The following is a 247,898-nucleotide window of genomic DNA, read 5'->3' on the forward strand; positions in this document are numbered from 1 at the left end:
AAAGTTCATTTCGCTCCGACAAGCAGAAGAGAGCTCCATGAAAGCCTAGCACTCTTTCGACCTAATGAGCACCTTTGTCGTTGAATAACAAAACGCCCCCATCAGGATTCCTGTCCGAACTGGAAAGCTGAAGCGCACCGGGAAAATCGCGAAATAGAGCGGGATAAGACGCCGCGGAACCATAGCAGAACAACGTACTTGTCATTCCGTACGTGCAAACGCGACCGTATTTCTAAAAGTGGTTTTCGCAGTTCCCACATCGTGTTTTATGTCGTAAGACATTCTTTCTATCAGAGTCGTGTCTGGGCACACGCATCACGACTTTTTTTCTTCTTTCCTGCTACCTGCGCACCTTATAAAAATATGTCCCTTACGCTTACTGTGAAGAGTTATGTAAACAGGTTAGAGTTATGTTTTCTTACCGCTCGGAAAAGTCCTCGTGCAGACTGCTTTTGCTTGTCATTTTTATTACGCCGTTTTTAAGTTATACACGTAGGTCTCACGCTGTATCATCATCGTAGAGACTCTGGTTTCTTAACGGTTGTTCTAGTTCTAGCTACATCAAGCAGTTTCAGCCTTGAAAATAATGGTTAATATAGATTGGGCCGTCTGTAATTCCAAGTTCCCGTTTATGTGTGAGTTCTTCCTTCTGCACACACACACACACACTACTCACAGGTGTTTATATATATATACCCTCCTGAAACGTTCCGTATATACGGAATTATGGGAATGCGGAGTACATTCCTAGCATGACACAAACCCGCCACAAATCAAGAAATATTTTTCAGAAGCACATGAAAATGAAACAGTGCATGCCTATTGAAACATTTGACACCGGAAGCCTCTATGATCAATAGAACCGCGAAATCATTGCCCTTATGAATTCCGTATATACGGAGTATACGGAAATCATACGGAGAGTAATTTTGCTTATTATTGAAGATAAAAACACGAAAACAGTGCCAAACGTTCATATTGTGCGAACTCATATAATTCCCGTGTCTGTAGGACTAATATCTACATTCATTACGCTTGGGGGCGTAGCAGTAGCACTCCGTATTCCCATAATTTCGTATGTACGGAACTTTTCAGTAGGGTATATATATATATATATATATATATATATATATATATATATATATATATATATATATATATATATATATATACAATCAGACGCATGACATCTCAATGGTCACCCACATAGGCTCCCACATACACGCTCACACTAGCACGCACGCACCTCGGACTTCGCACCAACCCTGCTTTTCATTGTAACCGTCAGATCGGTCACTTTGGTTTGCTTTAGCAGCTGCACTGGCTAGCTACCACCCACTCCTTTTGCTACCCAGTATAACGGCATTTCATCGCCGTAGTTCCTATTACATCCTTTCTTGCTGCCTACTCGGCCGTGCACTCGCTGCACCCTCCAAGGTAAATGTAACCGGTAGCGAAGCTTCCATAGAAGCCCATACGTTCAGAAAATGGCGGCTCTCAAGCTGCTCATGGGGCTTAGCGCCATCTGTGTGAGAAGGGAACACTTCCTGCGGAACAAAAAATAAACCGGATGTGACGCAAGATCAGGTAAAAAAGTGACGTCATTTTGGTACCATTAGCGCGAAAATTTGACTTCAAAATATCTTTAGCACGCCTCTGATCGCTGAGGATTCGTGGCATTGCCATCTGACGCAAGTTTGCGAGCCCTTCGCGTGTGTGCTTCAAGTCAATGCCTTCTTAGCTAGTACAGACTCGTGACTACAGAAAGGTACTTAAGCATACTGTCGTATGATTCGCCTCGGTGCTTACAAAAACGTCCTGCATTTTCTCTGAAACTATATTATGTATTCATGCCTTCCACTGCTGTACAAAAGCAATCAGTTGTTTATTTTGATTGCAGTGAATGGCAACCCGGAAACCGGGCACGTCCGCCCCCGCCCCCTCCCGAACGGAATCTTTTTTTCTGCCATGGGATGCAGAGCACACAATGACACTCGAACACTCTCCCCGACCCCCTTCGTATCAAAAACGTGCCCACTCCTCACCCCGATACAAATTCCCACCAACGCCACTATTGGGCTGTTTAATTGCGTCGCAGATACGCAGGTTGGGTGCGTGCCTTAAGTATAGATCAAGGTTATATAATCCTTGCTCGGTGTGTGCTTCAGTTCTAAGAGAATAAATAACGCATAGGCATGCTATAATCAAGGCATTTGATTTTTATTCCAACAGAAACATAAAACAACTTTACCACAATGTACAAAAACAGCACGTATACAATAAGTACAAAATGTTCGTGGGCACTACATGCATTATGATTTTCCTTAAGAGCCGAAAAATTGACTTTACCTGTAACACATAGCATTATGTGCAAGGAAAGACTCAACAGCAGAACTACTTCGAAGCAAGAGAACAAAAACTAGGCGCTGCACCTGTATGCAGAAAGCAGAAAACCGGGCCGCAGTAATGCCGATTCACGAAAGTGCAGCGAGCACACCGCAGCTGTCCCGGCGTCTTATCAAGTAGACATGGGTTTCTACAGAACTTCACCCAGGATTTACGCCGGCAATTTTATGGCGGCATTGTTTAGGCAAGTGTCGCAACAGATAAGTAAAAAGAAAAAGAATGGATCAATGCAAAAGAAAGCCATGGCAGTATGTAAAAACTCATAGCAGGAAATGTCTGGCAGCAGCGCAGCACGGAGCAGCACAACGCAGTACTGCGATGGAAATAATGCGTGCGTATACAAGTGCGGGATGCAACGACCACTACAAGCGTTTTAATGTCATAGAGAAGGCACTGAGATAGACAATTAAAGCGAATCGTTTGAATTCAGGTGTGAATACGCTGAGAAGTCCTAGATTAATTGACACCACTTGCTCCGAGCCAACCTGAGGTGAAATCAAAAGATAACTGTGACATAACAAAGCTTTAGACCCATTATTTTTCGAAGCACCACCACGTCCCCTAACACAACCCCCGTGCACGTATTAACAGTACTATATTTTCGTGTTACCTGTGAAAATGAGAAGAAAATGGTGCAGTGAACCGCCAGGCGTACGGGAATTGCTGTTGCAACCTTGTACAACACATCGTTTCCGTAGGTACCGAGGAAAGTGCTCCGCTCCAATCATTGGCAGCATCGTCCCGTAGTTCACCGTGCCCGCCGGGCACGTTACTAAACGTGTTCACCCACGATACAACGCACCTCGCAACTCCACGCACAGCAAAAATTAAGTGCACACCAAATTAACAAGGAAAAACGAATGCAAATGCGCACCACCAAAACACGCGAAGGGCGTTTCCTAGCAGACGAACTTTAGGCGCGCCTTTCCGAACACTACAATCATAGAGTTTCTTACAGTATACACTAGAGAGGAATCTGGCGCTAGCGTCTAAGCGGCTCACATCAAGGTCGTCCGTGGATTGGAACGTTTTAGTGACCGCCAATTTAGACAAAGTGCCACAGAAACGCGGAGAATAGTGTGCAATTATGTAAGTGGAAAATAAAAACAGGCTGTTTTAAAACTAGGGAAAAAAGAAGTAAAGCGTATTTTTGCCGGAACGGTTGTGCCTGCTATTCCGCAGGCCAAGGTTGTAGTTACGAACAATGTTAATATTTGGGGGGTAGCTCTTTAGAGACTGTGATTTTATTAATTTTACCATTATTTCAAATAATAAGTTGTTTGAAGAGTTTCGAAAGATTTTGAGCGTGCCTATAAAACAGTTGACTTCGTGGTGAACTGGTGCACCGACCGCCAGCTAGTTTAACAAGAAAAAACTCCCCCCACCTCCCCGAAGGGGATCGTGCGGAAATGCGAATGCATTGGGTGCACCGATGAGGGCGCTGTGGCAAGCAGTAACCGAGAGAGGCGTGCGCTGCACTGCATTTATATACATTTTCCGAGCGCAGCGAGCGGAGAGAGGGTACGCGGAGAGGAGAGAGAGACCCGCGCAACACGCCTGCCCCGCGCGCGAGGTCTCTCTCCCGCCGAGCTCCGCGATGCGAGCGCCCTCACACGACCGAGCGCGCTCCTCCTCTCCACTCACTCTCCGCTACTCCCGCCCGAGCTACCACCCGCTAAGAAATGCATTCGCATTTAAAAAGACTGTAGCGGCGCGGGTCCGCCGCGCCGAGACGACGACGACGACGACGAAGGCAGAACTACGAGGCGCGCGCTCACGTGCGCTCGCGCTGGAGGAATGCAGGCGCACGCCGACGGAGCACGACAACCGCCGACTAAGAAATGCATTCGCATTTAAAAAAAACGTGGCGTTAAACAGTCGTGGACGATGACAAGATAGGACGCATACACGCGCCCGTATCTGCAGTATCTTGTCTTCTTCGAAGTACGTTTTGTTTCTTCTTTTCGTCGGCTGCAAATTTCGCGGCGGCATATTACCCGCTTAGTCATGCGTCCTTCGATTGAGGCATAAGCAACGTCAGGTGCGATCACGCCATTGCCTGCTGTTTCACTGAACACGGCTACCACAGGAACGATTTCAGCTTCCTTGTAGCTCGTAAACGTGTTAATGCATAGTGATGAAAGCAAATCTCTAAAACCGCTTAAGAATGCAATCGCCATGCCAAGCCCAACCCAAAAAGGGGGGTATTCCCATGAACCCCCACGACGACATGGCTTACGAGGCGCAGTTTCCTCTCTAGTATACTTACTAAGAAACTCTATGACTACAATGACTGCATCACAGTGAAATGACATGTGCCATTCTTCAGAGGGCGCTGCAATAAAGGTTTTTGAGAATGAACAACATTTTCATAAGTTCTTTTCACACTGTGCCTAAATAAATGTGATTCAGAAATAAATATCGTTCGTAAAATATAACTGTTGTTTTATTGTTGAATAAAACTTGGTTTTTTGTTACTAGTGTTTGTTCCCTGCTCACCTAGTCGCGCTTCTATCGCCACTCCCACAAGCCCCCATAGCCCCCATGTTGACGTCGCTGGCAACAGGTTCTGAACCGCTTTTCGCCCGAAGATTCGCTAGCATTTATATTTACCTTGCACCCTCCATGTTACAGCGCTTACATGTGGTGGAAGGGCTTTTGCAGACGATGTGTGACGAATGTACCAAACATGGCTGTTACTCCATCTGAACCCAAGCAGCGAGGTTGGTGGCAATGCAAACGAAACGCAACAAAATTCTCGACTGGCTTGGCCCTTTCCTCCAGTGCATACCGTAGTTTGTGCTTATTTTGCTTTCTGGGCAAGGACTGACGACGCAAAATTTTCGCCGACGTGTCACAACCATTTCTCCTGGAATAGTGAAAGAACAGATATAGCGACTACTCCTTGTCTAACTTTTTGCACCAGCTGCGGAGCCCACAAAATAGAAGAAAACGAGAATAGTTGGAAGGAACAGAAAAGAAAAAAAGAGAACTCTCAGAGGCCAGGACCACTCTTGACCGACGGTGACGTGTTGTTTGGCCCCCGCGGGCCAAGAACCCGCCACCGCGCAAGCACACGTGGAAGCATTTTTCTCGATTTCCTTTGCTTCCGGAGGTCCGGGGCACTGGGTATTGGCGAAATCAATCAGGGCATAAACTACTCCTCGGCAGCCCCTTTGTGCGGGCCCCACACGGAATGGCTAGAGAGACGTCGTTGCGCCTCGATGAAGTCATCGCTCAATGGAGCGCCTGCAGCCTCTCGTCCTTGCTTAAGATGCTGTTTTCCGCACCTTATTCCTTGTTTGCCAGTTTTTTTTCATCCTTCTGCCTGCCAATTTATGCTTGGGTCATTCGTTTTGGGCGACAAAAGCAAGGCACGCGGCGTAACCCTCTGGTTTCTATGCGCGCTTTGGTGCGCGTGATTTTATTACCGGCGTCGAGTTTTGTGTCGTTTGGCGGGCGGAATGTGTGGGCGCGTTTTGTCTGCGTTTCTGGGCGGCCGCTCTTGCTACGAATTTCGCGCAATCGAAGGCTACGAAGAGACGGATGTGTGCCAACCGCCGCAATTCAATGCCGGCAGTGTTGGCTTCCAGTGATGACGAAAGACTGCTCGCTATTGCTTGCTTTCCGCTGGGCGACAACCAGTGGAGCCGTGACAAGAATAAAATAAACACTGGTACCCCTCTTAGACAGACAAGGTTAAGTGAACCGTTCCGGCTTGATGGAGATAATAAAAAGCTCATCCCGTTCATCTGCCCTCAAAGTGGCACAAGTGGCATTTGACATGTTTATCGCCATAACATCGCATCGTGCGCCACATTGCGTCATCACTTCGATAAATCTTTTAAACGCATTTCACAAGAAGTACGAAAAGTTTACGGCGGGTTTCATCACCGAAGCCGTACACTAAATTGTATCGCATTGACGACGTATTAGCGCCAGTTTTTTTCCTGAAACTACTTTTATTGGCGTTTTCTGTGGTCAGGCAACCGGCTTTTCTATTTAACCCGCCGCGGTGGCTCAGTGGCTTTGGCGTTGTGCTGCTCAGCCCAAGGACAGGGGTTGGATCTCGGCCGGAGTAGCTGCTTTTCAGAGGAAGGCGAAAAGAATGACAATATCTCCACTCTGCAGATGGCGAGGGTGCGGAGTACAGGGATTCGAAATGATATCCATGTTGCGCCCCGAGTGACATCGGATTTGCGCCCCGACCATCATTCGATTCGAGCCGTGAGTTGAACCGTGATTATTCATTAAATGAAACTGCAACTCACGGCTCAAATGGAATTTTGCTTCATTTTCGCTTGATGGTGGCGTGCGCACGGACGGACGCGGACGGACATTGGGAGGTCCTAAGGTACTCCACACCGTTACAGGCGAGGGAGTGAGCCGTTTGACTCTCGGGTTCTAACTCGTAGTTGTAGCCCAATGGTGAAGACCACTGACACTAACTCTGTCTGGTCTACCAGACACAGGATCGGATCCTGCCTGTGACTGTGCGATTTTTTACGATTGTAAACGCTATGCGCAGGGACGCGGAGGGACATTGTGTGGTCCTAAGGTACTCCGCACCTAAAACCAAAAACAGCCATGGGTAGAGATTTTGCCGCAGTTTAAACATCACCGGATGGTCGAAATTAATCCGGAGCCATCCAGTACTGCGCGCCTCCTATCGCAGGTGTAGCTTCGGGGCGTTAAACCCCACAATCAATCGCAATGAATCGGGCTTGTCTGTTTGAAAATATATATAATATTAGACGTGCCCATCCAAACAGTGTTAGCACTACAGAATCTGCAAAGGAACACGTTTGCTCTTAACCCAATCATATGCTGTGGCTCGATGCATAATATTTATGGACGTATTCCGAAGCGTGCAGTGGTTGAGAAAGAACGAGTGTTCTGCGCAACGTTGCAAGATCATTGATGATACGGTTCGCCTATGTTCCGATATTTCGGGTATCACTGCGTCAAAATTGGCTTCGCAGGCGATACAAAATGGCCGTACAGATCAGATACGGGTTCACTTTATTTGAAAAAATGCCAGGTTATGCCTCGGTACACTTTTGCTTTACGAGAAAAGTAGCTGCCATCACTAAGGAATTCCAGTTTTAGGGGCACGATTTCAAATCCTTTGCTCACTGCCCCGTATAATGGCGTGGCCTGTACGTTGTAACGTAAGCTCACAATGTGAGTGGGGCAGTAGCTGAAAACGTCAGGTCGCTGCAGCGATTCGACGCTGTCATGAAGAAAACTTCGATTGGGAAACGCTGACCTAACCTAGTAACTCCCACCTGCACGGTTTACATTTCAGCGACCATATGCCACGTTACGTCGTAGCCATTGACTTCGCTGTAGCCTATTGGGTAAGGAAACTGACTAGGAGCAAACGACTTGACCACATTTGAATCCTCACGGCCCTTATAGGAAAAACTTCAAGCGCCATTGTTGGTGCCTCTTTCTGTTTCAAGAGTGTCCGAGTTGTTGTGAGGGCCACCCTGGGATGACGCAGTGTCTTCGCTGATTGTTATGTTCGGATCCGGCACATGGTGGGTTTCCCTACGTTGTCTTCGTAAGCCCTCTCTTAATCGTCAAATCGCCGCAAAGTAACGGTTACACTTATTCTGAAGCGTTGTCAGTTCGAACTGGAGGCTTGCAAAACAACTTCAGTTTGCGGTTGCATGTGTCGACGACGTCCAGTCGCGCAAATTGGGCTTTAAGCGTCACAGGCCAAGTGCGGGAAAGTAGCTGGAAGGTCGCGACCCTTCACATTATTTTTACTATAGTGTATATATAGCTTATTCGATAGAATTGGAATTATGAAAAATAAACGAACTTGGGCTGGTTATGTCCAAAACCCGAATCGTTGCGTCCAAAACGCGCTGCAGGAAATTCGACTTTACAAAATGGGTTTCACAAAATGATTATGCTGATAAACGAGCGTCATCGAGCACCTCAAGAAAAAAAAAAAAAAGAAAACGCTTCCCGTTGTCGAAATCGAACCTGCGTCCCCCGCGTTATGAAGCCGACGTCTATTTGTAGCGTCATTTCGAGGTGGAAGCAGTCTGGATTTTGACCCGCCGCGGTGGCTCAGTGGCTAAGGCGTTGCGCTGCTGAGCACGAGGTCGCGGGTTCGATTCCCGGCCGCGGCGGCCGCTTTTCTGATGGAGGCGAAAAACAAAAACGCCCGTGTGTACGAGATTTCGGCGCACGATAAAGATCCCCAGGTGGTCTAAATTAATCCGGAGCCCTCCACTACGGCGCGCCTCATCGCCTGCGTTGCGTCGGCAAGTTAAACCCTACAATAAATCTATCAGTCTGGATTTTGGAATTTGACGTGGACTCATGTTGCATGGGAGAAATCTTCTCGTTTTAACCATCTTCCTCTCAAGAAAGCGGCTGTGATTTTTGCGTTTTGCCATGTTTTGCTAATAAAGCGCTTGTTTGGTTTCCACGCCCTAATACAATCTTGTGTGTAGCCTTCAGTGATATTCATGCATTACAGTTAAGAAGGACTCCACTAGTTTCACCTTTAATGACGTACACCTGCGCCTGTACACGGATCTCCTCCAGCAACCGCCCAAACACGACTATTCAGCCATCTTAGCCCTAGACTTACAAAAAGCATTTGATCAGGTAACTCATCAAGCCATACTTCGAGGCCTTGCCAGCATAGCTCCCGGGGATCGTACATATAATTATGTAAAGGCATTCCTCTCAAACCGCACGGCACGCTACAAATTCAGTGACCTCCAATCCCCCACCTACCAACTCCCGTCCATCGGCACTCCACAAGGTTCAGTCCTGTTCCCCCTCCTCTTTAATCTCGCTGTCTCCCATCTTCCCCCCATCCTGGACAATATGCCTCGGCTATGTTATAGTATGTACGCTGATGACATCACCCTTTGGGTAACTGCGGGCACCGACGCGGATATAGAAGCAACACTTCAAGAAGGAGTTTCAGCGGTACAATAGGCAGCCCAGGAAGCAGGTTTAACGTGCTCGCCATCAAAATCCGAACTCCTCTTGCTACCACCATACGCCGCCACCCCTAAAACAGCACCCAGCGTGCTTGTATATCTGGATAATGCTCGTATACCAACTGTGAATCGCATAAAAATACTCGGCCTAGTCATCCAGTCCAATCGCCGAAGCACATCGGTCCTACACACCCTTTCCTCACACGTAACCCAAATCATAGGCCTCCTGAGGCGCGTAACTGCTAGGGGCCACGGCCCGACGGAGAAGGACCGCTGCCGATTTATCCAGGCATTTCTACTGAGCCGCATTACCTACTCCCTCCCATATCTGTCCCTTTCTACCACGGAGGTCACCAAAGTAGATGGACTCATCCGTAAGGCGTACAGGGCTGCTCTCGGCTTGCCTCCTCACGCATCCACTGCCAAACTATGGGCCACCGGCACCTACAACTCCCTGGGCAAATTAATCGAAGCGCATCGTACGGGTCAGATACATCGCCTGGCTAAACACACACCTGGCCAACTCTTACTTAAGAAGGCACAAGTGCATACTCCTCTTACATCAACCCCCACGGCTCGCATTCCACCCGATTATAGAGATAACATCACAATCCGGCCACTCCCCCGCAATATGAACCCTATTCATCATACTGCCCGACGAGCTGCTCGAGCGCGTGCCCTCGTTTCCACTCCCCCCCCCCCCCCCCTCGTCAAACACCTTCTACGTAGACGCTGCAGCACACAGGCACAAGCCGGCCTTCACTGTGGCTTTCGTCTCCTCGCCGACTACTACTCCTCTGACGTCTCTCACTATTCCCACCACAACCCCACATGTTGCGGAAGAGGTAGCCATAGCCCTGGCTATCGCACACCGGCCTCCCCCTGATCTAATATTATCTGATTCAAAAACGGCCATCAAAAATTTTGCTAGCGGTTGTATCTCCACGCTAGCCTGCAAAATTCTGCTCCAAAATTCAGCCCCCCAGCATCCACGGAGCTCCTCTGGTTACCGGCACACACGGGACTAGACGGCGCGGAGTGGGCTCATAAGGCGGCACGAGCACTCGTCACCCGTGCGCCTGACGAGACCACTTCCCGTCAAGGAGTTTACTCCGCCAGAGACTCCCTCACCACTTACAGGGAGGTTACAGATTACTACCGCCTCTCCCGCAACACGCTGCCCCCGGCTCACCCATCCCTAACCCCCTCGGAGGAACGGCTTTGGCGCCTCCTCCAAACGGAATCACTCCCCAACCGAGCCCTCCTTCATCACATTTACCCATCCGCCTACCCCTCTCCGCTCTGCCCGCATTGTGGCGCTTAATCCACAGTGCAACACCACATGTGGGCCTGCCCCTCTGACCCCTACCCCACCATAACTTCCCCTGACCACTGGACGGAGGCCCTGGGCCGCTCGGACGAAGACTCCCAGCGCCCACTGGTCACCCGAGCACAAGCCGTGGTAGGGGCGCCATGGCGGCCCCTTAGGCCAGTGGCGTCAATAAAAGTTTTTATCTCTCTCTCTCCCATCTAGCCTGATTGACCACCTGCGACACTGCCAGATGCTGACGAATATTCGTAGACTAACGGTTGGCCGCTATAGCTGCATTTGTGAGATCGGTCAATTTTGCACAAAAAAATCTCGTACAAATTCAATTTGGTGCAACCAAAGGCCGTGAAAGATTTATTCAGAGTTTAATTACCTTGCACACCTTGCAGCTTGTTGCTTCCCCAGTGGAAGTACCCCTCTTTGTTGAATGCAATGGTCGCAACAAGACCCTATTTCTCACATTAAAAACAACCATGCTCTTTCGACGCTACAGCTACGAGCGAAGGCAACATGATTTTGTTTCATGGCACCCAGCGTCGTGTTGTAAGAATACAACAATTCGACAACGTGGTGAAATGAAGCATCTTCTCGACCTTGTTCACGGAGAAGGCGCTTTGAAAAAAGAAAAGTGTGGATCTCGCTACTATACCATCGGGGCTTCTAGCGTCTGCGGTGGATTTGATTCTAATTTTACCCGGATTTCTTATTTGTCATTGGTCATTAAACGTTTCGAGCACTTGGTTGCAGATCAAGCTATGGTGGGCAAGCACCTGTCTGAGCAGTTTACTCTGCCTGCTAATTAAATCACCCCTGTGCGCGGAATTTTGCGAAAAACAAAACAAAAACAAAGAAATGCGCCTTTTATAAAATCGGCACTGCGGGATTCTCAACCTGCATTAATGCAAGCAAGGCAGTGAATACAAAGCCAAGAAAAGCAGCCGGGGGCGTGCAGGATGTAAGCCCTCGGCCACCACGGGAGTGTTGTGGTGCGGTTTTGTTTACATCGTCGGTGCCTACAGAATTGTTCGACGCTGTTTCTAAATGGTCTGCATACCACTAGGAACAAAAAAAAACACACACACGTTATGACGTGTGTTCTAGTTCATCGTGTATTTTTTCTCTGTCTTTTCCTCCCACTAAGAATACAAATGCAGGACGCTGTGCTATCGAAGGAATACAGATTTCAAGATTTGCCTGCGCGAATGAAAATACGCAGGCAGTAACCCTCTTGAACACCCTTGTTTTGTGCAGTCGATTTTGTTACAAGCCTTTGAAGGCGGAGAAAACAGAATAATGACCTAATTTAGTCCCGGAATACTTAACATGCTCGAACAAATTCGGCCATCCGCCTTGCCTCGCCCCTGTACGCGACCTAAATACAGCTGCATGGGAAATGTTGACGCTTGTGAAGAAAAAATGCGTACAAAAACGCAAAACCAGCAAAAAACGAAACGTCAGTAGGCCTCTTGTGGCCTCACATATCAATATACTGTGTGCGCGAAAAATGTTCTCTGTAGGTTCAACTTTGAAGCGTCGCTCGCGATTGAAAGTTCCCGCACGTAGGAGACTTCTCGCAGAATCCAATTTTAAATGACAAAAAAGAAGCAGTGTTTGGGGTTATCGCTCGAGTAGAAACTTTTGATTCATATTTTTTTGCTCAGACAAAATGCGTCGCTAACGCGAGGGAAAAAAAATTACAGCTGCGCCAAATAAAAACGTTTTCGCAACCACAACGTTTATATAAAATTTACAGCCCATCCTGAATACATAATCTCCTTTTCCCGCACCCCCGCCTTATGATAAGGCTGTAAAGTTGGATTTTTTTTTGGTCTTCATCGTCACATCGCGGTCGTCACCATAGCGGAGCATGGGTTGCTCGAGACAGGCTTGACGACTATCGCTCGTGCGTGCAAGGCATGGAAACAAGCACTGCAGTATATGTTCGAACTCTTCATGAAGTTTCGGTATTAAACATTCTTCGCCGCCCAAGAAACGAGCTCCGTCATCGTGTCCAGGAAGAGAACCGCGGGAAACATCGCCACATATTTAAGGGTTCACAGTTACCGAACGCAAAAACTTTAGAACCATTGCAAGGATGGTGAAAGTGCTTCCCGGAGTAGCGTATACGCATATTTTTATCTATTCTAAAGCGCGCGAAGCCGAGGGAAATGGCCGCCTGCCACTGGGCGGGCTAACGCGCCCAATCTCGCCTATTTCTGCGGGTTGCTTTTTGTTAGATATCGCTGGCAACGCGGATTTGTGGCATCTCGACCAATGGGCTTTCGGTTTTGCCGATTTAAATGGGTAGTCATAACGCGGAACCACGGTGCAATATTTAAACACATTTTTGCCCCCACCCCCTCTACCGCCATTGGAGTGTGCCGATTTTATAGCAGACCTTATCTAGAATATTTTAAGACGCAATGAGCAATAGCAGTGAAGAAGACGGTCATATGAGAGATGCAATCGGAATATTCGGTTGCAAAAAATGGACTGTGGCATCGCACGGCAAGTACGGTTGGCAGAACTGAGGGAGAGGCCTTCGTCGGGCAGGGAATGATGATGATGATGATGATTTCTATTGGTTTCCACTTTGTATCGGGGTGATGACATGTCATCTTACCAAAAAGGACTAATATACATATGTTTTACACTTTTGGTTCAATACTAGCGCTGCTTAGGGCAGGCACAAAAAGCTTATTAGGCACAAAATACTTTTTTTTTTTCTGTTACAGGTGGTAACTGTCCTAGGCAATATTCCCCTCTCTGCTTTTTGTCCACCAGCATTCTAATACAAACAGAATAAATGACGATGACGATGACGATGATAATGATGATCACAGAGAGGAGGCAGCTGTTTGTTGACAACCGCTCGATGGACAGCCTCGATTGCTCCCAACAAAGATAACTAGTGATCAGAGAAACGCAAAGCTGTGAGTGGACGTGAGGAGTCGCCTGGTTTTCATGGTTTATAGGAGACTTTAAAAAGTTCAGCACGGAACAAGCAGCCTTATGCAGGGCTGCAAGAACTGAAGGTGAACCAACAACCACTGCTGTAGCGTGGACACATCGACCGAACTCCAGAGTCAGCAGCGGAATCTTCAGATACATGTCACCATCGCGGGTGCACACATTCAGGCGTGATTGTGTTGGCGCAGCCAAAACGTAGGGGTTTGAAAGCCCCAACGCTAAGACGAATGCTGTGGAAAGAACCAAGCCTTATGACTTTACGACAAGGATGTACAAGTATCTCAAACAAGGCTTCACCGAAACAGATGGCCAACTGCCGACTGGTTGGGAAGATACAGAAAAAGGAAAATGCCCACGAAGGGGTATTGTTGGGCGCATACAAAGAGCCAGCCAATTCACGCATCCATCAAACATACGACAAGAGATCCGACGCTCTTACTAGGGTCACTAGATAAGGTTGCAGAGTACGGCACTCTTTTCCCCCGTTTTTCCGTGCCGCCGCTGTGATCATTGGTGAGTTCGCATCACATGACACTTGTTTACACTGCGATGGTTCATGGGCGCCGCCATTTTTTTTTGTTTATGCGTTTTGTGTCGGTCAACTGTGGTAGTCTCAGGTTGTCATCCATGCTCTGCGGCTGCGAGCGACTGATATCGTTACGAATGCGAATAAACGATAACGTGCTTCGCAGCATTTCAGCTGCAGAAGTGTGTCCAAAGATGCCGCGTTGCAGCGTCTTCGGAAGTGTTGTTTACAAATGACTTCGTCCAAGTTAGCGACAGGCCGCAGAAGCGGCAATCTGGCAACACTGATAAACTGATATGAACACCGTGTCTCACTTGCGTTCTTCAGTGACATTACTCTGTATCTTATCTAGTGACACTAGACCACACCACGTAAAGTTCCAGCATGCAAGGCCTTTTACCTTATCCAGGAGAGAGGATGGTCCAGACGAGCCACTTACCTTGGTCCAGTTCCACAAAGCGCATGCACCACAAATACGGGAAGCATCGATGGGAACAAACATTTGGGCTACTGTGGTGCAGCGAACATCATAAACATTGATATGTATCATGAATGAACCGCGTACATCAATGAAAAAAGTGCTGTACGTCTAGGTTACATGAAAGGCAGGGGTGCTGGATGACCGGTAGGGAGGTTATTGGGACTTCGTTTCGCACCTTCTTCCATTTATATCGCGGCCGAAAGGATGTTAAACTTTAGCGATGAAGAAATGGGCATTAACAGCAGGATGGAAAGTTGGGCGAGTTGATGTTGCGACATAGTGAAGAAACGGCGCGGCAAGACCAAAAACACGAGAAAAAGAAGCTAACAGGGCGAGTGCGCGTCCTGTCTTGTTCTTTGCCCCGTGTTTTTCGTCTTGCCACGCCGTTTCTTCACCATGGGCATTAACAACGGCCTACCGATGGACTTCCGGACTAGGAAGCCACCCAACAATTTATTCTTGCTGAATAAAGTCTCTCTTCCCTCACTGGCCAGGAGAATGTTTAAATATTATTTAGGAAGCGGAGGTGACCTCTTCTACAAATATCATCACCTTCATTGGCAGGTTACACCAGCTCCACCCCGCTGTTAAACAATCGCTGAAGGCTCGCAACGCGCGCGTCGGTTTTCCAACAAAGTGACGCAGAACTGATGGTATTGCACTTCCTTTGGAAATACTTTGAGGGAAAATATCTGAATACAAATATAAGCCAACATAACAATGCTCTCTTTGTTCTTTGCCTTCCACCGCGGCTTTAAAATATTCCTTAAATAAAACATTATCTACCGCCTTAAAATAAAAGAAAGCGAGGAATACGAATAAATAATAATCGATTACGTTTGTAAGGAAGGCTATACGCAAAAGCAACCAACCTTGAGTAAAATCCTTCACCGGTCGCCAAGCAGATTCCGTGTTCTACCTCTCGTTCTATGTCCTCTGATGTGCTATCGATCTGCCTGCGCCGTCTCGCCTCCGAATTGCTCGGTTAAGGAAACAATACCAAGAATAGAAAAGAAATTACAAACTAAAAATTCGTTGTCGTGCGTTCCATTCTTATCCAGCTCTAGTTCTCAGTGGCAAATGCAAAGATTATTTTGTAGTCCCTTTTGTTTTTCAAACTGCCTGCTAACATTTGTCATTCTTACTCCTTCACGTGGTTTTGTATGAAAAATATTCAGACTGACAATATAGCGTGGCGGACATGCTGTCTATGAACGCTGTAGCTGAGCTTCAGGTGTTGGACGAAAGCTTCCCTTATGTAAAGTTCGCGTACAATACAGCGATCTAGTAATCAGTTGACTGAATTCGAGCTTGTCTACAGAAGACAGCATGCCGGGAAGCCGTGCGTAGCACAGAACGGTCTCAACGCCGATGTAACCAGGATACCTAAAATGTGCGGAAGCGGGCCGCAGACCCGCTCACATCGGTACCATGAATTATTCGCTGCTGTGCTTTGCACGGTACAATCTTCGAAGCCGGGGCACCCAGTATCATGCCGAGGCCGAGTGTGGGTTTAAACCCTGTTTCAACGATGCAGCCCGAGGCGAGAAGCTTGTGCGACGATATTTGAGACAATAAAGAATTTAGCGAAATAGAGGAAAAAACCAGCGAAAACACACTACACAAGAAGAGAGACAACGCACACGGACAGTCACTGGACAGGTAATTCCAGGGACTGTCCTTGTGCGTTGGCTCTACTTTTGAGTAGCATGTTTTCACTATTTTTTTCGGAGCATCATGAACCAAGAGGCCCAGAATTCTGCTTTATTCAACGGCATGTTTGGCAGTTTGCTTAATAGGTATTTAGTTCCTGACGGTCAGCGCTGCACATAACAGGTAAGTGCGGCACCCAGGTCGCTGATGTGGTTCGCATCAAGCCACGCTGCACTAGACAACGAACTTTCTAGTTTTTAAGGAACATTTTTGTTTCGGCATCGGGTAGATATGCACTTTTATACTAGGGATACTAATAATTGTGTTCCGGGAACCGTTCGATGATGTTACGCTGCCAGCACGGGGCCGCGTCTTGCCATCGTGTCCTTAATTCGCTTCGAAAGGAGCGACCGTTTGCTCACTGTGTCCTTATGCCGTGCTCGGCAATCTTGGTTCATTGCGAAAGGGTGTAACCCGTTCGTCCCTAACCAAGACTTTTCTGCTTTGATAGGCAGTGTTCTTGGACTGAAAGAATCTAGCTAGAAAGAAGCGCGCTCAGAGATAAACGCATGCAGACGTAATGGCTCGACATTACGTTCAGCCACGATTCGCTTATCCGCTTGACTGCTTTGGCGATGTTTGTGTTTTACCGGGCAGTTGGCGAAGCACAAGCTCGCTATAGTCAATTTCACCTCAAGAGCCTTGATTTCTACTTGACTACGTGGCGATATAGGAACTTGTGTATTATTTGTACTCTTGAATATCAATGGGCATATACCGGTTTGCCCAACGCAAGGGACAGAGCCGGGCTCTGCAAGAGGCTGTCCAAATTGAACTGGTGTATGTAGGATCTTAACACATATATTTTGAGGTTGCAAGCAAAAGAAGGGATTGGTCCACCATAGCAAAACAGGAAAAATAAACAGTTTTGTGAGCGCAGTAGGTGTTTTTAGGGAGTAATTTTCTTTTTTATTCATCGTACGCTCTGATTGTCCAACACATACAATTTACTGCACCGGAACGTTGTAACTTGTGAAAAGGTTCTTTGTCCCGGTGAATGTTCGGATTTTCTGAGCCTAGAGAAGTTTTGATTATTGCAATAGAGTAGGTTTCGCAACCGTATCAAGTCATCAAAACACCTTAATCTGGTTTTGTCCTAGTTGCTAATAAGTAAAACAGTGCTTTGGAATAATACCCGGCACAGATACGGCTTTGTTTTCTACGCCCGCTACTCCCACAGCCAAACCCTAATAGTTCTCTTCCCGCGCAAACTCCGCTTTTCTGTTGGCCACCCGGACGTGCTCGCAGACCAAAACACCGCCAGTCGGCTCTGTCGGACCGTATACAGTAACTCTAGTATACAGCCTACCCTGCTTTCAGGGGCCGTATACCAAGCAACGCGGCTCTCGCTGCTGGCTGAATACTCTTTCAGCGTCTCCACCGGCGTCTCCAACGACCGCATACGTTATACGGCGGATGCCGCGGCCAGAGCTTTCGCGTAGACGACGTGAGAGGCGGGAAGGAACATGCATAGTTTATGCAAGAGCCCGTATGCACCCCCAGCGCACATCTTTCTTTAGCCTGTTGTTATGCTTCTCCTCTTTTTGTTCCGGTTGCGGCCACTACTCCGGGGCCTGAACTAGATCTCGTCCAGCCTTGCCCTTACGTAAGCAGGGCTCTGCCTTCGTGTCCATGGAATCATTTTTCTCGAGGTGTTAGGAGTAGGACCAATTTTATGAGTAGTAATCTCACCGGTTGGATTTCTCCCCTCGGCAGACAGTCGCAGGGGGCCGAATAATACAGACCCAAGCCGAAAAACCAAATGGCATGCATTTATATTCTTTGCGTTTGCTTTGTACGGGCGTAGCTAGGCGATGATACCCGAATACAATAGGCATGGTCGTACAAAAAGCGTTGAGGGTTAGCGGACAGCAAAGCAAAACTTTTCTCTCTTGCCGTTCGTATGCTGCTCAAACATTTATAGCGGTGTTCATCAGAGCCGATTTTACCGGACTTGCTATCTTATAGAAGGAGAACGAAGAATAGTAGGTATATACGGATTTTCGACTTTCTGGTTACAAAAAAAAAAAAAAAAAAACTAAACCCAGCTCTACCCAGTGTGAAACCTACTGAAAGAGAAGAGCCGTGATTCTCTTGTGTCGGTCAGAATTTCAACGCGCGCTGGCCGGAGAACGGCAGCACCGTCGCCGCGCAAATTTCACGATTCGCGCAAAGCAATCGGCAGGTAAACGTCAGTGGCGGGATGCTACCTCTCATCTACGTTCCTTAGTAGGAGGAAGAGCAACCCGCTTTGCGAGACCAGTGCGCCCTCTCTCGGTAATTCTGGGAAGCGGTTTCAGCGAGGCCGGCGGCGGGTCTGAGAACCTGCTTCTACCCTGCATGACGCTACGAGACGGACGAAGAGCCTCGGCCTACAACATAAAAAGGTTGAACGTGGTTAAACCAAGTTTTTCGAGCGAAGGCTTGGTTTTCGCGCCGGGATATTGCGATGAACGCGCATAGAGTAGAGCACAGACTTTGTAAAGCTGTAGACTGGGCTAGTTGGTAATTCATAGTGGTGCTAAGGCGTTGCGCTGCTGAGCACGAGGTCGCGGGTTCGATTCCCGGCCGCGGCGGCCGCTTTTCTGATGGAGGCGAAAAGCAAAAACGCCCGTGTGTACGAGATTTCGGCGCACGTTAAAGTTCCCCAGGTGGTCAAAATTAACCCGGAGCCCTCCACTACGGCGCGCCTCATCGCCTGCGTTGCGTCGGCACGTTAAACCCTACAATCAATCAATCAATCAATCAATCAATCAATCAATCAATCAATCAATCAATCAATCAATCAATCAATCAATCAATCAATCAATCAATCAATCAATCAATCAATCAATCAATCAATCAATCAATCAATCAATTCATAGTGGTGAAAATGTAGCGCCCCAAAAACACACGGGACGGACAGAGTTCACACTAGCTTGCGCTATCTGTCCGTGAACTACATTCCTTGCAATGTGTTGCCACACGCGAGAGGCCACTATGATTGTCAAATTTTTTTTTGCGCGTGTGGGGTGCATTCGCTCTTTCTTTGTCAGTATTTTCTCGTTTCCTGTTTTTATTGTTACTGCAAAAGCAAAGCATATACCGTATTTACTCGCGTAATAATTGCACTTTTTTTTTTCCAAAAATATTGATGCAAATTTAGGGGTGCGATCATTACGCGGCGTAAACTTTTTGCGTAAAATATTTGAGCACAGGAAACGCAACAAGTTGCGGGTCAATAATTTTATGACGGGTGTCATGAACACAATCTCAAATAAAGGGTAAATACGGCTTACCTTTGTGATAAACGCACACATTATATGAACAGCACACAGGAATATTTATTATTTATTTCTCATTCAATCACACCTCATTTTGAAACTTCAAACTGTGCACACAGACGGGATAGAAAAAAAAGTGACAGAACGAGCGCAGAAAAAAAAAAAGAGGTGACGGAACTTGGCTAGACTTGGTACACGTACGACCTATCGCTCCAGCAAGTTCGGGGTGCGATCATTACGCGAGTGCGATCATTATACGAGTAAATACAGAATATTAGCAGCCACGTGAAGAAAGGATCAGTTGGAAGTTAGGGCTCCTACGTTTGTATTCTTTCCGTCCCGTGTGTTTTTTCTGCACTGCATTTTTCCCACTAGAGTATAGACGGAATTCACATTGTTATATACGCCCGATACAGACAGAGAAAGAGTGCAACGCGTGCGAATGGACCTGTCCGCACTATCGGGTCGTGGTCGATGGCCAGCAAGAAACCGTAAAAATAAATATTTAATACAATGCTGCTCCATTGTATTAGGATATTCGCATGGTGTCAATGAAACTTCGCCTCTCACTATATTTATGTTCCTCTCTCTTTCGTCCCGCCACCACAACCCAAGTGTAAAGCTAAGCCGCCTTGTTGCGGGAAGCTGCGAGCCACCTGTATTTCTGAGCCGCTTTCTTTGCGTATTTTTTGCGCAATTATTCCCTTTTTTAAAATTTTACGGTTTCTTTTGCGGTTTACGGTTGCTTCCCCCTAATCCCGACCCGAATGTATGCACAAAGCCCTTACCCTCGCTCATGCCTCTTGCGTGCTGTCTAGGGCATATATAACAATGTCAATTCAGCTAGTCTGTACTCTACTGATGATGGAAAGTCCGCTTGCCGAAATGAATGCACTTTTGCTTTGTTTGAGATTTGTCATATATATATATATATATATATATATATATATATATATATATATATATAGTATAAGTAAAGAGTCGGATACACAGCAAGAACAATAACAAACAATGTTTACTTACGTAGCGGCAATGGGACTTGCCTTCATCAGAGTAAAGTTACATGATTATGGTGTCGCAAACATTGAACACATTTCTTATATAGGTTTGCATAAAACTGTAAGAAGGAATGGAAAATGTTTCGCAAATGGAGAGTGTGCATACAGTCAGGCTACGCCTACGTTACAACATCAACCAAAAAAAAAAAAAAAAAAAAGGGGGGGGGGGCGCAAGAGAGAGAAAAAGGGGTCGTGTTAACAATGCAGCGTTCAAGGTTGCACCATGACGGGTCAACGTATGCCGCGCGGGTTGCAAGTTCAGACAATGGGGGAAAATGGTCAACCGCGGTTTGTAAAGAAAGGGAAGAGTATACAGCAAGGTATTCAGTGGCTGGGGAGACTGGTTCTAGGGAAAGCGAAGATGGGTGTGCCCCCCGCGGATGAAGAGAATAGATAGGGGACACAAAAGAGCATTTCACAGAAGCTAGCAATCGAACAGGAAATAGGTAGGGTCACAAAAGGTTATACATGAATAGATCACAAAGAGTTACACATTCTTAAGTGGTGGTGGGAACGAGGCCTCCTTCTCCCGGACAAATGGCATTTTTCCCCCATTGTCTGAACTTGCAACCCGCGCGGCATACGTTGACCCGTCATGGTGCAACCTTGAACGCTGCATTGTTAACACGACCCCTTTTTCTCTCTCTTGCGCCCCCCCCCCCTTTTTTTTTTTTTTTTTTGGTTGATGTTGTAACGTAGGCGTAGCCTGACTGTATGCACACTCTCCATTTGCGAAACATTTTCCATTCCTTCTTACAGTTTTATGCAAACCTATATAAGAAATGTGTTCAATGTTTGCGACACCATAATCATGTAACTTTACTCTGATGAAGGCAAGTCCCATTGCCGCTACGTAAGTAAACATTGTTTGTTATTGTTCTTGCTGTGTATCCGACTCTTTACTTATACTATTTCTGCGCGCTTTGTGAGTTTATCTTTCTCTAGATTTATATATATATATATATATAAGACAGAAATAAGAATTGGCAGTCAAGAAAACCGCAAAGGGGAGGTTGTAGTTACTCAAGATACAGAATTTGGAAAATAGGAAAGTAGAGAAAAAATGCCCGCCAGGTGGGATCCGAACCCACGACCTCCAGAATACCGGTCTGGTGCGATAACCACTACGCTAAAAAGAAGGTCCCCTTCACCCCGAGTAGTCGAGTGGCGCTGGCTACCACCCCCAAGCGCAGGAAACAAAAACACCTGAACATAAATACCTCAGAAAGTGGAGGCTAAAGTCGCCCCGCCGGTAGCGTAGTGGTTATCGCACCAGACCGGTATTCTGGAGGTCGGGGGTTCAGATCCCACCTGGCGGGCATTTCTTCTCCCCTTTCTTATTTTCCAAATTCTATATCTTGGCCAACTACAACCTCCCCTTTGCTGTCCGAGGTTTTCTTGACTGCCAATTCTTATTCCTGTCTTATTTCAACGAGCCCCTCATTTCCTATTCTGATTCGCTATATATATATATATATATATATATATATATATATATATATATATATATATATATATATCAGGGTGTCGAACCGAAAGAAATACCGGTTCGGTTACGGTTCGGGTTCGGGTGAAATAATTTCGTTCCGGCTCAGTTCCGGTTCGACAAAATCACGTACCGAACCGGTTCGCGAACCGGTTCGGGATCTTGAACCGGTTCGCGAACCGGTTCGATGAGTTGAATTATCACTGAAATTAGAAAAAAACGTTTACTAGTTTAAAACGACCGTCAAGTCAAAACACAAACAAAAATTCAAAATTCTGCTGTTCCCCAAGGGCAGTGGCGCAATTGCAAAGCAAACTTTAAACAATCACGAGATATTAGAAAAACAGATGAAGTGGCGACGATTTACCACCTTCTTTCTCGCTCAGACTTTATGTTGTCTCAGCCACTATTCATAAAGCCACCGCCAAGAGATATGACGGTGGGATATATTTTCTGTCCTTTCTTTTTTTGTTGAAATCGCAATCGTCGCTATGCAATCACCCATCACGCTAACATTGAAGCCTTAAATTTAGTCCTGCGTACTGCCGCGTTCAAATACCAGCGCTTAATACCAATGGCGCACAATTTTTATATGTGTAACAAAACAGAAAAATCCTACAACCGGCACATAAATACTACCAATGAATTAGAATATTTGGTAACCCTGAATAATTTTTAGCTATCACCTTATCGAATGTGTTATAACACATTCATTAGCCACACTTTTGTTAAAAGTAAACTTTAGTTAACGCTCAGTCACTGCATTATTGCTCTGACCACTGCAATACCTTTTGCGATACCGAAAGTGTGCATTACAATCAGTATGTCATCGTACCGCCTGAACACCTACCATCGTTCCGTGTGCTACATTGCGGAATCTTATAACAGATATACGGTTACAAAATGAAAGGGAAATTTGACACGCGGAGCATGAGATGGGACTTTTTGGGTAGACGCTCTTTAATTCGTCCACAGCAGTACTCCCCACCGGAACGAGTCTCAGTAGAAGCAATGTAGCGAGTTGGGCAAACGGCTTAGCAAACGGCTTAGCCACTGAGCAGTTTCTGCGGTCACACTTGTCAAGTATTAATAATTTTCAGGTGTTGGACCTATTAAAGAAATTATGAAATGCAAAAAGTTTGCACACATCGGGTGTGAGCTTTCGCTGTTGCGCAGTGGAGCACTCCTGCAGCCTGATTGCTCCAATGAAGTCGCAACTAGGGAAGGGCAAAGTCGTTTTATATCCCCTGCAAGCTGCCGAGAATGACACTTCGTTTGGTCAGCTTGCACTACGCTCGCACCTCCAGCAGCAACAAACCATTGCTACATTGGTGCTCATTCATTTCCCCTGTTGTTACATAGAGCGTGATAGTGTTCAATTGTCTGGAGGGGAAAGCGCGCGAGCAAGTACGAAGTTGATGGTACGTGAAAGAAAAAAAGGTTTGAATTGCATTGACTGTGCAATATCAACAACAGAGGGTCGAACCGTTTCGGCATGAACCGGTAACCGTTATTTCTTTTTCGGTTCAGTTCCGGTTCGGGTTCAGCATGCTCAAAAAATAACGGTTCGGGTTCGGGTTCAGTTCCGCCAAAAATTTCGGTTAGGTTCCGGTTTTCGGTTCGGTTCGGTTCCGGTTCGACACCCTGATATATATATATATATATATATATATATATATATATATATATATATATATATATATATATATATATACAGAAAGAACTGCCGGCAGTCTACAACGCCAAAGAAGGCATAGGGGAAGGTTAGACTATGTTTTTACCGTTAGTAACGTTACATTATTATTAATTTTTATTAATTACATGAGAAAGAAAGAAAGAAAAACACGCGCCCAGAGTGGGGACCGAACCTACGCGTTTCGATTAGATCTCGAATGCCGAATTGGTACCCGAATTGGTATTCGGGATTAGATCCCGAATTGGTAAGGCATTCGAGATCTAATCGAAAGGCGTGGGTTCGGTCCCCACTCTGTGCGCGTGTTTTTCTTTCTTTCTTTCTCATGTAATTAATAAAAAATTAATAATGTAACGTTACTAACGGTAAAAAAATAGTCTAACCTTCCCCTATGCCTTCTTTGTCGTTGTAGACTGCCGGCATTTCTTTCTGTATTTCCTAACGAGCCCCTCATTTCCAAACCCTATATATATATATATATATATATATATATATATATATATATATATATATATATATATATATATATATATATATATATATATATATATATATATATATATATATATATATATATATATATATATATATATATATATACATATATATATATATATAGATATATCGGTGTGTCGAACCGAGAAAAATAGTTCGATCAGTTGAATTATCACTGGAAATAAAAAAAAACATTATTTAGTAGTTGCAAACAGTCAAATCAAAATACAAACAAAAATTCAAAATACAGCTGTTCCCCAAGGGGAGTGCCATATTGCAATGCAAACTTAAAACAATTACGCGATATTAGAAAAACAGATGAAGTGGCGACGATTTCCCACCTACATTCTCGCCCAGACTTTATGTTGTCCTCCCCCAAGAGCCACCCCCAAGAGATATAACGGTGGGATATATTTTTTGCTCTTTTCTTTTTTGTTGAAATCGCAATCGTCGCTATGGAATCGCCCATCACGCTAACCTTGAAGCCTTAAAGTTAGGCCCACGTACTGGCGCGTCCAAATACCAGCGCTAATACAAATTGCGCACATTTTTTGTATTTGTAACAAAACAAAAATTCTACAACAGGCACATGAACACTACCAATGAATTATATTATTTGGTCACCCTGAATAATTTCTTAGCTGCAACCTTGTCGAATATGTTAGCCACACTTTTGTTAAAAGTAAGCCTTAGCGTTGAGTCACTGCATTATTGTTCTGACTACTGCAATTCCTTTTGCGATAGCAATACCGGATATGTGCATTACAATCAGTATGTCATCGTACCGCCTGACCCCCGGCTATCGTTACGTGTGCTACATTGCGGAATCTTATAACCGATTATGCTGTTACAAAATGAAAGGAAAATTTTACGCGCGGAACATGAGATGGAACTTTTGTTTGGGTAGATGCTCTTTAATTCGTCCACAGCGGTAATACCCGCCGAAACGACTAGCAGTAGAAGTATGGAGTGAGTTGGTGAGTCAGTACAAGTGCACCTTCAAAAAAAAGCAGATCTGAAAGAGACAGAACTGCATCAGCAGCAAACGGCTTAGCTACTGAGCAGCTCCTGCAGTCACACTTGTCAAGTATTAATTTGCAGGTGTCGGACCTTTCAAAAAAATTACGAAATGCAAGAAGTTTGCACACATCGGGTGTGGGCTTTCGCTGTTGCGCAGTGGAGCACTCCTGCAGCCTGATTGCTCCAATAAAATCGCAGCTAGGGAAGGGCTAAGTCGTTTTATATCGCCTGCAAGCTGCCAAGAACGACATTTCGTCTGGTCAACTTGCACTACGCTCGCGCTTCCAGCAGCAACAGACCATTGCTACATTGGTGCTCATTCATTTCCTCTGTTGTTACATAGTGTTCAGTTGTCTGGAGGTGAAATTGCCCGAGCGGGTACGAAGTTGTTGGTACATGAAAGAAAAAAAGGCCTGAATCGCATTGACTCTGCAATATCAACAACGGAGGGTCGAACCGTTTCGGCATGAACCGGTAACCGTTGTTTCTTTTTTCGGTTAAGTTCCGGTTCGGGTTCAGCGTTCTCACAAAATAACGTTTCGGGTTCGGGTTCATTTCCAGCAAAAATACCGGTTCAGTTCCGGTTTTTCAAAGCTGAAGTTTGCGTGTTTTTAACGGCAAAACATGCGTTTGACAAGTGTTTTCTGGTGCGTTTTTTTAAAACTGGCATGTTCATTACTTTTATGAAGAAAACTTTACAATGCGTTCTACGCCGTTTAATCGTTAGCGATTTGACACTGTCGCAGGTTTAAGGGAGGAAAACGTTATGGCGCGGCAATACCCTTTTTTCTGGTTTTGAAATTTTCGGTGTGAATAAATAACTGTCGGTGTTTCCAGCAGTATATTTGTATTCCCGGCTGGGCCCATTTGCCAACACAGGCTGAGTTCATTTTCAACTTTTGTGTTACATTACACTACGGTTCATAACAGCATCAGCGTCTTGTGCTTTAGTGCTACCTTAAATTACTGGTGTTCACGGAGTCACTACTTGCCTAGCCCGAGGCGGCAAGGAATGCTTCACTCTTTGTTTTTATGTTCACTGTATGTTGTGCCCATTCTAGATTGCCCTAGTAACTGTTTAATAAAAGTGTCCCTAGCGACCGCGAGACGAGCCCTTAAACACACGTTGTGTTAAATAGTGTGGGGCGCATTTTTAGTTGACACTGCACTTTATTTCTCCTAAACTCCGCGGCCTTTCAAGAGCAATTAGGCCGACAAGGCTTTGAAAGGAAACAGATGCGCCTTCAGGCTTTTCTTGCCTCTCGCGCAACAAAAATGCATGAAACACCAAGGCACACAGCGGGGAATTTCGTAATGAAGCTCACGACTGGAACGCCAGACTAAACGCTCATGTCTTGAGCGCGCGCCGTCCCATCTCTCTTGGCTCTTTAAAAGTGAAAAAAAAAATTAAAAAATACGGGCGATAATAATTTGTTTCGTGCAAAGCGCGAGCGCAATATCGGGCGGCTCCTGACAGCCTGCGCTGTGCCACGCTCCATCTCAGAATGAAGCAAAACTGAAGCTGCGCTGTGCAAACATGTAAGACTTTCTCCGGCGCCGTAACCATGCCGCCAGTGCAGGAGGAAGTCTGGAATGTTGCCACCCGTACATTGCTTCAGCTGAAACCAGAACAGGGGTTTACCGTCAGCGTAAGGAATTTATCGCTTTCAGTATTCTCTCGATTGTAAGTAAGCCCTCTCCGAAATGTACTTTACGAGTGCCGGGAGCAATAAACACTAATACGGCTGACGTGCCTGCGGCAGTCATTTCTTTTTGTCCTGCCGCCAGTGTGTCGCATCCTGTTTTTGCGATTGCATCTGAAAGGCTACACAAGGACAAGAGTAAAATTACATAACGAACGGAAAACCGCACGGCGGCTCCTCACACTAGTATCGGGACAGAATAGCTAATTTAGAACTTTGGGCCTAATAGCGAAGGTGGTTGAGAAGGGGCGAAGGCTTGACTAAAAAAATAGCGTTCAAACAATATTCCTGCTCTCAGATGGAGACGCAATAACATTTAGCCGAAAAAACAACTCGAAAAAGTTCACTAGAAGTTCTTTCAGTTGAAAATTCTACAAAATAAAATAAACTCAGTTCGTTCGCTGTCAAAAAAGAAACGAAGCGTTATCTTATATGAAGGCCTTGCTCAAGTATTTCCATGGCGCAATGTGTGAAGTGGTGCCGATTATTGTGGTGCCTTACATGTAAGAACAAATGCGGAAAATCTTGGTGCTCTTATCTATTTGTGAAACCTTAATTTCAGCAGAATAAAAACTGGAATTGTAGGCAGCCATTTCAGGTGAATGGGAGAGGCCTTCGTCCCGCAGGGGACCTAAATAGGCTGTTGATGATGATGTTGACTACATGTTAACGTTAGTAAGACGTAAACTATGGTCGTTCGGATTGCACCCTGGCTAGTATTCCAGCCATGAGTACACAGATGGGTAGAAAATGGTGCTTCTCTCATTTTCTAATGTATAATATTTTAGTTCTAACGTTTCTAATGACGTCAATACTACTAATTAGAGATAGAATGTGTTCAACAAGCGCTTCTGAAAAAACGAATTTAAAGCTTGTGTATTGAGAAAAGCTTTCGCGCCCTAACCTTATTTCAGGCGAGGTTATGATTTAAAACAAGCGGTCGCAACTAGGAGCCATCCGCAGCTTTTTAAATGTGACGGGAAGCCCAGTACACTTTACCGAAGAATATTTCTTAGTTATTCACAGCACTGTAATCTGCAAGCAAAGCCATCATCATGTGACCCATTCCAATTTTTTTTCGCAAATGTAGCTTTATTTTTGGTCGTAATTCTCGTACGAGCCATCTAGGACATTGACTCTCAACAAAGATGAATACAGGTATACTGCATGAACGTTTTATAGTGGTACGTTATCGAAGTGACGTCAGTGTGAGCGATGGAAGCGCCATGCTCGAATCACCGAAAAACAAGTGTTCCTTTTTTGAAAAACTCTTCGGGCTTGACGGCTTGAAAAAACGTCAATGCTAAAGCACGTGGAAAGACTAGGAGGTGGTTGCGAATGTGAAGTAGCAGGTACTCAGTCCTCCTCTACCACCGCTGTGATTTAAAAAAAAAAAAATGCAATAGCAGTCAACTCCTAGCAGCATTCCTTTATATTTTTTGTCAGTTCCAAGTTAGACTCTCCCTTTTGTCAAGAGTTTATGCCTGTGGGGTCCGGGAAACGCACACGTCGACGGTTGCATCCTTTTATGGTTTCAATTTTTTTATGTTGTTTATTGTACCAATTTCGAGTTTTGCCGTCTTTAACCGCTTCTGGTTCCCTAAGTCACTCAGTTGGCTTCAATTTGAATAACATCACAGTCCAGACTACGCAATATTTTTTTACGTTTTTGTTAGTGCTTCCACATTTTTTCCACAGTACAACGGTAATTTTGGCAGGAATAGGACATTCGCAGATGCTCCTATCATGACTTCCCAACTCGGTCGTAAATAAATCGCGCGAAAGGCCAGCCGGATTCCTGAATCGCAGGTAGATAAGAGAAATTCCTTCTCTGTGCAGAAATACCGTTCAAAGACTGCCTCTGTCGCCCAACGTTTTTATCAGCGCTTTCCGTCTATGGAATCCTGGCTAGATAGAAAGCGGCTTGACAGCCGGAAAAAGGATTTCGCTCCCGACCCCCTTGACCAATGGTTACGTGTTGTTCGCCGCGAGCCTTGCGCCATCCGAAATGTATAGCTTCAGAGTTGACTGCAGTCCTCTCTTCGTATAGACCTCGCCACTCTGTTATTGCTAAAATCAATCAGAGGCTGAAGCACTCGTGCGTTCTTTTTCCTCCGCACAACCGCACTCAATGCCTCGCCAGACGTCGCTTCGGCTTCCATGAACTCATCGCTCAATGGCACGTTTCTCTCGGCCGAGCTTGCCACTTCTGGTTCCTTGGCTTTTTGTGACCTCGTTTTACTTGAATATTTGTGTCTTCCTCGGACCGAGGTGTATATTTTCTGGTGGATGAAAAAAATGAAATCGAGAAAAAGCGTGGAAACAGATCAGCGTCCGGCGGCACGCATGACGCGGGCTTTGTTCCTGGCTGGTATAGTTACGTGCTGCTCAGCGTCCTTTTTGTACACGTGCCGTTCGCTGGCCTGTCCTATTTATCTACTCGCACCGTATGCTTCTGACACTTCGGGGTTACACGTCACTGCCAACGCAAGCACAACGCACGATTGATGGAGGCAAACAGCGGACCCGGAAGAAAAGGAGTAAGAGTAGCTATCCGCATGCAAGCAGAAAGCGCCATGTGTGGCTCGTCGGCTGTTTTGTACGTCCCGCCAACGTGAGCATGCAGTGAATGATGATGAAAGTTTGCTCTCCTTACAGGATCCGGCAAGAAAGAGCAAACTGCTAGACTCCCATTTGGTTATAACTCCTGAAAATAGTTTTTGGCGAAATGGAATGCCGCTGCTTCTATTAGGGACTACCAGAATGCAGCTTGCGGGCTTTTGTCATTGTTGACTTGGCGTAGAGGTCCTTGAGGAACCTTTAGGAATGCTTCCGACGACGAAAAAGACGCCGGCTTCAGTTTCTTCAACTTTTTTTAACACGAACATGTTTAGCGAATCGTAATTTTTTGCCTCCGCAGTTAAAAGTAGCAAGAAATTACAGAACGTGCGCACGTGAGCGCGGGCCTTGCGGGGACCACCCGGTAGTTAACAAAACCATGAGGATGCCTAGCGCTTGTGTGTGTGTGCCACGCGACGACCGCCCAGCGTCCACTGCGCAGGTTTGTCAAACCAAGCATACCTACTTAAGGGGATTAGCCAAGATTGCGGAGACCGCCCAGCAGTTATAAAAAACAAGAAAATTCCGAGCGCTCGTGTGTTCGTGCCTCACGGCGACCAGTCATGGTCACTGGCGCATGTTTGTCAAGACAAGCATATCCACATGGGGAGATTCGCCCAAAAAAAACCTTCAGCGTTCGCCATAAACGTGGCAACACTTGCCCAGAATTGTAGACTTCAGCGTTCACCGTAATCGTGGCAGCATTTGCTCGAAAGGATAACAATGTCTTAGCGAACGCCTCTCCTCCCCTTCCCAATGTGATGGTTAATGGTTAACACTTCCAAAACAATAAAAGAAGCTCACACCTATAGCAAAAGGAATGGAGTAAATTTCGTTGCGGCAGCGAAGAACAAGTTTATCGGCCGCAATTGTGGACTTAAACGTTCGTGATCGTCGTGAAGGTTGCGCACAGCTTCGCTGCCTCCAAGTCTTACGTGCCAGTGTGAGCTGGCTTCATTTTTTCAGCAGCACAATAGTACCGCAGGTCAGTTAAGCTAATTAGGTAAGATGGCGTGGTTCATGACAGAACGGTGATTCGAGGAGCATGGACAATTGCCCGTCACGATCATGTCGGAAGCAAGCAACAGTGGTTGAAGAGGATTTTTATTATGGTGAGCCCGACAATTCCTTTTTGTCAGATTAACTGCTATACGTTTAACTTTTTCTCCATTTTTTATTAAGCTATCTGGGTCGTACACCTCAGCATGCTGCCAATTGCTATTAAAAGGCACTCTTGATAAGCCGAACATCTGATAAGACCTCAGTAAAGTTTTCCTTCGCACTCCTCCCCCAAAGGTGGCTCCGCTCGTACCGCCGTCAGCCGGTGAGGACCAGACGCGATGTTCGCCGGTGCGGCCGATGAGGACTAGACGAGACGTTCGCCGGTGCGGCCGACGATCTGTTAAGCCGCCGGAGGCGGCCGTCGAGGAGTCGATGGGTTCGGTGGTTGCTGGATTCCGGTAGCCATTAGACGCAGGCTTGGGTACGATATAACTTGGAGTTTATAGGCAGTACTATTTACAAGAGAAATTTACAATGTTTACATAAAATGGGGTAACTCGTTACAACTATCGGCATAGCCGAAGGTACAGGGTACCTACAAACGAGAATGGACCCAAGTGGTGGATCTTAGAAGAACGCTCGGCATAGCCGATGGCGCGAAGCGCCTGTAAGAAGTGAAATCCGCCCCCCGGTAATGGGGTTCCTAGCATTTATAGGATTTGGGCAGCGCCCCTGCTGGTGCGAGAGTGCACATGATGTCAGGCAGATATCCGGGCTGACATCAGGGTGACATCAGCTCTCAAAGCCCCGATTGGTCCACTACAAACAAATAAAACACACACACAAAAAAAGAACTAACCAATCGTAAACATGTCACCCCCGCGGTCACATGACCCGATAATCTCTCTCACGCCACTCCTAGTCAGCTTTCCGCGAACGCTATTGCCACCGCTAAGCCAAGGCAAGGCCTCGGCTACCTAAAGTCGCATACCGTGAGGAGCGGCCACCCCACTAGGTTGAACGGGCGGTATCTTGTTCAAAAGCCAACCCCGGACGGCTTAGAGCGGTCTAGACTAACGCCTTACAGTAACGTCTTAACGTCTCGCCGCCTCGCCTTCGTCTACGGGCGCTCGCCGGCACAATGAGGGAGTCGGGACTAATCCCCTCCCGAAGCCAAGGACGGCCGCCGCCCGACCCGCGGGGAGAGCTGACCGCATACCAGCGCAACAAAGGTCATCGGGAAAGCACAAAAGGAAGGAACGCGAGGCATGCACTCGCGGCTTCCAACTTCGCGTCCCGCCGGTAAACAAAACGAGAATTCCGCAGCGGGCTTACACCCCCATGCCAAGATTCTGCAATAACTTGAACTCAGTATTAGCAGAGCAAAAAAAATAATAAAAGTCAGCTGCATGTAGCTATTGTTTTTCACGCAGTTCAGGGCTTAGAACTGAAACTAAAAATGACACAATATAACGTGAGACACGCTACACCCTGAAACAACAATACCGCAATGCTAGACAAAAGGAACAGAAAAAAAAACACATAGAAACACCAGAGGTACACTGGTTGCCGCTGGCTAGACGATTGTTCGTACGGCCACTTCTTCAGTGTTCCGTTTTCGTCTACGCGCACACACTCGCACACACACCGGCACCGGTGGCCTCCCCACGCTGTTCCCCGGCCAGTGCGTATGTCAGAGCCGTTACTGCACCTCATTCCAGCACTCGTTCGGAAGGCGGGACAGGGTATCCGCGTTGGCGTGTGCCTCGCCTTTCCGGTGTTTTACCACAATGTTATACCGCTGCAATGCCAAGGCCCAACGCGTGAGCTTGGCCCCTTGCGGTACTGTCTGGGTGAGGTAACTGAGTGGGTTGTGGTCGGACACGACTATGACTTGGGCGCCAAATACCCAAGTATCGAACTTCCTCAGACCCCAAATCACCGCGAATGCCTCGCGTTCAATGGTGGACCACCTCGATTGCGTGGGCGTGAAGCGGTGGCTGGCAAATGCTATCGGCAGCTCCTTGCCGTCGTCGGTCAGTTGAGCCAAACAGGCTCCCGCGGCAATGGCTGACGCGTCGGTAAACAGCCAAAAGGGTTTGGTGATATCGGGTGTTGTCAAGGAGGTGGCATCACAGAGAGCACGTTTTATCATTTTGAAGGAATGATCGGCTTCAGTAGACCATGGGATGCGAGAGGGAGTGCCTTTAGCCGTCAACTGAGTCAGAGGCTTCGCGATGGCGGCAAAGTTAGGTACATAGTCCCTGTAATATCCGCACAGGCCCAGCGCGCTCCTGAGCTCTTTCTTAGTCTGGGGTACCTTAAGCCCTTTGATCGCCTCCAGCTTTGCCGGGTCGGGGCCATGCTTCCCGGAACCCACCACGTGACCCAGGTAGCGGATGGAAGACTGCGCGATCTGACACTTCTCTAAGTTCGCCGAGAGGCCCACCGAGGCGAGCGTCGCAAACACGGCGTCTAAGTGTCTCAGGTGCTCGGGCAGTGACTCGCTAAAAACGGCAATGTCGTCGAGGTACGCGCAAGCATAACCCTCATGAGGTGCGAGCAGCTGGTTCATGATTCGCTGAAAGCTGGCGGCGGCATTTCGCAGACCAAAAGGCATCACCCGCCACGCGAACTGTCCCATGTGCGACACGAACGCGGTGGCCAGTTGAGAACTCTCCGCCAGTGGTACCTGCCAATACCCGCGTCGTAGGTCGATCAAGGTGATGAAATGTGCCTTGCCTACCTTCAAAACCAACTCCTGAGGGCAACCCATAGGAAAAGCATCGAGCTCGGTGATCGCGTTGAGGTTCCGATAATCGACGCACATTCTTATCGTGCCATCCTTCTTCGAAACGCACACCAACTGGTGGGCGGAAGGACTTTCGCACCTGTATATAAGGCCTAGCTCTAGCAGTTCGTTCACCTGCTTCGTCACCTCTCCCTTCAATGCCTCCGGCATGCGGTACGGACGGTTCCGCTTCAGTTCCGCGCCCTCGATGAGTTTAATCCTGTGCTCTCCCACCCTAGCGATTCTTAAGTTTCCGGAAAACAGGGGGGCGTAGTGCTGAAACAATTCGCTTATGCTGACCCTATCCTCCGGTCGTAGGTGCAAGGTTTTCTCCTCAGGGAGCACTGGGGCAACCTCAGCCGCAGCGATTTTCCTGGGCACGTATTCGACTTCTCCGAAGTCCTGGTCGTCATGAAATATGACGCCAATGTTCTGCACTCGGCAGGTGTAGGGTCGCAGTCGGTTACCGTGGACCAGCATACGTGCTCCCTCCGGCTTCTCTACATAGTAGGAATGCTGCCTGTATTTCTCCCTGACTGTATACGGACCCAACCACTTAGGGTATAACTTTCCGGGTCGCTTATCATCGAACACTAGCACCTGGTCCCCGGGGTCGAAGGACTTCGGGGTAGTGCGTAGGTTGTAGTGGGTAGCGTATTCGCGCTGGCGCTTAGCGCTAGTCCCATCTGCAGCTTCGGCCGCTTGTTGAAGTTTTCGCCTCAATTTTAGCAAGTATTGCTCGGGACTCTCAGCTAGGGCGATCGGGAGCTCCTGTTCTCCTGTCCACGAGCGTTGGAGAATAGCTAGCGGGCCGACCGGGTCCCTACCATACAACAACCGAAATGGGGACACCCAGGTTGTGTCATGTGGCACCTCGCGGTAAGCCCAGAGCAAAAATGGGACGAACTTATCCCATTCGCCCGCGTGTTCGCCTACCACATGGAAAAGCATATTTTTGAACACCCGGTTCCAACGCTCTACCGCTCCGTTGCTCTCAGGGTGGTCGGGTGTAGAGAACCGCGGGGAACACCCGAGCCGCGCCAGAAACTCGGTGGTGAGCTGCGCGGTAAAGTTCGTCCCGCAGTCCGAGCTAACTACTTCCGGGACTCCCGTCCTAGCGAACACCGTCAGCAGCGCGTCGCAGGTAGCCTTCGCGGTCAACGATCTTAGGCAGACCACCTCCGGCCAACGAGTACACAAGTCCACGACGCATAACGCGTATCGGTATCCGCGTCTCGAAGGTGGGTCTATCGGCCCTACCACATCGATGTTCACTTTTTGGAATGGGTATTTTGGTCGGCTTAGCGGAGCTATCGGCATGCGGTCGGTTAGTCGCCGGTCTGGCCTCACCTGACAACCGTGACAGCTGTTGCAACACTCCTGGATGTCCTTCTCCATGCCTGGCCAATAAAAGCTGTACTTTATTCTAGCGCTGGTTTTTCGACAACCTAGGTGACCACCCCAGGGCGATTCGTGAGCCAGTCTGAGTACTTGGCGGCGACGCGCCACTGGCAAAACCAACTGCTTGATCGGCTCCCCCAGCACCTTGTCTCGGTGGTAGAGCAAGCCGTCGATAACCAGCATGCCTCCCTTCCCGTCGGCTGCATCGCGCCACGCTTTTTCGAGGGTTGCGTCGCCCTTTTGCTCTGCTCTAAGCACTTGGGTGTCACTCGCGGCAGGCTCTCGCTCGTGAACGCCATCACCCGCGTCGCCGTCAACCTCACCGGTCACCGCTTCGTTCGCGTTTTCCTCAGCCTGTTCCAAGGTTTATTGGGGAGCGTCTGCTTCGTTCAGCTCAAGCGCGGCTACCAGCTCATCGCGCTTCGTCGGTGGCGCGACCATCCCGGTTGCCTCCTGCTCCTGATCTCTGTTTTCCTGCAGAACGCCCCAATCCTCCGCGCATAGCAAACAGTCTGTACGCGATGTTAGCTTGTCTGTGAGTGCACAAAGCACTGGAGTCCCTTCCACGACGTTGGAGAAAATCGCCTGGCCCGCCCTTAGTGCAAGCGGGAGGACTACTAGCTTAGCCTCGACTTGTTCCCCAAACGCGGACGCAAGCTTCACGGTGCCGTGAGACTCCGTTAGCGCGTCGGGCACGATGCTCTCCCGCACGACAGTGATTTCTGCCCCGGTATCCACTATAGCGCTTATCTCTTGGTTCCCACAGTGCATGGTTACGCTCGTTAAGCGATCCCCCACACCTGTAGGTCCCTCGGTGGCGACCCGCGCGATTAGCCTTTCTGTGCGCGCTGGCGCGTTTGTCGCGGCTGTCTGTCGCTCCCGGACACGTGGGCAGTTCGGGCGCAAGTGACCCTCCGCGCCGCATTCGAAGCATGCGTTAGGTTTCCCCTTGTTCTGTTGGTTAAACCTTGTCTTGGGCCCCTGCGGAAGTTTCCGTGCCCCCTTCGGGTTGTCACCGCTCGGCTTAGTCGCCGGTTTTTCCCCGTTGGTCACGTTAGCCTCAGCGCTAGCGTCTTTGTTTCCTGCGGCACCCTCAAAGGTCTGCAGCAGCTTCGCGGACTCTGATGCGTCAAACCAGCTGGCCCCCTCACGCAGCCTCACGTATTTCAAAGCCTCCTCGGTCAGCCCCGTCTTCAGCTGATCGGCCACGAGCAGGTCCAACAGCTTTTCGAAGGTTGACACACCTCTCGCTTCCACGTAGAAATTTAGGTAGCTGCGAAGGCGGGTGGTGAAGCTTTTCCACGTCTCCGACTTACGCTTGCGGGCCCCGAGGAACCGCTTTTGGTACTCTAAGGGCGAAAGCCTCAGCTCCTCAAGTATCACCTCCTTGACCGATTCGTAGTCGCGGTGCTGAGCGGGAGTTAGTCTCGTTGAAAGGTACTCGACCCTCTCGGCGATAATGGGAAACACTATCTGCCCCCAGAACTCCTTAGGGACTTCGTATGCCAAGAGGGTGCTTTCAACCGATTCAAACCAAATCGGTACTTCCGCGTCCGTAGGGAATTTTGGGAATGCGCCTGCCAGCATTTTCGCATAGTACCGCAAACCATTGTTCCTACCGCGCGGAGACGCACTGCCAGCTGGGCTGGGCCCACGCGATCGAGAGGCACTATTCGCAAGAGCAAGTTCCAGTTTTAGCGTTTTTCGGCGCTCCCTTGCCATTTTCAAGTTGTACTCCATCTGGCACTCTGAGAGCACCTCACTTTGTACGTCGCTACCGCCACTCACACTCTCGTTATCCTCGTCGCCAGACATGTTAGCCCTTTAACCCGCTATCTCTGGCCCACACACAGCTCTGACACAACAGTGGCAGCGGGGAAAGAAATGAGGAGACTCACCCACTTTAGCTGCGTCAAGTGTGGCCAGCGGCCTGTGGTCGCTCGAGGTTTCCGGAGTTCGGCGTTCACGCCAGGCTTCCTGGTGATGCTGTCGATCGGTGACTCCGCCCAGGGTGGTTGTGGCTCTGTCGACGTTCGGCTGCTCCGCAGCCAGGGGCGACGATCCGAGATCTCGCCGCGGTGAAGTTCTGCCAAGTTGTTTCGCCCGAGGCGAATCGCCAGAGGCGATGCAGGTGTCGTACCGTTGCTTCCGGATACCAGCCTGTCCGACTGCGCCAGTAAAGTTTTCCTTCGCACTCCTCCCCCAAAGGTGGCTCCGCTCGTACCGCCGTCAGCCGGTGAGGACCAGACGCGATGTTCGCCGGTGCGGCCGATGAGGACTAGACGAGATGTTCGCCGGTGCGGCCGACGATCTGTTAAGCCGCCGGAGGCGGCCGTCGAGGAGTCGATGGGTTCGGTGGTTGCTGGATTCCGGTAGCCATTAGACGCAGGCTTGGGTACGATATAACTTGGAGTTTATAGGCAGTACTATTTACAAGAGAAATTTACAATGTTTACATAAAATGGGGTAACTCGTTACAACTCTCGGCATAGCCGAAGGTACAGGGTACCTACAAACGAGAATGGACCCAAGTGGTGGATCTTAGAAGAACGCTCGGCATAGCCGATGGCGCGAAGCGCCTGTAAGAAGTGAAATCCGCCCCCCGGTAATGGGGTTCCTAGCATTTATAGGATTTGGGCAGCGCCCCTGCTGGTGCGAGAGTGCACATGATGTCAGGCAGATATCCGGGCTGACATCAGGGTGACATCAGCTCTCAAAGCCCCGATTGGTCCACTACAAACAAATAAAACACACACACAAAAAAAGAACTAACCAATCGTAAACATGTCACCCCCGCGGTCACATGACCCGATAATCTCTCTCACGCCACTCCTAGTCAGCTTTCCGCGAACGCTATTGCCACCGCTAAGCCAAGGCAAGGCCTCGGCTACCTAAAGTCGCATACCGTGAGGAGCGGCCACCCCACTAGGTTGAACGGGCGGTATCTTGTTCAAAAGCCAACCCCGGACGGCTTAGAGCGGTCTAGACTAACGCCTTACAGTAACGTCTTAACGTCTCGCCGCCTCGCCTTCGTCTACGGGCGCTCGCCGGCACAATGAGGGAGTCGGGACTAATCCCCTCCCGAAGCCAAGGACGGCCGCCGCCCGACCCGCGGGGAGAGCTGACCGCATACCAGCGCAACAAAGGTCATCGGGAAAGCACAAAAGGAAGGAACGCGAGGCATGCACTCGCGGCTTCCAACTTCGCGTCCCGCCGGTAAACAAAACGAGAATTCCGCAGCGGGCTTACAACCTCCAAATTTTCACACCCTCTTCGATATCTATTTAACGGAAGTTTACGGTAACACACACACAAACCCATCCATATACCTATAGCTTAATATGACGATAAATACAGGAAGGAAAGCTAAGAGTACATAGCGCCAAGGAAAGCATAGGAGAATAGTTTTGACGGTTCTTTTTTTTAATTTGGTAATGCCTTAAGGCATCCGAATTGCCATCGGAAGGCGTGGGTTCGGTCCCCACTCTGTACGCGTGTTTTTTGTGAACCTTGTTTCTTATCATAAAATGGCAATTAAAAATTAGTGCAGCTTGCCCTAGTGGTGGTAGGCGGGAGAAAGAGCATAGCTGGGGATCGACCTAGCTTCTCCCCACACGGACAGCGGATGCCAGGAGAGAGGCAGCAGCCGGACCCCAACAGTGCAAGGCTCTTTTGTACGGAACTGTAAAGCAATTATTTTTAAAGTATGTAGAGTGTTCTATTTAGTAGCGATCGTCGTCATCCATTTCGTCCTCGTCTTCACAGCCGCGAAGGGCGAATCCTCTTGTAGCACGTCCTCGCCCCGGTAGACCTCCACTTTTTTGTAAGCTGGTCCAATGGCCGTCTACACATGTAGATAGTGAAGGCATGGCTTTACACATTCGTCGCCATAGTCTTCGGCGCGGCGGACCCGTGGTGCATCGGTCGCTGCACGATGACGCCGACGAAGGCGGGAGCTCCTCATTTCTACTAAGCCTACGCGCAAGCCTCCAGCATTGACGCCGGGCACGTCGTAACGAGTGCACGGGGTTTTCTGACTACGCCGGACGGATTTGTGTCGGCCTAAACAGCTCTGCACTTAAAAGGGTACCTTCACTAATCACCTACTAAGTCGCGGAGCTTGCCGCATTAGTGGAAGCCAGAAAATTTATTTTCACCTCTTAGTCTGCCGAGAGGCACAGGCCTCTCAGTTCTCTTTGGCACAGGTTCTCTTTGACAAAGGCACAGTTGTCAAAGTTCTCTTTGACAAAGGCACAGGTGAGACAGGCCACTTGCGTACTCTATTTAACAATAGAAAGCCGAGCTTTCTGTGTCATTTGAGTTTATTTAGATGCGTATGTCCCAGGTGAACGAACAATGCTTCTTGCTGCGAATAAGCTGCCTTGTATAAAAATTGAGAAAAAGAATTTTATAGTGTTCTGTGGCTTATTACTTATTGTAATGGATTAGGCCCAGGGCTTCATCCGACTGCTCACCCTAAATATGCAATAACAGCTCCGTTCACCACACGTTTCTTCACTTTTTGACATTTCTCATTGGCAGCTCATCACGCAACCGATTAAAAGACCTAATACACATGTTAGATAGCTTTGCATTAAAAAATATAGTTTTTTTAAACCCTCTCCAGTGTTGCCTTTTATTGTATTTTGAAGTTTTTGGGCTGTTGGTATGATTGAAGTACGGCGCAGTATGCAAGAAAACAATATATTCCAATAGACGACCATCGTTTCAGCCAGATAGGAACGAAACTAGAAGGTAAAAATGTGAATACATCACATGCATATTTGAAGAGTTAGGTTCGTGGGGTCAAATTAGTGGCGTGATGGCGGAGCTTCATGTAAAACTGTGAGCTGCCATTTCGTTCTTATTTGTGCAATTAAACTGCGCAGTTTTTACGTTTAAGAGTTTTTTACATTTTCTATTTGGGTTTAATTTATAAGCGACCACAACAGCCGTGTACACGCCGTGCTTACAAAAAGAATTTGTTGGCCAATAGTGAATGCTGCTGGCTACTTCCGTGACCCATGCGTCTCCGCGCTGACACCGGTGAACATTTCTTCAGCGGAATGGACAGGCTGCTGTCAGCACATCGGACGGGACCTTGGGGAGGAAGAGGCGCGGATAAAAGCTCTCCCATCTAAGCGACAAAGGCAGCGCGGGCCCTTTCAGAGTGAGACAGAGGTGCTAGGGCTTTTCTGCTGCTGCCCCCGGGTCATAGCAATCTCCCACAGCGGGAGACAGGGTTCACATGTCGTTGTCACCTTCCAGTTTGAAACAGGCCACTACTGGTTTTGTTTTTCCGGCAAGTTATTCTTGTTTAATTTCACCAGACAGGTCTCTTGCCGTATCTCTCGCATTTTATCTTCTTCGGTCAATAACAACTTGTTACAACTATGCCGTCTTAAAACAGCGTCGTCAAGAAGCCTGTTTTAGCCCCACATATAGCAACGCGTCTTATACCAAGAGGGGTAAAAAGGGAAAGGTGCTTCCGCGAAGCAAAGTGGATGAGTGGTATAAATAAAAAGAGCGTTGTAGGACAGTACTACTTTTTTGCTGCCATGACTGATTTGGAAACACAAAGAAAATGGAACTCTGTTAAATTTTCACTTTCAGTTATATTAAAACATCGCTTTTGTACAATAATGTAATTATAAACACTCTTTAAGACTGGTTGCAGCGAAGCATTCGTCCTTCAAATGCACACTACGTTATGGTATTCAAACAATATTGCATCTATCCAAGCGTTTCTGAAGGTACAGGCCAGCAAAATAGGGATATCTCAAGTAATACCTCTCTTTTCAGGTAGGCCTTCGAGATCTGTGTGATGTATGTAGGAATCAAGCAGCGTACCGGCATATTTTATCCTCGTACGCGTGAGACACAGACCATTAGAAGTGGTGGACAAATCAGAATCATTTGTTGTTTTGTTGTGAAGCTATGTATATCTTGAGATATTCAACGCGTTGTTTAATTTAGGAAAATGATTAAATGCAATGTAAGCAATTGCCTTGAGAAAGTTGTTTTTGAATTAGTTGCAAAATTGCTTGGGAAATAAGAGTTTGCACAACCAAGCACTTCTAGTAGCATCCAAGCCCGGTTAGGAGACACGTGGGGATAAGCGGGACACACAAACAGTTGCTTGCTTTTTGCCTCAGATTTGACATCATAACTGTTGATCAGCTAGCCGCAGGACTTCAAAAAAATGGTTTTACTATCAGCGTTAATCCACAAATGCTGACGTTAGTCTCTGGCAAAGGCGAAAGCATACATTCTTCCGCAGTAGGATTTGTGGCGTCTGGAACCGTAAACGACAAAATGCGGTTGGCGATGCCTCTTTATGCGTTCTTACCAGGAAAGCACCGCAAGCATATGCAAGCTAACAATGGGCATGCAAACTTTTGTTGAGAATACCTTCTTCTGCTGAGACACAAACTACAGCCAGTAAACATTTTGAAACAGAGAGAAAGGCGCTCGGTATCGCAAGCGCCTCCATATTCTTTTTGTTTCGTTAACTGCGGCGAAATGGTTTATTTATGTAAACACTAGTAAACACGAGGAATAAACACCAGTAAAAACCAGTTAACACCGAACGGCTGAACAGCGGAGGTATCGACCTAAGCAGCAGGCCAGGCTTTCTAGACATCCTATCGTAGGCTACCAGCATACGAAGAATAAAGGGTATACAGAAATTCAATCTTTAATTAGTTATTTCGAAGCAGGTAAGGCATTACTTAAATGTAGAACAAAATTTGGAAGAGATATGAATCATATGACTTTTTAAGTTACACATATATGTTATTCATCCTTCAGCGTCCTTTTAATGCTCCTGATATCATGGGTGGCTAGTTATACCTTCAGCACACCTGCAACTATATAAAACAAAACAACGTAAATTATCGTTTTCACGAGAACGACACACTTTGCCTCCACTAAAAACAACAACAAAAGTAGTGTTTCGGCGGGCAGTCACCGCTACGAATCTCGCACAGAAACGTACAGTAGATTTGACTCCAGCATACCCATGACTCCCTTACTTCCCTCGTAGATTTTTTTCTTTAAGGTGGCTTCAAGGAGGAACTGGCATCACAAGAAAGAGAATGCACAGTATTTTTTTTGCGAGCCGAAAACCAAGAACGAAATGGGGGGAAAAGAAACAATGCGTACGTGAACAGTCGCTACGCGCTAGAAAAGGCGTTTAAATTGCAATGATTATATCTCCAGGAAATGGGAGACTGAGAAGGGGTAATTTGCTACGTGTAAGTGCATCTGCTACGACTCACCGTTCACACACAAAAAAAGCGAGGAAAACTACCCAAACAGTTAAACGCTTTCTGACTCTCTTTGAAACGTAGGGCGGGAGGCGGAATGCCACCTCCCTCACAAGTTGGGGTAAAAAAAAAAAAAGAAACGCCCGAAATAAACTTTGGCGATAAAGCGGCAGCGTCGAAGAATAGCGCAGCGAATTCCTCCACGGAAATACCGCGATGGCAAGCAAAAGCCAGATCGAATTCCCCAGCAGTTCACAAGCGGAGAGCGTTTCGCGCCTGACGTACTTTCGCTGATTGTGCTATCAATCTACCTGCGCCCATTCCGCCGAACTGGCCGGCTGCGTTTTTGCTCCGTGTTGCTCCTTTTCGCTCTTCTCCCCCTTTTCTTCTTCTACCTACGCTGCTAGATTACGGCCGAGTGCGACATAACGCGCACGCAGACAGCGCCGAAACTGAAACGGCGGGAGAGTTCTTTACCGCGCCGTATCTGCGGTGGGACCCCACGAACGTCGTTTGTAGGGCAATTCTTGCTTATTTTACTTTTGTGATATCTGATTACCCACCACGAGCTATTCTTGGTGTTTTATTTTTGTTTAAGCAGTTCAAGCCGTGTGGAAATAAAAATGCTGACGTCGAAATAGTTCCTTCCGGTCGCAAGCAACTGCACGCGAAGAAATATGGCCGCGTTAATGTGTAAAAAATGATTGATCATCGCACACTACACTTGTACAGCGTTCGAATTTCGGGCTTTGATTTCGAGAATGCATCAGACCGGAACAAGAATAATCATTCAGCATAAAGTGAACGTTTCTTCATTGAAACAAAAAATTCACTCATCTTCACGAAGTGAATCATGACGAATGGGCGAAGCACTGGGGATCGTTCCTACCGTAAATCACCCGTGAGAGTGCTTACTGCTGCTAAAACGATTTCCAGTCCAATCCAATTCAATCCAATACAATTCAATTTAATCCAATCCAATCCAATTCAATCTAAATCCGAATCAAATTCAATTCGATCCAGTCGAATGCTCCTCGCGCATGCGCAGCACGGCTTTTTTGGAGCACTCTCTCTCTCTCTCTCTCTCTCTCTCTCTCTCTCTCTCTTTCTCACACACACACACACACACACAAACACAAAAAACACACACTCTCTTTCTAACTTTTTGTGAATCTTTTATTTTGTTTTTGTTAACCTTTTGTGAGCCTTTTGTTCACAAATGTTTTGATTTACACGTTGCTGTGCCGTGAGCACGGACGCCGGACGCCGGACGGACAAGCCTCGGCCTTAAGGTGCTTTGCCCCTAAAAGAGTCTCCTTGCTCAGTTTTATGTTTTTCTGTAGCTGATACGGTTGTAGTTAGATGAGGTTAAAATTGTTTTTAAATCTAAATTTCTGGCGTGTGTAACGAGGCTGCGGATGACGCCGTGAAAGGCTGAAGCCATTCTTTTGCCAGCAAGATACCTGTAGTTGAGATTGCGAGGGAAGCTCGGTTCCTATTTGCGGAACAGTTCAGTGGCGCCACCCTAATCCGTTGCACTCGGAGTAATGAACTCCAGCCTCCGAGGTCTTTTCGCTTATCGGACTGTCCAAAGGTCTGCACCAAACTTTCTAAGCCCTGACGAATAGCACTCATTAGTAATCAGCTTCCCGGCAGGCGTCAGCCGGCTTGCCGCAATAACACGTCCCCTCTGCCATTACGCAAACCCGCGCTTACTCTGATTTTAAGCGTTTCGCGTTCTCATTCTACTCGAAGGGAAGGGCATAAAGGGTTGTGCTTTCATAAGATCTCTTGCACACTTCATTAACTGTTTGCAGCCTCTTTCTGCTTTAGTTTAATGGTATAAGGCCCTTAGGCCTTGTGCTTCTAACACGAAGCAGCCTGATGGTTACGGGAAGATACGCTGGGCGCAGAAGCGGTTACCCTTGTTGCAGTAATCACGTAGGGAAGTGGCTTCCTAAAGCGGGTCCGCGGATATGAAGGGGTCCGAGAGTCCCTCTGCCAAAGTCCTCCCTTTCTCCTCAAAGCTCCAAAGCTTGCCGCCAACACGTAACAGGGTTGGCTTTTCCGCATGACACCAACGTTTGACTCCCCCCCCCCCCCCCCTCCCCCCATGTACCAGGAGTCCTAAAGTTGGCTCTTTTCACGACACTACGACAATGCGACGAAGCCAAACACACGGGTGGTGGACATAAAACAATGTGTGGGGTCGTTAGAAGTCCAGAACGGGCCCCCGGAACACCCATGGTTGCGAAACACTGGCGTGGGGAATGTATATTTTGTGCGCATTTTTTATAAGCCCCACTTGAATCTTAAAGGGAAGCTGAAGCGCTTTCCAAAAAATTTGAGTTAAATTAACAGTTATATAGTATCTTGTGCGCTGATTCCGAACATCACATTGAAATTTATCGTACATGAGTCCAAGTGGCATTTATCTTGCAAAAAGCGCGGCCCCGTTTGAAAGACGCGCGCTTTTCATCTTTTGACGCCCCTGATTGGTTGCGCCCGTCATGACGTCAAAGGAGGACACCCTTCGGCCGCGCGGCTTGTCGGAAGCATTGCGAACGATCGCACGGTTGCCTTTGCGGCAATTTGGCTTGCAGTTTAATTTTCGCACATGACTGGAAGTTTGTTTTATAATTTCCCGTGCTGTTGGTTCAATTATCTTGGAGCTTAAATTTGCTTTGCACGACAGAGAACCCCAAAGAAGTGACTGTGACGTCGACTAGTGGGTTCCATCAAAATATTTTTGAATTAGTCAACCAGCATAGGGGGATTTTATACCTTATTTTAATATTAGGTACTGCCTTAACTATTTCTTATTATACACAAAACCATTTATGCAGAAGAATAATGGGCGTTTTATAAACAATCTACCAGCAAAAAGCACGTACGTGCACTGCGCGAAAAAATAGCGTTCATGCGCTGTAAACGTATATGCGAGACACATCTTGCCGGTACACGCATAAACCAACAAGCAGACTCTGCCTCCGCATTTCCTTTGTTCGTTGTCGCCCACCCCAGCCACGTTACTCATCCCCGTACACAGACCCACACGCGCGCGCCATTTCGGCAGCGGCGCTACGGCACCTCCGCGATTGCTAGCTGCACTTCGATGAGTGGCGTCTTACTGCTTCACATGCATTTATTCTGAAAACACTGCAGCATACTAGTGCCTGCTCAGCATTATTGGCTGTAGTAGGACTTGATTTTCGCTTGTGCGTTGCGCATTCTGCTACAATATTACGGCCACCTCGTTATAATTAACAGACCAGTCGGACAAGGCAGTTACGTTGTAGTTACGTTACTTTATGTAACAATCGCCAAACGTTTGTGATAATGAATCGTTGGCCTGTTTCAGCGTTTCTAGATTTAAGCATTTACCGCGCTAGTCGGACACAGGCCGTATATTTACTCTTCGCTCCTAATTTTTTTAGTATCATCATTATATATATATATCACCGACTATCACTGGAGCACACTTGAGGTTCAGTGACAACAAGTGCTTGCCAGGTTATAATGTGCAGCCACACGGAATCTTGGGCAAAAAATTAGGCCCCCGCAGTCAACACAAATTATGGCACTGTGCATATGGTGGTTCGGAGTGGTGTTTCTTTTTAATTCCAGACAAACATCACCTTATCGTGACATGTATACTTGCAAAATAAGTAATCTGGTCGTCTTGGTTCTTTTACTTTGTAGGAATACTGTTTACCCCTTAGCCGGGAGAAAACTTCTATCAGGATTGGCCCCTTGTTTTAGTTTCGCCAAAAAATTGTTTTTTTGAACTCTGTCCTGAGCCCATAGGGAAAGAAAACCGACGCGTTTAACGAAACAAGTATTTTCTCAACAAATGTGACTTGGTTTCTGGAATAGAACGAAACATCCCCGGCCAAAGTACAGCAGTATTCCCCATTCTTCCTAAATCTAGAATCTAATGTGAACATTCACGTCCGTCGCATCAAAAAAAAAAAAGAAAGAAAACGCATTGTAGCGGTTTACAAAGTATTTAACGTAGTGTAGTATATTCTCTGTCATCAAGCACAGCCACCTCGGCTGTTGCTTCTGTATGTTATCAAGCATCCCGGCGTGGCATTATTCTGCTTAGGAATACGGCATGATAACGTATGCCTCGTTTGGCGTTCGTGCATACTTTTTGAACACGAAAAATTTACAAATGAGTGCTATCAACCACAACAACAAGTATCATTCACAAGGAAACACTGCGAAAAGAGCATGGCCGAGGCGGCCGATCCGGCCGGAAGTCCAGGTATGACGTTTTTCAGCCGGTTTTCGCCCGCGCTCTTCGGTCTTCCGGCCTCGCGCGGCGAGATGGGGGCGGGGCATCGGGCCACTTAATGTTTGCTCATTGCGCCGCTTCTATTGAATGTATTGCGAAAATGTTTCGTACTCATGAACTATTCAATGTGTACTTGCTGCTAGTCAACTTTTCTTTTAATTCTAAAACCGCTTCACCTTCCCTTTAAGGAGCACCTTCCACGAACGCCGGTAGACAAGTCGTTGAATGGCACATCGAGGCACTTGGCACTGGCCACTGTGATGACCTTTCCGGGTTGCCGATCTTTCACTTGAGTGCGATGAAAGCCGAGGCCTGTGCAGGACCCGTTCTAAAACATTCTGCAATGACATGACTTCTCGGCAGAGTTTAGTATGTGCGGCTACCGCTGTAACAACGCAGGAACTATAGCCGTGGAGGTGTTGTAGTTCATGACCTACACACCTTTGGTTGTTCATTTTGTTACGGGAGAAATGCTAGTCCTCCACATCGCTATCGTGACCGGCACCTATGCGACTTTCCGTTAACATGAATATCTTAATTTCCTGTGGCGGCATGGTTATGATTGGGGCATCAAGAAAGGTATTAACGTGTTTTTTTAGCAATACCGATGTCACGCGCTATCTTGGAAACTTAATGGAGCTTTAACCTCGCACATCCGGAAATGAATATTTTCCTCCTTGTTCGTTATAGTTGATTAGGTTGAAGCTACACGCTTGCAGCTCGCGATGTCTTTTGAACCAGATTTGTAGAGAATCAATACGTCAGTAAGTTTAATCCAGTTCGGAAGTGAAATAAGTAAGAGGTGCAGTATTCCTCAGAAATGTCAAGCTGAGACGAACAGCACTATGTCTGATACACGCAACAGAGAATTCCTGCGTGTCATAATGTGTATGCATAAGACCAGACGTTGTTACGGGGAAATTTATATTTGCCAACTTCGCCTCACAATGGCCACACAATCTAGACTTGTGCATTAACTACAATTATGACGGTATGGAAAAGGGGATCGTTTTTACAAAAAAAAAAGGGAATGAAATTGGCGTTTTTAGACGATGAAGCCACGCCCGCCTAGAGGAACTCACGGGGACCATGAACTGTGCGTTGTTCGATCTGTTTGGCCTTTCATACCTCACCCGCTTCTTGTTCGGCGGGAAATGAGGCTGCCATTCGCTGAGATGTTTCCGATAAGAGACGGATTTTAAATTGCCGTGTGCTTTCACCACGATTCGGGGCGCGGTTGAGCAGCATCCAAGGATGACTCGTAAGCCTGCTGCGCTTTGTGCCTGTAGACGAACAATGTGGCTCCATAGGATGCAATAGAGGGGATACAATCGATCGCAGCTTCCAAAACCTAATAGGGCGAACCATCACCTTTGTAGCGTACAGTTCCGCTCTTGCTTCTGACGAAGCGACTCTCGCTGAGAATATTGCTTAGCTATAACATCATCCATTTTTGGGGTGAAGCTCATTAGGGGCTCCGGCTGTCGGCGTCTCATGTCCTCGTCGTCTCGTGCCATCGTATCATCATGTAGTGGCGGTACTAAAACACCGGGACACTTTTTCCAACGCCTCGCGCTGAAACGCTTCGTGCTTCAAAGACACGAGACTTACAGCAATGTTGTGTTACGTATACCCCCAACGCTTTCATCGCCGTGGGCAAAAACGCCAAGGCGCCATGAATGCCTCACCCCTGCCCAGGCTTAACGTTAGTGGAGATGGCCCGGGATATTTTAGATAACGAGAGGCCAGTGTAGATACCATGCCAGTTTTAGAGACGCTGAGCCGGATAAAAGGGAGTCGTATATCGCACTGCAAAATAAAAATTAAAGTTTGTTACGTTCTACAAACTGCAGACGCCATTTAGAAGATTTCCTACCACATTCTTCGATGTCCATCGGACCAGAAATAGGAATACTGTGCAATTCCTTAACTACTGCACTAGTCAATGTACATGGCTAGTAAACATATTGCCTGCTACAAGACTAGTTCCCTTGTTATATTTTACTTTTTTCCTTGCCTGCGGAGTTTCATGACAACTTTATAGTAAGATTATAATCAATTGTAATTTCTTCTTCTACTTAGCGTCATCACCACCCCAAACTCAATTGATTGTAGAGCTTAACGCGCCGACGCAACGCAGGCGATGAGGCGCGCCCCAGTGGAGGGCTACGGAATAATTTTGACCACCTGGGGGTGTTTAACGTGCGCCGCAATGTCGAACACACGGCCATTTTTGCTTTTCGCCTCCATCCGAAAAGCGGCCGCTGCGGCCGGGAATCGAACCCGCGACCTCGTCCTCAGATGCGCAACGCCTTAGCCAGTGAGGCACTGCGGCGGGTACCAGCCCAACCTCGTGAAATTCTCCACCTGCATTTAAAGTGACGCTTTCTTTGCGTCTTCAGCCAGGTGTTGAAGGGGCTGACTGCTGCTCCTTTCTGATATTGCGCTGTGCGTGATTTGATCTCCCAGCCGACAAAGCTAGGTATCCTCAGCTTATCGCTCCGACAGGGCGCGTAACTGACTGACGATATAAGGGGTGTGAAGCATGGCGAGTTACAAGGAAATACGCTTTCTTCTTCAGACCACGCACGAAGTCTCGGCTGGAGGGGAGGGGGGGTGGGGAGGTGGGGTTAAGGGGGGGTGGCTTGGGGACGCCCACTTCCAGCTTATATCGCGTTATCGCGTTATCTGCGCTTGGAGATAATGGCGTCTTAGCCAGAGAGTTCGAAACTTTGCACATTTCTTTCTACGTCTCGCATTTCTTGACACATTGCCCGCGGCTCACTTTTCCAAAAAATCAGCAACTACGCGAAGCACAGTATAACTAAGAAAATGCCAAACGCTTGCGTTTCGACCGATATACGCCACGACGACAGCTTTGCGTTACGCCGGTTCTCACCTCTGCGTAAAATCAGGAAATGTTTTTCATTATTTTTTACCATGAAGTGCGGGGAAAATTTAACGCACACACAAACATGGGCGAATGCGTAGGAGATGTTCTGATCGGCTGCATCATTTCAAGCCACCGAAGCTTGAAATAAATTTGTTTGCAAGATGTATATGCTATGCAGAGATTTACGGATTCAACTACCAATGTTTTATACGTTAACTACTTTCTGTTTCAAGAACACCTTGTCGATTCACTGTTACCAGCTAAATTGTTAGCTAACTGACTAATTGAGTGTTTCACTGATTCTTTGTAGTAGCGATTGGTGGTTCGAACCGATAACTGTTCGGTGAAACATAGAGCGCGATTTAACGAGGACGACATAAAGAGGACAAACACAAGCGCTCATGTTTGTCGTTGTTAAGTGGTCATCACTCAACTAATAGGGCGGGGTTTCCGCAATTCTTTGTTTCCGCAGCCCGCGCTCAGCCTCCTGGCAACAGAGAAGATGGCGTTGACGGGCCTCGGCTTGTTGTAGAGCCGCCAAGCATGGTCCACTTCTCCACCGACATGGGAGCGGTGCTACCATGCTCGGCTCAGGGGAGGCCCGCCCCGAGCATCGCCTGGGAAATGGCCGACGGAAGCCCAGCGCACGCGGTGAGCACTATACGTTCCACTCCGAACAGAACAAGTGACTTCTGATACGTCACGGTTGCTCTGCGCCTTGAATGAAATGTGAAGGCCAGTAGCATCGCGAGTTACACAGATGTGACCGCGCCTCCGCGTGCATAGACGAGCGCCCTGGTATGGGGTGCCAGAGACTGCTGAGAAACTATATCTTGCACATTAGTGAGGAAAACAATAAAACAGAGTTGAAATTCCCGAGTAGTACAATGCATGGAATGTAAAGTAACGGCACTGAAGAGGCGAAACATTGCTAATGATATCTCAACGTTGGTAAAAGTGAAGCAACGGACGTTAAAACAACCGCCAACGTTTCCTATTTATTTTGTTGACCAAATGATACGTGTTTAGGTAGAAAATAGCGACGTACCGCTATTTCTCCTGACGTCATGCGTTCGTATGTAAAGCAAGAAGAAATGGATGCGGAAGCCGGTAGTGATCGCTGTTCCAAGTACGAGCTGTAGAAGTGTATAGAGATGCCTCACTCAATCCGGCGCCTGAAGCGAAATTCTCTAGGCGGCCCACTGATTCGCTATCCTAGTGACATCGCGGGTCTTGCTATTTGTTTTTTTATTCCTAAATAAGCATCTGGGGCCGATAATGAGGCCGTGTGTAGCCAAGAAATTTTGCATGTACATGGCATGATAAAGAAAAAGGATTGTTTAAACGCAGCGGCTGCCGTGTCTTCTAATGAAGGGATTGTTCTAAATTTTTTGCAAACCTTTAATGGTGCAGTCAGGGCGGGCCAATGCCCGAAGGTCCCACCTCTGATGAATAGCTGTACGTGTGGTGCAACTGGACGATGTTGACAATTCCGGTGCCCTCAACGTTATTCTGAGGCTTCGCGGGATTGAAATGCAATTAGTTCTGCGTATTGGGTCTTCTGTTTCGACGTTCTGGGAGCGCGCTTAAAAAATCCGTCTTTTTGGGGGCCTACATAGACACGCACGCATGTTATATAAATAAAAGGGCACCTACTCTTCCTCCACCACAAATTCAGCAAGAGTACGGTTATGTTGGTGGATTTAGTTTTGCGGGAATTAGGGCTAGCAAGCCAAGCCGAACCGTTTATATACTACAAAAGCCCCCCTCCCCCCTTTCCAACCCCCTGACGACACATATACATGTTGCCACCACGAAAGGCGTTTTCCAAGCGAAACACGCAAATTCAAAGTCAATGCGGTTAAATGCTTCCGTCAAGCCCTTCCACATCTGAAATTAAAGTACCCTTTACCTTATTAATCCTGGACGCTGTGGATTGAACGACCCTTCATACCTTTTCACGCACACGCGCACATGCACACGCACATCCACACACGCACACACACGCAAATCCACACAAGCGCGCGCGCACAGTCCGACGCGACTGCTTCCAGAAAAACAAAACTTAAAAAAGTGTGAAGTTATTTTGCTTCACATGCGTTAAGTGGCCCGTATTCAAAGCGATCCGGTGAAGTGCTTAGGGGTAGAATTGTTATTCAGGCTTTTCGATGTAGTTACTTCGCAAGAAAGCGAAACAAGAACACTGGGCTCCCCAACTTTTTCTAAACGAGGCGCGGAAATGTCCTGACAGGTTGCCGGCCTCCGAGAGACCCGGCCGGACGGTTCGCTCGTGCTGCTGCCGATCGGGCCGTCGCAGTTCCTGCCCGAAGTGCACGCGGCCACGTACCGCTGCGTTGCCTCCAGCAGGCTGGGGCTGGTGAAGAGCCGCTTGGCGCACGTGCGCGGAGGTGAGTGTTGAACGTTTCTTTCCGGGGGCCTTAATTACTCGCAAGCCGCACGCGGCGATCACTAATGACCGCTTAAAATAGGCCACATCGGCAGCGTCCCGCGCATTTGGCGCACAGCTGGCGGTTTCCAAGTTAACGTTACGGTTAACGGGTTCTGGTGTTGACCATTAGGCCACGCAGAAGGATACCCAATCGTTTGGGGCTGCCTTTGTCTTGCACCAAATGCAGGAATGCGCCTGCTGGGGAATTCTTAATGAAAGTTAAAGTACTTCCTACAGGTAAAATAAAACAAGACCTCGTTTTAGAGCTAGCACTTGCAAGAGACATATTGCAGGCTGACGTCTGAACTTAGCAGATGCAGTTGAGAGACATTTACAGCCTAAAAGGTTTTGCTACCGTTCAAAATTATCAAAGAAAGTGCCTTGTCATGTTCTTTGATTTGTTGTTGTTCAAGGTTATATATGCTCGTGATAACGTTCATTCAGGAATCTTGAACGCCTAATATTTCAGGCAGCGCAGGAGCACGTAACTGCTCCTTTCTAATGGTAGGAAATTACATGCCGCAACCACCGTTCAAGCGCCCACGGAGCTAAAAATCAATGCATTTTGGCACGCGTGGGGAAAAAACTGCAAGAAGCCAACCAGCCTGTTGGTAGTATCGCTTTCCTTTTCAGAATTCATGGTGCTGGGGAGAAACGCACCCTATTAACTCTAGAACACACAATTCATTGAGCCTTGGAAACTGAGAAGGTAAAGTGTGAGGGTGCGGCTACCTCGATGAGTAACAAAAAGAATACCAAAATGAGCAACCGCAGTCATTTTGTATAGCAATCAAAATGTACAGGCGCGTACTTAAATAAAAACCCGCATTGTGTTCCCGCTTCTGTTTCGTTAAACTTCCATGAGTTAATAAAATGAGATTTTATTTCATGGTGGCTAGACTCAAAACGTTCTTGGCGGGTTCAAACGCGAGAAACGGGGCAGAGTGGTCTTTATAACAAAAAGCTGTGCCACGTGCTGCTGAGAAACAATGCAGGCCACCGGGTTCTGTTACGCATTCATAGATTTCGGCGGAACTAAAAGGTCTCATAGCACTGCAAAGGGCAGGTAACCTGATATAGAAGAGCAAAAGATATAATGTGCAAAAACAAAGTTGAAAAAACAAGGAAAGGTCGAGAGGAACGGAAACCGAGCTGAACCCAGCAACCCAACAAATTAATAATACAATTACAGGAAAGAATAGTAGCGGAGCAACTATTTCTCACGCAGACAGCAAAAAAGACTCGTAGAAGATATATAAGGCATAATTCGAAGTATACGGGTAACTTTTTTGAACACTCAACAACAAATTGCGTACAGCGGCAACTCGAGGGGCTGCGAGAACCCAGTTAATTGGTATTAATGATGCGATAAGGTGGAAGAGAGTATAAGTTGAGGCGCTCAACGGTAATTTGTTTCGCTGGTAAAAACCCATATATCAAGCATTGCACTTTCTACAGCTATTTCATACTTTCTAAAGTAAAAAAAATCATGCACCCCTCCGTCTAACGACGAGAATGGTTGAACGCGAAGTTTTGTGGTGGCAGATTATTTGGTTGTCGTCGGAGTTTTCCAACCCGTTTCGACCATGTCGAAATGGAGCCATCGGACAGGCGCCGGCTTCTTAACGCTCTCTCTCTCTCTCTCTCTCGTTCTACTTTATCCTATCACTCCCCCTCTACTTCCCTTCCCCTGCACCGGGTTGTATGCAGGTGAGCTCCCTGCCGAGCTCAAACTATCCCCAGTGAATTTCCTTTCATTTTCCCGTCGCAAACCACAACCACCACCAAGAGGCCGAGGTTCGATGCGGGCGAGCGCAGGCGTTCTTTTTCCTTGCGCCTCACCCAAGACAAGTCATCATCATCGTCAGAGAAAGTTGGCTTTTCTGCAGGTCGTTTTCGCGTTACAGACGTATGAGTAAGAACACTAAAGCTTCGCTTTAAAAGCGCCTTCGAAGCTAGAATGGAATGTTGCATAGGAGGTTATTTCTCATGACAAGATAGTTGACATAGTAGTGGATCATCTCGACGAGCGCCATGTAAGTCAGTCAGAACCATTTATCCTGTAAATATACATACGGCAGTCGTCAGCAGAAGATCATATCAAACGCAAAGTAAAGTGTATGCCTAAGTGCTTTATTTGTATAGTGCCCTCTTCACTCCTCGTGTACTTTATCGTCCGCACGTTGAGTACTTGGCTACGTATGCCTTATTTCCCTACTCCGTGGGTGAGGCGGCTGAATGGGATGCGGGATGCGTGGGATGTGAATGGGATGCGGGATGAATGGGATGCGGCAGAGACCATCCGCTCTTGGACCTCGTTTAGACGCGGCAGAGAAACGGGCATGGGAGGGTACATGAAACCGTTTGTGGTACTGAACTGGCGCAGGTTACCTTCCAGTAGTGAGTCCCGGCACGTCTTGCACCCGTTCACATTTCCGTGATTCTCAACAGACGGGAAGGCTTTGGGTAAAATTTGTAAGGCCACCTTCTGCTCAGTGTTGCGCAAGGAGCTCACGGTAGACAGGTTCACGTCAAACCAAAGACGGCGGCAAACGCGGCAGCTTTTCCCGACCTCGATGTCCAGAAATTCTCTCTCAAAGTGGCAGTTTGCATCGCCAGGGATCGACGGACCTGACGCTGAAAGTTTTCCGTGACTCAGTAGGCGGGGTCGTTTTGTCGGCGACACTGTCTGCTCGAACGCACACTTGCACGCACCCGTTCGGGGACCTTGGCTCGCCGTCGCCCATTTTAGTCTTACCTTGCTGCGCGGCACGCTTCCTCATAAGGCGCCCCTTTTTCGGGCACGCCGGTCAGTCAGCTTCGGTCACCCTATCCCCCATGTGCGCGGCACAGCGCCGTAGGCAGTTCTATCGCCGCTAAATGTCACGAGAAAGAGGCGTATCCTTGGTTGAAGTAGCTTCTTTAAAAGCGAAGCTGCATGTAGAAGAACCAGAAGGGAGAAGAAGCCCACAGTTAAGCAGGCCAAGCCGCTCGTGACGGAGAGATCCGCTTGGCGGCGGTAACAACTAGGGAACTCTCGGCGTTATTTGCGTGGCATGTGTTGTCAGGAGCACACGACAGGCGGCGCTCGCGTTTGAGGTCATTGACGGCGCAACCATTTCTCCCTTGTTATTATATGTCCTTTCTTCATTCAGATGCTAAGTTTCCAATTAACAGTTTTGTGTTGCGGGCGCATTAGCAAAAATCAATTGGAAAAGTAATCTAAAGCCGTACATAACAAAAAAATATTTCAAGCTATGAGTGTCGGTTGAACGCGGGTGGGACTTCTTTGGTTGCACAGTATTTAACTTAAAGAAGGGTTTTATATTATGGAGTTGTCTTAATTAAAATCTGCGAATACTAACTTGTGCTTTCATTTAGCGGTAACCGTGAGGTTAAATACGAATAGCGGAATATGAGCAAATAATAAAATAATAAAGCATGCGCGAAAATACAGCCTTTCTGGGGGTTCAGTGTGAAAAAAGAAATTGCGTAACACACCTTGTGTTCACCCTCGTTGGGGCCGGTATGCATTATCCAGAATTGAGATCTACTAAGTCAGTAAGCTGTACAAGTTGGTTCAAGGTTTTTGAAGTGGAAACTAGTGGTAAGATGATACACAAGAGAGGGGAAGACACACGCGGACGGTGCGGGTCTTACAACTGATTTATGGAAACAATACTCCCCTAACTAAATACAATTTTTTTTTTGTGCAGTCACATATTTTTCCACGCCCTTCGCATACAGGAGGCAATGCAAAGCACAGTACCGATCTCACACGTGTTGCACTCCGCTAGGAAGAGCTATTTCTTTTCAGTGATTACATTGGAGGGTTCAATAACGCATTTTTTTACCGTGTTCCTAGATCAAAAGGCTTCGATTATCTCTCATAATTGAGGTCATCATCTGAAGGGGTATGCCGGATCTACTGAGAATGTCCTAATATGAACACGGCGTGTTTTGTGGTGATGATGCCAGCAGAAAAGTGGCATTGGATATCATATGACCTCACTGCATCTCGTGATATATACCAGAAGGCCTTCATATTCAAGCCAAGCTCCGTACTTCGGTTGAAAACGCTGTCGATCACCTTGAATGAGTGGACCCAAACTGACTGAAAGTTTTGCCGATAACTCATCAAGGTGCCAGTGCACTGGTTTGCGTCTTAAAAGTTGAGTGGCGGCGGATTGCATTCTTTCACACAAACCTATGGTGTGCGATGCTATTACAAATGCGCTGCGAAAGGTTAAAATTTGCTTGATCCTGCGCCTTGATATTGTAATGTAGTCAAATAAGCCTTGCAGCAATTGCAACATATTTACCTTAAGATAAAAATGTACCAATGGTTGTTTCGCGTGTTGGACATATTTGTAGCGAGGGGCTCAGCTAGTATTTCTGCTGTTTTAGTTTAATGTTTGAGCTGAGGGGGACAAACCAGTGGCCAGCTGGCATGGGCTCCGCCGCCATTCATGAGACGTCCAGTGTTTGTCGCGATCGCGAGTGCTCATATAAGTGAACCCTTCCTGACCAGTTTACGCCATTGTGTTGTCCTCATAACCAAGACTGTTGAACAAAGTATTTCAAAAGAGAGGAAAGCTCCCTGCTCTACAGGATACCAACAAGTTTCTCAAAGACGCCAGCTTCGCCAGCTTCGCCATTCAGTTTGTGTAGTTACCCTGCCTGACAATCACTTACACAAGAAAGCTCAATAGCCTGTTGGCTTCCCTGTAGTACAGAGAAACTCCGTACCACTAATGTGGTGGACTGTCTTTGTCAAGCACGTGGCTCACTGTTATGCTCGCCTTTCCTCTGGACACGGAACTCGGGACGTTTATTGATATAGCACCATGTCAGTGGCAAAGAAGGTGATTGAGTAAACGGTTCTTGTGATACATTTGTAGCCAAACTATATTAGCTGGCGCATCATTAACAACAACGTGCATCACAATTGCAAGAACCAGAGTTATTAATGAGTAGCATTCTTTGCCGAGTACGCCCACTGCCAAGACTGTGCAACGCCCTGCATTTCCACAGAAATGCAGATACCGCGGAAGTTCCACCTGCAATCGCTACAATTGCCTAAATGGAGATAATTGGTCGAACTAAATCTGGAAAAAAAAAGAAATATAACTTATTCATGAAAAATGGTGAACTGTGTAATGCCGTGCATTTCCACTATAATGGAGATTTCGCGAAAGCTCCACCTGTAGTCGTTATAATAGCTGTTACGACTGAGCCCGTCGCTGGGCTTCGTCTCATCACCCCTCGGCTGTGCGGCGAAGCCACTACGTGCGCTTTCAAACACGCCACACCAGGTCGGTGACTCATGTTTTCACGTCTCGACAAAGCCCGGTTCAGACGCTTCGCTTTCGGCGTGTTTCAAACTTCGACGGTTGTCGGGCCGGCGAGGCATGTCTCAGCGCGCTTCAAGGACACAGAGGCCCCGCGATCGCAGTGGAGTCCTCCTCTCTCCCCTCTCTCGGACTCAACGTGCGCCGATGCTACCGACTGCTCACTAACTCTGGAAAGAGCGTTGTGTGTGTCTGTGACGTTCGTAGCGTGTGCACAAATCTAGAGGGAACGCTGTTTTGACCGTTGCGCTTTTGGGTATAAATACGAGCCGCCCTGTTTTGAAATCATTCCTGTTTGAGCAGTGAATCATTGCTGTCACTCAGCTCGAGTCCTGTTATGTTACCTCGCCCGTCAGGGCGTTGTTCTTTGGATTCGGCTCACCTCTCACTATGAAGTAAAGAGTTACGTTAGCCCACGGCTTCTGGACTTCTTCACGGCTGCAACAGCGGCTGGCCGTTCGCTTCACCACGCTACCACACGCATGTCGGAGGCGACGGAGCTGGGCTCGGGTGCGCCCCCATGGTCGCAACATACCGTAAATCTTGAAAAAACAATATATAAGGAAAGTATGAAAAAAGAAAAAATGGCAGGCGGTATAACGACCTGCGTTGCCGCAATAATGCAGATTTCACTAAAGTTCCAAATGTAATAGTTATAACAGCGTTAATGAAGACTGGGCAAACAAAATTTTGAAAAAAAGTTAAGGAATTACAGAAAATGGCAAACCGTATAACGCCCTACATTTGCCCAATAATGTAGATTTTGCGAATGTTCCCATTCGAATAGTTATAATAGCGTAAATGGAGGTAATTGGTCGGCAGGATTTAGAAAAATAAAAAAAAATGACTGTAAAAACTCACACTGAAGACAAGCGGCATAAAAATGCTACGCATTAGTAGATAATTCTCTGAATTTCTGCAGAATTTTTTAAGGCATTCAATGTGTCTGCGCACAGAAAGTTTGTTTTATGTCAGACGACGGCTTTAAGACCTGGTGAAAGCTTTTACTTCGCCCAGTTTAGTGTGGCTTATGCGGACGTAATATTTAGAGTTTCTTGGCGTCATTTCCCCTGCTTCCAACCTTACATGACCGATCTTGGACAAACTGTATTAGAACCCAACGGAGCTCTTCTCTTTGCCACAGCAACCTCCGTCATCGTCTTTATTGTCAGAATCAATGAATCAACCAATATTTTATTGGTATTCCCAAAGGCAGCCGATGAGTCATTGTACTTGCGAACAAATAAAAACGAGGAGAAAAACTACAACTCCGTACATAGACACCGTACACATTGCGTGCAATTGAACACAAAGGAAACTGTCGGTATATGAGATAAAGAATAAGTTCCATTAAAGAGATCAATTAGAACCTTTACTCAGTCACCACAGAAGGACGTGTAATGTGCCTGCTAGCATCCTCAACGTGTACAGCATGCGATACAAACACCAAAACGCCAGGCCAACCACTACTACAGAAAAATAAATCACGTCCGCTGCAATGACGAGACTTACGTCTTAGTTAAATGACAACGAAGTTTTACTCTGCAAATGCAAGCAAAGAGAGTGAACGGTTGCAACTATCGCCACCTAAAAAGCAGAGGTTCTAAGTGCCCTGCAGCCTGAACACGAAACAGTAATTTACAAAACTTGAATGCTTAAAAAAGATGACATTTCTGTGGCTGGAAGATATACTATCACCTGAAAGGGAGAAAGAAGTTCCGCAGAGCTAGGGTTTAATTAGATAGTTGAACGCGGAACTGGAAGGTCAGAATTACAGTGCCAGCGTTTATGCAAAGCAGGAATTCCGAGTCCAGCGGTCGTAATACAGGAGGGTTAAACGCGAGAAAAGGAACGTTTAAGGATCGATAGCCATGTATCTTGTTCCGTATCAAAGCCAGGCGGTCAGTTTTACATTCGCAACGTGATACTTGCGTGTATCATTCCAGGCGTATTTTTGAATAATACGATAGACAGTCGAATGAAGCTTCAGGACATACCAGAACTATATTATTCTCTGAACGGCCTGCACACAGCGCCAAATGGCTAAAAAGCTGGCTGTATGAACGATCTAGCATTTGGGGTTCAGGTTAGCGTGTCACCAAACGGCTCATTACGTTTAGCGATTTTGGAGATTGAAAACAAACTAAAATATACAAAGGAGCACTGCAAAAGAGGGCAGTCAGTCAGAGAGCTGTCGACGCAATCCGCTAGGAAAGCTTCGTGTCTTTCAGATACACTAGAAAAACATTGCCTTGTTCTCTTCTCAAACCGCCAACAATTAGAGTGCTCCTCACTACTTTTTATATTTGCAGAAAATAAGAGTTTGTGGAAAGTGCATCAGGGAACCGTGTAAGACACTTTGAATGGTATAATGGAATGAGCATCTGTGCACCTGCTAACAGTCAACCGTGGCAGGGCTTCGTAATGCTTATTCTCTGAAACATAAAAATAAATCAATACACACTTTATTGGCCCGACAAAGTCACCGACCTAAATAAATTGGCGATAGCCAGCTTCAAGTCGCACGAAGCGACAGAAGACGGGAATGCTCAATGTGATTTCTGAGGCTGCGCAAACACGATGGAATAAATCATTGGTCTGCACCCATCCTACTTTTAAATGCTCAAATTAATTTTCAAGCATACCAGCCACATCCATTTTGCAATCTCAATCAAATAGGTAATGTATTCCAGCTTCTATGCCCTTGTATTATATTATTAACAAGAACGGTTCTTCGATTGCGGCGTAACTTTACAAGTGGTATTTTAACCGAGAGAGTTTATTGTGACAGCTATTTTATTTGGAACAGCTCATGTAATTCTTAATGCCAACGTGAAAAACGCAAACAATTTTCTGCATAACACATGCATGATTTGAATCAAAATAGTTTTAATATACCGGCCACAAGAGAAATGTTGATCTGTGGTTAAAACTGTGCACAAGTTATTACAGTCACCATGCAGGATATCCAACCCATGAACAGAACTGATCTTTTGAACGGAACTGATATTTTGCTACATCTGCTGAATGGAACGCAGTTATTACATAAATGGCAGTAGAGAAAAAGCCACATACAGCTCGCCATGTACATGGCGAGCTTACCTCTAACGAAGTTGTGTTAGTTTACGGGGAAGGTAGCGTGTGGGAAACTGAGGTCCATATATTTAAATCTGCAAAATATTAGTATATTGGAAGGCACAGTAAATTGAAATAAATGGAAGCAGCTTAATGAAAGACTGCGTAGTTTTAACACTCTCTGAATGCCCGATATTGAATTCCCTAAACCTTTCCAATGTTGTAGGCAGCCCACAGCGTTCAGATGCCGATAGTGCAAAATAAAAGAAGCCTTTAAGCACTGATTCCACCCTTCTGTCGCCAGAATTTCAGATCGCTTTAGCATTCCGAAAGGACCTGGCTTTCTCCACGCACACAGAAAAACGAAACACTATCAAGAAACGGCGAGAACCTTTGGTGACTTGCGTGCTAATGACCGCGAGAGCTTAATGACACGCTGTTCGCTTAAGCGTCTTAGCGCGGAATTCAGGCAGCAGTTGGGCCTAATGAGGCAGCATAATGCCGGAGCGACGGCTCGGCTTTGCCCGGGAGAACCTCGAGAGTTAAGTGCCCTCTCATCTCCCGAGAAATTTAGCTTAATCTCCTTTACCTCGAATTAAGCAGGTTTCCTTAGCATCACGTCTTATTACGGCTCCCAGAAAGGTTTTCCATCAGACATTTCAGTCAAATTAGTTTTATGTTGATTCAGCTAAAAATCATCACGCAAAATGATGATTCAGGCCCGAAGGTGTCTGCTGCCTGGAACTGGGACGAGGAAATGGTACGCAATATATAACCAACGTTTTATAAACGACATTTCCAGGATTTTTTGAGTGGCTTTCAAACAGTTGAACACATAAGCGGCTGGTTTACTGATGTTCATGTGACCACATGAACAAGTGGACAAAGTTAGTTACGTGTTAAGCATAGAAGTTGCTTAAACATACGAAAGTACAATTATGCGGAATCAGAAAACTAGACTTAGTGGCTAAAATCCGCCAATGTGTATGTGCGCACAAGCTCACGTGGGTAATAAGTTGTTTGTGGTTAGAGTCATCTGGCAACTTCCAGGATCACCTTCGGATAAGTTGGTACAGACGTGCACACACACATGCACACACGGACATGCAAGTTCACACACAGACGCATTTAGATATAGGGAAAAGTATTTTGAAGAAGAGGAAGCCTGAGTACCGCACCAAAATTTCGACAAAAAAAGGTTTCGTAGTAGTAGTAGTAGTAGTAGTAACTTTCATTTAACCCGTAATGGGGATTTATAAGGAAAGGGACGAAGGGAAGGTGGTGTCTTTTACTCGTCATCTGCTCCTTCCTGAGTCATCAGCCAAACATCTGTGGGTTCTGGCTGTAACCTCGGCCATCCAGATGACCCGAAATTCCACTTCCGAGTCGAGGCTGAGCAAAAAGTTCTTCCATCGCTCCATATAACTTACATTAAATGAGATGGTCCTAGAATTTGCTGCTGGATTTTGATTCTGTCTTACAGGACACGACCATAACATGGGGTACAGGTCAGTCGGTCCCGCGCATAGCCTACAGCCTCCTGAGTATATGTCGGGGTAGCACGGACTAACTGTAACTGGGTTTCGAAACGTGTTCGTCTGTAACAGCCTGTACGATAGCAAGACCCTTTTCGTAAAGCTGCGGTGCGCGGCGGGACAGTTTCGTCTTGTCAATCATGAATAATCTATGATTTCTTTTTCCTTAATTCCATGCGACCTCTTTCCGATTTAACGAGGCGTGGTGAGGTGTTGTTGACGTCTGCCCGGTCGATTAAAGCGTAGGGTGGCACCGTGGGCCCACTCGTTTTCTGTCAGACCCGAGAGTGCACACATGTCTTAAATTGTTTGTGCTTCTTTTGCATCTGCGAGTATGCTCAAGGTTCTAAGGGATACCCTACCTTTTTCAAAATGTCCGGCTACCGATTTCTAGTCGCTAAGGATTATGTTTGCGCTGTCTTGGATATGGCCATAGCAATGGCCACCTCCTCACCTTGCGTAGGTCGTATCATGGCAAGCGATGCGGTCGTGAGTAAATGTCCGTGACGATCGACTATCGCTACCATCATGGCGTCGCGGGCACAATATTCGGCTGCGACAACGTAGACCACGCACTTCAGACACTAACTGCATACCACACCAATGGAAAACGGCTAAAATAGTCATGATACCGAAGCCAGTGAAAAAACTCTAGGTTGATAGTGAAGAAATTTTCAGGGCCAAAATTTGGTGAGGAATGCTGTTCTTTCCGGGCCCCGCGTTTTCTGCCCTTTTCTATACGTACGTACGTACGCACGTAAGTGCGTATGTATGTGTGTTTGTATGCACGCACGCACGCACGTGCGCACGTATGTGTGTGCGTATGTATGTATGTATGTATGTATGTATGTATGTATGTATGTATGTATGTATGTATGTATGTATGTGTGTGTGTATGTATGTATGTATGTATGTATGTATGTATGTATGTATGTATGTATGTATGTATGTATGTGGCGAATCAGAATGGGAAATGAGTGGCTCGTTGAATTAACAGAGAAATAAGTGTTCGCAGTCAAGAAGGCCTCGGAAAGCAAAGGGGAGAATGTGGTGGGTCATTGAAACAGATAAGAATTTGGAAAGACAGAACAAATTGGAGAAAATATTCATTCTGAGGGAGCAGCGCAAACTGACAGGACAAAGGGAGGACACAACACGAGCGCTCGTGTTGTGTCCTCCCTTTGTCCTGTCAGTTTGCGCTGCTCCCTCAGAATGAATGTATACCAACTGGCCCAGTTCTCGACCTTGTTGGAGAAAATATGCCCGCCGGCTGGGATCCGAACTCATGACCTCCAGAATACGCGTCTGCTGCTATGACCACTGTGCTATCGGCGGGGCTATTTTCCTGTCCACTTTCTGGGGTATTTATGTTAAGGAATTTTTGTTGCTGCCGTTGGGGGTGGTAGCCAGCGCCACTCGGACTACTCGGGGTGAACGGGACCTTCTTTTAAGAGAGTTCAACGCTGGTCAACCACTCTCGACATATCGTAGACACTCGAGTCCTGGCCCGGGGGTTAAAAAGAAGGCCCCCTTCACCCCGAGTAGTCCGAGTGGCGCTGGCTACCACCCCCAAGCGCAGGAAACAAAAATACCTTAACATTATTACCCCAGAAACTGGAGGGGAAAATAGCCGCGTCGGTAGCGTAGTGGTTATCGCACCAGACGCGTATTTGGAGGTCGTGGGTTCGCATCCCAGCTGGCGGGCATTTTCGTTCTGTCTTTCCAAATTCTTATCTGTTTCAATGAACTACCACATTCTCCCCTTTGCTTTCCGAGGTTTTCTTGACTGCCAACGCTTATTTCTGTATGTATGTATATATGTAGATACGAGGGTGTCGAACCGGAATCGAACCGAACCGAAAACTGGAACCAAACCGGTATTTTTGCCGGGCTGAACCTGAACGGGAACTGAACCGATAATATACATAAGGGTTACCGGTTCACGACGTTACGGTTGGACCGTCCGGTGTTGACAACGGGGGACCAACGTCATTTAGGGATTTTTTCTTTACGGCACCGTCAAAAGTTTGGCAATGGCTGGCGCACTTCACGCCTTCAGATGAGTCAGAACGCTCTCTTCGTGGTGCAACATTGAAAATTATTTTGCATCAATATTTTAGGTGGCATTTTGCTTCTGGTCGCTCAAGAAGGGGGCAAGGTTGGGAAGAAGAAACGTCACACTTTCGGTGCAGCGTGCCCGACGTTTGTGACACTGACACCGCCCTTCCCTTGCTGGGACTGTGCAGGGGCTATCAGGCCGCAAGATGGCTGCACTGCGCACCGGCCACGGCTCAAGCGATAGTTGTGCCTACTTGAAGCACCTCAAAAGTGCCAAAATTTCGACAGGTTGGAACGTAATCGTTAAACTGTAAACAGCTCGACGGACAGGACACGAAAAGAGGCGCACACTTGATAGAAACCGTATTTTTATACCGGCTTGGGGAATCTGCTTTATAGAAGCGAGGGGAAACTCATGCAAAGAAAAAGAGGAAGAAAAAAAGCGGAAAGGGGCCGCAAAAATAGTTTCAAAACATACAATAGGGGACAAACTGGCAGACACGTGCTAATGGAAACTTTCGAGTGTAAATCCGAAATTCGAGAGATTGTAATATTTTGAATTGCGTGATGTACCCATCATTGGGCACTACACGTTCGAGCTCACTGATTGCAGCTAGAGCTTTTCGTACTAAAGTCTCTTGTACAGGAAAAGCTGCTCTGCACAGGAAGACTAAGTTTTGTTGTGCGTGCGTGCGCACATGGCTGCGCTTTATGCGGAAGTTTTTAGTAGATTGTTTTGATGTGGGAATACAAGCAGCGTTCCGGTTTGTTTGACGTGGTAGCAAGCCCGATAGTGAAGGCGCTGATGCCAGTGGTGGGAGATAAAGACAAAGCACACCTTGCCTTATTGCAAGAACTAGCCTTAAGTAACAAAATCAACTTCGTTATGGCTTCGAGGACGTGGTTTTCATCAGAAAAAATATGAAACAGAAAAACATTCAAATTTCTTGTTACATAAGCGTCAGCAGTGACGTATTAGTAACATAATCAAAACAGAATTAGCGGTGCGTTAACTCCTGGTTCCCCTTCAAATGAATCAACAAAATGGGACGAGAGGCATCAACAAATCCCACAGTCATGCCTCTGGGCGGTGGTTGTATATGGACGCCATAAGGTTGGGGCGAGAAAGTGGCTAGTACGTTTTCATTAATATCTGTCCGAACTGATTAACCTTTACTTCAAAATTGAACCATTTTTATTGAAGAAGCAGTATTTTGAACAAAGAAATATTGTATTTATTTTTTGTCGTGACTGAAAGTAGAAAAACGTTTTGGCATATCGCCATTATTTTCTTCTTTGAACCGGTTCGCGAACCGGTTCTCTGTGTGATTTAGTCGAACCGGAAGTGAACCGGAACAAAAAAAAATGCGCGCCAATCCACTCTGTGAATGTGCTTGGAAAGCAAAGCTGTAAGCGGCACCCACAACTATTACCCATGCGACATCACTTAAATTCACTGACGTGGCTCTATAAAAAGTGAAAACAGAGACATGTGAAATGCACTTAACCACATCCTTTATTACTTCAAAGAGATATCCTTTGCTCATGTTAAATAAATTTATGATGCATGAATGGTGGTTGGTTGAGTTGTACTGGTGTAGCACGTGAGTGGAAACTTTTTTTTGCTAAAATTAAAGGAAGCTCGGCCCCGGTGTTAGACGACCTCCCTTCTCCGTCTCTGCCGCCGCAGACAAAGGCGACTAAATCGGTGAGAGATGGAGGAGGAGGAGGAGAAGGCGGAGAAGGAGGAGGAAATGCTTTTATTCAGATTTCTGAACGACCCAGAGGGCGGGCTAGGGGAGTGGTTCCTTCTTCAGTGGAGCCCATATGCATCCCGCACCGCCTGTTCTTTGTCCACCAGCTGAAGCTGGGTAGGCAGAGAGAGCTGGACAGCAACATCTCCCATTGCTGTTGTTGGGTAGTTGACCAGGAGAGAGGTGGTTGCTCAGGGATAAAGTCGCACACCCCGATTATGTGGCAGAGTGTTCCTACTTCTGAGCAAAATCTACACTCGGCGTCGTAGCGATTCGGGTGCATTAAGTGAAGACGCGTAGGGTGTGGGAAGGAGCCGGATTGTATAAGCCGTAAGGTAGTTTGTTGTTCTATGGAAAGGTCAGGGTAAGGCGAAGGTAGGGTCTGTCTCAGAAGGCGATAATGCTTGGTTATATCCCTGAACGAGACAAGCGGGTGACTGTCCTCGTGCAGCTCCGTAGCAGGGGGGGGGGGGGGGGGTTAGGCGCAGGCTTGTTGATGGGCGTATTTGATTCCCTCCATGGAAGCGTGAGCAGGAATCTAGATGAGCTGAATGGAACCGTTTGGGCATTCTTTTTTAGCACACGCAGTGCAGCTCGGGACACCCTCCCTGGCTGATATTTCTGCTAGGTTTGTTGGGAATCGCTGACTATACCATCCGAACCCATGGTTGAGTGAAGGCCAAGGCAATGGCTGCCTCTTCGGCTGCCGTCATTTCTAGAGTCTAGAGTGAGGCACACGCAAGGAGGTTGGTTCTGGTGGTAGCCGCGATAATGGCGTACTGCTGCCATCGATTTTGGGAGGCGTCTGGGTAGATAACTGCATGATCCATGCCGGGGGTGGTGCTGAGTTGTGCCCGTGCTTGCCGGTGACCGTCGTGGTGTAAGGGGTTCATATTTCTAGGTAAAGGGGGAGCATCTTAGTTTTTGTCGCCATGAGTCCGGGAATACATCCCGCGGAGTGACATTGTGTCCTTCCCAGCCAATCTGGTGAAGGATGCGGCGACCCAGTACAGTTCTGCTCAAGCGGAGCTTCTGGTTAGAAAGATGGCCCTCTATCAGCTCTTCCACGGCGTAGTGCAGTCCCATCCTAAGCAGCCTTTCTGTGGACGCACTCATGGGAAGACCAATGGCCCGCTTAACCATATTTATAATCATTATATCAAGCATGTTTATGTTCTCCTCAGCGAGAAGAAAATAGGGGGTGACGTAAGTGATTCTCCAGAGGACAAAAGTTTGAATTAATCATCGAAGGGTATTGGCCTCCTGCAGGCCTCGCGTCTTGGTTGCAACTCGCCTGATTATGTGTATGATTTGATTGATGTTATGTTTAAGGCGCTGTAAGGATCGTCACTCTCGGTGTTGGACTGGAGATGTAGGCCCAGGATCTGATGCTGGGGCTTGGGGTGATGGCCTGGCCGTCAAGGAGTATTTTATTGTCTTCGTTGATGTGTCATTTGGCGTGAGGGCTGACGACAAGGAGCTGTGATTTTTTTAGGTGAACACTTGAGGCCACAGGCTTTAGCATACTGGTGAACTAGAAGTTATATTTCATGCGTTGGTGTGAGCTTCCTGTTATCTTTGTAAGTTCTAGCGCATGCTCAAGGTGCGGACACAGCCACTACGCGTGCCGCGGGGGGAGCGCACAGCGGCGCGAGAGGTCACGTGACGCTATCGTGTGGCATTCAGTGAGAACGCAGGGGGCACCCGTAGATGTGCTTGGTGAGTGCACCACCGGTCGTCCCCATTTCGATGTCGGCCCGTAGCTCAATCGGCAAGAAAACGGGCTCACTTACTGTTACTGTATTAATTCCAGGTTCGATTCCTGGCGGTGCAAGTAACTTATTTTATTTGTTCGCAGGAGTTTTCTGTTGACACCAATGGTCGCGAAAAACCCCTTGGGGTGTAGAGGTAGAAAGCTTTGCTTTAAAAATTTACCTGTAGCCGAACCGTAATCGAACCGGTATCGTTTTCGTTTCGACACACTGGTAGATACACTCCAAGACAGTCGTGTGGTTCGGCTTCACGGAAATGCACCCGGTTGACCAATACATGCAGCCAACTATCAAATTTCGGGGGATGGCAGATGTTGAGCATAGGATCTGACGTGTTCGGTCTGTGCAGTGGCATCGCGCAATGAAAGTACGACGTTCTGCATAGCGCGTATCAAATTCGTGATTCAGATGCTATGCATGCTGCAGTCATTAACCCAAAATGATTTGCTGGCCCTAATAATTGTTTCAAAATTCCAAATTCTAAATTCCATAATAACAACACAGTCTAGGCAAGGTAGGCTTTCGCGTATGAATTTTGCAACTGATAAGATCAGATTTGTTACATTTACTTACAGAACTGCAAAGGCGCGCGTTCTCCAACAGTAATAGCAACATGCACTACGTGGTGAAACAGCTCTTTTCATGCGGCCATCGAGTGGCTAGATTGTATTTTGGGCTCCTCGCGGGATACAGCCTGATCCATTTGAATGCAGACCGCAACCCAAAGTAGAGCCATTCCAAGTTCTACAAATGCATAAGTAAGAAACTACAGGCAACTCTTTGCCTGTTTTTGTGCTTCATTTCTCCGCGTTTCGAAACTTTTTTCAGGCCTTGAAGGAACGGGCCCGCGAGGAAAGGGTTGGCAAAGATGTCTTGCAAAGCGTACGCGCACGAATATGCAATGCCCAAGTTCTGGCTGCAGACATGCGGAGAAGGAAACTCTTTGAAAACAGCCACTGAGTGCGTTGAGTGGAGAAAGTTTCATTTTGGCCGATTGCTGCTCCTTGCGAGAAATTCTAAAGGGTGCGAATATATAGCGGAACGAAGCGAAATGCCAAGCGCAGCTCTGAATTTTATTGGCAAAACCTGATAAACCCTCTGAAATCAAGGCTGCGAATATATGACCTACTTCCCTTTCAGGAACGTGAACCGGGGAAGAGGAATCCTTGAATACTTCATACGCCACTTCAAGGAGCGTAATATTACGAATGCCATAGGTTCATACTATGCGCAGGTCTTGAGTTACGCGGCTTATTTAGACACAATGTGGGTTCGAAAGCTTGAGCGACCTAAATGAGTAACATCACTACTTAAATATTTGATGATGGTTGGAGTTTTTTGGCGCAAGGCCAGCTGGGGCAAAGAGCGCCAAACAAAAATAACTTAAATATTTAACGTACATTTAAAGGCCCCCTATGGATATTCATATAATTAAGGAGTTCCATGTGTATTTATTTTGCTTAATTTTTTTCATGTATGGTGTGGAGTGGTGAGACTACAATACGCCTGCAAAGGAAGTGCTCTTCAGAGTTTAAATGGAGCTACATGATGCGCAGATTTTGTATCATAGGGAGAAGTAATTGACGAACATCGTAAGAATTTCTTGAGAAGGTGCACTAGTATGTGTGGGGCTACAGAATGCAATACTCAAAAAATCATTTGTAGGCTATAGAAAATACTTATGAGCAAACATTGATAAAATACTGCAAACTGAACGAAGAATCCCAAAAGCTTTATGAACGAGGAACATTGGCAAAACGAGAACGTCGAGGATGTTCGTCATTTACTTTGCAAACAACGCGGATCGTCGTGCTGGATGATGATGCTTTTCCACGAACGGGCATCCGTTAACTAAAAGACATTCATCTCCAAACAACGCACAGGTTTTTTTTTCTTTTTCAAACAAATTGTTAATAACACCCAAACATTTCTGATGCGGTGGGCATATGTTTATTGGCTCTACCACGTGCGGTAAGGACATCGTAACGACCTTCATTTATGAAAAAAGCAGATTTTGCGCGAGTAACATTTGTAGTCGTTATAATAGCGTAAACGGGGATAGTTGGTCGGACACGATTTAGAAAACAAATAAATTTGGCTGTAAAAAACTCACACTCAAGACAAGAGGTATCAAAATACTACGCATTAGAAGACTTACGAAAATTACGCTGAATAGAAAAACAGAGGAAGAAAGTTTGTCTATTCAGCGCAATTTTCTTAATTCATGATGCATCAACTAACCCAACAGCATATTTTACTGAAGCATTAGAAGACAATCTTCGAATTCCTGGAGATTTTTAATGATATCCTATTTAACCATAAACATGTTCCTATAGTGTTAACGCTTTCCTCAGTTTAAAATAACCATTATTCCCTAAAAACCGCGATATTACATTGCATCGGGACAATCAGAACATTCCCCTTGGCTACGCCTTCTGTTAGCACTGCCCCAGCAGACGGGTGCATAGAGCGACACACGGCGTCTCGGGGAGGCGAGAAATCAGCATTCAATGCTCGTCAAGTACCCAACGAGCTCGGCTCGCGAACTAATGCACCCGATCCCTCCTTTTGGCCCGACGGGAATGCATCAGCGATTTCCGGGACGACAACATATTTGTTCCATCAAGGACTACCTCGCACACACACACACACACACACACACACACTCACCCAAAAAGACAGAAAGGAGACGAAGCCTCGTTCAGCGGGAGCTTTATTTCCAGCAGGGAAGCGGCGTTTGTCGCAGTCCGCTTGCTCAACTAATATCTGTAATCAGAGCGCGAACTGACCCGGTCGCACGAGTGCCCGGTGCATCGCGGGAAAGGATTCCGTCGGGCCATGCGTCAGCGAACGTGTGAGCGGGGTGGCGCCGGCGCGGCGGCGGCGTCGTTGGTAATGCTTACAGCACACAAGGAGGCGGGCGACAGAAAGACGCAGCAGCAGCAGCTCGTTAACGCCTCGACTGATTTCGCCTGCTGCCAACGTGCCGCGACAAAAAAATAACGAAAGCGGAATCTACTGGCGTCTGCCCGAAAAGCTCCCGTACGAGGCTTCTCTGAAAAGATGTACGTGTGCTGATGAAACGGCGCTCGACGTAATCACGGGAGTGAGCGATCACCAAACCTTTACTACGAAAATGCTCGGTTTTGGATGGGATGCCAGCCGATAGAGTAAACATGAGGGAGGATTCACAGTATTTGCCCACGAGCTCGAGCTTAATATTGTAAAACTGTTATTTTGGTATCTTTGAGATGTCCTCCTAGAACGGCTGGATAGCTGATGGTTCGAACCATGTCAACCAAAACAGAAAAGGTAGTCATGTGCGTCGTAAGGAAAGCAAGGCTTAATAGCCGCTTTTTTCAGAGAAATATAATAGTGAAGAACATTTAGCGCACTTTTGTAGGAGGCTATGAGTACGTTGTGTGACTGTAGATTTAAAGTAAAAGGGGGTGCTACGTTTAGTTTTTTTCTTCTTACTTTTCTGAAAAAACAATAAGCGCCAGATATACCGGGTGCGATGTCAGAAGAAGGAGCCGACTTATATTGCCAATGCCTGTCCGCCGCAACATCCTGCTCGTCCTTCTGAGCGGCAAACAAGGCTGTGATTAAAGGAAAAAGAGCGCTATAAACCACGACAAAAAAAAAAAAAGAAAAACGAAGGACGAGACGTATGCGCTATCTGTCTCGTCCTTCTTCTTCGTTTTTTTTTCTGTCGTGGTTCGTAGCGCTCTTTTTCTTGAAGCAATATGCACCGAATATCCCAACAGCACATTTTACTGAAGGTTGTGATTCCACGTTTAAATGCGAGCCTAGTATTTGGACCCAACAGAAGCACAGTAAAGCTACGTTAACAAGTTTTTGGACGCTGATAAATTTTCCCGAGGTAGACTAAATTATTTCGTGGTTTCCCACTACGGCACAAGTCGTGGTGCATGCGTAGTTTCAGCTGGTAGGGGTACGCCAAGCAAGCAGCTTTTACCCGGGATCATGCGACGAGTACTTTTCTGCACTCTGCTAAGGAGAAGCAGATTGTATTCCTGTGGGAGCAGACCAAGTCATTAATGCCCAACACGGCCCCGTTAACATTATCGGGATGTTGATGCATTAAACTACGCTTGAATTTAGCGTTTGATAACGATGAATTTACAACTCTCCTGCCGTTACCCTAACCTCAGCGGGGGGGGGGGGGGGGGGCGACAACAGTGTTAAAATTGGTTCATTCGAAAAAAACCGGTTCATTTGGAGAAGAATTGCAACAACGGTTCGACACTGATATAGCAGCACTAGTTGCCCGCTTGAAACAGAACCTACAGAGCATGCGCGAAAACGTCAAGTTAGATGGTTGCATATGAACTAATACACCGCAACTGTGAAAGAAGTAATATACAAAACTGCTATGACAAAATTCAAGCAGCGCGCACCTATTGGACTAAATTTCCTTTGATGTCATGTCATGTATAATGGATGGTCGTTACGAGTGCGGTATGTACACAACGCGGTCGTTCAGTACCTTAGGCTTCGCTTAAACTTTAAAAAGCGCTGTCTTGACTTAGCATTGAAAAACAGACATTCCGCAGTGAGAAATAGTACTCCGTGTGTGCCTAATGGCCCGAGAATTCAGCGTTGCCATGTGGTACGGAAGTTATCCGTGCTAGGAACGCGGTTGTCTTGTACCTCTTCAAATAAAAACGAGAAGTTCTTTAACGTTACTTCGGTGCTCTGGATCTAACAGAAGGGCTGTGAGACAGGAGGATGAGAAATTAAAAATAAAACCTCCGATCCTTCAACAGACACGATACGTGCTCGCGCGCACCGCCGTTTCAGCATTTCGCCACTACTGAAAAGAACGGGTCTGGAGTTAAGGGTTGTTTTCCAAGTAGCAGCTTCTGGCAGCGAATATGATCGGGCACCCCTTGTTTGCTTAGAAGGGAACGAAATGTCCCCCGTTCACCCAAAAAGAACTTCGTCTGAAAGTATTTTGAGGGTAAGGAGCGAGACAGCGAGAGAGAGAGAGAGAGAGAGAGAGAGAGAGAGAGAGGGAGAAAGAGAGAAAGAGCGAGATAGAGAGAGAGGGAGAGATAGAGGGACATATTTATTGAGCTTTGTGCGGCTCAGGGGCAGTTGTGGCGGCTTGGACTGGGCGGCGACATCGTCAGCTATGGTGACCAAGGTGGTTTGTACCCCTATAGGTCCGAACTCCCCACCGTCTCCTCCCACTGCTCATCAGAAAAACTTATGTAAACAATTCGCAAAAGGCTCCGCTCCATTGTGCCCCGTGGATAGCAGAGGATTGAGACATAAGATTCGCTTGACGAAATCGGATGAAATTGAAAGAAGGTCATTTAGGATAGCGAAATAATAAAGACGCAACACTTGTGGAGCTGCCAAAAATGTAAGGTCAGATAGTAGCGTACATGCCAGATTCCTCCTGCGTTACACATCGAAAATATTGAAGCGAGAACATTACCACTTGGTACTTGCGTCTCTTTCCTGACCGTCAAACGGCCCACGCTTCGTATCTCCCGGCCAACCACGCCGCTTGCCGAGTATAGACGGCCTCAACATGTGCCCCTGGGCTCTGTTTTTTTTTATGGACGAGAGCTTTAGGTGGCTCACAACAGCACTGTCTACAGATGAGAAATAGGCCACATGTATACATACCCAATATTAAGCGACACTTTGTAATAGCCTGAGACATTCGTTTTTTAGAAAACACGCCCGTTCAGCCACAGCATGGTTGCTCAGATTACCGTGTAGTTCGTTATTTGAATTTAGCGACAAAGAGGCGCTACGTTGAAATAACAACTTAAGACACCTGAGCTACTCCGCTAGATAGGGAAGGCGGCGAGAGCTGTCCGCTGGGCATAGTTACGCAATGTACCACTAGGTAGAGCTGTAACTTGGGTATTCATGGATATCACACTGTGTATTATGCCCATGATTTAATGCCTCGCCTACTGTATTTTTACAAAGCCAAACGCACCAGCCCGGAGCGGCCGACCAAGCCCTCTCCTTCTACTCCGGCCACTCTCACCCAGTTGCTAGCGTTCCCAGCGCTTTAGTCACGCGACCGGTTCATCTTGGGCGACGCGTGGTGGAAAGCGGCAACGTTGGCGAAACGTGCTCCGCCGCGGCTCTGAGTTTTCTAACGCTGGCGATAGCGCCGTTACCCGGAAACCTCAAACATTGGTTGCCTTGGCAACCAGGCACAAGCCTATGTTGAATTCAGTTACGGTTGGGTGATCCCTGTTCAGATCGGGGCCCCACCGTACGACATGCGGGCACTTCAGACGTAGCACTCACTCCCATAGAGAAGCGCGCGATGCGTTTGGCATTGTAAAATAGAGGAGGCAATGTTTCATGCTCAGTAAGCCTATCTCGCTCCATGCCTGTAAAACAAGGGCAATACCAATGGGCCTGCTATTTACACTGCATACCATGTTCAGACTGGCGAAGCAAAAGCCATATCGCGATCTATGGGCGCAGAAAAACGGCATGTCACGCAGTTAGGTTGGCTGAGACGGGAAATGACGTCATTCTTTATAGTTATTACGACAGTTGCGGCAACAGTATGAACACGGCCTTATTGTTTGCCAGTGCTCCAGCAGAAGCCGCTCACTCCGTCTTATTTCAATCGCAACGACTAGCGTTTGTGAGTGACGGGAACATCGAAGGCTAAGAACATACTGAATAGTGCAAGAAAACAACATACGCGAAAAGGGGACACAGACAGGCGCTACACGCTACACTTCCAACTGTTTGTTAGCAAAGACTAACATCGTGTATTTGTAGAAACGTCCGGACATGCGCAGTAGCTGCGCCAACACGCGTCAGCGAAAGAATTTATCGAGAAACCGCACCTCAGCGTTGAACAACATCACAAAGTTTCACTAATACTATCGCTTCGCTCCAACCTTATGCTATGGCAGGCCGGAGAACTGCTGTAGGCACATAGCAAATGATTGAAGGGGAGCGTTGTATTAGTGTAACTTCGATGATGTTGTTCAATGCGGAGGTGCGTTTTCTAGATAAATTATTTCGCTGACGCATGTTGGCGCAACCACTGTGCATGTTTGGACGTTTCTACAAATGCGCGATGCTAGCCTTTGCTAATAAACACTGATTGATTGATTGTGGGGTTTAACGCGCCGACGCTTCACAAGTGATGAGGCGCGCCGTAGTAGAGGGCTCCGCATTGATTTTGACCACCTGGGGATCTTTAACGTGCGCCGAAATCTCGAACACACGAACATTTCTGCTTTTCGCCTCCACGAGAACAGCGGCCGCCGCAGCCGGGAATCGAACACGCGTCCTTGTGCTCAGCAGCACAACGCCTCAGCCACTGAGCCACCACGGCGAGTTTACTAAAAAACAGTTGGAAATGTAGTGCCTGTCAGTGTCCGCTTTTCTCGAGTGTTGTTTTTGTGCGTTACTCAGTATGTTCTTAGACCGTAACCAAAAGACCCAGCAACAAGTTCTCCCGAACATCGAAGACGCACGAGACACTTTCATCAGCAGCTCTCACGACAATAAATAGTAACCTCATGAAGTTGTAAACCGAAGCACGTATGTGTGAAAATATATTTTAGCGTTCGTTTGCCATTCATTAGCTTTATCCCAAAAAAACTGAAAATTTCCGTATGTTTAAAAAACAAATGCTGATGCTGGCTTCCACTTGGCTGCGAACAGCATTCTCCGAACACAATGCTGAGGCCAGCATTTGCAGAAGCCGAGATTATAGAGCTTCAATTAGATTCAAAAAGTTCCTCTGTACAGCGTTTTCTTGCCGTCCTCGCAAAAAAAAAATGACGACGATGAAAGCGTAGTTGTGGCTGTACAGCATCATCGGCCCTATATTTGCAAGCTAAGTGGAAGCAAAATACCGAATAATCTCACGCATAAAGCCTCCAAAGAATGTGTATCTAAAGTCCTACGCATGTCGCTCTTGCTTCTGGAGAACTAAGCTGGCTTATCCCTTCAACTGTAAATTTGGGAAGAAATTGTCACTTCACAACATGTCGCAACTATCTGTTCGAAGTGTGCGCATAGATGGGCGTACGACGAATGTCGTGCTCATAATGCTCAGTATCGCGTTCGTGAACTTTTTGCTACTTCCCATTGCTGACTGCACTACCGTAGTTCCGTTGTCTTGTACAGAGTCGCAGCATCGAACGGCGGATCCTTCCTCAATCTCAAAAGTACAACGATTTATCAACAGCTTCACCTGAAGTGCAACAAAAGAGCTTTAGAGAATAAAAAATACTGTAAAATCTGAAGCGACAAAAAGTTGTTCTTTAAAAACCTGGAGCTGATTTCTTTCGCTTTCAGAAAAATGGGCTTTATTTTTCTTGTATTTTGGCGCTCATTCCTACGGTCCATGTCGCATAGACCGAAGCCTAACGGAACCCGGAAGCAATCGAACTTTTGCCAGCTCGCTGGAGACTCGCGATGAAAGGACCTACCACGCTAGTATTGGCTCCGCGTGACCCACACAATGGGAGACAGAAAGAACTATGCTTCATCGCTGCGGGGTGCATTGCAGAAAGCCCGCGCGCACTGAATCGACTGCGAGGTATTAGGTGGAGCACAACTGTTATGAAATTACTTTGTGTTTTCTTATCTGCAGCAGCCTCTCCAGCGCTGAGGACTTTTGAATCTTTTACTGCATGACAATGGAGCAAAGAAAATCATTTTCCGGAGGTTGTTGCTTCTGTTTCGAGCGTTTTTGTAGCTAGAAAATCCTTTATGGAGCATGTTACCGGTATTTAGGACTTTTTTGTAGCTATTGAATACTAGAAGAAATGTAGCATCGGCTCGTGGTATTGACGGGAAAAGAGCTTCGAGGAGTTCGACATTCAAATTCAATATAGCTCTCGAAATGCGAGCCCATCCGGAAAAGCGGCACAACGTCCGTCGCTTTGTTTCGCGTTGTTTCGTCATCCCCTTTTCGAGGTATTCTTCTCTAAAACGTATTACTGTTTTTTTTTTCATCGCGTCATCACTCGCGGTCATGAAAGTAAGAAAAGAGATAGCAGGGAAGTTGAACCCGTGGGAGCTCCCTTCCACAGAAGCCCCTCTACTCTTGCATAACATGCATGCACAAAAGTTAGGTCATGCCTGACACACTTGCGCTCAGGTGGGGGTACGCCATTTATGGTGAGACTGAAAGATCAATAACCGGCCAAGCAGCCGCTAACACCTCGCCTAGTCACGTGGTACAGCAGCGGCGATGTTCCCAGCGAGCGCATCTGCGACGCCTCTCGGCAGGTGTTCACGTGGCGTGACGTAACACCAGCCACACTTGCGCTCTGGTGGCTCAAGGTCACTGAGACGTTTTGAATGACCTTGGGTAACAAGGCGGAGGGAAGCTTTCTCTCTAATCAGAAACAACCGTTCGTACACATGCTCTACGTAATTTTTTCAGCACACATTCTTGTGGCAGGATTTTTCACCTACCGACTTAGCCTAACCATTTTGTCGACCATATTGTGTGACCGTTTTGTGAACCAAGCACGCAAAATGGCCGGCACCGGAAGGAGCTTAACAAAACGGGAAAAGGAATTATCGGAGTTCCACAAAATATCTCGGTGAAGGTTCTATAAATAACAAAAGCAACGCAATTCAGCTAAATAGAAATGTTAGCTAAATGTGGGTGTAAGTATTGAGGCCCGACATCTGAAATGCGAGCCGTGGACGCATTCCTAACACGATCAGCTCCATAGATCTAGCTGGCTCTGTGTGGATGTAATATATTTGTCACGAGGTTGTACCAGAAAACACGTGTTAAAGGCGTGTGCTTAGGCATACATGATAAATTTGAATGCGCTAATTACAGAAGTAACGGTTAGGCGAGGAACAAAGCATGTTGTTATAAATGATCTCATTGGTTAGCGATTGAGCGCGGGTATGTGCCGAATCATGGACACGGTGAAAAGACAAAAAAGACGCAAAAGGAAACGGATGAGGATAATACTAAGGGGAAGAGAAGTTCTTCCCCTTTAGACATGTGACTCCACGAGACCATTCCTTCGCGCGGACAAACAGGCAACAATTGTTGGATGATCATACCTCGATACCTTATCAACTCGCATCCGGAAGTCTATTTTAAGGATGAAAGGTAAAGCTCGCACCGTTTTCCTCAATAAGTAACTAAATAAATTTTATGAGCAAAAGGGAAAACGCATCTTTATCATATTTATCCTCCTGGATTGTTTTCCTAAATTGGTCTTTATAAACAAATTATCAGGTGGAGAAAAAAATCCGCAATTCGCACGTACACATGTCATTAAAAAGACAAGCATTGGAAAAAATCTTCGCTACATTCAATTGATCTTTCACAAGTTTCAGGATGAGAGAAACACATGATAGGGGTTTGGTTCAACACCACGTCCCAGATATCAAAGCAGTGAACCCACGAGCACTTTGGAAACCAGTTTGGAAGACTTTGTGGACGTATATGTCATGTGGAATAAAGCGTGGAGATAATCTAGTACCAACATGTACTTTCCACACATGAGCTATGCCCCGATTTCAGTGCGACGTGATAGCAGTGCTCAAGGCCGAGCGTTGTCATATATCTACTCACGTCGTCTCTTTTTATCTACTGGCTGCATATAAACCGGCTTATCACCACAGCTGTACATACAATTTTAGAAGTTTTCCCGATATAAAGTATGCATGTTTCAAGGGAGGTATGACAATCGGTTCATAAGCTGCATGTTTTACCTGCACTGGGATTCACAGAATATTGGGTTGAATTCCCCATGAGGCCTTTTGCCATAGCGAACATTATGGGTAGTATTTTAGTCCCAGAATACAGTAGATCTAAGCGAAACCTCAAGCAATTAACGGCAGTGACCTCTCCAACTACTGCGCCATCAGTTTCCCCGGTGCTCCTCCCATGTGGCAGCGTCTAGAGAAAGCACACAGCGGAATGAAGGCAATAAGGCTTCTTCCCTATAAGAATAAGGGGCGTCGTTGTATAAGTACTACGACGTAAACTGCGTATAAGTACGTAAGGAAACGATTATCCAAGGGAGTTTCTATCCCACGACGATGCACAGCGTATGCGATCCGACCTGCACGTCAGTGGGGTCATTACATAAATTCTCTCCCTCACCCAAGAAGCGGTGGACGTGTTTGCAAGAAAAATACTTACAGCCTTCGTTCCTTCGACAGTGAAGTCGATCACGGCGCCTATGTCCCATGCCAATCTCGGTGTCCTAGCAATCAGATAACATGTGTACGCCGTCAGCTTGTGGCTGTACTCTCTACGCCTCGAGAAGTGCCGATGGCAAGATTGTTTGCTTTGTTGTAGCAATACTTCCTAAATCCCTGTACGACCCCTTTCACAGGTGGCTGGATATAATGCAGGAAGCAAAAAAAAACATCCACGCGGCAACCGAAGTGTCGTAGATATACGGGTGTGCGGGCAGGTACGCGACCGGCTGCGGCACATCTATCGACAGCAGCGGCTAGAAGAGCAGCTCACCACGTAGTCACGTCAAACGTCCCTATGCAACGGACAATAATAATACCAATCTTTAAACAGTGGTGGCTAATCAGTGAAAGTAGTTTCTCGCAGAAAAAAATTTCAAAGGGGCACAGGCGGGCGACCTTTTAGGGGCAAAAAAATTCATAAGTGTTGTAAAAAAGACACCTTTAAAGTTTCTTATTAAAGCCTAAATCATGGAGATAAAATACGTGTTATCGGAGCGGCATTTTGAGGCGAATAAAGTAAAAGAGAAAAAAAAAATCACTATCACATCATATCGCTGAATCGCTATATTATTTTTTAATTTGTACTTCCTACTAGGTGGTTACAAATCACCTGTCAGCATCTCGCAACAATGCTTTTAAAAAAAGACCCCAAAATCTTGACGGCAAAAAACAAAACGACTTATGAATGGCACTAAGCCAACTTCAATTTGTTTTCTGCAAATATCAATGAAAGTGGGGTTTATAAAAACGGACAGGCTGCATTGTACGAAATTCTTCTACATGTCTTAATGCTAGCTTTTTGTCGCACATACTTCCAGAGGTGATTCAGTTTGGCCGACGTGGAGTCCCAACAAAATATCCCTCGAAGAAAACGGATATTATAGAAGTAAACGCGTACAAAAGGGAAACCCACAAGTTGGCTTCTCAACACAACGTCGAGTTCGTCCCGCCGGCGGTTAATTCTTAAAAGCTTCCGAAAGCATTTCGTCGCTGCAAAAAGCGCAAGCGTGGCATTTTCCTCCACTTAAAGACGGGAATCAATATAGATGGTGGCTTTCGAGCGAAAGAAGTGTCGATGAAGCTTCCACAGTGTTCGGCTCCAGAAGGTTTGGAATGACGGCTTAAAAATAAAATCCGTCTCACCGCCTTCCCATCCAAAAAGAAGAGGCAATCAAAGCTCATCCAGACTCGCTTCTCGGTGAAGTCACGGGGACGGTTTCTTCCAAGCTTTCGGTGGGAAAAAAACTTTTATCCAAGGAAGCTTCGGGGCGGGAAAAAAAGATGTTCGATGGCGACGTAAACGCTGCGTGGGGGAACCATTGGATGGGAATGGCGACTGCGAGCGATGGCGTCGTGCGTCGAGAAGGGAGAAGGGTGTGTGGGAGGTGCCGCCCACTGAAGGTGAGGTGATAGTGCTTCTCCAGCCGAGCGTTCTCTGCCGGAGAGCGCGAAACGGGGCTGAAGGCAGGACGACTTGGCTTGGCTTGGATCGACTCAGCCCCGGGTTACTTCTTCTCCTTGCCGCCGCCTATGCCGTGCGCATCGTTCCGCGCTGTACCGGGGAGGCAGGCGCCGCGTCTGGCACGAGGCTGATAAAGACCGTCTTGATAGACGATGCGGCGCAGGAACGACCGCGCCAGTTTACAACGCAGGCCTTTTTGGCCCCTGCGCGTGTAGCAGAGGTGCGTTGTCTTGCGGTGCATCAAAAGTCGAGGGAAGTTTTCTAATGGAAGACCTGAAGACGGACACGCATGGAAAGCAGCTTTCTTTTGGACGAGGGGAATTCACGTGGGGGATAATACCACCAGGAGGGTGGTATTCCAATCATATAGAAAGAACACAAAATCTGGATATGGCGAAAAAGAGGGTGGTGTATGCGGGTGAAGAACAGGAAGAGGGAAAGAGTGCGAGGAGGGAGAAATCAATGTTTATTCATAGGGCTTGCCTAAGTTGCAAAGCTTTCGAAGTACCCTCGTGTCCTCTTGTTGTCCTGTTTTTTTCTCATGCATCATGAGTGGCTGGGTGTTTCCTATACTGAAGGGTAACTGGAAGCCTCCTATCGGCTCTTACAGAGCTCTTGGCACCTGACTTTCTGATGTAAATCACTGTGTTCCGGACGTGCTCAATTGTTCAAAATAAACCCAACCCTCGTAAGTTTAGCCCAGGTGCGTAAGCGTTATGGAACAAACCTGAGCCAATATAACAGAAAAATGATGCAATGCTGCATTAATTGTGTAGAGATAGAGTGCCATGCACCCTAATGGGCGGTGGTATGCGACTGTCATGGCTTACGTAGGTGAGTTTCTCTATTTATGGATACTGCAAGAAGGAAAAATATATTATCTGAGAAACAGGCGTGTAGTAGGCTTGTTTTGGTGGCGTCAGTAACATTGCTTGCATTTGTATTTTACAGTCATGAACAAAAGTGAACACGAAAATGTAAATCAGGGAACGCGAATCGCCGCAATATAATTCGTTGAGATAACGCAATCATGCTGTTGTGATATATTCGAGCAGCCACATTTCCAAAAACTTCGTTCCTGTTATGAAGCGATGCACAAATACGAATTGCAGGTGAATAAACTGCGCTATTTGTGTGTTTTAGTCATTATTTTCGAGTTTCATTTCATTTGTTCTTGACTTCAGACTGCAAAAGAAATGACACTTGTAGGGTGTACAACAACTCGCGGGGAAATGGCTTTAGCATTTCCCGGGGGCTTGCACTGCGCTTATTTCATATTTAAAAAGGCAAGGACACTGGGCCAACACCATGCAAGGGGTGAAAATGTGATCGGAAAAAGCGGAAATTAAAGAAAAAAAATACCTCGCTGAGTCCAGAATTTGTTTGTACTTGTACTAACACATTGGAAGTAAGGGATTCCGGCTCGTTTACTCCTCTCTCGCGAGCCATTTATCGCAGTCCGCTTTTATCGGCGTTTTAAGACAAGTCCCTGAGTTTGTGAGATGATTTGGAACGTCATCGCACTATAATTCCGAACGTTTCTTTTTGAAGGTATGCAGCGCCTGTGGCACTGGTCTATCCATCTTTAAAGTTCAATGCGTGTGTGAGTGCTGGGCCACATTAAGGGCTGAGTCGAGAAATGAAAATCTTCCAACCAGCGCTGAGGACTGCCACCATAACTTACACCATTGCAAACGTGAATCACAACCGCTTTGCCAGGCTGTGTTGTTTTTACGACGATACTTCATATATACAGTTTTCTGGGATGTCCAGGAGGCGTACACTTTTGCGTCCAGGAGGCAAACGAACAATTCACCATGGCATGCCGATTTTACCGAAATAGGAATAACCGTAGGGTATATTTTTATTAGGCATAATGGCTAGGTTTAAAGATACAGCCCCAGGACGATACTCACATAACCACAAATCACACAGGCCCACAAGCGAGACATTAGCTTAAAATTGATCGTTCACTGCCTTGGCAGATATGACTGGAGGTTTATCAGCTGTCAGGAAATTTTTTCGAGGTGCATAATCTTGCGCCGATACATGGTTTATTGCGGCGGGGTAGGTTTGAACGTCAGCTCGCTTAGTTAGAGCGTTCATTGTCACATTTCATACATCACAAGACATTCTCAGCAAAAGTTATCCGGCGCTTATTTGTCCTTTAGCGCGAACTAACTGTCGTTGAGATAATAATAAACTGCGTATTTCCGCGCGCAGTGTTAATATTTTATTGATTGATTTATTGATTTATTGACCGGCACTACACAGGCGATGGGGTGTGCCTTAATGGAGGGCTCCGGATTAATTTTGACCACCTGGGTATAACCGCATTTGCGCGCCCGGCGGCCGTGCCTGCGAACACGCAGGCGCGCCTGCCCTCAGGGACCACGTAGCAGCTCGAACCTGGCTGAGTCCACCGCAGCAACAGAAGGCGCTCTTCGAAATCAACCGGATCCCGTAAAAGAAGTTCCACATGCCAGAAAGTGGATGTTAGTGTGGTGAAAAATTGTGCTATGGATTGTAATTCGCAGTGGTAGAGATAGCGGATGCCAAATATCCACCGGCACGCTAAGGCTAAAGTTCCGAAAACCGATAAAGTTCCGACCCGATAAAAGCAAGCCGGTGGCGAGCTGTTGTGGAAGCCCCCTTTCCTTAAACTTGCTCCGCACAAGTGCGTTGCGTTTTGGTCTGAAGCAACTCTCTTAACGATATTGACTTTTTTTCTACACTGCTTGTCTTTTGTTCTTTTTTATCCTAAGGTTAAAAGTCTGTTAATTTAATTTTGTTACGCTCACAACCACGTGACTGCTGTCGCCAGAATTGGAATTTCGCGTGTAACAGCCAAAACTGCAGTTTGCGATAACCGTGGTAAAAGTTTAGTTACCATGGTTCACCGTAACTGCGGTTACTTCTGCCGTGTAACTAGAGTATTAGAGAATGCTTTCATCACCATGATCGCTCAACCGTATGACGCTAAACTAAGACGTCTATGGTTTTCGGCACAGGGCCCACATTGAATTGCAACAAAACCGAGCGCTAAATCCATCTGTGGACATGGCGACCCCACCTTCTTGCGTACCTCCGTGAAACGGGAGTTAACGTATATTTGTAATGAGTATTTGTGCTATACGGCATACTACCGGCATCAACAATTGGAATTGCACAACATAGCCACCATCATCATCACTACCACCACCACCACCATCATCATCATCATAACCCTGGTTCTGTCCACTGCGGACGAAAGCCTCTCCCAAAGATTTCCAGCCACGCCTATCGAGTGCCAGCTGAGTCCATGTTTTTCCCCCAAATTTTGGTAGATCATCTCGCCAACGAGTTCTCGGCCGACTCGCGAGGGTCGGCCGAGACATAACATAACAATACGCCCCTTAAATTATCATGCGTGCCTGTGTAGGTACGGGAGTTGTGTCTACATATAAGAATACACCGCACGGCTCTGGAACGAGAACCAGACGGATATATTTGGTGCATGTGTGAGTACGCGTGTGTGGGCGTAATGTACATCGAAATGTAATGCGCACCAGTAATGTGTATTGCCAGGAGTGACATTCTTATGGTTATACTTTGTTTGAAACAAGCGCACAATGCGCTTTACCATGCCTTCCTGAAGGAAGTTGATAAAAGCGCGAAAGGTTTCTCACATTTCAACGGCATCAAAAGTGCGTCAAAACCTTGGCTAAAAGTCCGGCCAGACATCTCTGAAAAGACGTTCAATAGGTCGTCAAACTTCAAAGACCCAAATTGCAAACAGACAACGAACCCATGGGACGATTTTTCGGGCACTAAGTACACGTATGTACGGACGATATAAATGTACACCGATACGTAGTTGATGAGATAAAAGAATACTATTTTGCTTCTTCCTTTTGAACTATGAGTGTTATCTAGAACAGTTCCTTTTAGCGATTTTCAAGTAACCGTTGAGATACAATGCAAACCCAGTTTCCCACATGCGCCTTGTGTCCAGAGACCTTTTTCAGAGATTTTCGGTCGACCCACCGGTATATTGGGAAATGCCCTACATTTTTTTACTTTTGACAGGAAGTCATCGGTCGCACTAACAAACCTTTCGCTTGAAAAGTGGGGCTAGTATTTGTGCGTGTACATTGTTGCTAACCCCTTAAAGCCGACCTTGTCAGTCGGCTTGGCGAAAGCAGGGCGACCTCAAGGATGATGCCATCAATACTTTGGCAGTGCCGTTCATGGGGTCACGGCGTATTTGTAGGCGTCAAGGGCAACCAATAGGGTACACCAAACAAAGAGTATGAGTCACACATGCGGCAACTTTTGCCACGCTCTCAGAGTATTTCGTGATGTTATTTCTCGTGCGCTTTTCACAGCAAATAATGAACTTTACCACACCCAGAGCGGTATACGAGAGGACGTTCTCGTGTTTAACTGCAAATGTGCCAAAGTGACTGAAATAAAACGCACTGAGCTTCCCCTGACATTTACTGCTATTTTTAGGAATTGCTCCAGAGCCACTTAAAACGGAGTTATATCTTGTGTACCATTTCTGCCCCCGAAATACTTTTTCAAGACAAGTTTGTATTAACCCGAAGGGGTTATCAGCCATTAGTAATCAATAGTTGCTGCCTGTAGTGCTATGCTTTGAGGCTTAAAGAGGCCCTGAGATGGATTTCAAAGTGTTTTTTTTTGTGTGCAAGAAATCTACTCTATAGTTCTTGTAGAAGCAAGTCCAAAAATAGTAAGCATATTTGCTCACGCTAACAAAAGTTGTTACTCCGACGAGACAGAACTATTTGTTGGCTCGGCGGCTTGCGATGACGTAGAAGTCCGACCTCGTCCGAGGCGAAGCACTCATTTCGTGGTTGGCCGCCGGAATTCTCTTCTATGTACACGATTTTTGACGGCGGTGTTTCTACCCGCGTTGGTTTACAGCGTCATCGTTACCATGGTTACTTCAGCGAGTGGGTCACGCATGAGACGACGACGCCCCCCCCCTTCCCCCACCCCCACCCCCCTTTTTTTAAGCTACCTTTTCAGTCCTTACGGACTTTGAGTAGGGGGTACTGGTGATTTCGGAAGTCGACTTTGCATGCGCGAGAGTTTCCGTGAACGGTAACTTATTTTTACCGTCGCTACATAGCCATACAGTGGCTAGAATTTCTAGCGACTGTAATTAATAGCGAGCTCCCTGCGCCGGCGAAATGTACGCTGGCGTCTTGATTATATTACCGTAAAATTCCCAGAGAACGCCCTCCCCCGAAACATCACCCGCCTCCTTTTACGGGTAAAATATTCAATTTACTGAAAGACGCACCCACCCCGTAAAATCGATGGCTTTAGCGCCGATGAGTGAACAAAATATACCCGAATCATATCTTCATGTGTAGATGCGGTCATTTATTCGTCCTTTCCGCGCTTGACCCGAAAGTTCGCCCGTCTGAAATTTTTTCTTGATATCTCCGCAGTTTTGGTTGGCGGTGCGGCCACCTTTTCGTAATTTTGCGCACCTGACCCGAAAGTTCGCCCATCTCATATTTTTCACTTGATATCACGTATGTACAGTGCTCACGGATTGAAACGCGACACTGCGAGCGCGTGGCCTGCAGTACATACAGCGCCGCCCGTGGACGCCCGTGGAAGCTACGTGTGGCATTGTGGTATACTGCGAGGATGAGAGCGTGTTGGCCGTAGGCTTACTGCTTCCGGTTGCTATTGAGCGGGACTGTGGTTCCCCGCAGCGACAGCGGGGCGCTGCGAGCCTTGAGCGCTGGAACGCGCTTGTGCGCCGACGGTAGTAGCCCGGCTGTGCGCGCACCCGATTTCGTGACATCGTGTGCGCGCCCTCTTGTTACGCGTGCCCTTCCAACGCGGCACAGTAATGTTCATGTAATGCACAGTCACGCCCATCTAAATAAACGAAACTTCTGTGCGAAGGAACAGCAATTTTTATTCCAGGATGTAAACTAAAAAAAAGGAAAGACGCTTTTGCAGGCCCGTTCGCGTGTGGGGCGATGCATTAGTACTTCGTCGGCTCTCCTCTTTTTTTAATTGATATCATGAAATAAAGTTGGCTGTTCCTTCGTGCAGACGCTCGTTTTATTCAGATATGCGCGACCGTGCCTTACATGCACAATATCTGTGTCGTATCGGAAGGGCACGCGTAAGAAGAGCGCGCGAGCAGACGATGTCGGGAAATTGGCTGCGCGGACTTCCGGGCGGTTACCACCGGCGCACAAACGCGCTCCAGGCTCACAGCGCACCGCTGTCGCTGCGAGGAACCACAGCCCGCTTATTGGCAACCGGAAGCAGCAAGCGTACGGTTAAAACGCTCTCATCCTCGTGGTATACCACAATGCAACACTTAGCTTCCACGGCCGTCCACGGGCGGCGCTGCATGTACCGCAGGCCTAGGGTGCCTCGATGCGCGCCCGCTCCGCTGAGGGTGAGGACAACCGCGTCGTCTGCTAGCGCGACCGCCATTTTCTTGCATCCGCTAGGCGCGGGGCGCGCGTTTGCTGCGTGACGCGCCTTGATAGTGCTGGTCTCGCTAACAGTGTGGGTTTGATTTGGCTTTACTTTTGATCTACATTCTTTTTCTAGGGTAGATGAACAGATGAGTAAGGTTTTGGTGAAGGATTCTCTATTTTGAGGTGATTAGCGAAGGTATGGTGAATGCCTTTCTTTTTTTACGATAGGTGACACGGCGGGAAACTTCTCGCCGTCGTGTCATACCGGCGCCGTGAACTTTGTGTCGTTGCGTTTACATATAAACATAGCAGAAAGTAGGCGGAGTACACGAAGGAAGGAAACTGCTGCATATTCAAGTGCGAATGTCCGGCACGCTTACAGCCACTGAAACTATTATTCGGTACTTACATATATAGGATTGCCTGGCGGCAAAGTGTGTCATGCATGCCCTGTGCGTGATTGATTGATTGGTGAGGTTTAAAGCGCCTACGCTACATAGGCGATGAGGCACCGTAGCGGAGGGCTACAGATTAATTTTGACCACCTAGGAATCTTTAACATGCGCCGAAATCTCGAACAAACGGGCGATTTGTATTTTCGTCTCCATCGGAAAAGCGGCCGCCACGGCCGAGAATCGAACCAGCGTCCTTGGGCTGCAATCTAAACACGGCTCCGCGGATTACACGGCTTACACGGATGTAGGAATAATCATTTAATACCTTGAAGCAAAAAATACACTATGTACAAAGTGATGAACGACATCCTCCACGCGCGCTGATACATAATACATTATGTACAAAATGATACAAACACACTTCACTGCAGTTATAATACAGGTAATGATGATTACACTCGAATGTTTTCGAACTTGCTTTTTGAGGTTTTGAATTGTGTTCTTAGCATGTGTTTGATGTTCTTGAAGTACGGTGTATCTTCTTTCCAGGTCTGCCAACTGCTTTTTCAACTCAGCCCAATCCCTTTGTGTCTCACTAGCTGTGAGAGTTTCATTTGCCGAGTTTGGAATTCTGACATTCAAAGCTTCGACACCTGGGCAGTTTAGTTGGAGGTTTTTCGATGACGTCTCTTGTGATACCGTCTCTTGTGATACCGATGACGTCTCTTGTGAGTTGATTCGGGCAGGATTTCTGCTGTCTGATGGTGCGTGAAGTTCTTCAGCGGGGTTGTCCACCTCTTCATTATTGGATGTGGGCTCAGGCTGCGTTCTGTCTCCGGGTGGCTTTCGCTGCTTTGGACCGATTTCTTAAGTAATGTACGCACTTACACGAAAACACGCAGTGAATGAAATGGTAAATGCCGACCTCTGATTGGGAAAGGCGTTCGCACAGCATTTGGCTTCAGCTCCTTCCATCCATATGCACGGTTTTGTTCAAAACAGGGTCCTTCAAAGTGAGCCTGCACGATAAATTGTCAATATAGGTGCCTTTTTCTCCCGAGAAATAAGAATAAATGACGTGAAATCAAGCAAATCGAACAAACCGGCATCCACGCGTATCGGCTCACATCCGCGCATGATTCACAAAATAGAGGTGTAATTGACATATTTCTTTTCACCTCCATGCGCTACTTTTATGGCATGATAAGCGACAATAAATGTCTTAAATATTATAATTTTTGCGCACAACAAGATTTATAACAGACCTTAAGTTGAGACAACACGGAGAAACACGAGCATAACGCGTCGCATGCAGTTTTACGCTTTGGGATATATCATTCACACTGCCAAAAAATGGGCTTTTGGTGAAGTAAGCGTGATGCGCCGGGGTGACGCTTAGGGACTGAGAAAGTTCGCACACCTTTTTACAACGAGCGCCTTATTTCGTGATACAAAGTGAAATGACTGAAGATGCAAAGCGCCACACGTTTTATATCGGCCCCCCGCTTTAAGAGGCCACGTCCGTTTGCATTAATCAAAATATAAAAAGCCCGCAAAAGCATGATGAAACCTCCAACATAAACACGCAAAACCGTGCGTCTGGTATCAAGAAGCAGCTACACAGACAAGCTTACAATAACCCCAAATGGATTTGGCACTGCTGAGAAGCCGGGTACTTGCACTGCATATGCAGGAGTACTTCGTCGGCTGCCACTTGTCCCGCTTGATCTTCACCGTCCACAGAAGCCGCCTTTTTGGGTCTCTAGGAAACGAAACATGCTCCAGAGATTTTTAGCGCTGCTAGAACACAAGGGAACGCAGCACCCAGGCATTCTGCAAAGAGATTTTGTGAAGAGCGCCGCTTTTTGTGCGCCTAGCGTGGGAGTCTGCGGGGGCGGGATGCAAGAAAATGGCGGCGGCGCCTCCCGAGAACCGGTCTTGGCGGCGGCGACCCCTTCAAAGAGTGGCACCACCCTCCGCGGAGCGGGCGCGCATCGAGGCACCCTACGCAGGCCACGCGCTCGCAGTGGCGCGTTTCAATCCGTGAGCACTGTACTTTGAGTTGGCGTTCTTTCGGAACTTTACGGTACAGCAAATGCACTGCGCTCGGCGCTTCATACAAGTAATATTAGTTGATGTTTATTACATTCTTGCTAAAGGATGATCAAAATGAGAATTTTTTTCAGAAGAGCGAGCGAAATCTCCGCCCCCACTCCAGCCTACCACGCTTCCAATGGTTCATATGCGTTTATGAACTAGATATATAGCTCTTTTATGCTTTTAAAGTCGTGGTTGGCAAGGTAATATAGGTAACTGCTGAATTATTACAATATATCTTACTCATTTTACATCGAGATATTTAGCAGATGCGTGAATTCTGGTTAATGCAATACTTGGTGCTAATTGTTCCCACTAAATGGGGGCGTCAACGTCATGTTTTCTATTTTTAAAGCTCTACAGCAAAAGTATAGAACTCTTTTAAAAGAAAATTATTGTATTGTGAGAGTTTGATCTAAAACGTACAAGATTCAAGCTATTTCAAGCGTAAGCGAACAGTTCAGGGCAACAAACGTTTTTGTGATTTTCTTTGAGACGAATTCCCCAGATGTCGCTACTTGCCAGCCGGTAAGCCGGAATGCAGAAACCGCTGAGTGCAATCCTTTCGTTTTCAGCGGCAAACGGCTACTCTTGCATCAATTAACGCGGTAAACGGTAAAGCGCGCTAAGAACACTAGGCAACACGGTTCAATCAGAAGGCCGGGCGCACCAAACCACACTTTCCTGCGATCATGACTTCATTGGAAGCAATGAAATGAAACTCTTTTGCAGGAGTTGTCGTTTAGAGACGCGCATGCACTTCCCCTTGTCGCGACCGGCTCAGAGGATCAGCTGCGACAGCGTTTGGGATTGAACTGATTTATTCAGCCCGCGTGAGCGCACTGGAGCGTGCGCCTCGTGATCACGAGCAGTGCCCGGCGTCGTCCAAGCGCTGTGTGAGGAGCTCCCGTCTTCGTCGTTGGCGCGGCGCGCGCGCCGTTTGTTACAGCCTCATAACTGAAACAACGTCGAGGCTACGCTCGAAACACAGATGGTGCACAGACTCCTTTGGGTACAGCATCCAAGAAAACAAATGCAACTGATGAAACTCTTACACCAGACACGGAGCGCTGAGCGATAACGCTACGGCCAGCGTTGCTCCTGCGCTATCACTACACCTGCGCTCACTGTATCAACTGTATCGTGTATCCTTCCGCCGAGAACGGAGGAGCGTCAAGCCCGGTTTGGCCCGGTGTGTAAGTGATTTACACTCAGGTATAAAACAAATATGTGCAACTGTACAAACGCACACACACAGAAAAGATGTTTTTTGCAGCTTTCTGATCTTTTTACGCTAGTAAAAAAATGGCTTAAATCAAGGGCGCTCTAGCACGTCACGATTAGTTCAAGAAATACCCGTTGCGCTCCGATACCATACCCCCGCTCCGATACCATACCCCGATACCATACCGATACCCCCCCCCCCCACCCCCCAAAAAAAAACCCAACTCAGGGGCCCTTTAAACCTCCCTGGATACTATTAAGTTTCTATAGTGGCATATTCAACATAAAAGGAGGTTTTACCTTCAATATTAACTGTGCTAGGGAACTCACGAAAGCAATGAAGAACTTCCCAGCAATTTGGATATCAGCGTAGCAAGCGAACGTGACATAGTCTCCCTGTTTGTTTGCTGTAAAAAACGTGGTGGAAGCGAAGTTTTTGGCAAGTGAACTCATTCAGCAGCGTATTCAAAATCGGGATGCTCGGGGCACACTTTAGCTAGTGCACGAACTCAGTGTAGTTTGCCGATCCATTCAATGTTTTAATGATTTTGCACTGTTCACTGGTGCCAGCGTTGTCATCTCTTAATTGATCGTACAATCAGCTCATAATGCCGATCACCTGGTCTTCATATTCAATGTTGGTAGTAAATTCCTCATTCAAACAATCGGTATCGGTAAACTATTCAGTTTCTTCATTTAACTGTCTTAACACCACTTCAGTTTTTCGTAAGTCGCGCAGAAAACTCAACATAATCCGCACATCGGTGGTCCTTACGATAAAGCCTAATGTTGCCCTTCCATCGCTGCACAGTCTCCGAGCGATTATCATTTCTCTGTTTCTTATTTCCTTTAGTTCTTCACGAAGCATCGCAGACCGATTAAAACGTGTGTCGTGCTGTCGAGGTAGTGTCTCTTTGCTTCCGCGACGAGCTGCGACGTGCACCGCTCCGTTCTCAGAACCACTGTCTCGACCCGCCGAGGGAAATCGTGAGAGGCGAGGATGCATTGCCGTCGCGCTCTCACCTCTACACCCCGTCGGTTAACTTTGGGCAGCCTTACCATGGCTCTGCCACTTGTAACAGTCCGCCGTCCGCATCGTCGGTGTCCCTCAAGAGACCGAAGGTCGTATGTCTTCGAATCATATGAAAACTTTACAGATATCTTTACCACCTTAGGGACACCGACGCAGCCGCTTTAACTTAGATTGGTACCCGTTCCGCCAGCTGGCTAGCCCCGACGTCTTCCTTCTCGGGTTTTCAGACGCCATAAGTTATAGGAGAAAGCAGTCTGAAGCAAAACAACAACAAAAACAACCCCGTATTTTCATCAGGCTGCATTGCTTGCAACTATGAAGATGGTGTTCCAGAGTTCCTCGTCTTCTTTCTCTGCGTTTCTTTCCGCCCAAGGCAGCTCCATGAGACGTCCTCTTCTTCATCGGGGTTGTTGGTCTATGGCCAGCTCAACAAAATGCAACAGTTGTATTACACAAGGTTATTGTAATTGCTGTGTATTTGGCGCATTTATGTTGTGCTACGCGAGTCTAAAATAAGTATTATTACACATTTGAAACGATAGATTTCTTTATTGCGAAGAACACATAAGAAAGGTCTGAAATACAGAAAAAATGTTATCTCCCGGAAACGCCTTTTGAAGTACAAAAAAAATTGACTGCTGGGAATAAAAAAGTGCACATACGGCTGGCTACTTGTCCATACTGGCGTCCTTGCTTTGTGCTTCCTTTAGTTTACTGATTTACGTTTCGCTGAGTCGGTTGATGAACCGGCGTCTTTCGTTGTGCTAAGGCGAACTAGGCCGACGTGTGCTAAAGTATTCGCAGTTACGCTATTTTAACCAAATACCCGTGAGAAACAGGGTGGAAATCTTTAAAGTAGGCTCCCTGTTATTTGCATTTCGAGTACATTTAATTGGGAATGCGATAGTGTTTTGTACGCATCCTTTTGTACTCATCATCCTTTGTACTCAGCAGCTTTTCGTTGCTGCTTTTTTGAAAGTTGGCTCGTTGGCTTGGCTTGGCCTATTCGTACTATTTTCGATTGAACTTCGTATTTGCTGTTTTCGTGTTTGTTGTTGCAGTGGTGCCCGAGAATTTCGTAGCCGGAGTCCAGGACGTGTACGTCATACGAGGCAACGCAGCAATCCTGCGCTGCCACCTTCCGGTCGCAGTCAAGGAGTTTGTGTCCGTAACGGCGTGGATTCGGGACGACGGAGTCACCGTGGGCCCCATGAGCGGAAGCAGACCGCAAGGTAAGCGAATAAATTCGCAAATCTCTTATTAGAGAGTTATACAGAGCGGAGAACCGGTCCCGCAACGGTGTCCAGCAAATCTGCGCATGCGCAAGATTTTTCGCCTCTGCGCATGCGCAGAAGAGCCGGTCTCCTGCCGGGTACTTGCCGGGCCCGTTCTCCGCTTTGGTATAACTCTCTATAATGTCGCTGTTGCCCTATTTTCATGTGCCGTGTCATGACGACGCCTCCTATAATGTCCTCATGGTACCTTTGCAGAATAAATAAATAAATAAATAAATAAATAAATAAATAAATAAATAAATAAATAAATAAATAAATAAATACATAAATAAATAAAAAAAAATAAAAAATAAAATAAATAAAAAAATAAATAAAAAGAATAAATAAAAATTAAACAATAAATAAATAAATAAGCTCGTGGCTACCACGTTTGCTGTGAAAGAGCACCAGTGTTATTCCCGGAGTTTTACCTCAGTGTCGCATTTATGGAAGAGAACGAACTCCAGTATTCAGCGGCGCAGTAAGCCGTCTCAGTTTCCGCTGCTCCAAAATATGTGGCGGAAGAAGCTTTCAATTGAAGCCTTATATTTTTCAGGCATTGTTTGAACCAAGAAAAAAGATAAGAAAATCCTACTTTACTTGATTCTCTCAGAGCTACCCAACTCGAGCATAATATCCGCATAAATATGGATGTCAGCTTGCCATACATGCTTTTATGTTATTCATGTTGTGCGCTATCCGCCATCGTCACAATACAGGCGCACAGACAGGTTTTTGAGCTTGAAGAGGTAAAGTGACAGAAGAAAAGCGTACTTATTTTGTCAGTTACCTTAAAGATGTCGTGTGCAGACCTGCTACACGTGCAAGCAGCCCTACAAGAGAATTTCGCAGGCAATGTTGCAATATACGGTTAAGAATATACCTAACTGTGATCTACCTTTTTCTTGCACGACGTCACTAAAGTGGGTTCCCAACACAGCTGCCTTAAAGGGACAGTGAAGTCAAAATACGAGTTGCTGTTGATCAATATATTAGCTTATCGAAAACACGAATACACCGCACTTACTGGTAGCTTTTTAAAAATAAGGTAGAAAAAAAAGAAAACATGAAGACAGATGTCGCCACTGTCTATAGCGCGTAACTTGCAGCGGAATTGCTCGAATAGTGTGCGTGCGCAGCGTCTTTCCTGGAGTCCGCTGGATGGCGGTACTCGTCCATGCTTTGGTTAGCGGTACCGTTTAGGACCACTTTCCGAGGAATCGTGCGGTCCACGCACGAGCGGTTGATTCGATGCCAATGAATTCGCAGCTCATCAAAAGGACAATATGTTTTTCTTCAACAAGGCGTCAATACTGTGCGTAATTCCATAAAGGAACGCTTCGCTTAGTTCTCCGGAGCTGAAAAAACGTGGGAGTTCGAGAGAGCACAACTGATTTGAGCGAAACGCGTGCCAAAAAGCTCGAAACGTGGTGACGTTGTAGTGTTTCAAAAAAAGCCAAAAAGACAGGACTGAGGAAGGAACAGAGGACACAAGCACTTGTGTCGTCTGTTCCTCCCTTAGTCCCGTCTTCCGCGCTGTTTTTAAACGATATGATGTACCAACAAGCCCTTCAGTACACCCTTTTGACGTTGTATTGTATCACCACTGCCTCGCTTGCCTCCGGTTTATCGCGACGCAAACAGTTACTACAGTCGCTGTTTGCTTCACGTTTGGTCAGCGTTTGATTAGCGATTTCTCAGTAAATAAGTCACATTTCGGTATAGCGAATCAACGCTAAAATGGCTTTGGGAAGGTCAGACTTTAGTGTTAAACCAACTTGCTGGATGCCTTCAGTGTCCCTTTCAACTGAGATGAGTTTTCTCCCAAAGCGTGAAAGTCTTGAAATTTTTTGTAGCAACAGGGCTGATTCCAAACAACAGGATCAAAATGAGAACTGAGGGAAATGTTAGCTCCCAAATTTAGGCGAAACATAGGTGGGGGGGTTGGGGGTGGTAATGAAAGACGGGATATCGTCTCAACGGCGCGAGCCCAGCAATTAGGTGCGGCGACGCCGCTGCAGAGTTCGGAAACACCCAGGGGTAAATAATTTAGAATTAATTACTCGCGAGCCGCCGGTTAGAAACTTAAGGCGCACCGAAGCGCGGAAGCCGGGTGATCCGAGCGCTTTTGCTCGAGTGGCAAGCAGCGGGACAGGGTGTAGAGGGGTGGCTGTTGCTCGCAAGCGTTTGTAGCGCTTAGTCTCCGGTGAAAAGAAAAGTCGAAACACACGATGCGGATGATTAGGGAGAAATTGAACGTCAGGTTTAATGCAAGGTAACAGCCTCCGGCATAACAGGCTTAGCGTCTCATCGAGTATTAGTCGACTTGAAGTTCTGCAACTTGCCGGCGCATGAGCTTTCTTCAGTATCAAGTGTATTTTGCAGAGTGGAACTTATCTTCAAATCTTGATGCGTGAGTAAACGCGTGGTTCCTTAACGCAGATCTGAAAAAAAATGTGCACTTGTCAGCAGTGCAAGTTAACCACTGGCTCGCGGTTCTAACGGCGGAACTCTGGTACTGTTACGCAAGTAAATTTTGGCTCTTTCATTCCGACGCTTTATGAGCTGCTACGCAGGCAGAGGGTGGAAGAATAATTTAGCGCGGCTTATCTCAACTCACCTAAGATTAACTCAACGGCAAAACAAAGAGAGAAATACAAAGTGTTGCCATGCATATGCACTCGGAAGGTATATGTAGTGCTTTGGCTCTCAACCCTGAGTGTGCGAGAATACCTTCGGACTTGCAAAAGTGATGGGGGACGCAACGATGAACTGTGTCGATTACTGTCTAAACGTCAAGCAATTTGCAGTCACAAGTAAAGCCCCCACATAGCTTTTCAATGCCCGCCATTTGTGTGTGGTATGTGTGCTGAAGCGTGTCTCACTGTCAAACAATTTGCTGTTGCAACTAGGCGTCACTCAAACACCTCCATGCTGCCTCAGCTGTGTCTGACTTTCTTGCATAGCTAGCCTGTTGTGCAATAAAGCCAGCCTTAAAACCCGCGAGGAGAAATTAAAGGAAGCCTGCCACACTGCTTTCAATTTTTTTCTAAATCCTAAATGCTCTCGGAACGTAGCAAGAACACGTATCTAGTATTTAGAACTGAGGGACACAAAGTATCTCAGCCACAATCACTCCCCTATGCCGAACAGACAACTCAAAAACTTGCTCGAAAGATTTTTTCTCTTTTTCCCGGACTTAGCGTTGTTCGTCAGCTAATTACGTCTTTCGAGCGGTGTCCCATCTATTGGCCGGCTTCTTTTCATTTGAAGCAATGAAGGCACTCGGTAGCCACTTTAAATAAAATCGCAACAAAAGCAAAGCGGGAACTTGAAAACGCATCCGCTGCGACGAGCAAAGAACACGGTACTGCTGTGCGCTGTGGATAACTACAGCTTGGGCAAGGCTTTCAAGCACGAAGCAAAGAGTATACTTTTATCGGCAGTGTTGCAGATTCTCTTTAAATGTACAAGTCGTGCAGGAAAGCCACCGTTTTTAATTGCCAACAAGGTTCGGCAAAAAAGGACAAATAATGGTGGAGGAGGGGGGATCTTAGAAAGGGCTTCACGGACGCCTGAATTGCCCTCGCGGAGAAATATGCGGAAACCACTAGTCTAGTGTAAGGCAACGAAACTGCATGGCCCGGGCTAATGCGCACGCAAGGCGCCGTCCATTAGTGTGATTGGCGAAGAATGTCGCGCCTATGCAGTTGTAGTGCTATACATGTGGTATTGGTCTAACCTACTGTGTACTCGGCCGCTTCATCCCTTGTGGGAAGAATAGCGGCTTTTTGTGTTTTTTACTTCATAGGGTGGATAAGGGATACTGGTATTGCCTCTTATGATCTGAACATCCTGTTTTTTGCGATTCTATCGATGCAAGTCATTTTTCTTTTTGTTTTCGATGGAGTCCCCTAACAAATACAGTATGCGGAAAGCCACCACATGTCGAATGCTTCAGCGCGACTTTACGAAAATCACCTCCGCTAATTCTTTGGGAGACGCGACCTGCCCAATAGCATAACTGATTATCATGAAGCCCCTCCCGGCTCCTTCACCCACAGATCAAGTCCTGTGCCGCATACAGCTTTTGATGTAGAACTCAGCAAGGGAAGAAAAAATACACTTTAAGTGAGGCATTCCAATCATGTAATGCAGTCAGGGCAGTGTAATACACTTTGTAGCGTGTACGACGCCGGTAACTACGATGATTTCTCGTTTGCAAAGCCTAATTCCTTCGAAGCATTTTTAAAGTACAGATTATATGCTACGAAATACTTTCGCCGTTGTAACATGGTTATAAAATATTCAGGTCACTTCGCTCAGAGACCACTCCCCTATAAAAGAATCTTTCCGAAGGCACAGTGAATTTCGGGGAGTAACATAAAGTGAGATCCGTGAAACAAAACTATGCATATATGCGCTAATGGCCAAGATACAACGCCTTCTCCGGGGCGGTTTGCCATACACGAATAAACGGTATTTACAATGCATTTGCACTTACACTGTATGCTTATAAGGGCCGTCAGGAAGTCAAAAATCTGTGAAGCCGGTAGGCGAATGGACAAGCGGGCTATTGGGTGTTGTCACCATGCCAGTAATACAGCGTCGGCTCGACCCACCCAGTGAAGGCGAGGGGTTATGGTGAGCTTTAGCGGCGGGCTGATTACAAGGATCGTTGCACACTTCTACAAGGAGCTTTCTACAACGACCGTTCTGCAAGGGCTGTCTACAAGGATCGTTGCAAGTAGCGTCGCTGTACCGCTTCCTGCTTTCCCAGGTGCAAGTGACGCCACTTGCATTTCTTGCTCGTGCACGGCCGCAGAAGTGCACCACGGAATCAAGAATAAATGTTGCTTCCGGAGTTTATATGTGCTAGCTCATACTATACGTCTTTCTTTTCCTGAGTTCATTCCTGTCTGTCGAACGCGTTGAGGCTTTAGTTTACCCGAGGTGAAAACCGTTACAAGTGCTTATGTACACCGGGGGAATTGCAGCGCCGTTTATGAGAAAGTTTTCCTCCATAGCGGAGCCGTTTATTTGCCCGACTTTCAGGCGCATCATGACTGGCATCCTTCCCATCGTGCCCTTGCAGCAGACGTTGGGTCCAGTTTAGTGTAAGCGTGCCTCAGATCAAGTTTTTGGCAATGTACAGTATGTAATGTAGGGCAAGTCAATTGCTTTGAGGAAGGCCGTCCTTTCACTTTCTTTAGCTTCCCTCCACGTGAGGCATTTCACCCACGAGGATTGGGCGGCCGTCTTCAGTGGCGTGTGGCCACTCATCTTGAAAAGAATGCTCTAAACGAAGAGAATATCTTTATGCAGTTCAATGATTAAAGCAATGAGTAATTGATAATACCCTTGGAAACAAGTATTTCTTTAGCAAGGAACACGCTTTCATCTCTGTGACGTATTTCTCTGGGGATGTACCCATACATCGTACCTCAGTTAGACATGAAAAAAAAAAAACGGCCCTAATGGCCAGAAATTCTTTAGATAAATTCTAAAAACAAAAATTCGAAACCCGAGTGACGGCCTTCATTTATGTGGACTTATCATTGATCCAAACGAACACTCGATCGACTCCGCCAGTGGTTTCCAGTCGCGAAGTGGCAACGTTCTTCATTTCCACAACGCAAGTTAATTGTGCAAAGGATGGTTTTCAGAAAATACGCTCGCCACGAAGTAAAATGTTCAAGCAGCTCTTGGTGCTTACAGGCCCGTACAAAGTATTGCGCTTCTTTTCACACTTCGCGCCAAGAGAAGGCACGCCGACAGAATGGTCTACACAAGCCCTCCCATTAGCCCCGAACATCATCGTCGTAGCTAACAGCTGCGAAACACTCCTTCCGCGCTTCTTCTTCACTTGCCTTCCGCTGCAAAACGTTTACACGCTCTTCGGGCAATCATAGTCGAGTTGCGACGTGCTTCCAACCCCACTCGCGCTGGTACGCGTGTCAGAGCTAAACGCTCACACAAAAAGAGCGATTAAATGTTGGCTGCCGTAGCGGGAGCCCTAAAACGGGGGCGTTCCACAACTGTCGCTAATACCTCTTCGTGCCGTGTACAAACATCAATTTTCTCGCGCTTGCCCGCTTTGACAGCACGTCAAAAAAGCGACCTGATTAGGGGTCTGCGCCAGCTTAGATTCCGCGCTGCCGATCGTTCGTTCGCTGCGTTTTTCCCGCGTTTTTTTTTTCGCCTCCCTTCCCTTCCTCAATGATTTACTCGTAACAACGGCTGGCGCGCAGCCGTTCAGACTCCAGCTGTGCCGGGCGGCGGGGTTCGCGAGCCAGGCAGCGCTGATGCCCATTCGCTCGGCTGCTTCCGCTCATTTCGGTGTGTCGAGCCGTGCAGCTGAGAGAAAAAAAGTGCGCGAGCACAAATGTTCCTACGCGTAGACAGCCTGCCGGGGGGATCAATACGAACCATCGACCTCGCGCGGCGCTAGATAAGATTTATGATCGATGCTTGATGCTTTGGCGTACGATGAATTGACGCCTTTTTTTTGCATTTTTGGGCGTTTTTTTTGCTTCTCATATTTGCGAATTGTGATTGGCCTTAATATTCTAAGTTTGGTTTTCGCGCCTTGCGCGAACTTCAATTTTTTTTTTCGGTTATCTTCGGCGTACAAAAAACACACGGAAAGACACTAAAAGAGCACCGTCCGTAAATCCCGCGGAAACCGTACAACTGCGTAGACTATGGCACGTGAAAAATCACGCACAGGTAACTTTCCTAGAGTATAATTTGCAAATCACGGGGTCATAGAAGCGAATTCGCAGTTATTAGACTGCTGAGTCGTGCCGCACATTCTTATTGAACACTGAATTAGAGAAGAACACGCTTATATGCCATGGTATTACCGCTTAGAGACGCGGTGGAAACAAAAAAAATTGGCTCCAATCCACGCTGTGAAGGTGGTTGGAAAGCAAAGGTTTATACGACACCGACAACAACTGTCCCTGCGACGTCACTTGAATTGACACACGCGGCCCTACAAAGAATGAAACCAGAGATTGTGCCAGCCATTACCTGTAATTCGCGGGGGTGGCGTCCCGAACGCAGGCCCAGCGTCGGCCATGGCCGGGCTAGAGCGGCGGACGCCGCTGCTGTAGCACGGCCATGCGTCGGCGGAAAGAAAATGGCGAGGAGCGCCTTTCGAAGGGTGAGACAACGGAACCTAGCAATACTGATGTGCTAGCTTGGGGCTACACCACCGCGCGACACAAGCGCAGACACCGAAACAATTCGGGATGTAAGCTTAGGGATTCCCACTTATACCGATTTAAACTAGTTAGTTTAGTATTAAGTTTGAGAATTGCGAGAAAGCTGAGGGAACCCTGATAATCGCTATTAATCAGAACCAGTTGCTACTTTCCCCTTTTCTAATACCTCTTAAAACACAACCGAATGGGTATTCACTAATTTAGAAAACGGAGTCCCATTGGTAGCAAGCAGTGCGCAAAAGGTAACGTTTGTTTAGCGGCCAGATGTCTGTATGTGGTCTCTACATTGTTTTCCCTCCCTGCAAACCAATCCTTAACGTATGTTTGCCGCACGACCACTGAATTCCGTCTGGTGCGCGTTGCCCTGGAGGGGATGTCCAACAAATTAATCAAGCCGTGCGAAGGCAGTGCGCAATGGACGCGGAGCTGCTCCAAAACGGGCGCAAAACAACCATCGCTAAAGCGACGACAAGCCGTACCGCCGACGCTGCCACAATTGAGCAGGCACTTTCGCGCGGGGAACGCTGGGTAAATTCGCTGCGCCATCTGAAGTGTGCTCCGTGAAGGACACCAGCCGCCCCACCCTGCCTCCCTCTCCCCGCCGCCGCCGCCTCCGCCGCGTTGGGAGTTCGTGGTCCCGCACGCCACGAAAGAACCGTTGGCTGGTAGAGCTTCGCTTTAAAGGTGAAAGCGCCCTTTATAAGACGACAGTGGTTAAAACGCGAAGCTTTCTTCTCTGCAACATTAGTCAAAGTCCGAAATCCACACTACTTCAGCCGTGTCAGAATGGCGCACTCGGCTAGACATCGGCTTCACAACGAAGGGAATCCAGGTTTGATTCCGACCACCAGAAACGTTCTTTTTCTTGATGCACTTGATGTGTATTCACTTATCCCCATCACCGTTGCGTGAAACCCATTGCGTAAAATTGGCTTTCGTGCAGTGCGTTTCCACGCAGACGACCCATGCCATCAGTTAGGGACCGAAACCGTCGCTTTAACAAATCCCCCGTCATTAAAATTTGCATCCCACGCACGAAAAATGCTTGCCTGCTTAAGGTTGCGGACTATAATGTGCCAACGCCGCGGTTCTCATTTAAGGCCAGCATGCACACATTGGTCATACTGTGGTACGGAAGCGCACTGATGAAAGTTTTTCTTGCATCAAGCAGTATGGTCGGCAACGCCGGTTGAGCTCAGGGGACTTTGCCGTCTATTGCTAGGGCATGAGGGGAGGAAGAACGCAGAAGGCAGGCAGAAATGTTAACTTGGACAGAGCCTGGTTTGCATAGTTGTGAGATGAGTCAGTTGTGCGATTCAAATACTCCTTAGGCCTTTAGATGCGTGAGGTGAGCTAGAAGACAGAGACAACTTTATTACGTAGTAATGTGCTAGTGGTTCCTCAGTCCAGGAGCCCATGTGCTGTCCAGGCTATTGGAGGACAAACATTGACGGTGCACCTCCGACGCATAGGACACAATAATTATTTTTTTTAATCTGGCTCTCATTACATCGTACTTACTCTTTATTCGCAAGTAAAAAATTCGGCTAAAAGCCTCTAAAGTAAACGATATTTCGGGCACGCTTGTTTCTATTGTTAAGCAGACATTAGGCGCATATATTGCGCCGAAGCGTCTGTAACATTTCAGCAGGAAATACGCTTAACAGGCTGGGCGGAAGAAGAACAGAACGCTAGTGTGCTTCGGCTTGGCACCAACAAACCAATCCATACGCGTCATTGTTATTATGGCTCCAATAACCAACCAAGTGACCATCATCCACGGACCGCTCTAGAATCTACACTTTCCACCCTCACTAACTAAATCCATCTCGCAACAATATGCTACGCAGTGGTAACAGTGTTTACTGAATGTGGCTAGAGTCGTATGTGGCTAGAATGCGGCTCAGACTTGCAAACGCGGTATCCCCCTTGGTGCTGCAGTTACGCTTAAGAAAAAAACAAGAACTCGTTTTGCCACGAAGAGCTCTATTATGAGTGATTTGTACGACTTATAATCTTCTAAGATTTTACCTAATTACTGTTATTTTCATAGACCTTAGCGGCATCTGTTATTCGTATACGCTTACGCCTATTGCAAAAGTTAAGTACGACTCTATCGACAGTAACATCTGTTATCTCGTAAGGCTGGGCACATCTCTTTACACTCTGTCCTCTTCTGTCCCTTTCTTTTTTGCCTCATTTCCCCCCTTTGTCACCTGTAGAATAGCAAACTAGGCCACAGCCTTGTTAACATTCCTACCTTTTCTTTCTTCCATTTGTGCGACGAGATGAAAATGCGAACAATCGCTTTGCAATGTCCTTTTGTCCTGGCGCAACCCTTTTTTTGCCTCCAGCGTAGCTTCTGCCATCGGCCTCGTGTCTTTTGCAGTGTGAGCTACACTGGCCGATGTTGAGCAGTTTTGCGTGGCTCCTGGAGAGCCGTGCTGCGCGTGTGCGAGGAGCAGTGCCGTCTCACGGCGCACAGCTGGGGCGCCGAAGCCGCCGCCGCGACTGGATTGGATTGGAGTGGATTGGGAAACCTAACAACAACCAGCTGAACCTTAGCTCACGCTACGTATATCCTGGCATAGCCAAGCTAAGCCACTGCTTATCTTTTAATTAGGGAGTAATAGCGAAAATGTCTGTAGTACAATACGGCAACAAGTTTTTTTGAGAGAAAAATTTGATCGATAAAAGGCATCTTCCTCCGGGAAACCCTTCTTCATCTGAAAAGGTTGTTTCTTTAGGTGACTTCACAGAGCCGGCTACGCAACATTTTAGCGGCCGGTTTTCTTTTGCTAAGTCAATTCGAAACGCACAGTGCGAATTCTACCCTGAATTTTGCACAAGTGTAATCGTGCCTTTGCGTATGCGCACGAAAACGCTCAGTTACTGGTCTAAATAAAGCTAACGTAGATTCCGGAATATTTATCAGTCCTTCACAAACAGCTGGAGACGATCGCTGCTCGAAGTTAACTAAATGAAGAACCATTCCCCGAGAACCGGACGGTCTGTGAGATTTTTAAGTTCGATGTTTAAAAAATAAATCTCTACGCTGAAAATAATTGGCGCGCACGGAGAGGCCGTACTCGCGTTCGGCGAACAAATCCGTTCTTTTGAAATCCACACGCCACCTTCCGGAGATAACGACAGTAATTTGGCCACCGGAAGATGCGGATAGTAAAAATAAGTACCGGAGGACAGCGGGCGGAAGCTGCGGGAAACTCGTTTATACTCCATTCAAACGCGAAACGTCCAAGCGGAAACGGAAAATGACGTTGGGACCTCCGGCAGATAGCCCGAAAACTGATAGTGTCCGTTAGATTCTCCCTTTTTTTTTAGTTTTTCGCCCGTATGACTTGCAGCGTTAGAATGACCAGCTGGTTTCAATGAGTGAAAGGTTTATCCTGGCACAATGTTCCACGGCAGGTTTTGTTCACTTCAGGTTTCCCGAATGTACATTTGCGTTCAAGCAGGAAAAACTATCCACACGAACTCGAAAATTAAGCACCCTCCATCGGCGTTGTTTTTATAGCTGGTGTATATATAGAATACTTTAAAGTGCATTGGCGCTGTGACCACTTTTAGAAGCCATGGCAACACAGGCAGCATTTGTCTGTGTAGGATTTCATACTGGTTGTTTACTATTTTCTTTTCTTTTACGTTTCCTCCTGCCAACGTTGCATAGACGAAAGGACAACAGCGTCTGATTAACCACCCTGCTTATATCTTGTCCTCCCCTATCTGTCCCGCACTTTTATCTGGGGGAGGTATTCGCTCAACGAGTTCTCGCACCTCGCATTTTAAACCAAAGAGAGTACGAGGAGGAGTCTCTTTATTGAGCCTTAGGTTGGTTTACGGAGCGGTGTGGCCGCCGGTTTGGGGTCGGCAGCGACGTTGGCAGCACGGGTGACCAGAAGTATCTGGACGTCTGGGTCTGAGCTCCCCAGCGCTCCCTCCCACTGCTCTTCATTAACTACGGGTGGAAAGGGGTCTTAGGGACAGGTCCACATGGAGTGGATCAGCGTGGCTGGGTCCCCGCAGAGTGGGCAATTTGGCGAGGAAAATTGCGAGGGCTGAATTCGGTGCAGAAGTCCTCGGTAAGCCAAGGAGTGCGTCTGGCGGAGTCGCCATAAGCGCTCCTGATCGTTGGTTAGCTCATGGTGGGCAGGAGGGTATTGACGGCGAACGAGGCGGTGATGGGCAGTGATCTCATGGTACGTGATTAAGTGATCCCTGGCTGACCTGGCGCCTTGGTAGGGAACGAGGCTGGCACCGGCACGGATAGTAAGTCCTCGTGCTGCGTTGTGTGATGCCTCATTTCCCCCCAAGCCGGTGTGCGCCAGGGTCCAGACGATGTCTACCAGGGAGGTCGGGGGATTTTGAAAGAGAATTTTGGACGCCATGGGCGATATGTACCCATGGGCGAAGTTTTGAATGGCCGCTTTCGAATCCGTGATTATAATTGTGGGTGACGGCCGAGTCGTTAGTGCAAGCGCTATTGCCGCCTCCACCGCCGCTGCCGGGATGCTGGTGCGGACAGTTAGAGAGTTCGCAGGGGGGTTATTCAGGCTGTTAACAACTGCGGGGGGAAGGCGTCGAGGTGGCGCTATTCTGCCGCAACTACATATAGGATGTCGGGTTTGATGGGTAGTTTCTTGATGAGCGCCCGCGCCCGTTGCTCCCTTCTACCTTTGTGGTAGGTGGGGTGCATGTTCCAAGGAATAGGACGCACACGGAGGCAGTCGCGGATAGGCCGGGGAATGGGGATAGCTAATTTAGAACCGACTGGGCCCTCGATACCAAGACGCATCAGTATATGTTGGCCAGTGGGAGTAGTTGAGAGACGACGGAGCTGATTGCTATGATGCGCCTCGACCAATTCTTGGGCGCTATTATGAACACCGAGGTGCTCAAATCTGGCAGTGGATGTACTAAGAGGAATTTGTAGCGCAGCTTTGTAGGCCTTTATCATGAGACAGTTATTTTTTCCATCTCTGCGTTCGAAACATGAAGGTATGGGCGAGAATATGTTACACGACTGATGGTGGCCTAGATAAGCCTGATTCTCTTCTTATACTTAATACCATGGTGGCGTCCGATAACTGGTCGGATGAGTCCAATTGTTTGATTAACTTGTGAGCTTAACTGCGAGATGTATTTAGTGTTTCTACGAATATGCTGAATGACGAGACCTAGGACTTTGAGGTTGCGCACCTCTGGGATCAAATGTTCGCTCAGGTAAGTTCTGATGTCAGGAGAATTTTGAGAGGTTGATTTGGCTGGTAAGAGGAGGAGCTCCGATTTTGTGGGAGAGCACTGGAGGCCCGCCAAATGTGCTTCCTCATTCACGACACGTGCACCTTGCTGAAATGTGTCTTCAATGTGTGCATCGCTACAACCAGTGACCCACAGCGAAATATCGTCCGCGTATAAGCTAAAGTGAAGGTGCGGAATGGTCTCAAGTTTCTTTGGGATATTGAGGAGAGCCAAATTGAATAATAGAGGCGATAAAACGGCTCCTTGTGGAGTCCGTATGGAAGGAAGAGCTAGTGTATCAGATTGAAGGTCCCCTATTTGAACGAACGCTGGATGAGATGTTAGGAAGTTTCGCACGTAGGTGTACATACGCTATCCAGGAGATATTAATTCTACGCCACGCAGGATGGCGGCGTGGGTAATCCGGTCGAATGCTTTGGTAAGATCCAGCGCCAAAATAGCAGCAGGGAAATGCCTGTGGAGGGCGGCGTCTATTACACGCTAATGTAATTATGTTACTGTTGTGATAGTACACTATTGGTATGGATAGGGTTGGGTTATATTTGTTAGGTTGTAAAAACAGTCCACCATACTTGGTTTGGCTCGAGGTTTTCTACGCCGTTACGCAAGGCAGTTTTCAATGAAGCTTTTGTGGTTGCTGTCGCTCCTTTTTTGGAGAAGTCTATGTGTAGGTATAGTTTCATCTAGAAGCAACTCTAGCTACGGCGTTTTGACCTGGAGTACCGAATGGCTTGCAGAATAGAGTCATTCTGTTGGGTTTGATTTCAAGTTTGTAGGCTCATAGTTTCTGTTCCGACATCATGTTCAATTTTCGCACATTTATTTCATCAACGGGTAGCCGAGTACATACCGAGTGGAAAGTGCAGCGTGCGATTCAGTAGGCACTATCGCTAGAAACAGGTATCTATTACAGTGATGGGATTCACTCACATATCGTTCTTGGAGGTGCAGCGAACGGTTTTACTCAGAGTCAAAAGAGTGTTTATTCCTTACGCTGTGTGATACCAAAGTAAATGTTGTATGTCAGCCTTTGCGGGAACATGTTGGTTTTTTTATTTTATATATTTTTCCGTCAGTGGGACTTTGGTTCTGAATATAATGTCGACGCAGTAAAGTTCGGCTTTTCTTTTTGAAATTACAATTGCTAACAGCACCCGTGGTACAGCGGATTTTGAGCGTGAAAGGCGTGAGTTTGGTGTTTCGAGTCATTAGGGGGATTTTTGTCGGTGCACAGAACACTTATCACACGCTCATAACCGAAGTAATGGTGGTGTGCTGCTACCAGTTCTTCCTTAATCGGACTACTACTATTCTGCTGCTGTCATTTTTTTCCTACGTTACTTCAGCAAAAGTAGCCTAATGGTTAGTGTTCTTAATGATTGCGAGAACCATACAAATGTTGCGGTACGCGTAGGGAGTGTAATTTTGTTGCTTTGTGAAGGGTTATTCCAGGGACGTGATTTTTTCTCGAGACGAAAAGACCTACACAGACCGTAGCACAGCAAAGTCGCCATCATTGAAGACCCCATTATTGCTCCTGTAGGTGTGCTACCATACTCGACACAATTTGTTCTGTTATATACGGCCCGCGTTATACAGGCTTAACAAAATGGTACGCAGGAAGCAACACTTTCCACTAATGCAAGCACAGTGAACATCGGTCTTCTTCGTGATGCCACCCCAAGCATAAGCTTGTAGTCACGAAATTCATTTACACCACGTACAGTCTGCCGCAAAATTTTGCGGGATCTGGAGTGCGTGGCGAAGCGGCGCAAAAATGCATTGCTGCACCATCTTTAGCCACAGACGGCCGGGTCGAGGCTCACGAAACTTGCTCGCCAGGTGCGCTTTGCGCATGCCTGTCCTTTCTTTGTTATCAGGCGCCTCTGGTCACTCGCTTGCAGGTGGCAGGCTTTCAATATCGGTGACAGCCGCTGCGGCGCCACGTGATCATCGCCGCGGGTCTTCCGTACTGGTGCAACACATCGCGTAGCTCGCACCTTCTTTTTACGCGGGGATCAACATTGTCAAGATATAGGCTATCTCCCAAGTGATGCGCCAGTCGAACATTGAAGTTATAGACTGAACTTATAAGGTAAGCTCTGGCAAGAACTACGCGCGTTGCCAACTAGATGTGCAGAAAAACGTCGCGTTGACAAAATTCATTTTGCGACAAAGCCAACTTTATGGTGAATGCTGTGTGGCTCAAAATCTAATGCCGCTATATTGTAAAAGAGTCCCACTAAAATTGGCCATTTGGGTGACTCTGTTATTACGCCGAGTTTCAACTACTTATCACAATCCGTTAGTTCACAGTGAGGATATAGAAGATACAGAGTCCTCGCCTGCTGTCGATACACGACAATCCGCGGAGGGTGTATGGTTGCAGAAAACGGCTGTAACCATTGTTTTATCGTAACTATCAAAAACAAATTATATCACATTTAACCACAAAAACGACTGGAACATTACGCCATGTTTTACTTAGTTCTTTTTCATGATTAGGTAGTTCAAACTGACAATTAGCCGTTAAGCAACTCTAACATCACGCCGGGTTTCCTTGACTTTTAATATAATTACGCAGTTCCCGGTGTAGTAGCAAATATTGTGTGATTCCGGCCTGCCGTCATACATGGAATTGTCTGGGAGGGAAACAGACAGCCCAAGTTTTGTTCACTGAAATGAAACTCTAGTCTGTCAAAGTTTTATTCAGTTAATTATCCAGAAAGTATGCTCCACCGCAAGTAAAAAAAACAACACTTGTTTGTTTTGTGCACTTCTTGGACTTCGCCCATCTCCGGTGGTTGTCCTTTTTCGCAGTGAGCAAGGGCACTGATTTTGTTTATTTGTTTTCAAGTAAGCTCAAATGTGTGTTTCTCCATTTACAAGCGGTGCGCACTCTCGTTATCAAAGAAAAACCTTGCGTGCGAACTCGGATATTTCCTATACATGTACGAGTTCGCAGATTCCCTTCAATTATGCGGAGGCTGGTAGAAGTAGTCTGAAGGGATTTCAGTCCGTAATGTATTGCCATTTGCTCGTCCCAGCGGCCAATTTTAGTCTGACTTTTTCCCAGATAGCGACAAGAGATTTTGAGCCACAGAGCATTCACCACAAAGCTGACTTTGCTGCAATAATGAATTTTGTTGACGCCACCTTTTTATGCTAACCTTGGCAACGCACGTACTTCTCGCCAGAGCTTACCTTATAAATTCACTCTATAACTTCAATGTTGCACCAGCACATCACTTTGGAGATAGCATATATTTTGGCAACTTTGATTCCCGCGTAAAAAGCAGGTGCGAGCTAGGCGATGTTATGCACCCGTAAGGCAGACCCGCGGTGACGGTCACGCGGCGCCACAGCAGCTGCAGCGGATATTGAAAGCATGCCACCTTGAAGCGAATGACCAGAGATGCCTGATAACAAAGGAAAGACAGGCATGCGCAAAGCGCGCCTGGCGAGCACGTTTCGTGAGCCTCGACCTGGCCGGCTGTGGCGGGAGATCGCACAGCAATGGAGATTTGCGTCGCTCCGCCACGCACTACAGATCCCGCAAAATTTTGCGGCCAACTGTACATACATACACCCAGAGTCCACACCAATGCTGCACATGTCCGTGTGAGAGAGCGCAACAATATATGGTGTGCTATCCGGGTACTTCCCGCTCGTTCTTGCTGGCAACGCCATGGGTGTACACCACATTACAGCGTTCGACTCTGCTGATTACGCTTCAATCAGGGGAACCGCACCCACTTGAACATTTTTTACCCCAAACACGAGTGAAGGCACGGTTTTCCTTACCTTCAGGCTGCTGCGTTTCAGACGGTTAAGCTGCGCGACGCGCATGCGCAGTAATGGAGAGCACAGCGATTGAAGTTGCTAGTACGGTTTGCCACAGGCCAGTAGCCACATATCACTTCGAAGAAAACAGCGCGAAAACGTGCGGCAGGAACGAAGTCACGCATTGCAGCGGTTGTGTTTTGTGGAATACTTAGACCGTCAGAAAATCTGTAGTATGCGCCAAAAGCTTATCTCCTGACCATAAAAGCAGTGTTCTCGCCACGGAATCGAATCTATCCCCTCATATTCAGCGGCTAAGGTGACAGGTTCCGTCCGGTACCACAAAATACCATTACTCTAAGTAACAACAACGCTGTACAAGCATGAACTTAGCTGCTCTAACACTAGCGTCAGAGTTATAGCCGTAAATACAACGGACATTCGTTCCTCAACCGTGCCGGCTTGCAAGCGTGCCCGACTGTTGGCAGTTGGCGTGATGGCGGGCCAGGGGCTTGGAAGGGTTTTCCAGGATACCGTCGGGTGTCCGCAAAGTCTAGGGAAAGGTACGACAGCTGTCCTCGAGCTTCCATTACTTCCCCAAGTTGCTGCATGTCTCTGCAGGTTTTAACATTGCCAATGCTTTTTAGCTCCTTATATGCTGCAGGAATGCTGGTACCCAAACAGCCTTCTCTCATCAGAATAAGATTGGCCTCTCTGGTGCGCTGTTCGACTGAGCCCCCTGCATTTCGGAGAGGCCTTTGTCCTGCAGTGAACATGTTGGACGATGACAACGATGATGATCATTATGATGGTGATGATATGCTTTCTATGTAAGCTCTATGGTATAAAGAGATAAAAAGTAGACTTGAGTTTTTTTTCTAAATTGGAAAGGTAAACTCGCCTGCTCGATTGCATTATACCACGATCACATTTACATGGAACGCGCTGGGAGTTCTGTTATTAGCGGTAAGGGAGTACACCTTCCCTATAGAAACGAGGAAGAAATATTCATTAGCCCAACTCACATAAGCGGTTATTGTAGCATGCAATGTGTAAAATGCGGAGCCGTAATGCGCTATGGTGGTTTACTGCCATAGTGCCTGGCGTAGTAATTGTACCGTTGATGGCCTGCAAAATAGCGGCATTATACCTGAAAATCTGACGGGTTCTGCAAGACGCTTCTTTGGGTCAGTGGATGGTGGGTGGTAATAGGTGGTTTCAATAAAAAGATAAGAAATCGAACATGACACGGAGAGAGAGAATAAAGAGAACAACAAGAATAAAAATCAATTCAAAATAAAAATACATCATAAAAATACACAGTAAACGTACTCTACATAAGAGGCTCGCTGGTTTCGTCACTTTTGTCTTTCTCCAGGAGCACAACGAAAATGAATGACTGATCGTTGTCCGTATACTTGAGCCGCCCATCCGTTACTTCTCCCGTGCATGGTAGTGCGCACTTTGGTGTTACGTCGGTCAATTGGTTGGTGGGTCGTCCAGGGCGAACATCCGCTCGACCTTGCATCACGCTTATATTTTGCGCTTTGAAGTACACAAAAAGTGGTGCGCGCTGTACTTTTACGGGAGGAAGTGCCGTAAAAAAGTCACGAACGACAAAAAGTACGAAGACGGAAACGGACAGAACGCAACAAGGCGAACTCAAGTTTCTTTTTAACAAACGTCATTTATAACATTTGCAAGAGAACCAGAGTGAGTCTGATTCTAAGACTTAACAAAATAAGAGTTTCATACAACAGCAAAAAAAAAAAAAAGAAAACGCGGAAAAAGCAACGTTATTCTAACACTCAGAAGAGTGTCATCGTATTTCGCCCCGAATTAGGCCGAGAAGCTCTACGTATTTACCTGCCACTCACTGCGTATATCTAGGATTCGTGTGGTAGACACAATTTTCTAGGCCTTCATAATATTCAGCGTCATTGAATCCAATCTTCCAACCCTCTCTAAAATTGCAACGTACATTGGGAAGGCCGCCGTCTTGTAGCCGCCCCTTTTGCTAGACCAAGCCCATAAAATTTATCTTTTGCTGTGCCACTCAGGCGAGATGCTCGGGCTTTATGGAGCGTGCGTTTTTGTAAGGAGCGCGGGCTTTTATTTTCCACCGACGATCGGTATAGGCCCGACGAAACCAGAAATCCTTGTGCAGCATGCTGATAGGAAGTACTAGCGACAACATTAAAAGCAAAAGTAAACGATCAAATACACAAACAAGGAAGTAAGCAAACAAACGAACAAACAAACAAACAAGCCAACAAACCAGTATTTACTGCACCGCCGGCTTTGTTTGTAAGCTCTGCACTACGTGCGAGTTTTTTTCGGACTTGCTTTGGCCCCTTCTTGAGCAGCGCTGACGTGTTTTCTGGGTGTCGTCTTGCCCTGGGATGCTTGCTGACGTCAGCGCAGTTTCCAGTTGGGTTGTTAAGAATGGATTCGTAGACAGCCAATGGGGGCCTCTTTATACCGCGTGTCACCTTGCTATGTACTTCTTTAGTTGCGAGAATTGCTGCTGATGCGTGCGGTGACTTGTTAGTTCTACTGCGTGTAGCTTGTGATCGGATATCTGCTGACCAAGAGATCTAGGGCTAGGGACCATTGACTCTTGCTGGAGAAGGAAGCCTAATATATGGTATCGTTAACGCTCCAGCAGTAGTGCATCAGGGTGTTAATAATATAAAAACTCGCTAGAACAGGCATTCTTCAAAACACAAACGAAAGCGCGGAAAAACAAGATAAGAAATGTATTAAACAAATAGTGGATTTGTTCTGGGAGCTGCTACACACCTAGGACACAAAGGACACCAACGCTAAGCAAAATTCTTTGCAGGTGTAGGTCACCTCGCTCGGATGTATCAGCAGGGGTTATGAGTTGTGCGCGGATAAGTAGGAGCAAAGGGATTGATGAGACCACCAGCCATCATCTGTATCAGCCAAGAAGTAAGAACCCCCGAATCTCTAGCGAAAGATATTTAAAACGTGGTTACGGAAAACACCACTAGTATACACATTTATTATAGTCTTAGCTGAATGCCCATAAAATATAATAATCTAAATGACATAATTCATACCACTATGAAAATCAAATGGGAAATAACCCGACGCAGCAGAGTGCGACAGACTAAACTGAACACAATGCAAGGGTGCTTGCAAAAAAATCCCTTAGAAACTGATTGCAGAGTTTGCAAGCGGGACTAATTTGCAAACAAACTTGCATTAGGTATTTTTAGAATGTTATCGTGTTTGGCATAGTTGATGATTTTTCAGAACGATGAGCATTAGCGAGTGCGTTGAGGAATACCAGACGCATTTTTACACCGTGACCAGACGGTACGAGAAACATTCACAGTCTCAATCCCCGTGGCGAAGATGCCACCAACTCCCAGCGTACAGAACGTGGTGCAGGTTTCAATGGAGCTACCACACGCGTGCCCCCCGCCTCCGCCAGTCACGACCTTGGCCGACGTGTCTTGAACGGTGCGGGAACGCCAGCTGTAGAGTGAACTAGCATATTGTAATCCCCTTCCCGCGAGTCGATACGCATATACCCGCATCGGGGCCAGGAAACCAACACGAGTTTCGCGTATCGTTGGCGTAACGCTGGTGTTATCCGGTGTAAGCTAAAACCCAGCGGCGCACCCGGAGATAAAGCAGTCGCCACGGCCCCCATTAAACCTGAAGAATAACCAAATCTTTGCTTTAAACCGGAGTTTTCAACGCAGCAAGGTTATAGGCTGTACAGATATCCTGTACCATCCTGTCCTTGCCTTGAGTCAACTCGCCATTGGTGCCTTCTCTACACCTTCGCCGTTGCCTTACTACTATAGGAGAGTGAGCCAGAAATTGAAACATACCCGCAGCGGTGGCTCAGTGGCTAAGGCGTTGTGCTGCTGAGTACGAGGTCGCGGGTTCGATTTCTGGCCACGGCGGCCGAGTTTCTGATAGAGGCGAAAAGCAAAAACACCCGTGTGTACGAGATTTCGGCGCAGGTTAAAGATCCTCAGATGGTCAAAATTCATCCGGAGCCATCGACTACGGCGCGCCTTATCGCCTGAGTTGCGTCGGTGTGTTAAACCCTACAATCAATCCATCAATCAACTAAATAAATTAAAATAGATGGTGACGGTCTGTGAACGAAAGAAAGGCTGGCTTCTACGAGAAATTAAGCATCAGTATTTAAACTGCCATAATATAGTGATTTATTCCATAAGCTGAGAGCTTAGTGTATGAGCGGTCACATCTATTAGGCTAGGTTAGTATCCATGGTGTCCTACAGAGATAAGTTGTGGGTACAATCGCGGATCCATTGTTTGTAGTATTTGCAGGCCTGCCACTGTCACGCGCTTTCTTCGGAGGCCCTGGTTTCCAAGGGATGTCCGTAATGAATGGTAAATATCTGGCGGAGTCGTGGCAGCGAAGAACGTCGGGAACTTTTTAGGTCCGCAGTAAATCCCCTTTACATCCACACATGCGGGTCGGGGAAAGAGGCACCCCAGGCGATTTTTAAGTGGGACAAGCTTTACCGTCCTGGTTAGGTCGAGGTGGGAGGACAGAAAAGGTGGTACGAAAATTCTCGTCTGGGGTTGGTGGTCATCCATTCGGAGGTCTTCCGGTGGCCAATTGGCTTCTTTGAAGCCGGGTGGGGTATGACGGGGTCACAATATTATGCACCAGGAAGTCAACCAGTCGATTGCCTGGAATAGTCGGATGGCCAGGCGCCCCCGAACACAACTGCTTTTAATTTTGCCTGGCTATGGAGCTGGCGTATGCGTTTTGGCAGGTGAGTGGAGTCGGAGAAATCGGTTTAAACAATTAAATCAATCTTGTGGAGTCGGTGCGAACAAGTAACTTGAAAAAGGTAGATGGGATACAACCACACGGCAAGGCGTCGAGAATAGCTTTGATCAAGGCACTTTATGCAGAAGTGTAGCTTTGGTAAGTAGGAATGGTTCACTCAGTGACAATAAATGATCCGATGCATGCGGTGTTGGTTATAAGATGCATAAATCTTCTGGAACAAGGTTATTTGTCTAGGAATAGGAAGATGCGGCTTCGTACACCGTCCACCTTTTTTGCGGATGTGTTGTTTTGCTGATGGTAGTCATCTTTCAGTGCGTACATGTTTTAGAAACATGCCGAGTTTCCAGAGAAGCCAGGATGTCAGGATTCAAGTGATTATTCAGTACGTCAATGTTTTAAAAACATTCCTATTTTGATTTTTGCGCCACTCAGCTTTGCGTGATGAGCTCGTCAACTGTATTGACCAGAACTCCTTTTCGCAGCATCTGTAACGGCTTACCGACAGGGAACCTGTGATTTCTTGCATGGCTCGAAACTTTAAGACTTCCAGTTTGACATGTTGTCAAACTGTGAGACTGAAACTTGGCTTCACATACCAAGGATGTCGCATGGATGTATCACCGACCATCGAGAGACCTTGGTTATTGCTCCAGCAGCGTTCGGTGCAATACGGTTGAATAGGCGGATGGTATTTTTCGTAGATTGTCTATCTGCCTCGAGATATGGTCCGGCAGCACTTAAGTGGCAAGTACGCAGGCCAAGTATACGTAACTCTGTTGCTCCTATGGTCTGATGTATGACTAGGAAAAGATATGGTAGTTTGAGAGCCGACCAGCTTTGTGAGCAACTGCTATGCACGTTGTCTTCTCGGTGGACGAAGAGTGACATACCTTATCCCAAAACGCCTGGTTTACTTCTAGGGCATCTCGCAGTGCCATATATTCAACTTGTATGCTCTTGCACGTGAGTCGAGCGTGCCGTGACATCGTGCGTAAAGATGACAGAGCGCATATGCCGCGCTGTGGTGAGTTGCCGGGCTAACTGGATATTCGAAAGATTTTCAAAATCTATTCGGCTAAGATCGCCACAAAATACTCCATTATGAGAGCAAGACGGAGACAAATTCAGGCTGAATGGTATTGGCGATCCTTTGAAACAGCCACCAAACACAGGTCGCCAGTTGGTTTGTTACGCCAACCGGCACACGAGAGGGGGGTGTCAGTGAAATTGAAACGAGATTTTTAGCATATTCGGTTTCAGCCAGAATGGTAGTAGTTATGCTTTTTTAATTATTTCAGCGATAGGTTATCGTAAGGTTAACCAAAACAAAATTACTATATGTTCTTCCAGGTATTGTGCAACGATATGTTGGTGTACGTCTTGCTCAGGAACGCACGCCGATGTGAGGCGGATGCCGTAAAAATGAATCTCGCAAATGAATCGCCACATGGAAACTTCATCGCACGTATCCTGATGCCACAGGCTTAGCGATGACTGAAAGAACGTTATTAGAACTATAAAGATTGAATGTGGTGAGTTACGAGCGAAACACACCTGAACTTCCGGGTAGCACCTTGGGCTCTAGTATGCTGTTCAAAAATTCATATTTTTAGTGAAAAAGTACGTAAAGTAACCATGGGGCACTTACTCCAGAAGTATATGCGGTACCTCTGACAGTAAAATGCAGATCAAGCACACAGGCAGCGATGCATGTGGCGTACACGGATGTGGGCCACCACTACGGACTATGAAAGCCGGGGAAGTTTTTTCTTACATCCAAGTCTCATAGACGACATTCTCTGTAGAGGCCAGCTACTCGTGACACCGCTGGAAGTACGCAGTGTCCAGGTTTCTAAAGAGGCATTTAAAGTCTTCGACAATTACTGACTCTTTCAAATGCATGCCTCTGATGAGCACTTCTATTTATAAATAACGATGAATCCTGGCTGACACTTCGCTTTTAATATAACTGAAACCTCGTTAATTCGGATCTCAAGGGAGTGAAAAAAAAATGCCCGAGTTTTTTTTAATCTCGAATTATCGAATGAATAACAAAAACGCACATTTTCAATTCTTTTATTCCATACCTTTACATTCAGAAGTCCCTGATGCTTGTTTGTATTTTTGCGTACAGCTAAACGGAAAGGACTGGTTTCCGGGTATGCGACAATCCCTCTAGCGCAAGCTTATTGCCTTGAACATCGTAGCAAAACTCGTTTAGAACCATGAGAGCGTTTGCGGCTTCTTTTTGGTTACGATCCACCGGATGTAGCACATCGCCGGTGTCTTCTTCGTCGGATGCCTCATCGCCAATCCGAGGGCAGCGGCGATGATCTCGTCATCGGTAAACTGGCCGGTGACCGAGCACCTTAGATAGTGCACCGTTGCTGTCGACGGATGGCGAGCGATGGCGACGGATGGACCTGCGAGAAGGCGAAACGGGTCGCCGGTCGCTGTCGTACTAAAATGGCATGAAGGTGGTTGAGACGCTTACGATTCGCGCTGCGAAAACTCGTTTCAGTTGCACCGTCCTTGACTTGCGTCCATTCCGAATTAACTGTTGCCCGTAAAAGTTTGCGTCTAATTAGCGAATTTTTGTTTTGAAGGGAGAGTGATGGAATGACGAGTTATCAGAATTCCGAATTAGCGGTGGCCGAACTAGCGAGGTTCTGCCATACTTTAGTGCATTTGTTTCATGAAGTGCAGTGTCCCACGACGTTCAACCTTACAAACGACTGCAATAATGTAGGAATCGGAGACGTAAATTAGCTGGTCGTTTTGGGATATCCACCGAAGGATTTTTCAAGCATTTTATCTTTGACCGCCGTCGGCAATTGTTTAAGGCCAGATAGGTGCGTACATTGAAAAATATGCATAAAATATGACTTTTACAAATTGTACTAACTTTCTAGAAGCTAGTGGTCAGGGTGGTTGAGCATGGTTTTCGTATCCTACAATTATAGCAGTGCACAGGTGAAAAACGTTTATTTCTGTTTTTTAAAACGTGTTTACGGAAAACTTTTATGATAAACGTGCTAAACCTTACAAAAACTTTAAACTAGTGTTTTTTATCTACGACCGCACTTTCTAACCGTGAAAATAACTTGTGCGGATATTTTTGAGTGCACACACAAATCACGCTGTGCTTACATAAATGCCCCAGAGACTGCACTTCCAAATAATTCTTAAGATAGTGTTAAGTTCAGTTAGCCTTGAAGGCTAACCAGAGGAGTAGGAGCATAGATAACGCATTTTCAAGCTCACAATGTTTGTTTGCGTAATGCTGGGATAAATACTGCTCCGGTGGAGAGAAATTCTGGAATAAGCACGTGCTGCGTGTGGGCATCATTGCGTCGGGGTAGCGAAATATCGTGTAATGCCTCGAGTTCTCTATAACCGTACTGCTCACAGCGACGCGGAGGTCTGCCACGTTTTCTATTCGGTCGCTCTTTGAAATGCTTCCATTTTTCTCCAAAATCAAAACAAATCTAATATTTACAGTAATGCTTCACTCAAAGCCAAATACCTTGGCAGAATGCCTTCGCGGCTCCGCACGCAGAATACCCATTTTTATAAATGTGCTTGGCCGGTTCATGTACCAAACGCATTGGTAGTAGTACCGTCCTTGCGGACCAGCTTTTCAAGAAGTAAAAAACAATTATGTGTATCGTACAGTGAGCACAAGAGCAGAAAATTCCATGAAGGCAACTCATGCCGTTTGGTGCAACACGGTCCCCCGGACGAGTAAAAGCAGTCCCCATACGATGGTTCTTGTATATAAACAGAAACTAAACTATAGCCCAAAGTGCAGTCCGTCTACGGTTTCCAAATTCCTCTTGGGAGCAGTGCAGAAGTGGAAGAAATGGACAGCATTGCCTCCCAGACGCCTCAGATGGGCGTTCCGTAAATGTAATCAGTTTAAGTGGGTAATTCAAACCGAAGAGAGCGAAGGGCGCCAGTGCAGTATCGAGTTGTGAAGAGCAGCAGACGTTTCTGCAGCCGCCAGCGTCCGAATGGAACTACTTACATCCGGCCCCGGCGTATTAAAGTACGTACATGTTTCTGAGAGACAGAACATTACTGCTACTCCATACGGCCTTCTCAAGATGGCAAAGGCATTTCCTGTCTAACGTCGACGGCCCGGGGTCATTCCGACTAAGACGGGCAATTCGTTTTACAGCCGTCGCCGTCCGTTTCGTCGGGACACGAAAGTTTTCGCTAATAAAAGCGACCACTCGAGAAGCCGAAAACACCCGCGCTGAAGCTGCAGGGCTCAAAATGGCAGCCAGATGCGTGGGCTGTGTTGTGTACCTGGAGGAGAAGAGCTATAAATAAGTGACAGAAATAATGAATCAAATAGGTATGAAGTTGGTTCAAAAGAATGTCAGCTACCAGGAGCTTTTACGCTCGACGAGGACCAGAGAAGCCGGTGGCCTATTTTTGCTATATAGATGGGAGAACAGAGAGGCTTCCGATGATACCCAGAGCTTCCTCCCGCCGGGATTCACCAAGTTTGTGTTCGTTACAGGCGTTGTTGAAGGTTATGAACTTAACTTAGCTTTGTTGATTTCCCTTGTTTTGTTCATGTGTGTGAATGGTTTAATATTTTTGCATGGCTTATAATTCTGCACCGGAAACAGAGCCCCATAATTTTGACCGGAGCGACAGAACTGCGTCTACATCTGAAGCAATGACTATCTAAACAACCAATTATCTTTAGATAGATTCTCATTTAATCAAAGTTTAGATAGGTATCTTCAAGAACAGCTTTTTAAAAAAAACTCCCCCGCGGGAGTTTGGAAACAAAGAGTTACGAAAAGAAACTTGTGGTTTGCCGACTCGTGTCATGTATAATAGAAAATGAAGATAGAATTTCATAATTTAGTAATCAAACCCACTGCACAGGAGTGCACGCACCCTTTAGTCTGCCAGTGATTCCAAAAATACGAAGATGCACGTAACCGCGAAATTTTAACCCAACTCCCGTTTCGTTTGGAAGAGCGACAGAGGATAGCAGGAAAATGAACATACCGAGACGGGTGAGGAAAAAGAGAAATCAGCTGAGTCGGCGATAGATAATTCTACGGCCTTTGTATTTATGTATGCGTTAATGAAAAGCGGCCCTCGTTTACTGAAATCGACGTGAGCTGATCTCAGCTGACAGATGAAAGCGCATATGAACTGAACGGTGGGTTTTGGCGCAGTTTTTTTCTTTTTTATGCGATTGTTTATGTAGCAACAGATCAGCATGTTATCAGGAACTTGTGAAAATACCTGTCCTTGTACAATCATCTGAAGTAGCATAACATCCGCATATCGCGCGCTGTCTTATTGAAGACCAAGTGGCTTCTAAAAGGTTTTGTCACAATTCAGACTGTGTAGCGTTAAATGATGGTTTATGCATCCCCAACAGGCTAACGCGAATTTGTACTTGCCGCTACGCTGTCAGGGCCACCACTTCTAGTATACGGGACTGGGGACATTGCGAAGCGACAGGCGCGATTTATGTTATTGCAAAGACTGCTGCTTGTTTGTTTCACCTTTTTTAAGTGCGAATGCACTTTATAAGCGACCCCAAACCATCCACCGCCGGCGGCGGCGGCGGCGGCGTCGGCGTCCGCAGTGTTCCTCTATATTTAAAAAAAAGAAACAGCATCCGGCGCCAGGTTTCGATCCGAGGACTTTGCGGCCGCAGCGCGACGCTATACCGACCAAGCCACGGACGCGACGCTGATGTCAGTGTTAGTGACGCGCCTTATATCTTTAACGCATTCAAACTACGTCGTCAGCGGCGTGCGTTGGCGACTCAGCGGCGTTATAGCGGCTTGATAACTGCGTGGTGTACACGTGATACTACAAACCCGATGGAAGAGATGGAAGAGAAGGCGGCGAGGCGGTGGGCTGCGGGGGCCGAGCGCAAGCGCCGCAAGCGGGCCGACAACCGTGCATTCGCACTTTCACATTCTCCCCCTCGGGGAAATGCGGGGGAATTTTTTCCTTTTTGTTTCCTCCTTTCTTTTGTCGGCGTGTTTATTGTACGCTGTACACTGGTGAAAAATTGAACATGTTAGTTGTATTTTATGTTGGGGGGGGGGGGAAGGGAGGGGGGGAGCAAGTCAAGCTGATTCACGGCTTGGCTGGAGCGGAGGCGTGCGCGCGTGCGTTGGTATCAACACAGCGTGCGCCGCCGCTCTGGCCCGGCCGTGAATGATTGCACAGCTTTTTTTCCTTGCCTCCCCATCTCCAAGGATGGAAAATAAAGGAAATATTATTACTTAGATGCGGACAACAGTTTATTGGTCAAGGAGTCCAGGATTGCTTCAAGCAATAAAAATCAGGCACTATAGAAAGAACAAATGTAGAACGTTTAGGAGCATACATTTTGAAGCAAGCTTGATCATGCCGGCAAAGGACTGGGAAGCACAGATAATGAAGAGCTCAATTAAAAAGGAGAATTTACATTAACGGTACACTTAGCCCTCATGAGGTGATCGTTCTTTTGAAAGTGTGTGGCCATCTCAGCCTCTCGTACACTCCTTTGCATGCGGAATTCCCGTCCACTCTGGATTCAGAGCACGCGCACAAGCTTGAGGCCGGCTTGAGGGTTCAAATAAAAACTCAAATTTTTCTTCTCGATCCTTCCGTCGCTCCGAACTAATAAAACAGTGTGCCCTTTCCCGCCGTTACATCCTGTATATCGTTTTACATACACAAAGCAACGCCAGCTGTGGCTGAATATTTTTGATCATGGCCGCGGTTCCTATCGACAAATAATTGCCTTATTCTATTTTTTCAATGAGATGGAATAACACATAGAATAAAATAAACATATAAATTAAACACAGAGCCTTAACCTGCGCTGCTGCAAAAAAATAAATCAATAAATGCGGTGTTTGTGTTCATCTTGGGCAGGGTCCGAAAAGAGGTCTGTTCAGGAATTAGTTTAAAGGCACTAATTTATTTTTGCAACACCTTGTTTATGTCAGTGCCATGAAGAGCTGCTGCGACGTGTCTGTGGGGTTATTGATTGCTCAAAAATCTTCTGTTACTTATTTTCTATGTTTTGCAGACAGGGACAGCCGCTACTTTATGCTGCCGACTGGTGAGCTGGTGGTGCGAGACATGTCGCCTTCGGAGGCGTTCCGCAGCTACCGCTGCCAAGTACGGAACTCTCTCACTGCGCAGAGCCACATCAGTGCCACAGCGGGGAAAATAGTTGTGACAGGTGAGTGCTTGCTGTTGTAGTGATGGAAGTTGAAGGGAGATAGTTACGTCATTATTTTTCTCAAAAACGGGCGTCCGTACTGGCACGAATCCACCGTTATTAAAACGTGGTTGACTTCTTACTGTCGGGCTCAGAAGTGCCACACAACGCTGTGCACGTGCGTTAATACGTTACAAAGGCGCCATACTCGAAATAGACGCATGAAGATCAAAATACTAAAGAGGCCTGATATGAGTGTGACTTCACGATGAATCAAATCAGGTCTGCTTTCTCTTTAAGGCGCCTGCAAAAAACAAAATATTATAAACCACCCAACAAGGTTAGGGGAGAGCTCACTTCAGTGACGCCGAAGTTACTATCGACAGGAAGTATCAGCTAATTGAACTCTATTTATCGAGCATTTCCTTGGTTGATTGGTTCATTGATCAATATTTGTTGTTCATTGCACAAAAATTGATTTCAGTAGCTTCTTGTGTTCTCTTAGTTGTAATTCCCAAGGCCGGCCTGCTGGACGCGTTCCCTTGGCAGCGCCATGAACACCTCACACTGGGAACCAGCGTACTGATTACGTGACGCCCACCTCTGTGCGGTATATTCACATCAAATGCACTCGCACGATCTTCACTCAGGGCCATCGACACTTAGCAATTCTATCGGCCATTTAGATTTTTTCGCTGAACAGCGCAGCCTGGCCCTTGTTAAAAACAACGCATTTTTTAACCATCGTCGGCGGTTTCATGCGGACAAAGACTTTCCCAGACTTTCATCTTCCCTGGACGCCGGGAATCAATTTCTTACGGCTGCGTCGTGTATACATTCTGGGGCTGCCTGTGCCAGGCTACTCTTCTTCCCTTTCGTCTTCACCAAAGTCATAGAAGACAGGCTTCCACTCTCCATTTACCCGGCGCTACAAGGGCTTTACCTACATTTAGGTTGTGGGGACATTTTCGACAATTAGTAGCAGATCTACACTTCGAAAAGCTCGTCCACGTTTTGTGGGATCGCCACTGCTTTCTAGACCCTGCCCATTGCCTCCCAGGTGCGTAAATCGCTACCGTTCCAGCGGTTCTTATGGCACTTGTATGCCAGTCACATTGACTGCTTCCGCCATCGTTAGGGCTTCCTTTGCGAAGTGCTACTCTTCGAGCCCTTGAGAGCTCAATTTGACAAGAACACCCTGCAGTCTTCTTATGTGCACAATGTTCCCACCAAGCTCAAAATTGCGACTTACACTTAGTATCACCTGGCCGTCCACGTGACTACTGTACCGTGGCATATGGAACGATGCGCTTTCTAAAATTGTAGCGTCCCCGTTATCTCTGAAAGTACCACATCCGGTTATCGTAAGCACCTTCCCATCAGCTTTCTCGGTGGCGGTAGGTGGGAGGGGCTCCGGAGTTTAACCTCTAAAGCAGGTTCTGATTCCTAACAAGTAGCTACCAGGGCCGCTGACACCTACTTGCCATGCGTCATTGCCTCAATACGCAGAACCAGTGCTAAATGTGCTGCCCTGATCCTATTCTAATGCTCTGGTCTTGACCTCTGCACCGTACTCCACGGTAGACAGCTGCGCACCCTAGCTCCTTAACCTCAAACATCTCGTTGCGTACACCTTGCAACCTGTCTCTTGCAGGTCACTCTCTAAAACATCCTTGCCGCAATTCTTGAAGCGTTTAAGGTACTCCACTTTCCCCTAGTCTTGTTGCGATGCTTGATGCTCGCAAAGCCTCACATTCGACCGTATCGTCCGCGCATCCGCAGGGTTGCAGCTAACAAGGAATTGTATGCCAACGAGGTCACGATGTCTTGACGGCTGCACAGACCCTGATGTTTTCCGAAATCATCTGAATAAAAATAGGACGGCATCAGCAGTTCTCCACTTCTCATAGTTTTGGAGTGTTCAACGTTCCTATGAGCGTGCTTGCAAGTTCAGCGTGTGTACAGTGAGGTCTAGTCACCTATCGATGCAGCGGGTGCGTGCTTTGATTCCACTTTCGCCGTAGCCTGCATTCAGAGGTGCCACGCTTCCAGCGACCACGACAAAGCTGACCCCTTTAGACGTTTCACGGCCAATATACCTGGATCCCTCGGACTACGGAGCAAAATCTCACGGGGAATAATACACGATTCATGAAACCGCGGCTTGCCTTCATCGCTCTGCCTTTAACTTCACACAGCTCCGCATCACGTGGCTACGAACAATAATTACGTGTGCCCATATACCCAGACGACATCATGTCAAAACTAACCCTTCCGGACGTAATTAGCCTTCCCGGAGTTCCCCGTCGCCAATCATCGTGGTGGTTTATCTGCTACCGCCATCCGTTACGGGAAGCCTAGCATGACTCTGTGAGCCATCCTAACTATATATAATCCAGGTAGGCTTGCTTAGGGAGCTCACCTGATATTGGATTTTCTATGGCTGCTATGAGTTCATCTCAACAATGGGCTTCCTAGCCGGTTCCTCAGTGAGCCCATCGATGCAGTGGCGTGGTCGGCCTTTCCAGAAGCGGTTAACCCGTCGTAGCCCCAAACGAGTACTCCAGCATCCTTTGCACCATCCGCTCCTACACAGTCATCACTGCAAGAGTCCAGGACCATTTGTCGGAAGCGGGGCTTAGTGTGTGGACTTGGTTAACTTCGTACGTAGGCTGTGGATACGTTTCAGCGGTACCCGTAGTGACCTCTTCATAGGGGCGTGTCATGATTTTTTTGCGCATTTAATGTCAAAGTTAAAGATGGTTTCCACAGCTACATCATCATTGCTAGGAGGCAGCACGCAGCATGCGCGGTTGTCACCTACACGGACCGCGACATTCCGCTTCCAGTACTGTTCATAAGCGGCAGTTCCTGCGCGGCGCGGAGCGTCGGTTAAACAAAATGATGGGTAGCATCCTTCATATAGTGTAGCCTAAAGATGCCAGACCACGTATTTGAAGATGAATGCGTTGAATTGATCTCGATAACACTTTCAGTAACACTCACTATGACTAAACAAAGGCGTCCATTGTTTACTAAGCAGACAACAGGATGTGCTGAATGGACAACGCTTACGAGGCAGAAAACGCCCACTATCATCCGGTATTCTCGACGGCTGGTTGCTTTTTCGGGCTTCTAGACATTTGCAAAAGACCAGCCGAAAATAACCTCGAGGAAATAGACACACATTTCGCAACTGCTCGGAAACTTCGATTATCCCCTTAATAACCTTTTGCCAATACAAATACACCTATAGGCAAAGGCGTTCCGGCGGTATGTTTTGTTTTAGATGTCGGGAACTAAAACACAGACATGTACTTCCCGCGAATATCAAAGATATTACCAGCGCGGCCATCACGGCCGTGACAGCTTGTTCCATAAAACACACGCACACACACACACACAGGATGCCGAAAAGGCGATAGGATCATACCCGCTTAAGAGCGCGGGGACTTGCTTTTCTGGCCGAAGAAAGGGTCCGTAGGGGAATTAAAAGATTGGTGAGATGCTGCGCACTTCAGCTATGTCGAACAACCACGGGCGACTACCCAAATCTGATGGTAAATCCCCGTAAAACGTGTTTTACAATAAAAACATATTCCTGATACGAAATTATTTGTTCTCAAAGTTTAGAGACATTCAAGGGAAGACATTTTTCTTTCTGGGATAGAGCCTTTCTGCCTCGTTCTAACATGCACCGCTTTACCTTATGGAGCATCTCCCCTCTACGTCTCCAAAGACCGCATAAGTCTTTCTCTTTTCTTTTTCTGCTGGTGAGGAACACAGGGCTTCTCTCGGCACCCATTTATCCGGCTAATTCTCCCATGGCATTCATCTACAGAACCACTACATTGTGCCTCGGGAGGAAATATTGGCGCACAGCGGTACGCACCTGCTCCTTATATAGGGCTCCATACCACAAGCAAAGATTTCTTATCGTTCCCAGCTTCCACCAGACGTTCTCGCAAAATAAGAACGGCCCCGGGCGAGCACCGAACAAAGGTGCTCACTATAGTTTTTCTCCTGATGCGTTGTCGAGGAAGAGCCGGCATAGGCACCGAGAAAAGAATGTCGTTGAGCCAGCGAGCCCTCCCTTTGTTTCGCCTTTGGGATGAATGTTTTGTCTTTTTTATCGCACGTGGGGTGGTCGTAAGGATATGAATAGGCTTCCATCCCAAAGCGGAAACTATATTCGCGAGAAAGATAGGGACAGAATCGAGCAGTCTATGGGTTAGTGGATACCAAACAGATATCCTGCGAAAAGAAGTTTGCGTTAGAAGGTGGGTGATTTGTGGATGGGATCGAAATCTTAAGTGAGGCATAACGAGGAGGCTGGTAACTTGTGGGTACCTTAACACTATTCCCTATTGGCTATCTTTTTCTGCCAGTATGGGATGTACCCCAATCAACAAAGGACCTCCTGATTGGATTCGGGGTAAGAAATACAAATAAAAAACCAGAGGCTTCAGAAGTCTTTCGATTGGGATTGGGGGTTCAAGAGTATCGATGATGATGATCATGAAAATTATGGTTATCTTGATGTTGTGAGTCCCGTGTGTTTATGTTGCTTTTGGCAATGCCACCTGTATGACATTACCTGATACAGGCGGAGTTGCCTCTACTCTCCCGCCTAGAGGGGCTGTGGAAACCTTTGTTGGCCGGTTTCAGTAACAGTCTGGCGTTGGTAACAAAACTGGTCAAGGTAGGGCACCGCAGCGCCTGAAGAGGCCTATAAAAAGACACAGGTGGGTTTTTCTTTAATGTGGGGTAATTAATCTGTTTATTTATGGCGTTTTCCTTAGTTTTTAGTATTCCGTACTTATTTCAGGCCTAGCACCCCCAGCACTTTGCATATGAGTAACGTGCGCCTATGAGGCGCAATTAGATAGACATTAGCTTCATAACGCGAGGTAACCATGTTCTATCCGTACCAGAGGAAACGGTTGTCTTTTTTAAGCCTCTGTTAGGGTGCGTGGCGCCATGACCCAGTACGAGCTACGACGACAAGCCAGACCCCCCGAGTTCTTCCCACTTAAAAATAGCGACAGAGAGTAGTTGCGGCAGAGAAGGACTAAGGGCTTGCAAGGCGTGCAGGCGTTTGATTCGCCCGAGCAGCACGTTTCAAAATGAGAGGGGAGGACATCACTAAGTGTCGCCAACACTGCTGTCCTTCTGAACCTTTGAGGAACACGGTAGCGATTGTCTACAAAAACGTGTGAGGCATTGCGCTATCTTCCCCCTTACTCCTTCCCCCCTCTAGGGTCGCAGTTGGAAGAGTGGCAAACATTCGCGTCGTGTCATTAAACTTGTCTGAAACACCGCCTCCGGCCGCATAGAAGCCGAATCGCTGAACACTTTGGAAGGCATCCCATGTTAGTTTCTCTTCAAAGTTCTTTAAGAAGAACCGCGGTGTTTCCGTTTGTACTCCTGCGGCTCTCCTCGCCGGAAATTATTTAACGGGCCCTCTTCTGGAGACCCATCTTCCTTCCAACAGGAGTATTGATTTTTTCTTCTACTTATGGTTCTTCGCCTTACGCTTCCTGCCGGCATTGTCGATAAAGTGCGCCATGAGAGCCCGAGCGAGGATCAATAAGACGAGCGTTTTGTATTAGCGTTGTGTGCCCTTTGGTATAATTGTTACCAAGCAAAGTGTAAATGAAGCAATAATAGGTGCTGCACACTTGATTGCCGTCTTTAGTTTCCTAAGTCCTGGCAACGGTTAACATCGTGATGGTTTAAATGCCTTCGTTTTCGAGCAGCGTTCTTAAAGGAGCCATGAAGAGAAAATACGACTTCGTTTAATTTGAAAGAACTAGGATTCAGTATCTCACTCAGCTCCATTACAGCCACAAAAGATGTTTTTAAACGAAAAAAAAAGCAAAAAGTATTTAAAAACTTTCAAATTTTGCGCCACAGTGACGTGTTATGAGAAAGAATGACGTCCTACGGGCCAACAATAAAACATACTTTTCAGTGCGTTAACTGCACGTTAGCATTCAAGTGATGCGGTCAAATGGAACTAGAGGCCCCATTACAGACTTCCAATCATGTGTCGTCGCGACAGGTCAGTTAGGCGGCCGCCAATCGCACAAACAAGGTTCTGTGACGTCATAGAAAAGTTGCGGGAAATTGGCTAGGGGGTCGCGACTGCTTCACACGTTTCCTTTAATACCTCCGTTATTTGTTCGAAGATTGCGATGATATGGGTATCATTGTTATAGGGACTAAGCAGTCTTTCTAATAAAACCAACTTGTATTTTGTCTTCATGGCTCCTTTAAAGCAACACCGCGCTGGGGGCCGCAGTCGTCGATGTTTAGTGCCTTCTGGGAGTTGATAAATCGCCGAGATGGTCTTCAGCGTTTGCATCTGTTGTAAATGGGCATGGCGCGTGCGCCGGCGCGTGCGGGTGTGTGCGTACGTGCGCGCGCTGGTTTGTCAGTGTGTGCGCGTTTGTCTGAGCTCTGCGTACAGAATTTAGCGCATTGAAAAAATCGGTACGAAGAAGTAAATGTCCCGCCCGCGCTGTAAAGCGAACCCGAATGAAAGCCATACAGGAACTATATACTCAGGCATTGCGCCTAAGTACTGATTATTAAATTTGAATATAAATAACTATGAGATAGCTGCAGTGGCTGGACACCCCAGTTAGCACAAACACTTATCACTGTGTTACGAGTCGAATGGGTCCAGTTACACAAGCTGTAACGATTCATCGCTGCTGGTCTTCTTGAACACTTGTCATTTTTAAATTCAGGGAGGCATTTCAATGGCTTATTAAGGTCGAGAGGCCTTCTGCGCAGAGATCCAATGCTCTTGCAGCTCGTTAGTGTAGACATATGCAAGCAGGACGGGCAGGCCTTGGAAATAGCTTTTGTTATCACTTTGCAAAGGAACGAAGATGGCGAGGTTAAAAAATCGCTATTACTAGTAAGAGGAGAATGACAAATCACTCGAGTACTGGTACCATTCCTCCCAGATTCTTGAGAATTTTCGCCGGCCTCTTTTCCCCTGTGATTCGAGTGGACAGGCACCGATGGTTTAAGTCTTTCACGCTGCAAGGTCCTTTGCTTTGTTTTATCTTGGAACTCCCAGGATCGATTGTCATGCCAGATGGAGCACTTTTGTTCCTTGACAACGAAAGGCAGCTCCAGGAAAGCTGCGCTTCATCTTGATCAATCGTGCCCCCAAGGCTTGAGAGCGGCTGGCTTTCGCGGATCCGTTCCTGTAAAAGGACCCGGCCATACCTCGCCATTTTTGTCTTACGGTCTTTGTGCGTTTTTTAGCCAGGCATAAGGCTCTTGGGGCCAGGCGTTTGCTACCCCACTGATACATTAGTTTTGCTTTTAAGTTCGTGATTTTCGTTGGGGGCTTCAGCCTGACGTTCCCCTCTTTCCTTAAAAAATATACATGAAAGCTTTAAAGCCTCATACGCGTGACTGGAGTTGCCATCTTAGCCAACGTCTTCCCCGGGCCAGCAGTGTTGTAGAATCGTGAGGAAAAAGACAGGTATGAACGTTCAGATAAACATGCAGTGTACGGCTAGATAGATATGTGAGCCATCGAGTCTTCTGTGCGATATCTGTAAGCATAATTCTGTAAATTGCATCCGAATGATTAAAACCTACCGAGAATGCTTGCGGAATGAAAACATATGGGTGTAGATCGAGAAAAAAAAACCCAGGGAATGGTTTACAGCAATAATCCATTTTTATTTCAAACAGGCAAAACATAAAGCGGTACTATACATTGCTTGATCGAACTGCCAACCCTACTTGATGATAAGAGTGGTCGAGTGTATAATAGTAACCATACATTTAGCGCAGGATCCCACTAATAGTGGGAAGGTGTCAGTAGCTGTTTGCCTCGAGTACCTGCAATGCATAAAGACATACTTTATTCCTTCCTGCTGGCGTCATATAAACATGACAAGAAGATTTCCAAAAAACGTGAAGGTTCCCTTGAGAGAGGCAAGTGGGAAACGTTGCGAAACGTTGGGAAACACGCCACAGTTGACATTTTTATCTCTCATAAAATCAATTGTGCAAGAGACTGGGTAACTTACCGTTACAATGAAGTCGCGCCTTTGATGGAAGAAAGTATGCTGACTACGATAAGCTTTGCTAATCAGAATCAGCTTCTGGACGTTCAAGAGAAATGGACAAATGTACCTATTGAGTAGGTAGGTCTGCAAAGCAATGTGTTAAAAATCCACTGGAAAAACATTATTACTGCTAAATTCTTATCACGCGTTACACAAATTTCCTCGTACAGATCCCTTTGTTACAGTTGCGTAACAGCTGTATTCTAGACTTTGAGAAGGGGTTGGGAAAATTAGAAATAAATTTTGCGTTCATTGGCGAGTGCATTTCTTTTGAATTTTCTTAGTTTTGTCATTCTTCGGTGTCCTTCAACACACGGAAATACAAGTTCTGCAGTAGGGGCACTGTACTTTCTTCACATATTTTATTTCACGACATATTTCGCGTGTACATTTTTAAAATTTTTCCCGTGTATTCAGTCCTCATTTTATTTTGAAATATATTCTCTAATAGCCAGCTCAGTATTGTAGATAATTTGCTTTTTTCGTATCATTAAAGGACCCTACCCCTTTTTTTGAGTTCGGTTTCGGAATTTTACAGTTTTGCCTTTTAAATGGTTGCACGTTTCGTGTAAAAATTTGTATGGCAATATTTTTAGCCAGGTTGAGTTAACGGAGCCAAAAAATGGGCAGATGGCATGGGTTGTTTGTAGATATTGTTGTCAATATGTGATTGCTTCAAAAGATATCACTTTTGCTTGGAGAATGGCTTATATACCGCTACAACATCTGAACAAAGTTTTAGAGGAAGATCTTAGTGCCACTTTCACAGGGCTCTTTGATGAGACCAGATCCGTTTTCGAAGGGACATTCAGGTTTAAGTATGTGCAAGCCGATCCCTTCCATTACGATGCAGAACTTCAAATAAACGTAGTTATGGGCTGCTCTCCGGACCTAAGCCGGAATTCTAGCGGTAAAGACCGCGATGCCGTAACCATTGGGCCTAAGACGACGAATAGCATGCCTTTTATAGCTGTTATGACATGTGCGCCAGTGTTCAAGCCTAGTCAGTGCCCGGCGCTAAGTGTAGCAGCTGTAACGGGCTGCACTGACTTCGCAACAAAATGTCGCGTTTTCAAAACATCCTCCACAATCCGCACACATCCACTGAAAGAAATTGGCCGAAGACGGTAACACGTTCCCGCAAACGGTAATGACTGTTCGGAAGCAATTCATCGTCAGGTTCTCCTTTGCCTTATTCATGTGAGGTTAGAACCTGACAAAGTGTGAACTTATTTTCTCTCGAAGTCGAGACGGTCACGAGATATTCAAGCTCTGGGGCGTAAATTCCGATTTACCCGACGTGTGCAGCGGGAACAGCACGCTCTAACTCAATCCCATATACTCGTCAAAAGGATTGGGCAGGAGCAATGACTGCTGAGTGAGTAAAACACTTTAATAAAACGAGAGGTCATGATACCCTGGAAGAACAGTAAGGGTGACGGAGAAAGGGGAGGTTGCAATTTATACAATAGCACTGTTCCACACTAGACAAAGCTAGAAAAAGTCGCCGACAGCACTCATCTGCACGACACTGCCTGGAGAAAATGAAGTGCGGTTTCGACGAGTTTTTACTGCATCGCTTCCCAACGGACCCGGAGTTGAGATATACGCCGTTGATAAAGCGCAACAACTTTGTACCAACGACCAACTTCATGGTTTGTTCGGTCCACTTCTTGGACGGCAAGAAGGTGGGGCAAAATCTATTTATCACACGGAAAACTGCGACAGGGGCGACACAACGGAACCCCCTGAAATGTTAGAAGTAACTGTATCCTTTAAAATACAACATTGCTTGATTGAATAATTGATTGATTATGAGGTTTATTTCGCCTACGCTCCAAAGGCGACGAGGCGCGCCGAAGTGGAGGGCTCCGGATTAATTTTGACCACCTGGGGATCATTAACGCACGCCGAAATATTGAACACAGGGGCAATATTTGACCACCATCATAAATGAGCACAAACCTGCCCTGGGGCTCCCAGAATTTCTATACGTTCTGCCTATTTTACTAGGACAAATGTGCTAGAAATGTGTTACAACAATCAGTAATGGAGTGAAATGTATTACCTGCAGCTGCCGTCACATCAATCCTGCAGCGATTTTGCACATGCAATATTATCTGTGCAGAATTTTTTTGTTTGTTGGTTATGCCCTATTATTTGTAGCATATTGTTCGTCTGTAGTAGGGTGCTAGATCTGTTTTGTACTGTCCTGAACGTCGTGTTAAGCCATGCTTAAGGAACTCCATACAGCTCTGTACAGTTTGCGAATTTTTCTTCTATTTTGTGTACGCGTGTTTTCATTATAATTTACCACGTTCACGTAGGTTTACCTCAAGAACGTTTTGTGCCGGTTCTGCTTGGCCTTCTCAAGACCGCAGTATGTTGTCATTGAATAAATATGCCGGGATTCATTAAATCCCGGACGGTGCGTGGATGTCTGCGCCGCGCGTTCTATTCAGGGAAGCGTCGGCATAGATGACAGCTTCGTGGCCTGCCTTGTCATCTGCAGGAGGTTGAACGTATTGTCCAAATACTTTTTGTTTATAGCTCTGGATCTGGCGCCGACGTGGAATTCCGACAGAGGGGCGCTCACACGCAAGGATTGCTTTCGGAGAATTGGTGCTGTCACTATTTATGTGGTCCAATTTATCGACTCTCTTTTTTTGTGGCGAATGGTCCAGATGATATTAGAAGCATTGTTGATCTTTTCAATGTGATTAGTGAGAGGCGCAAGAGTAACTGCTTCGTGAAGAATATCTACCCGGGGGAACGTGGGAAAGCTGCTCATCTCAAGAAGTAGGGGCCGATTCATCTTGTGGAGAGAATTTACATCTGACTATCGTACTCATAAACCGGAAAGCCGTAGGTGAAGCGACCATGTGCCCGGGCACAGGCGTGAATGATGCAGGCTGTTTGGTGGTGCCCGGCATAATAATAAGATGCACTGTTTTAAGTGATCGCAACTGCTGGCGAGGACGCCCAGCAGTCTAAAAAGTCCATTGTAAGATTCCAGTAGCGTGTCCCCCGCTCAAAGGGAGATTTATTGTTGCTTATTTGTGCCTCCTTTACCGTCAACGCTGAGCAGTTCGTCTTTGACTAGGGCAACTGTAAATGGAAGTGAGGAAGAGTATGTTCTAAGCTTAGGATTGTTGCTTGGAAAGTTTTTTTATAGCTTCTTTCGAGTAATATTCGGGCCTCTTCTGCATTCCACAATGCCGTCCGCATAAAGCGCGAGTCAGGCGGCAGCGTCCCGCTTCAGAGGTAGGACCCGACGTTTATTGCCAGATTAAAGAGGAGAGGCGCCAAAATAGAGCCCTGTGGTACTTCTCTATCGAGATAGAACGTAGTATGCTGGTATGCCTGAGGGTTAAGACGGATCGGACGATGCTAAAGAAAGCGGCGTATCCAGACTTGAGCTTTTTCAAGGAAGGCGAGGGCAAATTGTTGAAGCATACCTGATTGGCTGGCATTGCCATATGCTTTGTGCATGTCTAAGGCGATTACGTAGTTACTCAAGACTTTGCGCTAGATCAGATTAATAAATCTCCGGAGCAGCCATAGATAATCGGGTTTAGCAAATGGGGACGGAAACCCGGGAGGGTGGCGTGAAACCAGTTTGTACTCTCCAAAGGGGTGGACGAGCCTGTTGGTGAGCATACGCTCGATGCGATACCATATTACGGTGTTTAAAGCTATGAAAGAGAGATCCTGAGAATTACGAGTATCTTTACCGGGCTTAAGTATCAGGTGATTGATCGTTACCCTCAGGGGGTCAGGTACGCTGCCCGAGTCCCAAGAGTAATTGGCCGAATATAGTATAGCATCAAGGCCGGGCAGGGGAAGGCTTCGGAGGTCATGCAGTTGATCGTGGCCAGGAGTACATTTGCGTTTGCCTTTAGAAATGGCTACTTGCAGTTGGCCCAAGATGAAGGGGTTGATCAATGGTGATGTTTGGTAAAAGTAGGAGGGTTGAAGGATTCGTAACAGCGTGAAAAAATTACGTGTGAAGAACGGTATCGTCCACTTGCATGCAGTCCATATGGGAGTCCCCAAGGATTAGAAAGGTCAGAATCATGTCCGACGTCTTGACAGAAATTTTGACAGTTTGCACTCCGTAATGCGACCTGATATTCGCGAATAGTGTGATGACGACGTTTTATCTGGATCAGGTGATGATGGCATTATTATTGTGTACGAGATCATTTAGTGAGCCATTCTGCCTTGAGAATACACTTGAACATCTGGTTACTTCAAATCTGGGTACTGGTTACTTCTTCGCTTGCGAGCGAACGTGCTTGTGTTAACGAGGCGATGAATTCCTTAAGTGTAGGCTGAGCTAAGATGACAAATTGTGAGTGATATGAGGTTTTTCTTATCTGATGGTGATGGCGGTTGTCATCAGATGTCGAAGTAATGACCCTTCGTGAACGGTTCTTGGTGAATTGACCCCTATCAAATTCACAAGCACTCAACCCACACAGGGGAATTGGGCTATTTGAATGATGCCGGCTTCTCAGAAGCAGTTAATTACTTCTCAGGCATCAGAAGTCCTTTATCACACATCGATAAATGGTTACGATTGAGCTTGTAAATGCGATAGATCCCACAGAAGGATAACTTTGAGTTTTACCTGAGAGTTGTAATCTTGCATTGTATATATGTCTTTAACTCGGTTTGTGAGAATAAAACAAGATCTAGTGAAATTTCTTTCCTTTTTCTATCTTTTTTCAACGCGTAAAATGATCTTTCACTCCAGTCCAATTGAAGGATCGGTCATTACATGTGCAGGAAAGTCACTACGAGAAAAACGTGGTCAAAGCTCCCCTTACATTGTTTGATGTGCGTGTAGTTAGCGTTGTGTTGTGAAGTGTTCGGAATATTCGGCTTGTCTTTTAGTACACTAAAGGTTAACACACAAAGGCATAACTGTCTATTCCAATTTTCAACTTTGCCGCGGAACAATGTTGGGATTATTTTAGGTTTTGAAGTTAGATTCCCACCACTCGGAAGCATTTTGCGGAAGCTACCAATTTTTTTTGTACAGCTCGATGCCGAAATAAAGGCCTGTTGCAAAATTTCGTCATTTCGGTGAGTGTAATTGCTCTGGCGATTGGATTCCTTTTTGGTGTTTACATTTCTGACGTGTATCGCAATGAAGGGCAATATAAAAGGCGTGCTGCAGATATGCGCTCGTAATGCCATCTCCTCTGCGCAAATGGCCCGCTTAAGCGCCGATTTCGAGTAATGAAGCCGGGGCGGGCTATCGCTGCTGAAGGTTTTTGTCATGAATTGAGAATAACGACGAAGTAGAACAAAGCAAACTCCTCAAGACATGGACATCACCGTAAATAGCCTTCAGTTGGAGCGTAATTTCGGAAATGGCCGTTTTAAAGGAACAGTTAGAGTGAGGCGACTATTCTGAAGGGGCTACGGGTGACTCCGGTATCTCAATGTAAATAATAAGGTAGTTTCAGAAACTTCATATAAAAGCAGCAATGGGTCGTTATTAAAAATGACGTGTCGAATGGGGTTTGATGAGATGATATTCGCAGCACGCTCCTAATAGACAAACTTCTCTTGAAAGAAAAGAAATGAAAAAAAAAAAAAACGTTTGGCCTGTTCGTTGCGGTTCTGCTATTGTTTTCCTTTTTATTTTCCTAGTAATTCGTGCCATCAGAATCCAACTTTCTATGGTGCAGTTGTTTTCGATGTCGAAAAAGGTGCCGCAAACTTGCGAAAGAAATAAAACACGAAAGTATATATGCTAACGACGGAATCAAAATGAGGTCACCTTCGAGAAATTTTACGACGTTTGGTGGTTGCACTTGCATATTGTTAAAATGCAACAGATGGATTACTGTTTCACATCCGCGCGGTGAAAATGGGGAATTTAGGGGTTTATTTTAATTTTTTCGTGCTTATTTCTCTTCACATATTTTCATCACTTGCACCAGGGAGAACCCAGAAAGTGGATAATATATAAGCTCCTCCAACGATTGTATACCGGCTGATAGCAAAACTCGGCATATGGTTTGAGAATGACTTAGTTGAAGGTTGGCACGTTTCTTTTTTTTTACCTCTTAAGGGCTGCTGCTATACGCCACCAGCAGTTCGATTCCAGATCCCTTGTATCATCAAATGCTGATCACATAATATTACTCTCAAGAGCAATCTTCAAACTTCAGAGTGTGCACCTGTTCACGTGCGCATACTTTTAAGAAAAGTGTTTTAAAAATGGCCAGAACCATGATCGCCTGCGTGCTTGACTTCGCTTGCGTGTTTGCACGCTTGGGTCCGGTCAGGTAGTCGCGCTCGTTTCCGGCACAATAGACGTGTTTTAATCAGGGACGCATGCGGTCCCAGACGATATGTACTGTACGTCTATGCTTCGTTATGAAATGATCTTCAGGATTTAATTAGAGAAAATGATGAAAAATTGGGCCAGCTTCACGGATCACTGACTAAACATCGCGACGATTGACGAAACAGCAGAGCTGTTGTCTGGTCCATAGTTTGGGATCGTTACTCATCTTTCGGCGCTTAGCTTCGGCAGCACTAACCATATATTCACGGTCTTTCAGCTTACGCCTCATACACTCAGAAGCGACATTTGCCTTTCTCTTTGGGTCGGATTCGCTTTCGGAGACCCCGCCACGTTGGCTCAGTGGCTAAGGCGTTGTGCTGCTGCGCACGAGGACGCGGTTCGATTCTCGGCCGCGGCGGGCGCATTTCTGATGGAGGCGAAAAGCGATAATGCCCATGTGTACGAGATTTCGGCGCACGTAAAAGATCCCCAGGTGGTCAAAATTAATCCGGAACCCTCCACTGCGGCGCTCCTCATCTCTCCTGCGTTGCGTCGGTGCGTTAAACCCTACAATCAATCAATCAATCAATCAATCAATCAATCAATCAATCAATCAATCAATCAATCAATCAATCAATCAATCAATCAATCAATCAATCAATCAATCAATCAATCAATCAATCAATCAATCAATCAATCAATCAATCAATCAATCAATCAATCAATCAATCATTTTGGGAGAGGCCTCTTCTTTGGTCTGCCCATCTCGACAGTAGACCCGATACTGGCGCTGCCTAAAATCATATTCGCCTCTCTTCCAGGCACACGAGCACCTGCACATCAGAACTTACGGCATCACCAGGTTCAGCCAGTTTCATACTATGCGTCTCCTTTGCACGGTAGCTGCACCGCGCCGCGCACTCATACACAGGTGTCCCTCTTCCCCCCTGGCCCCGGCCATGCCTTATACGTCATTCGTTGCGTGTCACTCCTCCCAATCGCCATACATCATGGAGATATTGCTTCCCTTGAACGAAATAGCTTAGTCCTCCCCCTCTCCGCTTAGCTTAGCTTTTCCCCTGTCCACTTCATCGAGCGGAATTTCCTGTTAACGTTCGGCACGGCCAGAGCTCTGGCTTACACAGCTCTGCTGTTTCTTCTGAGGCAGCTTCTGAGGCCGCTTAATCTCTTCCTATAATATCTGAATGCCAAATTATTCATTTAAACTAAACGTTAACGAAATGACCAGGGGCCAAAGTACCATGCCGGCATTGTGGTCACCGGCTTGGCGAAGCAGCGGCTGCAGCGCTGGCAGTCAGAGTAAAAGTGCACCGTAGAGAGGACACCAAATCCCTGGTTCATGCTGCACCGGCAGGTGAGGGTATCGTTTACTCGGTTCCTCTTTCCGCAACGCCGCCTACACTTCAGCTGGCTCATTCGCAAGGATGACGCGATTGCGCATAACCTTAGGCTTAACGTCCGAGCTGCGGGTACCAGAATCTGGACCACCCACTGTGGCGCCAGCAGTTGCGCTGGCCACTTAGCAACAATTACGCCGTTGCAACAGTGTCGCATGACGTTCGCTGCCATAGACAACGCTGACGCCGACGCCGACTTTTTCGCTCATTGGTTGTTTAATTCGTTCCCCTGAAATTTTTTGTTAATAAAAGGTAGGTGACTTGTTTTGCGCGTGTTCGCAGGATACTGTTCACACTAAGGCTGTCAAGCGCTTCACCTGTTTGTTTTCTGCCATAAACGCATTCATTCCCTGTATCATCTGTTATGTCCATGGAAGCTCCTACTGTAATGCCGGCAATTGGGTGCTATAGGTATTCGTACAAATTGTTAATACATAATTAAAAAATACAACATAAGAAAAGGCCTTACTGCCGTAGATAGAGCGAGTATGTTTGAACCTATGCTTAAGAACTTGTAAAATAAAGCTACTCAGCTCGCTTTCTTATGCAAAAAAATAGCAGTGGCTTAGCTCGGCTATGATACGTAGCGTGAGATAACGTTCATCTGGTTATTCTTAGGTTTTCTGGTTGTCTAGGATTAGCTGATTATCATGCTTACTGCTGCTAAAACGATTTCCAAGCCAATGCAATTTAATCCAATCCAATTCATTTCAAACCAATCCAATCCAATCTCGGCGGTGGCGGCTCCGGCGCGCCAGCTGTGCGCCAGCTGTGCGCCGTGAGACGACACTGCTTCTCGTGCATGCGCAGCACGGCTCTCTAGGAGCCACGCGAAACTGCTCAACCTCGGCCAATGTGGTCACGCTACAAAATACGTGTGTAAACGAGCTAAGTGCTACAGCCCATACTTCGCCGCAATATATCAAGATAATCGAGGTAAATCACGCAAAAGGTGTTTCCAAGCTTCGCCAAAAAGAGAAAAAAGTTAAACCAGTTCGACTCAGGGTGAAAGCTGTCAAAGATGGAGAAGTGATTCACTAGAGGGGCTGTGTAACCATTCTCCGCTCTTTGCTACCACCCCTCAAGCTCTTCCCCTCCCTTTCTCACTCCCCTCTGGAGGAATTGAACAAAGGTTTCTGGGCGCTAAGTAATGGGAAAGGCGGCGCCCTCTCTTGATTACTTTTGGTATCAACAGTAGGCTCATCTTGAAACTAGTTAACAGAGGGAACAACGGCCACACTGGCAAAATGACTGCTCCACACTTGACAGCTTTCAGTTCGGGTGGGATCGCTTTAATTTTTTTTCTTGATGCGGGAACTCTCAACACCTACTCGTGGGCTCCTTGCCTTCTCTACAGTTTCCTTCGCACTTCTGGCCCTGAAATTTTACGCCTCTCTACTTCGCCGAGTGAAATTTCCTGTTAACGATGCGCGCGGAAAGAAAGAAGCTTAAACATCTCAGCGGTTAAAAAAGTTGCTTCAGATCCGTGATAGCTCCGCTTTCAATAGCTCCGTGTTTCAATTACTTCTGGTGGCACCTGTACGTGTCATTTGTGTTTAAATTTGTTTACATCTGTTTAGCGCGTAATACTTTTTTCTAAAGTCAGGAAACAGGCATCCAAGCTAAAAGCTCTGATAAATTGAAACAAGTAAAATGGGTGGCCCGAAAAGATCCAGCAGCAGAATTCTCTTGCATTTTTTGAGGGTGTTCACGAAGACTGGGTTCAGATCACCTTGCATTTTTATTTCCTCGGGTCAGACGCTTTAACAGTGCGAATTATTGTTTAGCCTCCTTTTATTATGACATTTTCTCGAAATTTATCTTCAAATTGAAGCTTCAAGGTACAGCTATCCGTGCTTTTACTTGACGGGGAGGAGAAGGAACACGAATGCTGTATTCGATTGGATTATTTGGCCCGTTGTTCCACTGCGGTCCTTGCACTAGCGCACGCACATGGTCTGCTTAAAGGGACAGTAAAGTGATTTGTAAACATTGCGGGATTACTAGCGCACATTGTAGTCCGGAGGCCATAGGCCATGTTTCGACCACTCTGAGTGCGTTTACGCGAATTTTTTATAAGTAAATAAATTCGAAAATGCTGTCCTCCACTCTGCATCCTCGCCCGTTTTCTGTGGCACTTTCGTGTGACGTCAGGAGGAGGTAACTTGGCTTGACTGCGCTAATGCACGGCTCGCCGACCTTCCAACAGAGTCAGTCGACCCAGACCTTAGTCCACCGGTCGCCGACGGGTCTTCGCAAATAGTTCGCTCAGTTGAAACTAAGCCACGACACGTTTGTGAATGGAAGAAAGTGCCTTTGTTTAGTTTGGTAGTTTTTACACTGTATCAAACTCCAAGTCCAGGTCGCTCCACACAAGCGCGGCACAGGCGCACATGGGATGCTTCGCTGACTGCATGGTACGCTAGTAGGAAAATCAAAGGCCACTTGAAATCGGGAGAAGAGTCAGCGAATTCAATATAGGTACTAAGGAAATAAAATCAACTGAAGCTTTTACCATACAGCATAAAACTAGGAAGCAGGAAGCACTTTTTTCGGCTGAATGAACATGCATAGCGGCCATCGCCACGACCACACATCTGCGAACGCTTTACCGTCTGGGAAAAGCAATTGCTAGATGTGATATTTTGTGGATACTATAAATATTCGCCTAAGGTGCTTGAAATGCTAAAACTAAATAAAAGTGCAAACTGGCTATGGTTATATACCTTATATTTCCAATGGGGGCAGCACTGCCTCGTGGATGGGTGGTCTGGAGCACTTAGTACATTGTTTTGCAGGACGCAGGTTCGAATCCCTGAACGTACATTCTTTTTTTGTATGTTGATTTTTTTTCTTTTGGGCCTGTGTTTTCTATGCTAAGTTCACCGTTTTTGTACCGTAACGTTTACTGCTCCTCAAGCCAGTTCGCAGAACGCGCGCACACTGACACTGGCGCGCTGGCGAGGTCTCGTTAGCGTGCTGTTGCTACAAGCACCGACTGCTTGCGGTCAGTGGGCACAGGCTAGAACCAGCATACCCTTGGTCTGGTGCGAACACTCTTTTTACGATACAGGCATTAGTGAGGCAAGCTCCAAATATGGGGGAAAAGCGCATGGCCTTTGAGCGTCTGCGGTGACGCGGAGGGGGTTCGTAGGCCTCGACTAGTGATTGCTACGATTCTAAGCCGTCCTGGGGGCTTACCTGAGGCATTTTACAGCCGAAACACGGCAGAAGCGCGGCAGATCGGTATATCATGGCGATTATTGAGATATCGCGATCGTCAAGCCTGTTGTTTTATTGAACCGCAAGCGAAACTTGTTTGAATGCTAATTTTGGACATCGTCCAATCACGGTGCACCTCCTCCCGACCTCACAGCCTTTAGTTCGTGCGGCCACCGCAGATCGCGCATGGTAGTTTTTCTTCTTCCGGGATTTATAAAATAATTACGGACTTATCAACCGGATAAACGATGAAGAGTGTGCTAATTTGAGCCAGTCTACGCAGTGCAAGCAAAAACGGGAGCTTGGCAAATTCACTACAGTGTCCCTTTAAGAGGCCTATGAACTCCTTTTTAATCGGCTCTCGCATCCAGTGCCGGAAGGCGTTGTGTCCCAAGCATTTCGACAAACTCATGTTGTCGCGATAAACTTAGCCTTTCTGGAGGCCCTCAAGTTTTATTCCTCTGTATATTTGTTGCGAAAGGACTATTCTTCTTTCTAACCTGCAACCTATATAAACGTTACCACCTGTGGGCCGCAACTATTGAAAAAAAGTGTTACTACATATGTGTCTTTGAAAATTAATCTGTAGTCTCTAGACATTTCTGAAGAATTTTTATCGGCACGAGCACATTTATCCAGATTTTTATTTGAAGCAAAGGTATAAAGCAAGGAAACTTCGCTTTCGGAATTCTTACTGCGGTATACCAGTTGGTCAATTTATGATGCGATAGTATTACGTTTTTATTTTCCCGGATTTTCGTGGCATGCCTGGCCTTGCAAAAAAAATGTGCTTTCCTTCCTAAACGAATTTGAGGGAGGCGCGAAAAGTAGAATTACGTCCAACGTCCAATCGTTTGTCAAACCTTCAAAGGCTCAAATCGCAAGCGAAGAACGAATCCATACGACTATTTTTCGCGCTATGAGTTAACGTATCAACGAACGATCTAAATGTATAGCGATGCGTGGTTTATGAGATGAAGGTAGATTATTGTACTCCTTGTTCATGATCGATGCATGCACTTACTTATCTGGAACTGTTCGTTTTTCGCGGTTTTCAAGTACCCGTTTTGACCCAATGGGAGGCCGGTGTGACGCACGGGTCAATAGACACACGGCGCATGCTTCGTGTATCCAGAGACGGGGAAATGCTTTAGTTTATAGGGACCAGTATATTGGGAATTGCATCAGTTTTTTGACAGAACGCCATCGGTTGCACCAAGGAAGACTTCGCTTAAAAAACGAACTGTACTACCACAGGCTGACAGCTGCCTCTTTGCCAGAGTTGAGTTGTTGCCTGACAGGCGACAGCCACAAATAAATGATTAGTTCTCAGACGAAACGGGGTTGTGCAGCTGCCTCATCCCGCATTTTGTAACAGTACATGGCACTTAGTAGCTGTCTACATACAAATGCTTTGCGTTTCATTGGAATAGCGTGTACCGATTCCGCCCAATATTTTTTGTGGGGCTCCCATTCCAACCACCATGAGTTTTCCGGTCATTTCACATTGCACAGAAATTTTACCATGCACTTTCTGAGCGCTCCAGACAGGAAGTACATTTAACATCTTCAATCGCAGAGCCCCTCAGCGAGCTGACACCACGCGTGACGGAGTCCCGCAGAGTTGTGGAAGTCGAACAGAGAAGAGACGCGGTGCTGCCCTGCGTTGCTCAAGGGCACCCGCCACCTCGACACACCTGGTTCCGCCTCTCCGACAACGTACGGGACAGGGGGTCGGGAAGTGGCGGAGCGGGCGACGTCATTCCTGTGAGAGCGTCGGAAAGGGTGTCACTGCTCGGGGGGAGAACCGTGCTAGTTCTGCACTCGGCACGCCTGGAGGACGGTGGTCGTTACTTTTGCTTGGCCAACAACTCGGCTGGTCAAGACAAGGTCTACACAGACGTCGTGGTCACAGGTGGGCATTCCTTTCTGCTTGCTCTGCTCGACTACCTGCAGTGCTGTTTCGAGCACTGCAGGTCAACAGAAGACACGATGTTGCCGCCACCCTGCGTGACCAAAAACACGCCATTCCTCACGTTTTTCTTGACCAAATTCAACGAATGAATAGATTTATTGTAGAAAGGAAGGTACTCTGGACCGTTGGGGGAAACAGGGGAAAGTATATCCCTCCGTCCGTCATCCTTTTAATGAAAATAAAGTATAAGCTCATCTCTGAATCATGGTCCAAAGTCATTGTTTGCAAAGTTTTAGCAGAAAGATGCAATTCGTAACTATTTCCGGCGACATTTCCACCTCGTATCAATTCACACCGCGTATGTATTTCGTTCGTAGAAATAAATGACTAACAGCACGGAGCTAATCGGCAGGCTTCATTTCCCAACGGACGTAAGAAAATAAGGAGGCACTGTGTTCGAGGTCTTATGCTGCAAAACAAATTAGAGAGTTACAAAGAAAAGACAAAAGTAGAAGTCCTGCCTTTGGCTCACGCTGCCAGATACAGCGGGCCGTCCCGGATATATTTTTAAGTTATTACATTCTTCAAACTGGGTAAAATTTTCTTGGATTTTTTGTAATATTTAGCTGAAAAAAATTATTTATATTGTCTAAAACTGTGTTCTTGCTCCCTCTCATTAGTCTCATTATCGTATGCTACGCGCCTTTGCAGGCGATGCAGCATTACAGATGCGAGAATGATATAATCCCGTTGTATTTATTTGTTTTGTCTAAAATTAACGTAGAAGTGAAGCCTGTTACCGCAAGTAAGTCTTCAAGTACGCGCGCAAAGCATTATGAAATTGCATGAATGCTTCAAATGGCAAATAAATACTGGCTTGTCGAGTTGCTATGTATGTTGCCCCATTGCGCCTGCCAAGGCAGTGCATGCTTCAAGGAGTAAGTAAACGCAGCGGCGGCGACGAGCGATGCGAAAATCGTAACTGAATTTATTTATTTATTTATTTATTTATTTATTTATTTATTAGCAATACCCTCAAGGCCAATGGCATTGTAGAGGGGAGTGGTTACAATCATGAGTAGAACAACAAAAAGCAGCAAAGGTAATACAATAAAAATCTTTACACAAAATTAGGCAGAAGCAAAAAAAAAACGCAGCAAGCAAACATAAATGCACACAACAATAAATGGTTCATACAATGTTGACTATGGCATTTTTGAAAAGCGTATGGTTAACAATGGTTGCTATTGGTGAGGGAAGGCGATTCCATTCTAATGATGTCCGGGGAATAAACGACTGGGAAAATGCGTTCGTTCGGCTCGATGCTATGCCGACCTTGTGAGTATAGTCAATGCGAGAAGAAACGTATAATGGAGGCAAAATGAGTTCATCATGCAGGTGTTGGTGATGAAATATTTTATGGAACAAAGAAAGTCGGAAAATTTTACGTCGAACTGCTAGGGATGGAAGGTTAAGGGTAGATTTCATTGCAGTTACACTAGCAGTTCGGTTAAAGTTCGACAAAATGTAACGCGCAGAATTATTTTGAACCATTTCAAGTCTGTTAATGAGATTGTGAAAGGAAGGATCCCAAACTGAACAGGCGTATTCTAATTTAGACCGGATAAGCGTTTTGTACAACAGTAATTTAAGGGATGATGGTGCCTTTGAAAAATTACGTCTGAGGTAACCGAGCATGCGATTTGCATTGTTAATAATATATTCAATGTGAACGGACCAGGTAAGATTGTTAGTGATGTTAACACCGAGATACTTATAAGAAGAAACAGAGTCTAGGGCGATGCCATCAAGATAGTAAACAGGTAATGTGTTATTTTTCCTCTATACGCGCATGAAGTTACACTTATTAACGTTAAGCTCCATCGGCCACTTTAAGCACCAAGCTGAAATAGAATTTAGGTCAGTTTGAAGGTTAGTTAGGTCATCATCACAAGTTATTTCCCGGAACACTACGCAATCGTCGGCAAACAAATTCATGTTAGATCAAACACACGACGTCAAATCGTTAATGTATATTAAAAAAAGCAGAGGGCCGAGAACAGAACCTTGTGGTACACCTGATTGGACAGCAGTGTTATTAGAATTTTGGTTGTTAATCGAAACAAACTGCGATCGATTAGTGAGAAACATCTCGAGCCATGGAAGAAGTTTCGTTTCAATCTGAATGTGTGCAGAAAATGGATAGTGTGGGCTAGCGTAGCTTATATTGTGGCTGTAGTGTGGGCGGCAGCGGCAAGCGGTATGATGCGGTATATAACACAGGCCGCTGGGACCCTCGCCCGCTTTTTGCTGGCCAGAAGCAGCCCACAAGCGAGCGGCAGCGGTGATACAGTGAACTGTAGCGACGAGCGATGACGACAGAGTACATTGGCGGCAGTGTATTAATTTTTTTTCGCTTGTCGCTGTCACCCAGTGCACTCTGCTGTTGTACCTTTTGAGTTACGTTGTCGGCATCGCTTGTCGCCGTCACTGCATGGGGTCACCCCTTCATCTTAAGGAACTCGCCGCTAACGCGAGCACATACGTTAAGTGCTAATCACGCTGTTTTTTATCTGTGATAGCCATTGAATGCCAGAAAGTGGCATCCCGAAAACGGTAAAGCATACCGAAAACAGAACTAACAAGCACTTCCGAGCCGAGAAGCCTAATCCATAGCCATTTGTACTAGCCACTTGCTGCCAATCCGATTCGCATACTACCCACAATTCCCATGTCGGCGTGCGATCGCAGCGACACTTTCCGCTCTAGGTAATATTGAGAAACTCTATGCCAAGCAAGGTCGCGGCTGAGCGTGCTGGGACGGTTCGTTGGCCCGTAAGAGCCTCGAACCCGAAAATTCGTCTGCGCGGCGGTGGCGACGGCGAGATGTCGAGTTCGGCTGGCGGTAGTTTCGTACGCATTGGCGTACACGCTTGCGTGTTTATTCGAAACTTCAACCGTTTACTCCACCGTTCTTAGTGTCATAAAAGGAATTTGCAGTATGTTTAACGGCAATATAGCTCACTATGCAAACTGGTAAGCCCTGCGCAACTTGCGTTTGCTTTTGCCGGCCTCCGCCAATCGCAGAGCATTCTCGTGTGACATCATAGGTTCTGTTGCGGGAAATGAGCTCGTGGGTTGCATGGTCATTCCTTTTTTTTCCTAATTATGTAGCTTATTTGAGCGAAGTTTGTGTTAAAAGTGGTGTCAGTATGGTTCTAACGAGGCAATCTTTCGAATGAACCAAACTTGTGTTTTCTCTTCATGGCTCCTTTAACAAAGCCAAGGAAATTCCGACTGCTTATGCGTGCGTGCCTCTCGGCGACCGCCCAGCACCCCCGACGCTTGTTTGTCAAGCCAAGCATAGTCACTTAGGGAGGTTAGCCAAGATTGTCCAAAAAAAAAAAACCCTCGCATTTGTCGTAACCGTGACACCAATTTTTCGGAATAAGAAAGACTCCAGCGTTTGCCGTAATCGTGGCAAAACTTGCTCGGAATCATAAAGACACGCCATATCGTACGCCCGTCCAGGGTGATGTCCAATGATTATCACTTCCAAAAAAAAATGAAGGACGCTCACACTTATAGCAACTATGATGGAGTAAAGGTCGTTGCGACAGCGAAGAAGCAAATGGGCTGTAATCATGGACTTAAACCGTCGTCATAGTCGTGATTGATTGTACAGCTTCGCTACCTTCCAGTCTCACGTGTTAGTGTGTGCTTGCTTCATTTTTAGTGTCCGGTTCCTTTTTTTTGTGTGTACTGCCTGCAGAACTAGGTTTTCGCGGCAGAACAATCAACTTTCCTAACTGTTGTAATATCGACCGCGTTACTGTATCCCACGGAGATAACTTTTGAACACTAGCATTTTATCAGATGATACCAGAAAATAACTTCGTTGTTGCCACTTGTGGGCCGTTTTCGGGTCGACTTGAAGCTCCTTCCGGCGACTTTGTAACATTTCTGCCGATTTAAGAGCAATATTCGAATTTTGTCCTGCCTTTACATTCTTCTCGTCAAGCGCCGCTGACGGCTCGCATCGAGCCAAGCGTGCAACTGGTGGACACGGGCCGGGGGGCCAACCTGACCTGCCGCGCTGCCGGGCGACCCGTGCGCGGCATCCTGTGGACCCACAACGGCATTCCCGTCTTTCCGTCGGCCCCTAGCACCATTCTTGGCAGTGCCACCAGGGGACTCCCGACCAAGGCCACTACGAAACGGGCGATGCTGCTGTCCAACGACGTGCTGCGACTCGTCTCGGTGGAGCGGGAGGACGGTGGCATGTACCAGTGCTTCGTGTACAATCGGGACGACTCGGCTCAGGGGACCGCGCAGATCATAATTCGAGGTGAGCGACAAACTCACAGCGACGGCTGTCGTCCTCAGTTCTATTGAATAAATGCGGGCTCCACAATGGGAGAAAGCGGCCTGTCGCATGCTCAGCCGGCCGAGTGTTAACTCAATGGCTGCTCCGAATCCGTGCCAAGGTAAAGCCCGTCGGTGTCGTGCACATAAGCCGGTGCGCATATGACGCTTTATTACGTTATACCAGCGTTGTTAAGCAGTGTCCACGTTTTGGGTTCTTACAGGCAGCTGCAGTGTTGTGGCCACTGGAAGTTTTGTATTACACCAAGCGCTTCAGGCCGCTCTTGTCTTCTCATGCCATGTGATTTGTATAATCATGTGAATGTTATGACGCAATGGGGTAGCTCTTCTGCAGCCACGTAAAAAAGGGAAACCGAAACCGAAGCTCACTGGCGAAATTACAATTTGGAACATATTCCTTCAGCGCACCTGAAACCATAACACTTGCGTGTGACGCATTCTCCTTGCCGGACGATCAATATGACCTGTTCCAGCGACTGTTTACTTAGTCGGTATGCAAACGCGTACAGGAGAGCACCTTGACGCAGAGGGTACGCACAATGAGCCTTTTTGTGCCGGCTGGTTCGCAGGACGCGTGTTCACCCGCAAAGTGTGCCATTATTTTTCAGTCATGAAAACCGTTTGCTGCTCTCGTTAGGGTTGGGTCACGGGTAATTAAATTTGGGAGCTATAAAGCTAACGCGCTCCATGTACCGCCATCGTTAGCTGCGGTTGGTGTGTTCTTCCCATTAGTTGTTGACAAGTACCTAGCTAGGACGAGATTACATCAACAAGTGAAAATTGCGTTCAGCGGCTCGAGTGCTGTTGTTGTCACAATGTACATACTTCAGAAGACGAAGAAAAGCATGCAGAAATGCCCCTATTTCAAGTATTGCCTGCATTCGCTACAATCCGCAGCCAATGTCCTTCCTACGGGTGCAATGGATCTTTATTTGCAGTGAACGTGGCATGTTTAGTTGCAGTATTCTGTATAGATGCCGTAGAATGAATAAAAAAACCGTGAGGAAAAAAACCAAACTTGTTTTATACGAAGAAATTTGGTTATTTAGACCCGTTCATTTTACAAATAGGGGGAATTTGATTTTTTAACTAATAAATCTTTTAAAAAAACGTAAAGTACGCGTAACCCTGTCAGCATTCACGCTAGGGGAAACATTACAACAGAGTTATCAGCATTTAAAATGCAAGCCAGAGTTCAAGTGATACATTGAACCAGAACATACATTACACTCGCGCCGCCATGTCGAGTGGTGGTGGGCTAGGTATTCGGTCGACAGTCGCACAAAAAAAAAAAGCCGTTGACATCACGGAGGATCAGTTAGAAAGTTACTGGTGAACCGACGCTACTTCGCGATTTCGAGTTTCGTTGGAATCGTTGTCCTCGGAACATGGCAATATTTAAAATAAATGAACCAAAATTTTATGTTGCCTTCATGGTTTCTTAAAAAGCACGTCTTCTCCAATAACTTGAGAAGGTTGATTGGGGGAGGGGTTCTGGTGGTGTGATATTTATGGCAAGCTTTCAGCATTGGCGAGGCGGGCGAGGGGTGTCCGGATTTCTGCAGGCTGAACAAAATGCCATATGCATTACTTTGGGACCATCTTGTATACGCCAGGCACAGAAGTGCGAGCTTATTTGAGAACATAGGTGCGTGATTTTAAACAATAACGGCAAATTTCTCGCGAATTGCAATGACTAATTTTAGGCGGTAACGTTTGGCGTATTCTTCAAGGTTGATTACAAGTTTCACCAAGCCTCTCCGTCTTTTTCTTCCGTCTTCCTCTGCTGTGCTATCGCGTGAGCAGTTGCAACATTAATTGGGTAGAGTATAATTCAAAGATAAAGCCTTAAATCCAACCATCATAAGCACCTCGCCAAACAAAGTGATTAACGTTTAAACCCTCTCGTTAAAACGTTTGTGGAGTTTTTTCCTTTTTATCAGCTCTTTACACCTCTCGCAAGACAATCGATGGGGCGAGTCAGGGGCATTACTACGAAGGGCTGGTAAGGGCTTTGTTAAAGAAAACGAACGAACAAACTTTCAACAGCGGTAATCATCCCCTCAAATGATTCTAGTGATAGCATTTGTAAGTAAAATAGGAATAACGAGTTGCAGCCTCTTCAAGGTTCTCGATGGTAGGTGAAAGACATAAAATAAAAAAAAAAAGACGGCTCATGCATTTTACAGCGGCAGCTAAAAGCGTGTTTGTCCCCGTTACCCTCATGCGAAGTTCGGCGTTCCGGCCAATAACAAGCTGGTTTTCTCTTTTCTGATTAGCCAACTTATGGTGATTGGAGTGAAAACAGCGATTTTCTTCCTCTCTGGTAGGACGGCCGGGCGGCCAGTAGTTCTGCCCCGCACCGGCATGCAGCCGTGAAGACGAAGAAAACAATGGCTGGCATATACCCCCCCCCCCCCCACCTCCTTATCAACTCTTAAAATACGTACGAAATTGTTAAAATATGTTCCAGGCAATAAAAAATACTCAGTGGCGGGGGCAGGAGTTAACATGCCCAGCAGCGGATATTATACTTTATTTTTATTTAAGGCCATACTGCAGGAGAGAGACCCAAGCAGGAGGGGCACTAGCGCTAACATCGTCGAAGATGTTTCATTTCGTCACTTTTCATGTTATGTTTCATTGCTTGTTTTATTATCAGCTCCAAAGAAACGAGTCGATTCTGTTACCGAAATAAGTTCAAACAAACACCGAGAGACCGTTTTTAATCTTACAAAGCATGCTCTATGCTGCCGCACCCGGAATTCGACGTTACCAAACTAAGGAAGTATCCGTCCTCCAGTAATGGATTCCTTCGCGCATGCGCGATGCAGAGGATGCTCCCGTACTCGAGAACGTGTTCCAGCAGCTCCAGGTGACTCCTGGCAGCAGCGCATCTCTGAGGTGCTCCGCTTCCGGGAATCCCCTGCCACAGGTCACGTGGACCCTCGATGGCGACGCAGTGCCCGAAGGCTACCACATTCGGATTGGTGACTACGTCAGCAGTGAACGGTGCGCCATTCCAGAAGCGATGGCATGGAGTCAGATTTTCGTTGCCGCATGCAAAGTTGTCAACGACTAAAACGCGAATGCAGAGCATGAGCTTGACGACGTTTAATTACAGATGCCGTTGTGTAAACAAAGTCTGACCGAATCGATACAATCTAGGTCGATGGGCCAGAAAAAAAATGAGCTCAACTTGAAATATTTGGGATAGTGAAAATCTCTGCGAAAGCAGTATCTTCGCTGGAAGTACCTTGTGAAAACCATTTTTTCCGCGCTTTGAGGAAATAAAGTTCGCTTAATTCACAATGATAAATGACATTTATTCGTTATAAATGTCTGGAGAATGTAAATAGCGCCAGAAGTATCATGTTTCCGAAATGCGCTTCCGATGACGAAGGTGGCGCCGACTTCGCGGACGTCGTCGGCTCCAGGGTTCTTGTGCGCTGAACAGGGTGGATTTGCAAAAAAAAAAAAAAAAAAGTCGGTAGATTTAAGAATTCTTGTGGGTTTGAAGGCAAAAGCCTGCCGTACTATTACGACAAGGACCTTAACACGACTACTAATGAACACAACAACAAAGCTATTTCGGTGTTCATAACCCCTCTTAACCTACTCTTATAAACCTTAATCCCACATTGAATTCCCTTATTACATATGCTAAACTTAATGCTAACCGTATTCTAACTTAAGGCATCCTAACCCTCATAATCACATCTTACTAATTATTATTACCAATAAATAATCAATCATTAATTAAATTGTCGTTACCTTTATTCAGGTGTAATTACTTATTAGTTCGTTGACAAACGCCCCTTTAACTATTTAACTCTTTAAAGCAGGGTGCTAACTTAGTTCAGTGAGAGCGCGGGTCTTGTTCTGAGAACCAGGGCTGGAACCCCACTCGAACCACAACGTGTTTTTTTTTTCTTTTCTCATCGGCGGCCATTGTGGTATTATTCGTATTGCCAACGACCACGACTGTCACATTGCGCGTTGTCCCTTTCCAGCCTGGTGCACAGCTACGTGAACCTGACCGGTGTTCGCGTGGAGGACGGTGGGCTCTACGCATGCGCAGCGCGCAACAGCGTGGGGCAGGCGTCCCACTCTGCGCGTCTCGTGGTGCCCGGGAAGCCAGTCATGAGAAGGCCAGTGGCCAATATCACGGCTCTCGCCGGCCGGTCCATGGCTCTGCGCTGTCCCGTCGCGGGACACCCAATCCACAGCATTGCCTGGGAGAAAGGCCAGTGGAACGCGCGATTACGCGCTCCTGTACACATTCGCCGGGCGCCAGTACTTACAATGAAGCGGAGAAGTAAAGATTATTGTGAAGTAAAACAAGAACCAGTCTTGTTTGTCGTCTGAATTAAGTTCATTCAATAACAGTCGCTCTATTTTTCCTAATGTACTAATGTAAACTTGCCCCACACTTGGAGGTATGAAACCGTAATAACACGACCAGGTCAACCTAGTGTCAAACGTAATGGCATCTATAAAAACAACCATGAGATTTTTAAGGGTAAACAAACAAAAACAATGAGAGTGTTAAAAGGCCACTCGATGGCTGTGCCTGCCCCTCGTGAGTATTTTCAAACACCTGTGAAATTATGACACTTCCAAAAATACCGCCTAGTATGCTCGTTCATCGTTCAAATGCACGTGTACATGGCTTGCCATGAGGTCACCACTGCCCTTCCTGGTGTAGCGCTATGAGCTTTCTCTGCGCCACCCGAGATAAGAGCAATAGACACGTTTCACCTTGCCCTAGCTGCACCGACAGAACCGCTACAATAATTAAATGTAAGTTGTCTATGAGCATGACGGGCGCTGACCGCCAAATTCGCCAAACCCAGCTGTTTTGAGGCCGGTATTAGTGACTTCATGCCGCTTAAGTGGCTACCCATGCCCATGAAATATTCATCGCGGATAAAATGTGCAAATTCCTTATATCAGTTTTAGTAAAAGAAACAAAAAAGGCCATGATTTATTTGCGATCATTTTTGTTCAATGGAATCCTTGCTAGATCTGGAAGAATTGCCTGATATTATCTCACAGACATTCACAATCAGCATCCCTTAACTCTTACAGTAAAGAGATCCTGCATACCTATTATAGTTAGCACCGGCACTGCGCTTCCCATTATTAATCACGTTTGATTCACCGCCATAGCAGCCCTTGTAGTGCGCTGACCCGTTGACAGGCAAGTCGGTGCTAGGAGGATAGAAAGCCTGTCAGCCTGCGAGGCTGTGGAAACCGTGATTAGCAAGCGCAGAGTGCTACCGTTAAACAACTAAGCTAGGCTACTGAGCTCAACCCCTCGGTCTGCACGTGTTGTTCACGCAATGTATAATGATGCGGTACTCAGCAAACCGTAACTTTCCGCTCTCGAAGTATGATTGATGTAGGAGCTCCCGCAAAACTTTGTGCTTCCCCTCCTTTTTCTCCTCTGTGTGCTGGTCATCCTGTGCTTGGACGGCGGCGGACGAACAGAAGGTCGCTGGCTGCCCCAGAACCACCGGCAGCGCAGTTTCCCCAACGGGACACTGGTGGTGACCCAAGTGCAGCGTAGCCAGGACAGCGGCTGGTACGGCTGCACGGCCCGCGATAAGCAGGGGAATTCGGCGCGAGCACAGCTCGGCGTGCGTGTCATGAGTGAGTGGCTCATTCACTAGCGGCTGGCACTGTACAGACAAGCGGTGTCGTTGCCCTCCCTGGGAGGGTCGAGTGTCTCCTGTGTTTGATGGGATGCGCAATGTTGTTTTCGTGTTGCCTTGTAATTGACATCATAGAAAGTACTGAGAGCACGACTGAAGGATACCAAAGCTAACGGTGCGTGGCTGCAAGCTTTCCGCATTTGGTAAATGACTAGGGAGAAAAAAAGGCTGGATGGCGCCAATCGTGCTGCCAGCTTGACTGGTAATTGTTTGACATTCCCTTCGTTTGATGGTGACGGCATACTAGATGCATTTATCTGCCCTATACGAAGTAGAAAGCTCGCTATATTGTTTTGTTTTGGTCGAATTGGGATAACTGTTTTGTGTAACCTAGTTGAGAATAGCTAAGAAATATTCGAAGTACATTTTCACATGTACACACTATTTTTTTAGAAGTGAATTTTTCGGTATGTCAAGACGTCAGGTGGCAGGACTTGTTCGTATTTACTCTTCCCCACAACCCCAGAAATACAGTAGAATTTTTATTCAACTAATATTCAGCATGAAGTCTCTGCAAAGCGCATAACCATTTGTGCGGTGCAGCATAGTTCCCCCTCTATGACAGTTCATATTTATTCGTTACGAAACGATGAGGACGCTATTTCGCATTTCTGCAAGTAACGCGTGAGATGTGATCTGCTAAATAGTCAACTAGATTCGAGTACGAAAGGCCAACTTTTTCTAATAAACTGTCCGGCCGGAGAAAAACCCAGTAACAAACGTCATGGTTTGCAACAAAAATGCTGGATTGAAAAAAAAAGCAAATTTTAACATAACTTGACGTGAATTTCTTGGCTTCAGATTAGTTTATCTCTACCCAACCACTGTTCAAATATTTGTGCATGCGTTCGAGAATGTGCTTGGGCCTGTGAAGCCCAGAGGTTGCCAAATGAACGCACTTCTCTGGGATAGGGACCGACCCGAGTCTTCGCGGGTTTCAAAGCAGGTACGTATATAATCACCCGGTAAAAACAGCAGTGCCCAAATGGTTGCACAGAAGGGTTTTATGAGACGCTTTCCGACAAAGCTCCGATAGGAAGAATAATTCGCCATTGTCGAAAATAGAATAAAAAACGGCGAGTTAAGAAAAGCGAATCGTTTCTACGTGGTGGTTGTGGTAAAAAGTTTGATTTAGTCATGAGGTTTAACGCACCGACGCTACATAGGCTATGAGGCGTGCCGGTCTCCCGATTAACTTTGACCATTTGGGGATCTTTAACGTCCGCTATAATCTCGAACACCCGGGCGTTTTTGCCTTTTACCTCCATCAGAAATGCGGCAGCTGGGTCGTAAAAACTTTCGCGCAAACTCATAGCACATTATCGACGTGGGGAGTCGTTGAGGGTTTGGAAAAGGCAAATCAGTTGTTCTACGGGTTCGCATTTTCTGCCCGTGTGAAAACAAATCCTGCTCCATATCAATTATTTATTTTTCGTAACACGGTGGATGGCTGATGTTCTGACTTGGTATGTGTCCGTCCCAATGAAACGAAACCGCTGTCATTATCCCACCAACCAGCACATGGTGCCGATGGATTCGACAGCTTATTAGAGCTGCGCGCACATTCTAATTATGCCAGCTCTCTTGCTTTGCAGCTTGGCTTCCTAGTTCAATTGTTTGCTTGCAGTCTCTCCAGCTCAGGCAGTTCCTTTTAGCTATTGTGCAGTCAACGGCTTATTCCATAAAAAGATCGAATATTTCCACCATCATGCTCAAGCTCCTTCAGCACGGTCGTATTTTCTGGTAATGGCAGAGAAAATAACCTATTGTGGCTCCTTCACATACGTGTATAGGCGCACTGAGCTTCACGAAGTTGGTTAGTCGCCTTTTTCTTTCCGCGTCTACCAAAAAAAAAAAAAACTATAGTATTTTAGCGGCAGTCGAACTGGGCGTAATGGAAACAGATAAAAATATACAATTCTTCCGCAGCCTAAAAACGTCCTTTGCATAACCAGAGATGGTTTTGTTCTTAAGGGAAGAGCTTACTAGGAATGTAGACATATAGTGAGGGAACCGATGAATCGACATTATGCAGGACATTTATACTTCTGTCTTACTCGCTCTATTCAACGCAACTAATAGCATGATCTAGTGGCCAGGGTGATGACCCCGTCTCTCTCTCTCTCTCTCTCTCTCTCTCTCTCTCTCTCTCTCTCTCTCTCTCTCTCTCTCTCTCTCTCTCTCTCTCTCTTTCTCTCTCTAAGAAAAATCAAAATGAGTTTGCTCGTATGTTAAAAAAAAAGAACGCCAAGAAAGCACCGGTATTTAGATTTTAGGCTCCATACACTCTTTCTGAAGACTTTCATGTTCACGAGGAAGATTTTGCCACAAGTGGTATTTACTTACTGCAGAGAGTATATCGTAACGAGGTTTTATTGAACGCCAAGAGCAAGCGCGCTCCCGTTCCATCAAAGTGTTTCCGGCAGGAGGGCGCACAAGATGGCTTTATTGCATGTTTTACGCCGCACCAGGGCTAGCGCTGGCTCGTAGTTGGCCGCCTTGGAACAAAAAACTTAAACTGTATGACAAACTTCACCTTAAAAGCGGGTAGTTCATGATACCCACGCAAAAGCCCTATAAATACCGAAGTTCCTCTTTTGAAGCCTCGTTTGAGAAGAGCCCGTCTCGGTTGATTCCTCAAATTCAGTAAAAAGAAGATGAATATTTTAAAACTACCCAGGCTTTCAATCTACTTCCTGGTCCCCTTCTCGTTTTCTGGAAAGCTTTCCCAGAGCATTTTTTCCCCGTCATGGTGTGTAGGATGAATTTTATACTCCGCGTTTTTTTCTGCAAATGTTGTGTTTCAAGTTTTTATGCTACGCGCTGTGAAAGTGAAAGGTCGCGCTATGCTTCGCTGAAGCTGCTCGCACTTTGAAGATGTATTAGATTTCCGAACCAAAATTTGACTGAAAATTCTTCCCGAAAGAATAACGACATCGTACACCATTTACTTTGCGCTGCGTTGATAACGCTTGCGAGAAGAGTTTGTGCGATAAAAGAAATTCACCACAAAATTGTGTTCTGGCGTAGGTACACGTCACAGGTTCCCAAAAAAGATGGAAATAGAAACAAGCGGGGTTTGTAATGAGCAAAGAGGCACAGCTGGCCAGACGCGGTTACGTGGCCTACTGTTATTCGCTGGTGCGTACAGTTCTCAGTGGCAGCGTTACTGTTTTTGCTGCATATGATGGAGATGAGGTTGCTGCTGCGCATATAAAATGTAAGGTGCTGCAGTTTAGTTATAAGGTGACCAACTTTAAAGCGGAATTTAAAGTAAGGTTGCGTTTTATCGATTCTGTGTGTATAAGCAACGCCGCCTGTATTAACATTGCCTGACGCGTCGCGCGCTTTTGAATGGGAAGGGTAGGGACGCTTAGTTCAGGCACTGATCCGCTATGTGGCGGGTGCCGGCGGACATCTCGCCTTACGTCAATGCTCGCGAGTCGCGAACGCTGCACCCACTTCTACGACGTGTGTCTGTCAGCTTGCCTGTTGGGCTTCAAGGGCCGTTTCGCTTACATCTTAGCCGCGACGGGGCGCTAGTTCTGTGGCGCACTGGGGATCTCGTTCAACGTGTCGCTCGCTTCATACTTGCTGCATTTTTCCAAAGATAAATACGGAGGCGGACTGAAATAGTCTAAGAACATACTGATTGTCGGGTAGACATATAGCTAACAGAAAAACGATATTTTCGGATGGGGCAGCCGTTATTTTACTGATATTTTTCTTTCTGGAGTATTTAGAGAAGAAAAAATTGCGTGCACGTTTTTTGTTCAGGCGCTCACTTCTACGATTACTTTCCAATAATATCACGTGCTTGTAAACTTCAGCAAATTATAGGAAACAACGATAAGCAGCTGCGATCCCGCCACGCTGTCTGGACGCTTCTACAGTACAGTCCTCAATTTTAGAAATGCGTACCGATGCGGAGTGCGAACAGAGGGGTCAAAACAATACCTAAATGCGGAGGGGATAGAGGGGGGATGCCCCACTCAGAAAAGTTCAGGGCCTGTGATCAGAGTAGATAAGCGCGCAAAGCCGGCATCAGCCTGCGGCAGCGCAAGGGATTTTGCTTCGTGACAAAGGAAGTTTTACCAGTGACAGACCAAGCCAGACAGGCATGGTGAAAAACAAGAAGGCGTAGGAGCGCCGCCTCGGGAACGCTAAACAAACTTTCCACTATTTGGCATAGTTTCCGAGAAGCGGCGCTGGCTGGCGGACACGAAAGCACGCTGGAAGGCTACGGAGCGGGGAAGGGTAGGAAAGAGCAACAGGAGAGTGGCTGTTTGGCCATTTTTCGCTCACGCGTTAGGCACTGTTTATACAGGCGGCGTTGGCATAAGCGATCGTTTGGCTTCCTTAGAACCAACAAATTCTCAAATATAAGATGAATAAATGAGATGTTAATATTACTCGTAGCAGACCATAGTTACACAGACGATGTTTTAGAAGCGCTAGATGTAACCTGGCGACATAGAAAAGTCTTGTTTTAGGCAATACCTACTTGCGAAAAAACAATTCCGCCACTAGACTGAACTATATGGTGCGTGCTTTCTGGACGTACGTGAGACATTTTTTGCAGTACCATCCCTTATTTTTAATTCATTGGCAAATAATTTCATGATTTGATAAAAAATATAGGAACTAATCAAAGACAAATAATGTTCACGTTGCACCACTAAAAACTTATACTGTATTTTGCGGCCGGGCCGCGCGGTTAGCCTAGAAGGCGTAAGCAGGCCAACTTCATTTCATCCGAATATGGCTTACGTAGACGGCTGATAAGTTAAAGCGGCTGTCGCAGAGTTCAGTATGCTTTCGAGAATCCAAAATGGCGGACATGATGACGACAGCGTGTATTACTATTATTAATTTTCGCTGACAAACTCACAAAGAACCACATTTAAAATAGACCCTACTTGCAGCTAAATTCAATCCAACATTTCAGCACGTACAGTAAACTTCGTAAACTTCGACACGCTTATGAGAAGAAAATACACTTTTTAGTATGGTAATGTATTTTAATGGAACCAAAGTTGAGATAAATGCCCGCGTGTGTGCCTAAAGACGATACATGTTTTACGTTTCTAGTGCTGTGGGCCCTCGGCAGATGATGCTACTTTCCCAACCTGCATGCCCTAAGAAACAGCGTAAGCGATCATTTCCACGGAATATGACAGCAGTAGTGCAAGTGTTGCGAAATTTTTAAGCAACAAAAAGCCGTAAGTTCGCTGTTGTGAGGTCCAATCAAATCATAAAAAGAAAGGGAGGCCCTGTGAAACAACGTGACGTCGGTGTAGCGCATAGTGGGAAAATGACCGAAGAATTCCGGTTACAGAATTGTTAGTCCGTGGAATCTTTTATAAACGCTCTTTCTGGTGCACTTTGCAACGTGTGGTAGAAAAAAATTGCAAATGCAAAGCAACGCGGGCAGGGGCCTAGACGGAGGGGAGAGGGGGGACGTATTTTGCTGCCAGAACACAACTCCAAATTCTATGAGTGAACCATCTGTAACCCGACCATGAGCGGTGACTCCTCTCTTTGTTTTTGTGCATCGGTATAAGGAGGTGTGCAGAAGAGTTTAAGTAATGGTCAGCTCGTAGAGGAGCTCACGAGAGCTTTGTGTGTTGCCGCGACCATATTTTAATAGTACTTTATTTTCTCGTCCACAGTTCCGTGTTCCATTTCTAACAGTGGCTCTTATTGTCGTGTTTCATTACGTGCTGAGCAATGTGATAGTACTTTTGCGTTTTTTTCAAGGGGTTTTTAAGTGAGAAAAAAATTGTTGTTTACAAATCAAGTCATCGGAGTCCTGTGCGTAATTGTATTTTGATTTAGATATTTGAGCGAACGAAACAACTGGCCCTTCCATGTTTATAAAGCAGAAGAACTGCTAAGCTATTATACTGGCGCAGGATTTCTTCAATTTTTTTGCGATGGCGTACAAGTTACAACACCCCCAATAAATAGTTTTGGCTACACCAATGAATGCCGGTACATAAGGCGTGGAGCAATGTGGTATAACAGTATATCCCACAACATTTGCACAGTAATGGTCAATGAAGAGAAAAATGCATTTCTATCCTACAGCTAAGCACAATCGGCCTCTAATTTTGTACAAGAAGACTTGCCCACACAATGGAAATTCCGCAAAGCAATTAGCGACCGGCAAGACGCGACATTCCACAAGTGCAACGGCATCTGTGAGGACCCTAAAACGTTTTTTAACGCTGAAGCACTTCCAAGTGGAGTCAATGAAGGGACCTGTCTGTCCGCATAAAAAACCCTATTAAAAAAATTCCTTGATCCGGTAACGGGAGCAAACTACAACGCAGAATTTCCAGGTTGTAAGCGATCTATTTTCGGACAATGCAGAAAAAAAGTCTCTATATTTCTTGATTCAGTCTTGACGAGTCAATGCTAAACAGCGTGACGGCAGGGAGTCTTGCCCTAGGTTGTTCGGATGCATGTCAACGATGAAGGTCGGGGCCTTGAAGTATTTTAACCGTCCCTTGGTTTCTCCTGCAGTATGTGCTGGCGATCCGCACGAACCGCTAAGAAACGAGTGGTAGCACGGTAACCACCTGCGCGTGTGCTTACTTCGCCCTGGAAAGCCGGTGGTACGTCGATTTGTAAAAAAATTATTAAGGCCTGTTTATAGCACGCGTCGGCGGCGAGGAGATACGGTTGCTAGCTGTCATCGGCATTACGCCGGTATGGCTGCGTCAGCTGAAAGACAGATCTTTCCGTGCAGTATAAGGCGCGTCAGCGTGAACCTTCGGGAGTATGCGGGGAGGGTTCGCCTCTTTCGAGCTGCCCTATATCGCTGCAGCCGTCAGCTCGCGCTTCTAACGTGCGAATGGAGTAGAAGTCCATTCCGCGCAGAAACCACCAGCGCGCGTCAGCACCCGCCGCTGGCGTCGATTAAATGGTGTATAGAAGGCCGTATTTTTGCAAACGTACGGTAACGCGCCGGCGCTGCGTCGGATTCATAAACGCGTGTTCAGGAACGGCCCCTTGAAAAAAAACGGCGGTTTTTGAACGTTCTGTGGTCGAGGTGGAAATTAGCCCTTTCATTCACCACGGTTCATGTTTATAACCATAAAAAAGAAGTAAGTGAGTTGAATATCATTTAAAGTAACCATTTAGTGACCAGAAGGTTTCTTTGGTGGCATACAATGTCCGGATATACAACCTTCAATGAAGTTTTTCGTCAGAGTTAGTTTGGCGTCATCGGTAGCCCTGCAACGAACGTTATCAGCCATTAGGTGTTCCCGGGCCTCATGTGCCTTTTTTCGATAGACTGAAAACGTATACATCAAGTTCACTGCTAAAAGTTTCTTTAAACTACACTTCAGATATGTATATGATCTACTAGCACACTTATATCAACGAGTTGAAGATAAACACTTTCCGAATTAGATGACATTGAGATGAATAAAGTTTCATATTATTGACGAGGAAATATAAATGTTTTGATGTATTAGGTTTTAAAAAAATCAAAGCTCGAGTTTTTCATAACCGAGCTGTACTGCCGAAGGCGCCACTTCTCCCATAATCTCTGTGTCAGGAAGCACAGGGAAATTAAGAACGAGCTCAGATTGATAGATCTCGCAAAAACAGGCTACTCAAGTACAGAGACGTTATAGGTTATATCATGTTAGCCTCATGTAAACATCCACTAGCCAACGCACCCTTACCAAAATAGAGGCAGTCACGTGGCAACGGGTGCTGACAAACATGTTTCCGAGTTCTTTTTTACCCGACAGCTGCTATCCAGAGAGCGGTATTTGAGCCTCCGCACTCTGTGTAACAGGAAGGGAATCTGTAGTTCATAATATGGTCTTACCATGAGCCGCAAAAAATGCATCTTGCAACAACAGCAATGCAGATCTCAATGCACTTGGAATGTGAAGACGAAGTCGAGGGTCGGGAGCATGCTCGGAAGACGCAGCAAGTATACCAGAAATTCTGTATGACGGCTAAGGAAGCAACATCTTGCAAGACTTCTTCCCTTTAAAACCAATCTCCTGTCACTTTGTCAATCAATATCCCAGGAAAAGGTTTTTTGCAATCTGTTTTCGGCCCTTCAAGATCACCAGATTTTTACAGAAATAGCTTAAGATTGCGTGTAGCGCACTTTACTTAGCCCACTTTAACTTCCTTTTCTATCACTAGCTTCACAAAGCAGCCCTATGAATGAAATACAGGCTCCTTTAAACAAGAAAAATTTTAATGGTGTCTGAAATGTAAGGTTTGCCAGCTGGCACTTGAGGCAGCTATTTTGTACGTTTCGTGTAACGCCAGAGAAATATCGCTCACATACCATTCCCCAAACTTCTTGAATATGCGCAGCCGTGAAAGTCCGCTTGAGAATCCCGACTCTGCGTCACCATATTTTCGTTGCATTGCATTGACGTGGATTCGCATTGACGTGGAATCGCATTGACGTGGAACCTCGAGGGTGAACCCTGAATTTTACTTCTCAAATATGTATTAGCGCATCATATTCTGTAATACTGAGTTTTCAAATTAGAGAAATTTGAATGAACGAAACGACTTTTATTTTTCATTCGTTTTCCTATGGTTTGCGGGAGCGGAAGAAGCTGCAAACAGCTAATTTTATATTAAATGTTCTTCCGATACATGGGAGGGTAATTTCGTTGCCCTCGGGTACTTTTACCTAGCTACGCTAGAAGGAGAGAGAGAGAGAGAACGCAGTTTAATGGTACTGACGAGGTCTGTCCAGCAGATAGCCTAACATGCTACGTCAGGTGAATAATGACACAAATGAAAAAAAAGAAAAAAGAAAGAAAGAAAAAACGACAAGCGGTCTGTAGACAGAGTTCAGTAGTTCGAAGTAAAAGTAAAAGAAGTGTTAAAACACACTAGAGAATTGATCTAACGCACTGGGGAAATGTTCGCTTTCAAATTTAGCAGAGTTCAGGCAACCGCGGAGCGACAACACGGGGTCATGAGATCACTGGGTCAGGTTAAAAATAAAAGACGGGGTAAACACGCAATGGCTGAAGGTTCACTTTGAATTTAAGCACAGTTCAGGAAACTGCGGAGCGACCACGAGCAATCATAACACTTTGACCACCAACCTAGTAGTCACGGTGATCACAGCCCCGAAATGTTCACTGGGACACCACTAAGAGCTTGAGAGTGCAAAGGTGACGGTCACGGTTCTGTAGCACATGTCGAGTCAATGCTCGGCACTGTTAAAGTCCGTGAACTGGGCCTGAACTGCGAAGGAAGCTTAGGAAGGCCCTCGTCGCACGTGAAGCCATCTTTGCGCATGACCAGGGGCCAAGCACATCATTCAACGTAAGACACGATGTGGGTAGCCTGCCCAAAGTCACTGTCAAGGAGCGTCTTGGTTCGTCATATCGTTTACACACACATACGACATGGTAAATATATTCGGGACAGTTACAGTCCGGACAGAAGGGTGAGCTGGTCTGCTGAAGCTTGAAACGAAAAAGGCGAGTGTAGGCGACGTTCAGGCGTATGCGATGTATTACGGCTGCGTCGTGTTTGGTGAGATTAGAGGGTAACTTGAAAGTACATTCTGGGTCGACAGAATAAAGCGGGGTATAGCGACGTGAAGGATCCACCCATATTGAAAGCTGTACCTGCCGCGCAACACGACACGCAAGTGCGGCCGCATCCTTCCTAGAGAACGGTATTGCCGCAGTAGGCACTTGGCAGTTGTGAGCTTGGGAAGCTGCAGCGTCTGCTGTTGAATTACCCGATACCCCGCAATGTGCCGGTATCCACTGTAGTTCGACGAAATGGCAAGCATTCACGGCTTGGTGATGTAAAAACCGAATGTCCCCGACTAGCTGGTCAGAAGGGAAAGACTGGAGGCATTGAAGGGCCGCGCGGGAATCCGTAAAGATAGCCCATTGGCTGGGTGACTGCATGGTGATGTATTCAATAGCTGCACGGATGGCGGCGAGCTCAGTTACTGTTGATGACGTCCTGTGACTGAGTTTTTTGGTTATCGTAGTGCCCGACGCAGGTATCTAAACACCAATCGTGGAAGATCCTTCTGTCACTGAGCCATCAGTGTATATATGTTTATGGCCGATGTATTTGCTGTCTAGAAGTTGTAGAGTGTAAAACTTAAGAGCTGGAGCGGGAACATTTGCTCTTCGCGTCACTCCTGGCACGGCTGTGTGAATGCTTATGGGGGGGAGCAACCATAGCGGGTACGAAGGCAGAGATGGGATCTCGTAATGTTGCGGGGGCGCTGTCAAAACAGCACACGACGAAAGGGCACGCGACAGAAGAGCACCGACATAACAGCACGGCGTCAAAAGGGCACCCGACAAAACAGCACGCGACAAAACAGCACGGCGTCAAAAGCGCACGCGACGGAACAGCACGTTGACAAAACAGCACAGCGTCAAAACAGCACAGCGACAGAACGGCACGATTTTATGGAACGCCTAAATGGGCAAATATTTTGATTTTAACGTGGATAAAAACACTTTAGTGGGCGCAAACTGCTCTCTCTGAGGTTCTCTTCACGTTTCGTTACTCTTTCTCGGGAAAAATACTACGGCTTTAATTATTACAGCATGTGGGATATCCAAAATGAAAGAAGCAAAAGCCAGGGACGACATTTGGTAAAACTTTTGTTCCTTTTTAGGTAGCCCTACAATTTTTATGATAATAATAATAATAATATTAATAATATAATAATAATAAGAAGAATAATTTTATTGCGATACTGTTGTTCCTAATTGCTTCGTCACTTCTGTACTTCATCTGTACAGCACTCTGAAGCCTGTGTTTCCGGTGTTCCCGCGCCTTAAGATGGAGGGAAAGCCAGGGATGCCTTATCAGTGAACTTTGATCGCCCCCGCCGCGAGCTCGACATGTAGGTGGCGACAGCGTCGCGCTGCTAGTGTGGATGTTCCGCTGAGCGGCCCGTAAGAATGCACACTATGGGCGCGCTTCGTGCCTTTTTCTTGCCGTATGTGCGCACGACAGGTGCAAACAAGAGGGGTATGCTGTGGTTCGGTTACTCAACGTTCAATGTATAGCATGGAAGCGGCAGTCAGTTTTAATTATTACGCCAAAAAACGCGACGACTCATCGGGAATCTCAGAATGGCCGTAATTGTGACAATAAACTTGTACGCTGTGGCTCGTAGCAAGCTCGATCTTTCCAGACTATGGCTTTGAGCCTTCAATAAAAGCATAAATAGAAACAAATCAGGAAGCCTCGATCTCTGAACTTCAGTTTACAACGGCAATCTCAATCGCTTTCACTGGTAGCATGACGCATTCTTGCATTTGTGGGATGCTCTGAAATGGTAACACTACTTAACTGCCCCGAAATTCCTTCTAAGAGCTTACGATATTTTTTGTGTGTTCAAAAGGCAACATAAAATTACTGAATTTTGATCAGCGCAGAGATATAAATATAACCGCTCTACACGGGTCTTTTAAATGAAATTTTAGCGACTCTGAAGGAAGGTTTCATGAATAACGGTTTCGGATCACCTATTTACGGCTTTCGTCGCAAGTGAACTTGCGAATTGAATTGTCAACGCACGCAGTACAATCAACATCTCATGTTTAGCTAGGTTTTCGCAAAGTGACAAGCAGGCTTACAGTGTGCAAACCAAGGTTCTGGGACCTCACAGTGAGCACAAATTTTCTGTGACGGCTGCTCTGTTGAAGATTTGCGTTCTTTTAGAATCTAACAGGTGCCTGCAACAGCGAGATGTGTTTGCATTCTTGCGTATAAGGTCGCTTACGAACCCTAAAGACGGCAATAAATGAAGTTGCGCTGTTGCAGATGTAGTAAAACATTTCCTTTTTATTTATCGTTGCAAATCAGCGTAACGGGTTCCCGGTAACTACTTTGTTTTGTAAACTGAATATCGCCTTTGTCTTGGCATTTAATTCTTGAGGATTGGTAAAAAATAAATTCTGCGCATTTCATTTTTTTTCGGGAAGGGGGAGGGGGGGGGGGTCCTGCCAACGTTGCAAGAGCAGCGAGAAGATAACGCATGTAACGCGCGCGAAAAGCCAAACTATGGTTATCAGTATTATTTACAATCGAAACTACACTAGGCGTCGTGTTCTGTAGCGGTGAAAAAGCAGTACACGTATTTTCCAAAATGTATAACCCCCCTTTGGTCTGATATTGTCCAGAAATTGTGGGATGCCTTTTTCAAAATTGTATTGAAAGCAAGCATTGTGGGGAAAAAAAAAAAAACCAGAGAGTCATGGCACACACCCCCACACACATGTGGGCAACAACGTGCATTATATATTACGCGTTTTCTCCTCTTTCTTTAAACTTAGCTCTACCTTAAGAGGTTAAGACGTGACCAAATTAGGCATTTGGTTATGCTGAGTGAGACACGTTTCTGGACAAGGTGATTCATGCCGGATTTGAAAATGATATATATGAAAATGACACACAAAATGCCACATGACTGACGCAAACTCACAACTGCTTAATTTTACTGAAACATTCCCCCTAAATACTTTTGCGCATCCATAAAAACGTATTTTAAATAATACGTAAAATTAGCAACTCGATACAGATGAATAAGTGTTTATTCCTCCTCCTGAGTATAACCAACGACGGTCCAAAAATGGTATTTATTTTAGAAAAGGTACGGGAAGGACACGATCACACAGACGCTTGCGGGTGTAAAATACGTGTCCGGTAATGTATGGGCGATAGCGCACGGGTCATGTGCACTGTAAATGTTTTTGTTTGTTTCGTCTTTCTATAAGGACACAGCGCAATTTTACAAGGGTGTGGAATTTGCACGCGTATGCACAGGTCTTGTCGCTTCTTACCCGTTTCGCGTACTAAACTTTTATCCTTTAAATAATCGCCACGCCACCTTCAAAAAGCACCCTTCGACGTTCCCGAAACGGCAGACGACTGCACTCAACAATAAGGAAAGTGCAATGTGTGGAAGCAATGTTTATAACACGTTTCGCACTCAAGCGGTGACCACAACGAAGATGTTTCGTGGAATTAAACCAGCGCATAAACCCGCAACGGCCGCTGATTATTGCGTTTCTAGAGGAAACGAGCACGCAGAGGTTACTATGTCATTGCTTACTGCCAAACGAGCACACATATTGGTTGTTTTGTCGTGTGCAGCACGCGCGTTGCGCCGCACGCAACGTGAAAAAGCAGACGACGCGAGAGAGCCGTCCACACTAGGAGCGGTTCGTACCGCCGCCGCCAGGGGCCGACTGTGTTCGCGCTCGGGGCAACTCATTGTACGTCTCCGCGTGCGCATTGTACGCTCTGCGTTCCGCAGCAGCCACTGCCCCTTTGTTCGTCTTGGCGGCAACAAAAGCCGACCCAACCCTCGTTTTCGCTGAGGAGAGGGAGGAGGTCGAGGGGAAACAAGAGGGGGCAGTTGCTAACATGCGCATTGAGTGGAGGGATTTTGAACACGAGCCAGTTTATTTTGAGAGCGGTACTTGGAAACAGGCAAAACGCGTTCGGTTTGTTCCGTGGTCCACCCGTTCTTGCATCAATGGACCTCTCCCTGTATGTAAACAACGTGACGTCACTCAGCGCACGTGCGCGACGGGTGGCGCCTGCTGGCGGCCGCGAAGTGAGGTGGCGGTTGGCAGAAAGCGCCTGCGCCGACGGCACGGCCTGGCAAATCCTCCCTGTTCCCGGTGCCCGGAAGGAGCGATGTGCCGTTGGTTCGGGCCGTCACTGGCTTCCCACATTGCAGGTGGGGGTCTAGCTATCCTAGCTGTGGCCGTCGCACCTCCATGTAGCTTTCCGGATCTACAACCTCCGCAACACTTTCGTTTACCGTACGGTCAACTGCAGGGCCGTACCCAGAGGGGGGGTTTGGGGGTTCGAACCCCTCCCGAAATCTTTTCCAGGCAGCACGTAAACAATACTTACTGTTGCTTTCAACAAAACTACCCCCTTCCGAAAATTAATAACCCTCCCCGAAAAAAATTTCTGGGTACGGCCCTGGTCAACTGAACGGCGACGCTTTCGGATAATCAGTGCGCGGCAGAACAGCCAAACGAGTCATTCTGAAGGTTGGTGCTGTTGCGACGCATTCCAAGAATGTTTTTTTAAGATTCTTTGTGTTCAGACCCATACCAAGGAAAGCTAACTCATTGTTGCTTTCGACGTCCGCCAAGCTAAGCGCGGTGCCTCAGGCAGCGTATACGCTCCCTACTCTTGGTCTCTTCGCGTCGCCCGGAGACAGTGGCGTACACACGATTTCATGACGAGGGGAAAAAAGAACGGTAAAGCATGAAAGGATTAAATAGTAAAATAGGCAGCAACGAAACAAAAATATGAAGAGCAAAAGGCAAAAATTATTTCAATAAAAATATCGCGATGATGTCGTTCTCTACGAGATTCACCGATTGTTTTCTTACCTTTACCCCAGTTAAATCTCGAAATGGTTCATCGTCATTGTGAGAGTAACATAGCAGCCACATATGGTTAGTGCGTATATCTTGCGACAGTGCACTAAAATATTTTCAGTAGTCATTATTTCATGATAGTTAAAGTTAGTGTCCATGTACGCCCGCATGCATACTCCAGCGTCGGGAGGCCGCAACAAATGAATATTCACTGAGTCTGTTCGCTAAAGGCAAACACATTTTTCGAGTCGCGTGAGCGGCCCATCTCGCCCCGAAGGCCACATGCTACATGTGAGCACGGCAAGCACCTCAGTTTTCCGGCATCCTCAAGGCAGAATATAATTGATCAAGGTAAACATTTATTGTACTTACAAGCAATGAATTTCGTTCGTCTTGAACAGATCCCCCCATAACAAAAGACCAAACTTTTTTTGTCGTTGTCGATCAGGCGGCAGGCGGCTATCGCGGATCCCTCGTCGAAACATTTATTTCGCGTCGCCTAAGCAGGTTAGGCATGCATTGTGTTTTTAATACAGTGCTCTACCTCCTCAAAACATGACAATATTTCGCAGCAAGAAAATTTCCGTCTGCCCCCTCCTCCCCCTCCCCCACCCCCCCCTATTTCACTTGAGCAATTAAGTTTCTGCTGGTGCTGCATGATAGCAGATCGATGGTTGATAAACAGTATCATTTCATTGCACGAATCAGCGCGGACTGCCAATGTAGACGGTATGACTGCGCTTTGTAGAACAGCTGAAGTTCGAGAATGCGAAATGTTGCTACGAGTAAGAGCAGACTATGTCGCTGCTTTGGCTGCCAGCCTCTTCGGCACATTACGCGCATCCACAATACACGCCGAATGTACCTCTGTGGGGACTCCGAAAAGTCTGATGCCGCTGATTTTGCTCGCAAAATTTAGGTAGCCGAGAGCACAACAGCCCACCGGCATCAGAAAAGCCAACACGTAAACAAAAATTCCACTTTTGCGCGCGTCTAATGCAGCCTCGCTGCATACGCGCCGCGCGCCGGTCCGAATGTTTTGCCAACCACCCTCCCGGCCACACCCAGCACGTGCGATTTCCGTGACGTCACGGCCGCCGCGTGACGTACCCCGGGAGAGGTCCATCGTGGCATCAATCGTTGGCTTTTCATTGTACCATGACAAGTGACAGTCTTTGATTCTCGCAATTTCTGAGAAAGTAAAGCCGTCAGAAAGATGCACACGAACATGTTTATGTACTTTAGCGAATGAACTGCATATGTTTCTGCACAAATGCGGTTCCCAACAACAGAGTTTGTTGTTTATGGTGAGTGGCCTGTTTTTATGAGCTCACCTGCTGCCGTCAGCAATTGTTAGGCTCCCGCAACACGCCGGAAAATTGAACAAAGCATGTTAGCCAGCAGTCTTCTAAGCCTTGCAGCAAGATAATAGGCGTCATAGATAATAGCTATATGTCATATTTTCGGGGAAAATCAAAAGTATCGAAGCTGCAAGCTGCAAAAGTATCAAGGTCCAAAACCTTAGTGCCGCTTCGCTTGATTCTAACTGCAGATATCGAAGCATTTCAGATGAAGAGCACAGTATCGCAGCTTAGGTAACGCAATAAACCATTCATCGGGTAAAGTTCGTTTTTTTAAATAGCGAGAAATCGGCGAGCGTGATCGCTAGTACAGCTTTATGTTGTCTGATATTCAGTGGTGCCGGCCCACTCCCATTTTCGATACATCATGTAACCTAAATAATATTTTGCCTGTAAAAGCGCTCACTGCACAGCCTGAATCGTGATAATCGCTTCTCAAGCGTTAATAAACGAAAGGATACCAGCAATGGAAGCACGGGAGAACATACTCGTACGACGACAAATTCGCATGCAGCATTTATTTCAAATAATTTCAGCCTTAGCAAATATATTATGTACGGACCGATGCAAATATATTGTGCACAAATACAAACATGTAAAGACAAATAAACTGACCCCCTCCCTGCTTCCCTTATACAGGCGCTCATGCATAGGTGAAGTAGTGGTGGGACATTTTTTTCCTACTTTGAAGTTGGGACATGTTTTCCGGCACCATTTGTTCCGGGACTATCAGTTCCGGGGCCAGTAGCTCCGGGACCATTTGTGCCGGGACCATATCGCCCGCACATCGTGCGTATGGTCTTCTGCTTAGCAGTTACACAGGAAAAAAACAAACACGCCTCAAGTTTAACGTACACTGCGATGACGTACACTGCAAACACCCCACGAGATTAGCGTTGCACATCCTATAGCAGTTTTTTTCGCAATAAGGCGGGTGTTCGCGAACCACTTCCGTGCGGCCGGAGCCATGCACAGCGGTTTGCGTATAACGCGGCTCTTTTTACGCGGCACCAGGCACCCTGAAACAAATTTAACGTTCTCTCGCATTTAGCAACATATGCCTGCGTTTATCTTTAATAAAGTAATTGTTTCTAGTAGAGCTACGGGCTTTTGGGCCTCTATTGATGCTGGCGCGCATGTTGGTATGAAGGCCGGATCACAGTCTGGTACGCCATGATGATTAAAATGATGATTATGATTATGATGATTAGAAGCCCTCCATCTGTATCGGGACGTCCGTTGCCACCAACCAACTTGCCTGTCTTACTGTACTCATTAAACCTACCCTTTATTACCCTAATGGGTTAGCCCTCCGCCTACCGGTTTTAAACTCGCTTCTCCTATTGCCGTTTTCCGCAGCGCCACCTGTAGGGGCTGGAAAGAGCGGATAGCGTTGAGCCGCTGAGCCAAAGAAAGCGAGTTAGATGCCCGCAATGGTGGTTGCATTTCAAATGAAGGAGAAGAGCGAACACGCCGGAGTGTCGCCGTTTAAATGCACGCGAAGAAGTGTGAAGTCCTTCACTGCGGAGCATCCCATATTCCAAATTTAGCGTTCTGGTTGTGAAGCCTAAAAAAGCTGAGAGAAATGAAAGCTTTTGTGTGCTTCTTTTATTGAGTCCGCACTGCGAATACAAAGAAAAACGGCATCAAGGCAAGAAAATACCTTAACCCGGTACCGAGGCATGCTTTGCAGCGGCCGGGATCTTTCGGCTCCCACAAGAAGATCTTCTCTTGCTGCTGTTTTCTTTTTCTGCTGTTTTATCGAAATTGTAAAGAAAGAACAAGTGCCAGTTGAAATAGGCATGCCTCAGGTTATCATGAGCCGCTGCAACCCAAATCACCTGGAATATGATGGAAGCGAAAAGCCGAAGTGTAATCCTTAAGCGCTACTATTCTGACGGATAATTTGCTTCTTGCTGAAGTCCTACACCACTTAATTCTAATTTATACATGGGGGTTTAATTTGTTTAACAGCACAGAGGAGCTCTTTGTGGGTAAGAAATATTTCCGCAACAATATTGCGCGTCAAAGCAGCGTCCGCGAATATGAGCTACTGTGGATCGTGGCTCATTGGTGACCCGGCCGCTCACATTCTTCACTTTAGTGAAAAAGACCGTCACTATACATCGAAGTTTTCAAAAGAATGGCGTCAATGAGCAAATGAATAATTCAAACAACATTTATAAGAAATTAAATAATAGAGGATCCAGGAACAATCCTCAGTAAATTAACACAGAAAAAAGTGTTCACGAAATATGCAGATTCATGGCTCTGCGTTAAATTACCACGAAAAGGGCACAGATGCCGTCTTCATAAAAATAGATCCCTGAATTCATGACCAAAAACCAATCAATACAACGGGATCGAGGAACCACCTTTAATAGGCAATTACTGGAGTAGTCGTTTCATAGAAATAATTGCACATATAACCATGCGTGAAAAAGAAAGTAATACGAACAAGTAAAATCTGTAATTGATATCAACGGCTCACTATTTTGTGTTGCTTCAGCCTATCACAGGCACACCTAAATCTCTTCCTGTACCGAAATCGCCCTCCACTGGAATATGCGGGTGCCTAAATGTCCATGTACTGATATGTTCCTGCACAGATAAGTCTTGTAAAAATAAGTTCAAATGAATGTGCTTTTCTATTCCTTACTTGCCACAGAATTTGGATTCCGTTCCGGCGAGTGCACTTTGCCATACTACCTAGCAACGCCACCGCACCCAACTTTTACAGGGCTCATCTCTTGCAGTGTGCTGTTTTGTCGCGTGCTGTTTCGTCGCCGTGCTGTTTTGTCGCCGTGCTCTTCTGTCGCGTGCTGTTTTGACGCCGTGCTGTTTTGGCGCCGTGCTCTTCTGTCGTGTGCGGTTTTGTCGCTGTGCGCTCTTGTCGCTGTGCTGTTTTGACGCGTGCTGTTTTGACGCGTGCCCTTTTGACGCCGCGCTGTTATGTCGGTGCTATTCTGTCGCGTGCCGTTTCGTCGCGTGCTGTTCTGTCGGTATACCATGTTGCGTTAAAAGGTCTTGCAGATCTGAAGCAGAAGTCTCAGCCAATGGATGGTGACATTGCCTCGTGACAAAACGCAAACATGCCCGAAGCAGTTCCGGTTTGCGCAGCGCTACCGGCGTCAATCGTCTACATTCAGTGAACGTTCCCAGGGTTGATGTTGTTTTTGGGACACCGATACACACTCGGAGTATGCGCACCTGCATGCTTTCCAAAGCCTTGAGATTTCCAGCTGAGAGGGGAAACAACGCAGGAAGGCTGTAGCGTAAAAGCCCTTCGCAGAGAGCGTCGTAGAGACGAAGAAGCGAGTAAACTGTGCAGCCACCACTGTTGCTGGAAAGCATTCGGAAGATGTTGAAAAATGACGAGAACTTTTCTTTCAAACTGCGAATGTGGGGTGTCTATGTCAACAATCTATCGAATGTGACGCCGAGAAATTTATGATTTGTGACATAAGGTATTGGTATCCCCATTGCCATGAGCTCGTACCGTGTGACATCACGTTTCGTAAAAGCGATGGCTGCTGATTTTGTTGCCGAGATTTGGAGTCCACGCACTGCGAGGAATTCTGAGATAGCATCTATTCCCCGCTGAAGCCTCGCACGAAGCACACGCCTATTTCGGCCGGAGCACCATATGCAAATATCATCGGCATATAAGGAAATCGCGATATGAGGTGGCAAACATTTTTCAATGCCGATGAGGGAAATATTAAAAAGCGCTGGGCTGAGTACTCCTCCTTGCGGTACACCACGAGTTACGGTGTGCTTCGATGTGTCGCCATCAGAGGTGGTCATGAAGATGCTTCTGTCGGTAAGGTAATTCGACAGCCAATCGTACATCCGACCACCAATACCCAATGAGTGCATTTGAAAGCGGATAGCGTCATGCGTGACAGAGTCATACGCAGCCTTGATGTCCAAAAACACCGCTATAACGGACGCTAGAAGGGCCATACAAAAGTGCATATACGATAAAATACGAGTTCAGTGAAAAATGGTGCCCCATCTTATTTCATAGGAGCACACATATTGCCTGATGTTTAAAAGTGGTGTGTTTGCGGAGGAACTTAAGCGAGGTACAATTATTCGAGTCTTTAACCCCCGGTGATCGATAATTTCTTCCCAACTACCGGCCTATATTTATACTGCCATTTTTAAGTATAAATGGCTCAAAAACTAATTGCCGTTCGTCTAACGAGCTAGTTGTATCAAATAATGTCATTTATTCACGCCAGGTTGGGTTGCGTCCCAGTTATTCTACGGATTCAGCCGTCATTTTCTTTACTGATAAGCTAATATCACTTATTGAGGAAGGCTGTCACGTTAGTTGAGTTTTCATCGATGTGTCAAACCCTTTGAAATCAATCACGATATCTCTTTTATTAATGTCGAAATGCTTGGACTTATTAGACGCCATTAATGCTTCCCAAAAATTATTTCCGTGCTAGAATTCAAGTTGTCTCTAGCCTCTTCAGACCCAAGAATGCGGAAATAGAAAAATCTTTCGTAACACACTTTTATTCGATTCAATATTCATAGAAATAAACGCAAAAAAATTACTGTAGCAAAAAAGCAAACGAAAGTAATAGAATTTATGGTACCCATTTGGGTACTCTGGGTTTCAGTGCATGTGGAATGCAAGAGCCAATATTTTCGAAATTCTACAATGCTTCGAAAGTGCTACAAAAATGCTACAACACACTTTTATTTGGTTCATTGTCCATAGAAATAAGTGCAAAAAAATTGCACTAGAAGAAAAGCAAACGAAAGTTATAAAATTTGATGGTACCCATTTGGGTACTCTGGGTCTTCTTACCTGGTGGACGCATTCGAGCACTCGCGCCGCTGAAAGCCATTTTCGCCGCCTCGCTCTTCAGAGATTCCTGGACACATCGCGTCACCTAGAGGGGCTTAGTGAAAGCAAGGCCTGCTTTTGGCGGGGAGACAACTTCTGACACGCTAGTTTCGAATGGGGGAAAGCTATTGCCTTTATGGTTGTGGTACCCATTTGGGTACCCCGGGACTGAGGAGGCTAGAGCTGACGTCCACTCGGAAATAACAACTAATTTGGCGTACCCGAAGTCTCCATTTTGGGACCACCCCTTTTTCTGTTATACCTTATAATTTGCCAAATTTTCTGTCCTCTTGAAAATACATATTATAAGCAGATTATACCATTCTCTACAACTAGGACAGGACCGTTGCGTCAGTAATTGTTAAAGGAAATATCGGTCTCAGTAACTCATTAACCTGTTGTAACCAATTAAGGTATGAATTAACGCTTCTAAAACAAAATTTGTTGTATTTAACTCCCATCTAAGGGGAATAGCCTCCACACCATTTGTTATAGTTGTAGACTACCAACCGATTCTTGCTGGTGAACATTATACATTTTTAGGCGTCCTACTCGACTCCAAATTGAAGTATCGTCATCATCGCATTACTAACACAAAGAGAAAAATGGCTTATGGCATCCGCATTATTATTAAAGCAAGGCCATACTTCAGTCATTAAACGCCTATACTTCTCATTCATTCATTCATTCATATAATAAATATCACATATACTGCATCTCATGCTGGGGCAACACATACACGACTCACCTTGTACTCTTACTCCTTACTCTTACTAAGCTATTAAAATAATCTCATCTACTTCCTATTCTGCGAGTTCTCCTTTATTGCTTCCTACCAGAACCTATGTATTCGTTAGTTACTTAAAAATAAGTTTCCGAGTTTCTCTTCTTTGGCAATAGCGGTGCTAGGTTTGCTTCAAAGAACAACCTTCTGTTGCCGAAGCTATGACGAACAACGGCAAACAGACAGTGCACTTTTTGGCAATCTAATAGCCGCTATGAAAGCTTCCAACTCATTAAACAAATTAACTAACGAACTGAAATGCCACTTTATGTCCCTACTTAGTCAAAACCAAGATTCTTTCCAAAGCTCTATCCAGCGTTTTTCTAATTTTGTTCTGTATAGATACTGTTAACATGTACTTTCACCTGTTGACTATGCTTTACATCATTCGTATACATATCCTCGTTCGACATTATTTCCTCCAATTATTCTTCGTATCCTGAGTTACTCTGTACGGAAGGGCCCGCTGCAGTCTCTGACCTTGGGACCTCTTTCTGTAGGCAACCGAATAAATAATTTTCAGAAAGTAATAAAATTGCTTGCTCGCTTGCTTGCTTGCTTGCTTGCTTGCTTGCTTGCTTGCTTGATTGATTGATTGATTGATTGATTCCTCTCTTTTTGACTTGCTCTCAGCGCCTCCCGCGGTGAGTCCGTTCAGCTTCCCGGACGACTTGACGGAAGGCAAGCGAGCCGGTGCGGCCTGCGTCGTGTCTGACGGTGACCTTCCCATATCCATCGCCTGGCTCAAGGACGGTCGACCACTGGATACTCAGGCACTTGGGGCCACAGTGTCTCGTACCAATGACTACACATCTTTCCTGTCGGTGGTTGGCGTGAGGCAGGGAGTCCACTCTGGCTTTTACACCTGCGTCGCCTTCAATCCTGCAGCTTCGGCTAACTTCACGGCGCCCATGGTTGTGCGCGGTGCGTTGCGGTTATGTCACTGGTATGCTTTTACGGAGGGACACCTGCTAGAATAATCTAGTTTGTCTACCCTCTCGTAAACCTGCTACGCCCTACCATACACATCAGCAGCGCTGGTCGATTGAGTCTAAGTGCGGGCATGTACTTGGAGCCGCGGAATTTCAGAATGGACTGGCGTCTTCCGCATTCGAAATGGTAAAAGTACGAACAGACATTTCGACACGTGAAAGACTTGTTTTCCAATGCCATGCTGCCGGCAGTATGCCATATGCGGTAACCAGCTCAGCCACAATTCCGATTGCTATGAACGTGCAGGAAGAAAAAAGCACTACGACTGAACGAAATAAATCTGGTCGATTAACAAATATTTACGTCACTCGCTAAGCAAAACAGTGTGCTTAAGCGGGCTTAAATACCGGGGTTGTTAACAGCAGGAAGGTTCTGAACTCTCAAAATTTGAACTTAGAGTACGTACGTAACCCAATCTGTTTAAACAAAAAATTATTAGAAGGGTAATATTGTAACAACACTCGCGTGAATGCATTCAGTGAGTTTTTTATGAATTGAGTTGTTCGAATATAATTGTTGCTGCAAAAAAAGGTACTCTATGATGACGTTTCCAGTTAACATTCTTGAAGGTGAAAGAACCTGACTTGTGCTGTTCTAACATGTTAAGTTTGTAAACTTCGTTGATGCAAAAACGTTGCAGTTTTATTTCGATCCACACAGGCGACTTCTGGCAGATTCAATCGGTGGGAATGAAGAAAGAATATCATAACACAAAAAACAGTTCAGGGGAAATCTTTTAGGCACTTCAAGAAACCGCTTAAGACGTTAGTTTAGAAATATGATCACAAGCTCATATCATTGATTTGCCTTTGCTCGAGCTTGGTAACAGACGGAATTTCTGCTTAAAGGACGACGATTGGCAAGCACATATTCTCATAGAAGTAACGATGCATGGAATTTCAACCGCGCAATAATTAATTATGTAAGAATAGATATTACCGCACACGAACAGTCTAGACGCACTGCAGAGCTGTCCAGAACAGTCCAGACACACTGCTTACAGCGTGCAATCATGTATGTTAGCGGGGGCTATTTTGTCGGCCAACACAAATTAGTGCGGTGACATTATAGACGGAGAGCGCGAAACGAACCGTTTGATCTGCACCCTTTCATGTACTTTCCTTAGTATGTGGTTTATTTGCATGGGGTTCGCGTTACAATTCCGACACGAAAGTGGTTAAACGGAAGGAGTCTAGTGTTTTTATGTGCGGAGTCATTTAAAAAAACAATACTGTGGAAGTATATATAGGTTACGGCAATAAGCGAAGCAATTGAGTTAGAAGTGGGGCTGTCTCGTTGATCCGATGCTTTGGTGTCATGTGCATTATAGCGCAACAGACTAATATGCCGACAGCATCACACTCCTTACAGCAAAAGTTAGAAATCGGATTATTTCATGCCAAAACCCGATTTTAATGGTGTAACGTTTTCAGAAACAACTGTTTTTATTTGATTATTTCGTCGTTGTAGTGCGTTAATCGCACTATATAGTCATTTGCCTTACTTCTTATATTTTTATGATCGATAGTCAAGATTTGCTTATCAAAACCAAACCATGGCGTCTTAGGATTCTTCCCCAACCTGCCGCCTTCCCTGCAGTGGGTCCTCGGTGGCGCCACGAGCCAGCAGACAAGGCTGCCGTCCTGGGCCAGCAGGTCGTCTTCAATTGTCAGGCGGATGGCTTTCCGGTTCCTGTTATCAGATGGAAGAAGGAGCAGCGTGAGTACGAGACAATGTATAGATTATGTACGCGGGATAAAAAAGATGGCCCACGATAACACGAACGTAACGCCATTATGGAGTTTTATCTTGTTGTTCAGTTTGTGCTGTTTCTGTAAGAGATAAGCGTAAATTATAATTTCAACTACATCAAATTACCATGGTAGTTATCACCGAGCAGTGCGATAGGTTTGCTCCCTTGGTCGACGCCTTCACAGTCGCATCGGTGTAGATGATGAAGCCGTAATGATAAAGGAAGTGATTCATGATGTCGCAGCTGCTATGATGAGCAGCCAACACTTCCTGTGTATCAGTGAAACCTGTAAAATTGCCCGTTGTCGTTGAGGTGCTCAGAAACAGGCTCAACAATCGTTGGCCCTATAAGGGTGTTCATTGTTTTTCTAAGGAGTCCTGAAGAGTGACTAATACAGCTGGTGCGCAGGGTGTCATTGGCGACAGGAAGCGCCAATAATCCTTGAGCTAAGTTTGAACATCGTAATAAGAACGAGACCGTGAATATAATGACAGCGTTTGTTCTTCACGCCGAGCGCTTGTCATACACAGTGTGGGCTGGCGGTAACTCCCTCTTTTGAGCCTAACTACACGTCAAAAAATGGCATGTCACCGCTTCATCTGCCATTTGGCACTTTTAATTTGTCGTTATGCATTTACACCTCCTGCAGTGTCCGACGATGGTAGTCGTCTGTTCGTGACAATCACGAGCAGCGCGCACGCCCGTGTGTTGGAGAACGGCTCTCTCGTGATCAACGACGCCGAACTCTCCGACGCAGCGCGTTATCTGTGCCAGGTGCAGAACGGCGTCGGGCCGGGCACCTCTGCCGTCGTCAAGCTTGACGTCAATGGTGTGTATTCAAGGAAGCAACCGGGCTCAAAAGCTCACTTTTTGGCACAGCTTGGAGTTGTGAGGGATATTTTGGCGAACTCAAAATCTTGAATGATTGCAATTATGGCATAATGACCTCTCAAATAAGTAATGCTCGGATGAACACGGAAGAGCTGCGAATCGCGGTCTAGCTTGCAGTGTTCTTGTTCTAAATAGGTAAACAGGAATAAATGGTAGTTGCATACGCAACCAGGAATCAACGCGTGAAAAGTCTAGCTGCATGACACACGCCGTTGTGTCTTTCAGCTGCAGTATAATATTCCCGATTCTGTCACTTCCTTGCGGAGTTGATGAATTTAATTCGATTTAGAAATACTCCCACCTCTGCACGTGTAATCGCCTGATTCTCAATGAGTAATCACTGCATTCGTCGCAGTAGCAGCATGCAGTAACAACTATCGCTTTGTACCTATAATACCGCTACTCCATTGTACGTAGCGCTTAAACATAATAGCTAAAATGTCCATCCCTCTGGTATTTAGGAATCATAAAACTAGTTTGTAAGCATATATGTCTACTGTAAACCTTATAGGAGTTCTGGCTCTGGCGTAAATTTTTTCCCAAGGGGGAAGCAACCCGTATTTCTTAGTATTTCTCAGGGCTTTCTATTTGTTCGAAACCGCAGTATAGTATTGCGCGCGTCCTGCAACGCACTGTCGTAATGGCCCTGCGCATGCGCTACGGGGACCGGCGTAGCACAGAACAAGCAGAAGATGCGGCGCGGTGCGACAGGGGGCGCCAATGGTTCAAATTCAGTGGCGCCACCATTTCACCACGAGGTATAACGCGCGAAACTTGTGCGCGGAGGCCTCGCCAGCTTCGACGGATAGCGAGAGCTGCCCCCGAAGAGTAGGTAGATAAAATTTCTCAGTCAACACTTTGTCCCTGGCCAATCCCCCAAAGCCTGGAGGTTACAAACACCTGAAGGGCATCATCATCATCGTTTAGATACGTCGATAAAGTTGGCTCTGCCGCAAGGCTGTTCAGTGAACGCAACGTCGACGTCGCAAGTCAGCCAGTACAAGCTTCGCCTGAAAACTTTTATTGCCGCCACTGAAAAGCGTGTAATCTCACAGGAAAGCATTTAGGCAGCTATGAATCACTGAAGAGCTCCGGCTCGAAGGTTTGCCAAATTGTGACCAGGCAACGTTGCTTGTTTCGGCCCTTGTCTGACCGTAAACCGCAAAAGAAAGCGCGCAGTTCACCTGTTTCGCCGCAGTGGCAGCCCACTTCGAGCAGAAGTTCCAGGCCTTAACCGTGCGGCGTGGCGACTCGGCGAGCCTCAACTGCAGGGCGGACGGAGATCCGCCCATCAAGCTCACATGGACGAGGGACGGCCGCCCCTTCGCCCCGTCGCTGGAGGAACCCAGGTCAGTGTGCGCGCCCTGCAAGCGCAGAAGTGCTTCAGCAGTGTAACTGCTCGATGGAAAATTTGGGTGGCGGTTTTATGCCAGCACAACATGACACCGGTACTGTGGTACAACGCTCTACGTTTTCGCGCAATAAGCGCTGCTTCGTTGTTCACATCTTTTAAACGCCGATCACGTTTCAAAAAGTGCCCTGGAATAAAATACTGGCCTAGCCAGAATCATGGCAGAGAAATGCGTGTAGAATGTTTTGGCAGGTCTATTTCTATTTCTATGTCATGCATGAAGGGCATGCTTGTGTTTTCCAGAGATCGTACGTGGAAGCTGGCTGTCATTGCCTAATTGGAAACAGTTCAGTGACCTGATGTAACACTGAAATAACGCTCAGTCGTATGAAGTAAGCGTCATGAATTAGGAAACAAAATCGCGCTAATGACATCTTAGCTTGTATTAAAAGAAAGAGGTGAAGTGGCGTGGTTCATGCGATGTAGTGAACGATGGGCAGGAGTACCATCCTTTAACAAAATGGCTAAAAAGGGGGTCGTTAGGAATAGAGGAAATATATATGGTTAGTTTACTTCATTGCGTTAGGCGTAGGAAAAAAAAACAGTGAAGGGATCAGAAAAGTCGCGGTTTGGCAATGCATTTCGTTCACGCAGAATGGCAGAGGGTCGAAGTCTGCTAGAGAGGGAGTTGAAATAAGTAGGCTGATGATGATGACACCAATAGCGAAGATGATTGTCATTGAACGGACGTGGGAAAGAAAAAAATTCCCGCGCCTTCCCGCGAGGGGAACACGAGTAAATGCAGAGTATTGGGGCCTCAGTACTGATTGAAGGCAGTGTTGCTTCCATCGCTTCTTCCGTGATGCTGGAGTAGCAGACACGAGTAAACGTGGGCACGGGCGTCAACCAAGGAAGGAAGGAGCAACGCAGTGACTGAAACACGAGCGACCGCTAGCCGCTATATTTGCAGCGCGCGCAGTAGAGGGAGAGCAGTACGGGGGGGAGAGCGCGCATGCGCAAGCAGCGCGCGCCCTTCCACGACCCACCACGCTGCTATCACGCACCTGTTAGGCCGAGACCGCGACGGAGCGAACGGGCTGACTACGACGCATGCGCGCGCCAGTTGATGTTGAGAGAGAGGAGGGAAGGAGATGCGCACCTGCTGCGGACGCGAAACTGTTGACACCGTCCGACGCAGGAACAGGCGAGGCTAAGAAATGCTCTGCATTTAAAACTCAACGTAAGGCGGGAGTGACCCTTGGTGTAGGGAGCGTGAATAAAGATTGCGAGTGTACTCCCGATATTTTTTCAATGCTTGTGTTACTCTTTCACATTTATTGACATTTTCGGTTGGTGTTGCTTTTTGTTACTGTTCGTCGCTTTTATACACGACCATTTCTCAGGAGCAAGTATTACTGTTTCGTTCTTGTACCTGCAGAGCGAGAACCTTCGAACTTCCAGAATTTATAACCTGCCCATAACCTCTAGTTATCGTGCAAAAGCCCATTGCTTGTGTTATTTTCATTCTTTTATTTTTCGTATACGCTTACTTCTAGTGTATTTTTTCAGTTGCTGCTACTTATCGTTTCACATGACCGTTCTTTTATTGTGTGAGTATTGTTTAGCCACCCCCCCCCGTTATGTAATACCCGGACAGGGGCTTTGAAGGGAATAGTGAATGATGATGATGATGATGATGATGATGATTTTCAAGTAATTCGATGCGCACCTGTCTTCGATGAGGAGGTGAAAAGTAAGAGGCGGAATGAACAATTACTGCTACCAGATCTCGCTCCAGCCACTCAGCCGAGAGAAGGTTATTAGAAGCCGGATCGTAGCAGTAATCCTGAAACGGTATAGAGAAACTGGCATCCAGAAATGCGTCCTCTATCAATACGTGCTGCCAAAAAAAATTATTACCCCCAAAGAGAGTTAGTGCTGTGCCATGTTTCTATTTTCATTCTCACGTTTTATTCGCCTGGATCGAGTTAAAATATCTTTACCGCAAACTTGCTGGTGATCGACGTTTATTTTGTCCTCGTTCCATCCTCCAGGCACAACATTGAGAATTGTCCAGAAGTACTCCGCGCTAACGGTACGGGGCAGATGGTTGGTTGGGAAATGCTTAAAAGAGGTTTAATAGAAGATAAAGCATGATAGTGTTTATTTTCCGGAGATGATCATTACCATCTAGGACAGGCGGCTATCCAAACACAAATAAGTGTACGGCGTATGCGGTAGGGATATGGGCGAAAAGTAGAGAAATGACCCCGAAATAGCAGTGCAGGACGTTTGTATGCATGTCTGTTCCTTCGCATCACGCCAAAACTATATCTTGTAGAACCCCCAAGTCTTTTAAGGCTTCGCCTAGTTTTGCCCATGAACACCTCTTCAAAAAAAAAAAATCGGGGAAGCCTGCACTGACGCGTAGACTTGAATGGCGCCGCTGTTGTAGGTGAGCACTGCCGGACACGTGATTAAGTTTCAGTATTATTGTTTATTTAAATAGTTGTGGCGAAAGTAATCGTCCTCATATGCATCAAAGAGGTCGTCGTATTGTTCGCGGTGAGGGGAGGGTGCAAAGCCATCCTCAGCTTTGTATACTTCCACCGGCTCAATGTGCGACGATTCCACTAAGTCACGCAAGGTTTGAACCATAGCGAAGCTGCAGGATTTTTTTATACGTGAGCACTGAAGGACACATCACCACTCATTGTTACAAGTTCGAAATTATTTATTTACATGTTCCGTCATTGGGTTTCTTGGTGCTGTAGTAGTAATCGTCTTATGCATCGATATCGTCGTGTACCTCATGCAAAGCACAACATGTGCGACAACACTTGACGACAGCGCTGGAGTTCTTTTGTTTTTGCTAAAGCCACTGTGCGAGCCGGAGACTTAGCGGTAGCCGCGAGGCCTGCGCTCACAAGCGCTCGGATTTTTTTCGCTCCCCGTGGTTTTTGCCGTTTTTTTTTGCTAAAGCCACTACGCGTGCTGCGATGCTCGGCGGTCGCCGCGAGGCACGCGCTCACGACGCTGTGCATTTTCTTGGTATTTTTGTGTGCAACACTTAATTTGCGGTTGTACAACCACTCTGTTGTTAACATACCCGCAGAATAGCCCCCACGAATGCGAAACCCTCCCCGTCACGCGAGGCACTCACACCCTCGTGCTTTACATGGCTGCAGGTACATGGTACAAGAAAGCACGGGCAGCGGATGGTCCGAGTCCCTCATCCACATCACTGGCTGCGAACGTCAGGACTCGTCGCTGTTCACCTGCCGAGCTCAAAATGCGTACGGTACCGACGAGACAAGCTTTCAAGTTATCGTACAAGGTTTGTGCTATTCAGCAGTTTCATTACGACCAACTACTCAGTGGTATACCGAAACTAACGTGAACATTTCTGCGAAATCGAAGGTCTGACAGTGTTGTCCATACGAAGACTGCTGGTGGGTTTAATACGGCTCTGCTGAGTGAATTTTGGTTTTATCTTTACCACAGGCGTGGCTTTCAGTGCGCCAGTGATAGTGCATCGTTGCGCTCTAACCGTTTTGAGTTACTGGGGGAGTTCATATACCAGTTCATTTCAAAGTGTAATGAAGCGAGTGAAGCCGTAGTCAGTGTCTATTACAACGAATACACGCGCGACTGCTTTAGAAAGACGAACCTTATTTTGGCTTAAACGTGGTATTGCTCATATCGCATGTATTGCTCATATGTCATGCTGCGAGGCGTAATAAATGTGAGGCAAGGTTTCTTGGCGGAATAATTAGGCACGGACTTACAATGTAACAAATACTTTTGGTTGTTCTCTTTGGTGCGTAAAGAGAGAGAAATATCTTTATTGGGAGAGGTTGGTGATCCTAGGCGCCGGCCAGGAAAAGTTATATTTTTTAGTTAAGAAGCCCAACATATAGCATGAAAATTGATGTCCGGCATTTGTGTCACGACTTAATCAGCCCTTTTATGCCACCAAGATTGCTCGAATCTAAAAAAAGAAAGTTTTCGACAAATGCAAACGTTCAGCCGAGTAATACTGGGGCTTACGTAGTTTTGGAAAACATCGGTTCTATACTTGGAGAGTGTATACACCCTACAGTATTTTTGTCGTGTGAAATACGGGTGCCCGCAAAACATTGTCATACTCACTGTGAGCGGCGATTTTTAGCTTGGGCGAGCGGCTCTCCCACGCTAAATAAATCAGGCCACGCGGGATTTGGCGGCATTTTTGGATTCTTCCGGATACCTGCACTGCTCGACAAATGTACCTACACGTACATTAATTTTGTGGCGTCGGTATAAGTACATTGTCCTGTTGGAGGCGATAAGCAAAAATGACCGTGTGTTCGAGATTTCGGCGCACTATAAAGGTCCCCGGGCGGTCAAAAGTATTCCGGAGCCCTTCATCACGGCGTGCCACATGACCTATGCTGTTTCGCTGCTTTAAATTTCATAATCAGTCAATGAATATTGTCATGATACGCCTCAAATTTGGGATGCTTCCCTGAAAACTGCATTAATCATTACGTACAGGTATCCTAACGACAAATTGTGGATTGTTCGGTGGTAGCATGCAGTTTTACAAAACAGGGAAAGTGCGACTGTAGTGCTGTCATTACAGCCTGTGTCGGAATCATTATTTATGCCACCCCGGTAATGCTTCAAAAAATATGACCATATTTAAATGGATGGCGGGTAGAACTAAGAACGAATAAATTAAAGGATAACTGCGCAGTAAATGTAGGCAAGACTTTTGCTTTAATGTACAAGGAGCACAATCAACCAACGTATTGATAGGAAACGAAAGAACGCGGGCGAACTGTTTTACAACCGATCGGTCTTACCAAAATTAAAACAGGTACAGGTTGGGTACGGAACCCACATTTATGTGCAACCGACCATGGATACTATCTAAATGGCACGAACATCAATAAATTGGCGAAAGTTCAGTGCCTTTCAAAAATATCAAATTCAGAGCAGATCGCTTTTCAAAGGGTCAATGCAGGGCCGAACGATTTTTATCACGTCCAATGGTCGTCTGTTTCATTGAGAGGGTCACGGAAACGCGATACTTGTTGCTCGTACCAAGGCAAATCGAAGAGGGCGCAAGAGGGGGAAATATAAGTTGGATCTCTGCTTCAGAATGAGCACGTGCGCAGAAATGACAGAATGGGCGAGAAATGCGATAAAGAAAACTTGGGGTGCAAACATTGTCGATAAAGGAAGCATTATATCCGATATTTGATGGATAAATCAATATTTGATGGATAAATGGTTTTGGGATCGGCTGGTTAGATTGCTTCTCTGGATGCGCTCTCGCAGGTTGCTGCGTATATAGGGACGCCTCAAATCTCGTCGCCTCGGCTGACATTAGGTTCCATACAAACGCTGACCCTGGTCATATAGCGGTAGTGTTTGATGCACGAACGAATCAGGATCACAGGATGTTGTCTGGTGTGAAGACGCGAAGACTGATTTCATGTCAGTAAGAACTAGAGCTGTGCATAGGCCATAAATTTGGGCCCGAGCCCTGCCCGGGCCCTGTGCTTATCGCAGTAGGCCCGGCTCTACCCGACTAAAAAGGCCGACGTGCCGGGCCGGGCCACCTTAACCTTATGGCCCGGGCCCGGCCCTGACCGGCTGCGTGTTTCCAACCCGAATACCGTAAGGCCCGCGCCTGATTGGGGCACTTTTGGAAGCGAAAACTACCTAAAGGCGGTAAAATGCATCCTAAGGGAAATGATAACAGGCAAGACCAACATTAAACGGCCAAAACAACCCCAATTAAACATAACAATCATGCACATATCCCTACCACAGCTGTCCTTCGCTCAGCTACATAGGAAAGAATTGAAACCGACATAAAGGTGACCCAACCGCCCAACTTAAAAAAAAAGATGAACCAAAAACCCCCCAAACCACGGCCAAATTCACGATAACATTGTAAAATATTCAAGAAAAGTGGCCGGAACAGAAATAACCCAAACCACTGAAAAGTAAAAACAAAGAGCTGGAGCTCACCTAAAGGGAACAGAACCACCCGCCATTTTGTGTAGAATTTCATAATGTGCCATAATGAAATAAAACAAGCAATTAAAAATAGAATGGCACCTTGGGCATTTGAACCTGTTTCTTGCGATTGCTATCCACAAATGAAACCTGTATGCCAGGGGACCAGCCGGTTAAGGTTTGTTTAAACAGGGTGTGTACTTGCTTCGTTGTTTCGTCCGTATACGTTTCCATTTCTCAAGAGTATATATGGCAGTCGGACTCGGTCCATGCTTTTTATTGAGACGCTAAGTACACGCATGCATTTATGCACATTTTATCGTTGCCGCTTCACTACGTTCTATACCGACTCATATTGCTTATCTGTAAAGTTTTAATCATATTAAGTCTTACTGTTTAGGTGGCTGTTGGCGCATTTACACCACCTCACTCCGCTGTTGCGCTTTTCCTTCCTTCTTCGTCTGCCGGCCACGACATCCGAGGACACAGGCAACTTCCTACCACCAGCTACGCTCGCCACGATGTTATCCCGAAGAAAGAAAGAGCCAAACGACAGTTGAATTGTCACGTCAGTCTTTGACAGCTTCACTTTTGTTGCCTCAGAGAAGGAAGCGCAACTCCGAATAGGGCACAGCTACAGAAAACAGATGGAGACGCAGGTTTCTCTACCAGCGTTGGCTGTTCAAAGTGTTCCATCGTGAAGATTTGTTTTCCCCCAAACTGAGAGGTTTATTCTGGTCACGCTGACTTGTCATTCGTTGCACATCCCTAGGCGGTGTGTCGCTGAGACGCATGCGTTGCTCAGTTTATCCCGGACATGCAGTTGCAGATCTCTCACACTTACCAGCTTGCCATACGCCCACATGTTCCTCAGGGCCTAACGATAAGTCCCGTGGAATGTAAAAGGAAACCTGACCCGTGCTTTTACCGCGTCAGCAACATATAGTTTCGGTGATAATCACTCTGCCGGGCCAGCCCGGGCCGTCAAGACGGCCCGGCCCGTTCGAAGCATTTACATTTCGGCCCGAGTCCGGCTGGGGCCGGGGTGATAATTAAGCCGGGCGGCACGAGGTCCTTCACACCTCTAGTAAGAACCAACCATGTAGATATATTTTACGCATTTGAACGTGCGTTAAGGCAAATGATTGTTTTTCTTCATTGCAGGTTCTAGATTTTGTGTTCTAAAATATACAGCGCGAGAGCTCCTCCTTGTATGTTGTTCTTTTCCCGCACCAATTTAGTGGATTGGGAGCGCGTGTCATGTCCTTTTCTGTTTCGTCCTGTTGTCCTTGTGCTATTAGATCCTGAATGAACCAAATGGAGTGTATGTCTGCAGTGTTCCATAATATTACATGGGAGAGGCAACACGCATGATATACTCCTTGAGATGAAGTAAAAGAAGCCGATCTTTACGCAGATGCTCTTGTTGCAACGTCAGCGTATCCTTTCAGCGTATCCTTTCTTCTTGTACTCAACAGAGGCCCCAGACAAGCCTCGAGGCCTGGAGGTGACGCAGTCGGCAAGCCGATCCGTGACGCTCGCTTGGCTGCCGCCTTACTCGGGGAACAGCCCGGTGCTTGAGTACGTGCTTGAGCACAAAAACCTTGCTGGTGAGCCAACAACTTACAAAACGCAAAAAGGTGCCACCAAAATACGTCTCAGTTGTACCAAGCAAAGAAACGCGGTTCCTTTTCAAAATATTTTGGTGCCATTGCTGTGAAATATCTTTCTTTTTGCGCAATCAAGAAAAAGCAGCCGCATCAAAATGGCAACAGATACCGCTTAAGCTGTTGTTGTTTTGCCTGACCAATGAATGGGGCATCTCCGCAACATCTTCGCGATGGTCTGTTAGTTTTCGCGTAGCTCTCTAACCAGAAGGAGCGTTAGCGGAGCGGAGAACGACAGAGTGGAGACAGCGCCGAGAGAGACTTCGGAACGCTGGTCATGTGGCCATGGAGACCAATGAGACTTCAGAAATGAAATGCGTAGAAGATGGGCCGTGTTCCAGGGCCTTCTAAAGAGCAACAAATTGGCTTCGATAGCTCAGCCGAAGCCAAGGAAGCCTTAGTGACTAAGTGAGAGAATAAAAATTGACTTCACGGGGGCCGTAGTGTTCCCGAAACGTCAATACTTATTCAGTGACTTGGTGAGTGACTTGCGTTTTGTCTTTTCTCTCATGCTACGCCAATAAACGGTGTGCTGTCCAAGGATAGACTTCACCAACGAACTCTTGAGTATGTGTCGTCAAAGAATATGTAAAAAATCGTTTGGGAGAACAGGTCAGTAATGTATATGTAAGCAAAAAAACACGAAAAGCGAGGTATTTGCCCTATAATTGATGTATGTGGTACGACCTCTCCTTTTCGCGGTAGAGAGCAGCCGCCCCGAATGAACGCAAGCAGGCGCCGCTATTTTCTTCTTTGTTGCCTAAAAATATTGCTCGTTATGGTAACTCGGACCCAAACAGATCGGTGATTTTTCAAAGGACTGAATATTTTTAGCCGCAATAAATGCATGTCGTGTCTGTAGCGGGTGATAGTTTTGTTCGCCCGGAGATCTAACGGGGATCTACCTTTGAGAGAATTGGAATGCAATGGAATAGATATGCACATAAAATCGTAGAGTATGGGTGAAGAAATGCTAAACAATTTAAAATGTGTGCGCATTTCCGGTAGAGAGAGAGAGAGAGAGAGAGAGAGAGAGAGAGAGAGAGAGAGAGAGAGAGAGAGAGAGAGAGAGAGAGAGAGAGAGAAAGAGAGAGAGAGAGAGAGAGAGAGAGAGAGAGAGAGAGAGATTAGTGTGTACTGGTGAGGTTCGCCCGTACAACGCTAGTGTAGCAAGCTATAGGTGCCTTTGCTATAGCAAACGCACCTAGCTTGCTACACCAGCGTTCTGGGTGGAAATGTTGCCTTGAGAAAGAGAAGGACGTGCGGACGTATTTACCCAACTCACATCCAAATCGTGGCATGCGTGAAATTAACACGGTGCAAATAACTGAACAGTTATAATTCTATTACAATGGTTAACGAAACAGAAACTCTCCCCCTAGTCCATCCTTAACTTCGCCTTTTTGCAGCGAAGAGAGAGATATTAACTTGAATGTGGATCTACTTCGAAGGGAGGGTGGAACTCCTTCTCATCAGGTTGCGGCCGGAACCCGCGCTCCCCAGCGGTGGCGATAAAAAAAAAAAATTAGCCGCGCATCTTCTCGGGTCCCTGTAAGTGTCGCCAAAAGACGATAGTCTGCTCCCGCCACAGCTCGTAACTGCCTGCCCTGTCTGATCCGCCTACCTCAACCCTGTTCGCCTTCTGTTTTGAGCTACCCATTCATTTGTAGAGTTCAACTTTGCCGCGTTCGTACTGCTGGCATGGCATCTATTGAGGCTGTTGAGGTTTGGCGCTCGGGACATGAGCGAGGGGCTCAGGCGCTTGCCTTGTCGATATTTTGTGGTTAAAAAATATTTTTCAGCGCGTTTTTTTAATCTGCTATCGCAAAAAAGAGTACACATATATCTTGATTTAAAAAAATATTGCAAATCTCGGTGATGTATTCACGTTCTTCCTGAAATAAGCATAATTTATTCTTTTTGCTGAACAATGTTGACAAATGTGGAGAACCTTTCTAGGCTCATTAGGTTGAAAATGTTTTGCTTATTTAACAATCTCGTTCAAAAATTCTTGCAACTTGGGCGGGCGGCATTGTCGAAGGACAGACAGATGGAGAGATGGCAGAAAAACGGATGGCACATGACAGATGACAGATGGCAGAAAAACGGAGAGATGGACAGACAGACAGACAGACAGACAGAAAGAAAGAAAGACAGACAGACAGACAGACGAAACTTTTTTCGTTTGAGTAGCGCAAAAAAACTGTCGTCTTTAAAGTACAAGCTTTAATGTCTCGGCAGGTGTTATTACCGTGCTTTACCTGGCCGTTTTATTTTTCACGCTCCTCTCTCTGCCGAGGTTCCTGGGAATACGACACTCACGTATCTGCTGTAAAGGAACCCATGGAGCTGTCACAACTGGTGACGGGACTGCGGCCGGCCACCAGTTACGAGTTCAGGATTCGAGCGGGTAACGCCTTCGGTCTGAGCGACCATAGCGACCCGCTCATAGTCACCACGGACCAAGAAGGTACTGTTCTGCGTAGAGGCTTGTGCCATTGATTCGGGCGGGCATAATGGTTTTTTAAGGAATTGAAGTAAGTCGATCAGGGGCATTTCAGTTTGGCAGTCATGCAGGTACACGGATGAGGATTCAGTGAAAAAACCCAAGAAAATAATAATATAGCTGGATTGTGAGCAAGAAACAGATCACCTGTTGCTTTAGGAATCTTCCCTCCTTTTGCAAATTTTTGTGTGAGGGTACAAGACCAGAAGAGCCCGTACCACTAGATTGTTCCTCAATGCCCGAGGAGTTCCAAATCCTAGTTTACATCACATTCTCAAAATCTCCGTATCTTGAATAGGCAAATTAATAACTAATAACGCTAAAAATAGCGCAAAGGTTGGGAAGTGGCCATGTTTTTCCGACATGCATGCACGCTGCGTTTTCTATTATGGTGGCATATATAGATTGCCCCTGTAGAGCTTTACTTTCACAATGCTTGTTGAATGTATACGCGTGTTACACTTCTTTCACATGAAGTGGGGCACACCTTTGAATATATATTACCTAGATACATTGTTTTACAACGTCGGTGCTTTAGATGAACGTACGCGCCAGTCAGAGCTGAAATACGGAGCAATACTCCACCAGACGCATTTTATTGTGGAAACAAAATTTACGCTTACATGGGATGGTGAGAAACATGCATTAACGCGACCATGATCTGAAAGTAAAGGATTTGCTATATGTATACACTTATGTCGAATAGCGTGACCCCACGAACTGCTGTCATCGCAGTTTGAAAGTCTCGGAAGTAGCACAAAATTAGTTTCACACGTATCAGCCAAAATGCTACAAACACGTACTAGGATACGCAGTTAAAGTGGTGGTACAAGCGCCCACTTGGAGAAGGAAGCTACGTCTGGAGAGAGGAGTCATTTCACAGACAACGCAATCACCCGGTGAGCGATCGCTGCAGTTGTGCGCTACGTCTAATCACGTTTGATTACACCCTGAACACTGAACCAATGGCACAGAGCTCAGGGAAAATGATCAACTTTATGTTCTTTCTTTTACACCCAGCTCCGAGTGGTGTGCCACTGGATATCAAGGCGACCGCAACAGGATCTCGTACCGTCTTGGTAACGTGGAAGGTAAACTTGGTTTCATTTTTGTTGTGAGTGAAGCAGGGAAAACCCACACTTCTGAGCGCTATTACTAAGCTACAGTGCTTGTCTCTGTAGCGAAAATGTAGCGGATCCTTAAGCATATGCTCTCGATAGGTGAACTATAGCCCCGCAGCATTGAACTTGGGAGAATGAAACATATATAAAACGCTGGCACTGGCGATTCGTTTGTTGCGATTCGTTTTTATGATTTTGGTTCAAGCCACTCAACGCCTGAGGCCGGATTTAGCTGTCGAGTGAATAAACCCCTTTGCAGTGCCTCAACACATGCACAGTACCACGTTTTTATGCACGGTCAATCGAAACTGGAGGCGCACGCCTTTTTTTTTGCCATTTATTCCGCCCAGGTGTTTCAGACAAGAACGGAGCGCACTCGTTTTCTTCGTGTTTTAATTTTGTGGGAAAAATACATGACCTATATCGGCGCAGATTTGCGTCTTCAATACCTAGAGAGAGAGCCACAGAACAGAGGAAAATTAAACCCATTCCACTCAATGTAAAAGCTATCGGAAGCGCAGATCAGTGTTTCGCCATAATGGGCTGCAGCGCCGTATCCACTAACTGCTACCATCCAATGCAATTCAAATTTCACACCTTCGCAGTGCTCGCGCGCTCCCCTGCTGAAACTGCGCCAGCGGGAGTTCAGTTCTTTTTTTGGTTGCTTTTCCTCCCGCACGTGCCGGCGTTGCACTGCTATTTTTTTTGCTTAGTAAAAACCAACCCAACGAGTGTTCCTAACTAAATGAACGCAGGCGCTGCTGGTTAATTACGTATATTTGGCCTCAAATGCACCTGCAGTTTTTTTGCGCTAACCAACGAGGAGGTGTATGACAAGCGCCAGGGAATCACGAGTTTCGAACGCTAATGACTATATAGACCGCTTGGCTTGCGAAGCCTCTGGTTTAGGCCGTGACGACAGCCGCTACGACGGAATGCCGTCTGACTGTACTTGGGTCCAGCGAGCGAGCTACGACATAATGGCGAGCCCCGAAAGTGCTCTGCACTTAAATCAGGAAGCACACGCAGAGAGCAGGCGACAGTCCGAACGGGAAACGGTAGCGCTTCTTGGCGTAGCAGTCGGCCTAAGCTCGGGAAACGGCGGCTCTTGGCTGCATGGCGTGCCTGTGACCCGGCGTATCAGTGTCAAATAGAGTGCGCTGCGAGTGAAGGGCCGAGTAGGCGGCAAAGGTAGACGAAACGGGATTGGCGGCTCAAATGGATTGGTGGCCAATGACACTGCTGAAGCGAGCGAACGTGATCACTAAAGCCATTTCTACATGGGGCGAATTTCGCCTGCGAATTCGCAGTTGCGGTGCCTGCCGTGCGGCAAAACAAATTATTTTCCTCTTTTCACTCGTGCGACATATTGCCAAATGCTAAGCCGCGTTCAGAAGAGAAGCTGGACTTTTCCAAACATTTGGGAATTCGCCACAGCAACGAGAATAGATCGTTTTGGTGGACGAGTGGCGCCGCAGCTGCGAATTCGCAAGCGAAATTCGCCCCACGTAGAACGGGCTTTAGACGGCTAAATCGCAAATCAGGGTCGGCATCACGGGCGAGGGAGGTGCGAGAAACGCCTATAGTTCACACGCGAAGCTGCATGCAGCACTGTAAAGGCTACATTGTTGTCAGTAGAGCGCCCACTGAGGGCGCCTAACTCAACGTGGAGGGAAGCGAGAGTAGGCGCCTGGGCCTTGCGGTTCCACCTGCCAAAAGAGGAGACTCAAAGATCCTTTCAAAATTTCCTTCACGGTGAGTTAGGCGCTCTCAGTGGGCGCTCTACTGACGACAACGTAACCTCCACAGTTCTGAATTCAGCTTGTGGTATGAACTATAGTTGCGGAACCCTTTAAGCCGGAGCAAGGGGGGCACATAGCGCCGAGCCTCAAGTTCGCTCGAGGGACGGACGAGATGCTCACGTACTCTCAAAGTTCTACTATAAATTAATTTTGTGGTTATAAATCTGCGTTATCAAGCTTTAAAAATTTGTGGACTTCGTTACCTTCTATGTATGTATGTATGTATGTATGTATGTATGTATGTATGTATGTATGTATGCAGGTATGTATATGTATGTATGTATGTATGTATGTATGTATGTATGTATGTATGTATGTATGTATGTATGTATGTATGCAGGTATGTATATGTATGTATGTATGTATGTATGTATGTATGTATGTATGTATGTATGTATGTATGTATGTACGTATGTATGTATGTACGTATGTATGTATGTATGTATGTATGTATGTATGTATGTATGTATGTATGTATGTATGTATGTATGTATGTATGTATGTATGTATGTATGTATGTATGTATGTATGTATGTATGTATGTATGTATGTATGTATGTATGTGTGTATGTATGTATGTGTGTATGTATGTATGCTGCACACTCCAAAGATGAAGAAAATCACGGCAGCGACAGCTGACGCTTTCTTGCATGAATGAGATTCACATCTGGACAATCCCTTAGTTTTCCATCGGAGCGCGGTGCGCTTCAGGAACGAGCGCGATGGCGGCACTGCCGAGAAGTGTACAGCTTGATGGCGCGCGGGATAATAATAGTGTGGAGCTATTTTCTCGCTTTTGAAAGCGGCTTTCATGGGAACCTTATCTGGTTTGGGCAAGGAAGCTTCTGTTTCTTCTCTTGTACGTGCTGTTCACCATCCCCTATAATTAACTAGGTGAGTCTTTGTACCTGATATTCCCAAGCCAGCATTTTCTACGTTCTTTTCTTTTACTTCTCATTAGTCTAGGCGTTAATTATTCGTCTTGCTATTACTTGAGCACGCGCAACATCCCGACACACAAACAGGCCCATCTTGGAGGAGTATAGAAAGTTTATCGGATGTGATATTTGTGCTGTGCGCCAATGCGCTTTTCCTTTTTTATGCATATTAGTTCACAATTCGCGAACCACGTCACAGCGCTGTTTTGATTGAACGCGGTTTTCACCTAGCACTTTTGAAGCACGAATGAGGGCTCGCGGGTTTGATTGCCTTTGCCGATGCTGCGTTTACCTTATCTCGCTCCCATATAATAATGCCTCACTAGTTCGACGCATGTAATTAGATTACTGCAGTATTAAGCATCTGCATGCTTAGGCTTTTTTGGCGTTCAGGTTATTGATCACGCGGCCGTGTCGGAAACGTTTATTTGGGCGATTTCAATATGCGGTTTCCCTCAGACGTTTCAATAACAGTGAAAAGTAATAATTCAAATGCCTGAGCAACCAATAAACAGAATGAACTGGTAAAAATCAAGCGGAGGTTTTGTGCCCGCATGCATAGCCGTTGAAAGTTCTTTCAGAAGAACAAAAAAAAAAACATTGCCTTAGAAATTCTTTCGTATTGTTGTCGTTTTTTCTCAACCTTTAATCTTTATACAGAAAAAAGAATATTAATAAATAAAAATGAAGCAGCCACAAGCACGCGTTTGCGACCTTCTGTGGTACGTCTTGATTAATTTGTACTTTTTTGACACATTTTGAGGCTGATCAGAGAAAAACATTTCTTTTATTCCACTTAACCGTTTAAGAATCTGCGAACTATCTCAGAACTCTTGTGATTCGTTGCCATCTGTCTGAAGAGTGAGAAGGAGCATCGAGGAAATCTCCGAGCCTGCCACTCAGGTATTCGCACAAGGAGCTCACTGGTAGTCATAACTGTGCCCTCTTTATTCGCTCAGTGGTTTAGTCAAATCCTTCCTTTTTCTCACCCGAGTAATGTTCTCATCACTTTTTGCATTTAAAGTATTCTGAATTATGTTACATGCACACACCCCTGAAAATTATTTATAGTGTATTTGTGTCAAACCAGGAAATGCAATTGATATTAACACTGGGTGTCGCTTAGAATGTAGCTTGAACGACAAGTTGAGGACCTTTGGTGCGTCGTAAGTGTAACTGCCTACGGTAAGTCGAAGGCAAAACAATTCACCAGCCTGTTATATAGTGCATAGTCGGAATTACCGTTTAATATAGAAGCTTAACTCAAGATTACATCCCTATTTCATTGCTCTACAGGCAGGAGCAGTGAAATGACGCTAACAACATAGGTGTTATCATGCTACAACATTCGACACACAAATGTAGCTCCGCTGGCGGACTCACTCAAGAGGTCTAGAGTCGAATCATATAAAGTGTAATGATGCACTAATTTCAAATGCGTGGACACCCAAGCACCTGTTGTTAGTTATAATCGAGAAAGCGCGAAATTCTCATTGAGCTGTGCCGCATGTTTTTATTTGGGAGTTTTGGGCTACGACTAATATGTCTGCAGTTTTCTGCGGACAGTGTTCTGAATTTCAGAGATTAAGACAGTCCAGGTTATTTTTCAGAGTTTATGCGTTAGCGTGTTGGCTACAGTCCCGTATGGTATGAACAATGCTGATACGATGTTTGATGCCGCGCAGAGCGACATTGCTCGTGGGGCCTGGTGCACCTTTGGATTTAGTCAGCGTGTGTGTGCTGTATTACCTGACTGTGCCACCAAACGGCCCCCGCAGCTACTACCCAAGTCAGCGCTGTTTCATGAGGCTGTGCGCGTGGCCATTATTTGCCTTGCAGCCTGCTTTTTTGAACTTTATAGCAGGCCCAAGATCAATTACTCTGGCCGACCTCTTCTCGTTTTTCAATAAACATTTACTCTCTCTCTCTCTTTATTATTGTGAACGCATGTGTTACGAAAGGCCTCGCAAACACGTTTGTTTAGGATCCGTTTCACTGCTACAGACGCCTCGGGCACCGACACAGGCTTTTTCGCCCAATTGACGAAGAATTCTCCGGCAATGAAGTATCGACCTAGATGGCTCCTTATGTCCTCGTTTCGTTGTTCTACTTAGCCGCCACTGGACGAAGAGTCTCACGGCACGGTGCAAGGGTACTACGTGGGATACCGCGTAATCGGCAGCGGGCAACGCTATTCATACAAGACCCTCGACGGCAGCGGCGAGCCTGCGGCGCCACCCGTGCGACAGCAGTGCCGCCTGGCGGAGCTACGGCGTCACACGAGTTATGGAATCGTGGTACAAGCCTTCAACTCCAAGGGCGCCGGGCCTGCGTCGGAAGAAGTCGCTGTGCAGACGCTGGACATCGGTGGGTTCTTTCTAGAGAGATGTTGCATGCACTATGATGTATATTGCAACACCACTGGAAACAGACCGGGAACGAAAGCGAAGCGCTTATTATTCGTTTTTCTGGCCCTCTATTTTATGCTCCAGATGTTCCATCGTGTTCATACCGACGTGGGTATGCATTGCTAGTTACGTCAAAGATAACGTTTGCAGTTGTTCGAATGCCGGACACTGGGTGAGGAGCACAACTAATATGGAATGCAGAGAAGTGCAGAAGAAACAAGAAATATATACCTATGTTTCTTTTTTTAGATACTTTGCTTTTGTCAGTAATGGGGATTTTGTTGCGGAACGTTAACTTCAGGCTTTTCAATGTGCACTTGGCACTGAAGCGTCTTCATAAACGACACGCGCAGTCACAGTTAAGCATAACCAAAAACTATCTGACGGGTTCTGAAAGCTCTCCTTGATTGCAGCTATGTATACCAGCAATTCATGAGGATAAAGCGTTAGGAAATAGATTACGTGGTTACCCTGGTCGTAAAACCTTCATCTGGTGAAAGCTGTTTGATTAAACTGGTACAAACTGAAACGTAAGGTTCTGAAACTTGTCCATTGATACCCAAATGTAACGGGTAGTCCCCAGAAACTCCAATTTATTCTGTGAGATGACGGCACATGGGCGTGCGGAGCACACTGGAGCCAATACATAGGTTCTCCCGGGTTCTCCCGAGAAAGGAAAGAGTGCTGTGTAGCTAAGACATTGAATATCAGCTGCGGTTGGCGCAGGCAATCGTCAGACCGGACAAACCATAAGAAACCCGGAAATAACGACACCACAACGTTCTATTGATTAAAATAAATAATAAACATTTATTATATCTCTCGCTCGCCAAGAAATTAGGCGTTGAGCAATCACGGGCATCTAGCTGTATGATGAACAATCGCATACAAACAGGCTCGCCGTAGGTAATTTGATTGGCTTAAAATCTTCACAGACCAGTAAACCGCTGCCGCAGAACTACATCACTTTAAATCTTGAATCATGGGAAGAGGGAATTTATCCTACGTTATTTTCATCACGTCATGTGCACTAAATCTATTTGCAGATCCTCCGGCGGCTCCACGATTGAAGCTTGTGTCATCGACGTCGTCGTCAATAAACCTCAGTTGGGACGTGTTCAAAGATCAGCCAGTCGACGGTAAGCGCCGCCATTGATTTAGCGTTCACACCGCTCTCGCTGACCGCCATATATCGTGCATCAATAGTGATACACACTAAATGCATAGATAAAGTTGGTGTGCTATAATGTTGAGATTAAAAAAATTTTAAATGCAATGGTCGCTCTAAAATAAATATTGGCGCTTGCCTTCCTACAAAAGTAAGCGTTTTTTGGTTTATGTTTTTTTATCCTAAGTATAACAATAAAAACAAATGAAGTGACAAATTTTGAAGGAACTGACATATCTTAAACGTGTAAATTTGTTATTGAATTGATTCAACCAAGAAATAAAATGTTTATTCTCCAATTATAAAAATAATATTTTGGCATTGGAACTCCAGCAGGTGAAGCTCGCATTACATAAAAGTAAAATATATTTCGCACAACGGGGCGAGCAGTATACAATTAAAATGGTAAAGGACCCAAAGGTTTTATTTTTAAAAATACCAGGCAGACAAAGGTTTAAAACCAAAATCAGTGTACAGTAAACAGAGACTGAATGAACTATTTTTCGTATTTTAAACCCTATAGTAAAGAAAATTGGAGCTTGACACGAGGACGAGTGTTTTCGCAGCCTTGTTACCCGCGAACTCGCCCACCCGGCGAAGTTCTACACGAAGTAATATTTTGTAATCGTCAATTTCTTCAGACTACAGTTCACCTTATTATGCGTTGTCAAGGTGAAGGCTTGAGTATAAAACACAGGCATGTGAAAAGGAAGTATTCGCGCGTAAGAAAACTAAAAAGCACACAGGCGGGCTCAGTTCCTGTGTACGGTATGCCGAAAAACGTTTTTGCGGTATTTGATTTTTCCTCCTTTAATGCACTCCGCGTAGGTGGAGTATAACGATGGTGACGGTAGTAGGCATGTTTGTCCCGAACAAATTCGAATCGATTTGAATGAGAGATACATTAGTCAGCGTCTCTGTTCCAGAAGAGTAGTTGGAAATGCTAGTTTAAAATAGCTCGAAATACTAATTCAAAATAGTTCAAAATACTAGTTCCAGGGTGAAGACTACAATGAACGCATAAAAAAATTTCATGTTAGGCGGACAAGCATGGTTTGGTTACGACATGATTCACAATTAGGGATGTGTTTAAAGTGTAATTTAAACGTAGAATAATGTTTAACGTAGACCGATTCATTCTTTTGGCTATGTATTATGTCGCGGTTGCAAGATATTCACTAAGAGAAAGTTGAGTAACCGAGAATTACATTGACGTTGCTGTACCGGCAAGTCATCTTTTCAAATCGAAGGATTAGTACTCTGAGATAAGCTGTCACATATTTACGATGTTACTTTTTAAACCATACTTGTGTTGAGGTCTAATGGATGAGAATGGTTTTTTCGAAAGTTTGGCTTGTTCAGTAGCTTCCTTGTGAAGCTCTAGCTCACAAGTGCTTTGTACATACGTCGATGCGGCTTGCCATTGAAAAAGCTAGTATATGCGGTGCAATGCGCTTTAGAGTCACTTTAGTGACGTCAGAAATGAGGAGGAGGAACTAACTTCTCTGTGTCCCGTGAAAAAACCTACTGAGGACCGGTGTGCTTCAGGCGACGGCGAGGATGTCTTGGCTCATCGGCGTGTTCCGCCCTCTAGAGAACCCACTGCTAGTAGTTGGAGCAGGACAAGTTCCATGATCGCTTGAAAAAAAGTCGTGTTGGCTCTGAAATAGCACATGTTTGAATATAATAGCGAACAATATCAATACGTGATAACTTGTAACAAGGTTGTTTTTTTTTTGGTCGTATAATCTAGGTAATTGTATTTTGAATGGAAATGTCCGCCGTTAACTGGAAATGTTATTTTCCTTTTGTATCTTTTTCCCATCTTTCTTTGCGTTGCTTTTGGCTGCCTGTTGTGTAATTTAGCTAATACTGATTACCCACCCTAAGATATTGTATAACTGATTGCCAATTACTCGTATTACCTGTTGCTTGTTTTCTTGATCTAATTTATTGTTCGGTAGTATTCATCGAGGGTCCCGTTGCAGTTTTTAACTTTGGAACCATCGTCTGGATAATAATATTACTGTAATAATAGACAGTTTTAGTTGAGCGTACGCACAGAATTGCTCGCGCACGTAGGGGCAGCACAGCGCGCACAGCGAAGTTCTCGCGAAGAACCAGTTTTAGTTGACTGCACGCAGAAGTTGGTGCGTAGATGAACCAGTAGCGCCGAAATGCGCGCTTTGCGTGTCATGCAGCGCCACTGAACGCCAGATTAGCGAACGAAACATGTGGTTGTCGGCCAGCGCCAGACGTAAACCTAGCCAGAAGAAGCCGTAAACCAGTTTGTGGGGAGACGCCGTTCCTTTGGTCCTTTCGTTCACGGCCGAGAGCGACCGGAAAGAAGACGGGAGCGGCCTCGCGCACGGCCCGCTAAGCCCGCAAAACCCGCAACGCAAGAATCCAAAACTTGCGGGCGCACGCAAAGCGCGCGGCTGCCGCTTACGTTCTGCGCATGCGCTCTCGCTCCTCCGCAAGTTACTTGCGCGCGCAGAGCTGCTGCGTTCGCTCAACTAAAACTGTATATTTTTTTGGAATCACAAACAAGCTGAAACTCAAATTGAAGGTTGGTGAAAATGTGCCGTTTGAGCGAAACGAACACAATATTGTCGAAAATTGAAAGGGCGTTTGCTTGCTTTTGCCGTGTTAACGTCCATAACACCAATGTAAAACCTGTTAAACGTACAATGCGCCCAAATGACGAAAACAGAAAGCGCAACCTCCTGCTATGGCGGCTATCTACAAAACAACAGAACCGTTAGTTTTTTCCACCAACCTAATAATTCCGGGCTTTATTTCTCCCTCTACACATTTCAAGACTGGTTCATGAAATCCTCAATGCTGGAAAATGCCATAATATATAAAGCGGTTTATTTCCAAGCTCTTGTGAGGTTTTATGCAGAGCCTGGCAGAAAACTGCGGGCAGGGTGCGCCCTGGGTTTACACATTTACTCATAGTGTAAGGTACGGTTCACGCATCCACCGTCCTAAAAGGGGAAGCTTTTTCTTAATAGATGTTACCTTTCTCTCCGCTCAAAGCACTCAGATTGTAAAAAAATCAGCAATTGCCCGAAAGCTTGTCTTAGACTCCTGGTGTAAAACAGCTTTCTCGCTAAGCTATGCGAATAGCTACGCCGTCATTCAGATGTTAAAGGACGCGCTCAAAAACATCTCAACGGTACTTCTCAGAAATCAGAATTAATTCGCAAGCCGAAGAAAGCGCGGAAAGTATCATTTCTTTTTTGTTGTTTTTCAGGTTACCTTTTGTTCCACAAGCTGCAGTCCGACAGAGTAGGGTCCAACTCAGCATCTCCTGGGATGGCCCCGTGGCCTTCAGTGAAGACGGGTGCTGAGCGGTCGTCGTACGCATATCGCGGGCTTCACTGCGGCCGCAGTTACACATTCTACGCGGTGGCTTTCAACGGTGCTGGCCGTGGACCTCGAAGCAATGCCGTGCTGGCGAAGACCGATGGCTCTGGTATGTACAACAGATTGATCCTGCAGTGTAATGAGCCAGGTTAGGGATTGGGCAAAGTTGGCGAAGCCACTCCCGAAAGAATTCGGCCTAACTAAACGTGAATCTATTGGTGCTAGGTTTGTTAGCCGGGGCTTGTAAATATATTAGGTTATTGTGTTATGCAGTAATGCAGTTACGGGAATCAAGGATTATCGCAAACCGAACAATGTTTTTACGAGAACATTATATGTCATGTTTTCCTTGTGGGAATAAGTGTGACCGAGAGGCCGCTTCGCGTTTATTTTGTATGCGGACTTTAAAAGCCTTGTTTTTTATTTGCCAGCCAATGCCGCTAAAACAAGAAAGCTTAAGCAAGTAGCCGAAGAGTGAGAGAGAGAGAGAAAGTTTATTGAGAGAATTTATGCCGTTATTGTTAGGAGTGGTTTCCCCTTCACCGGCATCGGTGAGCCGTCTTACCATCGCCTACTCTCGTGGGGAGTAGGAGCTGGCCGGAGGGACAGGAGCCGGACAGCAGTCTCTCCCACTGGTCTTGAGTGTTGGTGGTGCGCGGAAAGTGCGTCGAAGTTGCAGCTGTAAGGATATTTTCGCATGGTAATAACAGCCATGGTTGTATTTTTCATACAGTGTGAGCAAGGCGATATCCGAGACCCTATGGCTGGTATTGCACAGCGTTTATTTATCGCCGGGCTCAGATTATATGAACGAACCTACGGCACACAAAACGAGTAGCAGTGAACCGGAACGAAAAGCAACATTTACTTAGGATAATCGAGCAGCGTATCTCTAGCTGCTGTCTTTAAAAGCTGTAGTATTAAGAACTGAGAAAGTGAGAAAGGCCTGACTGGTTGCTTCTGGGCAATTCTCAAGCCGGGGGTTCTTAAAGCTGTCAATATTTGTCCCCATGAACTGTTAACTTGTGCCTACTTAGCTTCTACATTCCACTAGAAGGTATCACGTTTGGCTTAGTTGCAAAGGCAACCTGAAACACATTGCACACCTTGCAAATAAACTAGCGCAATCTTCAGCTACGTCGACAAGGGTACATGCACCAGACATAACTTTGCAGCGAATACCTCGCCGTTTCACTGCAATGTTTTTCAGCCATCTCCTGCACTTTTATTCAATCCCCGCCATCGTTTGGCACTTTGCACGTCACTTGTACATCGAGCAGTTTGACGCATTTAAAAGCCATATGAGGGATGTCTTCAAGTCGATAGCTTTTTATTTGTATTGCCACGTTAACGCATATTAAAACAAGAATTTTATACAACACTCTTGGCCATACTGGAGACGAAACTGTTGGGCGTAGTCATAGACAAATGATATGCGAACTCCAAAATATGAACCAAAACGTGCAAAATCAAAGCATATAGATACTGGAGATAAAATATTGGCTCGCTAGGGGTGTAGTAGACAGAGACATTTTTCATGTTTGTTACTGTAACAAAGCCACGCGATAATTTCATTTGCGCGGAAGGAAATGGGGCTAGTTGTGTATTTTTATTGTTTTTTTCGTATTCACGCTTCATTTGTCCATGACTGTACATTCCTGCGGGCAGTTTAAGCGATGTTTAGGTTTTTAATTTTCTCATCAGCATCTACATCAACCGCGATAAGTGTGAACAGTATTTCAAACGTCTTAGACAAGTGTCACCACCATCAATATTTTTGTTCTCTTCCAGGCGTCTTGAGTGTCGTGTTTTTTTGGGGGGGAAGCCAAAATATATAAGGAAGGGTACAAGTGTATAACAGAAGTACGCGAGGAACTGTCAAATATAAATGCATGTTATATTGGTTTCACACTATATATAAAGAACACCTTCTGGTTTAGGATCCCTAAAAGAAAAGGTAGGGCTTCAAGCCGTTGATGGGTGTGAACAAAGGAGAGTGTAGTAGCAGACAAGGGAAGCCGAACGCGTATTTTAAAATAACGATCGACTTGTACGCAGGTTGGAGGGTGTGAACAAAGAAGAGTACAGTAGCAGACAAAGCAAGCCGAACAGGCACTTCAAATTGGCGCTCGACTTGTACGCAGGTTGGCGGGTGTGAACAAAGAAAAGTGTAATAGCAGACAAAGGACGCCGAACGCGTACGTTGAAATTGCGCTCGACTTGTACGCAGGTTGGAGGGTGTGAACAGAGAAGAGTAAAGTAGGAGACAAAGGAAGCTGAACGGGCACTTCAAATTGTCTCTCGACTTGCACGCAGGTTGGCAGGTGTGAACAAAGAAGAGCGCAGTAGCAGACAAAGGAAGCCGGACGCGTACATTCAAATTGCGCTCGACTTGCACGCAGGTTGGCAATTGTAAAATGTAACTAACAATGGGAATATTGGCAAAAAAAGCTGTAGCTTTAATTATAGCCTAACTGCCAAGAAACATATCATCGTGGACCTCGACTGAAATTATGCGGTAAGCACGGTAAGCATGGGAGAAATCCTCAAGATCGGTAGGTTGGAAATACCCTCCGTCGAAATTTGAAAAGGACGTATTCATTTGTTGGAACACCTTTGTTAGGTGGTATACTCATGCAAAGATCAAGAAACTCGTAGAAACTCGTGGAAGTAAGCTACGGCACGCTGTACTAACCTGAAATATGCCAAAAACTAGGGAAAATAGCGATATTTTATGGAGTACAGATTAGGAGATACAGCTTCTAAATGCTGGCATCTTTCGGGGAACCATCGGAAAGACTTTTCATGGATTGTTGTATCTCATCCAGCCGAGGTGGCAATTTCATTGATTTACTCCACATCCCGGTTTTTTAGCCAGTCTGTTGCTCGTCTAGCACAGTAGTTGACGGCTCGATTTGTTGAACCCACTTGGCGTTTTTTTGTATGAGAGAAATGGTGTAATCGTTATAATAGGATAGGAAATATCGGGGCAGAAACCTGTCTATAATATGTGCCCAATACTTATGTTTGCACTACAGCAGCAAAAATACAAATATGTGCAACATTCGGCTCCAGATAAAAAGGGCGTGTATTTTTGTACCCGTCCCTGCAGCTCCACTGGCTCCAGAAGTTCGGGAATTCGTGGTTGCCAACGTGACGTGGGTGACACTGCGGCTAAACTCGTGGAGGAGTGGCGGCTGCCCGATTCTGTCCTTCACCGTGCTTTACAAATGCCAGTCGCACGGTGACTGGGAGCCGGCAGCAACGGGGCTCGTGCCGGAACAGGTTCTGCCCCAGCCACCGCAGTTGTCCATAGAGGACCTGACTCCTGCCACGTGGTACCAGCTGCTGGTCACGGCACGAAACGAGGCGGGCACTACGGAGGCCGAATACGTCTTCGCTACACTCACGCTCTCAGGAGGTTAGTGCGAGAGAAGTAGCGACCAAAGCAAGTTTTCATTGGTGGGGTAGTTTACAATGTATTTTTGTACGTGAGCCATGTCTTATTGAATCTCAGCATTACCCTTCGTCGTTACTTGTCTGGCGCCGTTTTTTAGGCCAATTTCAGCGCATAAGAGCAGTACCACTAAGAAAGTGAGCAAGGTATTGAACCAACTTTAAAAACACCCCTTACTTGGCTTCCTGGGGTGATCGATTCAATAAATAAAGGTTTAGGAAAGGTTTAGGACATTGCTCGTCACGTGCTCACCTGCTCCTAGTTCACAACAAATACACACGGGGGAACGTAGGAATGAAACCGAACAGAACCGAAAATCTGCAACTTGCTTCAAGGAGCTCCGCCACTGCGATCCAACAAGCATTTGATGACGCAGTTTCCTCGCTGTGCGGCTCAGCCTGACAGCTTGGGTAGCAATGAACAGCTAAGGTGGGTAACATAGTCGGGTGGCCTGCGGCGCCGTACCGATCACTGCGCCCAGCGCGTTTTTCAAGTCTTCTACCTGCACAGTCTTTTTGGTTGAGTGTTAAGAAAAATAGGAAACGAGTTTTTTTCTGGGGTTCCTCAGGTGAAGAAGCATACGCGTTTTTAGGCAATCACGCATAGCGACCAGGTGTGAACGTCCACAATATGACCAACTGTTACGGGACCAGTATGGCTTTATTTAAAAAAACGGACACACACAGGGTAAACTGGGACAAAGCAAAGATGGGCGCATTGACAAATAGGAAAAGATTAAACATCTTGTGATCGCAGCAGCATAGCTCACTCACGCTGTGCACGGTGTATATTGCATTTCAAACATCCGCCGTTGGCATCGGTGTTCTTAGCAGGGAAGCAGATCCTAAAATGGCCGCAGTCGGAAAGAGAAATAAATCAACCCAGTTGAAAGAAAGCCGCTCAGCTGTCATCACGTTACCCCCACCCCCCCTCCACCCTTTTCTAGAACGTTAGAATTTCCTACACGATGCGCATTCGGCAGTTCTGGTTGCCTGACTGTCATTTAATCTGTCAAGTTGGCTGCCTGGGCCTCCCTATGCGTCATTCGTGTGGGCCAAGGATGCTTCGCCGAAGTTTATGCACGTAATACTCGTATACTAATAGATTAGCCCTACCACACAAGTTCGCTTTTTGAGGGCAAGGGAACGATCCCTCATAACAAGGACCCTGACGCTTATACTCATATGTGCCGTATCCCCTACAAACCTTTCGGAGAGATATTTTCAAATGATTTCGCTATACCTGTGTAGTCAAGAGTACGTGCCGTATACACTGTACACTTAAATCCTAGTGCCATATAAATTGCTATCATGGTCACCGCCTCTTTATTAACGATTAATAATAGTTGGCCAGTAGGTTAAGCATTTTAAGTTTAAAATGTTAAGCATTTTAAGCTTCTCTCTGTGAGCGTGGGTTGGAACTGGGATAATCCTTGGACGCTATTAATACTCTGCATTTGTGTAACAGTAAGAGCACTACTTATGAATAACCATTGGTGATGTGCGCTCACGTAAGAAAGCATAACTGCTTCGCTTTCAGGTGTTCATGTGGCGTAGGCATTCCCAGCCAAAAAAGAGGCGTTTTCTTCACCGGGATTAAACATCTAGTTCTTCAGGGTGAAGGTTTCGTTATTGTGCACGGTTTCTGGAAAGGAACAAAACTGCTGATAGTTTGTCGGTGCCATAGAAACAATTCACATCGGCAATAAGATTTCCCTGGCACTGTTATTGTACTCCATCTTGTTATTAGGCGCTGGTTGGTTTGTAACGGTGCGCTTGTTTCAAAGTTTTGGTAATGCGGGAAGTTTGCCGTGCATTTTTGCGTCATATTTATACCGTGGCCAAGCGGATGAACATTTACTCTATAATATATTTACAGCCACTGTACCTGCACCTCACTGGACGCAAGTGATCGAATCGCAGCGCCGCAGAATTCACGTCATCGTACCAGTTGTGTGCACCATTCTTGTCGTGCTGCTGGTCACCATCGCTGTGCTCTATGCCATGTACCAAAGGAGGCTTACAGCACTTCGCAGGAGACGATTAGGTCAGTTACTTGCGTGTTCACTCGAACTGTTGAATGTTCAGTCACTAGAAACATAAATAGCTAGTATATTTTGGTCCATTTACAAGTGGAAACTTCTTGCAAATATTATGTTCCAGTTAATGCCCCACCTTTAGCTATGCAACTGTTGGCATAAGGCATACACTCAAAAGAGACACACATAGTCGGTAATAATGTCTGCAAGTGTTTATGCTTTCGTTCTTTTTTTTTTACCTCAAAGCACTGCGCAGCAGGAGGTGCGCAGTCGAGCACCTCCTGCTTTGCGGAAACGTTACAACTTTGCGGAAACGTTACAACTGAGTAACTCAATTCCTAGCTCACGTAAGTTGGGACTTTGTGAATGGTTAGGCGAAAAGTTATTTGAGGCCGTGTAACGGGAGATTTGACGACAACACTGAATCTGGCTGCTCCTTCTTCTGTTCCCGTCATCTGCGGTGTCCAGGCATGGCCAGACCACCCTATAATCAAAATTTATTCTCGGTGCAGAACTCCCCTGGCTATGGATCCCTTCCGATGAAGGTACCTCTCGTTACTGTCAAGCTTAATCTCAGCCTATGGAAAGTTTCTTTGTATGAACCGCTTCCGGAGGAGCCGTTTCTCTTACGAATACCTGCACCGGGAGCTGCTTCTTGTTTTTTTGCGCAACAAACTTGGGGCCTTTGCCTGAATGCTTAGGCCAGTGAACGTGCTAATTGTGAGAGGATGATAGGAGAAACGCCAAGGGGTAAAAGGGAGGGTGTTGTAAATAAAAAAAACTCGAATGGAGAACACTTTAGGTAAAATTCAGAAAACGAAGTAAGCATGAGCCCTGTATAAAATGCGGCGAATTGACAACATGTTGACTGTGAGCGTACACAAACGCTTTGCAGAGAGACGAGACAATATGTAGGGCAAGAGACCATAGCAGAGAATGGACCCCGTTATCGCAAAACGGGAGCGGAAGTCTATGGACGAGGCGGTCGTCCTAAAAGGAGTACTGACACGAAATTTTTGTGTTACATTTCTTTCGCTGCTATGGGTGCCTATTAGCCCACTAATCATAGAATGGCACATTAGACGGTTTATCGCAGCGTAAACAATCATTTACGGCGTCGTTTATCCGTGTCAGTTCCGGTTTCGACAAAACGAACTCCGAGCGGCTTCCATGACACCTGATAGCATCTGACGTCACCATTCTTGTCGCATTGCTGCCAGTCTGGAAGCGCGCGCGAGCGAGCGCACGCGCTTGCCCAGACCGGCCGAGTTCTTCACTCTCCCGGCGAGCCCGGGAAGCATAACGTTATTCCCAAAACCATGACGTCTACACACGGTGTAGCAGCGTGCGCCAACCGCAGCCAGCGCGTCGGCTACGTCACGGGAGCCCGGACGTCGACAGTTTGGGGCAATTAGAAGATGTTGTCATACTGGTCCGCTCTGAGCTTTTTCGTGTGGGCAGAGATTAAAATGCATTTAAATTATGCTATACTGAACGGCTACTGTTGAAACATTTGTCGGTAGATACCTCCTGATAAAAAGGAAGCATTTTACATAGATATCTTAGCTTTAAAATTTCGTGTCACTACTCCTTGAAGAGAACATAAATAGACCGATGATGATAATAATGATGACGATCATAATAACTTATTGTTAATATTGCACTACGCTAACAATCGCGCAAAGGTCTAATCGGCTAGTATGCAGGCCTAATAAATCTAGGCGACCCCCGAGCAGAAAATGTACAGAGCCGCTTCGGGCTTTCGCTGGATTGAACCGATCAGATTCGTGCGAAGAGTGAGGGAGTTCGACAATGTTCAGTAGCTCTATGAGCGGCAGGTGGTACGTGTTGTATGAGAGCCAGATAATACGTGCCTAATTGTACCTTAGAGTTTAGGGAGGAATTGAGAAAATATGGATAACAGCGTTGGGAAAATGCAAAGACGCTTATGCCCACTGAGCTGTGGTTTTATCTAGTGCTTCTGCATTATTCCCATCCCTGCACTGTTCAGTCTTATTAGAATTGAGGTGGTCGCAAAAATGGTTTTCTGATGGTGTAAAACAACTGCAAATCTGGAGTAAAGACAAGCTTGTGTAATCAAGGGTGATAGTAAATAGTAAAATTTGCTTCTTCGGCTTCTTCGAGCTCTATGCCGTGTTACGCATGCTCAGCAAAATAAACACATATACACTAAAGTAGTGCTTCAGCTGTTGCTATTAACGTAAGAAATTTCCAACAAAGAACTTTCACCATTTCTGAAGTAGATGACGCAAGTTAGCATCCGTAAAACGTGTGGTATTCTCTTAGTAGCCGCACTCGCACATTAGCGAGTGCTTTTGTATCGGTCTGGATACTTACTGTGCAGCCACATATCAGCCAAGCTTGAGGTATAGGATAATTAGGATAATTTGTTATCGTTGGTTCAAAAGAAAACGTTTGGGTCCTGAGGCAACAAATATCTGAATATCTTTCTGTAGGTTTTGGCCATGTTCGGGTGGCTGCGAAGGCTAATTGATTATAAACTCAAAATTATTTTTGCTGTGTATGACTAAAAAGCCATCAGACACGCGTGGCTCGCTTGATAAAATTTGATAAGATGATAAAAGGTACACTTTATAGACTGATAAAATCTGGGCATGATGACGGCTTCCTTACAAGTGACGAAGCAAAGTCAACCTAGCTGCTTTCTCTTTGGTTGTATTCGTGAACGGCTCCACAATGCAAGCCTCAAGACTGAAAACTATCCCGGGAAAAAGTGTTGTTGCTTTCTTTTCATATGGCCCCATGACAACGTTATCATTGTTCTTCTGGGCGAAAAAAATGGCTGCCCGCACTTGCAAGTAACTAGGCTGTTCGACCGATTATTATAGTTCCGCATAACAAAAGAAATACTCAAATGCAAGAAATGTTCAGCCGCTTCTTGTTCTGTTGATGTCTAGCCATGCAGTATTGTAGGTTGTCATCCAGTACAGCTCTACACACTGCATGACGACCGCCGATACGAGTTCTGTCCTTGTTTTGATTAGCTGGTCTAGTGTCTACATGTGTAACTATAAATCATAACTTTCGAAGTGTGTAACACGCTTGAAATAAATGTATTGTACCACAGTTGTTAAACGATTCCTCAAAGCGTTTCTTACAGCATTGAAATACTTTTTTCATTTGTAGTATGGCATCCAGGTGACGCTGACATCGGCTCTTTCACGGGGGCCACTAAGTCAGTCGACACCGTGCCCATGACTGTCTGGGAGAAACCTTCGCAGCAGGAACACAACGCGGCGTCAAGGCCAGACCAGCTCTACCTCACGTTTGGATTCCGGGTTGCGTCGCCTGGTCCGGTCACAAAAAGCTGCGGTGGACGAAGTTATTCCTGGGCTTCCTCGCGAGGACTCGCAACCGTTCATGAGGACACCGAGCTTGCAGGAAGTGGCGAAAAGCTTCGGGAACACACATACGACGTGCCTTTCGCACCAAGACACTCCATGCAAAAGGTTTGTGGAGCTGTCGCAGAAAGAAGATTTGAAGAAAATATACGAACATACGTTATGGTTGTATAAACTGATACTAGTTAGTAAATGCGTAGATGAGACATTTGGGGTCATAATCACTGCGCAATAAATACCTAGCATGAATTAACTTGCGGGCGGGTGCAGTAACTCAAACGCCTCATACCAGCAGCAATAAGCACCGAAAAGTATTCGCTTCTAAATTAACTTCTATCACGCCGCTTTGTATTTGTGCATATCCATTAGGTGGCAATCTTCGGAAAGCAAGAGCTTGAATAATAAACTCATTTTGAACAATGCGCGAGGCAAATTGGGCGCACTGACTTTACATAACAAGCACAAGTGGTAGTGCAAACCGGATGGCGGGAAATACTTTCCGTAAATGCAGCACATCTTTTCACAATATTGGGGGTAATTGATTCTCGGGATCTAAGTTCAAGCAAGTCATAACAGCCAAAGTAGAGCATTTCAGTTCTTTAATGGTACAAAAATAAGACCAGTGATAATGACACCAAAGTGAAATAAAAATTGCACTGTCGAAATGACCCGGTCTGCTTTAGGAATGAAGTGGGTTCGGTGGTCATAAATTGTTCGGGCATGTAAAATGACGCTTCTGCTGTAGATTTTTCCGCATTTTTTGCCAGATTTCTGTTTCCTCATACATCCAATTATTTTGATACAAAAATTAGTGCCCTCTACGGTACCAAGAAACTTGAAAGCCAACACCCTTTTCTTTAATCAATGGTTTTGGTGCCTCTTATTTAAAAGGGTTTCAAGTTTTCAACAGTCTTACTTCTACGCCATGATCGAGTTACAATTTGTCGAAAGATCCGCCGTAATTAGAAAATCACCTTGGAATTCAATCAAGAATTCAATCAATCTAAAGATATCCATAGTTAGAGGCTCAAACTATTAAATGCTAACACTGCTAGTAGGTGAACCCACTTTCTAGAGCTGGCCAAGCGCAATGAAGTGTTTGTGACGTTAGTTAAAGGAACACGAGAAAAGATACAAAATACAGCCTCTTAACGCTAAGGCTAAAAACCCTTGCTGTTTCAAATAAAAAGTTGCATCATTTCTAGCTGCCTTGGCTTTTTGTTTCGGCCAAGGATGCCTGCGGGCTGAAAAATTAACAGTTGAACCAAACATTTTCTTCTGCAGTTGGCCTCTCTTTTTTTGCTGCTTTAGAAATCGCGCCCGAAGCATACTCTATTTATCCCATCGTCGCAACACTTGAAAACCTGCTGTCAGTGGTTTTTAGTTTTAGGACAAAAGCTTCAAAGACGATTAGATAAGGTTTTTTCACACTATCTGTTCATGGGGCATCAAGGCAAAGTAGCGAATCGGCCCCCTAACCATGCGGTCATCAAGCGCCGCGCCTGTAGCGTCCTGGCTAGGTACCGTGGCCTGGGAGAAGAGGTAGAAAATATTTGAACTGTTGGTCAACAGTAACGTTTCTGCCAATGCAGCCGATTTTGCAAGAGATCTGGGATTTAGCAACTGGCTGCGCTGGGTATATGCGTTGGTTGTAAGTAGGTAAGGTGGGCTCACAAGTTCACTTGCATACGTATTTTGTCTCCACTTGCACTGTTCGGTGAAACATGACTTGAAATTTGTAACTGAAACAACGCATACCGCTTGTAGATCTGAGGCATACACTCTTAAAAGGACACTGAAGTGATATGTAAACATTGCGGGATTACTAGCGCAAATTGTAGCACGGGGTCCCCAGGCCATGTTTCGACCACACTGGGCGCGTTTACGCGATTTTATGTAGTAGAAAAATTATTTCGAAAATGCTGTCCTCTTCTCTTTACGCTCGCCCATTTTCTGTGGCGTTTTCGTGTGACGTCGTGAGGAGCCGAGCTCGCAATTGGATGCGCTACTGCACGGCTCCCCGGCCTTCAGACAGAGTCAGTCGGCCCAGCGTTTCGTCCGCCGGCCGCCGACGGGTCGTCGCAATTCGTTCGCTCAGTTGAAACGAAGCCAGGACACGTTTGTGAATGGAAGAATGTGCCTTTCTTTACTTGGTTAGTTTGTACACTGTATCTAGCTCCAAGTCAAGGTCGCTTCACACAAGCGCTGCACAAGCGCACATGCGACGCTTCGCTGACTGGTACGCCAGTAGGAAAATATAAGGCCTCTTGAAGGCGGGAGAAGAGTCAGCGAAGTCAATATAGGTACTAAGGAAATAAAATCAACTGATATTTTTCCCGTACAGCGCAAAACTAGGGTGCGGGAAACACTTTTTTTGCGCTGGGCGAACAACCACAGCGGTCAGCAGCACGACTACGCATCTGCGAACGCTTTACCGTCTACGATATGCAATTGCTAGACGTGAGCTATTGTGGAAACTCGGGGTACGCTTACTGCACGAACGCAATACAACAAATAGTCACCGAAGCTGCTTGAAATGCCAAAACTAAATAAAAGTGTAAACGTGTTGTACAATATATACCTTATATTACCAAGGTCGGCAAGGCCGGTTTCGTGGCCTAGTGGTCTGGGGCGTTAGGTGTGTTGTCGCAAGTGTTTTGCAAGTCACGAGTTCGAGTCCCCGCGGGTACGTGCTTTTTTTTTGTAAGTTAAATTTTTTGTTTTCTGCCGATGTTTTCTACATTGAGTTCACCTTTTTTTTTGGGCCGCAACGTTCATGGCTCTACGAACTAGTTCACAGAACGCGCGCAGGCTGGCACTGGCGCGCTAGCGAGTTCTCGTTGGCGTGCTGTTGCCATAAGCACCAACTAATTGCGGACAGTGGGCACAGGCCAGAATGAACAGACCCTTGGCCTGGTGCGAACACGCTTTTTACGGTACAGGCATGAGTGAGGCAAGCTCCAAATATGGGGGAAAAGCGCATGACATTTGTGCGTCTGCGGGTACGCGGAGGGAGTCCATGCACTGCGTAGGACTCGGCTAGTGAATGCTACGATTCCAAGCCGTCCTGGGAGGCTTATCTTTATGCATTTTCACAGCTGACAACATGGCAGAAGCGCGGTACGATGATTACTGAGTTATTGAGAATGCCCATCCAACAACGCCACCAGTTGTGTTTTACAGAACCGAAACCGAAATCGAAACTTGTTTGGTTGCTCACCTTGGGCATCGTCCAATCACGGTGCCCGCTCCTCCTAACGTCACAGCTTTAGTTGGTGCGGCCGCCGCAAACCGCGCATGGTAGTTTTTCTTCTTTCGCGCTTTGTAAAATAATTACCGATTTGTCAACCGGATAAACGATGAAAAGTGTGCTAATTTGAGCCAGTCTACGCAGTCCAAGCAAAAACGGGAGCTTGAGAAATTCACTTCAGTGTCCCTTCAAATTATGTTAGATAGTTGCAGTTGTTTTTAAAATAGCCCGTGGTCAGCCAAAGTACTGGCGTACATTTTTTACACTTATTGTTCCCTCTGGCGGAGAAAGCGACACCTGTTTTAATGACTTTGTGTTTTTCTGTCACCAAAACGAACTAATGATGGTGCGAGAAGGGTTTTAACAGCAGAGGTGTTTTAGCCTTTAGTCCCGCCTACGAGTGTTACCAGAAAATTCAGCCCAGCCGAGCGCACGACCGTGGACGCCTCGTGAGCAGCACCCGGCGTCGTCCAGGCTTGCGCATGCGCTCGAGCCACTTGAGAATCTCGGAAAAAAATACCAAGAAAAAATAACAAGTGCAGGTGACCGTGCGCCCCAGGAAGAGCACCCGGCGCCGGCCAGCTTGACCTTTGAGAACACTGCCCAACGTCTGAGGCGTGATCTTCGAGTGCTGTTCTCCTAGCAAGTTCACGTGCGTTCACGCCTGAAGTGGGGAGCACTGTTGCCTAGTTCGCTACAGACGCCGAGTTCGCCGCCGCTGCTTCTAGCGCGTGCTAATGCAATCCACTTTGGCAGATATGTCAAAGCCAGTGGACAACACGATCCGGGCCTGCCCATTCATGGAGAAGTTTTAGCGGCAAGTTCGGAAATCCATTTGAGGTGAAAAAGCCGGGTCTCCGACGAAAGTAGAGGGGCCGCCAGCTCCGCTGTTTCTTTAGCCTTGCACCACAACTACAAGCAGCTTCACTTTTTTTTATTCATGACACTCAGACCTACAGATATAAAGCGATGTCTTGAAAATGTAGTGTTCATTTAAACAAAGCTAGTGGCAGTGCCTGTCCTTTGACTTTTCAGTGACTGTCCCTACCTTGTCTCTCCTAGCGTGTTTTCACTGGTTTTCAAAAATGACTTGCGCGGGACCCTGTAAATCTTTTTCGTTGTCAGCTTTGAGCTATAAACGCGATTGGGACTTTAGGAGGCACACATGCGAGATAAGGTTGTGTTCTCCTACTCGCACGTTCACGTACCCGGAATAGTTAAGGTACATGGTTGAATGTTAGAATTTTTTTGTTGTAAGCGCGTGTCCGCGAAAAATGCACAAAAAGCTAACACGCATTTCCATCATTCAGAGCAAAATGCCCCCCCACCCCTCTGCTCCAGTGGGCAGGGTTGCATTGCCGGAATATGAAGGAAGTCCCGTCGCAGTCTCTTCACTTTGGCGCATTTTCTTTATTATACGGTCTCTCTTGTACCCTTATTAGTTAAAACAAACTTGTTCTGATTTAAAAAAAAAGCTCGACACGCTGCGAAGATGTCCCGGCGGAAACCCATGCAGAACGCTTTGTTTCTGTGTCTTCTTTAGTAGTGTTTTGTAAAAACAAAAGAAGTAAGAATCAATCCTGAAGCGTCACAGCTTGCCTCGCCGCTCACTGCTCGGCTTACGAACCTTACAAGATATTTTCCTTGGCTTTATGGGGCACCTTCTTGCAATTGCAGAATGTCCAATAGTAGAAATGAAGTATTACTACATGCATCACATGGACAGACTATACAAGCTTTCGCAGAAGATGCACAATTTAAGTCAGATTTTTCTTTCTAGCAGGAGAAAATTATACGCAGTAGATCGATGGTATATAGATAGTTTATTGCACATCCTAGTGGTACAAGTGTTTTACTGCCGTCCTGAGCACGCACTGCTTGTGGGAAGGCAATGAAACACCCCATGGGAAGGCAGTAAAGGCTCCATAAAACACCTTGTTGGAACGCAGTAAAGGCCCCATGTCTTATTATCCATGCAGCTTCAAGACCGGGACGACCTCCTGGCCTCGGCGGAGCGGCTAGCAACTTGCATGGCTCCAAAACAAGGCAAGCTGCACCCTGGTCATTGAAAATTTAAATGCACTTCTGGCATTGTCTTTGTGTAGTACTCTTAGAAGGGCGTTATTTTTAACGTATCACGCAAGCACTGTAGGAATAAATCAAAGGAGAGGCCACCTGCCAGGTTTTCTAACTGGACCTGCGTTGCCCAAAGAGTGCCGTTGTTGAAAAACCGTTTTTTGTTCTGATTGCCTAGTAGTGCTGGCATTACGTTGCCGTACGTAATGTAGTTGGTATACATGGTGGTCAAGGTTAGGTAGACAGCTTTTTTTTTTATAACTAGGCGCTTAGAAGTACGTGAAGACCGCCACTACAGTGACGTTATGCGTTGAGGGGGACACACAATGAGGCGGTAACTCTTGATGTCGGTGGCTGAATTACATAAAATGGAATCATTAACTTTTTAGCGGATGATGCAAGCAGGCATGTTTGTATTGGAACGTTAGACGCAATCTTGTTGCTACGCAGTTTCATTTGGGAGAATTCTTCTATCTTATTCCTAGTCCGAGATATCGAGCTGCGAAGTTTAATTGCAGTTCACATGATTACGCATGCTAAACAGCGAAGAGCGGCGTAAAGCTTCTCCCTCTTGTGACGCGTCTGCTGTGTTTGGTGTTTAGTTTGACAATGGCGTGGATTCATAGGCAGATGTGATAACTGCCATCCTTTCAGTCTGGCTGGCGTTATCGCAATCTGCAGTAGGCGGAACCGCTATCGAAACACAAAACAAAAAGGAGGAGCTTTGTGCCGGTCTTCGCTGTCTAATGCGGCGCAATCATGCGTATGGCAATTAAACTTTGCAGTTCGATATCTCGGAGTACGGATGCATTCGAAGAATTTTGCCAACTGGAACTGCGTAGAAACACCATAGCGCTTAACTTTTTAATTCAAAGATGCCTGCTTACTTCAGCCGCTAAAAGTTAATTATCCAATTTTAGTTACTTAAGCCACCAGCACCAATAAATTCCATCTAATTCTGTGTCCCCCTAGACGCATAACGTCACTGTAGAGGTGGTCTTCACGTAAATCTAAGCACCGAATTTGAAAAAAAACCTGTTGACCTAATCTTGATCACCCTGTATAATTATTCCGAGAAGCACGGCAAGGTGAGCGTGTCAGAAATAAATCAGGCGCACACGAGATGGAGTAGGAAAACACAGAAAAGTTGCGCAACAAATCACCCGAGGAACTAAACGAAAGGCACGTTAGATAGAAGCGCAGCGTTTCAATAAAAGGAACAGACACACGAAATACTTACCTAGGTGTAACTGTCCCCCTCATAAATTTTTTAATTCACTTTACGCCCCGCTATTTTATTATTAATTAGCATGATTTGATGATACCATTCTGGAAAACATTATCAGTTGTGGGACATCAGAAAGCATGTGGTCGATGAGTGCTATTTAACGCCAGGAATGTAGTAAACAGCTCCCATTTCGGCCTGTATCACTGGTAGCTTTTTTAAGAATGCAGTATGTGCCCTCGAACCATTCATTGAAAACGATACCCGATCTGCCCGTTCACTTATTTATTAGCAAAAGCAATGAAAAATCAACCAAACAGGCATGTAGATTATATTCCGGAGGGAAAAGGACATCAGAATATTTTAGTCACTTTCATTTTCTATAGCAGTACCAGGATGTCATTTTTTCAGGTACCGGCCACTTCAAGGAAAGTATAATTTTAAACTTTTCCTGTTGTATGGAAGGCAGCTAGAACCGGTAAAAAAAATTAATAGTCCTGCAAAAATTCATATTTTATTCTTGTTGCTTCTGCGCCATTTTTTCAGTCGCAACACTTTCTAATACAAAGACATTGCGCTTATAGTTTGCACCGGATACATGTAGCCGCCGTAGTGTTTTACGCCTTATTTTCGCACCTTTCTTAAAATAAAAGCAAATTACAAATTGTTTGTTCTCATTGCAGCACTTGTGCAATAACAGTTTGCAGTAATGTTTGTTTAGGTTTTAAAGTTAAGTAAGATTTTCTGAACAATTTTTACCGACGGTAATTATTTTCGCCGCGGAAATGTTTTTCTGCCAACTGGGACTTCATTAGTGCAGGGACATGAGCCAATTCAGCGTCCTAGGTTATGGAACATACTCCGAAAAATATATCGTAGTTGACGCCAAAAGGGAAAACTCGACTCGGGCTCGCCGCATTACCAAGGTCTCTCACAACCGGTGGATCTCTGGACGAACAAGGCGGCTTCAGAGAGATGGGGTGCGAAGACAGGAAATGCAGTGGCCTGATAAAATAATCTGTTGCAGATGAATGTATTCAAATGACGCGACAAAGAAGCACTTAGAAGTTTGCAAGGGAGGTCTCCGTCGTGCAGAAGGAAAAACCACGGTGATGATGATGGTGAATAAAGGGTTGCTTGTTAATTCTTTTTGACGGTTTTGGTTGCATAACAGATTCATCAAATGCGACACCATGTCCTGAAGAGGAGCCCGAAGCGTCGCATGTGCGGAGCAGCAATCTGGGCATCGCCGGAACTTCGGGTGAAGTTTGATGTGAGTATAGCGGGATGATAAAATGAGGTAAAATAATGCGGAGCATATTCTCTTTGGGTGTTACTGTGACGATGCTATGAGTACATCTGGCGAGGTAAAAATGTGGTTGATTGCTCTGTCATAGGAATCGGTAAAGCACGAAAGCGAAATTCAGAGAAATCTGCAGCTGAGTATGATTTGTAGGTCGGAGGCTGTCTTGTGGCTGTGTTTGGAAGGCGACGTCCTGCTTGTGGTTCGCTTCGGCAAAGGTGTACTGGCGTCATTTTCGGGACGGATATGACGTCAGTGAAATCTTCGTGTATCCCGGCATAAAACACTTTCGTGATAAAATATAAAACCCCAAAACGAACAACCCTAAGTGAAACGTGCGTTTTACTCCTAAAGGTTACTTCCCCGCAAGAAGACCCTATGGGCTGTGGTGCAGTGTTTACAGGCCGCTTGATTCGTTGTACTGGCATCACTTCCGTGACGGATATGACGTCACTGAAATGCTTGTGTAGCCCGGAATAAAACACTTTCATCTTAAAATGTCTGCCTTCAGGTCCACGCGCAGGACGTCATTTGGAGTACCAATATAGTGCCTTTGGAAACCAGTCCCGGACCCGTGGGCTTCAAAAGTCTTACGTATGTACTTTTCTTTGGTTTAGACGGCGTTAAAGTGCGACACCTTACAGCCACAGTGAACGAAAAAAAAAAACGAATATCGTATTTCAGGTGCGGTACATGTGCTTTGTAGTGGTGTTTTAGGAGAACCATAAGACAGTCTGGGCCATTACCGTGTGATTGCACAAACGTTTTCAAGGAGAATAAAATAATGGCAATGTCATAAGCAAAGCGAGAAAATAACGAGTGACTCACATCTGCAGCCTTGGCTTTGCGGCTTAAAAAAAAACAGGAGAAATTAGCCTTTAGGTGTTATTCGAGAGACTACTTTAAAAGCGCAGAAAATAGTTTCGTAAATCAGAATGCAAGCGATTCGTGCAGAAGTGTACTAAGAATACTTGGCGAATCAATATACGCAACAGTGGTGGATGTCGAACGTGCGTTACGTACTTATGGTATGACACCTAGGCTGGCTAGATAAAAAAAAGTAACTTTGTGGTGGCTTATTTCGATATTAAACAGATTGTAATTTCTTAGTTGGACTGGTAATTTGACCGAACTGGTGTGTTCAAAGTCTTCACTGTGTTGATAACTTAACCATTTATATTCATCAAGAACTCCATCAACATGTTGGAGAAAATGAGTGACATTTACAGTTACGGCTCTTTTACAGAAATACATAGAATGGGAGTATTTCGGCACCATTCCTTGCAGCTACGCTAACCAGTCATGATGGATCTGGTCGTGTAGCCTGCCGAATTTCCTCAAGCTTCACAGCACTAGCGCATCTCTCAGTTATCGGTAGTGACAGGCATATTATGTCACGCTGTTATACTTGCTACCCCTAGTTTACCTACATTATTTTTGGACGCTTTTTACTAAACTAGGCAATGATGATTGCCTTGACTTCGGCGTTTGTTAGTTTTTATGTGACCACTTTTTTTATATTACCCCACTGTAGGTTCACTGGGGATAGAAAATAAAATGACCTCCTTTTTCTTCAGTTTGACGGTACCTCACTTTTGGTCAGTGTTTCTGCGTTGCAATGTCTGAGCTATCACTAATTGTTCCCCTTTTAAAAATTGTGTGTATTGTGAGCATGAAGTAATAATGATGCCATCACTGTTACACCAGACAGATTGGCTTTGGTAGCAGCACAATAATTCAATGCTTTTTTTGGTGACGAACCTCCACCGTAACGCTATGGATGGAGTTTTTTTTACCGCCGAAGCCGCCGTGGGGCGGTTATGGGAGCACGGACTGGGGCAGACGAGACCTGCGTGGTGCGAGAACGAATTTGGGTTCCCACGGAATCCAGCGATGCGGGCAGGTTCTTTGCGCAGTTTCAAGTAGTTAGTCGATGTGACGCCTTTGGTCATGTTGTGGATATTGCTTTCGGCCTGCCGCTACGATAGCATGCTCAGTAGAGCCAGAGTCATTCAAGGCTTTTCAAAAAAACATTAAAGGACTCTGAAGGACTCGAATACAGTCTTGGGGTTAACACTTTTCGTTAATCATAGATATCTGGCTGCAATTCAAGACATACCAATTAGCGAATGTACGCAATTTACGCGAAAACAGGGAAATACTGAAATGCACTTAGCTAAATATATTTAAGTCGCGAGGGTCCCTAGGCATCTGACCTTGTTTGCTGTGGTTCAGCGGAGTAAGCCTCGTCTCAAGCGTCTTTACACCCACCCCCAAACACCAAACACTTAAGGTTTATTACATAAAAACCACGCTTTCAGGGGTGTTTCCAAAAGGGTGTGAGGGGGACTACTAACAAACACACTGTGGGCCGCTGACTAGCTACGTCAACCAAAGGTTTACGCACAAGCAATAACTTGATCCACACTCCCACTCTCACTCAAACTGTAATGTATTCAGAAATGCACAAGCACGTTACTAATAGAAACCAACCGACTGATAGCAGCTCTGAGCACTGGTCATCGACCCTCGGGTGGCCTCTCTAAAGTATTGCTCCTACGAAGCGCCCCGAAATTATGCTAAGCGCTGAAAAAATTCCCGCTTTTGTCAACCCGGCGTGTACATTACAAAAGGAGCTGTTCAGTACCTCGTCACGTGTATCCGCCATCGTGGTGACACTGTAGAACCGTCACCAATTTGAACCACACTGCGTACCTTGGACGGTGCACAGCGGGGCTCCTTTTTCTATTCATATCTGCCCTCTAATGAAGTCGCATCAAGCGCAAGCCTACCTAACAGGACGCGCCCTCGCTTTGCACGGTCTAATGCGTTAATTACCCCCGCCAACTGGAGGCAGACCTTCAGTCGGCGTCTCAAAGTACCCTCTTCTCCGCTCGGACCTACGACAACAAAGGTCCGGTTCGCCGCAAGAGGGCGTTGACACAGTTTTCCTGGCAGGGAGCATTGATATCGGCTAGACGCGCAGCCCGGCTTTTCCAGACAGACAACGGACGGGGAATAGCGCTCCAGCGTCTGCTTCTAGCGCCCCTCCAACACGTCAGCCGGGCCGGCAAAAAGGAGGCACGCAAGCTATATAGAACAATAACGCAGCTGCCGGTGGTATTCATTGATTAACTGAGGTACTTTAACTGGACAGCCATGTGAACTGAACCATATATCGAACCGTATTTTGTAGCGTGAGCTACACTGGCCGAGGTTACACAGTTTGGCGTGGCTCTTAGAGAGCCGTGTGGGCATGCGCGAGGAGCAGTGACGTCTCACGGCTCACAGCTGGCGCACCTGGATCCGCCGCCGCAGCGACTGGATTGGATTGAATTAGATTGGATTGGATTAATTTGGATTGAGTGGGATAGGATTAAATAGGATTGTATTGGAATATATTGGATTGTATGGGATTGGAAATCGTTGTAGCAGTAAGCATGGTAAACAGCTAATCCTAGACAACTAGGAAACCTAAGAATAACCAGCTGAACCTTATCTCACGCTACATACATCCTGGCATAGCCGAACAAAATCATTGCTAATTTTTCTTGTGACACTATGTACTACGACGACTCTGCCTCCCCCCCCCTTATGTAATACCCCTCTGGGGTCCTTAAGGGTTGAATAAATGATGATGCTGACAGCCCGTCCAAGCCGCTTTCAAACGAATGAGACGTGCATTCCTCGCAAAGTGGGAACAGAGCAGACTGAACTGCGACTTCGCGAGCGACACAACATCGAAGTGGTAGCGGGATTGGCCTCTGAGGGCGGGACATTTCTGAGAGCGTAACGCATTCGGAAATCAGAGCTTTCGAATGACCCTGAGTGGCTTCACAATATTACGCGAGACGCACTTCTGCTAGTGCAATGCCCATGTAACATTATGCTGTTGAAGTTCCATGAAAATTAACACGAAGTAGCTTGTAACTCGAAGGTAAGCTGGGTTAGAATTCTCAAGATCGGCCTGTATTCATGCGTCGAAAGCTTTATCGCTGGCGCTTTGAAATTCCGACGAAGCGCTATTTTATAAGCGTGCAGGACTGAAATTAGCTTCTGCAAACTGTTAACCCGGGAAATCTATGCCTTTGTTTTTGGTACCGCAACCCCGGTGAAGACCGGCCGCGTAACGGTCGGATCGCATATAAAGTCCTAAACAAATGGACGCGAAATCACTCGTCGCACCAGCGTCGGCGTCGTTCGGCGGCACCGCGCCGACCCGCGGGAGAGGGCGAGTAACCGAATGAGACCGGCGAATTCACGCGTCAGCCGCTGCAGCGACGTGTGTTGGCGGACAGGTTTGCATGAGCGCTGCCATCCTTTCCAAGTTAGTTTTGACTGTTTATGAGCGGTTATTATCGATTGCTTAAATGCAGTAATCAGGAGCCTATATTCGTAATAAAAATACACTTGTCCTATTTTATTCATTGCGGCGAATGCTAGCAGCCCAATTTTAAAATCCTTTAAATACTGTAAAATTTTAAGTGTAACCGTCAGATCTCAAAAAAGAGAGCTCGATATAAAGAAGCGCACTTCGAACAATTTATTTCGTTGCAGCTTGGTACCCTACATAGATGTTATATACGGACTGCTACATAAGCGTAAGAAAAAAAATTTCACCGCTGCCTTGGTACTGAGGTTAGAATCTAATGTCGCTTGTAGATCCAACGTCAAGGTACTCTGCCACTCTTTATTTACTCTGTAAAACAATGTAATCATACCCTCACCGCAAAAAAACAAACAACGCGAGGTTTTGCCAAGACTCAAGCCATGTACTTTCAAACAAAAGCCCAACTCAACCTCTCGACCACGCCAGAAGGCATTTCGGGAGCCAAGAATTAAGTGTAGTAGGCAAGGCTGCCAACCAATATAGCGGGGTGTGTTTTGTTTTGGCCGTATTTTAAAAAGTAGGGCAATGGTAACGCTTGTTTCTTACACACCGATCTCGGAGGTGGGCCAATTATGCTAGTACTACAAGCAATGTAATCAAAGATCCCTCATTTGGATCACGAAAAGCTATCGCACGTCCTCGGTCTACCCTACACAAGTTATGGTAGCCGCGAATGAAATGGAATGGGCCACTGGAATTCTGGCGTTGATAACGCTTGCTCATGACGCAGCGATCTTGCAGACAAGCGTCTTCATGCTAATACTTCAAGCGATGTAGCCAGAGGTGCCTTATTTACCTCACAAAAAGCTATCGCAAATCCCCGATATCCCCGATGATGAAAACCATACATGGAACGAGTGAATAATCGCTTTAGAACCGAAACAGCTTGCAATTTGTTGCAAAGCAGCCGATTGCCGCAGGTTAAAAAGAAATTGATTGTTTTCTGTGTGAAAGGAATGACCCCAAACAATGCGACGTACAGGAAATCAGGACGCTGGCGGCCGCTTTCCGATGCTTTCTCGCGCTGCGTCGACGCTGATATCTGGCGAGCAAAGACATCGGCGTTGCTCTCGCGTCAGTTCGCATCGCCATGCAGTTTTGGCGGCGCGCCCTGAGGCGCTTCGACGCCGGACGACGTCGACGAATAAAAGCGCGGAAAGTACGCTGCATCCGATTGGGCCTTAACGCGTACGATCGGCGTCACCACAGGACTCGCTGCGTGGCGCATATTTGCGCCATTGAATGACGCAAACGCAGTAAATAACCTTCGTCTAAATAAAGCACAAACACTCTGCCTCGCACGAGCTAAAAAAAAAACAGCTGCAACACCATGTACATGAATAATGGCCGCGTATACGCACAATTGGTTCCATCGAAGCGTTGATTTCTTGCAAAGGTAAGCGAATAAAACTTTTTACACGCGAATGCAGCAACCCTAATTGCATGTAAAAATAAATATGAGTGAAAGCACACTGTTCTCTGAGCTGTGTAAAACAGCCTCGTTCGGGTGGCAGAATGAGCGGTGAGCTGTCGCGGAATGCCCCCTCCCTGACAGCGGCGACCCTAGCGGCGGCTTTTGTCCCTCCATAAACTGCAGCCTCTCATGACCATAAAAGTATTGAGAGACTCTGGTATCAGTGAAACACGTTAAAACTGTAGCCACCCCATAAATAATGTTCACGTGACTTCTTTCCCAGGTTAAGAAGTGCGGCCATTTGGATGAAGATGAGACGGCCTTGCAACACGACATTGGACATCCTCAAGCAACACACGCGCATTCATCCGCCTTATTTGCTTATTATGGAAGGAATGACCACAAGAAGGAACGTTCAGCGCAATACCTTCTTCTGGAGTGTAAGTAACGGGCGCAGAGCTTCAACGTGTAAGAAGACTGCAAGCTATTCAGAATTTCACGCCATGTTCAGTAGCAACGACTTTTTTTATGAATACTGTGCAGCTGTTGTCAATAAACGTTTTATAGATTCCGTAGTAGTCGGTGACAACCATCCGAAGAAACATAATTTTCTATACAAAGATATGGCCACTTTGTTTTTTTGAATTTGAAGTAATGCTGAGGTTAAAATCTTGGATCAGTGAATAATTTGTTTTAAGAAGCCACTTGCTGTAACTTCCTGGATCGACGTGCCTTTTCCTGAGCGCCAGCGCATTATTGTTTTAATACGCCACATTGTCTTCTACCCGTGTTTATATATTTTATAAATCGTGGGCTTCCTTCTCCAGTAGAAAACAAATTGCGTCAACTATTGCACTGTACTGACATCTAATACGTATGGTTTCATTAAAAAAACTTATGTCGTCTACAACTTCACTTTGCTTTATAAATACTCTTACATTACGCATGCTAAAGACATTCTCTACCTTATTTGGCCTATATGCACACGACATTGTGCATCAAGAAATATAGAGGGGTGGCCCAGTTACTTCACTTAGTTCGTGTTGGAGCAAACGGTGCCTAGCCAAGTGTTAGCTACATGGCCTACGGACCCGATAAATTACGCAGATTATGTTACCATTATATAGCGTGTTGCTGTATTACAGACATATAGCTTGTGTACTCGAGAGTATTAAATCTGCGTTGAGAGAGAACTTCAGGATATGTATGAGGCAATATACATACACTGCCTCGACGACATGATACGGCCTGGTACATGTCTTGATTTTGTGAGGACGAAGTTAGACAGCTAAGTTAATTGAATGCCTTTAAGAAGAAAGCATCCCCAATAAAGTGGAGCGTGGTAAATAACAGCAAGCCGATCTGCCACGCTTGGCCCAACCCCGAACCATTTTTTGCGCTATAGTACTCCATAGAAAGAACTGCCTAGGTAAAGTAATTTATTTAAACTTTTACTCCTACGAAATCATGGGTTTTATGAAGCAGAGTGGATACAGAACACATAGCAAGCATGCGCAGTGTAAACAAACTCTTGGCAATTTCAAGCTGGCATTGTTAAATAATGACAGTCAGCAATTGGACATACCGGTGTGACGGACCCCAACATTTCTTCTGTGCTCAAACTAGACAGTATTTGACGCTTAAAGACATGAAACTTCGCGTATGTTGTCAGCCATGTATGGCCTGTTTCTGCTCAGTAACTAAAAAAATACAACTTCTAGATATGCAAATTCTGTCGACGCCGCAGCCGCCACTACTGCAGCTGAACTTGGAGGCTGGCTAGCACGGTTTTCAACCACCTCATTCTGCCAAAATGTTCGAAATGTTTGGAAAACAAAAGTCCAGGCAGCACGCCCGCAAAACGCGAAAGCGTACGCCAATACACAGTCAAGTGAAATTCGCGGGGGATTTCTATGCGGCTGCAAACGACCGCAATGCCGTCCACAGTTGAGATCAAGGAATAGACATGGTGAAAAGCATTCCATTTTTGTGTGGAAAGGGGGACTGTAAGTACATTAGCACGAACTTTAGCGAATATATATATATATATATATATATATATATATATATATATATATATATATATATATATATATATATATATATATATATATATATATATATATAAACTGTACACGACAGCTCACTTCGAACAGATGAAGAAATAAAGTAAACATAGTAATAGCATTTGTTCGCTTGTTTAACATTAGTTTCATAACAACATTTTATACAATCGCATGTTCGGACTTTTATTAGTTTATTTTTAAAATCCCAACACGCACCTTATTACGCAATAACAGCCAGAGCCTTTCTGCGCGCCATATTTAATGTAGTGCAAAATAAATAGAGCGAAGCAAAACTTTCAAGTATATGTTCATTGACTAGGGTCTCGGAACCATATTTCCTGCTTGTGAAACGCAAAAGCAAAACTTTTTTATGCTTGCACTGTTCACGCAGTCCGCTTGGCCTCTGTACAGGTTCAGTCTCGATATATCCCCCAGCAACTGCGCAGGTTGTCCGTCACTATGCAGACGCACGGTGGCCTCAAATAGGGCCTCACCTGGTGACGTCTTCACCTGCAGAACGTACTCCGCAGCGCTCGCAATCGAGCTCCGCACAACTACGCGAGCTCTCTCAACAGCGCCAAGTGTAAGAGGTGCGCATAAAGCTCTGTAAGAATCAGTCATACTGTTGATGTGGTTAATCAACATTGTCGCCGCTAAGACTACTCCCTCACTCTTCGGACTCTCGGCTATGCTCGGTCGGCAAGCGCACCACTGCTCATCAATAGATGCATCTTCGCAACTCCGGTTTAAGGGAACTTTGGCAAAGAGGTTCACTGCTCGTTCCAGGATAGGCCCGTGGTGGTGGTCAGGGTAGCTGTCCAGGTCCAGTGGCCTTGGCTTCCCGTCGAAGTTGACCAGGCTGGCCAATGTGGTGTGCAGGTCGAATGGAGTAATGAGACGCCTAGAATTGATGTGGATGTTCCGCATGATCTCTGGGTGGTGGCGGCGGAAGGTGGGAGGAAAGGAGATGAACAGCGCCGGGAGCCTGTCCTCTAGCATTCCGGCATAGGTGGCCCTGACGGGACCCCAGCGGAACCCGTGATCACTCATGAAAAGCACGATCGTGTTGTCCAGGTAGGCGTCTTGGTGAAGAGACTCGAAAAAGAACCTGTAAATGTGAGGCAGGGTAGATTCATTAGTAACTCGGCCAGTGGAAATAAGCTAAAGAATATCTAATTCGTAGTATTTTTGGACGAGTACCCTGAGAGCCAGGACTGTGTAACGACCTGCACTCTCAACAACAATGCCTAACTGGAGCAAAAAACACATTTATCCGTTGTATTAGCGTAAATCGAAATAATTGGTAGAAGAGAATTTTGAAGAACCGTAATATAAATTCGAAAACTGAAATTTTTACAAAAATGATCACATGAAATAAAAAATTTGGGGCTTGTACACATCCTCATACTCCTAAAATCGATGACTAAACAAGAAATCCCGCAAAATAACGTTCCAATTACCAATAGCAAAATAGAGAAAATGAGCAAACCACGTAACGCCATTTATTTCCACAAAAATGAATCAATGGCGGAAGTACCCCAATCGTACGTTATGAGAGGTAAGTGGAGATAAAGTGAAACTGGTTGAACGGAGTTTCGAAAATCCAAAATGAAAATAAAAGAATGAAGAAATGAAATGACGCAATCAAAAACACTCATCCTCCAATAAACCTAAGATTTTATAGAAAAGACGGCGAAAGAACGTTGGAAATACCAATAGAAATAGGTAAAATGACCAAACCTTGCAACGCCCTACAAAGATGTGAAACTGGTGGAGAAGGTACATTTAGTCGCTCTAAATGTGTAAAGAGAGGTAAGTGGTCGAACAGAATTTCGAAAAACCAAATACTAAGTAAGATACAAAAAATAAGATTTTGCAAACATTTTCTGACGAAAACAAAATATCCATGCTGTGCATCGCCGCCAAAAACCAAAGGCTAAACAAGAAAGCCCGCAAAAACTTTAGAAATACGAATAAGAAGTATGAAAACTGAGTGTAACATGTTGGAGCCGACATTTCAAAGAAAATCCCATCAGGGCTGAAGTAACACATTTAGGCGTTACATTGGGTAAATGGGGATAATTGGCCACGCAAAATTTTGAAAAACCAAAATATTATAAAATGAAGAATGACAAGAATGAACTTAACCAATCAAGAACATCCATCGTATACACCTGTTCTAAAAACCGAAGCCTAACTTAACAAGCACGTAAATGAACTATGAAAATACGAATAAAAAGGAGTGAAATAGCACCAACCCTGCACTACCCCCCGCATATTGAAAAAAAAGCATAATTGCGTAGGTAAATGCACTTTATCTCCATAATGCTAAAATTTAAACCATATGCGGGATTAAGCAAAATAAACCTTAAAAACAACAAAATAATCCAAAGTCTTCGGCCACTCACAGGAAAATCTGTGAACAGCCCACCCTCTAGACAAGCGGGATAAGAATCCCATGAATTAGTAAACAATGCTCTAAAGGATTGCGCATTTTCTTTTACAATGGTCTACTAACGTTTGAGTATTCCTAGGCCGGTTCAGTTTCAGTACCCTCACGTTTTTAACAGAACAGTCCTTTAAGCTTCTTGTACCGCCGTATTTCGTAAACAGAAAAATATACCAAGAAAAATTCCCCCGCATTTCCCCGAGGGGGAGAATGTGAAAGTGCGAATGCACGGTTGTCGGCCCGCTTGCGGCGCTTGCGCTCGGCCCCCGCAGCCCACCGCCTCGCCGCCTTCTCTTCCATCTCTTCCATCGGGTTTGTAGTATCACGTGTACACCACGCAGTTATCAAGCCGCTATAACGCCGCTGAGTCGCCAACGCACGCCGCTGACGACGTAGTTCGAATGCGTTAAAGATATAAGGCGCGTCACTAACACTGATATCAGCGTCGCGTCCGTGGCTTGGTCGGTAGAGCGTCGCGCTGCGGCCGCAAAGTCCTCGGATCGAAACCTGGCGCCGGATGCTGTTTCTTTTTTAAATATAGAGGAGCACTGCGGACGCCTCCGCCGCCGCCGCCGGCGGTGGATGGTTTGGGGTCGCTTATAAAGTGCATTCGCACCTAAAAAAGACCGAGCACACGCGAGAGTGCGCCTCGTGAGGAGCGCGCGGCATCGGCCAGCTCGACCTTCGGGAACACTCTACCCAGCGTTCGTGGCGTGGTCTCTCACGTGCTGTTCTCCTCGCGAGTTCCCATGCGTTCGCGCCTGTAGTGGGAGCACAGACACCGAGTTTGCGCTACAGACGCCGAGTTCGCGAAGTCGGTTGCCGCGAGTTGCTTGCGCGTGGTAATGCGGTCAACTTTGGAAGCGATGTGAAATGCTGCGGACGAAACGATCCTGGCCTGCCAGTCATAGAGAATTTTCAGCGGCAAGTTCTGGAATTCCTGTGAGGTGCAACAGCCGGGTCTCCTACGAACGGAGAGGGGCCGCCACCTTTGCGGTTTCTCCAGCTTTGCACCACTAGTGTGAGCTGGGCCAATTTTTTTTTTTCGTGGCGCGGTATTTCTCTTCGTTCCTGCCGCTTTTGTTATTCGCGTTAGGATGCCGGGATGAATAGAATTTTGTGACTTCGTTAGTTTATTTGCAGTGTTTGTATTTTGATTTTTTTGAGTGGCACGCATGGTGGCGCTGGATTAAATACAGCTTGCTAACTTTGTTAGTGCATTTTGTCTTTCTAAGGTGATACTATTCTACTTTGTTCTCGGTATTTTTAGTCTTTTTAGGGATGGCGTCAGGGCGTTGGATTAGTTAGACCTTTGGCGTTTGACTACTGCATTATTAGTTTTTACTTTTTTACACTTCATTTTCGTGCAACAGACGATGTTTGCCAGATTTAGCTGCACCAAAAGCCCATAGTTTCACATTTTAGTATCAGCAGCCGAATCGGGTGTCTTTTCGTTTTGTTTTATATATCTCTTTTTGTATTTTTGTAAGAATGATCTGAACTTACACTACTGAAACAAAAAATGTCTGAACTTCGCCAACTAAGCATTTGTGTGCAGACACAGGGCGTTACACTTTTCGCCTTGGGGCTCGAAAAAGTTTTCGTACGCGTTAAAGATTGACTGTGCTTTCGCACAAACCAACGACCTCAAATAACATCACAGTTTTCAATTTCAAATTAATTTAGAATGGGTTGGGTAACAGCTCAGCATTCAGGGCCCAAACGTAAACGGCGAACTTATTAGTCTCAGAAAGCATTGCGAGTGGGAGTGGAATCGAAGATTTCTTTGCTGTGCAAAAACGCCTTGGCGGTAGTCGGTGGCGGGGCACTATCAAAGATGGGGCAGCTGTATGCATCCAGCCAGATACCTGGCCAACGATGTCTGACCAACGATCTCTAGAGACGTAGAGCCCGTGCTGCTCGTGGCTTGTACGAGCGCGACGTTAACCCATCTGGGTGCAAGCTGCATGGCCAAGCAAAACTTCACCACTGTTCGTTCAACAGCCACTGTAAAACGTAGGCATAATTTTGTTGTATTAAAATCATGTGATTTCGATATACCTTGCAAAAAGTTCAAATCTAGTGCATCTCCTAAGAAGCGCCAAACACAATAAAAACACTGACGTTGGCAGAAAGGGGAGTTAAAAAAAAAACGAGCCATCTCTCCTAATTCGAAACATGGGGATGGGCGAAGCATGCAGTGTATAGCTGTATCCAAAGGCTGTAAATCTCTCTCTTGCCACATGGCGAGTGAGCCGATTGGGCCACGTAGAAGCGCCAGTGGGAGGAGCAATCACACGCTTGTAAGGCGATGGGGTCTTCTCTTTCGTTGAACCAGATTTAAGCAATTTGCATGCCACATTGTCCCCAGTTTGGGGTAGTGGCAGGGGTCAACGCGAGTGCAGTACAACGACCACGCCTCCCACTGGGGGCTTTTCCTTGGTGATGACGAAGGCCCCGACACAAGGTAAGTACGCATTTTCTTGCTCCGACCTACTACCCGACCCAATCACACCTAGCATCGAGAGCCCGTCGGTACTTGAGTGCAACACAAACGTTAACCCGTCGACAAACAGCTTCTGCTTGTGATTGACGATTGCTGAAGCGAACCCGCAGCGTTCCACAAATCTTTAAATCATGTTAGTTTATTTTAAAGCGGTTCTATCCTGTATACACTTGTCTTTTACTATGCCTTGCGTTCTAGCTAGAGGTGTTAGAAAACGAGTGTCCCGGTGTTTTAGTACCGTGACCATAGGAGACGCCGACAGCCCGAGCCCCTGAGGAGCTTCGCCCCCCAAAATGAAATTGCGGTTTTCTAAGACCGGCGAAGCAATTGTGCTGGACAAAATATTTCATATTAGGAATCACTGAGACACTTACTTCAAATACCTGTTCTTCACAACTATTGCACAATAACTACTACAATTCAACCCAGCAAACTTACGGCAAACTTATTTCTTACGGTAATATATTTTATGACTCCCCCATCTGGGAGGATACATTCGAAATGGCAGCTGTTGTGACGGTCTTTACCAGCTTTAACCTCTCGCTCATGCTTTCCGCGCTCCGAGGAACATATATGCGGGCAGTCTAGTTTAATTCATAAGTACAGTTTCCTAGAACATGTTGTAATTCCATCGATTCTATTGGAAACTCGTAATATTTGCTCTATTGCCATCGGCCAGATAAATCAGGTGTTCAAAACCAGCTACCTCGCCTCTTTGCAAATTGACCCCCCCCCCCCGAACATTTACGTTGAGATTTGTTCTTTATAGATTGTTTACCTCCACTTTTATACCCACAGTCTTCTTTTGTGTACCTGCATTTAGTCTTTTTTTATAAAAAAATGAATAATTGCTCCCGTGGTTCGTTTTTTCCCGTGTACATTACTTCCGGTTAACTCCATTTTCCTTTTCAAAAAATTGCAAATACCACGAAGTTTTTTCCTTCATCCGTAGAAGAGCTGTTGTTTGATGTGTTTTTAGTAATCGCACTTAGGAAGCATTGGGATAGTGGCGCAGGACTTCCTCCGTATCACATTACCTAGTTCACGAAACCATGGCTCGAAGTCCCGCAGCGTCCTTACGGAGCACCTGCTGCACCTCTCCCGCTCCCTGCCCCCCTCTCCCCCCCCCCTTCTTTCACTTTAATCATACTGGCGCAAGTCTGACCTTTCTCCCGCCGGCTGTCAATCCTCAAAAAACACACCATCGTTTCTTTATCATCGTTTCTTGTCAAAAGGTCCTGCTGTCACACTCTGATTTTCTTTCGCCAACCGCAACCATTAGAGACACAACAGAACTTCCTGCCTCCAATGATGTAGTTCTTTGATTGCTATATTTAACGCTTAGGCACAGCCTCAAAGTAGCAACTGAACAACATTTCCCGCACCTTGAAAACATTTTTGCTCTATACTTTAAAACTCATTGTTCCACTTTATCTGACACTGAACAGCCCTGGACGGATTGCACTCATTTTTGCAAGCCTTATACAAACTATGCAGGAAGCGTTAAGAATGAATTAATTGGCCAGCGACGTTTCCAGGGGGGTTCCAAGGCCTAGTGAGAAACAATACTTACTTGTAGAGGTGGTCTACTTGGGATCCGCCATTAAAGTCGTCATGAGTTGCGCTGTTGAGCCAGACAAAGGCAAACGACGGCCAGTTCACAATCATCTGAGTATACGAACGTAGCCATTCGAGAAGCACCTCCGTTTCAGACTGAGCGCCAACACACAGGTGACAGTTTACCGGCTTTCTATGTCCGAAATCCCATTCGTAGGCTCGCATAAAAGGCCTGAAATAGAAATCAGTCGGCTGCTCCAGGAAGCCTTGCTTCAGGTAATTAAATGTGGAGAGTGCGGGATTGTCTTCGGCGTAGAACGTGGACCAACCATTCGCCGCAAATGACTTCCAGAGCATGGGCAGACTGTCCAGGAACTCGTTCTCCGACCAGATTCCGAATGCGAGCTCTTGTTCGGTGAGTCCAGTTAGGAGTGGTACGAGATTGGGGAACGTGTTGTCGCCAACTTTTGTATATCCATGCATCTCTACAGCGCCCATCCGCTCTTTCAGAAAGCGAACAGTTTCCGGGAACTGCCTGTGTGCATTTAGACGAGACACACCGTCCACACCAACGATGAGAACGCTGTACTGGTAGCCGGGATTCTCAGGCTTGAAGGACTCGTTAAATCGGCGCTGATATGATGGCTTGGGGTGGACGAAAGCGTGGTAGTTGGCGTAGAAGAGGGTGCCGCCATTGAAGCACTCCACTTTGATGAACTCGTACGGCATCTTCTGCCCGTTTAGAAGGGGAATGCATTTAGTTAAAAACCTGCAAAAGAGAAAGCATTCGCGGGCATTTTTTGTTCTCACGGCACTCCAACTAGCCGGCGCAGGGCCATACAAGGCCCACCCAAACTCCATTTGCGAATCCACACACTTTACGAAAAGCACAGCTTCAAAACTCACACGTGCGAACAGCACTTGTTTAAAAAGTGAGATGGCTTGAGAGAACACCAAAGAAAATGACGGAGCAAGAAAACATCAACGTATGAATCGGGTCCGAGACAAACGAAACATAATGTACGTCAACACCATCTTGGCACGTTAACTGCATACTGCAACTTCTTTTTGTTGACGCATGTGAATTCGCTAACTTTACAGCGAACCAGAAAAGAGTTGTAAACATTTACTTAATACTTTCTTGTGCTGAAGCCTTAAATGTGTATAACACGCTAGGGGGTAGTTTTGTGCCGTTTCTGTCTCACTTATTTACCAGAAAAGTCAGTAACAACGCGCCGTTTTCTACAAACCGTCGTCCTCACGGAATGTTTGACGTCAGCAGTAACGACGCAGACTATCTAGTACAATGAGTGCAATGTAAGAAATAGCGAACTTATAGATCCTGTTGCTAGTTTGTGTGAAAAAACAATAAATAAAGAAGCACGTTATAGCAGTCAGAAAGGAAAGTCATACGCATTTTCCTTTTTAGCTCTTTCATAAGAAGACTACGGGATCAGTTTTTGTCTGCACTTCTCAGAAACCAAGTCATACGTTACGAATTCACAATGCCTTACTAATAAAGCACACGTTACTCATTCCATTGTTATTTTAAAATTGGGGCAACTTCACACTAGTGGCGCGAACACTGGGATAACTCCGAAGCTGGCGGCCTCGCCTAGGTTATTCTTCTTTCGGCTCAATTTATGCATCGTTATGCTTACAGACCCGGCATGTTTTCTGCTTCGTTATGCTTTGACAATAAAAACTGGCACCGACCAAGAATGTTTAAAATCCAAAAAAGACGTTTCGGCTCCCGTACGGGTGCCTTGTTCACAATGAAAAGTGGGGGCGAAAGTGATCCGGTTATGTTTGCTTCAAGATGTGACGTAGGCAACGTGCGTACACGTGGGGGAAGTTTCCGTCATTGCGATTAAGTGTGTGCTCCGTGGTCTGGATTGTCAGGGATTCAAGATAAAGGCGAGAGGTGCAATTCTTCTCTTTTCCGATTATTTTCGCATTGGCCCAATCTATTTCATGGTGAGTTGCTTCTGCGTGCTCAGCGAGAGCGTTAGAAGACACGTCCTTCTTTCTTACGTCGTACATGTACTGCTTGAGCCTTTGTTGAAAAATTTTCTGTCTCGCCGATGTAGCTTCGGTTGCAATCTACACAGGGAATGCTGTAGACAACGCCTGGGAACTTTTCCTCTGTGAGCTTGTCCTTCACGTTCACCAGGGAGTGAGTTGGCACATGCGCTACCTTTACACTGTAGGAGCGCAGAACACGCGCCAAGTGCTCGCTAATTCCAGGAACATACGGTATCGGAGCAAGACGATTGGGACGCATGTTGCCGGACATCGCAGGACGTTCTAGCTGACGTCCCACGGAGCGCACAAATGACTGAGGGTAGCCACTTCCAGAGAGGTCCCGATGCACGTGCTGTATGTCGGCGGCGACATCTTCCGGTTTTTTGCAAACCCTCTTCGCACGGCTTACAAGCGAGGTGATTACAGACCGTTTGCCGGAGGCCGGGTTCACAGACTTAAAATACAGGTAGCGATTCGTCTGGGTGCTCTTTCTGTACACGCTGAACGTCAAGGATTTTTCTTCGCGCTTTACCAGGACGTCCAGAAGGTGCCAGTTTTTATTGTCATGTGTTTTCCTGACCAGACAGGCTTCCGTCCAACCCTCGATTTCGTCGTTATGCTTTGATACTCGGTCAAAATTTCTGCGTGGTGCCGTCCTGAGTCCCCCAAATAGCCATGAATACTCGGTCATCAAAGTTTGTACAATCTACGCGTGCCGACGGGCTTCGCGGTGAATCTCCAAGATTAGCAGAGACCGCAGCGGGACAAGCGTTTGCTCGAAATTTTTGAACTCGTTCTGTGGCCACCGTTCGGTGCCCACCATTAGGCTTGAATGGTCTGGCGTGTGGGACTCTCAGAAGTTGATTAACGTAATCACTTGTCAGCCTTATGGCTCGTAGCATTTTGGCAATAATTCGTGTCTTTATAAAGTCAAAACTGCAATACTCGTCGCAACAAGTGATATATTCAGACACCCGCAACGCGTTTCCAAAGCCGTGCCTGTATCAGTTGTATCGGGTCTCCGACAGGTGGGGGCACTAGCCCCGCCCGAGCGCGGCGATGCAAAGCTATGGTGAAGTGGTGCCGGCGCGCGTGTTGACGTCATCACTTTTCGATGTTTTTCTACGCACGTTCGCCGGCCCAACCACCTGCCTAAACAGCATGCTATGTATTAACAACTCTGCTACAACCCCTTTTATTGGGGTTAGCAGTATTACTAAATAAATAAATAAAATAAATAAAATAAATAAATAAACAAATAAAATCACTCAAAACTCGGCGGACGATAACGCTACTCCCTAATGTAAAATTTGTGCCCTGGACGAACTGCAGTCTTCTGGTTGACGGTGCATACCTGCTGCGTCTCATGAAGTGATCGCAGCATCAGCGAACGCACGAAGGCACCCGATATACTCTGGCGTTGTCTCGTAGCGACTCACCGCGGCGGACCTTGTCTCGCTCCCTTCGCCATCCTTTCATTCCCCGCTTCCCACCTCGTTCTGTCTTCGGAGGCCGATTCCTTCTCTCGGTGATCTCGTAGCACGTCGCCGCCGGAGAGAATGGCTGACGCCGTCTTGGCATACCGCCCTCTTCCTCACACTTATTTCCTACATTCTTCCCCCGCTTTCCGGCTTGTTCTGTGTCGTTTCTTTTTGGTGTTCCCTTCAAGGATGACGGCGCCGTGAAACCACAGAATCGGGCGCCTAAGGGGTGCGCACTAAAAAAGTGAATCCTAATTCTTCGCTTGGATAATGCCGGCTTTTTAGTGCGCAGCTCTTAAGCGTCCGCTCCTGTTGTTTCATAGCGTCGTCGTCCCTCGTTCTAACCGAGCAAATGTAGGGAACACCAAAAAGAAACGACACAGAACAAGCTGGACAGCGGGGGAAGAAAGTATGAAAAAAGAGTGAGGAGGACGGTGGTATGCCAAGACACCGCGCGCCTTCTCTCCGGCGGCGACGCACTCCGAGATAACAGAGAGAAGGAATACAGAAGACAGAACGAGGTGGGAAGCGGAGGATGAAATAATGGCGAGAGGAGTGAGACAAGGTCCCCCGCGGTGAGTCGCTACGAGAGCGCCCGCTTCTGTGGTTTCACGGCGCCGTCGTCCTTGGTTGTAACCGAGCAAATTAAGGGAACACCCAAAGGAAACGACACAGAACGAGCGGGAAAGCGTGGGAAGAAAGTATAAAGAAAGTGTGGGGAGGAGCAGGGTGGTATGCCCAGATAGCGCCAGCCTTCTGTCTGGCGGCGGCGCGCTACGAGATAACCGAGAGAAGGAATAGGACACCGAAGACAGAACGAGCTGGGAAGCGGAGGATGAAAGTACAGGGAAAGGCGCGAAACACGGTTTCCCGCGGCGAAGCGCGACGAGACAACGCCAGAGTATATCGCGCGCCTTCGTGCGTTCGCTGACGCGGGGATCACTTCATGAGATGCAGCAGGTATGCACCGTCACCCGAAAGACTGCAGTTCGTCATGGACACAAATTATCATTAGGGAGTAGCGTAATCGTCACCAAAATTTTGTTATAGAGAAAAGTAGTCAAATTTAGTTTCGAACCCCGGTGAGGCCGCTGCGAGTTACATGGGGTGTTTTCATTACTGAATGTTCAAAATAAATGAGTGATCTCGAATATTGCTGAATTGAGGGAGCACTGATAACTGTAGTTGACCTGCACCGAGAAGCTACAAGGAGAAGCTACAACTGGATTTTGCGGTGATGTGCGGCCCTCGGTTCAAACTCACGTGATTCCTAAGCAGGGCCATGGAACGCGCTTGCATAAATTTCTGCCCGTTCTTCCTGCAATGTTAGCTACGCGGTATGTCAGTACTCTCACAGTCGGATCGCCTTTACGGCAAGAAGAAAAAACAAGTTTTCGTTGCACGGAATGCTATTTCGCTGTTTTGTTCTCTGTAATTATACACTCGGAATTTCAAAGGTGACATTAAATATCGAACAACGTATCGCTTTTCCTGCGGGGCTTTATTTTTTCTTATTCTTAGCATTATTTTTTCTTATATTTTTAGCTTTGTTTTTTAGAAGAAATTAATGAAGGCTCATTTTTCTCTTCGTTAGCAGTCCTTTTCATCGCAACATAAACAGTACGATTCAAAGAAACACCGACGAGTGCGCACACACCAATGAAATAGGGAGCTGGAGGAAGGGGTAGTAAGTAGAAGCGTTATGTTCAGAGCCAGATTTATTTCCTCGCAGCTTCTCCTATTATAGGCCGCCGTTTACCTGCTTGTTTGTTTTATAAACTTGAACCACACCTGATGTAAGAAGAATCGGTTCTTTTCGGGCCAATATTTGTAAATATTTTGACTACACCCTTTCACAAAGGCTGAGAATCTGATCGAAATCGAAACTGAAACGAATACCGCTGTGTGCCATAGAGATTCCTGCTTGTTTTGCAATGCTTACAGATGTGGAGTTTGTGGGATTTTTACACGCATGTGTTAAGCCGCAATACACACTTATATTACACATAGATTTCTCTACTGTACCGCTTATCAACAGAAAATGAACTAATTTCTACTGTACCGCTTATCAACAGAAAATGAACTAACACAGGCTCCACGAGTTCATTTTCGGAAATAACGCGTTCTGGTGCAAACCATAGCGCGAAGAGATGTACGACATGGCGGTACCAGCCCCTGCGATTTCACCACTTTATGCGCTATTTGTTAAGTGCCGATACCACCAGTGCTGTGTGTGTGGGATCGGGACTCCGATAAGCCAATAAAAACCAACTCTCTTTCGCACTTTCGTGTCCTTTGGAGACCTGTTATTTACCGGGCTATGTAAACACTTGAAGGCTTTGTAGCGTACTCGCTCTGCTATTAAGGCAAGTGATCGCCTGACTCCGCAGAGGCGCCATTGGCCAATTTCTTGTTCCCTTTAGAGGTCAAATTCTTTCTTGTTCTGTCTGCAGAATAAACAATTTTCATACAGATTTAGCCATGGTTAGAATTAATGGCCAAATACGCCATGTTTTTCGTCGATGTCGCATATTTTTACACCTTCGAAGTGGAGTTCTATATATTCGCATAAACGACGCGAACAATATACCCCCCACGTTTTAAATTGTACAGTTTTTAGTTTTCAACACGAGTGCGCATTCAGTGTGATAGCAATTGAGGGAGCTGAAAGCTACTTCACAACTACCTATGAGCCTTTGTAAAAGTCAACGTAACTGATGCTCCGCTTTTTCTTGTCTTTTTAACCTTAGATAGAATCGGTCACAAAAAAGTGTCACAAAATACCCAAAGCTCTGTTATCCAGTAAACAGAAATTACTCATACACACTCGTTATCGTTGTCACTTTGTAGCTTCGTTGTCCGGAAGAAGGGCCTATAGCAACAATGAATGCCAAGCACCGGCGTTTTCTTGAGTACTTGCAGTAGAAGAGGGTCGTTAATGTATATCCGGTCACCCTGAAAGAATGCAAAACAGATAGCATCACGTGATGTGGTGATTTAATGTGGTTAGCACAGTACAAATGATTTTGGCACGTGATCTTTCACTAACTGCCGCGCAGTGTTCACGCATGGTGAATGAAGCGTTCCGCAGTTGAAAAGCCATGGCGGCCATATTACTCGAACATCAGCACCCAGATTTATGCAAAGGGACGCTTGAGACGTGAAAATGCCAAAAACACAGCGAACACCAAATATTCGATTTCCTGATTCGGCGTTTCTCCGTCGCAAACATAACATCAAGACATGGATCCTCACTGATTTCACTGCTACTTTTACGTCACCAAACTCAGTTTCTAGTTTTAGACTAGTACTTCGCCTCGTTAGTGGACATTCTGTGGAGTTCATGCAACTGTCTCCATCGTCATGTGCAGATGTGTTGGATTTCGCTGTTGCGGTGATGGAAGTATGACTCTTCCCCCTCTTGGAATGCTGTGTTCTGTACCTGTTCTCCTAATGCAAAATAAGAAGACCACAAAACAATCCGTTCCCAAATGCATGGATTTTCCAGTTGCTACAGAAGGCTTTCAAGCCACAACCTACAGTGCTCCGTTTTCTGTGAAATAATAACAAGAGTGAATACATCGTTTTACGAGAACCTCAAGTAATTTCATTAGGAACCGCTCCCTTACGGATGGGTATACGTGAAGACCCTCAAAATAAAACAGATTAAAACGGTGCTCATGCACGTTGTCGCAAAGCTTGGAAGAGTTAACTGTTACGCCATAGAAACATCGTTAGTCGATTGGTGTCCTTTTCAAGCCGGCATTTGGTAGTTTTGGGTGGAAAAAAATATCCTCAATATGGCTGATCTGCACATTGGACACTTACAGTCTGCATGTGAAGCCCCAACGTGCTGCTCGAGACGGGATTATTGAGGGAAAAATAAGATGCCAGGCACCGGTAAGAAGCAAAACCGAAAACACGTATCATTGCCCTGGAAACGAGTGTTTACGTATTAGTTGGCCGGAAACCTTTCCTTTGTTATTGATTTGCTTATTTTCGGTTGCCAGCGCCACGTACCTCTACGCCTGGCTATGCTCCGTCTCACAGCGGGGCACCCCTATTTTGATGGAAGCGTCAAGCCACAACCATACATCTTCTTTGAGAAGAAAGCATTGCTTAAGACTGGCTAACTGAATATTAAGACATTTCACATGGTTTAACAACGCTGTTGGTACTGCCGTAGCTCCCGTAGTACATTGCTGGCCCCGGCTGTTTGATAATGACGTCTGTGTTTTATTATGATTTCCAAAAAAGTCTCAGATAATATTGTACTTCTTTGAATTCTCGGTTGTTGTCTGCATTGGTTTCTCTTGATGGTACTTCTTACGCTGTTTTTGTGTAATGACGTGCGTAATTTCAGCAATAATGGCGGTATTCTGGAAATAAATAAATAAATAAATAAATAAATAAATAAATAAATAAATAAATAAATAAATAAATAAATAAATAAATAAATAAATCAATAAATAACTAAATAAATAAATAAATAAATAAATAAATAAATAAATAATTTCTAGGTACGGACACAATTTCCAAATAGCCGGTGACAGAATACCGCGATAAGGTTCGCCCACTTCCCACACCCCATCTGATTGGTTAGGCCACTCTTTGTTGCCTACAGTTTGCCCGCTTATTTCGGAGGAGAAGTTTTGAGGCAGTGTTAACTGTGAGCAATAAAGGAGTGTTCGAAGAATCGAACCGCTGAAAAACTCAACAGGGGGCAAACATTTTTAATGTTTTTGAAATATCACGTACTCCACCGCCGGTCAGGCTAAAAGCCAAATCACCGTTGAAGGCTACGAATCAAATGAAAACCCGTTGGTATCACTAACACCCGCTCAAATGTCGACAGACAGACGTTATAGCTATTCCTGGCCCCAGAAAAATGGCTGCTGAATCAGGTAACGAAGCCTCGCCAGCGTGCTCAGGAACACAACGCCGCAGTCGCTGAGCTATGGTTAAAAATGCTTAAATATATTTTCTTGGCATCACAACAGTTTTTTTAGTACGCAAACACTGGGTGGATGAAGCACAAAAAACGTCGTGCGCATCCATTCAAGCCGTTGAGCAGTTTCGATTGATTGATTGTGGGGTTTAACGCGCCGACGCAACGCAGGCGATGAGGCGCGCCGTAGTGGAGGGCTCCGGATTAATTTTGACCACCTGGGGATCTTTATCGTGCGCCGAAATCTCGTACACACGGGCGTTTTTGCTTTTCGCCTCCATCCGAAAAGCGGCCGCCGCGGCCGTTGAGCAGTTTCAAGCCATTGTTATACCCTGATACCGTTATGATACCCTTATAGCCTTACACCAATGTATCATTAATATAACCTTTAGCACATACAAGAAGAGGTGTATTGGGAACCATTTTATTAAGCCAGTAATCAATTGACTTTCCCTCTGTCAAAGAGTTCAATCAAGCAAAAAATTAGAGTGCAATTAACTGAAAGGTCTACCACAAAAAATCTGCATGCGCACTCTGAAGCGCGTGTGCGTACCTTCATTCCGGTCACCGCGTTACAGAACGCCTTACAAGCAAGAATTATGCTGAGTCACATGCACACACGTCATAAAGAACAGTAAGGTAACTTTGGTTACGTTTATAAAATCCACTGAACCAAATGGGGATTGACTACCCATCCGAAAAATATGCATCAGGTCGTCGTACAGTTTTTTGCTAAAGATTTTAGGACTCTTGAACGTCTGAAAAAATTGGCCCAAAAATTTAATGTCAATTACGTCATTGGGGGAGAATAACAGAAACGGTAGTTTTATATTTCGGGGCTTCAACAAATATTACGATTTATTGTAACGTGGAAACAGGTTTTGTTTACCTTGGTGAACGTGAGATTTGGAAAATCCATCGAGCAGTCAATTCTTTCCATCTTGCTAACATGAGGCGCGATGCTGGGATCGAAAAGGTCCATTTTTGGTATCTTGCAGGACGGCGTGTCAATAATGAACCGCTCGTACGTGAGTTCCGCTTGCGATGAAGTGGGTTCATCGACTGACATTGAAGGTTGCTTTGTCAGTGAGCGCGAGAGCACTGTTTCGTACGTAGCCTTGTTGACATCACCTCGGCCGGCGCGTCTCAGAAGTGGAACTATGTCCATCTGCATCCCATTTGCCAAGTCCTGCACCGCTGGTCTAAGCCGACCATGACGTCCAGAGAGCCCGAGCAAGCAGAGAGCAAAAACAGCTGCGAGTATAATAGTGGCCTTAACTGAAATTATAGAAAGAATGAGAAAAATAATCAGCAAGCCATCATTTTGAGAGTATGGGCGTTTTGTTACGCACAAGCAGCAAGAACAACCACCAAAAAGACTCGATTAAAATGGGAACTCAAATCGGCAAAGAAAATCAAAAGCGCAATGATAGCAGGGACCATAGAAGCTGAAGACCAGCAATGCCAATTCTCTGATCAGCTTGGCGCATTTTTCTGGGTTGTGGCTTCGGAAGTGAGTACTGGTTTTGTGTCTCGCTCCCTCCCTCCCTCCCTCCTTCCTCCCTCCCTCCCTCCCTCACTCCCTCCCTCACTCACTCACTCACTCACTCACTCACTCACTCACTCACTCACTCACTCACTCACTCACTCACTCACTCACTCACTCACTCACTCACTCACTCACTCACTCACTCACTCACTCACTCACTCACTCACTCACTCACGCACCTATTACTCACTGACTGAATTTGGCTACACATTTGACATGAGCAACTGGGTTTTGTTTTCCTAATTCTTTCTGATCGTTCTTTGTCAACACTTTCCTTAGCACAAGCTTGTTTTATTGAGGCCGATGAGGCCGATTAAATTGACACTGTAAGATTTTTCTCTGTCTGCGCGTGGCCAGTCTTAAAAGAGTCCTGAGGCCAAAAGAGATTCAGAACGATCGTACACTGGCGCACATACCTTTGGACGACAAAGCGCGCGGACAGGCCGACCGTGTGGAAAAGCGGTGTTGAGTCAGTGGCGGCATCACGCGGTCTCAACAATGAGTGCAACATAGAGGGACGACGTGTTTCTATCGCGTTGCTTGTGCAGCAGAACTGTCTTGACGACCACGGTAGAGACAACGTGGGCTGACGTTCTCCAAGTCGCATCGTTGCCGAAGTTGCGCGGATCAGGAGCGGGTGGCGGCCGCAGCGAGGGGGCGAGGAACCCGAGCCGGCGAGCGCTCTCGGCGAAGGAGATAGTGACACTCCTTTCGGCCCTGCACCCAGTAGTGCGGGGAGCCGTGGCGGCCTGGTATCTGGACACGGAGGAAATGCTTGGCGGAGGCAAGAATCGGTTAGCGGATGTCGGGACGCGCGGCCACTCCGTTAGGCTAATAGGCAAGACGAAAACAATAGAAAAGACTGTCTGTGAAGTTTTCAAACATTGAGCGCGCAGTAACGGAACCTCCACAGTGACGGGCCAGTATAAGATGCTATGCACAGCTCGGCGTACACAATCGCTGTATAGAGGCTTTGTAATCATTTTTAACACTCCCGAACGCATGGAAAATCACACGGTGTGCTGCGCCACGGTAAAAGATGCTGGTTATTTCAGAATGGTGCTTGCTTGCAGCACTCGCGTGTATGTGACGAATTAATAAAAAATTACACTAAAATTTCAAAACAGTGATGGAATTATTCAGGCTATCATATACCGCTCGACAGTCACAATGATTTGATCGACATGAAGGCCTGCAATATAATTCTACCCGCGCAGGAAAAGACGAAACTGTGATTTTTAAATTAAAATAACTCTTTTTTTTGTTATTGAAGGAAGTTTTTTATTGCAGGCTGCTAAAGGCGCTATATATAAGCCGGTGTAATCAGTTCCTTTAAAGAGTCTTCTTTCGCATTTAAACTTTTGCGAACGCGTGGAAAGTCACGCAGTACGCCATGGTAAAATGGGCTGTCAACTTTGAAATCATGCTTTCTTCTATCATTCGCGTTAATGTCGCGAGTAAAAGAAAAAAATGTATATATAGATAGTAAAATAGAGATGGCTGATTGGAACCTTAAGGCTATTGCGTACCGGTCGACAGTTGTTCGATAGGCACGAAGGTATCCAATAAAATGCTTCACCTGCAAGGAAAGAGCGGTTTTTTTAATGATTTATAACTCTTATTGTTGTTGTAAGTAGTTTGGCAGGCTTTGCACGCTGGAAAAGGCACCCGACACTTGGCTCATACTTAAATGCTACGTAGGGCATTGGGAGTTTTTATACGAACCCAGAATTTTGCGTCGTTTTGGCGGCTACAGGAAGGAACCTTGAACACCCTTCTGTTGCCGATGCCTCAAGGAGCATTGAAAAACATGTCACATTTGCTGTTGCGACCCCACGCCACCAAGGGCTTTTTACTGATCACTTTTGCCCTGGCGGCACCAATTTCATTCATTGCGCTCCTGAAAGTGAAAGTTTTACGTTTTTCTAGAATTTTTTTATGCGACGATGACACCAGTAACATTCACCACCAGCACCATCCTCCACATTGTCATCGTTATTGTATAGAACCCCTGATTTAACCAACAGCTTTCCGGTGTCATCGTACTGGTTGGCTGGGCGAATTGCAGTAAACTCAGACCTCGTTACGAGTTTCACAGTCAAAACCATTTTGAACAGGTCACTTTAAAAGATAAAAAAGTCGTTCAAATATCATTCAAAAAATGTCGTTCAATAATCGAGAAGTACTACTAATAGCTGACGCAAAAAGATTTTAGTTGAATTGTATGCCTCCATCAGAAATTCTCGTTATCAAAAGATAAGGAGCTGCATTAACTTTCTTTTGTCCCTATATTCTTCATGCAAAGGCACATAGCATATATATATATATATATATATATATATATAGTTAACGCCGCCTTATAGTTTATGACTTTAGGAACAACATGAAATAACTAAATTGTAGAGCTCACAAGAATACAACCATCTACATACACCGTTGTGTTTACCCCTCACCATATAGATGCAAGCATACTTCACCCTAGATTTTCGTTTCTTCTAAATGTTTGTTCTCTCTCTCTCTCTCTCTCTCTCTCTCTCTCTCTCTCTCTCTCTCTCTCTCTCTCTATCTATCTATCTATCTCTCTCTCTCTCTCTATCTATCTCTCGTCATTAGGCGCTCAGAAGCAAACATCTCTGTGTGGTGTAGTTGGATCTGCCGCCCAATATTTTTTCTGGTCTCAAGGGGTAGTCTGACTCTCGAACGATGAGATGCATAAAAACGCATTGAACATATAGATCGGGAAAAAATATCTCGCAAATTGTATTTGTGTTGCTATATCCAGAGCATTTTAGCAGTAAACTTCCTTTTCCTGACGCCTTACTACTTGCAACTTCTTTCTTGACAGCCCACAAAGAAAGAAATGTACATGTACTTTAAGACACCCATAACATTTTCTGCCAGAAACTTTCTTTTCTCATTGTTGCCTAGTTTTGTGGCGATGCAAAAAAAAACAGTACCATTTGAAATTGAAATTGTAAATTAGAAAGGCTTTGTACCAAGTGGACCCCTCATCCGACGTCAACCAACGTGTTGTAATTTCTGGTGTGATTTGCCAACATAATTCTTTTGTTATATGTTTTTGATTGTCTGCCCCATAATTTCCTAATCTGTGTCAAGTGAGAGACATAAAACTGCGTGCATTCTTAAATAATCATTTTATTTCACATCCCAGTCACCAGGACTCGCTTCTGTTGTAATGGCGGGAACGTTCGGGCTGGCTTGCCGTCAGCGGTGACTTCAGGACCACTTCACTACGTTGTTCATGATAGCGCTTTTTTAAATGCGCATGGATTTCTTCGTCGGGGGTTGTCGTGCGTTGGCCGGAGTGCGCCTAGCAACAGCTGGGGCGCGCCTAGCAACCGGAGAACGTGGTAGCTCGGGCGGGAGTAGCGGAGGGCAAGGGGAGAGGAGGAGCGCGCTCGGCGTGTGAGGGCGCTCGCATCGCGGAGCTCGGGCGGAGTAGCGGAGAGTGAGTGGAGAGGAGGAGCGCGCTCGGGCGTGTGAGGGCGCTCGCATCGCGGAGCTCGGCGGAGTGAGCTCGCGCGCGGGGCGGGCGTGTTGCGTGGGTCTCTCTCTCCTCTCCGCGCACCCTCTCTCCGCTTGCTGTGCTCGGAAAAATATATATAAATGCAGTGGAGCGCGCGCCTCTCTCCGTGACTGTTTGCCGCAGCGCACTCATCGGTGCACCCAATGCATTCGCATTTCCGCACGATCCCCTTCGGGGAGGTGGGGGGAGTTTTTTTTTGCATATTGGTGCCTCTAGCTCACCGTTAGCAGGAACATCATAAGTGGGACTCCTTTAGTCCTTGTCATCTGCCTGCTCTGAAGGCGATGGAGCAGAGACTTGCCCATAGTCGTTTGCCGAAGAAACCTGCGACAGGGAGGAGGTGGGAGGGAGTGGAGTATAAACGCTGTTTTGTGAGAAAACGTTTCATCTAACATTTATATTTAACAAAATGTGCGACGGTTGACCACCTTTCGAGTGTTACATGCGGCTATCGTAGCGCTAACTGCATCCACGTGCTTACCGTTGGGCGGAAGGTATTGTGAGTCATTTAACATGCCGACGAAGGTCCTGCTGTGGTTCTTGATCTTGGAATGTGGTGGGAGTAACAGAAGTGTCTCAGCTTCAACATTCTCTAATCTCAGTAGCCGAGGCGCTTATATTTACGTTTTACACAAATGCCTTCTGCCTCTTTCAAATCGCAATAGCTTGAAAATGATATATCTATTGCTAAATGCATTGCGATACACGTTACTACCGAGAGTATAGTTCCATGCTTCCAACCTTGTCCCAACATCAGGACCTCGACAATAGGGTAGGAACAGTTCAGTTCTCCTGTGTACGTCTGCTCAGTGGATTTGTCTTGGGATGGCCGCCCGTTAACTTAATTATGGACTAATAAATTTTGTGCACTGTCTTAATCCAGCTGCGATACCAGACACGGCGAAGGTTACGCTCAACAAGTGTAGCAATAAGATTGTATTCAGAGGTGATTGATTGATTGATTGTGGGGTTTAACGCGCCGACGCAACGCAGGCGATGAGGCGCGCCGTAGTGGAGGGCTCCGGAATAATTTCGACCACCTGGGGATCTTTAACGTGCGCCGAAATCTCATGCACACGAGCGTTTTTGCTTTTCGCCTCCATCAGAAAAGCGACCGCCGCGGCCGGGAATCGAACCCGCGACCTCGTATTCAGAGGTAACTTCTGATTCGTTGCAAACACCCCCAGACTCGTAGAGGAGTCCCCGGATGCGTGGGTGTGCGTACGCAAATGAACCACGTGTGTGTCACTTCCTTCCTTTTTCCTGCCTGTTCTGTTACTTCCTCGTTCGTCCTGCGTGTCACTTCCTGGCTGTGCTTTGTCTTCCGGCACATAATGATCGCTGTGCTACCCGGTGATAACCTAAATATGCCAGTAAAAATAATAAAAATTAGAAGAGAAGGAAAATGGTTGAGTTGATGCGATCCACCGTAATGCAGTTTTTCCTCGGCTGCATGTATTGTGGGCCTCAATCTGTGTGCTGTTCCTGTGTCCACTTTGAGGGGACATGGAAAGGCGGTTTGGACTATTCTGTACATGTGTATATCACGAAATGGTTCGAACATTCGTCGGTGATATGGCGCAGTCAATGCCACTGTGGCCTTTTTGCTTCACGTACCGTCAACTTCGTACCCTCTCATGCAAATTTCCGCCCAAAACAATCCAAGCACTATCAACGCTCTATTTGTAGTCTCAACCCGGAAAAAGAATTCGCACCAATGCAGCAATGGTGTGTTGCTGCTGGTGGCGCGAGCAGAGTGCATGGCTCACGTCACGAAACGAAGTGCCATTCTCGGCGGCTTCCAAGTGATATGACACGACTTAGCTCTTCCCTTCGCTGATAATTTAAGGCGCAATCAGGCTGAAAGAGCTCCGCTGCGCAACGGCGAAGGCCGACAACCGAACTGCGCAAACCTTTTGCATTTGTTAATTTGTTTAAAAAGGTCGCACACCTGCAAAATGTAAGCACTTAACAAGTGTGGCCCGCAGGAGTTGTTCAGTGCCTAAGCCGTTTGCTTGTGACGAGAAGAATGCGGGAACAATCGCCGTCACCCGGGACCGTTTTTATGATGTACGAGCAAAAAGAACGTGAACATCCCCAAGTGGCTGAAATTACTCTGCCGTCCCGCAACATTAGCTGCGCCTCGGACCAAAGGTGTAACATCAAGGCATAAAAAAAGGCAATACTTAAAAAAAAGTCTGTTTTCATAGCAAAACAAGAAAAATAAAACGCTCCTGAGATGATTTTAAGTTTTTACGTGCAAAATAAACAAAATCGAATAAGCAGAATACGAAAAGGTGGATACTGCTGTGTAGACATCTTTTTCTTTGTACAACCTTTGACAACCAAACGTGTTATCAATGCAAAGGAAGCGTCTGCCATGGATTGTATTAGCTTCGTAAGTTTTTCAGGAAGGTAGAGTGGACCAGTTGGCGTTTTTAGAAAGATACAAATGATACTCGATAGAAAAGGGATACCTGCTAGGGTATGGTGCACGCTGTACGCTTATCCCTTTTTCAAGAAACTGCATCGGGCCACCTTGAAGGTGCAACGTATTGTGACTTGGAAGGTCCACACCAATAAAGCAGATAACACATCTACGAAAGGCACGTCGGTCCCACACTGTCCCTTTTGCCCCGCGCTCGTCCTGTCTGCTTGATCGGAAGTTTTCAGGTCTGATTTGTTTTCCGTTATTTATTTTTACTGACTGCCCCACTTGCTACTCCACTGGTACTCTGCTCGTTCCGGATGGGATGTACAACAGTCGACTGTTGTACAAGGCCTCCCATAGTCGAAGAGGCCTCCCAACAGTCGAAAAGGCCTCCCACAAAAAAATTATTACGCGTGCTTCGCCCGTCAAATTACATTTTTGGTTCGCATGCATCGGATTCGCAATGCATCGGAGAGTACGATGGCCGGGGGTCCGGCTGAGCATTGAACTACTCCTTGTGACGCACACTTCCGCGATAGTTACTGGAAAATGAATTCCGGTGATCAAGGCAATAATGCAATGACTGCGCATTAACTCAAGATTACTTTGAACAAAATTGTCCTGAATACCCTACAGAAGGTGACAGCGTAAAAAATTACCGTATTTACTCGTGCAATATCGCACTTTTTATCTAACAAATTTGCTGCAAATATTACGTGTGGTAAATTTTTCGCGAAAAATGTTTGCGCTCAGAAAACTCGAGCACGTTGCGGGTCAAAATTTTTACGATAGGTCTCATGAACATAAAAATAACAAATGTAGACATAATAATAACTCCGCGCACCGCAGCCAGCAGCTTTTCAAAGTCATGCAAAACGCAGTGTTGCCGGGAATTACGGTACGCACTGGAACGATTTCGCTGCGAGGTGGCAACAGGCCGACCAATAAGCGGCTCCCGCTGTCACAGTGCGGAACATCAAAACAGACTTAAAGGGCTACGCAGCATGCTGAGCGCGCTTTTTTCTTTTAAGTGCGAATGCACATCTTAAGCGAGCCTGAAGCGTCCGCCGCCGTCCGCATAGCAACAGCTGCGGGTGCGCGCGCTCCTCGTCTTCCTTGGCCACGGGGAGAGATGGGCGCGCGCTGCCTGGCCGCTGACATGGCACATACCCCCGTGGGGGATTGGCCAAGAATCGGGCGTGAGAAGGGCTAATGCACCCGCTTAAAGGAGTACTGACACGAAATTTCAAAGCTGAGATCCGCTCTAGCAATCAAGTACAACGACAACACAAATAGGTGTCTGTGAATAAATGCATCTTTCTTTCTTTGTAGTTGTGTGTGTGTGTGTGGTCTCTCTTTCGCGAACATTACCGAACCGCGCAAATTCAACTCGTGCATTCGCACTTTCACATTCTTCCCCTCGGGGAAATGCGGGGAATTTTTTCTTGACTGCCAACCCTTATTCTGTCTTAATTCA

The 247,898-nt window shown here is 46.2% G+C and overlaps 2 protein-coding genes across 2 annotated transcripts; one reads left to right on the forward strand and one right to left on the reverse strand.

The window, feature by feature from the left end:
* Nucleotides 1-36,815: 36,815 nt before the first annotated feature.
* Nucleotides 36,816-222,503, forward strand: LOC144175475 (cell adhesion molecule Dscam1-like). Its single transcript, XM_077704563.1, has 29 exons — nucleotides 36,816-36,962; nucleotides 39,137-39,188; nucleotides 49,865-50,043; nucleotides 51,644-51,800; nucleotides 92,343-92,513; nucleotides 120,732-120,887; nucleotides 141,495-141,830; nucleotides 145,852-146,178; nucleotides 149,051-149,228; nucleotides 150,230-150,462; nucleotides 151,710-151,871; nucleotides 173,978-174,268; nucleotides 175,937-176,056; nucleotides 176,740-176,919; nucleotides 178,180-178,330; nucleotides 181,521-181,669; nucleotides 185,823-185,954; nucleotides 188,311-188,481; nucleotides 189,538-189,608; nucleotides 194,493-194,745; nucleotides 195,833-195,925; nucleotides 199,214-199,435; nucleotides 202,439-202,747; nucleotides 204,662-204,829; nucleotides 207,990-208,312; nucleotides 213,434-213,500; nucleotides 215,930-216,028; nucleotides 216,570-216,652; nucleotides 222,146-222,503. Exons 1-27 carry the CDS (start codon nucleotides 36,816-36,818, stop codon nucleotides 216,025-216,027), a joined length of 4,896 nt encoding a protein of 1,631 aa, XP_077560689.1. The 3' UTR covers nucleotide 216,028; nucleotides 216,570-216,652; nucleotides 222,146-222,503.
* A 1,453-nt stretch (nucleotides 222,504-223,956) lies between these two features.
* On the reverse strand, nucleotides 223,957-241,217 carry LOC144175124 (uncharacterized; the record flags this gene model as incomplete). Its single annotated transcript, XM_077704204.1, is given in 5 exon segments — nucleotides 223,957-225,036; nucleotides 230,457-231,209; nucleotides 236,774-236,901; nucleotides 239,784-240,172; nucleotides 240,860-241,217. Coding segments are annotated over 5 exon segments (2,130 nt in total). The 3' UTR covers nucleotides 223,957-224,243.
* Nucleotides 241,218-247,898: the final 6,681 nt, after the last annotated feature.

This window comes from Haemaphysalis longicornis, unplaced genomic scaffold (assembly GCF_048455015.1).
Source record: "Haemaphysalis longicornis isolate Haplotype H1 unplaced genomic scaffold, Haemaphysalis longicornis Haplotype H1 scaffold_3, whole genome shotgun sequence".
Lineage (NCBI taxonomy): Eukaryota > Metazoa > Arthropoda > Arachnida > Ixodida > Ixodidae > Haemaphysalis > Haemaphysalis longicornis.

Coding starts and splice junctions, on each gene's coding strand:
- LOC144175475 (XM_077704563.1), top strand. CDS start 36,816: ATGAGGAGACTCACCCACTTTAGCTGCGTCAAGTGTGGCCAGCGGCCT. Junction 141,831..145,851: donor CACAGACGTCGTGGTCACAG/GTGGGCATTCCT, acceptor CTTCTCGTCAAG/CGCCGCTGACGGCTCGCATC. Junction 176,057..176,739: donor CAGATGGAAGAAGGAGCAGC/GTGAGTACGAGA, acceptor CACCTCCTGCAG/TGTCCGACGATGGTAGTCGT.